Here is a 288,358-nt window from a genome sequence, read left to right as displayed (position 1 = left end):
GGACACTTAGGTAGCTTCCATTTCTTGGCTATTGTAACGAGTGCTGCAATAAACATATGGGTGCATATGTCTTTTTGAATCTGAGAAGCTGTTTCCTTTGAGTAAATTCCTAGAAGTGGAATTCCTGGGTCAAATGGTATTCCTATTCCTATTTTTAGTTTTTTGAGGAATTTCCATATTGCTTTCCACAGTGGTTGAACTAGTTTACATTCCCACCAGCAGTATGGAAGGGTTCCCCTTTCTCTACATCCTTGCCAACATTTGTTGTTCCTAGTCTTTTCTATGATGGCTATTCTAACTGGTGTGAGGTGATATCTCATTGTGGTTTTAATTTGCATTTCCCTGATAATTAGTAATGTGGAGCATCTTTTCATGTGCCTGTTGGCCATCTGAATTTCTTCTTTGGATAATTGTTCATATCCTCCACCTATTTTTCTAATCAGGTTATTTCTTTTTTGGGTGTTGAGCTGTAATATATTTTGGATGTTAAACCCTTATCAGATATGTCATTTACAAATATATTCTTCCATACTGTAGGATGCCTTTTTATTCTACTGATGGTATGCTTTGCTGTACAGAAGCTTTTTAGTTTGATGTAGTCCAATTTGTTCATTTTGCTTTTCCTTCCCTTGTCTGAGCAGATGTGTTCAGAAAAATGCTGCTCATGTTTATATATTCAAGAGATTTTTACCAATGTTTTCTTCTAAGAGTTTTATGGTTTCATGACTTACATTCAGGTATTTGATCCATTTCAAGTTTACTTTTGTGTAAACAGTTTCAGTCTCTTACAATAATCCAGTTTCATTCTCTTACATATAGCTGTCCAGTTGTGCCAAAATAGGCTGTTGAAGGGTCTATCATTTCCCCATTGTATATCCATGGCTCCTTTATTAATCCATATATTAATTGACCATATATGCTTGGGTTTATATCTTGGCTCTCTAGTCTGTTCCATTGGTCTATGGGTCTGTTCTTGTGCCAGTACCAAATTGTCTTGATTACTGTGGCTTTGTAGTAGAGCTTGAAGTCAGGGAGTGTAATTCCCCCTACTTTATTCTCCCTTCTCAGGATTGCTTTGGCTCTTTGGGATCTATTGTGGTTCCATATGAATTTTAGAGCTATTTGCTGTAGTTCATTGAAGAATGCTATTAGTATTTTGATAGAGATTGCATTGAATCTATATATTGCTTTAGGCAGGATGGCCATTTTGACAATATTAATTCTTCCTATCCATGAGCACGGGATGTATTGCCATTTATTGGTGTCTTTTTTGGTTTCTTTTGTGAGTGTCTTGTAGTTTTCAGGGTATAGATCATTCACTTCCTTGGTTATGTTTATTCCTAGGTATTTTATTCTTTTGATGCAAATGTGAATGGAATTGTTTTCCTGATTTCTCTTTTTGCTAGTTCATCATTAGTATATACAAACGGAACAGACTCCTGGGTATTAATTTTGTATCCCTCAACTTTGCTGAATACAGCGAATAGTTCTAGTAGTTTTGGGGTAGATTCTTAGGGTTTTTTTGGGGGGAGGGTAAAAGGGTTATACCCAACTTTATTTCCACAGTGGCAGGTCAAGCACTAAAATCCCATTCACTCAGAGTCTTTATGGTTTTTTATGTACAATATCATGTCATCTGTAAATAAAGACAGCTTAACTTCTTTGTTACCAATCTGGATGCCTTTTATTTCTTTGTGTTGTCTGATTGCCATGGCTAGGACCTCCAGAACTATGTTGAATAAAAGTGGGGAGAGTTGGAATCTTTGTCTTGCTCCCAATCTTAAAGGAAAAGCTTTCAGCTTCTTGCTGTTAAGAGTGATGTTTTCTGTGGGTTTGTCATATATGGCCTTTATTATGTTGAGGTACTTGCCCTCTATACCCATTTTGTTGAGAGTTTTTATCATGAATGGATGTTGAATTTTGTCCAGTGCTTTTTCAGTATCTGTGGAGATGATCATGTGGTTTTGTCCTTTTTGTTGATGTGGTGGGTGAGTTTGATGGATTTTTGAATTTTGTACCGTTCTTGCATCCCTGGAATAAATCCTACTTGATCATGATGGTTAATCTTTTTGACATGTTTTTTTGTTCAGTTTGCTAATATTTTGTTGAGTATTTTTGCATCTATGTTCGTCAGGGATATTGGTCTGTAATTTTCTTTCTTTGTGGTGCCTTTACCTGGCTTGGTATTAGAGTGATGCTGACCTCATAGAATGAGCTTGGAAGTATTCTCTCCTCTTCTACTTTTTGGAAAACCTTAAGGGGGATGGGTATTAGGTCTTCACTAAATATTTGGTAAAATTCAGTGGGGAAGCCATCTTGTCCAGGGATTTTGTTTGAGATAGTTTTTTGATTACTAGTTCAATTTCATTGCTGGTAATTGATCTGTTCAGATTTTCTGTTTCTTCCTGGGTTAGCCTTGGAAGATTGTATTTTTCTGGAAAGTTGTCCATTTCTTTTAGGTTATCTAGTTTGTTAGCATGTAATTTTTCATAGTATTCTCTAATAATTCTTAGTATTTCTGTGGTATCTGTAATAATTTTTCCTTTCTCATTCTGATTCTGTTTATGTGTGTAGACTCTTTTTTTTCTTGATAAGTCTGGCTAGGGGTTTATCTATTTTGTTTATTTTCTCAAAGAATCAGCTCTTGGTTACATTGATTCTTTCTATTGTTTCACTCTCGATTTTATTTATTTCTGCTCTAATCTTTATTATGTCACTCCTTCTACTGACTTTGGGCCTCAGTTTTTCTTCTTTTACTACTTTCATTAACTGTGAGTTTAGACTGTTCATATGGGATTGTTCTTCTTTTCTGAGGTAAACTTGTATTGCAGTGTACTTTCCTCTTAGGATAGCCTTTGCTGCATCCCACAGAGTTTTACTGTTGAGTTATTGCTGTCATTTGTCTCCATATATTGCTTGATCTCTGTTTTTATGTGGCCATTGATCCATTGGTTATTTAGGAGCATGTTGTTAAACCTCCATGTGTTTGTGGGCTTTTCTGTTTTCTTTGCATAATTTATTTCTAGTTTCATACCTTTGTGATCTAAGAAGCTGGTTGGATAAAAGAGCTCTTTTCTGTTTCCCAGCTTCAGGGCCTATATCCAATGCCAGGCCAGTTGGCCAAGCCTGATGGGAAAAACCTCTATGCTTTGCACTTACAGCTGCCATAGATGGGACTGCCCTCTGCCTCTCCTTGTGCAATGGAGGGGAAGCCAGTTTGCGAGCTGGTACCCGCTGGGAGGGAGTCACAGAAGATTGTGTTTTGCAGTGGGGGTCCTCGTAGCTGCTTTGCCATCCAGTGGGATGAAGTGCCTGAAGCTCCTGAAAGTTCCCAACCTGTTGGGCCGAGTGTTCCCAGACACTTTTGTCCACCTTTCCTTTCTCCTGAGCAGCAAGCCACTTTAGCAGCCCTCTCTCCATTAGGAAGTTTCTCAGATTGCCTGCTTTTCTTTCATCCCAGAGAAGCCATATGTGGATCCCTGTTTTCCATAAGTGGCTGGAATCTGTCTGTCTTAGCTTTCCAACTCCACTAATCTCCAGAGTACCATGATCCCAGAGCAGATCTCCAGTGCTGGGTATTCAGCAGTCCTGGCCTCCACCCCATCTCTGCTCCATTTCTCTTCCTCTTGCCTGTGAGCTGGGGTGGGGGAAGGGCTTGGGTCTCGCTGGATCACTGCTTTAGTATTTTACCCTTTTTCTTGTGGTCTGCTCTGTTCCCCAGGTGTAGGCAGTGTGCCGCCATCTTCTTCCCTTTTGTTCTTTCACAATTAGTTGTATTTGCTATATTTTCATATAATATGTGATTTTGTAAGGAGGTTTCTGTCTCACCTCTCTCACCGCCATCTTTAAGCCTCTCTCTTGCCAACTAAAGCCAGTATCACCTGATGAGTAGTGTCTGCCTGGATATGCATGGCATGGTAACTTAAATTTTTACTATCCCAGGGTTTGGGGGAGCTGCAGAGCACTGGATAAAGTTAGATTATGTTCTGAGAACTTCTCAAAGCAAAGTAGGATATTTTCAGGCAGGCTGTAAGGAGCATGATCGTATTGCTGCCTTTCTATCTGGGTCACCCAGGTGATAGGAAGTTGCAAGCCTAAATCAGACCTCTCAGCAGCCTCTCCTTACTAATCTAACATGGAATGGAGACAGAGTGAAGGCTTGTGCGTAAGCCTAGAGAATAGAATGAAATAGCAAAATAACAAGGATACTTACCACTGGAAGAGCATGGCAACAAAATACAGTAAGTTGAGTAGTAAGAGATTTATTTAAAGTAAAACGGTGCACACTCAAAGAAGGGGTAGTGTGGGAAACTTAAAAGAAGAGGTGCACCCAAAATCCTGAATTCCGTCTTATATGGCAATTCAAGAATAGGGTAAAGGTAAAGGGCTGGGAGAGCATAGACCTGTTAGGCAGTCTCACTATGTCTATCTCTGGCAAGAGACAATATGTCATTGCCTATAGCTAATCCTCTAGGTAATTCTGTGGGACAAACTTTTGGCTACTCTCAAGAACTGGGAATACATCAAGTAAGACTGCTTGCTTTGCCTAAAGGTTAGTCTGTGGCTGATTACTGAAGAATATTAGGAATTTAACTCTTCAACTCTCTGTTCTTAGCCTCAACAAAAGTTCCTCTCATTCTCACTATGCTATTTACATCTCAGCATTTTTAGGAAAATTAATTATTATGCTTCTTTCATGCCTTGCTCTATTTCACTTGTATTAACTAGGGCAAATCATAAGGTCAGCCCAGATTCAGAGTATGTGGGGTAAAGGGTATATGGTAAAGGGTGTTGACTCTGTGAGTTTTATCTGGGTATCTCTGAGTCCCTTTTGGTGGGCTTTACTGGCTTTATATTCTCTCTACCTGCTCATATCTGTTTTTCTGCCTAATATTAGCATATAGATAAAGGCATGTGACTTAGCTCAAGTAAGTAGGTATAAATGTAAAAAAGAAGAAGTCAAGAGTCAGAACCTTGATGAGTAGCAATGTTAAGTAATAAAGGAAAACTGTCAAAGGAGACTGAGGAGAAAGCATTAAAGGAAAGCAATTAAATGGTCTGATAGCCATGTGAAAATAATGATTGAAAGACAAATAGCAATCTACAATTATTTAAATGGAGTGCTAAATTTTATGCTTTTTCTAGAAGTGTTAGACTATAACTATCTTCTCAGGTAATTAAATATCTGTTGAGTCAAAGGCACTATAGAAGTTTTGGATAGTGGTAGAACACATAATTTGGGTCAACCTTCCACTAGAAAAAGTATATAATATATGTGCTTGAAGGCACCAGTAACCTAACCATATAGTGGAAAAAGTTCAGGCCAGATCTGGACAGGATGGAAGTCCAATGAAGTGAGACTAGCAATTAATGCCTTTACCGTATTTTCTAAATCAGTTTTTACTGGAGGAAAATGAGTAGCTAAGAAGCTGAGCTAAAGTTTTAACACAGTTGGGCTAAGGCAGCAGATATACATGTCAGGAGCAGAACAGTTTAACCTGGTGATCTTGTTGGCAGGCAGCTGTGTCTGGGAGGTCTCTCCTGCACAACAGGTGAAACCTCAACTTAGATGGGTGAGAGTTCTTGACTCTTAACAAGAAAGAATTCTCAAGCAGGTTGGATGAGTGTAGGTAAGGAAGGAATTCATTAAAGCAAGAGTAGCAGGGAATGGTAGCTTCCTTGAAGGCAGCAGAGAGCAAGGAAGCTGAAGTAGGACAGAGAGAGTGAAGACATGTGCTAAAGTCTAAAAAATAGAATGAAGTAATGAAGTTATGTTTACTATTGAAAGGGCACAGAGACAAAATGCAGTTAGTTGAGCAGTGAGAAAGCTTTATTTAAAGGTATGCACTTAATGAAAGGAGAGTGCCAGTGACCTCAAAGAGGAGGTTCACTAAAAGACTGGGGTTCTATCTTTTAAGGATTTTTCAGGAAGGTGACAAAGTGCCAGGGATTATAGACTTGTACAGTGGTCTCAAAATGCTTATCTTCGGTGAGAGACATTATGTCTCCTCTCCTCTATTATCAGTCCTCCAGGTAATTCTGCAAAATAACAACACAAGAAATTGGTGGGTTCCTCTCCAGTAGAGCAGCTTCCCTCTGGGAACATATCAATCAAGACTACCCACCCTGTCCCCAGAGTGGGTTGTTATTGTCTGTTAGCTAAAGAATATGTTAGGAATCTTACCTCCTAACTTCCTGGATTTTAAAATGGAATCTTAACCTCAAGATGGAATCCTTCATGTTCTTAACTATACTGTTTATATCTTGGCTTTTTGGAAAATTAATCATGATGCTTGTCCCAGGTCCCTGCCCTATCTCAATCTTACTTGCTCAAATAATCTCAATTCCTGAAATTCGATTAAGTCATTACAGACCTAATGTGCCACAATTACAGGGCAGAAGCTAAGGTAAATTCCTGAAAAATTAATATGATATTTACAATTAGTACACGTAATGTAGTGGGGGAGGGGGGTATGGGGAAGGCACACAAGTAGTGATTCTATAGCATCTTACTACACTGATGTACAGTGACTGTAATGGGGTATGTGGTGGGGACTTGATAATAGTAACGAAATGTGGCTCATGTGATTGTATATTAATGATACCCCCCAAAAATTAATATGATATATTGTACCTCTAATTATTTCTACAAATTTCTTGGGTATTTGGCATGTAATAAAAATTAATCATCCAGAAGAGGAGGAAGAACATGACCAAAAGCAAAGAAAATTACAGAAAATAAAAGATTCATAGAAACTCCAGATAATAGTCATCAGGCTCATATAAAATACCTATATTTAATACTTTAGAAATATAAAGAAATTAAACATATAGCAGAAAACTAGGAACTTCCACAGCTGAAATGTATAATAATCAGAATTAAAAACTCAGTGGATGGATTTAATATCCTATTACCCACAAGCAAAGAGATAATAATGAACTAGAAGAGAAAGAAAGAGAGGAAGACAGTACTCATGGGAGAAAGTCTGTGTCTAAAGAATAGAGAAGAAAGCAACTTCAACCCAAAGAAAATAGAAAGAATGAACTAAGAGAAGAAATAGAAATTAATGAGGACAAAAATACAATTACAAGAATAAAAATAAAATCCCAAAGATAATTTTTGGGAAGTTCAAATAAAACTGATACATCCCTGGCAAATTTCCTCAAGAAAATAAGAGAAAAACTAATATCAGAAAGAAAAAGGGAAATTATTAAATATCATAATAAAAGGATATTATAAAAAATTTATGGAACTGTAGATTAAATATATAAATTTCAAGAAATCACATTTTATGTAATATTAAAGATGAAGATTTTAAGAATCTGAATACTTGTATAAATAATAAAGAGGTTGACTATATAGTATATGTTTTAATCTCATTAAGATTTAGGCCCAGAACGATTCTCTCATGAATTCTACTAAGCATATAAGGAAAAATTAAGACCAATTTTACATAAACCTTCTCATAGCCTTCTTTAAAGGAGAACTCACCATGAAACCAGCCTAATTTTGGTAACAAAAGGACAAAAGTATTAAGAAAAAAAACTGCAGTATAATCATACTGATAAACATAGAATGAAAAATTCAAAACAAAATATTAAAACAAATTAAAAACTATTGCAAAGGATTACACATTGCAATCAAGGTTGATTGTGTTCTAGAAATGCAATAATAATTTCACTCTTGGATTAGTAGAATTAGAAAATCTATACAAATATCAGTATTATTAGGGCAGAAAAAGGGTAGTTAAAATACAGCCTCAATTCTTAAAATTTTTCAGCAATTTAAAATAGAAGAAATTTATATTAAGGTTAAAAGGAAAAGAAGGGGCACAAACTCAACAGTCCAAGTAGGTTTATTGCCACAACTGAGAGGGTCCCTTCTGTTCTGGCCAGCAGAACAAAGAAGGTGTCTCTTACAGGCTAAGAGGCTTCTTGTGGCCATGTTTTTTGGTGGGCTTTTTGAGGGGAGAGTTCAGGGCAAAAGTGGACTTGTGGCTTGCTAATGTGTCCTCTGGAAAATGCTTGTAGCCTCAGTAAGATAACACCTAGGTCTCTCTGAGATGGTGGTGGGTGGGCTTATTCAAAATGATGGTACTCTTGTCCAGATTCTATCATTCCAGCTCTAAAAGGATATAGGAAGATGGGTTGCCATTCTTTTCTTGGCTACTTCCTGCTGTGAGGAGGCGATGAAGGGGTTTTCTGATATTTTGGAGCAGGAAGACCGTTTGGAGATGTTCTTGAGTAATTGCCTGGGAGATGGCCACTGTTTGATCCTATAAAAGTCTTTGGAATGGGTTACTTAAGCAGGGAAGAAAAAGGAGGATGATGTTGATAAAGGCTAAAGGGGCCAGGAGGGGTAGGGGCCAATAAAGAGGAAGGGGAAGCGGGTTATTAGAAGAGCCTTCAAGAAGTTTGGAAGCTTTCTCATGAAGGAGTTTTGCCCCACTCCTGATAAGGCCAAATTTGCTCGTGTAGAAAGAGCATTGTTCTTGGAGTAGAGCACATATGCTGCCCTGTGAAGCTGTCAGGAGATCAAGGCCTCTGTGTTTTTGGAGGATGACTGAAGGCAGGGAGTCCACTTGATCTTGTAAGTGTCCCATTTGGTCAGAATCCTCTTTGAGTCCTTCAAGTGACTTCTTTGAATGGCCTGGTGAACTCTGAAAGAGAGACTCCTAGGGCCCCGATCCCTGTCCCTGTGCCTGTGATTATTCCCAAGGTGACCATTAAGGGGACTAACTGTGCCCTGACATGGGTTATGGTGGAAATAGGGTTGGATAGATCAGATGTTGCTAAGGAAAGGGTGTGAGTGAGGAGGCCCTGAGTACAGACTCTGGTCCAGTTGGTTGGCAAGCAAATGTATACCTTGTCTCCACATACCCAAAAGATGCCTGTTTCCAGGGAAAGGCATCCCATAAGATCAAACTGAGACAAGAGGAAGAGGTCTGGGGGTGGGTTGGGAGGTAAATGTTGGACCGCCTCGAATTTGTGCCATAGTCAGAGGGAGGAGCTAAAAGCTTCAACCTTCAAGAGGCAGATGGGTGAGGCTGGTTGCAGTACTGTAGAACTCTCTTGGCTAAGAGTGGTGAACTTTTGGTTTAGGAAGATTCAGCCATCAGGGCGTATTGAGATGTTTGCACTCTTGAGCTCCTCTTTGGGCTAGGGGAGTGTCTTTTATAAGGTGTTTTCCTCTGTCTTTACAATATCTAGATGAGGTGATATTTAGACTGCCTTGGAAGGAAGTGTACCCAGATACACATAAAAAAGTTCTCAGATGGTAAGTATTGTGGTGATTCGAGGGTAGAAGAAGCTGAATGTTGGATTTGCAGAGGAAGAGATCTAAGGAGCCGACTGGGATATAGTGATCTTGTTGGACTCGAGAGATGCACAAAGGAGCAGGATGGGCTAGATGGAGTCCACTTTGGGAGGGACTGGTTATGGCCCACTTGGGAAATGGGTAAGCTTTTAAGGCCTGTCTGATACCTTTTAGAGCCTCTGGAAGTCTGATGTCAGATCCTTCAGCTAGGGCTGTACCCCTGGCATTGGCAGTCTCAGTGGAATATAGCCCTGCAGAAGTGTTGACCCATATTCCAAGGGGAGCAGGGGTTGCTGAGTCCGCTGTCTGGGAAAGGTGGAGACAGGCCAGCAGGGTGGCTGGATGGTCCCATTAAAGGTTTGGATGATTTAAGCCATGTGGGAGAATGTCTTATTGAGGTATTTAGGAAAGGTCTGTGTTGTGGTGTTAGGAGTTAAGAAGATGAGTATTATTGAGAAAGAAATGATTGGAGGAGAACACTGGAGGTAGAGGTGGTGATTTGCCTCTGAGAAAAATCTGAGAAGGTTCCCTGTAGCCATAGGCCCTGGATTATTGTGTCTAAGGAGGTAGAGGGTGAATAATGGGAGAGTTCTTCCATTAGGATGGTCAAGAAACAGGCAAAGTTATGAAGAGAGAAACTCGTGGTATTGTTTAGCCATATCTTTGCTCTTTTCAGCCATGGAAAACAGCATGGTGATCTTCAGAGATGTTGGTGTGCACTGAAAAAAGAGAGCCTTTTTAGAGAAGGAAAGTGTTCCCAGGGGGAAGGACCTTTTAATTTGGCTGCTGTTGGAGTAGTGAGGATTACTTGGAAGGGCCCTGTCCATTTTGGGTTTAGCCCCTGGGAGGGGCTGAAGAACTTCATATATACCCAGTCTCCAGATTGTAGGGATGGAGGACTGAGGGTGCTTGTGGGTTGTCAAAGGGTTTTGGGAGGGTGGAGTCTGCATAGTTCCAGATGATCTGTCTAAATGTATTAAGTAAAGCATTTGAGAGAGGGAGGGGTAGTTTCGAGTTGGAGGTGGGAAGAGGGAAGGCAATAAGGGGCCTTCCATGTAGAAACTCAAAGGGGCTGAGCATAGAGGTTTGCAGGGGAGGGACCTGAGTTTAAAAAGGACTAAAGGTAGGAGCCTAGTCCAATCCAGAAGAACCTGGAGGGAAAACTTGGTTAGGGTCTGTTTGAGAGGGTGATTAGCCCTTTCTACATTACCTGAGGATTGGGGTCGATATGGAATATGGAACTTTAGGTTCTATTTAGAGAAGAGGCTACCTGTTGGGTGATTAGTGAGGTGAATTCAGGTCCATTATCAGTTTGGATAGAGGTTGGGAGTCCAAAGCGGGGGATAATTTCAGTGAGTAGGATATGTGCTACTATGGAGGATCTTTTGTTTGATGTAGGAAAGGCCTCTATCCATCCAGAGAAGGTGTCATCCAGGACAAGGAGGTATCTGTTTCTTTACTGGAGGCATATGGGTAAAGTCTATTTGCCAGTCAGTGCCAGGGAGGGATCCCGAAACTGATAGGTAGAGAAGGGGGGAGGTCTGAGGTGGCTTTAAGGGTTGGTGGTTTGGCATATGCAGCATTGGGTGATAATCTTTTGTAGGGAGGTCCTGAGACCAGGAGTAAGATGTATGTGGGTCTGTAGGAATTGGAGCAGAGGGAGTGATCTGCAATGGAACTGGTCATGGGAAGATGAAAGGAACTTATTTTGTAAGCCTTCAGGAATGACCAATTTTCCATAGAGGAACCACCATGCTCCTTCCTGTAGTGCCTGTTCTTTGAGTAGAGCTAATTCTTGGGGTGAGTAGGAAGGTATAAGAGGGAACAGGAAGAGGGGATTGGAGAGAGGGTTGGCAGCTGTTTGTTTGGCTACTCTGTCAGCCTCATTATTTCCATGAATAATGTGTCCAATATTTTTATCCTGTGAATTATGGTGTTGATGGCCCCTGCAATGAATGACAGCATCTCTTTGGGGTAGAAGTGCTGCCTCTAGGAGATCTTGAATTAGGGGTCCATTTTGTGTAGGTGTGTTTTTGCTGTTAGGAATCCTCTCTCATGTCAGATCTGGGCATTTGAATGCAGGATATTATATGAGTATTCAGAGTCTATATAGATGTTGATAGTTTTATCTTTTGCCAGAGTAGGAGCTTTGGCGAGTGTGGTAAGTTTTGCCTGCTGTGAAGTCATCCCTGCAGGGAGGGCTGCTGCCTTGATTACTTTTCAGAGAGGGTAGGAGGGTTGGCTACCATGATAGCCCTCAATGATGGCATACCCTGCCTGGGAAGAGATGGCCTTTGAAGCATTTCATCAATAAACCAGTCAGGAGACCCCGGAATATGTTCTGAGTTATGTGATGGAAGCAGGTGAGAGTGAAATCAAGGAGCTCAGTGCACTCATGTTGGGGTGTGGAATCTGGGCAGTTGGGTACTGGGAGGAGGGTGGCAGGGGTTAGGGCAGAAGACTGGCAGAAGGTAACTGAGTGTTCCAGAAGCTGAGAGTGTAAGACTTGGACTCGGGCTGGGGAGAGAAGGTTTAGAGTCAGTGGCTGAGAAGGTTGGAGAGGTTACGTGAGGTGTGTACTTGTAGGGGATGGTGGAGGGTGATTTTTTGGGCTTCAGGGATAAGGAATGCAGCTGACATTAGGACCTGTAAGCAGAGATGACAGCGTTTATCACAAGGTCGAATTGTTTGGACAAATAGGCAACAGACTGGAGGGAGTCCCTGGCTGATTGTGCAAGTAGCCCTAATGCTTGTCCCTTTTGCTAGTTAATAATAGAAAAAAAGGTTTGTTAGTGTTAGGTAGAGACAAAGGAGGTGCCTTGAGGAGTGCTCACTTAAGAACCGAGAAAGAAACAGTAATTAAGTCTGTCTCTAGTACCCTTTCTTGGGAATCCCCATGGGAAGCCTCCTTAAGGGGTTTTGCAATGAGTGAGAAATTTGGGATCCAGAGTCTAAAATAGCTAAGAAGCCCCAGGAAGGAAAGAAGATCTCACTTTGTGATGGGGAAAGGGAAATTATTAATAGCTTATTTTTGGAAGGTAGGTATGCAGCAAGTGGTAGGGATGAGGTCAAGACCAAGGTAAGTGACCTTTTGCTGTACCAATTGAGCTTTGTGTTCTGAGACACAGTATCCCTTTTTCCCCAGGAATCTAAGGAGGGTGATAGTGTGGGATATAGAATCATTTTTTGAGGGGCTGAAAAGCAAGAGGTCATCAATGTATTGGAGCAGGTGCCTAGGGGCAAGGTTGAGAGATTGGAGGTCCTTTTGTAATGCTTGGCCAAAGAAGTGGGAGCTGTCTCGAAATCCCTGGGGAAGAACTATCCATGTGAGTTGTTGGGTGAACAGAGAGAGATCTGTCCAGGTGAAGGCAAAAAGTTGTTGGGAATCAGGGCTGAGGGTTTTGTAAAGAAGGTGTCTGAGGTCTAGGACAGTGAAGTATTAAATACTGGGGGGGATATGGGAGAGGAGGGTGTAGGTGTTGGGTACTACTGGGTAGGTGGGAACAACAGCTTTGTTAATCTTTCAGAGATCTTGGACTAATCAGAAGGAGCCATCAGGTTTTTTACAGGAAGGATGGGAGTATTATGGGATGAGTGGGTAGGAATGTGGATTTGAGCTTTAAGAAAACAGTTGATGAGGGGCTGGAGGCTAAGATGGCTGTTGAGGCTCAGACGGTATTGGTTAACTGTGACAGTTTGAGTAGAGTCTTTCAGGGCTATTCTGAGGGGTTGGTGTGAGGCTAAAGGTTTTTGCATCCCAAATGATAGAGTCAACTTGTGATTTAATTAGCTGTACTGCCTCAGAGGGGAGGGCCTCTGTAGGGGGTATGACTGGGAGAATGAGCAAGTATTCTGAGGAAAGTGAGGGAATGTGTAAGGGTGCCTTCATGTGATGAAGAATATCTCTTCCCAGAAGGGGTGTGGGACGTGGGGTGGGGGGCAGTCCTCAGAAAGGAATGAATGAAAGTGATATGGCCCAAGGAACAATGTAAAAGCGTGTTGGGCCTGGGTTTCTATTAAGCCTTTCTTTCCAACAACCAAGATAGAGGAGGGGAGCAAAGGTCCAAGTACTAAGTAAGCACAGAGAGGCTGGCCCCCGTGTCAACTAGGAAGGACACCTGACTTCTGGCCATCACCATTGTTACCCATGGATCCACTGGTGTCATCGTGGGGGGGCCTTGGGATCTTGGCCATGTCAGTCACTGAAGACAAGGCCATGAGGGCTTCCAGGTCCTCTCTAAATGTGTCCTGTCACCTGGAGGGGCAATAACTCAAGGGAGGGGCTGACTTCCCTAGAGCTGAATCCATTTTCCAGTGACCCCATTGTCCGTAGTTCAGACATGGCTTTGTAGGAGACCTGGGATTAGGGCAAACTTTTGTCCAGTGGCCCTGACTGCTACAGCAGAAACAGTTGCTAGGTGGGTGTGAGTTGGAGCCTTTTGCAGTCTTGTCAGTGGAAGGTCGAATTAGGGAGGCCAGAATCTGATATTTGATTTTAGCCTGTTTTTCTTTCTGAGTTGTTTGTTCCTCATCCCAGTTGTTGAAAACTTTAAAGGCAAGTTCTACAGGTTCTTTTTGGGGGTGTTTGGGGTCCATTTTCTAATATTTGGAATAACTGGGGAAGACTGGGAAATCAAGTGGAAGTGTAGGAGAATAAGGCCCTCAGGGGAGTTAGGGCTGGTGTTTGTGTATTTGATCGTGGCTTCTGAAAGGCACTTCATAAAGAGGGCTGGGTTTTCATCTGCCCCCTGGATAATTTCCCTGAGGCACTCACAGTTGACCTGTTTATTTTTATTTTTTTCAATCCCTGCCTGGAGGCAAGTGATCATGTGATTACGATTTGCCCTACCAAGGTCTCTGAGTCGGTATGTCCACTCGGGGTTTTGGGGCTCAGCCCTGGGGATCACTTGAGCTGCTGGAGCATGATTAGCAGGGTGCTGGTGGTGCAACTCATCAGCATGATTTTCAGCTGCACGCTAAATGTATTCCCTCTTGTCATCCATGTGGGTGGATGAGTGGATGAGGTAAATGTCCCCCCAAGTGAGGTCGTACATTTGAGTAATGTGGAGGAACTCTTTCCTGAATTCATCAGGATTTTCTGAGAACGACTCTATACGCTCCAAGTCATTAATTGAAAAGGAGACGTGAACGCAAATGGGCCTTTCAATGCCTGCTACCTCAGGGAGGGGTGGGATAGAGTTTAAAGCAGTCTGGGAAGGTACTGGGAGGGAAGTGAGACTACGAGAGTGTGTCTGAGGCTGGGGCGGACGAAAGGGTGAGTTTGGAGAGGGGGTTGGGTTAAAAGAGGCAGACGTGCAGCAGGAAAGAGGAGAGGGTGGGATGCAATGGTGGGGAGGGATTTGGGCTTTGCAGGGGCTGTTGGGAGGAGGAGGACAATAAGATGGAGGCTTGTCAGCTGGGTCAAACTTGTCAACAGAGGAGGGAAGAGGGGGTACAGGCGCAATGTTGTCAGGGTAGGGGATTTTTGTTTGGTGAGGAGAACTTTAGAGGGTTTTTGTTCAGTGGGAGGAGATTTACAGGGTTTTTGTTCAGCTCTCACCTGAGCACTTAGAGTTAACAAAAGGCATAAATGGAGCGTTCTGGAGATCTGGGAGCCTCGTCTGGGGACAGTAGGAAGCAAAGGTCCCTGGGGAGACTGCCAGACTAATTAGGAAAGATCACTTCTGGTTGCCTAGGCTGAGGCAGGCAGCTGTGAGAAAAAAGCTGCTGTGCAGAGGAAGATATTTTGGCCCAGGCAATGTTCTCCTATGGGCTTCCTGCTAGGCCAGAGAGGTGGGTTCTCAGTGGGAGGTCAGAGTAAGTGGGAACTGCAGGTCCCATCAGAGTAAAAGTCTCTGTTTCCCTCTAAATGGAAAATAAGGCAAATAGAGAAGACACGAGGATAGAAAGAACTCAGTGCAAAAGGGACAATGTGTCATCGGCAAGAAGGGGGTGAAGAGAGGAGAGGGAGGAGCAAAGGGAGGTTGCTTGTGGAGGGTGAAGAAGGCTTGGACTTAGGGAACCTCTGACCATTTGCCAGTCCTCTGGAGGAAGTCATGAAGATCTCGGGGAATTTGCAAATTGAAAGTGCCCTCAGCTGGCCAGTGTGACCCATTATCAAGTTTGTGTTTAGGGCCACACAGAAGTGGAGTAAAAGATCAATTTTTTGTTGTTGTTGTTTTATGTCTCCTTTTAGTCCCATTTGGGAAATATTACATGGAGAGAGCTGAGGGGATGTCTCCTCATGCTTTTGAGGGAGAATTGCCCATTATGGGAGGTGAAAAAAGGTGGCCAAGGTTTGGGAAACAGGCTGCCGGGATGTCTCCCTACAATCGGCTTCCCAACTGGAGCCTGTAGACTCCCAGAGCTGGATGAGATTTTCCTGAACACTGAAAGGAAGTGTGCACCCCTAGTCAGAGTGCAGGGGGTGCCCTAATGGTGTTCTCAACTAGAGAACAGAGAGGAAGGGAAAAGATGAAAGGAAAAGGGAAAAGGGGACTGGATTAACTTTCTCTTACTACCAAGAGAAAGCCAAAATCTTACCCTCCTGGGAATGGCAATGGATTAATGGCTAATAGTGGATGTGTAGGCTGAGGTCTGGCAAGATGGTCCCTGGACTGGAGTTCATGAGGGGATGTTGGGTGAGGAAGGGAAGGGAAACAGGGCGAGACACAGGAGGCTCTCAGGATCTAGGTGTTAGCCCAGGATGAGCTGCCACTGCTCACTGCTTCCTAGGCTCCAAAAGAACCCCTGCTCTCAGCTCCCACTCCCAGGTTTCAGCCCCAGATAAAAGGAAAAGAAAGGATGCAAACTCAACAGTCCAAGCAGGTTTATTGCTAAACCTGAGAGAGACCCTTCTATTCTGGCCAGCAGAACAAAGAAGGTATCACGTCTCTTACAGGCTAAAAGGCTTTTTATGGCCAGGTTTTTTGGGAGGTTTTTTGAGAGGATGAGTTAGGGAACAGGTAGACTTGTGGCTTGCTGATGTGTCCTCTGGAGAATGCTTGTAGCCTCAGTGAGATGAAACCTAGGTCTCTCTGGGACGATGGGTGGGCTTATTCAAAAAGCTGTTACTCCTGTCCAGGTTCTGTCAAAGATGTTAAATGTTGTATAACAAAAACTACATTAAAAATCATACTAGATGGTGAAATGTTGAAAGTTTTCTCTTTGTGATCAAAAACAAGGCAGGAGGCTCAAAAATCACTTTTGTTATTTTACTGGAGGTACTGGCTAGCACAAGAAAAAAAATAATAGAAATACTAGAAAAGAAGCAAAATTTTTAGTACTGCTAGAATTCATGATTTTTATTTAGAACATCTAAATGAATATATGATTAAATAAAAATTTTATAAATTTGATAGATGTGAGGCCAAAATATGAGATAAACTGACCAGTAACAGTTAATGTATGAACAACTGTTATAATAGTCAAAATAACATTTTAGGGATAGATTTCATACAAATTATTAATAGCTCTGCAAAGAAAAATGTATTGTTAAGAGTATGCCCCCAAAATGGAGGAATATACATATTAAGGGATTTATTTAAAGGACTTACATGACTGAGAGCTGGAAAATCCAAAATCTGTAGGAAGATGGTGGGGTTGAAATTCATACAGTAGTGGCTCTTGCAGCCTTGATAGAATATCTTCTTGACTGAGAAAGCTATTTTTGCTTTTAAGGCTGTTCTACTTATTGGCTGAGCCTACCAACATCATTAAGGGTAGTCTCCTTTATGTAAAGTTAACTGATTGTAAAAGTTTTACAAAATATCTTCAAAGCAACAGCTATATTAATTAGTGTATGATTAAATTTCTGGGGCTATAGCCTAACTAAATTGACACTTAAAAGTAACCATCACAGGTGAGCAATTCATAAAGTAGGTGTTACTCCTGTTATATGTGAAACAGAATCTTTGATTTTATATAAGATCCCCAATTCTATTAAACTTATTTGTAGCTCAGCTCAAATTTTCATTCAGGTCTAAGAGGCTCTCAAATTTTAAGTTCTAACTAGTATATTATAAAAGCAAGAACACAAGAACACAAAATATTTTTAAGACTAAATTAGAAGCAAGTTAGTATTTCTTCTGGTTTATATTTGTCTTTTCCTTTTCACACATGTATTAGAGGTTGGCTAACAATGTAGCACAGTCAGAATTTCGTGGTGAAGAACTTATTCTTTTGGTCAGAAAGCAGGTAGAGAAAATGACTTGGATGAAAATGTAAAGGTTGTCTTTTCATTTTCCACTTCCAACAACACTGTATCTTTTGGTAATTGATATCACTGGTTTAGTGCTATTAACATTTTTTCCTTTAAAATTGCAAAATATAAATATTTGATCTAAATTTTCTTTGGTGAATGCTTAATATTTAGTGCTGATTGTATTTTAAGCTGCTAGATGTCGTTTAGAGACATAATGAGATGACAAAAAAGTAGTTTGCTTTATTGGTAAAAAGGGTTGAAGGGCAAATTTTCATATTCTTTTTCACAAAGTAAACAGGTCCTTCTGATTCATTTTAGCTTTTTCAAATAAAATATTACATTATCATATTGTAGATAGTAAGGCACATACTTCTGCAAAGTGTTTTATTCTTAGCATCAAAGGAGATACTACTAAAAAGTCCAGACTTGTCAACTTCACTGATATTCAAGTTATCTAAACTATAAACATTCTACCTTAAAAGCTTTCATATTCTCTGAACTGCTCAATTACATTATTTCTCTGTCAATCTGTCAAATTATGTTTCTTCAATCATGCATTTTCTTCCTCAATCCATCTTTAGGAATCCTTCTCAAACATTACTTAATTTTTTAAACCTATTTTAAATTATTTAAGTGGCAAGGTGTATTATTTAATATTATATTATTTAAAAGGGTGCTTGCATTTCATGACAGTATTATGAAACAGAGCTTAATTAAGCTGTGATCTGTGATATGGGTGAAATAAATTTTTAATGTTACAATAAAGCCAATATTTTCTTGAGAGTCCTTTTCTAAAAATATGTTATTAAAGAAATGCTGTATTTCTATATTATTTACCATAGGATAAATGTTAAATGGGTTAGTTGAGGTTTAGGGATCCAATGCAAAGGGAAAGAGTCAAATTTCATCCAGGAACATTCATTCCTCCTCATCTGCTTCAGTATTAGAAAAAAGAAATATTAAAAATAAAAGGACAGGTAAAATATTTAACCAAACTGTAAAAATAATAAATCCAATTTAGTAATACCGACATCGTTTGAGTAGAGTTTTGGCAAAAATTACTGCTGACATTTAAAAGGGACATTTCATGTAAATAAAATGTTAAATTAAAGTTCCATATATAATCAAACTAAATTTGTATGCATGAATAACCTGACTTAAAAATATATAAGACCCAACTGACAGAACTAAAAGGAAGTTCACAATCACATTTGGAGACTTTAACTTCTTTCAATAACTGATGGGCCATGTAGATAAGAAAACAAAAAGAAGATCGTCTGATTGAATAACATGAAAAACAAAGAAACAATAACATATATAAAGCACATCATCCAACATCTTCACAGTGAAAAGTATTTTCAGGTGCACCTGGTACACTTACCAAATGGACATGTACTGGACAAGGAAAGCAGGGATGAACAAGTTCCAAAGACAGATTAAAATCAGAAAAATGCATTTCTTAACAACAATGGGATTAAGTTAGAGTTAAATAATAGATAAATGGAAAATCCATTAAGCAAGGAAACAGTGTGCTTCTGAATAACCCATAGTTTAAAGGAAAAATAAAACTGGAAATATGAAGTGCTCCCAACTGGAAAATGGAATTATAACAAATAACAATTGTGAGGGAACTAAAGCCATCTCAGAGGGAAATTTGTAGCCTAAATTTATGTATTAGAAAAGAAAAAAATAAGAGAATAAAGCTTTCTTAATAATCTAAAAGGACTTAAGCACAAATGCAAGTAAAAGGAAGAAAATAACTGAAAAAAATCACAAACCAATACAATGAAAAAAAATGTACAAAGAGAAAATCAGCAAAACAAAACAAGTTCTTTGAAAATTAAATAAAATGGCTAGGCTTCTAGGAAGTCTTATTAAGAATAAAAGGAAGGAGTACACATTGTCAATACTAGGAGTGAAAAAGATTTATCACTATAGATTTGTAAAATATTAAAAATAGTAAAATATATTATGTACCACTCTAAGAAAATAAAATTTAAAATTTAGATGAATGGATATATGTCTTGAAAAATATAACTTGACAAATAAGAACATTTCATAAAAATGTTGTGTGGTCCTATGGTTACTAAAGAAATTTAAAATGTAGATAAAAACTTCCCTGCAAAGAAAACTATATTCAGTGATCAATATTTTGAAATATTTAAGTAATAAATGTCATCAATTTTAAATGAGATCTTCCAGAGAATCAAAACAAACTTATAAAGAAACTCTTCCGAACTCATTTTATGAAGCCAGCAAACCTTCCGAAAGCCAACAAGAAGACTATTAGATTTAAGAAAAAGCCAATTTGTTTAATAAACAAAACTTTCCATATCCCCAAGATAATATTAACAAATAAAATGCAAAAATAAGTTGAATGGATAATGCATAATAAATAAAGGGAATTTGCCTACCAGAGTGCAAGTTAGGTTTAATATTTGATAAATAATCAATGTAATGTGTATTAACAGAAAAATTAATCATCCATATAAAAGCAATAAAAGGAGGGGATTAAAGATGGCAGCATGAGAGGTGAGACAGAGGCTTCCTCCTAAAACTGCATCTAACACAAAAATATAATTAATATAACTAATCCTGAAAGAACAAGAGGAAAGAGGACTGCACTAGAGTGCATACACCTGGGGTAAAGAGCAGACCTCATGGAGCAGGGTAACGTACCAAAGCTGTGGCCTGGCAGGACCCAAGTCCTTCCCCAACCCCACCTCACCGGCAGGAGGAAGAGAAATGGAGCGGGGATGGAGTGGAGGCCTGGGACTACTGAATACCTAACTTGAGAGATCTGCTCTGGGAGCACAAACCTACATTTCATGGTGCTTTCATGATACTCTCATGATTAGGGGATTGGATAGCTAACACAGGCAGAATTCCTGGAGAGACTGAGATTCCAGCCACTTGTGGAAAGCAGAGATCCATATCTGGCTGCTCTGGGACAAAAGAAAGATGGGCAGTCTGAGAAACTTCCTAACAGGGAAGCCCTTAGCAAGAGGGCTGCTAAAGGGACAAGGATTGCACAAAGCTTACTGCTAAGGAGAAAAGACAAGTAGAAAAAATTGTCCAGGTGCACTTTGCCCAGCAGGATGGGAGCTTTCACAATTTCCAGGGGCTCAAGCTCTCTAGCTGGGTACACAACTACAAGGAACCCCTCCGTGATAGGCAGCCTACTGCACGTTTCTCCTGGCCAGCCCCACCTGGCTCACAAACCAGCAAACCCTATCCTGGCATTAGTTCAGTGAGAGGGAAGATCTATCTACAGCAACTACAAACGCAAAGCATAGAGGCTTATAACTGTGTGCTTGGCCCACTGGTTCAGGCAGTGGAGACAGGCATAGCAGCCGGGAAGCAGGAAACAGCTCTTTCCTCCTGCCAGGCACCGATACCACTCCCCTGTGACCCCTGACATTGCTTCAGGGGTGGAGCAGCTCCAGAGAGTAGAGCTTCTGGACATTAAGGGTGCATATACAAATATGAAATGCCAAAGGAACCTGGTTCAGAGTAAAATTGATATAACTCATGAGAAAGATGACATGGACCTCATGACTCTTCCTGAGAGGGAGTTCAAAATAAAAATCATTGACAAGCTCATGGAGGTACAGAAAGATATTCAAGAACTCAGAAATTAATTCCAGTCAGAGATCCAATCATTGAAGGGTACAATGGAGGGTATTAAAAGCAGACTGGAAATGGTGGAGGAGATAATAAATGAAATAGAAACTAGAGAAGAGGAATACAAAGAAGCTGAGACACAGAGAGAAAAAAGGATCTCTAAGAATGAAAGAATATTGAGAGAACTGTGTGACCAATCCAAATGGAACAATATTTGCATTATAGGGGTACCAGTAGAAGAAGAGAGAGAGAGAAAGGGATAGAAAGTTTCTTCGAGGAGGTAATTGATGAAAACTTCCCAAGCTGGGGAAGGTGGTAGTCTCTCAGAACATGGAGATCCACAAGGGACCCAAGGAAGATAACACCAAGACATATAGTAATTAAAATGGGAAAGATCAACGATAAGGACAGACTACTATTAAAAGAAGCCAGACAGAGAAATAAGATCACATACAAAGCAAAGGTATAGAAAGTGTCTTTGAGGAGGTAGTTGCTGAAAACTTCCCCAATCTGGGGAAGGAGATAGTCTCTCAGGCCATGGAGATCCACAGATCTCCCAACACAAGGGACCCAAGGAAGACAATGCCAAGACACATACTAATTGAAATGGGAAAGATCAAGAATAAGGACAGACTGTTAAAAGCAGCCAGAGACGAAATAAGATCACATAGGAAGGAAAGCCCATCAGGCTAACATCAGACTTTCAGCAGAAACCTTACAGGCCTAAGGGAGTGGCATGATGCATTTAAAGCAATGAAGCAGAAGGGGCTGGAACCAAGATTACTTTATCCAGCAAGATTATCATTTAAATTTGAAGGAGGGATTAAACAATTTCCAGATAAGCAAAAGCTGAGAGAATTTACCTCCCACAAACCATCTCTACAGTGTATTTCAGAGGTACTGGTATAGATGGAAGTATTCCTAAGGTTTTAATAGTGACACAAGAGGTAATAAAACCACAGTAAAGAAATTAGAACAGCTAATTACTAAGCAAATGTGAAATTAAATTAACTATCCCCAAAGTCAATCCAGGGATAGACAAAGAATACAGAATATGACACCTAATATTAAAGAATGGAGAAGGAAGAAAAAGGAGGAGAAAAAGAAAAGAACTTTAGATTGTATTTGTAATAGCATATTAATTGAGTTAATTTAGACTCTTACATAGTAAGAAAGTTAACCTTGAACCTTTGGTAACCACGAATCTAAAGCCTGCAATGGCAATAAGTACATACCTATTGATAATCACCCTAAATGTAAATGGCCTGAATGCACCAATCAAAAGACATAGAGTCACTGAATGGATAAAGAAAGAAGACCCATTTATGTGCTGCCTAAAAGAGACTCACTTTAAATGCAAAAGCATACACAGACTAAAAGTGAAGGTGTGGAAAAAGATATTTCATGCAACTAATAGAAAAAAGCAGGAGTTGGAGTACTTGTATCAGACCAAATGGACTTCAAAACAAAAAAGTTACAAGAGACAAAGAAGGACATTACATAATGATAAAGGGGTCAATCCAACAAGAAATGTAACCATTATAAATATCTATGCTTCCAACACAGGAGAACCTACATAAGTGAAACAAGTACTAACTGAATTAAAAGGGGAAATTGAGTGCAATGGATTCATTCTAGGAGACTTCAACACTCCACTCACTCTGAAGGACAGATCCACCAGACAGAAAATAAGTAAGGACATAGAGGCACTGAATAACACATTAGAACAGATGGACCTAACAGACATCTACAGAACTCTACATGCAAAAGCAGCAGAATACACATTCTTCTCAAGTGCACATGGAACATTTTCAAGAATAGATCATATACTAGGCCACAAAAAGAGCTTCAATAAATTCAAAAAGATTAAAATTGTTCCAGCCAGTTCCTCATACCACAAAGGTATGAAACTAGAAATAAATTATGCAAAGAAAATGAAAAATCCCCAAAACACATGGATGCTTCACAACATACTCCTAAATAACCAGTGGATCAATGACCAAATAAAATAAGAGATCAAGCAATATATGGAGACAAATGACAACAATAATTCAACACCACAAAATCTTTGGGACGCAGCCAAGGCTGTGCTAAGAGGAAAGTATATTGCAATACATGCCTACCTCAGGAAAGAAGAACAATCCCATATAAGCAGTCTAAACTCACAATTAGTGAAACTAGAAAAAGAAGAACAAATGAGGCCCAAAGTCAGTAGAAGGAGGGACATAATAAAGATTAGAGCAGAAATAAATAAAATCGAGAAGAATAAAGCAATAGAAAGAATCATTGAAAGGAAGAGCTGGTTCTTCAAGAAAATAAACAAAATAGGTAAACCTCTAGCCAGATGTACCAAGAAAAAATGAGAGTCTACACACATAAATAGAATCAGAAATGAGAAAGGAAAAATCTATATGGACACCACAGAAATACAAAGAATTATGAGAGAATACTATGAAAAATTATATGCTAACAAACTGGATAACCTAGAAGAAATGGACAACTCTCTAGAAAAATACAACCTTCCAAGACTGACCAAGGAAGAAACAGAAAACCTGAACAGACCAATTACCAGCAATGAAATTGAACTGGTAATCAAAAAACTAAGAACAAAATCACTGTACCAGATGGCTTCACCGCTGAATGTTATCAAACATTTAGTGAAGACCTAATACCCATTCTCCTTAAAGTTTTCCAATAAATAGAAGAGGAGGGAATACTTCCTAACTCATTCTATGAGGTCAGCTAATACTAAAACCAGGCAAAGACACCATAAAAACAAGAAAATTATAGACCAATATCCCTGATGAACATAGATGCAAAAATACTCAACAAAATATTAGCAAACTGATTTCAAAAATACATCAAAAAGATAATCCATCATGATCAAGTAAGATTTATTCCAGGGATGCAAGGATGGTACAACATTCAAAAATCCATCAACATCATCAACCACATCAACAAAAAGAAGGACAAAAACCACATATCATCTCCATAGATGCTGAAAAATCATTTGACAAAATCCAACATCCATTCATGATAAAAACTCTCAATGAAATGGGTATAGAGGGCAAATGCCTCAACATAATAATGGCCATATATGACAAACCCACAGCCAACATTATATTTAGCAGCGAGAAGTTGAAAGCTTTTCCTTTAAGATTGGGAACAAGACAAGGATGCCCACTTTCCCCACTAATATTCAACATAGTACTGGAGGTCCTAGCCATGGCAATCAGACAACACAAAGATATAGAAAGCATCCATATTGGCAAGGAAGAAGTTAACCTGTCCCTGTTTACAGATGGCATGATATTGTACATAAAAAATCTGAAAGAATTCACTCTAAAACTATTAGCTCTAATATCTGAATTCAGCAAATTTGCAGATAAAAAATTAATACACAGAAATCTGTGGCATTCCTATACCCTAACAATGAACTAGCAGAAAGAGAAATTGGGAAAACAATTCCATTCACAATTGCATCAAAAAGAATAAAATACTCAAGTATTAACCTAATCAAGAAGTGAAAGACCTATACTCTGAAAACTACAAGACAGTCATGAGAGAAATTAAAGAAGATACCAATAAATGGAATCACATCCTGTGCTTATGGATAGGAAGAATTATTATTGTCAAAATGGCCATCCTGCCTAAAGCAATCTACAGATTCAGTGCAATTCCTATCAAAATACCAACAGCATTCTTCAATTATCTAGAGAAAATCATCCTAAAATTCATATGGAACCACAAAATAACTTGAATAGCCAAAGCAATCCTGAGAAGGAAGAATAAAGCAGGGAGAATTATGCTCCCCAACTGCAAGCTCTACTACAAAGCCACAGTAATCAAGACAATTTGATACTGGCACAAGAACAGACTCATAGACCAATGGAACAGACTAGAGAGCCCTGATATAAACCCAACTGTTTTGGTCAATTAATATATGATAAAGGAGCCATGGACATACAATGGGGAAGTGACAGCCCCTTCAACAGCTGGTGTTGGCAAAACTGGACAGCTACATGCAAGAGAATGAAACTGGATTATTGTTTAACCCCATACACAAAAGTAAACTCGAAATGGATTAAAGACTTGAATGTAAGTCATGAAACCATAAGACTGTTAGCACACAACATAGGCAAACATCTCCTGAATATAAGCATGAGCAACTTCTTCCTAAACACATCTCCTTGAGAAAGGGAAACAATAGCAAAAATGAACTCATGGTACTACATCAAACTAAAAAGTTTCTGTATGGCAAAGGACACCATCAACAGAACAAAAAGGCATCCTACAGTATGGGAGAATATATTTGTAAATATCATATCCGAGAAGGGGTTAACATCCAAAGTATATAAAGAACTTACATGCCTCAACACCCAAAAAGCATATAACCCATTTAACAAATGGGCAGAGGATATGAAGAGATAGTTTTCCTAAGAAGAAATTCAGATGGCCAACAGACACATGAAAAGATGCTCCACATCACTAGTCATCAGGGAAATGCAAATTAAAACCACAATGAGGTATCACCTCACCCCAGTTAGGATGGCCATCTTAGAAAAGACCAGGAACAACAAATGCTAGCAAGGATGCAGGGATAGGGGAACCCTCCTACACTGCTTGTGGGGATGTAAACTAGTTCAACCACTGTGGAAAGCAATATGGAAGTTCCTCGAAAAACTAAAAATAGAAATAGGAATGCCATTTGACCCAGGAATTCCACTCCTAGGAATTTACTCAAAGGAAACAACTTCTAATATTCAAAAAGACATATGCACTCATATGTTTATTGCAACACTCTTTACAATAGCCAAGAAATGGAAGCAACCTAAGTGTCCATCAGTAGATGAATGGATAAAGAAAAGGTGGTACATATACACAATGGAATACTATTCAGCCATAAGAAAGAAACAAATCCTACCATTTGTAACAGCATGGATGGAACTGGAGGACATTATGCTCAGTGAAATAAGCCAGGCAGAGAAAGACAAATGCCAAATAATTTCCCTCATTTGTGGAGTATAACAATGAAGCAAAACTGAAGGAACAAAATGGCAGCAGATTCAGAGACTCAAAGAATGAACTAGTGTTTACCAAAGGGGAGGGGTCTGGGAGGGTGAGTGGGGATGGGGAGAGAAGGGGGTTGAGGGGTATTATGCTTAGTACACATGGTGTGGGGGATCACCGGGAGAACAGTGTAGCACGGAGAAGGCACATAGTGAATCTGTACCATCTTGCTGCACTGATGGACAGTGACTGCAATGGGGTATGGGTGCGGACTTGATAATACGGGTAAATGTAGTAACCACATTGTTTTTTCATGTGAAACCTTTATAAGAGTGTATATCAATCATACCTTAATAAAAAATTGAAAAAAAAATAAGCAGTAAACTCTTAAAAATAAATAAATAAAAAGCATTTAATAAAATTTGACAAATACATGATAAAGAACTTTCAATTATCTAGAAATAGAAAATAATTCTTAGTCATATATTGTTTATATAGCATACATAATGCTTTCTGGGGAAGTTATGCATCAAATTCTATATAATCTAGATTGTTTTTTAATCAAAAGCAATACCAAACCATAAACATACTGCTAAGAGTAGTGTAATATAGGGAATGTCCTAGCAAATGTCATTAGTCGATTTATCAGTAGGCAAGTTACCAGCATATTTATAAAGAAACTGGACCACACCATCTGCTTTCTTTCCTGGGAAGAACATTCAGTGCTTTGAGAGAAACAGGTCAGTGACCAAATAAATTTACTCTTTTTCTTCCCACAGGAAAACACAGACACTAAATTTCCTCATGGTAAGTGAATTTGGTTTTTATTTTGGTTCTAAGGAAATTAACTTATACTTCCCATATTATGGATACAGAAAGATTTTTTTTAAAAAGATTTTCATTTAGATAATATGACTATTACATAGGCTTGCAGCACTTTCTTTGCTCACTTAGGTCTAAAACAATATTACTTCATAATGCTCTATCTTTTGCTTACTTCCATTGTCATAATTGTAGAAACCACTAATCCCAGACATCATTACCTATTTAAAGACCAGACTTCACTGGTGACAAAAATTCTTTGATCAAACTTTACTCAGACTCCTACTAAACCTTCTCCTAGGTCATCAGTGGTCTTTCTTGTAAGTCACGTTTTAGCTAGATTCTTGCCAAGTCAGTCAGTTCAGCAAGAACTTTCCACCCTTAATGTCTATCACCCTTGGTATCTAATCAATTTCCTCATCCTCCATAATCTCGCAGGTCCTGTTTGATGACTGTGGCATCTCTTGAACAAGATTTCTGTCAGTTTAGCCATAATCTCCCCTTACTCCTGATATCACCTCTTAGTAATTTCTCATTCACTGACTCCTACCCTGTTCCTTGGCCATAAATTCCCACTTGTCCATACTGTATTTGGAGTTGAGTCAAGTGTCTCACCCACTAATATATGCCATTGCAGGTGTCCTATGTATATCACATTGGTCTTATATAAAGTCTGCCTTTCCATCTTCAAGAAATGCCATGAATATATATATATATATTGTTAACACCAGTCCTATTTGTCAGTGATTAGTGGAGACTGGGCAACACCTTGCTAGATTAGCAAATGTGTGAGGAGTAGCAACCGTTTTGAATAACGAGTCTCAGTTCACCAAGACATTTTTTTTTAACTAATATTTTTTCCCAGTTAAGTGAGAAAAGAAAATCAAGAAGAAGAAAAAAGAATTAAGTGTTCTGTGATAGTTTCAGAATGACAGCTAAATTGCGGATTTCCTGCAAGCATAAGACTGATCCTTCCTTTTCCGCTTTCACACTAGAGTTTAGAGTTCTAGAAGTCAGGTTCAAGTATAAGATACCTCCATAGCAGTAATAGAAAAATAATTGCTTTAGTTGGCCAAAACAATCAAATGGCCAACTGTGGATGAATTCCAACCAGAAACATAGCTGAAAAAGAACACCTCTGGTGTACTATTATTATTATTGTTATTTTTCTCCTGCTTGTTAATTTTTTAAATTCATTTTATTATCATTAATCTACAATTACATGAAGAACATTATGGTTACTAGACTCCTCCCTTCACCAAGTCCCCCCCACAAACCCCATTACAGTCACTGTCCATCAGTGTAGTAAGATGCTGTAGACTCACTACTTGTCTTCTCTGGGTTGCACATTCCTCCCTATGTACCACCCCCACATTATACATGCTAATCGTAAGGTACACTTTTTCCCTGCCCTTATCCCTCCCTTCCCACCCCTCCTGCCCAGTCCCTTTCCCTTTGGTAACCGTTAGTCCATTCTTGGGTTCTGTGATTCTGCTGCTGTTTTGTTCCTTCAGTTTTTCTTTGTTCTTACACTCCACATATGAGTGAAATCATTTGGTACTTGTCTTTCTCCACCTGGCTTATTTCACTGAGCATAATACCCTCCAGCTCCATCCATGTTGTTGCAAATGGTAGGATTTGTTTTCTTCTTATGGCTGAATAATATTCCATTGTGTATATGTACCACATCTTCTTTATCCTTTCATCTACTGATGGACACTCAGGTTGCTTCCATTTCTTGGCTATTGTAAATAGTGCTGTGATAAACATAGGGGTGCATCTGTCTTTTTCAAACTGGGCTGCTGCATTCTTAGGGTAAATTCCTAGAAGTGGAATTCCTGGGTCAAATGGTATTTCTATTTTGAGCTTTTTGAGGAACCTCCATACTGCTTTCCACAATGGTTGAACTAATTTGCATTCACACTAGCAGTGTAGGAGGGTTCCCCTTTCTCTGCAGTCTTGCCAACATTTGTTGTTTGTCTTTTGGATGGTGGCAGTCCTTACTGGTGTGAGGTGATATCCCATTGTGGTTTTAATTTGCATTTCTCTGATGACAAGCGATGTGGAGCATCTTTTCATGTGTCTGTTGGCCATCTGAATTTCTTCTTTGGAGAAGTGTCTGTTCAACTCCTCTGCCCATTTTTTAATTGGATTATTTGCTTTTTGTTTGTTGAGGTGTGTTAGCTCTTTATATATTTTGGATGTCAACCCTTTATTAGATCTCTCATTTATGAATATATTCTCCCATACTGTAGGGTACCTTTTTGTTCTATTGATGGTGTCCTTTGCTGTACAGAAGCTTTTCAGCTTGATATAGTCCCACTTGTTCATTTTTGCTTTTGTTTCCCTTGCCTGTGGAGATATGTTCATGAAGAAGTTGCTCATGTTTATGTCCAAGAGATTTTTGCCTATGCTTTTTTCTAAGAGTTTTGTGGTTTCATGACTTACATTCAGGTCTTTGATCCATTTTGAATTTACTTTTGTGTATGGGGTTAAACAGTGATCCAGTTTCATTCTCTTACATGTAGCTTTCCAGTTTTGCCAACACCATCTATTGAAGAGACTGTCATTTCCCTATGTATGTCCATGGCTCCTTTATCATATATTAATTGATCATATATGTTTGGGTTAATATCTGGGGTCTCTATTCTGTTCCACTTGTCTGTTACTCTGTTCTTGTGCCAGTACCACACTGTCCTGATTACTGTGGCTTTGTAGTAGAGCTTGCAGTTTGGGAGTGAGATCAACCCCACTTTATTCTTCCTTCTCAGAATTGCTTTGACTATTCGGGGTCTTTGGTGGTTCCATATGAATTTTTTAACTATTTGTTCTAGTTTGTTGAAGAATGTTGTTGGTAATTTGATAGAGATTGCATCAAATCTGTATATTGCTTTGGGCAGGATTGCCATTTTGACGATATTAATTCTTCCTATCCAAAAGCATTGGATTAGTTTCCATTTGTTAGTGTCCTCTTTAATTTCTCTTAAGAGTGTCTTGTAGTTTTCAGGGTATAGGTCTTTCATTTCCTTGGTAAGGTTTATTCCTAAGTATTTTATTCTTTTTGATGCAATTGTGAATGGAATTGTTTTCCTGATTCCTCTTTCTGCTAGTTCATTGTTAGTGTATAGGAAAGCCACAGATTTCTGTGTGTTAATTTTGTATCCTGCAACTTTGCTGTATTCTGATAACAGTTCTAGTAGTTTTGGAGTGGAGTCTTTAGGGCTTTGAATGTACAATATCATGTCATCTCCAAATAGTGACAGTTTAACTTCTTCTTTACCAATTTGGATTCCTTGTGTTTCTTTGTGTTGTCTTATTACTGTGGCTAGGACCTCCAGTACTATGTTGAATAACAGTGGGGAGAGTGGACATCCCTGTCTTATTCCCGATATCTGAGAAAAAGCTATCAGCTTTTCACTCTTCATTATGATGTTGTCCGTGGGTTTATCATATATGGCCTTTATTACGTTGAGGTACCTGCCCTCTATACCCATTTTGTTGAGAGTTTTTATCATGAATGGATGTTGAAATTGTTGAATTCTTTTTCTGCATCTATGGAGATGATCATGTAGTTTTTGTCCTTCATTTTGTTTATGTGGTGGGTGATGTTGATGGAATTTTGGATGTTGGACCATCCTTGCATCCCTGTGATGAATCCCATTTGATCATAGTGTATGATTCTTTTGATGTATTTTTGATTTCAGTTTGCTAATATTTTGTTGAGTATTTTTGCATATGTGTTCATCAGGGATATTGGGCTGTAATTTTCTTTTTTGGTGTTGTCTTTGCCTGGTTTTGGTATTAGGGTGATATTGGGCTCATAGAATGAATTTGGGAGTATACCCTCCTCTTCTATTTTTTGGAAAACTTTAAGGAGAATGGGTACTATATCTTCTCTCTATGTCTGATAAAATTCTGAGGTAGATCCATCTGGCCCGGTGTTTTTTTTCTTGGGTAGTTTTTTGATTACCACTTTAATTTCTTTGCTGGTATTTAGTTTGTTTAGATTTTGTGTTTCTTCCTTGGTCAGTCTTGGAAGGTTGTATTTTTCTAGGAAGTTGTCCATTTCTTCTAGGTTTTCCTCCTTGTTAGGTTATAGGTTTTCATAGTATTCTCTAATAATTCTTTATATTTCTGTTGGGTCCATCGTGATTTTTCCTTTCTCGTTTCTGATTCTGTTGATGTGTGTTGATTCTCTTTTTCTCTTAGTCTTGCTAGAGGCTTATCTATTTTGTTTATTTTCTCAGAGAACCAACTCTTGGTTTCATTGATTTTTTCTATTGTTTTATTCTTCTCAATTTTGTTTATTTCTTCTCTGATCTTTATTATGTTCCTCCTTCTGCTGACTTTAGGCCTCATTTGTTCTTCTTTTTCCAGTTTCGATAATTGTGATGTTTGACTATTCATTTGGGTTTGTTCTTCCTTCTTTAAATATATCTGGATTGCTATATACTTTTCTCTTAAGACTGCTTTCGCTGCATCTCACAGAAGTTGGGACTTTGTGTTGTTGTCATTTGTTTCCATTTATTGCTGGATCTCCATTTTAATTTGGTCGTTGATCCATTGACTATATTGGAGCATGTTGTTAAGCCTCCAGGTTTTTCTGAGCCTTTTTGCTTTCTTTGTACAATTTATTGCTAGTTTTATACCTTTGTGGTCTGAAAAGTTGGTTGGTAGAATTTCAATCTTTTTGAATTTACTGAGGCTCTTTTTGTGGCCTTGTATGTGGTCTTTTCTGGAGAATGTTTCATGTGCACTTGAGAAGAATGTGTATCCTGTTGCTTTTGGATGTAGAGTTCTATAGATGTCTATTAGGTCCATCTGTTCTAGTGTGTTGTTCAGTGCCTCTGTGTCCTTACTTATTTTCTGTCTGGTGGATCTGTCTTTTGGAGTGAATGGTGTGTTAAAGTCTCCCAAAATGAATGCATTGCATTCTATTTCCTCCTTTAGTTCTGTTAGTATTTGTTTCACATATGCTGGTGCTCCTGTGTTGGGTGGTGCATGTATATTTATAATGGTTGTATCCTCTTGTTGAACTGAGCCCTTTTTCATTATGTGATGTCCTTCTTTATCTTTGTTACTTTTTTTGTTTTGAAATTTATTTTCTCTGATACTAGTACTGCAACACCTGCTTTTTTCTCCCCTATTGTTTGCAAGAAATATCTTTTTCCATCCCTTGACTTTTAGTATGTGCATGTCTTTGGGTTTGAGGTGAGTCTCTTGTAAGCAGCATATAGATGGGTCTTGTTTTTTTATCCATTCAGTGACTCTATGTCTTTTGATTGGTGCATTCAGGCCATTTACGTTTAGGGTGATTATCGATAGGTATGTACTTATTGCCATTTCAGGCTTTAGATTCGTGGTTACCAAAGTTTTCTGGTTACTTTCCTTACTATCTAAGAGTCTAACTTAACTCACTTAGTATGCTTTTACAAACATAATCTAAAGGTTCTTTTCTATTTCTCCTCCTTTTTCTTCCTCCCTCATTCTTTATATATTAGGTATCAAAATCTGTACTTTTTGTCTGTCCCTTGATTGACTTTGAGGATAGTTAATTTAATTTCGCATTTACTTCGCAATTAGCTGTTCTACTTTCTTTACTGTGGTTTTATTACCTCTGGTGACACCTATTCAACCTTAGGAACACTTCCATCTGTAGCAGTCCCTTCAAAGTAGACTGTAGAGATGGTTTTTGGGAGGTAAATTCTCTAAGCTTTTGCTTATCTGGAAATTGTTTAATCCCTCCTTCAAATTTAAATGACAGTCTTGCTGGGTAAAGTAATCTTGGTTCCAGCCCCTTCTGCTTCATTGCTTTAAATACATCATGCCACTCCCTTAGGCCTGTAAGGTTTCTGCTGAGAAGTCTGATGTTAGCCTGATGGGCTTTCCTTCCTATGTGATCTTATTTCTGTCTCCGGCTGCTTTTAACAGTCTGTCCTTATCCTTGATCTTTCCCATTTCAATTAGTATGTTTCTTGGCATTGTCTTCCTTGGGTCCCTTGTGTTGGGAGATCTGTGGATCTCCATGGCCTGAGAGACTATCTCCTTCCCCAGATTGGGGAAGTTTTCAGCAACTACCTCCTCAAAGACACTTTCTATCCCTTTCTCCCTTCTTTTTCTTCTGGTATCCCTATAATGCGAATATTGTTCCGCTTGGATTGGTCACACAGTTCTCTCAATATTCTTTCATTCTTAGAGATCCTTTTTTCTCTCTGTGCCTCAGCTTCTTTGTATTCCTCTTCTCTAGTTTCCATTTCATTTATTGTCTCCTCCATTGTATCCAAACTGCTTTAATACCCTCAATCATGCTCTTCAATGATTGGATCTCCGACCTGAATTCATTCTTGAGTTCTTGGATGTCTTTCTCTACCTCCATTAGAATGTTGATGATTTTTATTTTGAACTCCCTTTCAGGAAGAGTCACGAGGTCCATATCATTTAAATCTTTCTTGGGAGTTGTGTTAATAATTTTACTCTGGACAAGGTTCCTTTGACATTTAATGTTTGTATATGGTGCCCTCTTGTGTCCAGAATCTCTATTCTGGTGCTGCTCATCCCCTGAAGCAATGTCAGGGGTTGCAGAGGAGTGGTACTCATGCCTGGGGGAATTCCCCACCTCCCAGCTGCTGTGCCTGTCTGTACTGCCTGAGCCAGTCCGTGGGGCACACAGGTATAAGTTTTTGTCCCAGAGCAGCCGGATATAGATCCCTGCTTTCCACAAGTGGCTGGAATCCCAGTCTCCCCAGGAACCCTGCCTGTATTAACTTTCCAACCCGATAGTCATCTGAGTCTCATGAAAGCACCTTGTAATGTAGGTTTGTGCTCACAGAGCAGATCTGGAGAGCCAGGTATTCAGCAGTCCCAAGCCTTCCACTCCCTCCCTGCTCCGTTTCTCTTCCTCCTGCCAGTGAGCTGGGGTGGGGAAAGGGCTCGGGTCCTGCTGAGCCATAGGTCTGGTATGTTACCCCATTCGGTGAGGTCTGCTCTTTCCTCCAGGTGTGTGCAGTCTGACGCCGTCCTCTTTCCTGTTTCTCAGGATTAGTTGCACCAACTATATTTTCTAATTGTATCCAGTTTTAGGAGGAAGCCTCTGTCTCTTCTCTCACGCCACCATCTTTAATCTCCTTCCTATGCTTGTTACTATTATTTTTTATTGTTGTTAAATCTTAAAAAAAAAATCACTCATTTAGAGGCATGGAGGTTAGTGGCTTTGCTTATGTTTGCAGTAACCAATAGGTAGAAATTCAGTTCATCTATTTTATATAGGTGCAAAGAGAGCCTGGGATACCTGGGGAAATGGTTCAAATCATGATGTTCAAGAGAGCCTGTTAATTCTGCTTGGATTTTAAAAAACAGTGCTTTTCAAGCTCTGGTAGCATATCATGAGACACCAGAATATAGAGATTAAGGGAAGATACTTTATAAAAAATCTTGATTTGAATTCTTACTTCAATTGTGACACTGGTTTATCACAAAACCTCTCTGTACCATGTATTGCGCATGTATATAGAAGGATGATAATTAAAATGCCATGTGGTAGTGGTTCCAAGATAGTGGCCTAGAAAGAGCCTGGTCCTACATCCTCCCACATACACACCAAATCTACATCTACACATAGCAATTAATCAAATGGACTTAATAAATATATACAGAACATTATATCCCAAAACAGCATTCTTTTAAAATGCACATGGAACATTCTCCAGGATAGATCACATATTAGGCCACAAAACAAGTCTTAATAAATATAAGAAGATTGAAATCACACCAAGCATCTTTTCCAACCTCAGGAAACTGGATTTCTATGAAACTGGAAATCAACTACAAGACAAAAACTGGAAAAAACACAAGCATATGGAAGCTAAACAGCATATGCTACTAAACAACAATGGTTCAAAGAAGAAAACAAAGAGAAAATTCAAAAAATCTTGAGAAAAATTAAAACAAATACAACAGTGCAAAATCCTTGGAATGCAGTAAAAACTGTTCTAAAAATGAAAGTTTGTAGTGTTAAAGGCCTACCTCAAGAAACAAAATTCTCAAATAATCTAACTATACCTAAGGGAACTAGAAAAAAAAGAACAAACAAAGCACCAAGTTAATAGGAGGAAGAAAACAATAAAGATCAGAATAGAAATAAATGAAATAGAGGTTAAAAAAATAATAAAAGACCAGTGAAACCAAGACTTGGTTCTTTGAAAAGATAAAATTCATTAACCATAAACTAGACTCATCAAGAAAAAGAGGACTCAAGTAAATAAAATCTGAAATGAAAGAGAAGTTGCAACCGACACCACAGAAATAGTTATAAGAGACTATGAAAAGTCATCTGTCAAGAATTGGACAACCTAGAAAAACCTATAAACTAGAAATGTGATATTCCAAGATCAAACCAGGAAGAAATAGAAAATTTGAACACACTAATATATTTGCAGTGTATCAAAGTACAGATATTTTGTGTGGCTGTGTATACTCCATGATATAAACCAACAACACTCAAAGTAATTAACATTTTTCATTAAAGGGAAAACTGTGTGCATTGTGAGAGTATATATTTTCCCATGCAAATTAGACATGGTCAACCTGAAAATTGTTTATAAATCAACTTTGATTAATAATGTATGATAAATATTTTCCTATTAATAATATAGTAATAGTAAAATATGCTGTTTTGCAGATGTTATTTTTATGAAATTTGCATTTCTATTAAAACTTTTTTCCTTATGTTGTTACCATATATTTTTTTTTTCTGTTTCAGAAAGTCCTTTGTTTTATTGTTCTATATTTTTTATTCCTAAATTGGCTGCAGGGAACCAGACATATTTAAAGTCTATTCTTTTACTTATCAAGGTAAAGTGTTCTAAGTTTGGACTTTTCTATTTCATTTTGATGGCATTGGTAGCTAAGGGCTTTTTATCATATATAGTGTGATCTAAAAGAGGTCTATAAAAAAGAAACGTTTTCAAAGCTGTGTTGGTGCATTGGAGTCATAAACTTTGCTGACAGTATCAGGAGGTGAACTGATGCACAACATTCAATAATTTTTAGCTAAAATGCACAACATACTCCATTTGCCAGTGATTTTTCACATACACACACACACAAACTGCACAAATATTATGTACTAAATCACACAAATTACAAACCTTGGCTTTTTCTTTCTAAGAGAAAACTAAGAAAACTAGAATAAGCTGAGGAGGCAAAATGACTGTACTACTACAGAGTGAATTATTTGTGTCTCCACAGAATTCGTATGTTGAAATCCTAACCATCAAGGTGATAGTATTAGAAGATGGGACCTGTAGTAGGTGATTAGGTCATGATGGTGGAGTCTTTATGAATGGGATTAGTGCTCAGTTAAAAGAAGCCCCAGAAAGATCCCTTGCCCCTTTCTCCAGGTGAGGACATAGCGTAAAAGATGATCTCTGAATCACAAAGTAGGCTTTCATCAGACACTGAATCTGTAGGTACCTTGGTCCTGGACTTCCCAGCCTCTGGAACTATGAGAAATAAGTGTTTGCTGCTTATAAGCTATCAAGTTTATGGCATTTGTTATGCCATCCTGAACAGACTAAGATGTACAAATAATTTAAGCCTCTTCCAAATGCTTTAAAAACAATCTAAGAAATCCAATCTGTAATTTCTTTAAAGGTAACTCTGTTCGTTGGTCAAAAAATTATAAGGCATAAGATTCTACTGTGAGTTATTGTTTACTTGATTAGATATAAACATGATTTTTAAGGAGAAAATGCTTATGTGTATAAATATACACTGTGGCCTAGTAGTTATTAACTGCATTTACCATACATTCCATTAAGAAAAAAAAATGTAATCCACATAATGGATTCCATTTGGCAGAGTCTTGGAAGTGCTGATTATAACAACATTTCAAAGATGAGTGATTAATCTTTCAGATTTGGAGTAATTAACAAAAGATTTTTGCTGTCTCAAGTTTCAAAAACATATTTCTCTGCCAAGTACATTCTAGAAATGAGGAGATAATCTTTATCAGTCAAGTGTATTAATACATTTGGTTATATTAAAAATAAGCTTACAGATAAATTCAGAAAGTTTGGTGTAATGTTTGGGGAGAAAATACAAAACTAAGGAACCAAAACCTCTACAACAGAATCGTAGTTTTCGATTTTGTCCTTGTGATTTCTTTATAACAATGTAATAAGTATCTCCATTTTCTAAAGAGAAATACTAGACACATGCATGAAAGATTTACCATAAAAAAAAGGGTCCTGATAATAACTTTCTGGTTACCCACTTCCAGCCAATATATAAGAGAAGAAAACAGAAAAAGACACATCTAGAATCTGTGATTCACTAGCCTAGAAGGTTATGACTATATATCCCTTCTCTTTTCTCCAGAGATGCTTCTGTCCCACTTCAAGAAGAGCTGGTTGAGGAGACAAAAGTTATCTTCACAAAGAGAAAACCAGTGTCTTACTTGCTGGCTAGATACTTGCTGAGTAAGCAAAACTACATTAACATGTCAGTGTATGAGAGAGAGTTAGTGAGAGTGATTTGGAGAAGTTACCATCTGATATCAGAAATTGGATGCCATGTATTTAAAAAAAAATCGTGGGGAATTGTGAGGATAGTGGGCTGATGGAACTTCCTGTGATAGTTGGAATGAAGAAAGAGAAACATTAGAGAAGTCTATACCACTTAAAATTACATCAAGAAAGTATGAGTCTCTGGTGGGCAGTGTATACATCCAGAAAGGAAGGTGCGTGATGGCCATCTTGGTGGGTATCCAACCATGGTTATCTGTTGGAACTGAATGAATAACTTTAGCAGTAAGAAGTTTCAGAGTGGGCAGGCAAGAGCTGAGGAAGTTCAAATAGGTTAGCTAGGATGTACATCACAGACTCTGAGAGCTGTACTGTTGAGAGGGTTCCTGCAGGACCAATGAATGACTCACATCAGCACCCCACAGATGACCTAGAGGAGGGCCTCCGAGGCAAGGCAGCATATGGCAGTGGAAAAATGCAGAGCCACTTTGTAAAAAGGTTATTGTCTCAGTGCATTGTTTCCTATATGTACCCTCACTGAATTTGGCCCACTCAAAAAGGTTACACTAGACATTGATCTGAACTAGAGAAATTTTCAGGTGAAAATAAACATACCTGCAGTGATACTTTTATAAAATGCATCAGCGGTTTCTCCACAAACCTCCACTGACTTGGGACAAATTTCATTGTTTGGAAAATAATCTGGGGATGGTTATACTTAACTGATTCATACTAGGAAAATTCTGAATTTAAATTATCTTTCCAGTTACGTCTGACATTTTTTGGCCTCTATACATTAATGTAATAGAAATATAGAGATATGAAAGTATAATAAAAGTATAAAAGGATTAAATTACTTTGGCTGTTATAACATGTTGTAATTCTTCATTTCTTGTAAAATTGACTTCATTATTTTAATAACCATGAAAAAGGCTATCATTCAAATTCATAATATTTAGGAACTTTCATATAGAGGCAAAATGAATGGACTCAAAACATTTACAAAGTGGGAGAATTTTACTAAGTGTGTCCTAGTGCATAATATTAAAAGCAGATTATTTTGGGGAAATATGCAAACACTTTTGCACAAATTAAAATAATGTATATGTATAAATATTTAATGATCTGTATTAAATCTATTGGCAACTACTAGTCAAAACTGCCCACCGAATAATCATCCCCTGCTGTATGTATGGTACATGTGTATGTGTATATATATATTTCTTCTTTCATTATTTACAAATGTTGTGAGATACACAAGAAGAAGGTAAAATACTCCAGCAAGCTATTAGTTGGCTGGCTATGAAACTCATTTTACTTAAATCATATTATTATAATCATTGATATGTAAGATCTCTGTTCCCATAAAGCAAAGTGGGGAAAGAAATTGAATTTCTTATCATGCTGGATCTTGTCATTTTAGAGGTGTGATTTCTTACTAGGCACACAGCATCCATCATTCTTTCCTCCTTTAGATTGGATGAGTGCACTACAGTGACATTCTACTTAAAGCCAGACTCATGATACGGTAAATGTGGCTGAAATGCCCATTTAATCCAATATATTTTAATGCAGTAAATAAATTGATGTAGGAATGAATAAGCTGTTGTAGTGTGAGATCACTTGGCACAGTGGTTTATATTAAAGGAAACATCACTTTAACTTGTCACCATCTGTTGTGTAGTCTAATTTAAAAAGACCATAATTTACAATTGCAAAAGTAGGTAAGAGACAAATGATTGAAATGCATATTTATGTGCTATGCTCAGCTGAACATGCATCTGTTCTGCTTATCTCTGGAATATTAGATGCTAATTGGGAAACAATCTCCTCTATATATGTGGATAGATTTGGGGTGGGATAAAAGGAATTATTTTTAAGGGGATTCCCTTTTACAAAACTGTGACACTAATATATTTGGGGGCCAGTTAATAATAAGTTGAATAATTATTATTTGCAGTAACTATTATTTTATTTTATCTAAAATACTGGATCATGAAGAGGTTGCCAAAATTGCTTTTCAAGAAAGACCATTATTTTAATTACATTATATTTAGGTATCCCAGTGAAATTTCTGATACTGACATAAAAGGAAATTTTTTATGGTTCAGTCTAATAAAAACAGGGATATTGAGGCAGTCTTAAATTTAGTAAATAACCAAATTTAGTAAATTTAGTAAATTAGCTTTTGCACTGAACAGTGAAACAAATGGGATAATTTATTTATGATAGTTTAATATTCATTTAGATTTTTAGATATTGAATCACTCCTGGAAAACTTCATTCTGTACAGATATGTAGAGTTCCACTCTTTGTTTATATATAATCTATAATCATCTGTTTATCATCCTACTGTCTCTCTCTTATGTGAACAGAGGTTCATGGGAATTATTTTACATTCTCAAATTTTATTGCTTGTCAGTTATCATGCTCTCCCTTTCCCTCTCCTCCCTCTCACTGTCTCATACACACCCCTTCTTTACCCCTCTCTCTCTGTCTCTCTCTCACATATGACTGCAATAGCAAAGAGAGATCCGAAGTCAGTCTGACCTTGATTCAGCTGAAACCAAAGATGGGAAGGTTTGTAAGCAATGGAGTGAGATGTAGAACACAGGCCATTTGTGTTTGCTGATTGGCTTTGCCCAAAGGGAAAGTCAGATTCTCTTCCTGGCGAGGGGTTGTTTTAAAACTTGGAGCAAGGCAATATTGAAGTAAGGCTCCTAGCCTCCCAAAGAGATTGCCAGTTGGGGTGCTATCTCCCTGGAAGATTGCATTCCAAAGGGACTTACAGAAGAAAGATGTTCCTGGGTTGTAAAGCTGGCAAGAGATTTTTAAAAAGATTTACATATATAAAGGACAAGGCAGAACTTACAGTGATCTGCTTTCTAAAGTAAATGTTCTAAGAAAAGGGAGGTCAGAGGCCTAGAGTCAGGAGGAGGAAGCCTATCAAAAGGTTAGTCCAGCTGAAGGGAATATTAAGGCCATAGTCACTAGTTTTTTTTAAAACGATGCCAATAGTATACTAGACCTATATTCTAAGCATGAATTTTGCAGACAATATTGATGTGCCTATGCCCTCACCACATGCTCTTCTGAGCAGAGAGAAAGTGAGGGAAAAAATTGTTATTAAAACTACATTTAAAAGATTTCTGATTTTCACTACAACAGTAAGTAACTTGTAAGTCATTACTTCACAACAGGAAAAAAGACTGAAAAAAATTAAAATCAACATGTCTTAGATCTCTCAGAGAATTGAGGTCACAGAATGAGCCCACCATCTTGAACACTGCAGAGACAGGTGACTTCAGAGAATATAGATCAGTTTACCTGAAGCAGAAGTAAAGGAGCCAGTAAAGGACTCTTACAGAGGAGCTTCAGTAAACTGCAAAGCTTTTATTGAAGTATGGGTCAACTTGAGGGTTAAAAACTCCTGGGCAACCAGTCTAAAGGTTTCCTCCCACCAGAGTTTTATGAGTTTTCACCTCTAGGAGCCCTACCAGGTCCTCCTGGTGAAGACCAAAGAAAAATCCCCTTGGGCATAGCCAAGGGGGGAAGGGAAAGTAACCATTTTGACATACACTTAGAGGAATGCATTTTGAAAAAAGCTTCCAGTGACCTCCACAATAAATGCTTCCCAAATAAAAGAAACAATTTCCCTAAAATGTTATATGACTTGGAGGAGTAGAAATTGCCCAACTCCAGCCCCTTCTATACTTCCTGCCTCAACTAAGGGAGGAAGAATTCTGGGAAGCAATTGTGAAGTCATAACCTGGGGTCACAGGTCCAGTAGGAAACTGAGACTTAAACATAGGCTTATAGAATGCATCCCCTACCACACACTCACCACACTTTACCACCACATTAATAAGTTTCCTAAGGTATTTACTCAATTGAGATGAAAACTTAAATCCATACAATAATCTGTATACAAATGTTCATCACAGCTTTTTCATTATTACTCAAAACTTGAATCAGCCAAGATGTCTAACACTAGGAGGCAAATAAGTTCCCAGCCTGGGGCAAATTACCTTTGAAGCTGAAATCAGTCAAAAGGAGAAATAAAGTGGGAGAATCCCATTTATTGCTTACAAGGAATCTTCCACTTCTGCTTGCCTGTGTCTCTCACGACCTGGCTGTAAAAAGGGACCCCACCCAGCCTCTTCAGTCCAGATATGCCCTCATTGCCCCCACCCTTGTAATCATCCATTGATGTGGAGATGGACTACTACTCTCCACCCCTTGGAAACACCTCATGATATGGAGATACATTAAGGCCAGGAGAGAGATTCTAGAAATATTGCAATTTTACCCATAGTGTCTTTCAGTGGGTAAAAGGATAAACTATGATATAACCATAATGGAATATCATTTAGCAATAAAAAGGAACAAGCTATCAAGCCCTGAAAAGATATGGAGGAACATTAAATGAATATTGCTAGGTGAAAGAAGTCAGTTTGATAAGGCTATGCAATATATGAGTCCAACTATATAACATTATGAAAAATGCAAAATACAGAGATAGTAAAAAGATGAGTGGTTGCCCAATGTTCTCCAGAAGGAAGGGGAGTATAGAGGAGGAAAAATAATTTTCCTTCTCCTCTTCTAGGTTCTTGCCTGAGACCCCCTGCCTTCCATTAATTAACAAAACAGATTAACAGAAAAAAGCAAATTTAATAAGAAGTTTAATAACCTCCTGCATACAAGAGTTACACCCAGGAAAACTTAATGAACTCCCTAAATGGCCCAAGGCACCACTTTAAATATCGTGGTCAACTAAAGACAAAGGATGTTGAGGGTGGGGTAAACCAGTTATGGGAAGTTATCAGGAAAAGCATAGTAAACAAAGGTATAGTTGTTACGCAGATTTATGTTTCTGCTTTATCTATTGTTAAAAGAGTTTCCAAGATTAAGTTATCCTCTTTTTGATACAGAGAGGGAGATACCCTTACAAATGGAAATATCCTTGATAAATGTAAATGTCTCTTACAGAAAGATAACTTCTACTTAGTTTTCAGAGCTTCTTCTGTTTGCTGCTTAAAAATAACCAGTTCAAAATAATCAATATGTGAAAGAAGCATATTGCAGGGTGGTATGTTTCACTCCCCTTCAGGCTTCAGAAGGGATGAATAGGTAAAGCACAGAGAATTTTTAAGGTGGTGAAACCATTCTGTATGAAATTGTTATATATGGCAATATGCATTTGTCAAAGCACATAGCATTATACACTACAGAGTAAGCCATAATGTGCACTATGGATTATATTTAATAATAATGTATCAATATTTATTCTTTACTTATAACAAGTATACCACACTAATGCAAGATGTTGGTAATAAGGAAAGCCACATGGTGTTGCGAGGTGGGCATGCGGAATTCTACATACTCTCTGGTGTCTAAAAATATACTACAATATAAGGTTTTATAAAATATATAAGTACAAGAAGATTTGCTATATAGTTTATTTGAACTTAACCACTTCTGTCTTAGGAGAGTGATGTAATTTGAGAATGCATGGCATTTGATTTTGAAACTACCTTGATAGTCATTTTTGAATATAAAATCTAAGACTTATAGGGCATGGATCCCAAGGTAGCAGTGAAACAAAGAAATGCTAAAATGTTCTGTATAAGAAAACAACAGAATTTGGAATATTACAGAAAAAGGGCATGGGTGAATATATTGCCTGAGGGTTTCAGCCCTGGGCAAGTTCATTATGGATTCGGTAAAATGGAAAATGGAACTTTGGGAGTAAAAAGGGGCTCATACCAAGCTTTATTCTCATGGTGGCAGGTCAAGCACTAGAATCACATATGCCTCTGCCTGCAGCAAACCCATCTCAGTCTCTGCCTCAGCTCCAGCCTCTGCTCTCTTTCTCCCCAGTCTCTGCTCCCTTCCTTAAGCTCTGGTTTTAGCACCAGGGGAGCTCTTTTTATAGCAATACCTGGCAGTAATGGCGAATTGCTAAGAGGTATACAACCTTGTGCCTGCACAGTAGGCTAAGTATTACATCATCACATGTACACAATGGGCAAAATTAGGATTAGGTGAGGATCCTAGCCATGGAACTTCCATTTTCCTTACAGTAAATTTGAGGGCTAAAGATAAAAACATGGGTGAATCTATAAAATGGAAGTTGGGGATGAAGATGGCCTACAGAGAAGATACCAGTAGATAAAAGAATCATAAAAGCAGTGACGGTTAAATTATTTCTCCATGGCACTGTAAAGAACCACCTTCCTTTCCCTCAAATTTTCAGCCAAATTTAAACAGAAAAATACAGCCAATATCTCAGCCATGCTTGGGAGTTATCTATCTATATTAGGCTATAGTTTATTTTATTCTGTTGTAACAAATCAATTCCAATCCATTTAGTGTACCAATACTAAAGAAAACTCATTTTACTCTGTAATAGCATTTTGGATATTCAAATAATCTGATATGACAAAGTTTCCAGTATTATAACTATAGCATTTTGTAAATAATAGCTTTTTTACATAGGATGGCTTGCTTTTGTAAACACTGCACAAAACTAACTTTTGGTATAATGTGCATGTTATTCTTGTCCAACTTAACAATATTTCTGTGTTTTATTATGGAGGAGAATCTAAATCTACTTTCATTAAATGACAAGCACAAAACTCTTTGTAAATTTAATGAAATATTTTTAAGTTATTCCAGAGATAACAAATTTAGAAATAAACAATTTTGGTGATTTATTTTCCATTCAAGTAAACTGGAACCTTTTGTTTCACTTTCTAGCTTCAAGTGTTACTACATGGGTAAGTGAAACTAGAGAGTGGCATGGGGGAATGTAACTTTAAGAATACTATTTATTCACTCAAATCTTGAGGGTCATTTTTTTTATCTACAGAAAAGAATTAAAATATTTTTCTATTTTCATCTGTCACTTACACTATATTTTCTTCTTAATTTAGATCCTATTGTATATGAAACGAAATAAGAAGGGAAGCTGCAGGCTTTGGGATTTAAAAAATAATAAAAATTTAATTTCTTATGTGGTCTTTTCAATTCAGAGTAAAACCTCCTAAAATATTTTCAAATTTTGTAATTAGGTGACAGCTGGCTTGTGAAGCATCCAGTGCCAATTAGTGGATAAAACTTCCATACAATTGTAATACGTCCTGTTTCCAAGAGGAAAAATAAAGTATATTTACTGTACTTACCTTCAAAAAAAGTGAAAAACACCTTTTTATTCAATTGAACTACAAGTTGATATTTTTAGGATACAAGGAAGCTTCTTTCTCTGACTAAGCATGAATTTTTAAAAATATCCCTCACACTTACATTGTATGTGTATATTTACATATGTATATATTTGTATGTGTCTGTTTATTAAAAGTTTCAAGATTAATCATGGACAAAAGCTTTGTTCTATCCTATATATGTGTTGTGTGTATGTGTTTTGTAACTCTCTTTTAATTTAGAAATATATAATGTATGGCTAATGGTTTCCTTACTCTGTAACATCTGTCTTGTGGATGTATAAAATATAAATAATTTGCTCACTCTTTTCTTAAGATAATTACAGTTTCACTTGTGAGAATACCTAAGTGACTCTGGGAAAGAGAAGTGAAGGTCAGTGTGACTGTATCATAGAAATAGGGAGAACAGTGGTACAAAATGTGAATGGAAAGACTGGCAGAGCTTCTGGGTCATGCTAAGGGTTGGAGATTTTTGTTTTCTATATATAACTTTAAAACCTACTAAAGAATTTAAAAAATCTCAATACTTAGACTTCTATGGATTTGTAAATTTTCCAGTTAATGATATTTTCTAGGAAGTTGGATATGAGGACACAGTGCTCAGAAGGATACCTCAGCTGCAGATAATATATGGGGTACTGGGAGTAATTAATGATGCCTAAGGGGTATTTTGAGAATTAACAATACTGCTCAAATGAATTAGGCACAGGTTTTTATTTTTAATTCACCAGTGGAGTTGCTATAGATATATATGTATCAATCTTTTCAATTTTTAAATAATTGCTGTATGTCTTGGAGTTCTAATTGCCACAAAGCAATCGGCACTATCTGTCCTATGTCTATGTGTACTTTTCCTCAGTTTTTATTCCCCAAAATAATTACAATTAACACTAAGGGACTTTATACTTAAAATATGATGTAGAAACAGAGCATGTAAAACAAAAGGAATGCCTACTCAGATGTCATAGTTCTTGTAAAAATGGGTCCATACTGAGTGCTTCAACTTCTATTCAAAAGTTAGATAAATTGATTTGAGGGAAACAAATAAGCAAGTACAGGCTGTTTGACAGGTATTAGCCTCTAAATACTATCCTCCATGCAAAGCTTATAGATCAGGAATGTTCAAAGTATATGCAGCTCATATTATTCCTATAAATCTTAAGGTCAAGAGAGTATATTTTCTTTTAAGTTCTAAAAATTAGGTTTGCTCTTTTAAAAACCAGTGAGTTTAAAAACAGTGGGTCAGAGACTAGGAAAGGATCTGGTTATGATATCACAGGCAGGCTTTGAAATGGCTCTAGTGATTTCCATTTGCAGGTTTACTCCTTTGTGTAATCTCTCCTTGAGTGTGGACTAGACCTACTGATTGGTATCTAATAAAGATATTTCAGCAAATTAGTCACTTCTGGGATTACAAAGTCTGTGACTTTTGTCTTACCCTTTCTCCCTGTCTTTTTTGCTTGCTCTGAAGGGAAAGCAGCTGCCTTCTTGTCAGCAAGCCTACAGAGAGGCCCATCAGGCAAGGAACAGATGACTCTTGCCTGTGATCAGTAATGACCCGAGGCTGGCGAACAACCATATGGATTACTTTAGTAGTGGATGTTCCCCAAGTCAAAACTTGAGACGACCACAGCCCTTGATTTCAGCCCGGAGACAGAGAACCCAGTGAAGCCATTCTTGAGTTCCTAGACCACAGACTCTGTCAGGTAATATGTTTTTGCTGTATTAAGCTGCTGAATTTTGGAAGTTTGTTATACAGGAATATATAACTGATACAATAGGAAAATCCCAGTTGATTTCAAAATATATTTTGAATGGTAATCCAAAATTAAAGGTAATTAAAGAATGATTTCATGTGCTATAATTTAAAAAGAAGTGTAGCTGTATCTAGATTAATATATTTGGTTACTTCCTTGGCTCCCTTCTGTATCATTGAGAATAGGCTATGTATAGAGGTAGAGGTAGAGATAGAGACAGACCTACAGAAATATAGAGATACAGATAGATAGATAGATAGATAGGTTTTTTTTCCCCCTCTGTCATGTTACTTGCACTGAAAATTAGTACAGATTGGGGGTTAGATGTCTATTCATCATAGTCAGTGAGAAACTAAGGTTATTAATGAAGCATCTATCAGTCTGTTGCTGGTTAGCAATGCCAAAGAATACAGCTCTGGAGGGCCTTATGCTGGAAATTAAATTCGGCCCAGAAAAGGCACATACCTGATAACAACACCAATCCAAAGTAACAGTAATAATTGTGCTCAACACAATTGACTGTAATATTTAAAACAGATAATGATGGTAGCTTAAACACATGGGTGGATGCAATAGAAGCAGTATGATGTTACAGACCTATTTCAAAAACAAATTTATTTTGAAGGATCTATTGTAGAGTGTGAGAGATATGAAGAATCAAGAGAGACTTCAGCATTTGCTTACCCCACTGCAGTGAATTACAATTGACAGAAAAAGGGAGAAACTGAAAGAGTAGGTGTGGATACAAAGTGTGAGAGCTTGGATTTTGGTATGTTACGTTTAGGAGGCCACTTAGACATACAAGTGGGTATATTGACTGCTTTGGATAAATGCGACTAAAGTATGGGGGGAGAGGTATAGCTGGAGACCTACATTTGGGAGTCATCTGTATATAAATGATTTTTAAAGCCATAGGCTAGATATCATTACCAAAGACCGAACTGAGTGAAGTCAGAGAAGAGGATAGTTTTGAAACTTAAGCCCCAGGAAATTCCAAAATTTAAAGATCAAGGAGATAAGAAGGAACTAGAAAAAGGCACTGAGGGAAATGAAGTAGGAATAAAATCAGAGTGGACTGTCCCTTAGCCAAGTGAATAAAACAGCAACTGTGTTTTATTGTGTTAACTGCTGCTGACCAAGTAAGGTGAAGACTGAGAATAGACAATTAGATTTCACAATGTTGAGATCTTTGTAACTTTGACAGGAATGATTTCAGTGAAGTTGTGGGTTGAGTATGATTCAGATAATTGATGCAAGAGTGGGAAGAGAGAAATTGGAAGGAAAGCAGAAAAAGCGGTGTCGTAGGTGGATGAGTATTGGGTTCAGAGAAAAGGATTAAGATAAGAAAATATACATACATAGACTGGCTGGAGAGATTCCTCAGTAAGTGGAAAAGGAAGGTGCTTACTGTAAAAATAAACTTACTTTGTGGAGCAGTAACAGGAGAGCAGGAGGAAACACTGGCATAGATGTAGTAGGAGAGCAGAAGAGTTATTGTGAGAGTGGAGTTGCAAGGTTAACAGCTGAAAGTGAGATTTTTGAAGTTTGAATGGATGAAAAGGTTTAAAACATTCATGTGAATTAGTGGACTGGGAAAATACATGATGGTTACTTGACAGCACTTGAAAACAACTTGAAGTGTTTGTAAATTTAGAGCAAGGGTTGTTGGCATGTTTGTGAGTATGTTTTGTTTAGGTTTGAGTTTTGGTTTTGTTACCTCAATTCAGACACATTGTCCAATGCATTACATGTGGAGGTGCAGAGTAGGAAGAAGGTAAGAATTAAGTTGTTTTGAGGCTTTGCCAGGTAGGTGTGAGGAAAGTAGACAGTGGCAAAGTTGTTGAGGATACAGTGAAGGGAGTAATTTAACCATAGATGAGATTTCAATTTTGAAGGAAGGGAGGTGGTCATATGAGTCAGTTAAGCAGTAGTGAAACGTTGGTATAATAAACGTATTTTTAGTCTCAGAAGGTCCAATAATTTTTGGAAACAGGATACTCATAGGAATGAGCTATAAAGTTTAGAAGTGTTGCTAGAGAGTGGGATATTGCAATGAAGATGTGGAGTTACGGGTAAAAACTAGTGTGTGCATCTAGTAAACAGTTGAAGCAGAGGATAAGATCCATCGAAGAGGAGGAGAGGTCAGGGTACTGAGATGACATTTCCAAATGTGACATCCAAAATGAGATAACCTTGATGTACAATTTCTGCCCTTAATTGTAAGGTTTTGTATAAAGGTACCATAATGGCATAATGACCATTTGGTCAGGCTTTAAAGTCAATGGCATGGGTCTGAGAAACATGGATCAGCTGCTCACTTTTCCCATTTCTGAAACTGGGTTAAAAATAACACTTAAGTCAGAGAGCAAAGGTGAAAAAGCTAATGTCATTGCCCAGCACATATGAAGATCTTAGTAAATATCAATTATTTTTAGCACTGTTATGATTTTGCTAAATGAGTTCAGTTCACACAGCAGACATTTTGAAAGGAAAAGATTTACCTATAATGAGGAAAAGCCTATGGTGCTGTTTTCAGTACTCAAATTCAAGACCTTTGTAATGATTGTCAATAAAAACAATTAGAGATATAATAACTTTAGAAGATTTCATTTTTACTTTCATTGACAAATGTTGAACAAATTAATACTCTAGACTTATTAATTTCTCCTATATGCCATAGGCAACTCTGGAACAAAGCTTAATAGCTAAAATGAAAAAGCTGGGTTTAGGAATAAAGAATTTCAGGTATAAAACAAGAAAAAAGTTTGCATTGGGGATTGGAGTAGAAGACAAACTTAGTATCCAATTAATAAGGGTTTCTTCAGTGTTTCACTATATAATAATATAGTATATTCTCTATATATATTCTACATACTACTATATGTATTTTCTAGTATATGTAATAATATACTAATATAATAATATTACAGTATCATAAATATATAATATACTATATGCTAATAATACACTGTATAAAAATATATAAAAAATAATTCTATGGTTAGTAAATTTATCATGCATTCCCAAGCATGAACTTATATTTCTACAATGTTCTGTTGCCTTCATAAAGACCAGAATCTCTTCAGTTGCATTAAAGTATTAGCATTAGATTTAAAATGTTTCATTATCCTAAATTGCTTATTATTAATGAGGACTTCCATTTCAAAAACCATTGAAGCAGTCTAATTTGAATAAATAAGAATTTACATTTTCATGTAGTAAATTTAATACATGTTACATTGATAGATAAATTATCAGTATGTAAGAAATTTCTTTCTATAATATTTGCCTTGGGATCCTAGAACTTAATTTAAGCCCAGGATTGACATCAGAACCATATAAGGTTTTCTATTAATTGCAAAGGTTGAGTTGTTCCTAAAAATATATTTCATCTTCACAAAGGGGAAAAAATTGTAATAATGGAAGTTTCCCTTATAGAGAATCCCAAGCCTCCAGCACATTTTATATTAAATCTCAAGACGATGAAAAGGAAGGATCTGATTAACTTTAGTTATTGTGAACAGCAAAAGGTATTGATGATTCCGAAGGCCAGCAGTGTTCTAATCAAGCCAGAAAGCATTCAACACAGTTTGAGGAGTACCAAGGTAACTTGACAGTACCTCCAGGTATGATCTAGTAAAGACTACAAGTAAATCAAGTTCTAAAACTTTTTGAGTGGAAAAACACATCTGCGTTAAGATGGCAAAAGTAAATATTAAAAGGTTTTGATGTCTTTAAGCACTAAAAGAAATGAAAGGCATGAAAATCTCAAAAGGCATTGTATCTATTACGACCCAAGGTCATTGATGTTATAAATCAATATATGTATTGGTTATTTGAAAACTTCTTTCATTCCTGTTAAACCTTCTAACAGATAGATGAGCTGACACTATTGTTCTTATTCCTGGGAGACTAAAACTTACCTCTTTATCTGTGTAGTATTTTTGCTTAGTAAGAATAAACCCAAAGTTTAACCCAACACAACTTTGGCTAGAATGAATGTTTGAAAATCATTTTCATAATAATAATGTTTTTATTCATTTTATCATCATCATCATTGAATTAGTAATAAGAGAATCACCTAGTCTTCTCCCCTATTATAATAATCACTATGTCTTGTGAGTAGTTTACTATTCTGTAGTTCTAAATTACCTATTTTTATTTTATTTGTGTTCTATTTTTTGTTTTAATAAAAATATATATACATATATAAAAGTTAAATGGTGTTAAAAGGCATGTAATAAAAAGAATGATTTCATGTATTTCCCAACTCCACAGATGATCCTATTCTATAAAGCAGAAAATAATTTCTTTAGTATTTACTCTAGTATTCATCATGTAGTTCTAACAAAATATGCTTATACACCTAATATATCACTGGCATTTTGGGACATTTACTGTATTCCTATTACATCAGATCATGAATTAGCCCAACCATACTATGACTACCTATTACTCATCCTCCCTCAGCCACTAGTAGATTTATATTATAATAGTTGGATAAATCAATGTACTTACATTTATAATTACAAAAAGATTTATCATTGCTGATCCCACTGGTGTACTATGAGTTAATAAATCCTTGTTTTCTGTGTACTTAAAATTTTTATTTTATTTCCTTACACTCAAGTACAACAATTATTTTTTATCCCCAAAATATTTGCCTTCTAATCTCTTAAATTTTATATTCCAAACTGAATTAATTAATCAAAGCCTGTGGTATAGCTGTTGTCCAAGGACTTTTCTGAGTTGGATTCACTTTTTCCAAAAATCATTAGCCTAAACCTCATTTCGCTACAGCTTAATGCTCAATTGTTTCCAAGAAATAATTTATAATGTAGATATATTTTGAGGGTTTTTTATGTCTGTAGATAAATTTATTGGATTTTCATAATTAGGGCTGGATATTGTTTACTCAGTTTTCTAGCATGTAATAGTGATGCAGAGAAATCAGATACCAAGCTGAACTACATACTTTGGAAGTTTATTCTTTCATGGTGGTGTACCCCAGTATGCAAGAACATTTTTAGAATTTAAGTAATTTATGTTCTCATTTTTACAAAGTGTTCACTAAATGTTGGACCTTCTGGATTGATGTATTATATTAAGCAGTTTTATCTTCTTTTTTTTTTGGTAAATCAGTAATTTGATTTGTTTTCTAACAGCAAAACTGCTAGATATCCATGAGAAAAAAGGTGACAAAAGTAGGAAATGAAACTCAGAAACAAGGCATCTGATAGACTTGAGAACACGAGAACACTAAATTCTCCAATCAGCGTTCAGTGGAAAGTACAATGGGCAAGTTGAAAACAGTAGTGGAAAGTGGGAGATGATTTTGCAAATTACACTGCATACATGAATATAAACAGTTTGAAGTAGAGACTCCAGTAATTGAATAAAATCCAGCCCCATGGACACTGAAAAAAACAAGTCGAAGTATTTTTCTAGTATATGCATACAAATCCGCACTGAGCAGGACAGAGACAATAGGAGCAAAGCAAAACAAAGATCTAGAGAAAAGCTGGGTAACAGCGATAGAAAATGACATCTCAGAAAGTACAAGTGTATATTATTTTTATCGCTTTATCAAGACATTAAAAAAAAGAGCATTACAGTCAAGAAGCTAGAAAAGCAATTCTGATCTACCCTTGCCACTAAAGGTTCAGAAATATGAAGTTCACAGAAAAATATATTAAAGAAAGAACCATGGTTGATTCACATAAAATGGAGTGGTATAACGTCCTACCAAAAGAGTATGTACCCGGTTAAAAATACACACCGAACAGATAAAAGCTGTAAACTATTATTTTAAGCCAGCCAAAATAAGTAAGTTATAAAATGAAAGATCAACCTAAATCAAGGCTAAAAATGTTCAGAAATGAGATGATATTGTTAAGGAAAAATTGAAAAAGAAATTTTCTTGTTAAGACTAAAACACAAGGAATGCAATAAAGAATATATGTATAGAAGTTAATTCCTTAGAATAAGTAGAATGTGAAAATGAATAATTTTAAAAAGGGGAAAAAAATGATAAAAATAATTTCTGGTTAAATGACAAGATAGGCAAAGAGCATCAAACATGTATTTAACAGTACATGTAAAGAAACAGAAACAACAGTGCAGAAAATATACTACAAATTGTAATTCAAGAAAAATATTTGTATAAATATATATGTGTGCCTGTGTGTGTGTGTGTTTGTATTTCACATGAAATGGACTTGAATATCAGAGAATAATGAACTAGGCTGACCAAAAATAGAGAAAATGAGTAAAATTACTAGGAAAAAAAAAGCCTTTGAATATGTTGACAAAAAAACCCAAATCACTAATAACAGAAAGGAAGTAAGATTGAAATCAGAATTGTAGACAGAAATTCTTATGTGTGTTAAAAACAAAATTCAACCGAGTAAATTTGAAGATCTAATTGGCTTTACTAGGTGATTCATGAATGGGGTAGCATCCCATCCAGTAAGTAGAGAGATGACCCAAGGAATTGCACAAAATGGGAGGTTTTTACAGGATGGAGGGTGGTGAGAAATCTCAGCAAAGGAAAAGGACTGTTTCAGGCAAGGTCACCTCCCTTATAGGGAAGGGCAGGGGGCTCTCATCATGCAGATTGTTTTATCTTCTTTTATGGGAGAAGCGGGCTATGTGACAGATTACCTCTTAGATGCGGACCAGGAGACTCCTGACTGATTGCTAGGAATTGTTTCTGGGGGAGGTTGAACCTGCAATTAGGTTACTGGGCATTAAAACCTGGGTTTGGTGTCCTCGCCCAGCACAAGTGGCTCACTGGTGGGCCTGTGTGGCTTTCTTCAACATGTTAAAAGATAATATACAAGCATACTTAAGATACACATGTGTAAAAACTTGTAAGTCTAAAAATGTAATGAATTGCTAAAGGCTGAATGCTGGTTAGAATGGCATTACAGAAACCCTGGGCCTCCCAGACACAGGGGCACTGCTCTTATGCTCACCCCTGAACCCCTGAGTCCCACTCTAAGCATAAGGCAACAGCAATCCACCACTAGAGGAATTTAGGATGTTAGGGTGCAGCTTGAGCTGTTAGAAACTATGTTAGTGTTTTGTTTAAGTCTTTTTAAGCCAAAGTTGAGGCCTGGTCAAAGTTGAGGCTCAGAGGAACCTGGCTGGAGTTTGGTCAAAGTTTTGTCAGTATATGTAGAAAATGAGTGTATGGAAAAGAACGCTTATAATGCAACAATGAGGAAAGAATGGATAATGCTACAAGAGATGTTAGGAAAAGTGTTTATGTTTAAAAATAATAAAATAAGGCTAACATCCTAATCTCTAATGGGGAAAATTATACATATTCTAGTCTAAATGAATATATGTTAAAGGCAGGGCAAAGTATAGCAAATTAATTATTTGATTCAAGAATGTGGAAGGATTTTCTTAGAATAATTCAAGGGAAGAAAAACTATGATAAAACCATACATGAAGAATGATACTCAAGTATTTAATTTTTTATGCAAAAGGAAAAATGAATCATAAATTATGAAAATAAAAAAGAGGGCTAATAGATTTCTTACTATATAAATACCAACTCTGAAAATTTTCAAACCAGATTGGGGTAACATTAACTTTCCACATTCCATTTCTCAAAATCTAGTTTAAGGGAATAATCATAGATGAGTTTTTCCAAGGATTATCATTATAGCATTCTTTTTTCTAATGGGAAAATAGGAGCACTTTAAATATTTATATTTTGATGTAACAAAAATGTCAAATAATTTATTATATAACCATTTAATGATGAGATTTTCTGTCATTGAAGAGCACTTGTTAACATTCTCTTCATGCTTTTCCTTTGATAGCTGCACATCCAACTTTTTCACCTTCTTGTCTCCATTAAACATCACATTAATAGAAAGACCTTTCTTGAACACTCTGTGTGTGAAAAGCATAACCCTTTTCACAGTCATTAGGCATCCCCCAGTGTGTGTGTGTGTGTGTGTGTGTGTGTGTGTGTGTGTGTATTATCCCTCTCTATTTTCTCTATAAAGATAATCAAGCTTAACATTAACATGGCAAGTTTTTTTTGTATACTTACTCGTTTACGTCTGTCTTCTCCAGTATAGTGTGAACTACTTGAAAGTAGAGACTTCGTTTCATTCAAATTGTAATCCCATGCCAGTAATTATGTCCAATACCTGCTGTTGTTCAATAAATATTTATTGTGTGTAAATAAATGAGTTGTGTGTGTGAAGATGTAGTAGAATTTTTTTTATAATGGACATTCTTTAGCTTACTTTGTGCTTATAAAACCTAATTAACACTAAATATATTTCAAATATTATGAGAAAATGTGCAAGTTGGAATGGTAATTTTAAGTGGCGAGCAATCTGGAGAAATGACACAATTACATTTCATTCTTAACACCATTTCTGTATTCATTTCTGAAGAAGCAAAAGGAAAAATTCTAATTTATAATTTAGTATTTATTTATCTAGTTGTTTATATATAATTTATTTAGATATTAATCTCTAAATTTACATAAAAAATTTTAAGTATTTTTTTATCAACTAAAATTTAAGAAAATATGCTCAGTGGTCTTTATTACAGTCTAGAATGTGAACATGCTATCATATACTATGCCTAAAGAATACTGAAAGACAAAATATGCCATTACTACCTAAACCCCTAAGAGAGGTATGAATGATCAGTTTTGGTAGTTCTATTTCTCATTTAAGTTCAGAAAGTTGATATTCTGGATTTAGGTAAGTTTACTAGTGTGAGTGATTCTGAATCCAGGCATTTCCAAGTATATTGAGAGAACCTTACCTTTCTTCACATAGGGTACAGCTGAGGAGGGATCAAGGAAGAATAACTTCAATTAAATAAATTCATATTCACATGCATGAAAGGATAGGAATTACAAAAGATCCTCTGCTATACATACTATTAATAACATACAGCAATATATTTCAAATAGTGTGAAACTCAATTATTTATGTAAGAAGCACATTTTAAATTAAGAATTTGTATTTTTTAAGCATTGCTTGCTTCAATGTATACTGTATTAAACTTGAGAAGGAAGTATAATCACTATACATACTGTTTTTTTTTGTGTGTGTGTGTTTTACACACACAGTGTATGTTTCTTATTTAAATATATCTACCTAATATATACAGATATATTAGAAAAAACATAGTGGATGATTTTTTCCCCCCTGAATTACAGGTATTCCTGCTATTAGCCCAGGAAATAGATGGACTTAAATTCCCTTGAATAGTAAATAATTATGTCCCCTGAATAGGGTACTTAAAATCAATGTATACAGTTGATAATGAATTGACTCAGGTCATGGGATATTGTTCCTCTTTCTTAACTCCTTCAAGGTCAGCAAACATCACACTCACTGTTCTGCAAAATTTCATTTCTCAGAACAATCCTGCAAGTGATATGTGGTTGACTTAACATTGGATATTATAATTGATTAGCTTGTAAATTTTCCTATTGTATCCTGGGTCAGTTTTGATTACTCCATATCAAATGTGTGAGCTGTACAATCCTTGCTTCTTATCAATATGGCAAAATTATTGTATTATGCAGTTTATAGTGATAGTGAAAAAATTCTGGTCTTCATAACAATTTGTAAATATTTTGACAGAAGTCATTCTCTTTTATTCTTCAAATCAATGAGATCCATATTTATGTCTAAAAAAGGCCCGTATAACAAAATGCCTTTTAAAAGACAGAAAACTAAATTATCATTGATTACCTTACCAGCTTAACGAAGACAGGCAGAATCAGGTTGGTACTTCCATCAGTCTAAAAATTCCACGATCAAGCCTAGAGTAAATTGTACAATGAGCAGTCAGAGGATATCAGATACATGGATCATATATTGGTCTTCCTACAATTTGTTATTTCTATGAATAGTTACAAACCCCTATATATTTAACACTAAGATAAACTTTAATTGGAAAATAACATGTGTTTCAGGTAGTACAACTACATGTTTGTGGAGTCTTTATGAGTCTGGATTCCCTGGGCGCTTATGTAGAATGGAGTCCTTGCTCTGGAGATGTACCTTGACAGAATCTGTTTGTTATGTAAGCCATTGAGATGAGAGTGTAAGTTTGCTACTGAAGCATAACCTAGCCTCTTCTGAAAAATGTGAACATTTCAAGAACAAATTGTCTGTCATCTACTCTTAAGTGGATATGAAAACAGAGATTACTAGTGTAAGCAGTCCTCCTCATAAGGTAATCAAAATTTTATACCTAAAGAGTTTCTGCAGTGTGTTCCTGTTTGTAGTGTGTGAAAAAGTTTATCTAGCCTCCTTTTGTGAAGGACTTTCTATTTTCACTTCTGTGTCTAAAATACATCCTCATCTTTGGAAATCTACTTATTATTAAAACTGTTGTAATAATACCACCTGTCTTCCTTTTCTCTTGAAATATTAAATCTATATTCAATTACACATATTTTTCATTGTTTAATTGTGTCATTACCTATTTTCTATTACTTATCCACTTGAAATGAATATAGATCTTCCTAAGTCTGTAGTGATCTCATCATGCTCAAATGAATTTCAGAAAGCTGGTGGTTATCCTTTTCCCTTTATTGATAAACTGATACTTTTAAAAATCACATCTTATTAAAGAATGTAATTCATTTTAACTTCTCATTACTCAGAATTTTCATCCTCTCTTTTATCATCTACTCTTATAACCTTTTTATGTCCTGTAGCTATTTCTAAAGTTTAGAATTGAAGACTTCTCTCTTTATACTATTTCTGTGGCATAAATTTATCATTATACTGCGGGAATCAAGATCTTACATGTACTAGAGTTATGTTATACAAATAATAAAGCCATTTTTATGGAGGTAGATATACTAAATACATAATTATATGATTTATTCATTACTTTCCATATACACATATATTTATTATGAAAATTACATATATGTGTGTATATAGAGAGATATACAGATATATATTAAATATATCTCTCTTTTTATTTTTGCCATCTGCCCCAATACTGGAGATAGTATTGAATTCAGCATTGAATTATTTATTAGAGTTGGTACATTAGGTTTTTATTTTTTAAATATACTAGAAAGGTTTATTAACTTACAGCAGACCTGCTGTCTCTACTGTATATTTCAACATTCTGCTGAAGTGAGATTTTGCTGTCTCCTTTGCCACCTGGCATAATGGAATATTTATTTAAGGTGACATGTAAAGTATTTCAGAATTTCTTTATCAGCCTTCTTGAATCTTTCTCATCTCCTAACTGGCTTATTTCTTCATTATTTACATCTCTGCTCATATAGAAAACATACATAATATTTATCTCAGAGAGAGGTCTTCTTTACCACTTAGTCTGTTTACTCTGCTATAACAGAATTAATATTAATTTAATATGTAATTAAATTAATATTAAGACTGCATGTCTTAAACAACATAAATTAATTTTCTTATAGTTCTGGAGGCTGGGAAGTCTAAGTTCGGGTTGCTGGCAAATTCAGCTTCTGGTTATGAATATTTTCATGGCTGCACACGACTACCTTATTACTATGCCCTCACATGGTCTCTCCTCTGTGCCCTGGCACAGAGAGAAAGGTAGAGAGCGAATTCTTTGGTGTCTCTTCTTATTAGAACACTAATCTTACTGGATCAGGCCCCACCTTTATGACTTCCTTTCATCTTAACAGCAGTTGACTCTTGAACAGCATGAATTTGAATAGCACTGGGTCCACTTATATGTAGATATTTTTCAATACATACATTGGAAAAATTTTTTGAGATTTGTAACAATCTGAAAGAGCATTTTATTTTCTCCAGCTTACTTTATTGTAAGAATAAAGTATATGATACATATAAATATATATGATACATTAAATACAGTGTATAATATATATACAAAATATGTGTTAATTGAGTGTTATCAGTAAGGCTTCTTCTGGTCAACACTAAGCTATTAGTAGTTAAGTTTTTGGAGAGTCAAAACTTATGCTATGATTTCTAGTGCATGTCAGTGCCCCTAACCCCCATGCTGTGCTTTTCTGTAGGCCCTATCTCCAAATACAGCCACGCTAGAGGTTAGGACTTCAACAAATGGATTTGGGGACACATATAATCAGTCTATAGCAACACTAAAATGGTAAACTCCATCATCTGTAGCTCTGTACTGCTTATCTGCTGTGATCTTCCTACTGAATTAAAACTATTGAAAATAGTACTCATTTGTTTTCTTGTATATGAAATCTCAGTGAAGTCAGGCATTTTGTCATATTCTTAAAATTAAGTTTCCTGGGATTTAGAACTTGACAAATGTTTATTATTTTAGAATAACTAAATGTTCCCAGGACAAATAAATCCATGATGGAAAAATGATGGAGAGTCAATAAAATTTATGAAACAGAGTTAGACCACAGAATATGTTGGTCTTTTTAAGGTCACTTCTTAAGCCTGTGACTTTTCTCTTAGTTAAAATTTGTGTTAATAATATCTAATTCTCTGTTGGATTTCCCAAATGGAATGGAGGATTGGGGATGTAATTATATAATTAATATTTACAAAACCTTTTTGTTTTGAAATAGTTGACATTTAAAACATCATGGAGATTTTACTTTCTTTACTTACACGTGATATCTTATGAGGATAAATGAGTCATGGAAACACTCCTCACTCCTATTACAGGTAGTTCATGTTGCTCAAATTTCTATTAAGAAACTTTTCTATAAAGAAAGAGCTTTAAGCTATGTTTCTACATAACTTTATTTATGAGAGCCAACTATATATCCCCCTTGATGATGATAGGATGCAAACACATTCTTATATAATTATAGAGAGCACTTAAAATGCAAATACCCTTTGGAGAGAGGTAACAGAGTGAAATTACTTGAGAGAAACAGTTTGTAATGCAACTTTTTTAGAGTTTCACAGATGAGAGTATTTGTATTTTCAAATAATGGATTTTTATTTAGACATTTTTGATTGTTTTGTGTTACCACTGGTGTTGCATTTTTTTCTTATTGCTGTATATTGCCTCTATGTCCAAAGAATAATGATGTCTTCTTTTCACTTTTCCCCTTAGTATAAACCAAATTAGCCAATGCAAAATATACATATATGGACCTATTTTTGCTTCCATGACCCTAAAATGCCCTCACTAGAGGGCAAAGTTGGCTGGGAAAAGTCATTAGGATAGAAAATAATTACTTCCGATATGATTTTGGATCACTTAAATCTTGTGACAGTTTCATCACTTAGTCCATTGATTTCAGGGAACAGCTTCTAGTACTTAACAAAAGCTACATTTTCAATGGATACATTTTCCTCTAAGCATGGCATCTAACCTTCAATACCTCCTTATTGACCAGATGTTGGCTCATTCATTCAAATTACTTAATTGAACAATTCAAGTTCAGGCATAAAGTAGATAAATTAATTTAGTGATTGTCGATAAGCTGACATTCCCTGTGAAACTTTAGAAACTTCTGTACATTTTGCAATAGCATTCAGTTGACCCATTTAAAAAATTCATTTCTTGAGTAAACATTACCTTACTTTGTTTTAAATTCTGCTTTCAAGCAGTTTGTATTTTATGTTAATCTAAATTGTGTTTTCCTTATTGACGAAGAGTTTTACTCTTGTGTTTCATATCTTGAATCAATTCACCTTAATGAATTTATTTTGGCTTTATTTTGATTAGTAGTGTGAATTCAGCTTCACTTTATAAACCAGCATTTTTACAAAAGTGTTCAACTTAACCTTGATTTAAAATTTCAGAAGATGAGTGGGACATTAAAAAGTATTTTAAAATATTCTCCAACTAAGAAATTTTGGAAAAAGGAATAAAATTCTTTGTTGCACATCTTATTGAAAAGTAAGTAAAGTGCTTTCCAATTCTCCAATTACAAAAATGTATATAATTAAATGGTGGATTTGTGACCTGAATCCATACTGAAAATAGACTATAGGGCCTTACATCCCCAGTGCTGCTATCATCACCATTTCCAAATTTCTTTCAGTATTTCTTCATAAATTATTGGATTTATTCATGAAGAATTAAGAGCCTAAAAATTTTTCTTTATTGAGAAGAAATCAATCCTTTAAAAAGGTGCTTAAAAGAAAATAATCCATCACAGTTTTCTTATATTTGTTTTGTCATTTAACTCTCAAAATCCTAATATGACCATTATGCCTATAAATTTAAGTTTATGCTGCAGCTTATTGTATATAAATTATATCTCAGTGAAGCTGGAAAATTATATATATAGAAAAATTGGCAGAACTAAAAGGAGAAAAAAACATTTATAATTGGATTAGGAGGCTTTATAGTTAAAAAAACAAGCAGATGATACATTAGTCAAGGTATAAAAGATGTGAAAAACCCATTTAACCACAGTGACCCAATGGAAAGACAAAGAACATTGCAATTTAGAAAAAAAAAAATGACAGAATACATTATCAACTGCATATGTAAGATATATCAAAAATAACCATACATACTGGCCTAGGTGGTGTCAGTGGTGGATTTTAAGTATTTAAGACATTTTTAATTAATTTTGCATAAATCATTCCAGGGAATAGAAAGGAGATGTTTCCAATTAGTTATATGAAGAAACTATAACTTTAACTCAAAATCTGGTAGTAACTTTACCAAAAAGAGCTATTAAGAATCCATTTTTTACATGAACATAATATTGCAAAAGTCATAATCAAAACATTATCGAAACAATTAAAGGTATAAAACAATAGGGCTTTGACCAGGGTTTAATTGTAAGTGAATAGCATTCAAAAATCATGTTTAGTGTATTCACCACATTAACATAGAAAAAAAGGTGAAAATAAATGTCAGCCTTCTTAATAGATGTAGAAAAATCTTTTAGCAAATTCTAATACCCATTTGAAGTTAAAGAAAAGTTGAAAAAATAACAACAGAAGACAATTTTCTTAATGTTTTAAAATTACAGTAAAAACCTAGAGCATATATATATATACATGTATGTATATATAAATATGATTTCTTAATAATTTTCCTCCTGAAATGAGAAATAAAAATATACCTGTATCAATAATTTTATACCATAATGTACTAGAAATCCCAGGTAGGTATGGGAGATAAAAATAAGTAAAATAAAATAAAATACAGTAAACAAAATTTAAAATGTCATATTTAATAGATTATTGTGTATGTAAAGAATGAAATTTCAGAGAAATATCAAATAAATACCCCTAGAAAACAAACACCTTAAGAATAGATTTTAGAAAATATATTCTGAATCTTTTCATTTCAAAGTACAAAATATTGTTGAGAAAAATGTTGGAGTATAATTATATAATGTGATATATAATATATTTAATGATACTTATTTTCTTGAATTAGAAAACTGATTGATTTAAAGATGGCATCCAACTTACTAGTAGTCATGGAATTCTTTACTGTCAGGCCCACACAGAAAGAAAACAACAAAAAAATAGTTGCCAGTTTCACAAAAGAATGCTCTTAGTGAGTGATGGAATGGTAAAAAAACAGAAAATACCTAGGATTCATGAAGTAAATAATGGTTGGTTCCAAGTAAAACACTTGTGTGCTTGAGTTTTGAGATGGACTGGTTGCTTTGTTCATGTAAAACTAAATGTTCATATTACCCACAGTGATCTACAGATTCAATGCAATCCATATCAAATCTCTATGGCATTTTTTAACAGAAATGGAAATAAAATCCTAAAATCTATATGGAACCACAAAAGACCCCTAATTTAGTCAAAGCAGTTTTGAGTCGGAACAAAGCTAGAGGCAGTACATTTCCTGATTTCAGAATATATTATAAAGCTACAGTAATCAAAATACAATGGTATTGGAGTAAAAATAGACATAGACCCATGGAACAGGACAGAGAGCCCAGAAATGAGCCCAAGCATATACAACCAACAGATCTTCAACAAAGATTTTTCAGATTTGACACAAGAATACATATTGGGGAAGGGATAATCTCTTCAATGAGTGGTATGGGAATACTGGATATTCATATGCAAAAGAATGAAATCAGACCCTTGTCTTACACAGTAACAAAAATGAACTCAAAATGGATTAAAGCCTTAAACATAACACCTGAAACCTTAAAACTTCTAGAAGAAAACGGGAAAATTATCTTGACTTTGGTTTTGTAATGATATGAAACCAAAAGCATAGGCATCAAAAGCAAAAAATAGTCAAGTGGGACTACATCAAATTAAAAAGTTCTGCATAGCAGAACAGACAATCAACAAAATGAAAGGGAACCTATGGAATGGTAGAAAATATTTGCAAACCATTTATCTAGTAAAGGGTTAATATCCAAAAACATATAGGGAACTGATTCAACTCAATAACAAAGAAGCAAATAACCTGTTGTAAAAATGAGCAAGGACCTGGAAAAACATTTGTACAAAGAAGACATCCAAATGGCCAGCAGGTATACAAAAAGATGCTTGATATCATCAATTATGAGGAAATGCAAATTAAAACAACAATGAAATTTCACCTCACACCTGTTAGGATATCTGTTTATCAAAAGATAAGAGAAAAAATGCTGGCAAGCATGTGGAGAAAGGGGAGCTCTTTTGCACTGTTGGTAGGAATGTAATTTGGTGCCATTCTTGAAACAGTATGGCAGATTCTCAAAATATTCAAAAAACTACCTTATGATCTAGTTATCTCACTTCTGGGAAGATGAATTGAAATCAGGATCTCAAAAAGATATCTGCATTCTCAGATGCGCTGCAGTATTCACAACAGTCAAGACATGGAAGAAACCTAAATGTCCATTGGTGAATATCAAATGAAATGTACATATATGTGCATATATATATATATATATATGTATGTACATATATATAATGGAATATTATTCAGCTTTAATAAAGAATGAAATCTTACCATTTGCAACAGCATGGATGAAGCATGGGAACCTTAAGTGAAATTAACCAGAATAGAATGACCAATACTACTTACACACTTACAAGATACCACTTATTTGAGGAATCTCTAAAGCTCAAACTCATAAAATCAGAGAGTAGTATGGTGGGGCTGAGGGGGCAGGGTCAGGTTACAGAACTGTGTGACCATAATCCTTTGTTTTAAGCCATCAAATGTGTGGTAATTTGTTACGGTAGCTCTGGGAAACTAATATAGGGCCAAATCCAACCCACCACCTGTTGTTGTAAACAACGTTTTATTGCAATGCAGCTAATTTATTCATTTATGTACTGTCTCTAGCTGTCTTCATGCTACAATGGCAGAATTGAACAGTTGCCACAGAAACCAAATGGCCTGCAAAGCTTAAAATATAATGTGGCCTTTTAGAGAAAAACTTCACTGACATCTGATTTAAAATACATAGAAGAATTGCTCTATATGGTTAAAATTAGGCAAGCTTATCAGTGAGTGCTATGTATATATATGTGTGTGTATATATAAATATGTGTACATATATGTGTGTGTATATGCATATATATATGCATGTATAGATATATAGGTATACATTTTTACATACCTAGATATGTAACATTTCAAATTCTATGGAGCTATCTGAGAAAAAAACAAAATATGTTCACAGTGTAGTATTACAAATACTACAATAATAATGCTCTACTGTAATGGAAATAATTACCAGTAGAATAAGTTATCTAGCTGTTAAAGTATTTGCTTAATTCCTATAGATATTCTTCAGTGAATAAGTAGGATTTCTTAATATAACTTAATATTACTTTGTCCTGAAAATATATTAAAATCATAATCTTTTTAATGAAAATAGTTTGAAATATATTGTTTTGGTTACTGTTATTTTTATGGTACCTCTTTATACATAATCAAAAAAGAACTGAAATCCTAAAGTTATTATTTGGAGTCAGTAAAATTTGAGTTAAGTTTCTGAAATTGTGAATTTCAGCTAGTTCTGATTTAGTAGCTCTAGATAGTTGAGGAAACTATTTTAGCATAAAATCTGAAGCTCCTGCCAGAATTTCCTGAATGTAGACTGTATTAAAGTAAAGGAAACATGTTGTATAATCCTAAAGTTAATCCTCATAATATTATAATGGCCTTCACACTAATGAAACACATGGAAACCCCAATTTAAAAAAATCTATTTTATATCTTATGGAAGTCCATATCAACATGCATAAGTTTTATATTTACTGCATTTATATTCTCTTTGTAAATCCCCAATTTAAAAGTGTTTCTGTGAAATAATGCCTCCTTCCTAATATAATTGCTACTAAAATACGTCTCTGGAGGAATTAGCCTTTACAGAAACAGTTCTTTGACAATATACTTTATTTTGTTTCCTTTGTCCTATTTTTTTAATCAAAAAATAGAAAACAGCATTGTTTACTGTGTTTGGAATAGTTCAAATTATTCTGTTTGTGTAAGAAGAAATATAGTGGCTAGAATGAAAGAGAAAGAAAATTCTCTAAGAGAAAATTTGGCTATTATCTTTTAAAATGGTTATATTTTCCAAAATGGTAGAATATTTATGGTACCATAGTAATTATTGCTCATAGTTGTCTATGAGCAATATTTAAAATAAGTACTAGCGAAATTATTTGCAGAATATTTTATCAAAGAGTTTATCATTTCTCTATGAAGCAGGAGTAAGATACTGAATGGAACTTTCAGTGTTTCCTGCATTGGTAACTGGAAGTCAAGTTAAAGGTTAAGAGGAATCAAGAAAGCTTCATTATAAAGGATTCTTGAGAAAAGGGAGCCTATTAATAGGTGATGAGATGGCTCTGTCATCTCTAATTATCACCCTATCCCTCTTTCCTCTTTTGTACTACCATAAATGTAGGTGGAGGAGGGAAGAGATTTCTTTGAATTATGAAGGAAGATACACCGTAGTTTTGTGTCTTCCCTTTTCCCCACCAGGAGGGAATTATGGTTGTGCAGTTCTTTCAGTGAGGGTGATGATGTTCAAGAGATTAACTTCTAGAGATTGTTTGTGTCAAAAAAAAAAAGGGAGATTACCTTTCTTTGAAATGCAACATGCTCTATGTAAAGTGTCTGTGAGTACAACCCATAAACAATCTCAGTCTAAGTAACATAATGATAAAAATAACCAAATTATCTCCAGTTGATCAACCAACATATAAATATATAATTGAGAGAATGTTTTATATTATAGAGATCATAATTTTTAAATGCAAGTTCGAATTTAAAAAATTAGAGTCAACAAACCTATAATATTTCTGTTTTGCTAGGCAGGGGGCTATTCTTCAACCAGTTGCTTCAGTCCTACCAATAGTGTTAGGATTTTTCCTTTCAGGAAGAACAGATCACTAGAAATCATGGTGACCTTCAAATGTTTGAATGTTCAGAACAATTTAATTTCAAATGTTCACAGCTGCACTGTCCCAGACGACCGTTTCCATACTCCATGGTTTGGGATTCACATGCCTTCGTCTCAACTTAATTTCAGTTATAACCCTCTCTGCTATTTTTGCTCTTCTATTTACGTTTGTGGAGTTTTTTCCCTGTTGTTTCCAAAATCACATGTGGATTCTAAACAAATAAATGTATTTTGGATAAAAAAGGTGAATGCTTTCACGAAACATGAGTAAATTTTAGTGTTCTTTGGAAGCAACAAGAAGACAGTTGAACTCATTTTTAATATTTAGTTTTAGCTTGAATTCTCAGTTCCTTAAAACACCTTGAAAATACTTTGACAAGTAAAAGTAATGCACTTATAACTAGGTTCTCTTTATTACTTAATATTAAAAATAAGTCTTTTAAAATTCCTTCAGAAGAACAATACCCTCTCAAAGACTGCTGTACACTTCCTGGAGCTAGTGTTTTCATGGCCACTACTGTCATGGTGCTTCTGCTTTGCCAAATTTATATTAAATTTAGGAATCATATTGTATTTCACTTGTGTTTTCTTTATACCTTAGTAAAATGCAGTTCTTTAATTTCTTCCCCAACATATTACTCACATAGTATTAGTTTGCATTAAGGATTTTAGAAAAAAAAATTGGAAATTAAATATTCTAACTTCAGTCTATCCTTCATCCTTTTTTGAGCTGTGAAACTTGAGTTGGAATCCATCATGTTCCACACTTCCCCATCATTTTAGTAGCCATTTGAGGTGCTTGTATAGCTTTCTTCTACTTGGTAGAAATTTTTTTCTATATTTTCATATTTAGTGTTACTCATATTTTCTCTAAATTGTTCAGCATTACTTAATTTTAGATAGCTGTAGAGAACTAATGGGCCCAATAATAATTTCTCTCCATGACCTAAAGAAACACCATAATAGGTAGAGATCTTTTTTCTCTTTCATAAAACAAAAATCACTTAACTTTCTCAAAAGGGATAGAATATAAAAGAACTCCATCCAGGTTTTTAGTGTTGCTTTGAGTATATGCAGTTCAAATGTCTTCTTTGCTATTCTAGTTATTTTCTTATGCACAGCAATGGGAAAATTAATCTTAACATGCAGTCCAGGTTTTTCTCTAAAGAAAAGAGAGTCTATTAGAATACAATGGTTTAAGAAGCTGTAGGAAAATGATAGAAAGATGCCAAGGGATTAAGGAGACTCAAGAGATGAACTTTGGGAGGAAATCAGTATTACCATTGTATGAATATAAAATACATAAAGCTAAATTTATTTCCAGGCTGAATTGCATCACCTACCATTTACTACAATCATTATGACTGGATAATTTAGGCAAATCTCTAGATGAATCCAGTATTCCCAGTACTTTGTTCATCTTCATGTATACTCACCTTAATTACCTGAAATTTTCAAAACATTATAGATATATGGAATGTTCACCCTATCAGGAAACTAAGAGGTCATATATATATATTCCAATCATTTTATTATAAAAATTAATATATTAAACACAAATGGTGGAACATCTTCATCAAAACTAGTCAGAGAAACGGCAAAGTTAGGAATAGAATCCTGATGTCCTACCACTGACCCCTGAGCTTATCTCAATACTTAATTTTTTGGCTGAGGTTTAAAATATACTCTTCACTTAATCGTACCAGAAAATGTATGCTTTTTTATTCATATTTATCTTAAGCACAAGTTATTAAATGTGTGTTTTCAGAAAGTTGTATGTGTTAGTTGTGCCTGCTGTAATAGAAAAACACCATAGACTGGGTGTTTAAATGGCAACTATTTCTCACAGTTCTGGAGGCTGGGAAGTCAAAGATCAAAATGCTGGCAGATTCTGTGTCTGGTGAGACCTTTTTTCCTCGCTGCATCCTTAAATGGCAGAAGGGGCAAGGACCTCTCTGGCACTCTTTTTATAAGGATACTAATCCCCTTCATTAGGCCACCCTCATGACCTAATTAGCTCCTGAAGACAAAGATTCCACCTCCAAATAAATCACATTGAGGATTGAGTTTCAACTTAACAAGTTTTCCTTCTATAGCAAGTATTCAGTCTATAGCATTGTACATGAAAGAAATACAAATATTTTAAATGAAATTTGAAGAAGCATCTGAATGAATTCTGTGTAAAACAAAGTATCTTTGGGAAAAGGGAGAAATTGCTCTTATCTGTCTGTTTAGTTATTAATGACATTTATATCTCCTATCCATATCTACATCTATAGGTATATTTTAGGATGCTCAAATAATTCCCCTAAATTAACTTTGTCTTCATTTTGTAGGAATAAATTTGAGGTGTTCTCTAAAGAAAACATAAAATTAACTTTGAAATCTGTTTTTGTGAACTCTATCTCTCTATGGCAGATATTTACCAAGAAATTATGGGAAATGAGTGTGTTTCCAAAGCCAAACAAATGTATAAAAATAAATATGTTAGGGTGTTCTTTAAAACTGAATTTTTATCTTGTGGAGGTTTGCTTCCTACCAAATTCAGATAGAAGTCTTTTTGAAATGTGCATCTAACATTTATACTTACATAAATTTCTAGTACACAAAATTGAAAATAGTTGTATTACTTATATTTGAATAATTTTATTGCAAAAGTTTGATATGCTGTCTTACTACATAAGTAATGTTAGCTCAATGTATTTAGAATGTACACAAATAATACTTGAAAAGACAAAAAATAAACTTAATGTGAACAGTCAAATGGTATTTCATCACTATTCATCATATTAATAGAATGTGAACATGAAAAAAAACAGTTTCACATCTTTTGTTCAGATCTCTCATAAAATTAGAATTTGAGAAGTTGGCTCAAGCATGTATGTATTGAATTGGCTTAGTGTAAAAGATTAGTGTTTTTGTTTTCAATTTAGACTTGTACAGTGACTGACTCAGATATCAGTCTCAAAAGAATGCCTTTTCTCATAAAAATCCATAAGAAATTTAATAAGGTAAAATATTGGATGTCATGCATGTGTGTAAAACCAATTAGAGCATTAAGCACTCAATATTATTATTTTAAAATCAATTACCTTAATCATCTTACAATTGAATTGTATTAATTAATTGATTTAATTGACTGTGGATGTGATGACCTGCATTTTGTAGACTTCTTTTTTTCCTGCTTTGTTATAGTTTTAATGAACACGTGAAGAAAACTAAAAATTTCTTGGGTGGATGTTTATACTTTATTTTCATGGGAAAACTATTTCAAACATTCCATTTCCTAGTTAAAATTGGTCTTCCTGTCAAAGACAATACCATATCATAGAAAATATAGAATATCATTTTAAAAGGAGCAAAAAGATTTAATGTTAGAGTGAATGAAAACCATGGTTGCTGAGGAAGTAAAAAATCAGTTTACTGTTTTAAGTAAGATGATATATGGATCCAGATGTAACTAAACACTAAGATTCCAAAGCAGATAAGCTTAAACATACAGTAAGTTTTTAGAAATAAGTAGAACATGGAAGTAGTGTCAAGATTTCAACAATAATTGTAGGTTTTTGTAAAAAAGAGGAAAATAAAGCTTTACTGGTTAACATATTCATAGGCATGACTATGATGTTTTGAAATTTACACAATATTTTCATATTTCCTTTTCATTAGATCTTTTCCACCAGCCCCATATAGGATGTAAAGAATACTTATCACATGCTAGATTCGGTGACAGTATTTACCTCTGCTCCCATGCTGAAACTTTGGTAATGTGATAGCAACAGAAAGAAAATGTATAAACCTACAATACAGATATTAATGGGGAAAAAAAACGTGACAACAGTGAATTAGTATTATCAGTAGGTAGTGGAAATAAATAAAAGGATTTAGCAGAGCTGAAAAAGCTAAACACCAAGGTCCAGCACAGAGGGAAACTTAATACCAAGAAAGATAATTTAAGCCACATATTCTCAGAAAACCCCAGGGACTGAATCCAGCAGGCGCAATGATGAAGTCAAGGTAAGTCAATTGTCTAAAAACAGGGGATATAAATAAGGGTATGCATGAGAAGTAATGAGATCCTCAGGTTCTTTCCCTTGTTCACACACCTCTCCTCTCACAAAGATTATTATGTTTTCTATGCATAAATTGAAATAAAGAAACTAAAGTCCTAGGAAATTAGGACAGAGTGGAAAGCTGGTGAAAGGCTGCACAAAAACCAGAGGAGTAAGTCAAAGTCTTCATTCCTGCAACTCTCTCGCATTGTTTGGCTTCAGTAATAATGAAATCCAGCTAAGTCTGTAAGGAGATTTAAGTATCCAATAGAGAAACTGAGTAGCCTCAGAGGAAAAATGGAAAATCAAAAATTATAGATTCTAATATTTGAGATTCTCTAACAATATGATTGATTCCTTAGATGGTCACCATACAGAGCACAAGAAGGGCCTGGCTTTCCCCATGTACACTGCTTTCAAACATTATGTGACAGGTCAATAAAGCTTGCCAGAAATCTGTGGAAGTGCCCAATAAAAAGATCATAGAAACCAAAACCAAAAAAAAGGAAAATAGGTTATTTACCAAAGATCAAGAATTCAAATTGGAAAAGATCTCTCATCAACAACATTGCATACTAGAAGAGAATGTAAAACTCTTTAAAATTCTGAGCAAAAAAATGTATACCCAGCCCTTGCCCTCCCCCCCTCCTAATAAATTTTGAGTATAAAAGAGGTCATTTATAAACACCAATTTCTTAAAACATATAATTCCTCTTCTTAGGAAACTTTGGATAATTTGATGCATTAAATTATAGAGTCAGCCAGAAAAGAAATTCACAAGGAATATGGGAAACAGAGTTTACCACAGAACTGAGGCAAAGAAGATAACTGTCTATCAAACTTATATGGTAAACAGTACAGATTGGAAAAGGATGATAGAAAGTTTCATGAGGGCTTCATGATGATAGAGCTGAAAGGAAGGAATGGTTGGGTACTTGATGTGTAATATAATATGGAAATTATTATTTAAAGAGGTTTATAATTTAATTGGAAATAATTAGCGATAGACACCTAGAAAATAACAGATGTACAAATCAATTTATAAACTCCAGGAACTTGAGGAAGTAAAAAAAATTATTAAATATAGGAAAAGTGGTCATGGTGAATTACTTGAATCAGGAGTAACCAGCACATAAATGGTTAGAGTCAATATTAGAAGTTGAGTTAATTAAAATATATATATATATATATATATATATATATATATATATATACACACACATAATTTTGAGAAAAGTAGAGAATAGAGAAGGTGAGTTTAAATATGTGTTAAGTCTACATCTTTAATGAAAGAAATAAAAATAATATGAAAATATATTATTTTAAGATATAAGGTGAATTTCTATGAGGAAAAAACAGGAGATTATGAGGGGATTTAGATCAAGGAAATTCTCATTTCTTTTTTTTCAGTTTTTAATTGTGATAAATACACAACATAGAATTTACCATTTTGATTATTTTTACATTCCTAGTTCACTTATGTTAAATACATTCAAATTTTATAACCAGTCTCCAGAATTCTTTCATCTTACAACTCTATATCCATTAAATAATATGTATTTCCACCCATAACTGCCCCCAGTCACTGGCAACCATGCCTCTATTCTACTTTCTGTCTCTGTAAATTTGACTTCTCTAGATATTTTATATAAGCTAAATCATACAATATTTGTCTTTTTGTGACTGGATTATTTCATTTAGCATGAAGTACCCAAAGTCTGTCCATGTTGTGGCATGTTTCAGAATTCCATTCCTTTTTAAGGCTGAATAATATTCCATTGACTGTGCATACCACCTTTTGCTTATTCATTCATTTGCCAATAGACACTTGGGTTGTTTTTATTCTTGCCTCTCATGAAAACTGTTGCTATGAACACAGCTGTACAAATATTTCTTCTAGATCTTGCTTTCAATTCTTTGGTACACATACCCCAAAGTGGAATTGCTGAATCATATAGCAATTCTTTTTAAAAATTTTTAAGGAACATCCACATTGTTTTCCATTTTATATTAGTATTAACATTTACATTTACATGACATAGCATCATTTTACGCTATCACTAACAGTGTTCAAGCATTCCAGCTTCTCAACATCCTCACCAATACTTGTTATCTGTTTTTTGGTTTATTGATAGTAGATATCCTGATGTGTATAAATACCTACTTAAGTCTTTTAAAACTTTAATTTTTATGTTTTCACTATTGTTTGATTAAATATTTTCAAATAATTTTTGTAAGTCAGTTTCTTATGACACTATTATAAAATCTAATAGTTATGGATTTGACTTGCACATATTTATAAAATGTTTAGTAATTGTACATAGGATATGTGGAATAATAAATTCCCATCAATATAAAAAATGTCTGTACAAGCATGCCATAGATCTCTGTTAATATTCATGTATGGTTTAATATTAACATTAGTTACTTGGATTAAGGCACTGATGGCATATTACTGTTTAGTCTGGATTGTGCTCAACTGCAATAACTGAACCCATTTCAGCACAGCTTAAACAAATAGTTCATTTTTCTTGTATAGCAAGGCATTTGGAGTTAGGCATTTGGTAGAGTTTTTTTTTCTTTTTTTTCTTTTTTATTCAAAGTGTTCATTTTTATTCCCATACTATGCAAATAAAATCCAATAATTAACCCATAGAGGTAAAAGAACACAAAATCAGAGATTTAGAGAAAATTATTTAGCAACTGTACATTGTATCAGACATAGTTTGCCATATTTATTCCCATCCTAAAATTAAAGAGTAATTTTTCCATGTGCACACACACATCATCAGGTCTGTACCCTGTCCATTTCTCTATGTATACTAGAAACCATGTTGCAATATATAATGAAAAAACTGACAGTTCTGGCTGTTTTTGCCTCAGATCAGTACATATTTTGATAAACCTGGTCCTTTTTGGCACTAATTCCTCACAAAATCTAGAAGGACCTTGGAATGTTACTCATTAAAATGATAATACTAACTGCCATTAAACTAATAATGATATTATTTCTTCCAGCTTTATTGAGGTATAATTGGCAAAATTATTTTTAAAGTATACAAGATGATTTTATATATATACATTTCAAAATGATTCCTCCCATGTAGTAATTATCATGTCCATCATCTCCACATATTTACCTTGAGTTTTACTTTCTTAGCAAATTTCAGTTATGTAGTAGAGTTATTTAACTACAGTCACCATGTTATACATCAGATACTCAGACCTTATTCATCTTATAATTGGAAGTTTGTACCCATTTACCAACCTCTCCTGACTTCCTCTACCCCCAACAAACACTTTTCTACTCTCTATTTCTATGAGTTCCACTTTAAATAATAAAATTACATGTAAAGTACCATGCAGTACTTGTCTTTCTCTGGCCTGTTTTATTTAACATAATGCCCTCTAGGTTCATTCATGTTTATTCATTTCCTTCTTTTTTAAGTCTGAATAATATCCCATTATATATTTATATATATATATATATATATATAATTGAATGGATAAAGAAAATATGTTTGTGTATATATATATAGAGAGATCTATAAATATACAAATATATACATATATTTATATAATACATTACACATATGTAAAAGAAATGCACAAATATTTTTATAAACATTTATAAACTTGTAAATTTAGAAATGTAAATTTATAAATACATGTGATTATATATAAATATCACATTTATTTATCTTTTCATCCACTAATGAACACTTAAGTTGTTTGCATCTCTTGGCTATCATGAATAATGCTGATATGAACATTGGAGTACAGATACCTCTTAATGATTTCATTTCCTTTGGGCATATACCTAGAAGTGGGATGTTGGATTATTTAGTAGTTCTATTTTTAATTCCTTGAGGAATTTCCATTCTGTGTTCTGTAGTGGCTGTACCAGTTTGTATTCCTACCAAAAGTGAAAAGGGTTCCCTTTTCTCCACATCCTTGCCAGCATTTGCTCTCTCTTTTATTTTTGATAAATAGACATCCTAACGTGAGGTGATATCCCAGTGTGGTTTTGGTTTGCATTTTCGTGATGATTAATGATGTTGAGCACCTTTTATATCTTTGATATACCTGTTGGCCATTTGTATGTCTCTGGAAAATTGTCCTTTTAGGTCTTTTGCCCAGTTTTTAATTGGGGTATTTGTTTTTTGCTATTGAATTGTATGAGTTCTTTGTATTTTGAAAATTAATCCTGTATTAGATGTATGGTTAGCAAATATTTTCTTCCATTCTATAGGTTGTCTTTTCATTTTGTTAATAGTTTCCTTTGTTGAACAGAAGCTTATCAGTTTTTGTAGTCTCACTTATTCATTTTTTGCTTTTGTTGTCTTTGATTTTGGTATAAAATCCAAAAAAATAATTCCTAAGACCAATGTCCAGGAGCTTTCATCTAGAAATTTTATGGTTTTAGATGTTACATATATGTCTTTAACACATTTTGATTTTGTTTTGTGTATGATATAAAATGGGATCTAGTTTCATTCTTTTGCATGTGGCTAGCCAACTTTCCCAAAACCATTTATTGAAGAAATTACCCTTTCCTCATTACATTTTCTTGGCTCCTTTGTTGAAAATTAATTGACCTTATATGCATGGATTTATCTCCAGACTCCTTATTCTGTTCCATTGAGCATGTGTCTGTTTTTATGCCAATATCATAACTGTTTGATTAGTATAGTTGTGTAATACAGTTTGAAGTCAGGACGCACAGTGCCTCCAGCTTTGTTCCTCTTTCTCAGGACTGCTTTCGTTATTTGGGGTCTTCTGTGGTATCATACAAATTTTAGGATTTTTTTTCTATTTCTATGAAAAACGCACTAGAATTTTAGTTGTTCATCTATGTTACCGAGAATCCACTCTCTACCTATCTTCCTATTCCATGTCCTGAAAATGTTTTGTCATCTACACCATAGTTAAAAGGTGGTGGCTGCAGCTTCAGATACTAAATCTGTGCCAGTACAGGAAGTAGAAGTGAAGAGGGAGCCAACAAGGAAGAATACCTATATCACCTTCCTTAATCAGGAAAGCAAAAAGCTTCATTGAAATTCATATTACTATTTCACTAATAGGCTGCCTAGTGTCATATGGCCATTCGTTGCTGTAAGGGAGACTGTGAATGTGAGTATTAACATGGGGCTGCCCGGAAATGATTTTAGTATTCTAGCTTCAAGGAAAACCTGGGAATATGAATAATGAAGAAACCAAACAGTGGTCATCTGCACTATTACATTTATATATTTCAGAGACTGATAACTCAAATAGAATAAACGTTTTTACATACCTTACAAGTAAGAATAATGGATCCAATTTAACATGGCATATAGAGTGGCAAGGACAAAGCAAAATGATATTTGTTCCATACATATTTGCCCAAGACAATTTACATACATTTTATCCTTTAAGTAACTAACTGGGATTCAAACCCAGGTTTGTTGAGTTCTAATTCTCATGTGCTATCCACTACATACCATGTATGAATTTTTATTTGTTCATCTTAATGGGGGAAAATCTAAGCTCATGCAATTATGTTCTTAAAATATACAGGTATGTATAGATGTTCATGTAAAAAATCGTTTGAAGAATGTTTAGGGGGCTGAGTTTACTTAAACTCACTATAAACCAAGGATGGTAAGATGACCAGAAATTCCATAAACACTTTGAGGCTACCTTGGTAGAATAACTGCTAATTCAAAAGGGATTCATTATATGGTAACTAGCGAAGTCACATGCAAGGCTCTGTGGTTATGATTTTCATAGGATACACATTCTGATGTGCAAATACCAGAACTGTCTGTTTTGATTTATGCTCAACTTTATGTTTATCTCACATTTCTATTTCAACCTGCTGCCAAAAAATTTAGTCATTTCCAGGAAAACTAATTGAATTCAAGAATGCTTTTCAATTTTAGGTTTAAAACTTCACAACCCACCTTTCTTCTCCCTGGGGTTATTTCTGAGTCCCTGACATCACAGGAAGTTTTATGAAATAAACTTAGATCAGCACTATTCTGTTCTCTGAGACATAAACTATTTGTGTGATTTTCAGAATTGCCTCCCCCTCGTGTCTACTGACAGAACAAATATCCAGCTGTCTTCTGATCTCAAAATCTAATAAATTGTGTGCAGTTCTGTCCCTAATCATTTTTGTGGGCAAACTCTATCACCTTCAGACCATGGCATCTTTCTTTTAAATGTTTTTAACTAATACCTGTGTCCTGTTTAGATGAATAGGGAAAGTTACACCCAGTGTATCTTTAACTCTCTAGAGAAATTCAGACTCATGCAGAAATTCTTTGCGCCTGGCCATTTATCCTCCTCTGTGAGGCTGACGATTACAGAGCATCAGATGGTGAAGAACACATCACCACTTCTACTCTATTTATGCGGAATTGTTGCTAAAAGGATGGACTTGTCTCTGAAACATATGAAAGCTTTCTATCTTGCTGTGTTCTCCAAACTGTCAACAATCCAAAAAAAAAAAAAAAAACCTTTGTCAGCAATGAGAATGGAGATATTTACCTTAGGGGACAGGGGATGTATTCACAGTCTTATTAAGGGTGAATCTTTAATGTTAATTAGTATATCAACTTTTTTGGCATGTGAAAGCTAGCCAAAAGTAGCCTTCAGGGTTTTGTGTAAGGAAAAAAAAAAAAAAAGCATTTGGAAAAAAATGGATCAGGGGTAACAAGGGTAGTAATAAAGCTACTGAGGACCTAAAATATGGTTTTAGTGGATAACATAATGAATCAAAAACAAGCTTTCTCTCCTTTTTGGTCCTTGAAACAAATTAACAAATAGTTCTACTCTTTAAATATTCTTATTTTCAATAAAAAATAGTAGATAATAAATTAAAGTTTTTGTACTTCTTTTTAACACTCTTTTGTGTAGTGCTAAAGCTGAATTGCCTGTATCAAATGAATCCACTACCCATGTTTCTAAAAAAGTACCGTTAAAATCTGTACCATGTTTGTCTAAGGAGATGAAATTAGAAAATATCTGTTCCCATAAAAAAAAAAACTGTCTCTTTTGTGGGATATAATTACAGTCGTGTCACTCACTCTCAAGAATATTCTATATATTGCCTTTCATTAACATTATACTAGGGCTGGAAAGTTCTATTTATCCCAAGAAATCTCTTTAAGCTTTTTCTGTAATGGTGCATTGTACTATGCAAGAAGTAGACCGCCAAGGAAAAGATAAAATTTCTCTATATGGGTTTCTAACAAAGAGCAGGAACATGCATTCTTTGCAAAGAAAAGTAATCATGAGATAGATCAGCTACAGCTGTAATGAACACCTGAGACCTGTAACTTCTAAGTCATGAAAGTTATTGATCTCTTCTTATAAGAATGTGAACAATATCACTTTCTGTGGATAAACCATCTTGTACCTATTTGATAAGTTCTAGGACATGTTAACCCACCAGAAGATAGTGTACATTCTCTATTTTGTTTTGAATAAATGGGTCACCATTTAGAATAATTTTCTCACAATCCATAGATGATTATTAAAATTTCACTTTAATTCTGTTATGCTAATGCTCACCTCGCCCCATCCATCCATTAAAAAACTACACTAAATTTAGGCAATATAGTAGATTCAAGTATAAATGATCATTATCATAAATTGAAATATATACTTTTCTATATGTACAGTAGAATATTCCTATTTTGCAAGAGATAGTGTTAATTTTTAAAATTCAGTCATTTTATTCTCTTGATTTTTATTTTCTTGCAATTTAGGATTTTTAAATACATATTAAAAGAGAACTTTAGATTTAGATCGATTCTTGACATACCATTTTTATGCATGCATAGAAAGGAAAACAGAGAAATCATTTTGGGTAAGGTACATCTGAGGCAAAAATAACTACATCACAGCTGCTACCTGGCTAGCTATGATTGTACTGCCATCCTGACTTTAGATATTTAAACCTGCCATCCTGACTTTAGATATTTAAACGTGTGAAAAACAATACAATAATAAACACCATCATAACTACATCTTTGATTAAGAAATAGAATAATTCTCAACAATGTCAATGTCCCTATTGCATATCCCTGATCACATCATCCTACCATCTACCCTAGAATAAATCACTATTCTGAATTTTGCGTTTCTCATTCCTTTGTTTTTCTCTTCAACTTACCAAATATTAATCATAAACAACTTACTGTTTGGTTTTGCTTTAACTGGTTAACAAAAGAACTATATTAAGCATATTATTCCATAACTTTATTAAAACTTAGTATTCATCCACACTAACGTATTTATCTTTAATTTGAGTATAAAGATTTCTAATTTAAGACAAAAGATAAAATAATTTAAGATAAATTCTTTTTTTGTTAGCTCCACACTATTCATTTTCAATGTTGTATAGTATCCCACTGTATGCATGTAACTCAATTTATGAATTCTCCTTTTGATGGACATTTGGGCCCCTATATTGTTTCTCTATTACAAATGTATCTGCTATATAAACATTCTTATATTTATTTCCTTAAACACATGTATGAGGGCTTCTCCAGTGTAGATGCCTACAAATGAAATTGCTACATCTAGATTGATGCTGTCTTATAGAACTTTCTGCAATGATATAAATATTTTGTACATCTGAGCTGTCTAATAGGTAACCACTAGTTGCATATATTATTGAATACTCAAAATATACCAAATCCAGAGGACCCAGATTTTTGATTCTATATAATTTTAGTTACTGGAAATTGAAATAGCCACATGTGGTTTGTGGTTATGAGTTACACAAGTCTAGATGAAAGATTTCCTATTTTATTGGCCCCAAATACTGATCTACTCTTTGTCCTCCCTGCTGAACATCCTCTGAAGGGTCAGGTGTTCTGTCCTTGCTTCCCAACCCAAGTCTTGGGGACCTAGAGCCATAAAGGGGTTGGGACAAAAAGAGATGCACAAGTGGCTTTGTGAGAACAAGTATGAGATGGTGTTCCACATGTTTGGACACTCAAATTTCAAGCTGTAGCTTACTTGACATCAGAGAATCTACTGTGCGGTCACAACAAGGCTATGGAACACGAGAATTACAGAAGATCGCATTCTGAGAATATATAGTTTTCTTTTGTATTACTTGGTTAAATTGCAGTAAAGAAAGTTGAAATTGGCTATATAAGGATCCTTTCCTGGTCTCTGCTTTTCAATGGAGCTTTCTGCTCTGGCTTCTATTTAATAGACTTCTGAAGTTACTGTCTCTTTCATCTAAGGTATTGCAATACTAGTGATCTTCAGTTCTCCACTTCGTGCTTCCTCATGATGCCCCTCCAGACTGTTATATCTGCATGGTCTTAGACACAATGTCTCTCTCTTTCATGTGGTGGGACCACTGTTTTATTAATGGGACAGGTTTTGAAGTTCTTTAAGCAAAAGCCGTATTTGCCAAATCTCTTAACTTGGCAGAGCTTGAACTAGTTATAGATATTTCTACTCAATTTTAAGATGCCCTAGAGCTCTCTACCGGGGAATTTGGCTGGTATATTTTTAAATGGAGGGCCTATGGCTCCTTTCACTTCAGCTGCCTGGCTTTTAGTTCTTTTTTTTGTCAGCTCTGTTAGCCCCATGTTTGGTTAAGGACTGTTGAAAGGATAATTCAAGTTTGTTATTGTGTCAGTTACTGTTCTAGTCTCTGCATCTGCACCTTTGGCAGGCTCTGGGGTCTTCATGACTGTAAGCACACAACAGCCTATGTTTGGGGTTAATACCCTGGGAATTCCATGAACAGAGTGCATGTTGGATTCCGTTGCCTCTTCGCTAAGCATAAACCAGAAGAGGTAGACTAAGGTAGTTCAGAAACCATATGGAGGCTTTGATGCTAACCTGATCTCCTTTTTCACGAAGCTCCATGTCCCCTGAGTTCTTCTTGTTCTCCACCACTAACAAAGGATTCTCATTGTGTCCCCATATGTTGCTCTTAAGAAATAAATAAGTTTTTCCCATTTGGTAAAGCCATCTTCAGGCATGCTTCTATTTCTCAAGAACGTTGGATGGAGATATTTATAAACTTCAAGGGAAGTATCCTGGTTAGCTGTAAGGTATTTGTAGGCTTATGCAGCCTCTTTCTTTGATGGTCTGACCGCATCAAACAAGGAATCAGAAGGTAAGAGTTAAGTAAACTGCCCAAGTGGCAGCTCCTAAGTGGCAAATCTGAGATACACAGGCCACGTGGTTCTGGAATTTGTGCTCTAGGAAGTTCACTGTACTTCATACTGATGCTCGCTCATGTCATTTGTCACTGTTGCAAGGCAACTAGCCTCGCTCATGGTAAGCACTCAAGAAAAGATTCATTGAATAAGTAAATGAACCTCTAGACTGGTAAATGGAGTAAGGGTGCAGGTGAATATAGTGGCAGGTGGTAATTGAGGTAGGCAGGCATGGACATATCATTGTAATGGGTTATCAAAGATAGAAGCTATATAAAGATCCCAGTACATAGGCGGTAAGCCAGTGTTAAGTTATAGTGGGAAAAATATGATCCCATTTCAGCCAAGGATTTGGAGTCTAAGGTAGAATTACATTTTCCAGGAGGTAAGTAGGGCTGAATGAAAGTTACATCTAAAGTAGCTGAAGTATATGAAGACAAATGCTTAGACTTAGTAAAAACTATCAAGGGTTTAATTGTGAAATGAGTTCATTAAACCAGAACCAGATAAACAAGAATTTTTACTTATTTCTGAGTTCTAGTATTCTTTGTATTCTCCTAATAAGGAAATGTTTGTTCTGAAAGTATAAGGAGCCAGGGAATTGGAGCTAGACATCAATAATTTCTTAGTGAATCATTTTACCCTTGCATTACTCATGAATACTTAATCAAATTCAGTTCTCATGGAATGGAGCGTTCTTGTGATTTGAGTTCCTATTAAATTGCAGAAATGCTCCTCAAACATTGCTGAACAACTTCCTAGATGATATCACATAACATTCAATACTAATGTCTCATGTCTAAATAGATGAGTACAATGCAATTTAATTTAATATTTTAAAAACACAGTTTATGAGAAATGACTGACTAGGCTGAATCCTCATTCATCAAATTATTTAATATCCAATTTATTAATCATTCAATAAGCAGTCATTTTGTTAACTTTTTGGAATAAGATAATGAAAAATATAGGTTCTATCATCATCCTCACAATGTGTGTGACCTAATGAGAGAGGTAGGATAAAGTGTTATAGTAAAGTGTGGAAATCCCTGAAACGAGAACATATAGGCTGATGTAAGAACATGTAACAAGAGCACATGACTCAGTCAGAAGTGGTTATAAAAGATTCTGGAAGATGTTAACATTTAATGTACAATATGAAAGGTGAGTAGGAATTTGCTAAACAAAAATAGAATGTACATGATTGAGAGGACAATACCAGGCCAAAACACCAAAGTGCAGAAATGATAACAATCATGAGGAATTTGGGATTCTAGTGGAAGTTCACTATAAATAAATTATGGGTTATAAGGAAGAAGGCAAGGCAGGGAAAATGGTGGGAGATGAGGCTATATAGATACAAAAGAGATCAAATTACTAATTACATCCCAATTATACTGAAGATTATCCAAATGTCAAAGGATGATAATGGGGTGAAAACAAGTGAATAATACCATTACACTTACATTTTATAAAATTAATCACACTTCTGTGCTGGCAGTTAATTAAAGGGATACACACATTGTACATACAATGGATATTCAACCTTTAAAGGAAGGAAATCCTGTCACATGTTACATCACCTATGAACTTTGAGGACATTATGCTAAATGAAATAAGATAATTGCAAAAAGACAAATACTGTATGACTCCACTTATGGGAAGTATCTAAAACAGTCAAATTCATAGAAACAGAAAGTAAAACAGTCATTACTAGGGCCTGGGTAAGGGAGAAATGGAGAATTGTCTAATGGGTAAATAGTAGTTTCAGTTCTACAAGATAAAGTTCCGGAGATCTGTGGCACAGCACTGTAACTATACTTAATGAAACGTAAAAATATTAAAGTTTATATTATGTGGTTTAAGACTTTATTTTTTTAGAGCAGTTTTAGTTTCACAGTAAAACTGATAGAGGTAGAGAGATTGTCCATATTCTTCCTGCCTGACACATGCATAGCTTCCCCCATTATCAACATCTCTCACCAGAGACGAACAATTGTTGATGAACAAGTGTCCACAATTGAAGAACCTACAATGACACATCAAAGCTACCCTAAGTCGGCCCTCTCTCTCTGTCTCTGTCTCTCTGTCCCCCTGCTCTCTCTTTCTTTCTCTCTCTCTCCCCCCACCCCTCCCTCTGGGGCAGCCACTCTGTCTTTCAGATAATAAAATCTCTTGCGTGGAAAAAAAAAACAAAACTACCCTAAGTCCATAGTTTGCACTATGGTTCACTCTTGTGTGTTGTATATTCTCACTTTGGACAAATGTACAAAGAAATGAAACTATCATTATAATACCATACAGAGTATTTACATTGCCCTAAAAATCCTCTGTACTCTGCCTATTCGTCCCTCCCTCCTGTAACCCCTCATAATTACTGATATATATATATATATATTGGCCTTTTCAAGAATTTCATAGTTGGAATATCATATAGGATGTAGCCTTTTCAGATTGACTTTTTCTCCTAGTAATGTGCATTTAAGGTTACTCTCTGTCTTGTCATGGCTTGATAGCTCATTTCTTCTAAGTGCTGAACAATATTCCATTGTCTGGATGTATGATAATTGTCCATTCACTAAAGGATATCTTGGTTGCTTTTAAGTTTTGGCAATTTTGAATAAAGCCGCTGTAAACATCTGTGTGCAGGCTTTTGTGTGGAATGTTATATCTTTTACAATTAAAATAATATAATGTTAATGGCTGACATACAATTATAGACTTAAAAAAATCCAAGTGAGAAACCTGGTGACCTGACCTTGAATAGCATTAGTGTCCTTGAAGAAAGGTAATTCAGGGTTATTTTTTCAGAGGTAGAATAAATTTGGCTTATGTCATTCATTGTCCTAGGGAAATGAGATGCAGAATTAATTTAGGTAAAAAGGAATAATTTCACTGATACATTGATTTTGAAGTGTACATCAAATGTCCATAGACCATTAGGAATATATGTTTGAACCTCAAAAAGGAAGTTTTAGGCATAACAATGCATTTAAGGGTCATCAGAATTTAACAGTTACCAATACTCTTTCTAAAACATCCCTTTCCTTGGCAATAACTCATAATAAGAACAACCTCCAATCAGAAGGCAAGAATCACCTATGGGGTGTTGGGCAGTGGGGAGGGCATGTAACTTGGAAATGCCTTTTGATGGATTCGATAGAAGCTTTCTCCTTCCGATTGGAAGTTGCATCTTTCTATCCCTTTTAAAATAGCTGATTGATAGTAATCAAAGTAATAGCAGTAGATGAAATAACTTAGAGAGAATTTGTTGGATGAGAAAAGAGCCGTGGAGAAAATCCGGAGGCATAGTATAATTTATGAAATGGATAGAGGAAAACAATGTACTTACTAGAAAGTAGAATTCCAATATCTTGAAGATCCCTTAACTTGCCTCTATTGCATTTTGTTTTAAAACTGAGTTTAGGTGAGGTAAAAATTGGGAGAAAAGAGAGAGAAAGTGGGAGAGGTACTCTGTAAACAATATTCTTACTTTTTTTGTTTTGTTTTTGTTTTACTGTTCTTTTTACCTCTTAAGTCCATGGCATTGAAGCAAGATTAGTTACAGTTTCCTCAAGGTGCTCTGTAGAACCCCCAGGAGACTTTATTTAATTTATTAAACCAAAAGGCAGGAGAGTGTTTAAGTGTTGAGTAACCTAGTGGAAAAGTACTGAAAAACATTAGCAGGAGGTTAGTCAGTGTGATTAACAGCAGACTCAGGGGTGCTGTCAAAGAAAAACTGCACTTAGGAAGAAACCTGTCAAAACTTTAGTTGAGAGAAATGTTACGGCAGTCTTGGTCATTGCTTCATGATATATTCTATATATAATTTGGGAATCTCTCGATTAGAGCAAATAATGAAAGGGTGCATAATCAGATGTTCTGTGTTTAACAGAAAGAAACTACTGTTATAATGACCAGGTATCTGGATAACTATTTTAAAAAGAGTTTAAAAAGTAATATATTTGTAGAACTAACTCTTAAGGCAGAGTTGTGCGAAAAGCTATTCTGTCTTAGTTTTTGTTGACTCAGTTTCTAATCGTTCGAATATAAGGTAGTGATATCAAGGGAGGATCCTGTTTCCTCACACATTCTGTGAGCTCACCCTATTCACTTTCTGTGCGTATGTCTTTTTCCCTTAACAGATTTTAAAGTTTAAGAATACAGATAATTTTACTGAGTGTCATTTCTGCCTTCACAGTATTCTAAGCTTCGTAACATTTTTAAGAAATGTTCTTTATGTCCAAATAATATTAAAGTTCATATACTAACTAATGTAAATAACTTCCTGGTTTATGTTTTTCAAGAGTAAGCTATAAAATATATTTCTACAGCACTCAAGGACTGGAGGTGGCATTATTACAAAGTATCTGTTTTATGCAGAGGACTCCAACAAGTAGAAATATTCTAGAGTTTCTCTTTAACAGAAGGGAATTGAAAAGGAGACCCAATATTCCAAGTTCAGAAAATTAAATGGAAAAAAAAGAATACAGTATGACATAATGCAAAATTCATGGAGGTGGGATCCAACAGGGATTTACCCAAGAACTCCAGAGGCAGTGAGAAAGCAGTGAGCTCAAAGGGCTCAGCAGGTCCCCACATCTGGTTGTCTGTTGCAGAACAACCAGTTGGTTATTGTAAAGTTATTTTCCTTTAGGTGAGGGCAGAGGTCTCTCAGGCAGATTATCTAACTTTTGTTGTTCAGGTGATTTCTGATTGACTGCTTTAAGATTCCACTTTCTGGGAGAACCAAAACTGTAATTAAGTGTCAGTTTGGTGACTTGGGGCTGGACTTGACATAAGCAACTCCATTTTGGGCCTGTTATCTTGTTTTTAACAATATGTTACAGTTAACACACACATGTATAACATTTTGGTTGGCAAAGAGCTTTAACCTATTTTCTATCACTTAATCATCATAATGATCTTATGAAGACTGTTATTGTCAATTTTATTGATTAGATTAATTGATTATTAATTTGTTGATTAATAATTTCCAGTTATTAATTTACTGTAAATTTTTAATGCTGTCATTAGTGCTTGATGATAATGAGTTAAGGTATGCAGTGCACTTAGTACTGAGCTTTCTGACTTAGAGAATACATGCAATAAGCTAGCTATTTTTGCCATTTTTTAAACCTTCACCATAAAAGAGACTAGAAAAATGATTCTCTGAGATATTAAGTTACTTGCCCAAGATTCATACAACTAGTAAGAGTGGGGTGGGGATAGAAATTTCATGTTAATTTTCTCTGGCACACACCCTCTATAACAGCTTAAACAGCATGGCCTTGACCAAGGTCACAGAGTACCTACTCTGCTACTGACTGGCTCTATAACCTTGGGCAAGGCTGTGCTATTTAAAACTTTTTGTCAAACTGTGTCACTGCCAATGAAATTACAGACCACACAATCAAGGGCCTGAGTTTAAGGCTTGGACTTGATAACAACTTTCCTAGTCCATGTAATTTTTCACTTCTTTTTTGGAACTAGAGAGAGGACACAGCTTCCCTTCCACAAATGGCAGTAAAGTGGTTCTATTTAGACTTAAAATTTATACACTTGAGCTATTTTACAGGCAGTATTTTTCTTCCATAATTAATTTGTTATAGAGTAGTTCCCAATATGAGATATGTTTAAAAATATTAACAAACTACTAGGATTTCCCCAAATGGCCTTACACATCTGTGATCTAATTCCCATTTGTACCCTCCAGTTCTCAACACAGCACTATGAGATGTCCCTGCATCTGTATTTTTATGTCAGCAAAAAAGTGTATTCAAGTGCTTCCACCTAAGCATATATTTGTATGAGAGCAGTTACCTTGCTAGACAGCAAGGTTGTCTGAAGATGTACTTGGGGTGCCTGAGCTAACAAGGATAGGAGCACCAGGATAATGTTTCACTTTCAATTTCCTCATTTGCAAGAGGAGGATTTCAGTAACAAAATGCAGGTGAAGTTGGTCTATTACTGAATCAGTATCCGGAGAAACAAGGTGGTAATGAGGTAGAAAGAAAAAAGGTGAGGAAAAGGATGGATGGTGGGAGATAGGCTCCCTATGAAAAAAGCACTCCTCCAGGAAATCCTGGGATGGGTCTTGTTGGTAGTTTTAATGAGATGCCTTTTAAGCATTTGTTTAATACCTATCAGTGCCTTTTTTTCTCAAGACATTAAACAGCTAGCCATCATCTTAAGTTGTCTTCGCTGCTAACCAATTTTGTGATAGAGATAATGTGAGCTTATTTGACTTTTAGTAAGCATAGATCGAATAAAAGTATTACATTTAAAGTTGATGACTCTAAAGACATACCTGTTTTAATTAAACCAAAGATTATCCTAAATCATGTGAACTTGAAAAATATTTGGGTAGTTTCTATATTTCTGAGAGTATATTTGATTTATATAAATGCTTGTTTGTCTTTAAGCAAATGAAATTGTGTGCTTTACAATTAATTTTAGCAATACCTTCTGAAAAATCACACATTTATAATATGTATATAGACATACCTAAACATAAAGACAGATGCAAACATAGATCTTATAGCTTTTGTTTAAAAAATTTAGCCGTGAGGCTGTATGATAATACATATCACTAGTTTATAAAGAACAGTTTTGTCCAAAGTGTGTTTCTGTATGATAGGATAAGTCAAGGTTACCTGCTCAGATGGCTAATGCTATTTACTAACATTTATGGGAGAGACTTTTAGGATTTTTCATAGGCCTAGTTTTCAAAACAGCTTGACCTTTTTTTTTTTTCCTTCTGATAAGATATTTCTTGGTTTCTGGAGAAGACCAGGCAGAATCTTTAATCGTGGAAAACACAGAGAAAGAATGCAAATTCCACCAAGAAGGGCTTTGTGCCCCAGAGTCCAGATCTTTTATAATACTTGGAAGCCTTTTGATATGAATAAGGGAAGTTTTAGGATTGATGAGAAGGATAGGCTTTGAATTGTTTCTAGAGCCACATTTCTGTTCTTATAAAGACTATATTTGTAAGACAGGTACAGTTGTTTCTAATTCCTCAAAAACTGAGTGGTAACCTGAGTGATATCAAGAGGGTGACACACCTATCCAGCTACTGCTTCTCTATATCAGAGAAAAGATCTCTAATTAAGATAGAAATCAAAAGAGTCCTATAATCTAGATTTAAAGCTGTGTGTCTTTAGAATGTTCTAATAAATCCTTCCACAAAAAGCATTTCTTTCCCCCTGGGTATATTTAGCTTAGGGGAAAAGATCTTTAAAAAAGTTCATATCAGGCTCTGAATATCAGCTTTCATTTTGGCCAACTTCTGACCATAGAGCTACTAAAAAAAAATGCTTTTAAATATCTTGACATATATTTCTGTTAGTACAAATAGTTAATATTCCTGGTGTTATTGAATGACCTCATAGGTAGAAGAGGGGTCCTCAAAGATGATGTAAAAGATGTTACCCTTTCAAGATCCAGAGCCACTCCCACAAATAACCCAAAGAAAGGCAAACAATTCTCTTGAAAGCTGGCAAAAGTCAGCTCAAATGGAGCTGTTCAGCCATATCTAGCTGCAAATGGGGTACAACCCACATTTCTCTCTGGCCATATTTTTGGGTCTCTTAACCTCATGGTTGCCAACCCAGTTCTCAGGCCACATAATGAAACAAGCAAGAAGGCAGTATCTGTCCCTGGGAGAAAAAGGATCAACAACCAGTATTTCAAAGCAAATTTATGAGACACCTGTCTTACAAATATAGTCTTTATAAGAACAGAAATGTGGCTCTAGAAACAATCCAAAGCCCAACTATCATTTTCATCAATCCTAAAACTTCCCCTATTCATACCTAAAGGCTTACAAGTATAATAAAAGATCTGGACTCCAGGCACAAAGCCCTTCTTGGTGGAACTTGCATTCTTTATTTACTCAAAGATCTAATTCTTACAAATACTTTTTGCCTGCTAGTCTGAATTTGAAGTAGAAGGGACAATGTGAAATTTTACCTTCCTTTCTCAACTAGGCATGGCAGAATGAGATCGAGGAGAGCTGACTTTGGTAAGAATTCTCACCCTTTGCCAAATGTTGGTCAGTTTTCCCAAGATCCAATCTGCAGGCTCTGGAGTGAGTGGGATATCCCAGTAGTCTCATTCTGCTCACAGAAACTGTAGAGGAGGAAAATAGTTTTCCTTCTACCCTTTGTTGTGAGTACTTGCCTCCCTATAGACCCTTTTTTCTCTAGGACACCTCATAAATAGGTAAGCTTATTTATATTTAGTTTAAAAGTTTCCTACTATGGCCACCGTAATTCAAGACTACCTTTGGTAAATTTAATCTGCTTGTTCAGCCTTAAACCAAAATCTCATTCACCTGAGGCCTTGCACTGGAGCCAGTCCAGCTTACATCAGACCCATGCTAACCCCAGACCTGGTCTGTTTTGTTTTGGCTATTTTTTTTGTATGCAATAGACCCACAATTTTATTTTACTTTATTTAGAGTTTTTCAATTGAAATATAGTTGATATACAAACATGTCACCTTTAATGTCAGGCTTTAATGTGCAGCTTGGCTTCTTTCATTATTATTCAGTTTTAGGAATATTTCCTAATTAAGTATCATTGATATACAATCTTATGAAGATTTCACATGAGCAATATTGTGGTTACTACATTCACCCATATTATCAAGTCTCCCCACCCACTGCCATTGCAGTCACTGTCCCTCAGTGTAGTAAGATGCTATAAGGTCACTGCTTATCTTCTCTGTGCTATACTGTCTTTCCTGTGCCCCCCCCCACCTTATGTGTACTAATCATAATGTCCATTAATCCCCTTCTCCCTCCTTCCCCACTCACTCTCCCCAACCCTTTCCCTTTGGTAACCAGTAGTCTGTTATTGGAGTCTGTGAATTTGCTGCTGTTTTGTTCCTTCAGTTTTTGTTCATTGTTATACCTCACAAATGAGTGAAATCATTTGGTACTTGTCTTTCTCCGCCTGGCTTATTTCACTGAGCATGATACCCTCTAGCTCCATCCATGTTGTTGCGAATGGTAGGATTTGTTTTCTTTTTATGACTGAATGATATTCCATTGTGTATATGTACCACCTCTTCTTTATCCATTCATCTACTGATGGACATTTAGGTTGCTCGCATAGCTTGCCTAATGTAAATAGTGCTATGATAAACATAGGGGTGCATATGTCTTTTTGAATCTGGAATTTTGTTTTCTTTGGGTAAATTCCTAGGAGTGGAATTCCTGGGTCAAATGGTATTCCTATTTTTGTTTTTTGAGGAACCTTCATATTGCTTTCCATATGGTTGAACTAATTTACATTCCCTCCACAGTGCAGGAGGGTTCACCTTTCTCCGCATCCTCACCAGCATTTGTTGTTTCTTGTCTTTTGGATATTGGCCATCCTAACTGGTGTGAGGTGATCTCATTGTGACTTTAATTTGCATTTCCCTGATAATTAGCAATGGGGAGCATTTTTTCATATGCCTGTTGGCCATTCAAATTCCATCTTTGGAGAAATATCTGTTCAGGTCTTCTGCCCATTTTTTAATCAAATTATTTGTTTATTGGGTGTCGAGTGTGCTCTTCATATATTTTGGATGTTAACCCCCTATTGGATAGGTCATTTATGAATATATTCTCCATATTGTAGGATGCCTTTTTATTCTGCAGGTGGTGTCCTTTGCTGTACAGATTTTTAGTCTGATGTAGTCCCATTTGTTCATTTTTTATTTTGTTTCCCTTGCACAAGGAGATGTGTTCATGAAAAAGTTGCTCATATTTATAGTCAAGAGATTTTTGCCTATATTTTCTTCTATGAGTTTTATGGTTTCATGACTTGCATTCAGGTCTTTGATCCATTTCAAGTTTACTTTTGTGTTTGGAGTTAGATAATAATCCAGTTCAATTCTCTTACACATGGCTGTCCAGTTTTCCAACACCATTTGTTGAAGAGGCTGAGTTTTCCCCATTGTATATCCATAGCTCCTTTATCATATATTAATTGGCCATATATGTATGAGTTTAATATTTTTGAATTTACTGAGGCTCCTTTTGTGGCCTAGTATATGACCTATTCTGGAAAATGTTCTATTTGTACTTGAGTAGAATGTTTATTCTGTTGATTTGAATGGAGTGTTCTGTCAACATCTTTTAGGTCTACCTGTTCTAATGCACTTTTCAGTGCCTCTGTCTCCTTATTTTCTGACTGGTTTACCTGTCTTTTAGTGTGAGTGTTATGTTGAAGTCTCCTAAGATGAGTACATTGCATTGTATTCCCCCTTTAATTCTGATAGTATTTGTTTCACATATTTATGTGCTCCTATATTAGGTGCATAGATATTTATAATGGTTATATCCTCTTGTTGGATTGACCCATTTATCATTATGTAATGTCTTTCTTTGTTTCTTGTTACTTTCTTTGTTTTGAAATCTATTTTGTTTGAAATAAGTACTGATCCTCCTGTTTTTTTCCTACCTATTATATGCATGAAGTATCTTTTTCCATCCCTTCACTTTTAGTCTGTGTATGTCTTTGGGTTTGAAGTGAGTCTCTTGTATGCAGCATAAATGGGTCTTGCTTATTAATCTATTCTGTAACTCTGTGTCTTTCAGTTGGTGTAGTCAATCCATTTACATTTAGGATAACTTTTGATAGATATGTACTTATTGCCATTGTAGACTTTGCATTTATGGTTACCAAAAGTTCAAGGATAGCTTCCTTACTGTCTAACAGTCTATCTCAAATCACTTATTACTCCATTTTAACAATCTAAAGGTTCTTTTTTTTTCCTCCCCTTGTTTTCCTTCCTCCTACACTCTTTATATAGTAGGTGTCACATTCTATACTCTTTTGTATCCCTAGACTAACTTTGTGAGTAGTTGATTTAATTTTGTATTTGTTTAGTAATTAATTAGTCTACTTCCTTTGCTACTGTGGTTTTATTTTCTCTGGTGACAGCTATTTAGCCTTAGGAGTACTTCCATCTAAAACAGTCTCTTAAGATACAGTGTAGGGATGGATTGTGTCTGGTGAATTCCCTCAACTTTTGTTTATGTGAAAATTGTTTAATCCCTATTTCAAATTTAAATGATAATCTTGTTAGGTAGAGTATTCTTGGTTGGAAGCCCTTATTTTTCATTGCATTAAATACATCATGCCACTCCCTTCTGGCTTGTAAGGTTTCTGCTGTGAAGTCTGCTGATAGCCTCTTAGGGTTTCCTTTATAAGTGATCTTTTATCTCTCTCTGACTGCTTTCTGTACTCTCTGCTTGTCCTTGATCTTTGCCATTTTAATTATTATATGTCTTGGTGTTGTCTTTCTAGGGTTCCTTGTGTGGGAGATCTCTGTGCTTTCATGACATAACTATTTCCTTCCCTAGGCTGGGGAAGTTTTCAGCAATTACTTCCTCAAGGAGACTTTGTATACCACCTCTCTCTTCTTTTGGTACCCCTATAATGTGAATGTTGTTTTGTTTGGATTGGTCATACAGCTTGCTTATTATTCTTTCATTCCTAGAGATCGTTTATTTTGTCTCTGTGCCTCAGCTTCTTTGCATTCCTGTTCTCTAATTTCTATTTCATTTACCATCTTCTCTACTTCATCTAATCTACTTTTAAATCCCTCCATTGTGTGTTTCATTTCAGAGACTGTATTTTTCAAAGTTTCTATTTCTTTGTTGAAGTCCTCTTTGAGATCTTGAATATTTTTCCATAACTCCACGAACATGTTTATGATTTTTATTTTGAAATCTTTATCAAGAAGATTGGTGATTTCAGTTTCACTAAGCCCTGTTTCTGGCATTTTTTATTGAATTTTTGTTTGAAACAAAATCCTCTGTTTCTTCTTTTTTTAAGTGTTTCTTATGAGGTAATTGGTTTGTGTAGGGGGCACCCTGTAGTGTTGAGTAGCTCTACTCTCTGGAGCTGCCCTGTACCAGCAGGAATGGCAGGGGTTACAGGCAAGCAGAACCAGCACATGCTGGGAGGACAGAGGTTGGCTGGGAGGGTTTCTTGCCTTCCAGGGTGTAATGCTTGCCTCTACTGCCAGGTCCAGTAGGCTGAGCATATGGGGAGTAGCCTCTGTGCTATACCCTTGTAGCTGCCATAGGCAGGGCCACCCTCTGACTGGCCTGTAGCAATGGTGGAGACAGCCAGAGCCTGCCAGGAGGAAGGAACAGTAGGCTGAGAACTACAGTGGGAGGACCTCGTGGCTGTGTTGTTAACCAGGGAGATGGAGCATCTGAAGGTCCTGAGAGTTTCCAATTTGCTGGTCTGTGCATGCCAAGATGATCTTGTCCATGTGCCCTTTGACCTGAACAGTGAACTCTGTATAATCTTTGCCCCTTTAGCACCCCTCTTGCTGCTGGGAAGTCTTTCAAACTCCCTGACTTTTGTCCCAGTGGGTCCAGTCATGCGTCTTTGTTCTCCACAAGTGGCTGGAATTTCAGTCTCTTTAAGTGTTCTGCTCATCTTTGCTTCCCAACCCCACTAATCTTCAGAGCACCATGTAATGTGCATTTGTATTCTGGAGCAGATCTCCAGGGCTGCAGTTCTGGCTTCTACTCCCTTGGTCTGTTTTTTTTTTTGAGTCAGACCCAGTCTAACCCTGGACCCAGCCCTACTCTGGTTTATTTCTGACTCTAGTCTGAAAAAAGATATACTCAAAGTCTGAAAGCCCATAATGCAAAATCCTTGAAGCTAGCATCCTGTAGGGACAAATTCACAGATGGGTGATTGTGCTAAATATATAGAATGGAAAAAGCTATTGAAAAAGTGCGTTAAGAATGTTGACAAGAGATTGAGCAAGCTGTTGAGATATGTAATTTGATCGGTAAATAGAAGAAAGTGAAGGATCTTTTAGGTAGGAAGAAAGTAGAAGAATACTGGAATAATGCAGTATACAATTATAGAGTTGGATGACTCAAAGGATAGGAATCTGAAGTTATTAATTTCAATTATTATTTCACATTCCAGGATGAGAAGGAAGGGATATTTCTGGCCAAAATGATATGAGTGGAAGATAATTTGGAGATGACTGGAAAAGGAATTGTTAACTCAGGGTGGCAATTTAGGTGGTGTGGAAAGAAAATCCATAAAGTTTATTTCTAAGGTGTTTATTGTGTTAGAAATGACAAAAAGTTCAGGACAAAATTGGGAGAGAATTGTCAAGTGGCCTAAGTCTCAAAGAAGCTGCATTTAATCACTGCCCACTCATGAACAAGTAAGTGAAAACAAACAAAATGCCTCCAAGTAGAGGACCACTAGACCATAATTTTAGTGTTCCTTGAATGTGGGACTAGAAAAGACTTCATGAAAGTCATTTCCTCATCAACAAGCCATTTTTCAACTAGAAAGAAGAATGAAGATACTGAACATTTAGGGAAATCATTATCTGTAGATTGGAGTTTACAGAGAGGATGAATTATAGGACAGGGAGAGAAAAAGAATGAGATTAGAGGAGAGGAGCAAGGGAGTGCATGATGATGACCTAAAGGCTGTCATGTTGGAGAATGCTCAAAGAGTACAAGGATGTGAGATAATTTGGATTTAACTAGCTATAAATTTAACAAGAAAATTAATTTCAGCATCCCACAAACCCACTGGTGTCTGAGGTAGGCTATGTTACAGCCTATGTAGGCCATGAATCTCCTTCTGAATTTTGCCACTCTCAGGATTCAGCCACAACCCTAGGTGGGTACTCTTCTAAAGAAGTTCAACTTGATAATGAATGCAAAAGCCCTATTTCAGGATTTAAATGAAGATACATATAATGTTTGACGGTTCAAGCCACTAACAGTTCTGCAGCAATGGTCCATCCTCTAATGTGTCATGATACTCTTTGAAATGGATGTGAAGCTTAGTAGAACAACATACTCTACACAATGCATTGGACAGGAGGTAGGCTCTGATAGAACAGTACCAAGAAATGGTAATTCAGTTATGAAAGCTGAAAGATTTATTGATTCTACCATATGCAAGTTTGAAACAGTTGCAGCCATTTTATAAAGTTACTGGTTTCCACTGGGCATAATTTCTTATAATCTGCTACATTATTAAACCTTTTGACTCTTGTGGTGGTAATGTAGAAAAGAGAAGAAATTGACTACTTATGTCTGTTTTTAAAGGATAATTCAGTATTCTCTGTTATAATGCCCATTGTATAGAAAGGCATTCATTTTTTGCTGTTTGTAAACTGAATTTCTGAGAGCAGAAAATATATTTAATTCCCATCTGTATTTTCAGTGCCTAATACAGCACCAACTCCAAAGTAGGTGCAGAAGGGATATTATTTTTATTTATAATTTAAGAAACAATAAATTTAACTGAACCTAACCCAAAGTTTACATAATAGTTACTTTAAAAGCTAGAGAGGAAGAAAGAAAAAGCTGTTTATGCTGTAGACTTTTGCTGACTCGGTATTTTATCCACTGTATTTATATTTTTCTATGTATGTGTTTTCCTGTCAATTTAGCTTCATTGTGCTTTGAAGATTAGATTCTACCAAAGGCAATTGAGAACTGTTCCCACTTAATTAGGAAAGAGCTTTTTGAATCCTGATCCCCACCTTGAAAATTGTCTCCTAATTTCTTTTAAAGATAGCTATAAGACACATCTGAAGATCTTGTTACTATAATTTTGCTATTATCAGTAATTACTTACATTAGTGAAATAACTGAGTTCAGGTAAACTTGTATGCAAAGGTTGGCAATTTTCTGGGCTTATCACTCTTCTATTGATTTTCTTCATTTCTTGAATATTTCTAGTGTTGAAAACATAATATAAATTAAATGAAAATAGGTTGCTGATTGTTTGGGCACTTGTATTTTTCAATTCTTTATAGTCAGAAAAACACACACACTTACGAATTTCTCTTAACAGGCTTTTCTCACTGCGTCAGTATTCTACCCTTCCTTCCTACCACCCCCAATCTCCAGATTGGAATTTCAATAGGAAAATAAAACCTACAAATGAAAACGAAAATCAATCTTCTTTTATTTAGGAACAAATTAAATTCCCCTTCTAAAGTAATGATTTTTACCTTAAAGCAGTGATAACTATCTTGTTGCTCTGTCAAGGTTTCTCACCTCCTTATCTTACAACAGTTAACCTTAATAATCCCCTCACTTTCAAGCTCTTCTGACTTATGCCTCTTTAAGCACTTCTGTTAAGCTTGATCGTTTACTTACATTTGGCCTCTAATGGAGTCAGTGTCACTTTGAGGATTATAAATGGATTCTGCTAAAAATCAAGTTCTTCAGACACCATAGAACTAATTTTAGTTTTTTTTCTTCTGGTAATTGATATCTGTGTTAAATGAATTTTCACCATGTTTTTGTTAACTTCTGGTAAGCAAAATGAAAGGATACCAAATTCTGATTTTCTTTTGTTTTTTGTGTTCCAATATTTGATAGTACCTAGTGAATGTAATATATACATAAATAACAGGTTATGGTCCCATAATGCCACACTTAAAAATGTGTATTTCAGTATGGAAATTACACTTTCAGATTCTCAAGGTAGGTTCTTAGTCATATCATCTATGTGGATAGGTCAACTATTGTCCTAATCTTCTGTCATACTTCCAACCATTAAAGAATTGTAATACTACTTATGTGAATGACATTTATTTTAGAATATACAATTTTTACAAATAGTAAGCTTCACATTGTCATATTTGAAAATAAATTTTCAAGATTAACTTTACACTAGATAATTGTCATTGGTTTATATATCCACATATATAAATGTTTATTTATATTTATAAATGACTGTACATATTTATACATCACTCCCTTAGCTGTCTTATTTTGAAAAGGAAATGTTTTCCTCATTTTATCTGAGCAGGACCTTAGCTAGCCAAATCATAAGTATGGTTATAACAAACTAAGAGTTGCTTTGTTTTTCTTATGTTTTAAAAATTTTTGCCCAAGATTGGACTAGATATTGATTAAAGTCGTTTGAGATCTTAGAATAGTAAAAACAAAAACAGTAGCTCCTCCTATTATTTATAATGAGTACAATGTGTAAATACTCTACTAAATATTTAAATATTCTAATTGTTTTATTTCACAACAATTCTGTGAGGTAGATAGTATAAACCTTAGTAAGAAATAAATTCTTAGAAAAGTTAACTCATGTTCTCAGTATTATCAAAACTAATAAATGATAGAGCAAGAATTCTGACTCACATGCACTTACCGTGTAACTACTATACAAATAGGGGAAGGTGATAATGAGGAAAAACAAAAATACTACATACAGAGAGAATTTCACAAGTAGGCAATGACTTCTTTCCATTTAGCTCAAGGAGATTGTTACCTTGCTTTTAAATAATCAGTGCAAGAATGAAAACACAGTTTTTCTTAAACATGGATTATTTACTTTGTAATGCATTTAGCATTCTTTTATGGTGAAAATATGTTTCATCACTGCATATATGACTTTAACTTTCAGTATATTACATATTGAAAAAAAACACTGATTACTACTACAGATGTATAAAAGACCTAGCAAAAGGACTTATAACTGTTGTGTGGGAACATGAAGATTGCTAGATGGAAAAGAGGACTGCTATGGAAAATGTTATATATAATCACTTGTATGTGTACTCATACAAATACTGAAAAGGCACCTAACTAACCCTACCTGATTTCGTAAATGATTTAAATAGATCTTCATATATGACATCCATTTTGTTTGGTACTAACTAATTTATAAAGCTATAAAATGGATTCTAAATCAAGGCTGAGAAAATGAGAGTCAATGAAATATATTTAGAATTTGTTTCCTATGGAGGGCAAAGAACAAAGGCATAAAACTAAAGAATGAAAGTTTATTAAACACTCTCCTACCCTTTTGTTTTCTATATTCTCACACACAATCTGGATTATTGAACTATACCATACTTTACAACAGAAACTAATATAAGAAAATAGGTTATTTTTGCAATGAATATAAAAAGACTGAGTAGTACCTTGCTTCATATATTGCAGTGTTATCTAGTCTAGAGAATAACTTTCTTTGAAGTAAGGCTCATAAGCCTCTTTCCAAGACCTCATTCTATCACAGTTCTCATTTCTGCTTTATAATGATAGAACAAATAGACCAACTGATAACAGCCTTTCAACTATGAATGAAAGTAACATTGACTTGTGTCTCATTCATCTTTTTGCAAGAACACAAAAAAGGCGCTACACGAAAACTCAGCAGTGGCCTTTCCCTTGGTTAATAGTGGAAAGATTTCCCCCAAATTTTGAATTATATTTAGTACTCTATGCATGGACTAAACTTGCTGTTTTCTGAGTTTTCTCCAAAAGTGAAGTAGCATATAAACTGTAATATATGATGGCTATGATTGTAACTTTATCTTTTTTCAACAACTATATTCATCCTAAGTTTTAGAATTTCTATGAAACTTTATGTGATTCCTAAGTGTACATATTAGTATTTTCATAGTTAATTGTTATTTATACCTAAGATGCTTCCTCCACTGGTCAGTGAAATCAAATTATATTTTCTGAACAATTTCATGGTAAGCATAAGTTAAAGAGGACAAATGCTGCAGTCAGAGTGCCTGAATTTGAATCTCAGTGCCATAATTTATTTCCTGAGAGACCTTGGTCAATTTATTTAATCTCCATATTGTTATGTTTCCTCAATTTCCCTTCAAGTATGATGAGTACCTGCTTCATAAAGTTTTTACTAGAAATACATTTCTGAACATATATAAAGCACTTAAAATAAGGCTAGCTTAAACACTCTAGAAGGTTTCTAATAATAATTCATATTCATATACATTTTACTCTATGCTATATACATTACTATGCATTTAACTCTATAATATAAACATTTGTATACATTCATTTATATATTATAGACATTTCTGTATATCCAGCTATATAACTACCAATAGTCTACACTTTTACATATTTAGCTGTCTGATATGAGAGAGATCAAGTGTAGTATTTATAAATCTGTCTCTACTAGTGGAAAGGAGAATAGAATTAGAAGCACACTTAACATCTTTAGGTTACAATAGACATACACTGAAAGGATAATTCTGTTATTAAATTATTAAATTCAGTTATTTAAACACAAAAGATAACCAAAATTAATTAAAAATTTTAGCAACTATATGCCTTTTGCAATTGTTAATCACAACTGGGTATTTTCCCCCCCAAATACTAGGGAAACACAGCCTTTATGAAGTAGGTGAAAAAAAAGTGAAATAAATGGAAGAGTTGAGATACTATATGAGATATCTATTTCCAAATGAGTCCACATCTTAAAAAGGTTAATGTAAGCTGGAGCTTTAAGGAAGAATTGGAGGGTAAAGTAAAGGATATAAAATAAATGAACTGTGGAGAATAAAATATGGACAGGATAGTTCAGAGATAAAAGGAAAACAGAGGATTAAATAAAAAATCTGAATTGTTAAAACATTAATAATTTGAAACATTAAAAAAAAGATTCCACATTTAAATTACCAGGAAATAATTTAACTGAAGAGTGACAAAAAGTAATCTCTCCAGCCCAAGTAAAGTTTATGGATTTAAATATCTACACTTAGCCATTCACCTATTTAAATAGCTAAATTGAGAAATCAGGAATCTCACTTAACAAATGTAAAATTCATATGTATGTATTTATTCACATAAATAAGGTTGACTTGGAAAATGAAACTGACAGTTATTTTACCAGCCAAATGGGCTTATTCAGGAATAGTTGAGGAATTGCAGTTTGGGACAAGCAAGCATAGCAAAAGCCATAGGCAATTCTGAAGGAAAATATTGAGGAATGCTCTTTTGTAGAGGAAAGGTAGGAGTTGGGAAAGGGCTGTGGTTTTGAGTTGGCTGAGTTGTGACAGTCCCTCATTGGCTAGGCTGCTGCTCACCAAGGAGAAATTCTTCCTCCCTTTACTAGGGTAGTTAATTGAGCTTCTTCCTGTTGGGAACACAAGGTAGTCTCTTCCTGTTGGGTCTGCAAAGACTGCAATGAAGCGTATGGCACGAGAGGTTCCCCTTAAAGTCTCCGAACTCCGAATTTAAATAAGGTTTCCTTTATTTGGTTTCCTGTGTTACTTATTTATGCATTAATCTATTATTATATTATCATATTGTTATATAAATATATCATTGTTTGATATGCAAAATCACTTTTTATATTAAGAATATAGCATAATCTTTTAAGATCTTACCTTTGAAAGCATTGAGTTCCAAATTGTTGGAGTAGGGCAAAAGTTTCAATAAAGAGGATTAGTAAGATTAAAATGGGTGATATAATCCACAGTGTGAAAAGATTATTAAAATTGGAGAGTTGGAAGTATCCTGATATAGTTATAGCCTTACAAAGGTATTCAGAATTGGTCATGTAGCATCTTTCAAGTATGAAATAGAATTGCAAATTTAAAAAAAATTCTTTAGCACTAAGGAATATTTGATTTTTTCCCTCAATATTCAATTTACAACCTGGGAATGAGTGTAATGACTTTAAAATGTTGGTGGTTGTGGTGTGTGTATTTGTATGTATATAATTCAGTTTCAGTAGAACATCAACCAAAAATGGAGTATTTGTTTAGATTATTTGTATTTTTCTAAATATTTTTTGAACCTGGTATTTACTTAAAGTCTCAGAAACACTTGCAAAACATTTTTAAAAGTCAAGAGTTTGTATTTCATTACTTGTCTTTCCATACTTGGTAATGTGTATTATTAACCTTTAAAATATTTTTTATATTAAACTTGTACATATATAAGTATATAATACAATTTTTGTTTTTTTCTTTAAAGTTGAAAGCCTTTTTTTTTTTGGTAATGGAGTAATCTATACTTGTTGCTGGGCAGCCTGTGCTAGGGAGGTCTCACCTGTGCACCAGGGCTAGACTTCCACCTTAAGGCAGCCACAATTGAGTTCTTGTCTCCAATCAAGAAAATTCAGGAGAAGGGCAAGCAGGTGAAAGCAGATGGTAGTTATTAAAGCAAAAGAACATACTCAAGGAGGGAGGGCATGCTCGAGAGGTGAGCAGCACAGTGAGGTTTGGGTTGGGTTATTTTATAGCTAGAGATTAAGCAAGGGGGTAGAATATTCATTGGGATAGGTGGGGTTTTCTTAGAATAGGGAGGGGTAAGGGCTATGTGCTCTTTTTTCCTGATATGGTCATCCTCATAATGTCATGGTGGCAAAGGGTGGGATTTTTAATATGTTAATGAGCATATACTGAACTTTGGGGTAACTATGGGTTACGTTTGTCCCCCATTGCTTGTATTTAACCTGTTTCGCTGTCAGTTAAGTTCTGTAGAATCTAGCTGGTGTGTTTTCACTTAACCTGGTTTTACTAGCTGGCCACATGAAATGGCCTCAAGCTACTAATATCTGGTGTCTTGACTTGCTCAGGGCCTGTCTCTTCTTGAACTACACTGCCTATGTCATACTACCTTCACTGCCTTACTTTTAACCTACAACAAATAGGCTGTTGCTTCTGCATTCTTAATTTAAAAAAATATTGAGGTACTGCCTATCCAGAATAATACTAGGTATTGAGGAATAGTAGTAACATAGACAAGATACATTCTCACAGAATTTTTTATTTGAAAAGACTAAAATAGATAGATAAATAAGTAAAGAAAATGCCTATAACTGACAAAATATGTGGAGTAATTGTTAATTTTGTTGAGTATTTTGAGCATGTCTTTCTGAAGTTGTGACATGCTAATTTTTTCCATAGAAGCTAAAAAACTGCATTATTACATGAAATACCCTGCTTTTTAAGTGTTGGACACTAATTAGAAAGTTCAGAAACACTATTCCAACCAGTATTTTATAGGCCAAATGGAATATGTGTGTGGACATTAACATGTGGGTCACTCTCTGATTTGCACCAACTGCTCCAAAACCTCTTTTGGAATGATATGCTCATTTATGTATATTATCTATAACTCTTTCCCCTACCTCTCTTAACCTGTGAGTATGATTGTCAAATGATTCATATAAATATGACTTAGCATGATATTCATAATAAGAAATAACATTTTTTGGTCTTCACCCTTTTTCCTGGTGCACAAATCCTAAAATCTGTTATAATATTTGGTCTTTTCTCTTCAGGTCCTAAAATATCTTTAAAGTCATCAAGTTGAGGTGAGTGTCTTTTGTTATTCAAAACAAACCCTTGTTGACCACACTGGAGTTTATGTTAATGAGATGATTTTTGAAAAACCTCTACACTACTATAGGATGTTGGCTAGTTGCTAGGGGAACCAACTGCATGTTTTGAGGTTTGGAGCTTTTAGTACTATCATGACTTCTGGGGAGGGGTCTCACACACACACATACACACACACACACACACACACACACACACACACACACACACAGGGGGTTGATTTAATCACTGATGATCAATCAATTAATAATAATTTAATCAATCATGCTTAACTAATGAATCTTTCACAAAAATGCCTAAAATATGAGCTTCTGGGTTAGTGAATATGTGGAGGGTCTGGGAGGGTGATGAGACTGGAAAGGAAATGGAAACTCTTCTTGCACTCTACCCATAACCTGGCCCTGTGGATCTCTATTATCTGTCTGTTAATAAACCAAAGATCTAGTAAGTAAACTGTTTTTCTTAATTCTGAGAGCTATTCTACCAAATTATAGAGCCTGAGGAGGAAACCTCTGATTTGCACTTGATTAGCCAAAAGCATAGATGACAATCTGGACTTGTGACTGGCATCTGAGATGGAGAGAGAAGTCTTATGGGAATGAACCCTTCACCTAGGAGATCTGACGCTAACTCCAGGTAGATAGTATCACAACTGAGTGAAGTTAGGACAACCAGTTGGTGTCTGCAGAGAACTGCAAATTGCACGGTGTGGAAAAAACACCCACACACACATCTGTTGTTAGAAGTATTCTGAGTAGTGAATAAAGGAAAGAAGTGTTTTCCTTTCATTTGGTGACCAAAAGTGAAGTATTTAGAGTGGAATGGTCAGCAGAGAAAAGAGAGAGAAAAATAGAGGTTTTTTCCTTTGTGGGTAAAATTGCAATATTTCCAGAATATCTCACCTGGCCTTAGTGCATCTCCAAATCAATAGGTGTTTCCAAGGGATGGAGAGAAGTAGTACATCTCCATATCAATAGGTGATTACAAGGGGGAATGAGGGCATATCTGGACCAGAGAGGCTGGATGGGGTCCCTTTTTGCAGCTGTGTTGTGAGAGACACAGGCAAGCAGAAGTGTATGACTGCTTGTAAGCAATGAATGGGTTTCTCCCACTTTATTTCTCCCTTTGACTGATTTTGAATTCAGGGATAATTTGCTCTGGGCTGGGAACTTATTTTCCACCTGGAATTACATCCTTTCATTTAGGTAACTTGTAGAGTAGATATCTCTATTCAGTATGCCACATATCTAGTTCACTCCTTTTAGTTTTTTACAATACAGTGACTACAGATCCTAGAATCAGATTCCTTGAGTTTGAATAGGGATTCTACCAGTTACTAGCTGTGTGACCTTAGGCAAGTTAATTGACAACCCTGTTTCTCAATGTTCTCATATGTAAAATAAGTGTCTCAGCCAGAGTGCAGTCAGGAGACAGAAACCACATGGTAATTGAAAAAAGAACCTTTAATATAAAGAATTATGAACCATAATGGGGATTACCTATAAAGGGTAAAGAGAGCTCTAAAAAATACTGTAGGACTGAGGAAAGTGCCTATGGAATGAATAAACTTGGAAGGGGGTCTCCCTTCTTGAAGGCTTTTATTCAGGTCTCATTAGGGAAGTTGTGGTTATAGCCAAATGGATTGTGGAGAAGTTCTCTTGGTAGTCCTAGGCCAGAATTGATCCACCTTATCTGGGCAGAAGCTAGTGGGTGGAAAACTGCAACATGATCCAGAAGCAGAAAATAATTTTTTAGTGTTCTAGTTGCTGCAGACTGGGAAATCTGTACTTGGAGATAGCGTGTAGTCTCACTGGGACTACTTCCATGGAGGTATAGCTGAAATTCAGTGTGCGAGAGACTCACTAAGTGTTCACACCAACCACTGTTAAGGCACATAATAAAAGCAAGAGGAATAAAACAAAACAAAATTAAGAGGAACACACCAGAACCAGGAAGAGCAGCCCCTTCTTCCTGTAGTGTCTCTCCAATGCCATCTACTGTCAAAGCTCACTATGGTGCCAACTGCAAGGGAGAAATATTTAAAGGGTCTATCTCAGTTTTTATAGAGCAGACAAGGAAGGTTGGATTTGGAGGAAAGGACCAATAAATTGATATGCAGTGCATTAGTTTCCAAAGGATTTCATAACAAATTTACCACAAACTGTGTGGCTTGAAACAACATTGTTCTTTCATAGCTCTGGGGCCCAAAGTCTGAAATCAAGGTGTTGGCAGGCTGTTCCCCTCTGGAGACTTTAGGGGAGAATCCTTCCTCCCCCTTGAGCTTGTTGTGGCTGTCAGTGTCCCTGGGACTGCATCGCTCCAGTCTGTGCCTCTGTCTTCCCATGGCCTTCTCTTTGCTCTCTCTCATAAGGACACATTTAAGGACAACCTGTGCAATCCAGGATGATCTTATCTCACAATATTTAACTTATCTACAACTGAAAGTATTCCTTTACAAATAAAATCATGCTTATAGGTTCCTGGGTTTAGGACATTGACATATCTGTCTGGGGCCCCCATTCAGCCCTGTATATTGAGGAGGATAATAACAGTGTTTAGCATACAGACATCTTAGTGGTAATTAATTAATACATGTACAATATATAGAATAATGTTTTCTTCATAAAAAAACTCAAAATATATTTGTTCTCATCATCACCAGCAGCAGCAGCTGCAGCATGGCTGTTGTTCCATCCAGCTGTCTCTGTGATTCCCTCCCACACTACTTTTCTCTGCCACCTATAGATAGGGTAATTAAAATTATACACTGACTCTATGTTTGCTAGATAAATGACCTGAAACTTGATTCCCAATTTCTGAAATGGAGATACTTTATTTTATTTGAGTTCAGTGCCAGGTAGTCTTATCTTGATTGAAGACAAATTAAACTTCATAGAAGTTACATAAATTTTTCATTTCACTTACTAAATGGTGGTGACACCACTTAGTTTAGTCTTCATAAAATAGTAACTATTTACTATTACCAATACTAGTACTACTACTATTTCTATTATTATTATCCTCATTAATGATACCACTGTGTAGCTTTAAACAATACACATTAGAGATTTCTCTGTCTCCCTCATTTCCCTTATTCTTTTTAAGTAATTAACAATTCTTGGAAGTCTGTCAATTAGAAACACAATTTCCTGAATGGCTTTCTCTCCTAATTACCTCTGCAATTATCATTTCCTATAATGTTGTAACCTTCTAAAACAATTCCTTAGTCTCCCTAAATTTTATGTTTCTCTTGCCCAATCTTTCTTCCACATAGCAAAAAATATGTTTGTAAAACATAGATACATTGTCACTTTACTGCTTTAAGCTTCTTAAATGATTTTTATGGGTCTTCAGTATCTGGAGCCAAAATATTTTTTACCCTTATCTCCTGACTACACAAACTATGCAGCTCCTACATAGCGCTGCTAATGATTTCTCCCAAAATATCTAAATACTGTATATTTGTTCACAGAAGTTTCCCTTTCATGTTATTGGAATTTAAATCCAACTTTTCTGTGAAATCTTACTACAAATCTCAAAGATTAAAAAAAACTTATTTGCTCAGATTGAGTGATCTTTGATTTCACTGCTGGGAACACCTGATTAATTGGATCATACAACCAGAAACCTAGTCTAGGCTTCCTCCCCTGAAGAGGTTTTGAGTGGTTCCCTCACTCTCTATAAGATAGGAAGATAAACAACATTGTATGTTGTCTGATGGCCATCAGGATGCAGACCAAACAGAAGTTTTTGGTTTTGTTTTAAGGGTCCACATTTTATAAATATTTATATGATTTGTTACATAAAAATAAAAGCACACAAAGAAAAAGCAGCTAATGTCACTAAAATTTTACTATTGATATCCAGATATTATACCCTAAATTATAGGATCTAAGACATATTAAATAATAAACAAATCAGTTAAATGGTTATCAAAATAACACAAAATGACAAGCATTACATAAAATAATGCCCAGATGTATTCATCACTTTGAAATCCCTGTAGGAACCATACTGTAGGGAAAAAAAACACTGGAAATGGAATTAGAATATGAATACGTAGACTCTGAGGCCCTATGCCATTGGTTACAAAGACACATGTGTCTCTGAGGTTTTCCTGTTTCACCCCAAGGGGTGCTAGACTAATGGAAGTAAATGGAGACGTAGGACTAATTTGGAGATTTGCCAGAGAGGAGTAAGTGGAAAGGGAAGAGGAACTGTATCACCTAACCTCTGAGAATAGACACTTCTCAAAACTGTGGGAAACAAAAAGCCAGTGGGAGATTGGCAGAACGTGGCAGGGAGGATTGCCCAGCAGCAAGAAAGACATAGCTGTGTTTGAAGTTAGCTTCACTGAAGTAAACTCCAACTAAAATGTATCGAGCACCTATCAGGTACAGTCCCTGAGATAATCCTGAGTGATGAGATGAGCAACTGCATATACACGTGAGAAGATGTTGATACGAGGCTTTTGGAAACATTCTTTATGTTTAAGTTCCATTGACATATGCAAGCTGTGTTACCCTGACATGGAGAAGGTTTTAGATACTTTTGTTGATGGTACTATACACTTGCATAGAATAAGAAATATTATAAGAAAGTAAATAATAGACAACTTGCTAATAACAAAGACACCTAGATAAAATATCATCTTTATTACTTAGCGTTACAGAATGTCTTATCCAAAGGAAAACAGAACAATTGAAACAATAAATTTCTTCCTTCTCTGAATGTGCTATATGAGGAAATAAAGTAATTAGGTATAATAAAACATCATCCCTAATTCATTTCTCCTCTTCCTGGTATCATAGGCTTGGGGAATGTTTTTTTTTTTTTCTTTAGCTGTCATGGTCAGAAAGTATTGTGAGAAAAACTATAAAATAACAATATTACATTGCTTGAAGACTGTTTTCTTTTAAAATGATATCCTGAATTCCAAGGATTCTTCTGACTTATCCAGGACAAAGTTAAGTTTTAGTCTAAATGAAGAAAGGGCATTGCATCTGCAAAGCTCCTCATGGATTCAGAGGGAGGAAATGCTGATACTATAAAATTATGTTCCTAGAGAAAATATAAAGAAGGGTAGTTACATGTATTATTTCTTATCCTTGAAATGTGGAACTCTTTCACCCTTCTAAGTGTTTTGGTGTTGTGTTCTTATTTCAGTTTATACATATAGTTAGATTTGTAGTGTAAAATGTAGTTAAATAGATTAAAAATAGATTACTTTTATTTCTCTGGCAGGAATACAGAGCATATTTTGTCAAAACAACAGCTCTGTTGCCAGCTTGGTTTTCTGGGACACAGGCTGCACCAGCTTCCCTCACCTCATGCTATCCATGGAGGATAACACGAGTGGGAAAGCTTCACCCCAGGTTCAGGGACAGCTGTTAACGGTGCGACAAAGCCTGGAGTCTCTGTGTCCACGGGGCGGTAGGCAAACGTGAGTCTCCTCAGTGATGTGCAAACTAGGTATCTGACAAACAGAAAGAGGGTAGTTCTAGGTGGTGTCAACTTTCCTTCTCTTTGAGCCAGAGAAACAAAACAGAAGAATTGTGATTTAAACAAACAAGCTCCTGAGGGCAGAACCACTGTGATATTAATGTCATCTCAAAGCTGGTGTGGCCTAGAGAAATAAATGTGCTGATGCGTTCCTGTGTTGTGCATCTTGATCTTTAGAGCCTTTGTCTCCTTTCCTCTGTCTCCGACCAGGGATTATTTTACAGCTCAAACCAAGAACCAATGTAACAAGCAAAGCAAAGTTTTATTAAGATGTTAGATATTTGTTTTTATTTGCTTTGTGTTTTATTTTTTCCCACTATTTCCTTCTTCATGTTCATTTTTTAAATCATTTTTGAATTAAAATATAGATGAACTTAGTGAGTCATCAATTATATACATTATTAAATGCTCATCATGACAAGTGTAGTTACCATTTGTCACCATACAAAGATTTTACAATATTATGAACTATATTCCCTATGTTATACTTCCATTCCTGTGATTAAATTATTTTATAATTTGAAATTTGTACCTTATTTTTTTATCTTATTATCTTACCAGACGTTTATCTTATTATGTCTTATTATCTTTATCCTCTTTACCTATTTCACCTGCCGCCCCACCCTCACGTGATAACCATCCATCCATTCTCTGTGTTTTTGAGTCTATTTCTGTTTTGTCTGTTTATAAAGAAAGCCAGAAATCCAGGTTTGAGGTTATAAAAACAGAAAAAAAAAAGTCCCTGTAAATTAGACTGGGTTTTTCCTCTAGTTCAGTAGTTCCATTTCCGACTCTCCACATTATCAAGTTTTTATTTTATATTGTGGTGACATCTGCAGACTCCAGAGAGTGTTTTTTGAGCTTCCCATTTCTTGTGTCATTGGACCTGAAATATCTTGGAAGCTACTTCTGATTGTGAGAACCTAGGACGCTCTACCGAGAAGAGCTACTTAATTGCAAGAGGGGACTGGGAAATGAGAAGCTGACATTTACAGCTTTTGTAGTGGCAGTGGGCTGTGTTTCACACCAGGGATTCATGATTTGGGGAAGATCTTCTTGCTCCCGTATAATAAGAAAGAAAAAGAAGGTTTAGATTTTGGGTGGCCAAGAATATGTGTAAAAAAGGTAAGGTACCAGAATGATACCTAATCTGGGTCTCTAAATCAGATTATTGTGGAAGAAATGAAACCTAAATTGAGGTAACAAGGATGAATAAACGACAAAGATGAAAATTTGGTGGTTGAGAGGTATGGGAGGGGATCAAGCATTAGAATTGGAGATAATATTAAAAGGTACATGCAAGGAAAAATTTACTTTGCTTGTGTGTTTAGATAATTGATTACCAGAGTTCCAGGGGAGTGAGTTAAATCTTGGCAAAAAATAAAACTTCATAGCATTAAGGGCCTTTTGAACACAACAAAGAGAGATCAGACATTTTTATGGAAACAATGTGAAGTCAATGAAATATTTTAAGCTGAAAGGGGGAGATAAGATTGCTTTAAATTTTATTTTAAATTAATTATGGATTCCCCAGAAGTTGTAACAACAAAGCATGCAAAGGAATCCCAGGTACTTTTGTACCTGCCTCCAATGGGAACATCCTGCATAAATATAACACAGTACCCAATCCAGAAAACTGGCACTGCATAATTCACAGAGCTTTTTCAGATTTTACCATTTTAATGTGTGTGTGTGTGTGTGTGTGTGTGTGTGTGTGCATGCATGTGGTTCTATGGCGTTTATTACACATATAGGTTTGTGTGATCACCACCACCACTATCAATATACAAAACTGTTCCACCACCATAAGTCCTGTAGTGCTATGTCCTTGCAGCTGCATCTACTCCTCTCTCTTCCAAACATCCCTAAAACTTGGCAACTACTAATATTGGCAAAAACTAATATTACATAAATGGAATCACACAGTATGTAATTTTTAAGATTAATTTTTTTCATTTCCCCATGCTTCCCTTTAACTCCACATGAATTGCTGCCTACATCAAGTGTTCATTCCTGGTGAGTTTTCCATGGTATGGATATACCAAAGTTTGTTGAATCATTTACCCATTGAGAGGCATTTGGGCTATTTCCAGTTTTTTGCTATTACGAATAAAGCAGTTATAAACATCTGTGTACAGGTTTTTGCTTGAATATGACTTACTTTTCATTTCCTTGGGATAAATTCTGGGTCATATTATAGTTGCATTTTTAATTTTTTATTAAGGTATGATTGATACACACTCTTATGAAGGTTTCACATGAAAAAACAATGTGCATGTTTAGTTTTAAAAGAAACTGTTAACTATTTTGCAAAATGTCTGTACCATTTTGCATTCCCACTATCAGTGTAAGAGTGATTCAGTGTCTCCACATCCTTGCTAGCATTTGGTGTTGTCATTATTTTTTATTTTAGTCATTTTGATAGATGAGTACTGACTGATATGGCATGTGATTTTAATTAGCATTCCTTAATGGTTAATATTGAATATCTTTAAATATGCTTATTGTCTATTTGTGTATCCTTTTAGTGAAATATCTGTTCATGTATTTTGCCCATTTTTAAGTGAAATGTTAAACTTTTACTGTTGAGCTTTGAGTGTTTATATATTTTAGATACTAGCCTTCTGTGAGATATGTGGTTTGCAAATATCTTTCTCAAGTTTGGAGATGTCCTCATCCTTTTTATATAAAGCTTTGACAGAAAAATGACATTTAATTCTCAGTGAGATTCAATTTATCAATTTTTTCCCCTTTTTGGACAATGTTTCAAAAGTCATATCTAAGGGCTCTTCTCTTGACTCTAGGTCCCAAAAGTTAGCTTCTAATTTTATTTTTACAGTCTTGAACTTTTAAAAAAATTTCAATCTAAAAAATTAAACCCCTTCACATATTTCATCCATTCCCCTAGTCCATCCCCTTTGGTAGAAACCAGTTTTGTTCTCTGTATTTATGAGTCTGATTCTGTTTTATTTGTTTCGTTTGTTTTGTTGTTTTTAGATTCCACAGACAAGTGAAATTATACAGCTTTTGTCTTTCTCTGTCTGACTTATTTCAGTTCTTATAATACCTTCCAGATCCATCCATATTGTTGCAAATGGCAAGATTTCATTTTTTATAGCTGAGTAATATTACATTTTATATGTATATTGTAGCTTCTTTTTCCACTCACTTATCAGTGGACACTTTGGTTGGTTTTGTACTTTGACTATTGTAAATAATGCTGCAGTGAACATGGGGGTGCATATACCTTTTCAGATTACTGTTTTTTTTTTCTTCAGATAGCTACCTGGAAGTGGAATAGTTGGATCATCTGGTTTTTCTCTTTTAGTTGCTTAAGGACCTCCATATTGCTTTCCATAATGGCTTTACCAATTTATATTCCCACCAATAGTGCATGAAGGTTGCCTCTTTTCTACATCCTCACCAACACTTGTTATTTCTTGTCTTCTGGATAGTGGCCATTCTGACAGGTGTGAGGTAATATCTCACTATGGTTTTAATTTGCATTTCCCTGATGATGAATGATGTTGAGCATCTTTTCATGATTCTGATGGCCATCTGTATGTCCTCTTTGGAAAAATGTCTATTCCAGCCCTCTGCCTGTTTTAAAATTAGATTGTTTGTTCTTTTGATGTTTTGTATGAGTTCTTTATATATTATGCATATTAACCCCTTATCAGATGTATCTTTTGCAAATATTTTCTCCCATTTAGTAGGTATTTAAGCTCTTGTAGTTTTATGTTCTACATTTAGGTCTATGGTACATATTGAATTAGTTATTATATAAGATGTGAGATTTAGCCTGAGATTCTGTTTTTTTTAACCTGTGGATGTCCAATTGTTTCAGCATCATTTCCTAAAAAGATATCCTTCACTGAATTGCTTTTGCATCTCTGTCAAAAAAATAAGTTGGATGTATTTTTATAGGTCTATTTTTTCCATGATGTATGTGTCTATCAATCTGCCGAGACCATACTATCTTGGTTAACTATGTAGTAAGCCCTAACATGAATAGGAATGATTCCTCCCACTTATTCTTCTTTTTCAGAATTGTATTAGCTATTCTAGGTACTTTGCTTTTACATATAAATTTTGGAATAAACTTTTCTATCTCTACAAAAATCCTCGCTGAGGAGTTTTATGGGAGTTGGATTAAACAGTTGGAAAATAAATCAACTTAGGGAGAATTGATAACTTTAGTTATATTCAATTTTCCAATACCTATATTGGATATTTCCCTCTATGGAATCTTCTTTGATTTCTTTCATAGTATTTTATAGTTTCTAGCATACAGATCTTATACATGTTTTGGTAGATTTATGTCAAATATTTAATTTGTCTTGAAGTTACTGTAAATGATGTCAAAGGAATATTTTTATCTTTACATTTTAGATAGTTTCTATAGTATACAATGTAAAGAAGACATAAGGAAAAAAGGTAAAGAGTGGGAAAATCTGGAGTTGGGGGGATCAGTTTTGAGTTTTCTGCATTATCCTAGGCGAGAGAGTATTGTGGTTGCCTGGCTTACATTAGTAGTAGTTGAAGTAAAGAAAATGATTTCAGTGTTAGAATGTTGAAATACATGTGAAATATCTAGATAATTAATATTATGGTTTAGAATTAGGAGGGACGACAAAAGTGAAGCAAAAGCTTTGGATATCATTAGCATTTATAGAGTAGTTGAAACACTTGCTTTTGCCTGTGTAGAATATATAGAGTAGGGAGAGACAAGAGCCAAGAAATGTATCATGGGAATATTTATATTAAAAAACAGGCTGTGAAAGAGAAGCCAGCCAAGGAAATGAAGCAAGAGTGGTGGAGAAAGGAACCAGAGGAGAATGGTGTCACAAAAGCCAAGAATAGGAACTTTTAAGCTGAAAAGTAGTGAACAAAGTCAACTTCAGTAAAGACTCTCATGTGACATTCCACAGGATTTAAAGTTTTCATGATGTTAGCCTTGAAGTTTTTAGTGTTCAGAAGTTAAAACTGCAGGTGTGTCTCTGTCACTTACCAGCTGTATGACCTTGGGCAAATTATTTTTTCTCTATCTCACCTTCCCCATTTATAAAAGAGAATAGTAGCTATATTTGTCTTATAGGGTTTTTTGAGGATCAGAATTAGTAACATAGATAAAGTGCTCAGAATAATGCTAGGCATATAGTAAACAGTTGAAAAAATGCATTAGTTATTATTAAGAAACTGTCACGTAATAGCCAGAGAACATCGCTCAGAACAAGATACGGACAAGGTCACTTTGTGACCCTCATAGAAACAAGTCAGGGACCCTTCATATCTGTAAAAATACCAAGGCCTTCTTTTGATCAAAATGGGTGATTACTGCTGCTTTACTAATGATAACTCTGGTCCCTTTTTAGTTCTCCAACCTCCTTGACAATAATTATTGAGATACCAAATATCCAAGTTGACCCCACTTCTTAAATGATCTAATACAGGCTTCCAATACCTTTTCTCTTTACAAATTTCCAAGAAAATCTCAAACCCTGTAAAAAGTTGTTCCCAATAGCCTCTTCCTGACACATTTCCTTAGATTAAGTTCTTTCTTATAATAGCAATTCAGTTAAATAAAACCAAATTTGTTTGACTACAAGTGTATTTCTAAAGATTTTGGCTAGTGAACATCAATATTATCATAATTACTATCATTATCATCATCATTATTCAACAATGTATATCATTTACCTCACATAATACCTTGCATTAAAAAGTGCTCAGAAATATTTGATGAGTACTTGAAACAAGGAAGCACTTGGCTTCAAGTAGGACAGTTTCAGTAATGGAAAGGCACATCAGACTTAAGTGGGCTGAAATGTGACCAAAAAGAGGAAAATATATTGAGGCATGCCAGTGCCCAACCATCCATCTGCTGACCACGCACACTCCTCTACTACACTAACCTATCGCAAAAACTTGGTTGTGCAAGACAGGAGTAAATACAGAGATAGTTTATTGAGGTATTCTCTATTGAGATATGTTAGATAATTAACTTTCAAAAAAAGGACCTCAAAATGCCATCTGAGATTATTCACCCCCTTTTTTCAAATGTTACTTATTTTCTATGGATATAAGGCCATCTTGTAACACTTACGACTTTTGAGCACCCAAATGTTTTGAGTCTTCCACCCTTTCCTAATATGTGGCTTCAAGCTGATCTCATGGAAATCATAAAATCAAGTTTGTCAACATGCCTATAAACTGAGTGTATGGTGAAGGTACCTTTCTTTGAGGAAAAAACATGATTATTAGTGGATGATTTTATATTTTTTGATCCAAGCTCATTTTTAAACTTCTTGGATCTTGACAGAGTTTCAAGTAAATTTTTTTTCTACATATTTAACAGTTAAATAATTTGAAAAGAATAGATAGAGCAAACTTCAGGGGCCCATCAAAACTTAGAATAACTAATTAATTAAATTAATTAAATCCAAATTAATTCTAATAGTTTTCTTACATTCAGAAATTCTCTTCCCCTCTGTTTCTCAGTTTCATCTGTAAAATACATACATATATAACAATTTCATAGTCTTATAGTGAGAATGAAAAGCAATAGTGTCCATTAAATATATCTGGTAATGTTCCTGCCAATTAGTAGGCTCCCAGTATATGTTAGCAGTCGTCCATTTCCTGCCTAAAAGTGACCAAAATATGGTTATAGGGTCAAGATTCAGCTCATTAAGCCATGTTAACCTCATACCTTAAATATTTAAGCTGGTAACTTATTTTTTTTTATTTTTTTATTTTGGTATTATTAATGTACAATTACATGAGCAACATTATGGTTACTAGACCCCCCCTATTATCAAGTCCCCACCACATACCCCATTACAGTCCCTGTCCATTAGCGTAGCAAGATGCTATAGAATCACTACTTGTTTTCTCTGTGTTATACTGCCTTCCCTGTATCTCCCCCCACCACATTAGGTATGCTAATTGAAAACCCTTTTTTCCCCCTTATACCTCCCTTCCCACCCATTTCCCACAGTCCCTTCCTTTGGTAACTGTTAGTCCATTTTTGGGTTCTGTGAGTCTGCTGCTGTTTTGTTCCTTCAGTTTTTACTTTCTTCTTATACTCTACAGATGAGTGAAATCATTTGATACTTGTCTTTCTCTGCCTGGCTTATTTCACTGTGCATAATACCCTCTAGCTCCATCCATGTTGTTGTAAATGGTAGGATTTGTTTTCTTCTTATGGCTGAATAATATTCCATTGTGTATATGTACCACCTCCGCTTTATCCATTCATCTACTGATGAACACTTAGGTTGCTTCCGTTTCTTGGCTATTGTAATTAGTGTTGCAATAAACATACGGGTGCATCTGTCTTTTTCAAACTGGGCTGCTGCATTCTTAGGGTAAATTCCTAGAAGTGGAATTCCCAGGTCAAATGGTATTTGTATTTTGAGTTTTTTGAAGAACCTCCATACTGCTTTTCACAATGGTTGAACTAATTCAGTCCCACCGGTAGTGTAGGAGGGTTCCCCTTTCTCCACATCCTCACCAACATTTGTTATTGTAGTAACTTCTTTTAATGCCGCAGAATCTAGAGGATTACTACAAGCATTTAAATTGTGTTATTTAAAAGTCAGTTCTGTCTTCAAATACCAATTCATTATATTTTTTAAAAATTTACTATGAGTTTTCTTGAGCTCCAGGAAGTAGATATTAATTGATGACACATATGTGAATAAATTGGAAAATACACCTTTTGTTATAGAGTGTAGTGAAAAAGTTTGTTATATGTCTGTAATGTAAGTAAATTTTTTAAAACATTGGTCAACAAAGTCTAATTTATATTTATTGTAAAAAGTGGTTTGCATATTTTTTACTGTTTTTCTATGACTCATATAGTATTTTCAAGATGATTCAGGTATATATTTCACATTTTTTCAATTAAAAGCACCATTCTTATAGGTCCTATTTTTTTTTTCTGTTAGCAAAGGCAACATAATAAACTATTTTTATTCTTTAGCTTGAAGGCAGGCTATTCTGTTTGCTTAAATTGTTCAATCACTCTTTAGCACCATCCAGTATTCTGCCTGCTTCTTCTGCCTAAAACAAGCAGTCAATTTTAATTAACTTGGTGCACAGAAGTATTTGGCATTTGTAGAAACTGGGCACACAGCCAATCCTCAAAACACTGCTGATCAATTTGCCTAGAAAGAAATAAAGAAATGGAAGATACTGGCTTTGAAGAGCTTTTGAATGTTATCCTAAAACTGAAGAGCTAGGAATCCAAAATTTAAATCTAAAAACCATTTTAACTTAGATGAAATGTAATAACATGTTCAAAAATTGTAGATTTAGAAATTTTTGGATGTGGATAAATGAGTGGCTAATGGCCTAATTTTATTATTTATTTTTAGTATTTACATAAACTGTATCCGCTTGATTTTAATGCAGTAGTTTTGGGCAAATGTTGATGAGATTTTGGTAGTCTTCTTGTACTGACTCTGTGTGAAATTGTTAAGGTGATAAAGTTGTATATTGTGTTTCAAAAAATAGCAACATTTGCAATGATACTGTATGTGAAATAAAAACCTCCTGATATTTAAAATATTCAGCTTCTGTTATACAGCAGGATGTATACAACTAATAAGCCCAATGTGCATGAATAAGTATAAATTGTTGTACTATTGTCTCCAAAATAAAATTTTCAATAGTCTTTTAAATATTTTTAAAGAGAACATGTTGGAAAGATGTATTTTCTCTATCTTCCCAATATACATTCTTTTAGTCAACAAGAATTTTTTCTTTCATTTTAAAGGAGAAAGTGTATTCTATCACATAAAGAAATCTTGTGTGATTCTCAAACAGGTTGACATACTGCATACCACCTAAGAACAGAAAAGTCAAATTTCAACCCAAACAATGTTTTACAAAATGAAAGTAACTTTCCATAAACACTTTCTTTCCCACTGCTCATATTCTTTCATAATTTACTTTCTGTTTCAATTTTTAAAATACATTTCATTTATCATTATTCACTAACTCATTTATTAATTCATTAAACATTTGTTTAGCAGCTGCCATGTGACAATCACTGAAATAAGGTCTGTGAAAATAGAGATGAATAAGACATCGACCATATCCTTAAAAGCTCATAATCGATTGAAGAAGACAGGAAAAATCAGAGATGTAACTCATTTGCCCAGCCTCCAGAATTGAGTACTAAAAATATGATCATGATAACAGTAGCAAGGCTTTATCCTATTTTTTCCTCTGTCTAACAATTATAGAAAAGCTAGTCCCTCATGGAAATATTTTAGGGAATCCCTAGAGAGTGGCTTATGTGTGCTCATGAGCTCTATTCTTTAAGCTACAACATGGAAGTAGTCATTTTACTCCTTGTTACATGTTTTTTTGTAGAGGAACCAAGTATCCACATGCAAGACATTGCATATATGGAATTGAATCTACTTACGAGTCTGTGATACAGCTTCTCTGCTACTGCAGTTCTGCCTTGAGTCTGGCATAAAAGCTTCTGAATCAGCCAGTGCTGCCCTCTGCTCATACTCATACTCTTTTTATGGGAAGGAGAGTTCAGTACTGGCAAAAAGCAGGAGAATCAAAGTACAACTGAACTGAGGACCCATCTTGCCTCCCATTGTTGCCAGGCAGCTGCATCTGGGGAGGTCTTTCCCTGCGCACTAGGTGAGGCACTAGGAGAAACCTCAGCCTGAATGAGGGGGAGGGTTCTTGACTCTGGACAATCCTCCAACAGGTAAGGAAGGAATTCATTAAAGCGAGAGTAGTAGGGAATGGTAGCTGCCCTCTAGGAGGAGGCTGAAAACAGGGAGAGATCCTAGACGAGCCCCGAAAGGTGATACTGGGGTTCTTGTTTACAGAGGTAGGCAAGCAAACAAGAAGCTTTTTATTGATAGAGAGATGTAAAGATACAGAGCTCCCAGGCATGTACTGGGAGGGGCATGGCTGCCATTTATGGGCTCAGGTCTAGAGGTTTTATGCCGGCTGCATGGAGGAGGGAGGGAAGCTGTTTGTTTTCTATAGGTTCCTGTCAGAATGCCAGCTATATTTTAGCCAGTCATACTAAAGGTCATTTCTATTTTTAACTAGTATGCCTAGACTAAGCTACCTGAGCTATGGTGACTTATAGTCAGTAAAATGGTTATGACTGGAGGTCAGGTGGGAACCATCTTACACATTGTTGCAGTGTTTCAGCTGCAAGTCTCCCTGTTTTTCATATTCCTAAGGTCCTTAGTAAGCATCTCCTTTGTCCTTCCTGGGGTCCTTACCTTGCTTTAACTGGACAGGGGTTGCCTCCTCTCTCACCATCCAGCAAACAAATAAAGCCTTAAATATGTTTCCTTAATCTTTTTGAGTCTCAACTTGATCGTCTATAAAATAGGAATGTCTACTTTGCAGTATTAGTATGTGGACTCAATGTATTTGTATGACTGCAAGTATTTAATTGTAAACTTTTATGTAAATTACATTATAACATAAAATCTAAATTTAAATTCCAGGATTACAAGGATCTAATTTTATCTTTGTCAGATGCATATGTTATATAGTATCTCAGTGAATAAGCCTGGTAAATCTACATGACTATTACTACCTCACTACCTGCTTTTCATTTTTTATTTGACCTTAAAGTGGGGACAGCAGGATTCTCCTCCATAATATTTTTCTTATTTATGATCACTTTTTCTAATTCTAAAAAGTTAAAGGACTAAATAACAATGGCCAGAATGTCAGCAATTTTTCATTGAATCTCTAAATTCTAATTGTCACAGCATAACATAGAAAGGACAATATGATGCCTGCATACTGCAGTGTGTTACATTATAGGAGAGGAACACTAAGTTTAAGGAACCCAAATATTTTATAATGGGTAGTAAGCCATCTTGTTACAATGTTCAATAAGTAGCCCATCCTTGACTCTCCAAGAATACATTCTATCTCCAAATGCTGTTTGCTGTATAAATATTCTTAAAAAGATGATAAAAGACAAAATTTGCTCAAAAGACATGCAGAAACACAGGAGATCCATGAATACTGACACAGTCCTTGATCCCTGAACCTTGTCTAGCCCTTTTACTTTCAATAATTATAACAATTATAATAATACATATATATGTGTGTGTGTGTGTGTGTGTGTGTGTGTGTGTGTGTGTGTGTGTGTGTGTAAAATGCAAAGCAATCCATCAAACAATTTTTTCTGGGGTTGGTGAGAAACCGTAATTTTAAAATGTTCTTCTATTTAAGTCAAAGCAACTCCTATGCACTTTGTTAATAGTTTGTTTTATATCCTTTCTCCCCCACATCCCCCTCCTTCTGGAATATAAAATAATGGAATTTCATCCCTTCTCTGAAAAAGTATACAGTTTATTTGTTTTATTTTCATTTTATCATGATCCAACACAAACTATCCTATATTATGAGGTAATATTTCCCATGTCTCAAGTAATCTTTTGGTAGTTGATTCACATTTGTTTATACACTTCTAGTATCTTTTGCTAGATGCTCTTATATAATAGCATATTGATCTTATTTCTAATCCATGATACAACTGCAAACAAGCACCCACAATTAAATATCTGTTCATTTTCTAGTTTTAACCAAGCAGTATTTTCAAGAGATTGCATCATAAAAGATAACTGGAGTGAATAGGACAACCAGTTGCTGGAGGAAATGGACATAGCATTCCTGTCAGGAAACAGAATACCCATGATTATAACTAGAACAGATTACTTACAGTGACACAATCTTCCCAATAGCTCATTGGCAATGGTGGGTAGGGGGGTGTGAGGGAGGCAAAGGTATTGTCCAAGGTTAGTGTATTTTTCTTGCATGAGTGGTGCTCCTAATAAATGAGAACAGCTGTAAAATAACTCCTTACCCTTGCTTATTATAAACATTCACACTTTGGCATTAGAGTAACGAATAGACTCTCAGGAAAGAATGGATTCCAGTTCAACAATACAAAGAGACCATTGGCCGATGAATCAAAAATTATGTATAAAGCTGTTACTTCCAGCTTTGGACTGCCCCACAAATTGGAAGTGAATTTTTTATTTTTCAGGCATACCAGAAGAAAGATCAAAAAGATCAAAATTAATTCTCTAGAATTATCCAAAAAATAGACCTCTTTTCTCCAATACACAGGAGGAGTGAATATATCTGTTTTCCTAATCAGATCCATGAATGTTTAGATTTAAATTAATCCAGTGACAATCATTTAGCATTATGCTTAATATTAAGTGTAAGAGTATAGGGCAATGAGCATAATTTTATTTAAAAGGATAATATTTGAGAAATTATTTGAAAATAAAATTGATTTCAAGCCCAACCTAAACTTTTATGTAGTATATATGTGTGGTTTGTATGTGTATGTATGTGTACATTAGAGGTAAGGCAGCTGAACTTACTTGAAATTCTTGTATAATAGACATGTTTTCTATTCTCAAATTTATGTGAATTAAAACCTTCATCTTAAAACTATATGTAGCAGGATATCAGCGTACGAATTTAAAGTCATTGTTGGACAATCTAGAAAGCCCAGAGGATCTGTTTACGTGACAGAGCAAAATCATCTTTGGGAAGTGTTTTTGTTTATAATACGCTCTAGTTCTAATGCTGTTCTCATTTAGAGGTTGTGGCAGATTCCAACAAACAGAAGAGGCCATAAAAAATAGTTAAGAAGAAAATTCCACTAAAATCTCTCAAACCTCAGAAGCACACAGAAATATTTTTTGATTTATGCATGATGTGAAGCTTTCTGACTGCAGCCGGGAAGTCAGTAGCTTGATCAATTGGCTCTCTCTATCACTATGGCAGTATCAGCAAACATTGTATGAAGGATTCTCTCTGTTTGCTTCTACAAACTGACTGCCCACCCCTCTCTGTCTGACTTTATCCTGGCAGGCTGACCTCTTGACTGAATCACACAGACTCCCTACATTCATATACACAAACTCCAAATTTATCTTTTTGATTTATTTTGGATAACATTTTGATTTCAATAGATTACAATTTGAGCTAATTGAGGGCCCATATTATGAGAATCTGGATAAAAATAAAGAAAATTTTATGTATGCTTGTGAAAGAATTCACTACGTTTTAAGTTTAGGAGTAAAACAGTAGAACATTTAAATTTGTTCCTACCTACCTATAAGAGAATTTCTGCTGCTTTCTTTGGACATGACTTAAGTGTGAAAAAACTATAGAAGTAGAGAGCAATTCTGATTTTTTTCCTGCCTCAAGAAAATAGCTTAACTATTATGTCTATTTTAAATAACAGCAAAAATGTAAATTACAAATACATACATAGTTTTTCTTGTATCCAAAGTTCCATTTCAGAATTGAATTGCAAAAATAATACTACCCCACTGTGTAACAGAAATGAGAAATGCAGAGGCCATTAAGGAGGATTGTGAATTTATACAGTGCATTCGCACCAAAGGATATAGTGGGTATGTTTTTTTAAATTCGGTGTTTAATGACACTTGGATTTGCATTGCTATCTCTTGGAGGTGTTAAATCCATGGTGAGTTCATAATATACTGTATCATGTGAAAGAATTTTGAGATTTTTTTTCCACATCAGATTCTCACTTTATGTACTTTATTTAACAATGAAGAAATAGTTCATATTAAACACTCTGAACACAGAAAGCAGAAGAGCACATAAGTCCTTGTTTGACTAAACAGTAGCAAAAATAGATCAAAACCATCTATTTTGTTTGAGGGTGCTAGTTCCAGATGTTTTTGTTCCACATCTATTATTGCTGAGGATTAAATGAAGACAGAATTCTGTATCTCCCTTTTTTACCCCAGCCCATCTCTGTATCACCTAGCGATGTACCTACTCCCCAAACAAAAAACAGTAAATAGGTGTGTTAATGAAATTGTTTGTTTTATACATATATGTGTGTATACATTGTATTATTATATATTATTTATTATTTTTATTATATTTTAATTTATATATTATGTATATATGTTATATATATGCATACATACACTCTCTATATATATTCAAATGTGAGCTTTAGGTCTTTCCAGGCTTTATTATAAAAACAATGTTTTTCTTTGTGTGTCTTCATGTGTGATGCTTATAGTATCCAGCTATTAGGATTTCAAAAATTAGTAAACGATGTTTTTTAATAGATTTTGAAAATAAATAATACCCAGTTTACTAAGGACAGCTCCAAAATCAAATAAAGAATAATTGTCAGATCTAATTCGTTATTTTTTTCTTAAGATGATGATGTAATTCCCATTTTCTGCTCTATGTCAGGTGCCTGAGGCTTAGAGTTTTTTCACTTTTACTTACCCTTTTTTCTTTTTTAATTAAACATTTGATATTTATATCAAGTATAAAGGGGAAAATTATACATTTCTGAGGGTTATCACAGATATGCTGGTTTCAAGCTGGTACTCTATGTATGCATTTTTGTCCCTCATCTAATTAGCAGTTATTTCACTAGGTTTCATGGTGAAAGCCAATAAAACCCCCCTTGTAGCTTTAGCAAGAGAAGAGAGAAAGTAGATATTATGAAATATACCCAGAGTATCCTCCATAAGAAAATGCTGCCCTCCAGGGGAGACTTTACCTGAGTTTTATCCTATCTGGGGAAGATATTCCTCCTACCGTATCTCAATTACTGACCTCTCCTAAGGAAAAGAAGAAAAGAAAGCTAACATTTGCAAAGGACATAGACCATATATGAAGACCCACTGAACAACTGACATTTAATCAAAAGTTTATAGAATATTTCTGCTCCACACCACACACCAACAGAATTCCAATGTGAATGGTGTATTGCAGGTAAAGGGATCAAGACTGTATCTGTGGAGGAGTTCTTAAGAAATCCCAAGGTCAAAAAGGAAGACAAAAACAGACATTAGAGGACTGTCTCAAGCAGCTACAGAAACCATAAGTATTAAATCCTGGCCTGATTAACATTAAACTTTACTGTCTTTTTTTTTTAACCTCATTTTCTATGACCTGACATGTCCAGGTTTCAACAAAAACTTACAAACATGCTAAAAAGACAAAAACAAACAAACAATAACAAAAACAGCCTAAAGAGCCAAACAAGGATAAGAACCAGAGTCAGATATGAGAGATGTTGGAATTACTGGATAGAGGAATTAGAATATCAGTGACAATATATTAAGGGCTCTAATTGAATAGCAGACACATGCAAAAATAAAAGGTAATACAAGCAAGGAGATGGACACTCTGAGAATAATCAAAAGGAAATACTAGAAATAGAAAAACACTGTAACAGGGAAGAATGAATTTGGTAAGATCATCAGTAAATCACATACACCCAAGGAAATAATTGATTAGCCTGAACACATGTCGGTAAAAACTTACCAAACTAAAATACAAAGAGAAAAAAAAAACTGCATAAGTTTGGGGCAGTTTCAAAAGGTGTACTATAGACATAATTGGAATATCAGCAGGGGAAGAAAGAGAGAATAGACCAAAAGACATATTTGAAGCAATAATGGCCAAGCCATTTCCAAAACTAATGACAGACCTAGGCCCTACATCTGGAAAACTGAAAGAATGTAAAGCAAAATATATATCTGAATCTATTGTCTATATCTATAGAGATAGAGATAGAGGAGATATAGCAGCTAGGCATATCATTTTCAAACAGCAGAAGATCATGACAAAGGAATCATAGAAGACTTTGCAACAGAAGCCATATAAGCAAAAAGAGAATAGGGTTTAACACTTAAAGTATTGAAAGAAATAAATCTATCAACCTGGAATTAGATGTCCAGAGAAATTACCCTTTAAAATCAAAGGGGAAATAAAGATTTTTCCAGACACACAAACACTGACGGAATTAATTGCCAGCAGTTCTGTCATGCAGGAAATATTAAAAGAAATTCTTCAAAAAAAAAGAAAACTGAATAGGCAAAAACCACAGATCTCCATAAAGAAAGGAAAAGTATAAAAGAAGGAATAAATGAAATAAAATAAAAATATTTTATGTTTATTACTTTTAACAGATCTAAAAGATAACAGTGTGTTTAAAGCAATAATAATAACAATATATTGGTGACTATTACCATGGATAATTGAAATGAATGATAGCAATATTACAGAGAATGTTGGGGAAGAATTGAAATACTGCTATAAGGTAACTGCCCTGCCCATGAGGCAGTTAGTGTTACTTAAAAGTGGACTTAGATTAGCTAAAATGTATATTGCAAAACCTAGGCCAACCAGAAAAAATAAAAACAGAATTCAAAGAATTATATTTCTTATCCTAAAGGGAGAGATAAAATGAACTTTTATAAAATGCTCCACTAAAACCAGAATAGAAGAGGAAATAAGACATGAAGAAGAAATACAATGAATATGAAATTTTTAGTTTGTAGATCATTCAAGTATATCAGTAATCACATTAAATGTGAACAGTTTAATACAGCAACTAAAAGACAAAGATTGTCAGAATACGTAAAAAACAACACCCAACTTTGTGTATTGTCTAAAGGAAACTGACCTTAAATATAAGCACTCAGGTTAAATGCAAATGGCTGGATCAATATATACTATATTACAGTAAGTCAGACAGTTAGAGTAGCTATATTAATTTCAGATGAAGTTGACTTCAGAACAAAGACGATTGTAAGGAATAATTAACATATTCATGGTAGTAAAGAAGTGAATTCTACAAGAAAACATAACAGTCCCAAATATACATAATGTCTTATGTATTAAATAATTTTTATATATCTTTTGTAATAATTAAATCACTTATTATAAATAATACCCTATTAGACCACTTAACACAATCAAGGAACTTGAGATTAAATAAGTAACTAAAAACTCCCTGAAAGAGAAGACTCTCAGGGTTTTTCTGGTGAATTCTAACAGCATTTAAAGAAGATTTAATACAAATTTTTCTTAAAATTTTCCAAAAAATAGAAGAGTAGGGACCAGATCCTCACTCATTATATGAAGCCAGCATTATCCTGATACCAAAGTGAGACATAGACATCAGAAGAAGAAAACTACAAACTAACAATCCTTATGAATCTAGATGCAAAAATCCTCAACAAAACACTAAAATAAATAAATGAATAATTCCAGAAACATGAAAATAAGATAACCCACCATGGGCAAGTGGGCTTTATTGCAGGAATTAAGAGTCTTTCTACATATGAAAAATCAATTAGGCAGAGGCGGAGCCAACATGGTGGCATGAGTAGGACAGTGGGAATCTCCTCCCAAAAACATATGTATTTTTGAAAATACAACAAATACAACTAATCCTAAAAGAGAGACCAGAAGACACAGGACAACAGCCTGACTACATCGACATGTGCGAGAGCCCAGCGCCTGGTGAAAGGGGTAAGATACAAGCCCCGGCTTGCGGAACCCCAGCACACCTCCCTCCAGCTCCTGGAGGGAGGGAGAGGGAGCCAAGGACTGCTATACACCCAGCCCCAGCCACCCGCACCAGAGCGCAGACACAGTGCATACGTGGAGGGCTGGAAACTAGGGAAATAGGGCAGCAAGACCTCTGAGCGGGTGCTGAAGCTGATGCCCCTGTAACAAAGAAAAGCCAGTGCTCTTTGAAAGTCTTAAAGGGACAAGGATTTAACAGCCAGACGGAAACAACAAGGTCACAGCCCAGTGGCTGGAAATTACAGGGAAAACTGTGCACACTAACCCCCTGGGCAACAGCTCTGAGACCCGTCACAGAGGTAAACAGCCAAACAGCCCCTCCCCAGTCCATTACCCCTCCCAGTGCTGCGAAAGCAGAGAAACAGCCTAAGGCAAAACACGCCCACAGAAAGGCAGAAAGGAAAATTCCTACCCTTTGGCCAGGCAAGACACAAAGACCCAGCCTACACGCAATTACCCAACACAAGCCACTAGGGGTCGAAGTTGTCCCAGTAAAGAAAGGCCAGTAGCAAGTGAAAAGTTTGGCCCTCCCAGCTGACAGTCAATAGCACCTGTCAACATGAAAAGGCAAAAAATATGATCCAGACAAGACTAACCCAGACAGCTTCGGCATCTGCTACATCTTCCCCTGAGGAGGAACCTGGGGAGATAGATTTAGCAAGCCTTCCTGAAAAAGAATTCAAAACAAAATTCATAACCATGCTGATGGACTTGCAGAGAAATATGCAAGAACTAAGGAAGGAGAATACAGAAAGAAAACAAGCTCTGGAAGGACTTCAAAACAGAATGGACGAAATGCAAGAGACCATTAATGGTCTAGAAAACAGAGAACAGGAATGCAGAGAAGCTGATGCAGAGAGAGATAAAAGGATCTCCAGGAATGAAAGAATTCTAAGAGAGCTGAGTGACCAATCAAAAAGGAACAATATACGCATTATAGGAATACCAGAAGAGAGAGAAAAAGGGATAGAAAGTGTCTTTGAAGAAATAATTGCCAAAAACATCCCCAAACTAGGGGAATAAATGGCCTCTCAGACCACAGAGGTACACAGAACTCCCATGACAAGGGATCAAGGAGGGCAACACCAAGACACATAATAATTAAAATGGCAAAGATCAAAGACAAGGACAAAGTATTAAAGGAAGGCAGAGAGAAAAAAAAGGTTACCTACAAAGGAAAACCCATCAGGGTATCATCAGACTTCTCAACAGAAACCCTACAGGCCAGAAGAGAATGGCATGATATACTTAATGCAATGAAACAGAAGGGCCTCGAACCAAGACTACTGTATCCAGCACAAATATCATTTAAATATGAAGGAGGGATTAAACAATTCCCAGACAAGCAAAAGTTGAGGGAATTTGCCTCCCACAAACCACCTCTTCAAGGCATCTTACAGGGACTGCTCTAGATGGGAGCACTCCTAAAAAGAGCACAGAACAAAACATCCAACATATGAAGAAGGGAGGAGGAGGAATAAGAAGGGAGAGAAATAAAGAATCATCAGACTGCATGTATAATAGCTCAACAAGCAAGTTAAGTTATAGAGTAAGATACTAAAGAAGCTAACCCTAAACCTTTGGTAACCACAAACTTAAAGCCTGCAATGGCAATAAGTTCATACCTTTCAATAATCACCCTAAATGTAAATGGACTGAATGCACCAATCAAAAGACACAGAGTAATAGAATGGATAAAAAAGCAAGATCCATCCATATGCTGCTTACAAGAGACTCACCTCAAACCCAAAGACATGTACACACTTAAAGTCAAGGGATGGAAAAAGATATTTCAGGCAAACAACAAAGAGAAGAAAGCAGGTGTTGTAATTCTGGTATCAGACAAAACAGACTTCAAAATAAAGAAAGTAACAAAAGACAAAGAAGGACATTACATAATGATAAAGGGCTCAGTCCAACAAGAGGATATAACCATTATAAATATATATGTACCTAATACAGGAGCACCAACATACCTGAAACAAATATTAACAGAACTAAAGGAGGAAATAGAATGCAATGCATTCATTCTAGGAGACTTCAACACACCACTCACTCCAAAGGACAGATCCACCAGACAGAAAATAAGTAAGGACACAGAGGCACTGAACAACACACTAGAACAGATGGACCTAATAGACATCTACAGGACTCTACATCCAAAAGCAATAGGATACACATTCTTCTCAAGTGCACATGGAACATTCTCCAGAATAGACCACATACTAGGCCACAAAGAGAGCCTCAGTAAATTCCAAAAGATTGAAATCCTACCAACCAACTTTTGAGACCACAAAGACATAAAACTAGAAATAAACTGTACAAAGAAAGCAAAAAAGCTCACAAACACATGAGGCTTAACAACACGCTCTTAAATAATCAGTGGATCAATGACCAAATCAAAATGGAGATCCAGCAATATATGGAAACAAATGGCAACAACAACAATAAGCCCCAACTTCAGTGGGACACAGCAAAAGCAATCTTAAGAGGTAAGTATATAGCAATCCAAGCATATTTAAAAAAGGAAGAACAATCCCAAATGAAAGGTCTAATTTCACAATTATCGTAATTGGAAAAAGAAGAACAAATGAGGCCTAAGGTCAGCAGAAGGAGGGACATAATAAAGATCAGAGAAGAAATAAATAAAATTGAGAAGAATAAAACAATAGCAAAAATCAATGAAACCAAGAGCTGGTTCTTTGAGAAAATAAACAAAATAGACAAGCCTCTAGCCAGACTTATTAAGAGGAAAAGAAAGTCAACACAAATCAACAGTATCAGAAACGAGAAAGGAAAAATCACGACGGATCCCACAGAAATGCAAAGAATTATTAGAGAATACTATGAAAACCTATATGCTAACAAGCTGGGAAACCTAGGAGAAATGGACAACTTCCTAGAAAAATACAACCTTCCAAGACTGACCCAGAAAGAAACAGAAAATCTAAACAGACGAATTACCAGCAACAAAATTGAAGCAGTAATCAAAAAACTACCAAAGAACAAAACCCCCGGGCCAGATGGATTCACCTCGGAATTTTATCAAACATACAGGGAAGACATAATACCAATTCTCCTGAAAGTTTTCCAAAAAATAGAAGAGGAGGTGATACTCCCAAACTCATTCTATGAAGCTAACATCACCCTAATACCAAAACGAGGCAAAGACCCCACCAAAAAAGAAAATTACAGACCAATATCCCTAATGAACGTAGATGCAAAAATACTCAACAAAATATTAGTAAACTGAATTAAAAAATACATCAAAAGGATCGTACACCATGACCAAGTGGGATTCATCCCAGGGATGCAAAGATGGCACAACATTCGAAAGTCCATCAACATCATCCACCACATCAACAAAAAGAAAGACAAAAACCACATGATCATCTCCATAGATGCTGAAAAAGCATTTGACAAAGTTCAACATCCATTCATGATAAAAACTCTCAGCAAAATGGGAATAGAGAGCAAGTACCTCAACATAATAAAGGCCATCTATGAAAAACCCACAGCCAACATTATATTGAACAGCGAGAAGCTGAAAGCTTTTCCTCTGAGATCAGGAACTAGACAGGGATGCCCACTCTCCCCACTGTTCCTCACCGTGGTACTGGAGGTCCTAGCCATGGCAATCAGACAAAACAAAAAAATACAAGGAATCCAGATTGGTAAAGAAGAAGTTAAACTGTCACTATTTGCAGATGACATGATACTGTACATAAAAAACCCTAAAGACTCCACCCCAAAACTACTAGAACTGATATCGAAATACAGCAAAGTTGCAGGATACAAAATCAACACACAGAAATCTGTAGCTTTCCTATACACTAACAATGAACCAACAGAGAGAAATCAGGAAAACAACTCCATTCACAATTGCATCAAAAAAAATAAAATACCAAGGAATAAACCTAACCAAAGGAGTGAAAGACTTATACTCTGAAAACTACAAGTCACTCTTAAGAGAAATTAAAGGGGACACTAACAGATGGTAACGCATCCCATGCTCATGGCTAGGAAGAATTAATATCGTCAAAATGGCCATCCTGCCCAAAGTAATATACAGATTTGATGCAATGCCTATGAAACTACCAGCAACATTCTTCAATGAACTGGAACAAATAATTCAAAAATTTGTGTGGAACCACCAAAGACCCCGCATAGCCAAAGCAATCCTGAGAAAGAAGAATAAAGTAGGGGGGATCTCACTCCCCAACTTCAAGCTCTATTATAAAGCCATAGTAATCAAGACAATTTGGTACTGGCACAAGAACAGAGCCACAGACCAATGGAACAGACTAGAGATTCCAGACATTAACCCAGACATATATAGACAATTAATATTTGATAAAGGAGCCATGGACATACAATGGTGAAATGACAGTCTCTTCAACAGATGGTGCTGGCAAAACTGGACAGCTACATGTAGGAGAATGAAACTGGACCATTGTCTAACCCCATATACAAAAGTAAACTCAAAATGGATCAAAGACCTGAATGTAAGTCATGAAATCATTAAACTCTTGGAAAAAAACATAGACAAAAACCTCTTAGACATAAACATGAGTGACCTCTTCTTGAACATATCTCCCCGGGCAAGAAAAACAACAGCAAAAATGAGCAAGTGGGACTACATTAAGCTGAAAAGCTTCTGTACAGCAAAAGACACCATCAATAGAACATAAAGGAGCCCTACAGTATGGGAGAATATATTTGAAAATGACAGATCTGATAAAGACTTGACGTCCAGAATATATAAAGAGCTCACATGCCTCAACAAACAAAAAACAAATAACCCAATTAAAAAATGGGCAGAGGAACTGAACAGACTGTTCTCCAAAACAGAAATACAGATGGCCAACAGACACATGAAAAGATGCTCCTCATTGCTAATTATCAGAGAAATGCAGATTAAAACTACAATGAGGTATCACCTCACACCGGTAAGGATGGCTGCCATCCAAAAGACAAACAACAACAAATGTTGGCGAGGCTGTGGAGAAAGGGGAACCCTCCTACACTGCTGGTGGGAATGTAAATTAGTTCAACCATTGTGGAAAGCAGTATGGAGGTACATCAAAATGCTCAAAATAGACTTACCATTTGACCCAGGAATTGCACTCCTAGGAATTTACCCTAAGAATGCAGCAATCAAGTATGAGAAAGACCAATGCACCCCTATGTTTATCACAGCACTATTTACAATAGCCAAGAATTGGAAGCAACCTAAATGTCCATCAATAGATGAATGGATAAAGAAGACATGGTACATATACACAATGGAATACTACTCAGCCATAAGAAAAGGGCAAATCCTACCATTTGCAGCAACATGGATGGAGCTGGAGGGTATTATGCTCAGTGAAACAAGCCAAGCAGAGAAAGAGAAATACCAAATGATTTTACTCATCTGTGGAGTATAAGAACAAAGGAAAAACTGAAGGAACAAAATAGCAGCAGAATCACAGAACTCAAGAAGGGACTAACAGGTACCAAAGGGAAAGGGACTTGGGAGGATGGGTGGGTAGGGAGGGATAAGGGAGGGGGAGAAAAAGGGGGGTATTAAGATTAGCATGCATGGGGGGGTGGGAGAAAGGGGAGGGCTGTACAACACAGAGAAGACAAGTAGTGATTGCACAACATTTTGCTATGCTGATGGACAGTGACTGTAAAGGGGTATATAGGGGGGACCTGGTATAGGGGAGAACCTAGTAAACAAAATATTTGTCATATAAGTGTAGATTAATGATAAAAAAAAGCAGTTCCTGTGTGGTGTCCTCCAATGAGTTCTACGCAATGATATAAAGGGCATATAAAAGTCTAGGCAAAGGGTCTGTTTGTGTTTATACAGAGGACCAAAGCCTAATTTGGCTACCCCGAAAATGAGCTAAGATACGATATGAAAAAGAACTTCCAACATCAGCACTCTCGGGAAGACTCATGCCAGAAGATGACCATCAAAAAACCCCAACAAAGATCCATGCACTGCTACAGGTGTAGATGCACTCATTCCACCAGTTCCTGGACTTGCCATGGGAATGAACAAGGAGATATCTAAGCTGGCCTGTGCATACAGCAAAACAACAAATTTGACTGGATCTAAACTGTTGGAACTCAACCAAGCATTAGGAGAAGTGCAAATTGTAGTGCTCCAAAATCTTACAACTACAGACTATTTACTGTTAAAAGAACATATGGGATGTGAGCAGTCCCCAGGAATGGGTTGTTTTAATTTGTCTGATTTCTCTCAGACTGTTCAAGTTCAGTTGGACAATATTCACCACATTATAGATAAGTTTTCACAAATGCCTAAGGTGCCTAACTGGTTTTCTTTGTTTCACTGGAGATGGCTGGTAATTACAGGTATGCTTTGGTTATGTAACTGTACTCCTATTATGTTAATGTGTGTGTGCAATTTAATTAGTAGTTTAAAACCTATACATGCTGAACTTACTCTACGAGAAGGTATGTCAAAGAAATAATCAATCTTCCCAGGTTTTCTTCCACCTGCTACTTCTATAGCTTTTATTCTTCCTTCCTAATTATAACCCTTAAGTAGAATTCGTACCTAATATCGAATTTACCGAGTATCATAATTCTTCCAAGTGGTAAAGACACCTCAAGACAAATGCTGGGCATAGAAGCCACAGGGCATAAAATATGCAAAGAAGTAAAAAGCTAACCTTTTCAAACAATAAGGCTTCTCTCTCATTTACCAACTTAACATTTCCCTGTATGGCCCCGGAAGATGACTTGTTAGCCAGAGATGGGTAAGATTCCTCAAGGGAGGAACAACCTAAGACAGGCACAGTCGCAGGGGGGCCATCAGGTGAGAAAATGGGGATCAACAGAGGTGAGGCTTAGAACCTCCCCCGCCCCCTGTTCTGAGAGAAATCTTCTGCATCCGTGGATGTTTTATTGCCCTTGTCTAGCTTGGATTAACACATAGTCTACAGGCACACACCTGATCATCTACATTTGCTCTCTTACAACACTAAACTATGTTTTCTACCTTTATCTTGTATCTACCTACCACTTCAGCATTTTATTAAAAATAATAATAATAAAGAGAGAAATGTGGTATCCACATATAAATCAAGTATAAAAATCAAATGAATATTCATATTTGAACTGTTTATAGTTCATAATGCATGATCAAAACCAAAAGCCTCTGTGATGACTGCCCTTGTAATGTTCACCATGTAACTTATTCACTATGTAAGAATTTGTTCTCCATGTAAGAACTTGTTCGTTATGCTTCAGAAGGTTGGAGACAGACAAAAATTAGGCTTGGGGTGGATTAATGATTGTGCATTGAGCATTGACCCCCCTATACAGAATTTTATTGTGTTTAACAACCATTTGATCAATAAATATGAGACATGCCCTCACAAAAAAAAAAAAAAAGTCAACACTTCCAATTGTAAAATAAATAAGTAACCGGGATGTAATGTATAGCATAAGGAATATAGTCAAAATATTCTAACAACTTTGTATGGTGATAGCTGGTAGGTAGAATTATCATGTATTTAAATGTTGAATCACTGTGTTGTGCACCTGAAACTAATGTAATACTGTGTGTCAACTACCCTTCAATAAAAAATTCTTATCTAAAAGAAAAAAAAAAGATAAAAAAAAGAAAATCAATTAATGTAATACACTACAGAATGAAGGGGAGAAGAAAACCCACATTATCATCTCAGTTGATACAAAGCCTTTGAAAAAGTCAACACCCTTTTATGACAAAAAAGGATTCATCAAACTAATAATAGAAATGAACTTTCTCAACATTGTAAAAGGCATTCATGAAAAACTCACATCTAAATTACACACAATGGTGAAAGACTGAAAGTGTCCTCCCTAAGATCATAAAAAGGATAAGGATGCCCATTTAAGGTACTTCTTGTCCTCTAAGTCCTAGCCAGAGCAAAATTAATTAGACAAGGAAAATAAATAACAGGCACCCAAGTTAGAAAAGAAAAAAGAAGTAAAATGTCTCTTCACAGATGACATGATTATATAATGGAAATCCTAAACGATCAATGAAAGTATTACAGGCAATTAATGAATTCAGCAATGTTGTGGTATGCAAGATCAACAAAATTCAGTTGTATTCCTATACCAAGGAAATAAATAAACTGAAAGGAAATGAAGAAAATAATTCATTTATAAAAGCATCAAAGAGACTAAAGAAAATACTTAGGAATAATTTAATCATAGGTTTGTAACCTCAAAACTATAAAACATTCCTGAAATTAGAGTATCTATGTAAGTGATAATATATATCCCAAGCACATAAATTGAAAAAGTTAATATTGTAAAGATGGCTGTGCTCCCCAAAGGTAGGTACAGATTCCATCTAATTCCTGTCAAAATCCCTATGGTCTTTTTGCACAAATGGAAAAGCAAATCCTAATATTCATATGAAATTGTAGGAAACCTGAAGAGCCAAAATAATCTTGACAAAGCAGAACATTCTTGTAGGACCTAAATATTTCAAAACTTATTACTAAGTTACAGTAATCCAAGTAGTGTGTGTTTTTTTAGAAAAGGAAATTTTTTTTAAGAAATTTTTTAAGAAAAAAATTTCTAAATTTTTTAGAAAAGGAAAATATCAAGTGTTGCTGAGGACGTGGAGAAATTGGAACACTTACATATTTTTGGTGGGAATGTAAAATATAGGGTACCCACTTTAGAAAACACCTTGGTGGTTCCAGTTTAAGTTAAACAGACTTTTCACACGACCCATCAATTCTACTCCTAGGTATATACATGAAATACATAAAAAGCAGGTGTTTGACAAAAATGTGTACAGAAATGTTCAAAGCAGCATTGTTTACAATAGCAGATAGATGGCATCAACCTAAATGTCTTCTAACTGATGAATGGAAGCACAATATATGCCATGTCCATGTAACAATATTATTCGGCCATAAAAATAAATGAAGTACTGACACGCATGACAACATGGATGAATTTTGAGAACTTCATAACAAGTAAAAGAAGGCAGACACAAAAGGTCACATACTTTAAATTTTTGCTTATTTGAAATATCTAGAATAGGCAGATTGCTAAGAGAGGAAACAAATTTGTGGTTGCCAGGTGCTGGGAAGCAGGGAATGGGGAGTGACTGCTTAATAGGCATAAGCTTCTTTTTGGAGTGAAGAAAAATGTCTTAATGAGATAACAGTGAGCATTATACAACATAGTGAATATAGAAAATGCCACTGAATTTTACTCTTTAAAATGATGAATTTTACATTATGTGATTTGAGAATAATACAGTTCAGAATGAAATATTTTATAAGTGTTCTTCCTACATATGATTCCACATTATGCTTTCTAGCCCTATTAGGATTCAACATGAACTAGCAATTGATCAATGTAGACAAATTCACCTACATTATTATATTTTCTTCTTCCCATATTGCTATATGTGAACATACACTGCTCATGTACACTGTTTCTTTTACAATAAAATTAGCTAAGCTCTACTACACCCTATGTCAGCTTGTGAACATTTTTGTTCATCTTGAAGAAAATGTTTAAAATGAACATGTTCAGTAATTATTTTCAGTTTCCTACAATGAGATATTATTTGTGTTACATATGAAAGCAGCCTAAACCCACTCATAAGTCTCTCTTCCTTAATATTTGGAAGTATAATATATGCTTATAAAGATAGTCAAACCCAGTTATATATTCTATTTTATTTGTAGATATATACATTTGTCTACATAGTTAGGAATTCATTAAACAAAAATGTTTACCCAGGCAAGTAAAAAACCTTTCTCCTACTATCTTAAATAATGAACACAATTTTTTTTAGTATAGTGTTTTGAAAGAATTATCAGTTGGCTGATTGTGTGATTATCAGGATCAAAAATGTAACTTACCCTTTGAATGTAGCCTTCCACATGATCTCAGTCCAAGGCCAATCACTACTATCAGGTACCCTCTTAAAATAGGAAGAAGGAAATAAATGAATAGCCTATCATGGAAATGAAAAGCTGTATTCATCCTGAGTCCAAAGAAAGTTTAGTTTAATTATACTCAACCCACTCTGTAATTACTCAGTATCTGTAATACTAGTCCCAACCCATCTGCTGCTAGATTTGACCAGGACTTGTGAACAGACTTCCTAGCTTTGACTCCTAGCTTTGTTACCTAGGTTGTATGATGTGACATGCTGTATGTTTTCTCTCAGAGTCCTGATTTATAAAATGGGCCAATATTAGTAAATACCTCATAGCATAACATTATAGTGAGTGTTCAATGAATCAGCAGTTATAGAAACTATTTAGAACAGCATTTAATGTGGAGTAAGGATGATAAATATACCTTATTCTTATCATCTCCCAGAATTTTCTGACATGTTTTGTCTTCCTTCATTCACACTCTTCATGATTTTAGAATTGTCATCTGTCCATGCCCAGGGCATTCCTTCTTAGCTACATATGACTCATGAACAATGAAGAAAAATACTTTATTATATCTTGACTTCTGGAGCCTATCAAGCACATTTTCATGATACATGATAGTGAATTGAGAAGATATTTGGCATAGTTAAAAGAGACTGGATGTGAAAAGTTTACATCAGATGTTAGCCAACTTTTTCTGTAAAAGGACAGCTTGTAAATATTTTAGGCTTTGCAAGTACTGTCTCTGTTGCAGCTACTAAATCCTGCTTTTGAAGTGCAAAAGCAGCCATAGACCATATATGAATGAATGTGTATGGCAGTGTTCCAATAAAAGTTTTTAGATAGTGAAGTTTGAATTTCACATAATTTTTATGTGTCAGAAAAATTATTTAACTGTGTTTTTTAGCCATCTCAAAACAAAACAAAGACAGAAGCATTCTCTGTGTGTGAGCTCAACAAAAGGAGGTATTAAGCTAGACCTGCCTTGTGGCCATAGTTTTTTGATCCCTGATTTAGCCACAGAAGCTCATTACAGAGATTTTTATGTGCAGTTCTACTCCCATAGATTGTTGCTAGTTGCTATCAAACATTCTTCTAATTTTCTTTTTAAATCACTAATAATTAAACTCTTTTCTCTTTGTATTTAGCTGAGGGTGTTTTCCATTGAGAGAAGGATAGCTAAGGTCTGTTTTTGATATATTTGTGGAACGAAGGAGAGAACTAAGATAGCATAAATAACAGGAACGGCAGACACAACACACTCATACTAAAACTACTAAACATATTCATACCACATGTGAAGGACTCTGATAAGTGCTAACTGAGTTGGAAGGAATGATTTTTGAGTGAACTGAACAGAATGGGCATGTAGACTGCTTCCTTTATTTCTTCAAGCTGATTTGGTCATTCACCACTGTGGATGAATGTGAAGTATCAGTATTTATTTGAAACTTAAAATTCTTGAGAGCTACCTTTAGTTACTCCCAGCACAAATTGCTCCCTTTGGAAAATCAAGCATTTGAGAGGTCAAGAAAGAAAGGGCCCTTCTGACATAATGTTTCTTTTGGAGATGTCCTGACAAAGGGAAGAACAAATGTAGAAAGTAAATATCTGACAAAAGCAGAAAAATCAGACAGATTCAGTTTTTCATTTCACTCCCTCCCCTGCAGTTCAGTTCCTTGGAAATCAATGAGAATCTTTAATGCAGACGAGACCTGCACAAGACCAAGAGAAATGCAAGTCTGATCCACGAAGACCAGTATTCAATAAAAGATTAAATAAAATAATGCTGTTTTTTCCCCCTTTTTCTTTTTCTTCCTGATTATTAAAATGTTTTGGGGAGATAGATAGTCATTTAATAATGTAGTAGTCTGATTAATTGTTACATGTACTACTTTATCAAGGGTTTAATTCAGTTTTGCTATGGTTTGAAATATCCCAGAGATTGCAACAAGAATAAAAAAATTTGTAATTGTAAATGTTAAGCATGATACAATTAACAAGGAGAAGTTTCATGACTGAACCAGTAAGGCAGATTGAAGTATGTGACATGTTTTGGTTTGTTTGTTTGTTTGCTTGCTTTTTGTAGTTACGTAGAAGAGTTTACCAGCCATAACAAAATGTTCTTTCAAAAAGCAGTACTTAAGTCTTTGCACGTCCTAATTTGCCCACCTTGCTTTCTAACTGCTCCATTTCAACTCACTGGCTCATAATTTAAGGTCAGGGAAGACTCCATCTTCTTGGAAAGCCTGATGGGATTTAAAACTCACAAAAGAAAAGAAAGTCAAATCATAGATTCTTTAGAGATTATTACAGTTTAACAGGTGTTAGTCCTTATGATTACATATAAAAACATTTAAGTGAAGTGAAACTATGGAAAGAGTAATGATGTTTTAATATAATCAATCACAAAACCTTGAATCTATTAATTCTAAGGCAAGTCTATACAAATTAGGAAATCTTTCTCCTCAGACTTTCTTGTCTAACACATCTCTTTAGCCTTTTCTCTATTGTAGAAGAGGAAACACATAGTTATAAACTTAGAGGTATACATACAAAATGTATTTTTGTGCATCACATCTGCCCCATGTGACTAGGTTTTATTATGAAGTAAGCTGACTCTTTAGCAAAATGTCGTATCTCATTTATATTATTGTGAACAGTGGCTAGATTTTTTTAAAAAGAGCAAGACACCATGATTGTCATCTACCCTTCTGAAAGCTTTGCATGATGACAGTGCATGGGAAAGTACAGAAGGAAATTGGTTCTTGACAACCATGGATTTGCTGTGATTCAGATATTACACAGGAGGAATCATATGTACTCTCTTCCTACTGGGGCAAGAGAAGAGCCTACTTTTATTCTCCACAAAGGCTGGTAGATTTCTTATTCTTCATTTTATAAATTTTATTTGGTCAATTATCTCTTTATATGGACTTTGCTAGGATTAGGACAAGGTCTTCAGATAATGACTTCAAGGAACTTACAGTCCAGTTGAGGATATATAATTTCTTTCATGTATGTCTTTTATGCAGAATAATACAATGAAGTGTTAGATACACATCTCCCACTCCTTAAAGTATGGGAACATAATTCCCCTTCCCCTAACTGTAGGCCACTTGTAGTGATTTGCTTTCAAAGAGTAACATAGTGAAGTAGGTAAAAAGTAGCTTTACAGTGGAGAAATCTGACAAAATTTACAGTGGAAAAAGCTGGTGTACATTTAACATGTGATAAAGGTAAACATTATCAGTGATACATTATGTTGATAGTGTATATTCTTGAAATATGTTGAGAATATTGCTTCACCTCTGTTGTTTTCTGTCCAAATACATATAACCCCATTCTAATCATGGGAAAACATCAGATGAGTCACAATCTGCTGACAGTTTACAAAATGTTTGATCGGTACTTCTCAAAACTTTCAAGGTCAAGAAAGAAAAGCAAGGAAATTCTGAGAAACTGTTCCTGCCAAGAAAACATAAGGAGATATGACAAGTAAATGTACTGTGGTATCCTGGATGGACCAGAGAAAAGGTATCAGGCAAAAACTAATGAAATCTGAAGAAACTATGGACTTTACTTAATGATAATATATTACTATTGGTTCATTAATTGCAACTAATGTACCATACTAATATTAGGGAAACCTGAGTGTAGTATATATAGGAACTCTCTGTAATATCTTCACAATTTTTTAAAGACTAAGACTATTCTAAAATAAAAAAGTTAATTGAAATTTTTTTTAATTATAATTTTTAAGAATAAAATCAGTAGGGAAATAAAAGAGATCACATAATTAGTAAATATTTGAGGAAAAAACTATGGGAACTTAAGAAACCCAGAATTAGTGGATGTATATTTTGATGTATATATTGAGAGAACTTCTTTGAAAATATGTGGAGCTATATAATCTGTCAAAAAAGTAATATAGAGAGAAAAACCAAACTTGTGCAGAGGTATCATACAACAAATAAATTTATTTACATAACTAATATTTAGCACAATTAAAGAGAATATAAGAGCATAAGTGTTCTTATTAGTATCATGACATCTTTGTTTTAGGTCCCTTCTCAAGAGATATACGGAGGAAAAATTCTCTTCTAAAACATCTGGTTCTACCATTGTATGCCTTAGTTCACTTAGGTAATGATTCACATTGGATGAACACTTATAAACACAAATATAATTTTATTGCTTGCACTTACCACAATAAATCTGAGGGCTTCAAGTGGGCCTGCAGGAGTTGCAATATAAATGATTAAAAATATTTTTGTAGAGACAGTAATATATGCATCTGTGTGATAATTTAAGCTACACTTTAGGAACAGTGAGTTGTGCTGGTCAAGAAATTCTGACTCCAAAGGTTGTCAATCAACATTTCATAAGAAAACCATTTACCAAAGGTATAGATGCTATCAGTAGTTACTACCTGTCCTTTAGCCATACTTACCTGATTCAACACCTGTGTTTTTAGTAATAAGCAAAACAAATGATAAAAGTGAGATTTCATTGGTGAAGTGAATAGCTTATTAATTAGCACTTTGAAAGTGTGATATAGGCTATCACTGGTAATAGGGTTTGTTTTCAAAATATGCAGATGGACCAAAATGTTTCAGAAATGTCCTCATCCTTTCATGGACCAGACAAAATAATCTAAAGATGTGCTGTTCATTGACGAAAACCACAGGCATATTTAACAATTTTGTAGTCTCAGTAATAAAAAGTTTAAAATACAGGTGAAATTAATTTTAATAATATATTTTATTTAAACCAATATACCCAAAATATGGGCATTTCAAATTGTAGTCAGTATAAAAAATTAATGAACTTTTTATAGTCCTTTTTGTACTTCAAAATTCTCTGTGATTTGAAAATTATAATATATCCTAATTCAGAAACTACACTTATATTAGAAAAATGGACGTATATTTACATTTCATCTAATTTATAGTTGACACAGTAGAGTCACATACCCAAATACATACAAATATACCTAAAAGTTGGCCAAAATTTGAATTGAGTATAAAAATCATTTTTCTTTAAAATTTGTTTTTATAAAAACTAAACTGGTTAATTTTTTTAAATTTCTTATTAAGGTCTGATTGATATAAACTCTTAAGAAGGTTTCACATGAAAAAACAATGTGGTTACTACATTTACCCATATTATCATGTCTCCACCCATACCCCAATGCAGTCACTGTCCATCAGTGTAGTAAGATTCCACAGTCCACTATGTGCCTTCTCTGTGCTACATTTTTCTCTCCGTCTCCCCCACACCATGTGTACTAAACATAATACCCCTTAGTCTCCTTCTCCCTCCCTCTCACACCCACCCTCCCACAACCCTCCCCTTTGGTAACCACTAGTTCATTCTTGGAGTCGCTGAGTCTGCTGCCATTTTGTTCCTTCAGTTTTCCTTCCTGTTATACTCCACAAATGAGGGAAATCATATGGCATTTGTCTTTCTCTGCCTGGCTTATTTCACTGAGCATAATGTCCTCCAGCTCCATCCATGTTGTTGCAAATGGTAGGATTTGTTTCTTTCTTATGGCTGAATACTATTCCATTGTATATATGTACCACATCTTCTTTATCCATTCATCCACAGATGGACACTTAGGTTGCTTCCATATCTTGGCTATTGTAAAAAGTGCTGCAATGAATGTAGGGGTGCATATGTCTTTTTGAATCTGCAAAGTTGTATTCTTTGGGTATATTCCAAGAAGTAGGATTCCGGGGTCAAATGGTATTCCTATTTTTAGTTTTTTGAGGAGCCTCTATATTGCTTTCCATAATGGTTGAACTAGCTTACATTCCCACCAGCAGTGTAGGAGGGTTCCCCTTTCTCCACATCCTCACCAACATTCACTGTTCTTAGTCTTTTTGATGCTGGACATCCTTACTGGTGTGAGGTGATATCTCATTGTGGTTTTAATTTGCATTTCCCTGATGATTAGTGATGTGGAGCATCTTTTCATGTGTCTGTTGGCCATCTGAATTTCTTCTTTGGAGAACCATCTCTTCATATCCTCTGCCCTTTGTTAATTGGGTTATTTGCTTTTTGGGTGTTGAGGCATGTAAGTTCTTTATATATTTTGGATGTTAACCCCTTGTTGGATATGTCATTTACAAATGTATTCTTCCATACTGCAGGATGCCTTTTTGTTTTGCTGATGATGTCCTTTGCTGTACAAAAACTTTTTAGTTTGATGTAGTCCCATGAGTTCATTTTTGCTTTTGTTTCCCTTTCTCAAGGAGATGAGTTCAGGAAGAAGTTGTTCATGCTTATATTCAGGAGATGTTTGCCTATGTTGTCTTCTAAGAGTTTTATGGTTTCATGACTTACATTCAAGTCTTAAATATCCATTTCGAGTTAACTTTTGTGTATGGAGTTAAACAATAATCCAGTTTCATTCTCTTGCATGTAGCTGTCCAGTTTTGCCAACACCAGCTGTTGAAGAGGCTGTCATTTCCCCATTGTATGTATGTCCATGGCTTCTTTATCATATATTAATTGACCATTTATGGTTGGGTTTATATCAGGGATCTCTAGTCTGTTCCATTGGTCTATGGGTCTGTTCTTGTGCCAGTGCTAAATTGTCTTGATTACTGTGGTTTTGTAGTAGAGCTTGCAGTTGGGGAGTGTAATTCTCCCTGCTTTATTCTTCATCCTCAGGATTGCTTTGGCTATTTGAGTTCTTTTGTGGTTCCATATGAATTTTAGGACAATTTTCTCTAGTTCATTGAAGAATGAAGCTGGTATTTTGATAGCAATTGCATTAAATCTATAGATTGCTTTAGGCAGGATGGCCATTTTGACTATATTAATTCTTCCTATCCTTGAGCATGGGATGTGTTTCCATTTATTGGTATCTTCTTTAATTTCTCTCATGAGTGTCTTGTAGTTTTCAGAGTATAGGTCTTTCACTTCCTTGGTTAGGTTTATTCCTAGGTATTTTATTATTTTTGATGCAATTGTGAATGGAATCATTTTCCTGATTTCTCTCTCTGCTAGTTCATTGTTAATGTATAGGAATGCCACAGATTTCTGTGTATTAATTTTGTATCCTGCAACTTTGCTGAATTCAGATATTAGATCTAGTAGTTTTGGAGTGGAGTCTTTAGGGTTTTTTTATGTACAATATCATGTCATCTGCAAACAGGGACAGTTTAACTTCTTTCTTGCCAATCTGGATTGTGTTGTCTTTTTATTTCTTTGTGTTGTCTGATTGCCATGGCTAGAACATCCAGTACTATGTTGAATAGAAGTGGAGAGAGTGGACATCCTTGTCTTGCTCCCAATCTTAAAGGAAAAGCTTTCAGCTTCTGCTGTTAAGTATAATGTTGTCTGTGGGTTTGTCATATATGGCCTCTATTATGTTGAGGTACTTGCCCTCTATACCCATTTTGTTAAGAGCTTTTATCATGAATGGATCTTGAATTTTGTCAAATGCTTTTTCAGCATCTATTGAGATGATGTTGTGGTTTTTGTTCTTCTTTTTGTTGATGTGGTGGATGATGATGGATTTTCAAATATTGTACCATCCTTGCATCCCTGGGAAGAATCCCAATTGATCATAATGGATGATCTTTTTGATGTATTTTTAAATTCAGTTTGCTAATATTTTGTTGAGTATTTTTGCATCTGTGTTCATCAGGGATATTGGTCTGTAGTTTTCTTTTTTTGTGGTGTCTTTGCCTCGTTTTGGTATTATAGTGATGCTGCCTCATAGAATGAGTTTAGGAGTATTCCCTCCTCTTCTATTTTTTGGAAAACTTTAAGGAGAATGGGTATTAGGTCTTCACTAAGTGTTTGATAAAATTCAGCGGTGAAGCCATCTGTTCCAGGAGTTTTGTTCTTAGGTAGATTTTTGATTACCAGTTCAATTTTGTTGCTGGTAATTGGTCTGTTCAGATTTTCTGTCTCTTCCTTGGTCAGCCTTGGAAGGTTGTATTTTTCTAGAAAGTTGTCCATTTTTTCTAGGTTATCCAATTTGTTAGCATATAATTTTTCATAGTATTCTCTCATAATTCTTTGTATTTCTGTGGTGTCTATGGTGATTTTTCCTTTCTCATTTCTGATTCTGTTTATGTGTGTAGACTCTCATTTTTTCTTGGTAAGTCTGGCTAGAGGTTTATCTATTTTGTTTATTTTCTCAAAGAACCAGGTCTTGCTTTCATTGATTGTTTCTATTGCTTTATTCTTCTCAATTTTATTTATTTCTGCTCTAATCTTTATTATGTCCCTCCTCTACTGACTTTAGGCCTCATTTGTTGTTCTTTTCCTAGTTTCATTAATTCTGAGTTTAGACTGCTTATATGGGATTGTTCTTCTTTCTTGAGGCAGACCTGTATTGCAATATACTTTCCTCTTAGCACAGCCTTGGCTGTGTCCCACAGATTTTGTGGTGTTGAATTATTGTTGTCATTTGTCTCCATATATTGCTTGATCTCTTATTTTATTTGGTCATTGATCCACTGGTTATTTAGGAGCATGTTGTGAAGCATCCATGTGTTTGTGGGATTTTTCATTTCCTTTGCGTAATTTATTTCTAGTTTCATAGCTTTGTGATCTGAGAAAATGGTTGGTACAATTTCGATATTTTTGAATTTACTGAAGCTCTTTTTGTGGACTAGTATATGATCTATTCTTGAAAATGTTCCGTGTGCTCTTGAGAAGAATGTGTATTCTGTTGCTTTTGGGTGTAGAGTTCTGTAGATGTCTGTTAGGTCCATCTGTTCTATTGTGTTGTTCACTGCCTCTGTCTCCTTACTTATCTTCTGTCTGGTTGATCTGTCCTTCAGAGTGAGTGGAGTGTTGAAGTCTCCAAGAATGAATGCATTGCATTCTATTTCCCATTTTAATTCTGTTAGTATTTGTTTCATCTGTTAGTATATGTGGGTGCTCCTGTGGGAGCATAGATATTTTTAATGGTTTTATCTTCTTGTTGGATTGACCCCTTTATCATTATGTAATGTCCTTCTTTGTCTCTTGTTACTTTCAGTGTTTTGAAGTCTATTTTTTCTGATGCAAGTATTGCAACTCTAGCTTTTTTCTCTCTGTTAGTTGCATGAAATATCTTTTCCATCCTTTCACTTTTAGTCTGTGTATATCTTTGGGTTTAAAGTGAGTCTCTTGTAGGCAGCATATAGATGGGTCATGTTTTCAGTGACTCTATGTCTTTTGATTGGTGCATTCAGTCCATTTACATTTATGCTGATTATCAATAGGTATGTACTTATTGCCATTGCAGGCTTTACATTCATGGTTACCAAAGGTTCAAGGTTAATTTCCTTACTATGTAAGAGTCTAACTTAACTCACTTAATATGCTGTTACAAACACAATCTAAAGGTTCTTTTCTTTTTCTCCTCCTTTTTCTTCCTCCTTCATTCTTTTTATATTAGGTATCATATTCTGTTTTCTTTGTGTATCCCTTGATTGACTTTGGGGATAATTAACGTAATTTTCCATTTGGTTAGTAATTAGCTCTTCTACTTTCTTTACGGTGATTTTATTTCCTCTGATGACAGCTATTAAACCTTAGGAACACTTCCATCTATAGCAATCCCTCCAAAATAGACTGTAGAGATGGTTTGTGGGAGGTAAATTCTCTCAGCTTTGGCTTATCTGAAAATTGTTTAATCCCTCCTTCAAATTTAAATGATAATCTTGCCAGATAAAGTAATCTTGGTTCCTTCTGCTTCATTGCATTAAATACATCATGCCACTCCCTTCTGGCCTGTAAGGTTTCTGCTGATAAGTCTCATGTTAGTCTGATGGGCTTTCTTTTGTATGTGATCTTATTTCTTTCTCTGGATGCTTTTAATAGTCTGTCCTTATCCTTGATCTTTGCCAATTTTATTATGTTATGTCTTGGTGTTGTCTTCTTTGGGTCCCTTGTGTTGGGAGATCTGTGGATCTCAATGGCCTGAGACTATCTCCTTTGCCAGACTGGGGAAGTTTTCAGGAACTACCTCCTGAAAGACACTTTCTATCTCTTTTTCTTTCTCTTCTTATTCTGGTATCCCTATAATGCAAAGGTTGTTCCATTTGGATTGGTCACACAGTTCCCTCAATATTCTTTCATTCTTAGAGATCCTTTATTCTCTCTGTGCCTCACCTTCTTTGTATTCCTCTTCTCTAATTTCTATTTCATTTATCATCTCCTCCACCGTATCCAACCTGCTTTTAATATCCTCCAACATGCTCTTCAGTGACTGGATCTCCGACCTGAATTCATTCCCGAGTTCTTGGATATCTTTCTGTACCTCTATTAGCATGTTGATGATTTTTATTTTGAACTCCCTTTCAGGAAGAGTTGTAATGTCCATGTCATTTAAATCTTTCTCCAGAGTTATATTAATTTTACTCTGGACCAGGTTCCTCTCAGATTTTGTATTTGTATATGGTGCCCTCTGGTGTCTAGAAGCTATACTCTGGAGCTGCTCAGCCCCTGAAGCTATGTTGGGGGTCATAGGCGAGTGGTATTGGTGCCTGGTTGGAGGAAAGAGCTGTTCCCCACTTTCCAGCTGCTCTACCTGTCTCCACTGCCTGAACCAGTAGGCCGAGCACACAGATATAAGTTTTTGTCCCAGAGCAGCCGGATATGGATCCCTGCTTTCCACAAGCAGCTGGAATCTCAGTCTCTCCAGGAATTCTGCCTGTATGAACTTTCCAACCTGGTAGTCATTCGAGTATCATGAAATCACCATGAAATGTAGGTTTGTGCTCCCAGAACAGATCTCTGGAGCTAGGTTATTCAGCAATCCCAGGCCTTCCACTCCCTCCCTCCTCCATTTCTCTTCCTCCCACTAGTGAGCTTGGGTGGGGGAGTGGCTCGGGTCCCGCGGAGCCACAGCTCTGGTACATTACCCTGTTCGTTGAGGTCTGCTCTTTTCTCCGGGTGTGTGCAGTCTGACGCCGTCCTCTTTCCTGTTGCTCTCTCAGGATTAGTTGCACCAACTATATTTTCTAATTGTATCCAGTTTTAGGAGGAAGCCTCTGTCTCTCCTCTCACACCACCATCTTTAATCCATAAACTGGTTAATTTTTTTTAGAAAAATTGATATGACTTTGAAGCAGAACTATAGCAGTTTCAAAACCATGTCCATGTTAGTTAAAATAATTAACTCTTGTGTCAACTCACTATTACAAATTTGAACTCTAATGGGTACTACATAAATTTGAAAGATCAACAATGTGTTCTTCAAAAAGTTATAGTTTTTGCAACTCACAATTATAAAATGCTATTCAATTATAATTACCTTCTATATATTGAATCATGTTAAAGAAATGTGAAATTATGAAATTTATATTGTGAAAAGTTTAAATTTTAATATAAGCTTTTGCTCTGTTTACATAGCAAACCTATTCTTCCTTGTATCTTCAAATTCAACTTTTTCATGTGTGGTGGAATACTGGAGATAAACAGTAAATAACAAGACACTGTTTCTCTTTGGTTATTGAATATTTAGCAAGCATTCCTTTTAATAAAATCTTGAATTAGAACTGACAGTGAGTAGGAGTGATATCACTAATATACCAGAGTAGGAGACCCTACTTTCTTTCCCCACAAAAAGATAGACAGCAACCTGTGAACAAAAACCGCTCTGGAAGAGGTCTGGAGTCCACTGAAGAAACTTCAACAACACAGTGGAACACAAACTTGAGCCCCAAACCAGCATTGCTCAGAATTAAGAGCAACTCCCACTAAAAAGATTTCTCTTTACCAGGAAAGGAGATCAGGATGAATTATTGGCTTTCCGAGCCTTTTTCCCAGGGGCACTGCAGGGAGAACCACTTTGGTTTCCGCTCACACAGAGACCAACAAAGCTGAGACACACAGAAATGGCTAGGAGCAAGGAGGAACGGAAGGGGTTATCAGTGTCAGCTGCACAGCAGGAGTGACAGTGGTTGCTGATGACTTGCTCTGCAGATGACCCTAGCAGCTTTTGCTGCTGAAGAAATCCAAGGACCAGCACAGCTGCTGGAATCCCTGCAGACTTCAGCAGTTTTTGCCCCACAGGTATTTGCATTAGGAGAGACCAGCTGACTGAGACCCTATCCATTGATTCTTCCCAGAACCCCTACCCCCGAGGGCCCTGTTGAGCCCATTACCCCCACTGGCAGCCAGCCTGGGCCTTTATGGCTGTGCAAATACAGTCTCTTGTCTAGATCTCCACAGCTGACCTCCACCACCATATGTGCTCTGGGGGCTATCCCCCCACCCCCCAGCTGCCAAAACTGCATGTTCCATGTCCAGTGGCTAATTACCAGACCCCACAGCCATGCACATGTCTGGGGGAGACTGTGTAGCAGCCACAGGAATACATACCGAACAACAGGCACCCAAATCTGCTCTTAGGCCCAGAGCTGGCCCTTCCTGTTGACAATGGCCTGTGTTACCGGGCTCACCTACAGCCACCTTTCCAGTTGTGCACCTGCATACCCCAGGCCTGATTTCCCCAAGAGTAGCCTTTATTGCTATATGCCCACAGCCACAACCCTAGATTAACTCTGGGAGGAATACCAAGAGAATTTATGATCTTTTCCTGTTGAATTAACCTTTTTATTATTATGGAGTATTCCTCTTTATCTGTATTAAAGATCCCTTACTTAAATTGACACTGTATGATATGCCATTTTCTTAGTTGCATGCATGTTACTTTAAATCATTACATAAAGAGTATCTTTATAAGCTACAGGAAATTGGAATAACTTTATATTGATTTACAATCTTAAACTTTTACTCAGTACATTTTTATTTTTGACTTAGTGTAATTAATGATATGTTTTTGTTTATATCTACCGTCTTATTAATCATTTTCTATGTGTCTCACTTTTTTAGGTTGTATTATGTTTTTTCCTGTCTTGATGACTTTTAGATCATACAAATATTACCATTTTCTTTTATTCCACCTCTAACTTGTTACATATTTTAAACTATATTTTAGTGATTATACTAGATTACAATATGCATCCTTGTCATCAGTGTTAAAAAATAATCTAATAACCAGTTAATGATATGAACCTTTTTAAGAAGTCATAGTTTAAACCATTAATTAATTTACTATTTTTACGAACACTTCTGTGAGGAAAAAAATAACAATTGAAAATTATCAACTTGAAAACATGTAAGTAATTAGTAAAATTTTGCCTTTTCAAATCTACAGTTAGAGAAAAGTTATTCAAAATAGCAAAGCCCGTTTTGCAGTTACTAGTAATGGAGAAAGGACACTAACATTAAGTAGCTGACATAGTTTTCTTGGTTACTGACTTGAACATTTCAGAAATATAGGTTATAATTTATCTGATACCTCCTGCTATTACATTGAAAAGTGCTAGGCTTTTGTGAGTGTTTCAACTTGCCAATTAGTCCAACAGCTCTGTTGAGGGAACAAAGATATTAAACAAAGGTTGCTCTTTAATCTAAGAGATTCCCCACAGTGATTTCATGTACTGCCAAATTTCACAGATTGACATCTTATTGTAATCCTACATAGCAAAGCAGGAGTATTCACAAGTGGTAGATATTTTGACCTGGAAAAGAAATGAGAGCCTAAGTACAATCTCTTCACTGTAGGGAATACTGGTATTTTTTTGACCTGTAGTAAAAATAAAAGACATGGTAGCTAAGCAATTCCACCTGCAGCTTTATGCCAAAATTAGTACAAGAAAAAAACAAAACAAAAATCCTCTCACAATTTTGAAAGAATAAATTGAAATTAATGTAAATCACATAATCTCTTCTTTGTTTCTTGGTTTTCAATATACAATGCTGATTTATGGGCAATTAATTGGTATATAATGTGTAGAACTGGGATGTTATTAGACATAATCAAACCATTCATTTTACAAATGAGGAAATTGAGGCTGGGGATCAATATTTGTGGGAGATCTATCTATGTTGGATTTAAACCCACTATCTTAAATACATCTACAACATAATATCATATTCTAATGCAAGTGCATGTTTTCTTTTTTGAATGTCATTTTATAATCTGTGTCATTTAAGAATAGATATAATGATTGGCTATTTTTTTGAATTCTTAATACCTTATGTCATGTTTGGTATATTCTAAGTGTTAAATATTACTGAATAAAAGACAGAATATCATGACAAAAATCCCATAGTACTTTAACCACTTAAGGAGGAACATATTGTTTTTTAAAAAATAGATATTTAAATGTCATTCACTTATTTTCCACATTTTCATGAAATAAATTTGTAAATAGTAAGATCAATATAAATTCCAATGCCACCATCCACAGCCAATAACTAAATATTTATACATATATACCACTCAGTATTTGCCTGATGATTTACATGGTTTAGATTATGGACGCTTTAGGGTTAAATCTTCCAGCGAGGGTAAGTACTGTTGTCATCTTTATTTTACAGATAAGGAAACTTAGATTCAGAGGAGTTGGAATTTGAATTTAGGGTTCTTAGGAACCACATCACAATTCCTTATGTGTTTTAAGTGCCTTAATTATATCTGTGTAGAGATATACTATGGGTCATTGGAAACACAGAATTGGAGTTCAGGGGAGAGGTAAAATATGGAGATGTAAGTTTAGAGCTCATCTGATTTCAAGGGAATGGATGAAAGGTCCAAAAAAAAGTATTAATTAGGGTTAGAGGACATGCATCACTGCAGCTCAAATTAGATAACGTAGAGGGTAAGTGGAAGAGCCATCAAGACCACACCAAGTCTCCTGCAAGACAGACCTCTACTTTAATAGCTGTTGTAAAAATCAATAAATTGTCATATATTTTTAGTTTTAATTTCATTCTTAAATAAAATTTTCTAGGTTAAATAAACTCAGAATAAGAAATGACCCTTATGCATTACTATTGCATTATAAATACATAATAGAATTGTCAAAATTAAGGAAGCTTGCTCACTATATATGTTTTAAATCTAAACCTATTTTAAAACCAGTAAACCTTCTAGAATAAAGTTGTTTCACTTCATTTTTATAGTGATAGGAACCCAGGAATCATTGCAATTAAATTAACTTATTCATTCATACATTCAACAAATATTAAGAACTTACTATGTGTTGGATATTGTTTTAAGTGCTGGGGATTTATTATCACATAAAATAGATTTTCTTTATGTGTCTTATGTTCTGATGGGTAAAGATATTGATGCAAATGTAAATAAAAAAATAAGAATTTCAGATATTAGAAGTTCTCTAAAACAATAAAATTAAATAGAGAAATCCAATAGAGAGTTGTGGTAAGTAGGTGATGGAAACGAATTTATCTAGCACAGTCGGAAAAGGCTTTTTTGAACGGCCTACATTTGGGATGGAATGTGGATGGTGAGAATGGCAAGCCATGGAAATATATGAAATGCCATGGGCAATATGAAATGTAAATGCAAAGACCAAAGTTGACTTACTGAAAAGTCAGTAAAGGAGACAGAATATCCAGTAACTTCATGTGGGCTAAAATGTAGTGGTTGAATTTAGACACATAGGCAAGATAAATAACCACTATATTATCAAACTGAGTCTACAAGGTATACATTATAATGTTTTGCAGGTCTCAGTAAGGGATTTATGTTATATTCCATATAGTATGGAAAATCATGGAAAGGTTTTAAGCAGGAGAATGGTGATCTGATACATACTTTAGAAAAAGAAATGTGTCTCTTATGTTGAAGATAAACTATTGTGAGAAAAAAGTAAAATAAAAAAGCTAGAGAGAAAACTATCAAAGTAGATCAGGTGAGAAATAAAGGAAATGGTGAAAAGTGACTAGATTACAAATTTATTTTGGAGGTGAAACCATTGGGAGTGCTATTGGATTGAATATTGAACTGGAGAGACACAAACCAATCAAAAATGGCACCTAGAGTTTTGTTTCGAGCAATGGGGTAGATGATGTGGTCATATAATGAGATAGGGGAAAAACTAGGGAAAGAGCTTGTGAAGGGAGGAAAATGGGAGGAGTGATATCAATACTTTCAAACTCCTTTCTGTTTTTCATCACTCAGTTGAGCTTGAATGAATCCATTGGAAGCCTGAAGGATCCATTTTACTTTGTGTAGGAAGGATTGAGTAGTAGAGAGGGGAATGGGGATAAAGGAGGGCTTTTAAGGACAGGGGAAGACTTGATCATGTTCAAAGACCAAAGGGAAGGAGCTGGAAGTGATAGCAAGAATGATAGAGAGGAAGTGACTGATGAGCTCCAGGAAAGGCAAGAAGGTAGGATATTGTATGCATATATTTATGAACTGGTTACCTATAAGAGATTCCATGTTATATACTTGAAGAGGAGCGATAACGATTGGTTTGGATGACAATAACGGGAATTCTGGAGGAGGTAAAGGCTCCCCTGCGTAAAGGTGATCTACTGAAAGAAAATAAGAAAAGATTCTGGAGGAGATTTGAAGAGCATGAGTCTAAAATCAGTGTTAAACTTTCAAGGAAAATGTGGAGAGAACTGATGACCAAACTAAAATAGAAGGTCCAAAGTTTAAAATGATGACATTTTCATGAAAAATATGTATCTGTAGAAGCTTTAGCCACCCAGATATGTGATTGTAAATGTTTAGTATAGCTTGGAACCATTGTTCAAATTCAACTGAACTTAACTGCAGAGGCGCAAGGGACAAGCCTGTGTTGTAGTGACAAAGCTTGGATTTAGGAATCAAATCTGAGGCTGAATGGCATTGACACTTGAAAGACTTGCAAACCCAGAAATGTTATTTAAACTCTAAGCATCAGATTTCTGATCTATAAGATGGAATAGAAATAGCCACTTCATAAGATTACTTTCTTTGTTCCTGATATTAGAGGAAAAGCACCTGCCCTTTCACCACCATCTACAATGTTGGCCTAGATTTTCCATTGATGTCCATAACCAAGTTGGAGAAATTTCTTTCTATTCTTAGTATGTTGACAGTTTTTATTAAAAATAGGTATTGGATTTTGTAAAATGAGGGTTGTCCTTTTTGCATCTGTTGAAATGTTCCTGTGGTTTATATCCTTTATTTTATTTATATAATGTATTGTATTAATTGTTTTCTGGATGTCAAGCCAGCCTTGGATTAGACACCACTTCATGATGATGTATAATTCTTTTTTTCTATGACTGGATGTAGTTAGCTAATACTGTGTTAAAGATTGTTGGGTTTATGTTCATAAGTGATACTGATCTATAGTTTTCTTTTTTGTGATGTCTTTATCTTGCTTTGGTATCAGGGTAATATGGTCTCATAAAATAAGGTCCCTCTACTCTGCTTTCTTCATGTTGTCCTACTAGTTTTTGATGTTCTGTTATTTTTCTTCCCTCCTTTTTCTCTATAATTTTAAGATTATACAATTTCTATTAATCTGTCTTCAAGTACACTGGTTCTTCTTTTTGCCCAAATCTGATATTAAGTCCATCTAGAGAGTTTTCCATTTTAGTTTTTTATCTTTTCAATTCAAATTTTTTGTTTCTTTTTTATAGTTTCTGTCTCTATTGAGTCCCCTTTTTGTGTCATTGTAATGTTATTTTTCTTCAGTTATTTAAATATGGTTTCCTTTAATTCCTTGAACATATTTATAATAGCTGCTTTGAAGTCTTTGCATGGTAAATTTAACATCTGGGCCACTTATGATTGTTTCTATTGACTAATATATTTTTTTAACTGAATATAGGTTGTACTTACTTTTTGCCTTATAAGTATTTGTTGAAATCTGGACATTTACAATAATATGTTGCAGCAATTTTGTGTTCTATTTTTCTCATGAAAAAAATTTTTTTTAACTTGCCTGTACTTAATCTAATTTACAGAGCCCTTAAATGGTTGCTTGAACCACACTCTCCTCAGCATTATTCTTATTTCTTGGAGAGAGGATAAGCTGATCTCTTTGCTTTATGATAACTAGGACTCCTTTCTAGCTGTGTAATGTTTTAAAAAGATATATTTTGTCTGTTTTTCAGCTTCCTTGCAATAAAAGGGAGATAATGCGAGTACCTCTATTCGAGAATTATGCTATGAAGATTAAATAAGATGATATAAAACAATTTAAAAAGTGTCCCAGTAGTCATGGAGATAAAAACCAGCCTGAAAGCCATAAATGTCCCACTAAAGACTGGTACAAATGCTGTAAAACTGAAAATTATTTGAGGAAACACTTTCAAAAAATTTGCATGCTACAATGAAATAAAATTGTACCCTAAAAATTTTGCTTTTATACATATTATTATAAATGTCCAGATTTCAACAAATATTTATAAGGCAAAAAGTAAGTACAACCTATATTCAGTTAAAAAATATATTAGTCAATAGAAACAATCATAAGTGGCCCAGATGTTAAATTTACCATACAAAGACTTCAAAGCAGCTATTATAAATATGTTCAAGGAATTAAAGGAAACCATATTTAAATAACTGGAGAAAAATAACATTACAATGACCTAAAAAAAGAAACAAAAGAAAATTTGAATTGAAAAGATAAAAAACTAAAATGGAAAATTTATACGATTAAATAAACAGAATTAGGAAAATGCTTTCTGTATTATATGATTATTTAAATTCATTATAAAGTTCAATTTTTGTTAAAAGTAAGTATGGAAAAACAAAGTTTTTGTTTATTTATTTAAATATATTTAAAATAAGCCTGATACATCTGGTAATATACTGCAGCCAACTAATTGTTCAGGTTTGTGATTTTCTGAAAGGAGAATTAGGCAGCAGCCATTGGCAAAGGACAGTTTGGGGGAAATATGTGTCCTGCTTGCTCCCCAAGAACTTCCTCTATTAGACTAGGATATTATTAAAAACTTCAGTCTCAATTATCTGGCACTTCCTATAGTTGAAGGCAACACAATCTAATTCAAGCCTGATCAATAACTATTTATTCAAGAACTATAATATGCAAAGTATTCTGCTAGAGTTTGGGGAGACAAGCATACACACACAGTGATGGATAGATAGAAAGAAAGCTTGATAGGTAGATGTAGTATTTAAGAATTATTCTCTCCAGAAAGTAAAAGATAAAGTGCATTTTTGCAATTGTTACGCTATCTCAGGGTTTGCATGATAGAAGGACAAGATGGGTGAGTAAAAATGTGGAATAGCATGGAGGTAAAAATAAAGCACATGATTCTGGTCTGAGTGAGATAACCAGAGGGAATTGCCTGGATTATTTTAGGTGAACACTAGAAACAGCAATTAATGGTGAAAAGAACACGAAGTTTCATTGTCTACATTAGAAACTATCCTGCCACATGCTGATGGCTTGACTATGAAAAAAGTCCACCAAACCCTTTGAACCTGCTATTTGATTTATAAGATAAAAGTTATATGATCTTTTTCACAATGGTGTGAAAATAAAATAAGAATAATACATATACAAGGAATAAGTACATTATTTAGTGAATAGAAGTCACTAAAAATAGTTGAATATGGTTTCAATCTGTCTTTTGACCAATTTTATGTCATTGTCACCATCACCACCTCCATTACCATCATTGCTGTCATCATCAAATAAGTCTTGTCATATGAGATCACACTTTCTATAAATCATATAACGTGTAGTTGTGCATCAAGCATAATGATGAAAATACCACCATGATTTATTTCTTACAAACTTTTAAGCTATTGTTTCATCTTACAACAATCCCATGAAGTAGAGACTCATTTGGTATACTTGTTTTTCATGTACAAAATAGTTTGCACAACTTGAATAATTTGCACAAGATCAAAAAGCTGATGAATGAATAATTTTGATTAGCCTTGCTCCAGAATCCAGAATCCATGCTTTGTTCTACCCCCTAGTGGTTCTCAAATTGATGTAGGTTTAACAGTATAAGAAGTGATTGTTAAAAAAATCACATATCATTTCTTTTTCCCCGCCCTTGTCCCTCCCTTCCCACCCATCCTCCCCAGTTCCTTTCCCTTTGGTAACTATTAGTCCATTCTTGGGTTCTGTGATTCTGCTACTGTTTTGTTCCTTCAGTTTTCCTTTGTTCTTATACTCCACATATGAGTGAAATCATTTGGTACTTGTCTTTCTCCACCTGGCTTATTTCACTGAGCTTAATACCCTCTAGCTCCATCCATGTAGCAAATGGTAGGATCTGTTTTTTTCTTATGGCTGAGTAATATTCCATTGTGTATATGTACCACATCTTCTTTATCCATTCATCTACTGATGGACATTTAGGTTGCTTCCATACTATGCTGATGGACAGTGACTGTGAAGGGGTATGTGGGGGGGACTTGATGAAGGGGGAGCCTAGTAAACATAATACTCTTCATGTAATTGTAGATTAATGATACCAAAATTTAATAAATAAATAAATAAATGAATAAATAAATGAATGAATAAATAAATAAATAAATAAATAGAAAAAAGGAAAAAAGATCACATGTCAGAAATCCTATCTCTCTAAATCTGAGTGGTATCACAGCAGTCTTAAGTAGTTCAGGTACTGACAGATAGTCTTGGTCACATTTTAAGAAGTACTTGCATAGACATTTTCTTAAACCATTGTAATTACACTCAAATGGAAGACTATGGAAACCATTACAATCCCTCTTGAAAGGCATACCATGAATACATGATTTTAGAGCATTGCCTGAATGACTTTGTCTAGTTCCCTTGTTATCATGTAGATACAGTTTTGTGTGTTGTTCCTTCTTCTGACATTAAAGGAGAAAACTGGACATAGATCAAGATAGCACACATATTTCTTTCATGAAAAATCTGTAATGGAGATGCACCATCACTTCCTATCTGTGCTGTAGATTCACATTTTATATAAATCACATTAGCTTGGATATTTAGTATATCTAAATGTGAACCATAAACTTTCCCCAAAAGCAGTTTCCTTTATGTTTCTATTTCATTTAACAGCTTCTTCACCTATTGAATCAAAGACATTTTACAATCCTTATTTTTGCTTATCATCCATTTCTGAAAAGTTTCCATGATCAATTAATTCAACCTGTGTCTACTGTCACATATCTTTTTTTCCTATCACACTATTGCCACCTTAATTCAGGCTTTCCTTACATTTTACTTCATTTTGATCATGTTTTCATGTATTTTCTTCCTGTTTCCAATTTCTGTTCTTTCTTACATATCCAACATAGCTTCTGAATATTTTTCAACAGCACATATCTTAGATAGTTCCTTCTCTCTAAATCATCAATGTCTCATAAAGTCATCATAAAGTGAAAATTCCTTAACTTGTTCAGTATTCTCTATTATCTGACTCTAATTTATTTTTCTAACTTGTGTGACTTACAGCTTTCCAAATAAAATCTATCATCACTTTTATCACAGTGTAACCTTCTACTTTGTAATTAAGCTACTATATTCTAAGCTCCTTGAGGGCAAAGACACTTTATTTTCCATTTTAAAACATTTTTATAACATACTGAACACTTCTTTTTTTTATAGGTAAGAGTCAATAAATACTACTTGATTGAATGGTATTGTAATTCATTCATTTCAAACAATTTTTAAGTTAAAGGAGAATTTGTTTTAAATTTAGGTTTTGTTGAAGTGTTTAAGAAAAATATAATATGGTTGCTCTTCATCTGAAGAATGTTGGCAAAATACCTCCCTCCAGACATATATTCTCTATCGGTGCTGAGTCAGTGCTTATATTTTTTGCACATAATGAATGATTTAAAGTCTTGTTTTCATTTTTTCTGGATTATTTTATATTTGAATATCCTTTGAAATAGAATGCCTTAAAATGAATTTATTTTATGCAGGTATGGCCTCCTTAGTATTGTATAAAAGAAATACATTTTAAGTTACTTCAGAACAAGGAGCTATTAGAACCTTTTGTTTTTATACTGGTCAACCCTGTGTGAAACATTGACATATTTAAGAAAGAAAATCATGGATTTAAAAAAAAATGTTTGAACTTCAAATTGTATACTAAAAGGACTAAACTGGTAGTTCAATTTCTATGAGTTAAGACCTTTTAATATTCAATTTCATCTTAAATTTCCTGGCTTAGGCAAAGAGAATTTAAAAAGGTACTACCTTCAAAATTTTTATTATAAAGTTCCAAAAGGATTTAAATACTTACTCTTTTTTAAAAAATCAAAATATTGTTAATATGCAATCTTATGTTGGTTTCATATGAACATCACAGTGGTTCAACAAACCCTGTGATCAATTTATATTGTGCTGACGGATTATTGTGCCCTTTTATCCTCCTTTCCCTCCTGCACCTGCTCCAGCCCCTCCCCCTTCATAGTAATTAGACACTTTTCAGTGTCTATGAGTCTAATGTTGTTTTGTTCTTTTGTTTTGTTTTTATACTCCACAAATAAGTGAAATCATATGGTATTTGTTTTTCTCTGCCTGACTAATTTCACTGAGCATAATACCCTCTAGATAGATCTTTATTGTTGCAAAGGGCAGGATTTCTTTTCTTTTTATGGTTGAATAATATTCCATTGTTTATATGTATCACTTCTTCCTTATTCATTCATCATTGATGGACACTTAGGTAGCATCTGTATCTTGGCTATTGTAAATAGTATGACAGTAAACATAGGAGTGCATATGTCTTTTCAAATCAGGAATTATGTTTTCTTGGGGTAAATTTCTAGGAGTGGAATTAAAGGGTCAAATGTTATTTTTATTATTTCTATTTTTAATTTTTTGAGGAACATCCATATTGGTTTCCACAGCGGTTGCACCAATTTGCATCTCCTTCAACAGTATAGGAGAGTTCTTATTTCCCCACATCCTTGCCAGCATTTGTTGTTTCTTGTCTTTTGGCTAGTGGCCACCCTAACTGGTGTGAAGTGATAACTCATTGTGGTTTTAATTTCCATTTTCCTGATGATTAGTCATATGGAGCATCTTATCATGTGCCTGTTGGCCATTTATGTATTTTGGAAAAGTGTCCTTTCAGGTCCTTCACCCATTTTTTAATCGGTTCTTTGCTTTTTGGGTTTTGAGGCATTTGAGGTTTTATATATTTTTTGTTAATCCCTTATCAGATGAGTCATTTACAAATATATTGTCCCTTACTGTATGGTGCCTTTTCGTTCTGCTGATGGTGTCCTTTGCTGTACAGAAGCTTTTCAGTTTGATGTAGTACCACTTATTCATTTTTTTTTTGTTTTCCTTCCCCAAGGAGATGTAACCAGGAAAAAAATTGCTCATGCTTATATTCAACAGATTTGTGCCTGTGTTTTCTTCTATGAGTTTTATGGTTTCATGGCTTACATTCAGGTCTTTGATCCAGTTCAAGTTTACTTTTGTGTATGGAGTTAGACAATAATCCAGTTTCATTCTCTTATATGTAGCTGTCCTGTTTTGCCAACACCAATGGTTGAAGATGCTGTTATTTTCCCATTGTATATCCATGGCTCCTTTATCATATATTAGTTGACCATAGATGTGTGGATTTAGGTGAATAATTTTTATGAAAATAGAATCTGTTTACTGATTCTGGCCATTGATATTGATGAAAGGACTGTCATTCTTCATTTTTATGAAGAGGCTTTGCCTGATCTTTCAGGAAACAGCTACATGTTAAAAAGGTATGCTGTTTAAAAATAGAAGAAAGAAAGAGAAAGGTTGGGGGATAGTTGTTTGAAAGCATAATTAGGAGCAAATAAGAGGTAGAGTAGGGGGACCCTGGTATACCTTTGTAGATCACAGATTTAGTATAGTAGACTATATCAAATTCATCTAAGTTAATGTTCTCGGTTTCCAAACATGAATAATGGTTCTGGCTTCAGGATTAGAAAATATGGTGATATTCATACATGCACATAAATGAATTTCACCATCAGCTTTCAAACTATATTTTTGTTTGTATGGGTTTAGGTAAGTAGATCAATACTTTGTTAAATATACTGTCAGTTATTTATTCTTTATAAAACACTATTTCACCTGAAACAGTTCAGAATTTGCTTATTTTGCACATCAGTTGGGCAGAGGGTGATTGCTGAATTAACTGGGACTTTTTTCAGGATATATGCAAGTCTTCAAATTTGCAACAAGCAACAATATATCATATTTTTGGGATACCTTTACTTAAGGTGAGTCATATTTAGGTCAGAGGTTTCAGAATAAGGCAATCATCAAAAAATACACTTGACTGAAACAATAATTATTATGTGAGCACAATTACAGAGTATAGGGTGTTTTCTAGGTAGTTAGGTGTATTTTAGTCACAATTTCCCATGTTTGATCTACAGAAGGACAAATCTTATTTCAGCTATTTAATGACATATGCACCTAAATTATCTATCTATGATTTATTAAAGAAGTCAGTACTATGGCTGACATATTTCACTTAGATATCTGAGATTAACATGTGCCTGAGAAAAAGAGATTATCCAAAATGCTGAAATACGTGTTAAAGGAAACCATTAGCCCTGTATCAGTTCATCATCTGTCTCACCACCTTTCCTAAACTGCTTTAATTCTGGTACTTTTACTTCACAGAGAGTTTGACAATACATTAACTTTGTGGGAGCATGCAGCCATACCCAGAAATAATACCTGCTGGCATTAAAAGCAGTCAATGATTTATATTTTTAAAAAGCTGTCCATAAAGGTATAGCTATTTGGGGAAAGGTGTCAAGTATCTGAATAAGAAAACTATGTTAAACAATTAATGAGTTAAAAATAAACAGTGCACATAATGATAAACAAAAAAAAGAACTACATCATTTTATCCATAATATCACTTCCATGAGAATTTGAGGATAACTGTATTTCTCATGCAATGTTGATACAGTCTTGGATGTTTGAAGTAGCTCTGAGTACGGTAAGAGATAATTTGCTTTCATACTGTGGTCATTAGTTTCCTATTGTCTACATATGACCATCTAAATATCTATAGACACTTTCCCTTCCAGAGTAATATAGTTATACCACTGCTTTCTGGGTAAAGTGCTTGTGCTGGAAGCTTCACTTTTTACACAGGTAGAGAGGATAGATGAATAATAGAGACAATAGTTAAGTAGAGGCTTCTGCAATATTTCATGATACGAATAGTGTTTGAGGAGAAAAGAAAAAAATTCTTTCACCAAATAGTCTTTAAACCTTTAACTCTTTGGTGGTAATATTTTAGTACTCCTATCAGAAGCACACTGGAGACAGTCTTGTCTCCCATAGGTTAGTCTGTGAAAATCTGTAAGTACAGAACAGCTGAAAACCTTCTTATTCATTAAGAAATTATCTAGTAAAACAGCGGAATGGAAATAAAGACAGGAATGAGCGAACATATTACTGACTGAAGGCAGCTACCCACAGCTTCACCCTTTCAGTAGTGCCCATGCCTCAGCTTCTGGAGACCCTACTACAGATGTTTTTTGAGGGACTGGCCTTGGCATTCCTTATTGTTCATCTTTTAAAAATATTTAAATAAAATAAGATCAGAGGTGAAACCTAAAAATTTACAATCTTTGTTGACATTGCCTTTTGTATTGGTTATTTATATCTTATCAGTGATGTGGAAACACAGTAGGAAAAAGTTACTACGTCAAAGCCTTTCTGAACAAAGGCAGCCCTCAAGAGCAACTCGTCAGGGAGTTACTTTACTGACAAAGATGATCACCTTTGTCATAAGGAAAATTTAAGAAGGTTGAATACTGTTGCCATATTCATTCTAGGTTTTAACTAATTCAAAGGAATGATAGCTTTACACAATAAAACATTTCCTTGAAAAAGTGAGTGGAAATCAGTTTATGATAACTGAATTATATGTTAAAATTCATATGTTTATTCTTATTTAGTTGCCAATGTAAGTCATATGTTTTCCTAGGAGTGGATTAATTGAATGAGAACAGCTGTATCTTACTGCAATTACACAAAAATGAAACACACAAAATATTGCATTAAATTTTGTTTTCTCAAGTAAATTATAAACATTTTAATTAAAATGAGATGTTATAAATGAACACTTAAGAAGCTCTTGATAGGTACTTAATATTTAGTCAATACATAGTAAATGCTTTATTCAAGATACATATCCACTTTAAAAGTAAATCCAGCAACTAATAAGATGTATTTCCATCAGCATTTTTAAAAGGCAATCAGTTATCTTACCTGACACTACTCATTTGTTCCAATTAAAATGAAATATAAATCCACAAAAGCAATTTCAGAAATTTCATGTGGAAAATAAGTTCAGACAAAACAAAAGGATCACCAATATTTGTCTTAAATATTGTTAGTATGCAAACCTTTTTGCTATAGAAAAACATAAAAATATATATAACATTCACAGAAGAGAAAGCTAAAATTAACTCGACAGCATTGTTTTATAAAAAATGAAACAGAATTCCACTAAACTTTTCTTTATAGCCGTGACCTTAACTTGAAAACTGACATTAAAAGCAGGGAAGTAAGGAAAAAGGCACTTGTAATGAATCACATTAAAAGAAATGGAATATTATTTTCTGTTCTTAAATTTGTTCATAAATTTTTCTGTTAATTAGTTCATGTGTCCAGAAATTTTTTTATAAGGTTCTTACTCTGTAACTCCCAAATTTACTTGGAAATGAGAAATAAGTCATTTTCACAGTTTGTCTTTCAACAAAGTAAAATGAAAAAAATATTTTTTAATGTATATGTGTGTATGCTTATTATTAATTATGTTATATTAATACTGGAATACCAGAGATGAGATTTTGTATATTTTATAGTTTTGGATATTGACAATCAAATCTCTAATCACCCATCTATACACTTAGTTTTTACCACATATTGGCTTTAGATATACATTAACTATTTTAAAATTTTACTAATTTATGTACTGGCCATAACAATTTTCAAAAAAGAATTAAAAAGGGGAGAGACATAGAAGAAAGAGGATGAAAAAATGTGAGGAGCCATGATTTGTTGAACCCATATTACCTGTGTAGCTTAACACATGCTAATTTAATAAATATATGAAATAATTAATGGACAAATTATATTTCTATAGAAGATTTCATACAGTTAATTGCTGCATGCAGTAAATAATAAGCAATCCCTAGAATGTCTCAGATATGCACTAAAACTTAAATTGTCCTACTGCTGATTTTATTGTTTTGACAAACCATTTGATCTGAGTTTTACCCTTATCAGATATACAGTAAGATAAACAATATTTGCTTTAAAAATTTATGTTAAAGATTAAATACAGTTTATGTATAGGATACAGTGTTACCACACAGTAAATATTCAAAGCATGTATTCACCTCCCTTTCCAATGCAACAGAGCTAATGTATGGAACACAAAATAGATTTGAATTCAGAAATTTCCTACTTCACTACTTATGTTTAAGTTATCTATGGGCATAGAATATGGAAGTAAACAATTACTGAATTACTGTGTGAATATATTTCAGGGGGAAACTACAAGTCTTAGTAAAGAACACTCATAATTGCATTAGGTATCTGAATTAAAACTATGCTAACTTTAGGAAGAAAAAATAAGAGTGAATATAAACATATAGATACTGATGAAGCATAATGAGGACAGGTTTATAATCAGTACTCTGTGAAGTAAAAATCAGTAAATTTTAAAGATAAAATGACTAACTACTATTCATCTAGGAATTTAATGTGCATTTGAATATAAAAATTTTAAAGTGGTAGAAATAGCACCTCCCTAAATCTTATGATCAAAGCAACTCTCATCTAATCAGCTTTACATATCGGTAAATGTCCCCATTGAATTCATTTTGGACAAAGAATTCCACGGGTAGAATGTTTTTAATCATTTTAGGTAAAATATAACCTAATGAAGTAGACAGATCCTCTAACCATTGTGTCATCCCTAAGTTCTCTTCTAGACACTACTTTCTGGAAGTTTTTCACAGACAAAAGAGGACTCATGCTTTTATAAAAACTCTACCTGGCCAAGAAGTGAAATCCTAGCTCATTAGAACATTTCCAATAAAATACATGACTAAAACTTCCAGGAATTCCTCATATTATTTACCAAGCACAACCTTCTACACAACATAAACAGAGGACATTTTGAATTTGCACAGTGTTGAAGATACAGTATAATGGTTATATAGAGAAGAAGATTAGACGTGGTATGCAAAAGTGATTATGATTGTTCATATCCAGATGATCTCACAGCATCTGCAGTCAAAAGACTTGGGGTCAGGTAATGTATGAGCCAAATAAAACTGAGAGATATTGATCAATCCCTAATATCCTGATACCCCATTTACTCTTTCAGAAATTCAGATTTCTAAAATGATTTTTTCCAGGTTTACAAGATTTAAATATAATAGTGACTGTAAAGGAAATTCTGAGCTATAAAATATACCTTAACAAATTTAAAATAAAAGAAATTATACAATATCTAGTCTCAGACCACAAGAGAGTAGAAATAAGGAGTAGAAAGCTAGATAACCCAAATACATGGGGGTTAGACAATACACTTCTAAATAACATAAAGATAAATGAAGAAATCTCAAGAAAAATTTTTAATATTTTGAAACAAATGAAAATACAACTCAAAATTTGTGAAACACAATCGAAGCAGTGCTTAGAGGAAAATATATAGCAATTAATGCATATATTAGAAAATAAGAAACATCAAAAATGAATAATTTAAGTTTCTACCTAAGGAAACTATAAAAAAGTGCAAATTAAATCCAAAGTAAGAGGAAGAAAATAAATAATTAGAACAAAGATCAATGAACGTAAAAATAGAAAACCAATGAAACCAAAGCTTGTTCTTTGAAAAGACCAATGTAATCAATAAGCCTTTAGTCAGGGTAAGAAAACAAATGGTAGACAAGTTGCTAATGACAGAAATGAAAGAAGGGACATCACTACAAATCCCATGGACATTAAAGGGAAAATAAAAGAATACTGTGAATAAATCTATACCACAAATCTGATAACCTAGATGGAATATACTAATTCCTTGAAAAATACCATCTGCTAAAATACATACACAAAGATATATAAGCCATCTGAATAGTCCTATATAAATATTAAAGAATTTTAATCAGTAATTAATAACCTGCCAAAGCAGCACCAGGCCTGCATGAGTTCAATGGTGAATTCTACCAAATATTTAAGGAGGAAATTATACCAATTCTGTTTCAGAGGGCAGAAGCAGAGGGAATACTTCTTAATGAATTCTGTGAGGCCAGTACTACCCTAATACCAAAATACATCAAAGACATAACAAGAAAAGAAAACTACAGAACAAAATCTCTCTGAACATAGATGCAAAAATACTTCACAAAAAATTGAAAATCGAATAAAAAATGCATTAAAAAACTCTGCACCAGGCACAAGTGTTTTTATTTCAGCTATGGAAGGCTGGTTCAACATTCAAATATTGATGAATGTAACCACAAACAGATAAAGGAAAAGCATTTGGAAAAATCCAGTAAATATTCATGATAAAAACTCTCAGTAACAGAACCAAGATGGTGGCGTAAGTAGAGCAGCAGAAATCTTCTCCCAAAACCATATATATTTTTGAAAATACAACAAATACAACTAATCCTAAAAGAGAGACCAGAAGATACAGCACAACAGCCAGACTATATCCACACCTGCGAGAACCTAGCGCCTTGCAAAGGGGATAAGATACAAGCCACAGCCCGGTGGGACCCAAGTGCCCTTCACCTCAGCTCCCAGTGGGAGGAGAGGAGTTGGAGCGGGGAGGGAGAGGGAGCCCAGGACTGCTAAACACCCAGCCCTAGCCATCTGCACCAGAGCACAGACACAGTGCATGCATGGGGTGCTGGACACTAGAGAAACAGGACAGTGAGACCTGTGAGCAGGTCCCCACAGCTGGCGCACCCAGGACAAAGAAAAGGGAGTGCTTTTTGAAAGTCTTAAAGGGACAGGGACCCCACAGCTGGATGGAAGTGCCCCGGGACACTTAGCCCAGCAGCTGTGAATCCCGGGGAACTCTGGGCACCTGAACTCCTGCAGGGCAGCTTGGAGGCCCCTCACTGCGATAAACAGCCTCCTGCCTGTTCCCCCTCCAATGTGGCTCCGCCATATTGGAGAAGCAGCTTGAGGCAGGCCACACTCACAGCAACTGCAGAGCTAAATAAACTCCATAGTGGCCAGGCAAGATTAGAAGCCCCATCTGCACACAGCTTCCCAGCACAAGCCACTAGAGGCCGCTGTTCTCCCAGGAGAAGAAGGCCACAAACTGGCAAGAAGGGACTTTGTCTTACACAACAGATGTGCCAGCTCCCCACAAATATATCTATCACCATGAAAAGGCAGAAGAAATTGATACAGACCAAGATCACAGAGGCAAACCCTGAGAAGGAGATAGACCTAACCAGTCTTCCTGAAAAAGAATTAAAAATAAAGCTCATAACCATGCTGATGGAGCTGCAGAGAAATACGCAAAAGTAAGGGATGATGTCTGGAAGAAGATTACAGAAATGAAACAATCTCTGGAAGGATTTATAAACAGAATGGATAAGATGCAAGAGGCCATTGATGGAATAGAAACCAGAGAAAAAAGAACTGTGTAACCAATCCAAAAGGAACAATATCCGCATTATAGGGGTACCAGAAGAAGAAGAAGAGAGAGAAAGGGATAGAAAGTATATTTGAAGAAATAATAGCTGAAAACTTCCCCAAACTGGGGGAGGAAATAATCGATCAGACCATGGAAGTGTACAGAACTCCCAACAGAAAGGATCCAAGGGGGACAACACCAAGACACATAATAATTAAAATTTCAAAGATCAAGGACAAGGACAGAGTTTTAAAGGCAGATAGAGAGATGAAAAAGGTCACCTACAAAGGTAAACCCATCAGGCTATCATCAGACTTATCAACAGAAACCTTACAGGCCAGAAGAGAATGGCATGATATATTTAATGCAATGAAAGAGAAGGGCCTTGAACCAAGAATACTGTATCCAGCATGACTATCATTTAAATCTGAAGGAGGGATTAAACAATTCCCAGACAAGCAAAAGTTGAGGGAATTTGCCTCCTACAAACTACCTCTACAGGGTATTTTAGAGGGACTGCTCTAGATGGGAGCACTCCTAAGACTAAATAGATGTCACCAGAGAAAATAAAATCACAGTAAAGAAAGCAGACCAACCAAATACTAACTAAAGGCAAAAAATAAAATCAACTACCCATAAAAGCAGTTAAAGGAAGCACAAAAGGGCACATAATAAAACAACCAACATATAAAGAATGGAGGAGGAGGAATAAGAAGGGAGAAAAATAAAGAATGACCAGACAGTGTTTAAAATAGCTCAGTAAGGGAGTTAAGTTAGACAGTAAGATACTAAAGAAGCTAACCTTGAACCCTTGGCAACCACGAATCTAAAGCCTGCAATGGCAATAAGTACATATCTTTCAATAATCACCCTAAATGTAAATGGACTGAATTCACCAATCAAAAGACACAGAATACTAGAATGGATAAAAAAGCAAGACCCATCTCTATGCTGCTTACAAGAGATTCACCTCAAACCCAGAGACTATAGGAACAAAGACTGAAGGAACAAAACAGCAGCAGAATCATAGAACCTAAGAATGGACTAACAGTTACCAAAGGGAAAGGGACTGGGGAGAAAGGGAGGGAAAGGAGGGATAAGGGTGGGGGAAAAAAGGGGGCATTACTATTAGCATGTATAATGTCGGGGGGTCATGAGGGGACTGTGCAACACAGAGAAGACAAGTAATGATTCTACAGCATCTTACTACGCTGATGGACAGTACTGTAATGGGGTTTGTGGGGGGGATTTGGTGAAGGGGGGACCCTAGTAAACATAATATTCTTCATGTAATTGTAAATTAATGACAACAAAATAAATTAATTAATTACTTTTAAAAAAAGTAGAGAAAAAAAGGCACATCTCCAAAGGAATAAAGATGAGAATGCAGCAGATATCTCCTGGAAATAAGGCAAGAAAGCAGTGGAACGAGGTCTTTAAAGTACTGAAAAAGACATCAATCTAGAATTCTATACCCAGCACAAATATCTTTCATGACTGAAGATGACTAAAGATGTTTTCAGAAAACTAAAACTGAAAGAATTCATTACCAGCAGAGCTGTCCTACAAGAGATGTTAAAGGAAGTGTGTAATGTATATAAATGTTGAATTGCTGTTGTACACCTGAAACTAATATAATATTATATGTCAAGTATACTTCTATACTTCAAAAGAAAAACATCATCAATATGCATGGAGATCATTCCACCATTTAAGGGGGAAAAAGTGAATCTACACAAGCAATGAAAAACACTGGAAATAGTAACTACATGAAGAAATATGTGATATTTTTCTCTTTATCTAAATCTATTTAAATGATAATTAACTATTTGAGCAAAAATAATCACCATATATTGTAGCATTTATACTACATGTATAAGCAAACCCTATGACAGCAATAGCATAAGTGCCATGAGAGGAGGTATGGAAGTAATTGTACAGCAGCAGCTGTACGCTTCCTACACTGATAAACTGTCCAAGAAATTCTATCAGTGCCAGTGCTCTTGTTGTGATATTGCATTTCAGTTCTGCAAGATGTCACCATCAAGGGAAATGGGTAAGGGGCAGGCTGTATTATTTCCTATGACTGCATGTGAATCTACCATTATCTCTAAATTAAAAGTTAAATTAAAAATTTTTAATTAAAAAATCAATAAAAATAAGTGGAGAAAACCAAGATGAACAAAATATCTAGGTTTTAAGTAAAGATAGGATCTGGAGGGAAAAGCTTTCTGAGAGAGTGCAAACCCAGGCCCTTCCTTCTTCCCAGCCACATCCTTATAATGTAAGTTCTGAGAACAAGGGCCACCTTTCTGATGTTCAGTTTCTACTTCTGTAAAACGAACATAAAGATACTTTCTTCAAAGATGGTTGATGTCTGTACACTGGGATATTACTCAGCCATACAAAGGGATGAGGTGCTGACACCTGCTACTATACAATGAGCCTCGAGGACGTGTTGCTCAGGGAGAGAAGCCAGGCATGGATGGCTGTATGCTGTCTGATTCCACTTACACGAAATATCCAAAGGAGGCACACATGCAGGCAGAATGCAGCTCAGGGGCTGCTAGGGGCTAGATGAGGGGTGGGAGGTGGCAGGGTCTCCTCTGGGGGCAACAAAAGGTTTGGGTAATACATATGGGTGGTGGCTGCACATTGTAAATGCAAATTAAATGCCACCAAATGGTTCGGTTGAAAATGGTTAGTGGTTCATTTTATGTTATATGTATTTTACCTTCACTTAAAAATAGTTCAGGAGAATTCAACCAAATGTGGCGACATGTGTGAAGACCACAGCAGGCTGGGAGGAAGCCAAAAAAAAAAAAAAAACTCTCAGTAAACTGTGAATAAAAGGGAATGTTCTCAACTTCAATAACATTATCTATCATCTATCTATCTATCTATCTATCTATCTATCTATCTGTCTATCTATCTATCTATCTATATCTATCTATCTATCTATCTAATCTATCTATCTAATCTATCTGTCTGTCTGTCTATCTATCTATCTATCTATCTATCTATCTATCTATCTATCTATCTATCTATCTATCTAAAACACAGCTAACATCATGCTTAATGATGAGAAACTCAAGGCTTTCCCAATAGATCAGCTACAAGGCAAGGATATGCACTCTTCTCCTTTTCAACATTGTACTGTAAGTCCTTACTAATGCAATAAGGCAAGAAAAGGAAATAAAATGTTGATAGATTGGAAAGGAAGACATAAAACTGTCTTTGTTTGCAGATGACATGATTATCTTTGTAAAGATTTCAAAAGAACAGACAAAAAATTCCCAGAGCTAGTAGGCAATTATAGCAAGGTTACAGGATACAGGTAGATATATAAAAGTCAATTGCGTTCCTATATACCAACAATAAATCAAGTGGAATTGGAAATTACAAACTCAATACCATTTACATTAGCACCAAAATTGAAGTATTTAGGTAAAATTCTAACCAAATATGTACAAGATCTATATGATAGTAACTAAAAAACTTTAAATTTTCAAAGAAATCAAAGAACTAAGTAAAAAGATATTCCATGTTCATGGATAGGAAGACTCAATATTGTCAAGATGTCAGTTCTTCCCAACTTGATCTTCCCAACTTGATTCCTTATAGTTTCAATCAAAATCCTAGCAAGTTATTTTATATATAGCTGATTCTAAGTTTGTAAATAAAGACAAAAGACTCTGAATAACCAATACAATACTGAAAGAGGATAAACTTACAGGACTGACACTATCCTACTTATTGTAAAGGTACTGTAATGAAGACAGTGTGGTATTGACTGATCAATGAAACAGAATAGAGAGCACAGAAATAGACCCCCACAAATGCAGGCAACTGATCTTTGACAAAGGCAATACAAAGGAGCAAAGGTAGTCTCTTCAAAAATGGTGCTCAAGCAACTGGATATTCTCATGCAAGAAAATGAACCTGGACAAAGACCTTGCAACCTTCACAAAAAGTAACTCAAAATTGATTGCAGACCTAGATGTAAACATAAAACTTACAAACTCCTAGAAGATAACATAGGAGAAAACCTACATGACCTTAGTTAGGTATGGTGATGTTTTTTCAGTATAAACACACAATTCATAAAAAAAATATCTAACAGACTGGATGTCATTAAGATTAAAAAAATCTCCGCTTTACAAAAAATAATGTCAAGACTTTTAGCAAACAAGAAACAGAGTGGGAGAAAATATTCACAAAATGCATATCTCATAAAAGACTATTATCCAAAATATACAAAAATTTCTTAAAAGTCAACAATTAGGGAAAAAACAGGTTCAAAAGAATCAAAGGGCAAAGATCTTAACAAACATCTCACCAGAGAAGGCATATAGATGGCAAATAAGGATCTGAAAGAATGCTCTGCATCATATGTCATCAGGGAAATGCAAATTAAAACAGCAATGAGATATCACTACATACCTATTAGATTAGTCAAAATCCAGAATACTGACAAAACTGGATTTTGATAAGAATGTGGAGCAACAGGAACTTTCATTCATTGCTTATGGCAAGGCAATATGGTACAGCCACTTTGGAAGACAATTTGTCAATTCTTACAGAACTAAACATACTATTAGCATATGATCCAGCAATCACACTCTTTGGTATTTACTCAAAGGAGTTAAACACATATCAATACAAAAACCTGCACATGGATATTTATAGCAGTCTTATTAATAACTGCAAAATTGGACTCAATCAGGAAATTGTTTAGTAGGTGAATGGATAAAAAACTGTGATACATCTAGCCAATGTAACATTATTCAGTACTGAAAAAAAAATGAACTATCAATCCAGGAAAAGACATGGAGGAACCTCAGATGCATATTATTAAATGAAAAAAAAAAGTCAGAAAATGTTATACATATTATGATTCCAACTATATGTATAACATTCCAGAAAAGACAAAACTATGGGTACAATAAAGATGAATAGGCAAAGCACAGATAATTTTTAGGGTGAGGAAAATATTCTTTATGATGTAATAATGGATATATGTAACTATACATTGGTCCAAACATGAGGAAGAACCTAAAGTAAACTGTGGACTTGGGGTGATCTTGATGTCAGTGTAGTTTCATCCTTGATAAAAAATATACCATTCTGGTTGGTGATGTTGATAAAAGGGGAGCGTATGTATGTGTGAGGAAAGGGAGTGTATGGGAAGACTCTGATCCTTTCTCTCAATTTTGTTGGAAACTTAAAACTGCACAAAAAAGAAATTGGTTAAAGAAAAAATGAAATACACTAACTAATGCAGGCAAAGAGTCTGATACTTCAGAAGTAATTAATATTAAATAATCAATTGTATACTGTGAGTGTTCAGGTAACCCTTTCCTACTTATTCATTCTCTGTAATGTACCTCAGTAAGTTAAAGACTTTTTTACACATCATTTAAAAAATATGTAGTTATCAAATAGTGACTCTTTAGCATCTCACTATACTAATGGACAGTGACTATAATAGAGTATGTAGTGGGGACTTGATAATGGAGGGAATCTAGTAACCGCAATGTTGCTCATGTAATTGTATATTAATGGTACCCAAATAAATATATATAGTTAGTTATATTCCTGAAGACAGTGATCCCTTATTATTCATTTTTGCATAGTTCCTTCTAGCTCATAGAGTACTTTACATTGTAAGTGTACAATAAACATAGAAAGGATGAATTAATATACTCTATTTGCCTCACTGCCCAAAAATAACATTAGAATATGTCTTAATGTTCTTTATATGTTTAACTTTTAGATGGATTTGGCTTTTGTAAAATTATTTTTTATATCAGAGATCTAAAACTGAATTCTTTAATTAACTCATAACTACTCATCTCAAATCTAAAGAAATGGGATTAGCAAAAAGATACATTTTAATGGTGGGTGGGCACATGGGAAAGGAAGTAAAATAATTCACCATTTTAAGTAATGATTTGAATCTCTTAAATATAAAATGAAAAGCATTATTGTATACTTTAGCCACTGATAAAATTTTTAAATGGTATTCTCAGTTTATGTCCAGCAGTTTTAAAGTGAGCATAGCTATTACTGTATCCTGTATTCTAATCCATTAGAATACCAACCAGGATATGATCTAAATCATCCTTTTAGTTCTTCATTACAAATGCTCTGGAAATTGCATTTGAAATCCTATATAGAAACAAAGATCCTCTGATAACAATGACAAAGTAATCTCAGAAAAGCAGATATCAGTATCTTGTAATATTTTTACTTGTCTAAATAGAAAATGAGAATGTGTTAAAAATAATTTCTACACCAAGAAAGGAAGCAGAGAGTTTTACTGTTATTTATTTAATTCAGGTTTTCTTAATAAATAATTTAAATTGTCTAATAAGGCAAAACAAATCCCAATACAGTTTGGCAATAATATAATAGAGCTAAACAATAGCCATAGACTTGCAGGTACAAATGAACTTTATGATAATAGGAATGTAGGGTGATTACTTGTCTGCTTCAAAATGCAGGTTGTTAAGGATTCTGCAACACTGAGTTGGGCAAGAAATATATTCTAATTGTAGTTACAAAATCAGTGTACAATGCTGGCAAAATGATGAAAAGGAAAGTAACAATGGGCTCTAACAAGGAACCTTGTTTTTTAGGAATAGCTGTATTGTAAACCATGGTGGGCACAGCACATCCATCCTCTGAATCTGTTTCTTTTTTTCTTTCTTTATAAATTGATATATGTTTAACATATATTATATTGGTTGCAGATGTATAACATAATAATTCTACAATTATATACATTACTAAATGCTCACCACAATAAGTGTCCTTACCATCTGTCAACATACAAATGTATTACAATATTATTGACTATATTGTCTTTGCTGTACTTTCACCTCCATGATTAATTTATTTTATAATTGAAATTTTGTACCTCTTTATGCCCTTCATGAATGTCACTCATCCTCCCCTATGACAACCACTATGAGTCTGTTTGGTTTGTTTGTTTATTGTTCATTTGTTTTTTAGATTCCACATAGAAGTGAAATAATATTTTATCTTTCCCTGTCTGGATTTTTTTCACTTAGCATAATGTCCTCTTGGTCCAACCATATTGTCACAAATGGCAATAATTCATTCTTTTCATGTTTGAGTAAGTATTCCATTATATGCATATATACCACATGTAACTCCAGGGGTAAAATCCCAGGGCAAAATACCTTTGAAACCAAAATCAGTCAGGGGGAGAAATTAAGTGAGATAAACCAGTTTATTTCTTACAAGCAGTCCATTTCTGCTCTCCTGAGTCTCTTGTGACCTGGCTGCAAGAAGAAGAGGCCCCACCCAACCTCTCCAATACAGATAAGCCCTCTCTAGCCCTTGAAATTACCTACTGATATGGAGATGGACTACTTCTCTCCACCCCTTGGAAACACCTATTCTGTGGAGATGCATTAAACCAGGCAAGAGATTCTGGAAATATTACAATTTTACCCACACTAGATTTTCTTTATCCATTCATCTGTCAATGGACCCTTTGGTTGCTTCCATAGCTTGGTTACTTGAATAACGCTGCAGTAAACATTGGGAGGGCATATATCTTTTGGAATTAGTATTCTTATTTTCTCTGAGTAAATCCCAAGACATGAAATTACTGAATCGTATTGTATTTCTATTTTTAATTTTTTGATGACCCTTATGCTGTTTTCCACTGTAGCTATACCAATTTACATTCCCACCAACAGTGTACAAGGGTTTTCTTTTCTCCACAGCCTCACTGACACTTGCTATTTCTTGCCTTGTTGATGTTAGCTATTCTGACAGGTGTAAGGTAATATCTCATTATGATTTTTATTTGCTTTTCCTGATGCTGAGTGATATGGAATATCTTTTCATGTGTCTGTTGGCCATCTGTATGTCTTCTTTGGAAAAAAGTCTGCTCATGTCCTCTGCCTATTCTTTAATCAGATTATTTTTGTGTGTGTTGAATTGTATGAGTTTTTAAATATACTTTGGATATTAGCCCATTATTGAACATATCATCTGAAAATATCTTCTCTCATTCAGGTTGCCTTTTTGTTTTGTGGATGCTTTCCTTTGCTGTACAGAAGCTTTTTAGTTTGATGTAGTTTGACTTATTTTTGGTTTTGTTTCTCTTGCCTGGGGAAACATATCCAGAAAAAAGTTACTAATGCTGATAATTCAAGAGTGTACTGTCTATATTTTCTTCTAGAAGTTTTATGGTTTCATGTCTTACCTTATGTCTTTAATCCATTTGGAGTTACTTTTTTGTATGGTGTTAGACAGTGATCTTGTCTAACAAGAGAATGCATGGGTTTCATTCTCTTGCATGAGCTATCTTGTTTTCCCAACACCATTTATTGAAGAGATTATCTTTTCCCTATTGTATATTCTTGCCTCCTTTGTCATATATTAATTGACCATATAAGTATGGGTTTATTTCTATGTTCTGTACTCTGTTCCATTGGTCTATGGGTCTGTTCTTTTGCCAGTACCATACTGTTTTGATTATTGTGGCTTATGGTAGAGGTTTAAATCAGAGAGCATGATACCTCTAGCTTTTATTTTCCCTCTCAAGTTTGCTTTGGCTATTCAGAATATTTTGTGGTTCCATACAAATTTAGGATTATTTTGAGCCTGAGTTTCCAAAATAGTAAATTAAGAGGTTGGAATAGATTACTTTTAGGTAATGTTTCATTAGTTACCAGTATAAAAATAAAATGCAAAGAAGTAAAATTATCTCTGTTAATTTGTATTAGAATTTTGACCTCAGGCCCCTTAGGGAAGAAGATGGTTTGTTATAAATAAATTATCCTGGAACTGGTGTCTTTCTATTACATTTTCAGAAATAATTTTTCTCTTTTGATATTTTAAAAATTCCATTAAAATGTGACAAATACAAGAATGCATTTCAGAATTATTATCTTATTGAGACAAAATATGGCATGGTTTATGATCAATGAGCTGAATATTTTCTAATTGAAAATTTTCTATCAGTATTGCAAACCTATGGATGACTTAGAGTCTCCTCTGTCAGTTTTCATTACATTTGTGTGCCTTTGCCTGGAAGTCATCATTAATATTTTGCTAATTGTTGTCAAAGTTTATATCAAGTGATTCTTGACTTTAAAAATATGTGGAGAGGTGTTTTATTAACAGTCAAATTTCAATACCTTAAGTTAGCTCCTACACTACTATTTAGTGTCCCAATTTAAAATAAAGTTAAGGACTTGAAAAATTAATATAAATTCTTTTATATTAAGGAAATAAATCATAACATTAGGACTGAAGCAACTAATATGATTTGATTTGTGCCCTTTTAAGTCTTTTGACTACTATATCTATTATAATTATTTGATTTCCTTAAAATGCAGGCATTTCCTTTACTGTACAAATTATCAACAAATTGGAATGCTCTTTCATTTTTTTATGATATATATAGATGAGGAAGAAAAAGATGGCTGGATGAGAGGAGAGACAGAGGCTTCCTCCTAAAACTGGGTACAATTAGAAAATTTAATTGGCACAACTAATTCGGAGAAAGCAACAGGAAACAGGATGGCGTCAGACTGCACACACCTGGAGAAAAGAGCAGACCTCACAGAATGGGGTAACATACCAGAGCTGTGGCTCCACGGGACCCAAGCCCTTCCCCCACCCCAGCTCACCAGAGGGACGAAGAGAAACAGAGCAAGGAGGGAGTAGAAGGCTTGGGACTGCTGAATACCTGGCTCCGGAGATCTGCTCTGAGAGCACAAACCTACATTTCATTGTGCTTTCATGAGACTCACATGACTACCAGCCTGGAAGGTTAATATGGGCAGAGTTCTGGGGAGACGGGGATTCTGGCTGCCTGTGGAAAGCAGGGATCCATATCTGGCTGCTCTTGGACAAAAACTTATACCCACTGGCTAGGCAGTGGAGACAGGCACAGCAGCCAGGAGGTGGGGAACAGCTTGTTCCTCCCCGCAGGCACCAGTATCCATCCCCTGTGACCACTGACATTGCTTCAGGGGCTGTGCAGCTCCAGAATAGAGCCTCTGGACACTAGAGGGCACCATGTACAAACTTGAAATGCCAAAAGAACCTTCTCCAGAGTAAAATTGTTAATACAACTCCCGAGAAAGATTTAAATGATATGGACCTCGTGACTCTTCCTGAGAGGGAGTTCAAAATAGAAATCATCAACATCCTAAAGGAGGTACAGAAAGACATCCAAGAACTCAGGAATGAATTCAGGTCAGAGATCCAATCATTGAAGAGCACGATGGAGGGTATAAAAAGCAGGTTGGCTACCGCGGAGGAGACAATAAATGAAATAGAAGCTCGAGAAGAGGAATACAAAGAAGCTGAGGCAAAGAGAAAAAAGGATCTCTAAGAATGAAAGAATATTGAGAAAACTGTGCGACCAATCCAAGCAGAACAATATTCGCATTATAGGGATACCAGAAGAAGAAGAGAGAGAGAAAGGGATAGAAAGTGTCTTTGAGGAGGTCGTTGCTGAAAACTTCCCCAATCTGGTGAAAGAGATTGTCTCTCAGGCCATGGAGATGCACAGATCCCCCAACACAAGGGACCCAAGGAAGACAACACCAAGACACATAGTAATTAAAATGGGAAAGGTCAAGGATAAGGACAGACTGTTAAAAGCAGCCAGAGACAGAAATAAGATCACATACAAAGGAAAGCCCTTCAGGCTAACATCAGACTTCTCAGCAGAAACCTTACAGGCCAGAAGGGAGTGGCATGATGTATTTAATGCCATGAAGCAGAAGGACCTGGAACCAAGATTACTTTATCCGGCAAGATTATCATTTAAATTTGAAGGAGGGATTAAACAATTTCCAGATAAGCAAAAGCTGTGAGAGTTTACCTCCCACAAACCATCTCTGCAGTCTGTTTTGGAGGGAATGCTATAGATGGAAGTGTTCCTAGGGGTGGATAGCTTTCACCAGAGGTAGGAAAATTATAGTAGGGAGGGTGGAGCAGCTGATTGTGAGGCAAAAGCAAAATTAAATTGACTATCCCCAAAGCCAATCAAGGGATAGACAAAAAGTATAGAATGGTACCTAATATATAAAGAATGAAGGAGGAAGAAAAAGGAGGAGAAATAGAAAAGAACCTTTAGATTGTGTTTGTAACAGCATACTAAGTGAGTTAAGTTAGACTCTTAGATAGTAAGGAAAGTAATCTGGAACCTTTGGTAACCACGAATGTAAAGCCTGAAATGGCAATAAGTACATACCTATCGATAATCACCCCAAATGTAAATGGACTGAATGCACCAATCAAAAGACATAGAGTCACTGAATGGATAAAAAAAACAAGAACCATCTATATGCTGCTTACAAGAGACTCACCTCAAACCCAAAGACATGCACAGACTAAAAGTCAAGGGATGGAAAAACATATTTCAAGCAAACAAAAGTGAAAAGAAAGCAGGTGTTGCAGTACTAATATCAGACAAAATAGACTTCAAAGCAAAGAAATTAACAAGAGATAAAGAAGGACACTACATAATGATAAAGGGCTCAGTCCAACAAGAGGATATAACCATTCTAAATATATATTCAGCCAACACAGGAGCACCAGCATTTGTGAAACAAATACTAACAGAACTAAAGAGGGAAATAGACTGCAATGCATTCATTTTAGGAGACTTCAACACACCACTCATCCCAAAGGATAGATCCACCGTGCAGAAAATAAGTAAGGACACAGAGGCACTGAACAACACACTAGATAAACCTAATAGACATCTATAGAACTCTACATCCAAAAGCAACAGGATACACATTCTTCTCAAGTGCACATGGAACATTCTCCAGAATAGACCACATACTAGGCCACAAAAAGAGCCTCAGTAAATTCCAAAAGATTGAAAATCTATGACGAGATATAATACTAAAAAGAAAACGTGAAAAAATCCTTATGTCTAATTGTCACAAGCTGATTCAGTGATTCCTCTAAACTCCCTATTTTAACAGCTTATCTATGCACTTTTAACTACTAAGATAAATATTTTCAAAATATAAGCTATGACTTAAGATTTATATATTTTTCTTGTCCAAGGTTGGGCATTACTGCATAAAAAATTATAGCTGAAAATTCACATTATGATTAGCTTAAAAATAGAGAACACAAAACTCCAAGTTCTGTGGCTATTTAAGACACACAGAATAAGGAACAGTTGTAGAAAATATACTAACAGCTGTAATAGATCTACCTCCAAGTCAATCATGACATTTTTCTATGTGAAACTCAAAGATCAACTCATTTCATCTTCTTTTTGATGGCTTTCTTTCCTTTAATTGAATTACCATATAATTTGTAATTAGAAAGAAAGGAACTTGACTTCTGGAATGGCAGTATGACAAGCTCCACAGATCGCTCCCCAGCCAAACAACAAAAAATGATGAATATTGTATTTTTAAAAAATTCCATTTAAACTCTAGATATCATCCTAATATTATAGGGTAAATGTAGACTTACATATTTAAGAAAATCTACAAAATCTTAGTAAGAAAACTAAAGAAATAAAAGGAAAACCTGCAGAAGAAAATATTTATAAATCATTTATTTGATAAAGATGTAGTATGCCTAAAATATAAAAAATAATTATAAATCAACAGCACAAACATCCCCATTTAAAAAAATAAGCAAAGGACTTGAATAGACATTTCTTCAAAGAAGATATATAAACCGTCATTAAGCACATGAAAAGATGTTCAAAATGAGTATTCATACGGCAGTGAAAATCAAAACTCCAGTGAATTAACACTTCATATCCACTAGGATGGCTATATAGTAATAATAACAACAACAATAACAATAACAAAAGAGAAAAGATAAGTGTTAGCCGGGGGTGAAGAATTTGTTAGACTCCTAATTTCCTGTTGTGAATGTAGAATATTTTAGCCCCATAGGAAAAAATATGATGGTTCCTCAAAAGTGAAATATAGAATTAAACATATAATCCAGAATTTCCACTTCAGTGTGTATACCCAAAATAATTGAAAGTAGGTACTCAAACAAATATATGTACATGCTTGTCATAAAAGCACTATTCACCATTGCCAAAAAGTGGAAATAACCCAAATGTCTTTTAGTAATGAGTGGATAAAACAAATGTGGTATAGGCACACAATGGACTATGCAATGGTTAAAAGAAAGAAGTACTTACACATATTATAGCATGAATGTACCTGAAAACCTAAGCTAAGTGAAAAGAGCTACATACAACAGTTGATATGTTATGCAATTCTATTTATGTGAAATATCCAGAAGATGTGAATGCATAGAGACAGAAAGCAGATTGGTGGGTGACAGGGCCAGGAAAGAGTAGAAAAGGTGGAGTAAGTGCTTATCTATGGGATCTCCTTTTGGGTTGAAGAAAATGTTTTAGAACTACATAAAGATGGTGATTGTGCAACATTTTGATTGTACTGAGTGCCACTGAGTTTTTCAGTTACAAATGGTTAATTTTCTATAACATGAATTTCAACTCGATTTTTAAAAGGGGAGAAATCGCAGGAAAAAATAAATGGTGAGAAGTTTTACTGTGGTAAAAGTGCTAATAGTTGGAAAAGGCTAGATTAGCCAAATAAAAAATATATATATACCTTTAAGTGCAAGAGTACAGCTGTCACAAACCACCATCCATGAGGTATTGAATGGTGTCCTCCTAGAATGATGCAAACAGCCAAACTTGTGTTACTTAACTGATTACAAGTAAAGAGAAGAGGCCCTGCCTTGTAGCTGAAATAGTCACTACAAACATGTTATGATTGAATTGTGAGCCCCCAAAATTCTCATGTTGATATTCTGACCTCTAGTACTTCAGCATGTGACTTTTTGGAGATAGGGTCTTTAAAGATGTAACAGGTTAAATGAGGTCATACAGGTGGGCCCTAATCCAATAAAACTACTATCCTTACAGTAAGAGAAAAGAAAAGTACAGAAGAAGGGTAGGTAAGGACTCAGTGAGGAGATGGTGATCAGGAAGCCAGAGAGAAACTGCAGAAGAAACCAAACTTGCTGACACTTTGATCCTGCACTTTCGGGCACCAGAACTGTGAGAAAATAAATTTCAGCTGTTTAGCCTTCCAGTCTAGTACTTTGTTATGGCAGCCCTAGCAAACTAATATAAAACATGTTAGTCTATTTTTAAATCCCACATATATATATATGTATGTGTATATATATTATTTATATATGTATATATTGGATTATTTTGAAATATCTCACACACATAGAATCTAAAAGTTCCACAGAAGATGTTTTGTAAACTATAAAGTTTCAAAATATAAAGCATTGTCATAAATATTTAGTATGTTTTATGAGTGCATTGTTTGCAATGAATTATTTGAATATTCTTGATAAGAATATTCTGGAAACACAAGCAAATATAATCTTTCTCATTATGTCTATGTCATAAGCAAATGTAACTTATCACATGTGGTTTAATGAATCCTATAAAATTAGTCTAATATACAGCATTGGCAGGACTTCATGAGCACATAATTACACATGAGAATATGATGATTTCTGTACATATACCCACCTTCTTCAGATAACCCAGGTAAGAAATAAAGGGAACCTAATTTGTCTTGTTCTCATTCAAAAGAATAGTGCCCAATATTTCTGAGTCTAGAGGTAAAAAACTCTCAGCAAAGGGATTATTTTACTTCAGGGGAAAAAAATACTAGACGAAACTTACATATAGAAATTGAGGTTATTTGTGATTATCAAAAGGTTGTTTTTAAAACTTTGCCATTTTATTTATTGTGTGATGTACTTTTTCTCTTTATAATGGCTACTATACCAGTAATTGTGTTTGAAAGATACCATAAAACAGTGAAAAAAGAAAGTATTCACACTTTAATTTCAGTAGAAAGTAACTTAAATTAGCTTAAAGAAATAATGTTTCCTTATCATTAAGTTTCACTAAAGGAGAAAAGTATCAAATTCAGGAAGGTAACTGAAATTTGAAAGAAGAAAGATTATATTATGGCCAAAGTCATTTTCAGTTATCTCTGTGAAGAATGAGAGTGATTAAACTCTATAATATCCAGTGATTTCTAAATCTCATAGAAACAAGGAGAAAATGTTTTCTACTTTGTTTTTCAGAATTTCTCAGATGTGCTATTCACTATAATAGTTACTCATTCTTTTAATATGGAAGGCAGACACAGTGCTCTAATCCAGTACTTCTCCATGGTATGTGTGGTATTCCTTGCTTAGAGCTTAACCCTTATTAAAACAATTGAAATTCTTTGGAAATTGTTATCCATATATACTCTAAGTGTAATTTTTTCCAAAGACTTGATAAAATTCCTCCCAATTAACAAAACCTGATAAGATATTATTGTTGGAGAAAAATTTTAAGCAAGGCAAAACCACAAAGAAAGTTATGTTAATCTTTATAATAGCATTTTTTAGTCTCAATACAACTAAATATGTAGGTGTTCTAGATATAAATAAAATGTTAGAACTCTTGACAAACTATCTGAATGTTCATTTATCAAATGTGAGGTAATTAGTTATATATAAATACACCTACAATATTGATCTCAAGAAGGGAAAAGAAAATGGCTTTTATTTAATGTGCAGAGTTTTTCAGTGATTAACAATAGAAAAAATATGGTCAAATGTAAAATTTTGTAAAGTTCAAAGTCAGAAAGCCTTCACTTGATAGTAACAAAATTGAATATATTTGACAACCTACCCAAATGCTGATTGAATTGCCAACAATAGAGTGTTTAAACAACAAAACAACAAAAGTAACAATAAACAAAAATACTGACCTGGCATAGGTATAATTTAAAGGAAATAAAATGAAATTCTAATGCATTATTCTGTAAACCACTGTACAACTTAATAATTTTCAGTATCAAGAAATGGTATTAAAGTCTCATTTAATGCACCTTTATAATAGACAGCATGTATCTATTTTATCATCTCAAGTTTTTTCAGAGTATTTATTACCTTTAATCTCATTTTTATGCATGAGTTTATATGACTGCACAAAGCTTTTATCTTCTCAATGAAGTTGTTAGCCTTACTAGGAAAGTAAAGACCAATACAAAGTAAAGATGAGTGAAAATAGTGGTTTTCTTGTGTTTATCAATACAATGAAAGTTAAGTATTACATGAAATTCAATTAAATACCTTTTGAATAAAAAGAGCCCTTACAGATCATCTAAAAATTCAACTTCCCTAATAAAATTGAGAAGAATAAAACAATAGAAAGAATCAATGAAAGCAGGAGCTGGTTCTACAAGAAAATAAACAAAATAGATAAGTCCTTAGCCAGACTTATAAAAAAAAAAAGAGTCTATACACATAAACAGAATCAGAAATAAGAAAGGGAAAATCACTATGGGCATCACAGAAATATAAATAATTAGTAGACAATACTATGAAAAATTACATGCTAACAAATTGAATAATCTAGAAGAAATGGAGGACTTTCTAGAAAAATACAACCTTCCAAGGCTGACCCAGGAAGAAACAGAAAATCTGAACAGACCAAGTACCAGCAATGAAATTGCATTGGTAATCAAAAAACTACCTAAGAACAAAACTCCTGGACTAGATGGTTTCACTGCTGAATTTTGTCAAATATTTAGTGAAGACCTAATACCCATTCTCTTTAAACTTTTCCAAAAAGTAGAAAAGGAGGGAATACTTCCAAACTCATTCTATGAGGCCAGCATCACTCTAATACCAAAAATAGACAAAGACACACACAGAAAAGAAAATTACAGACAAATATCTCTAATGAACATAGATGCAAAGTACTCAACAAAATATTAGCAATTCAAATTCAAAAAATACATCAAAAAGTTCATCCATCATGCGTAAGTAGGATTTATTCCAGGGATGCAAGGATGGTACAATATTAAAAAATCTATCAACATCATCCACCACATCAACAAAAAGGACAAAAACCACATGATCATCTACATAGGTACTGAAAAGGCATTTGACAAAATTCAACATCCATTCATGATAAAATCCCTAAACAAAATGGATATAGAAGGCAGTACCTTAACGTAATAAAGGCCATACAACATCATACTTAACAGTGAGAAGCTGAAAGCTTTTCCTTTATGATTGGGAACAAGAAAAGGGTGCCCCCTCTCTCCACTTTTATTCAACATAGTTCTGGATGTCCTAGCCATGGCAATCAGACAACACAAAGAATTAAAAGGCATCCAGATTGGTCAGTAAGAAGTTAAACTGTCCCTGTTTGCAGATGACATGATATTGTACATAGAAAATCCTAAAGAATCCACCCAAAACTACTAGAACTAATAACTGAATTCAGCAAAGTTGCAGGATACAAAATTAATACAGAGATATCTGTTGCATTCCTATATACTAATGATGAACTAGCAGAAAGATAAATCAAGAAAACAATTCCATTCACAATTGCATCAAAAAGAATGAAATACCTAGGAATTAACCTAATGAAGGAAGTGAATGACCTATACCCTGAAAACTATAAGACACTCATGAGAGAAATTAAAGAAGATACCAATAAATGGAAATACATCCTGTACTCATGGATAGGAAGAATTGAGATTATCAAAATGGTCATCCTGCCTAAAGCAATCTACAGATTCAATGCAATCCCTATCAAAATACTGACAGCATCCTTCAAGGAACTAGAACAAATAGTTCTAAAATTCGTATGGAACCACAAAAGACCCCTAACAGCCAAAGCAATCCTGAGAAGGAAGAATAAAGCTGGGGATATTACGCTCCCTGACTTTAAGCTCTACTACAAAGCCACAGTAATCAAGACAATTTGGTACTGGCATAAGAACATACCCATAGATCAATGAAACAGAATAGAGAGCCCAGATATAAACCCAAGCATCTATGGTCAATTAATATACAATAAAGGAGGCATGGACATACAGTGGGGAAATGACAGCCTCTTCAACAACAGGTGGACAACAACAAAACTGGACAGCTACATGTAAGAGAATGAAACTGGATTATGGTCTAACTCCATACACAAAAGTAAATGCGAAATGGATCAAAGACTTGAATGTAAGTCATGAAGCCATAAAACTCTTAGAAGAAAACATAGGCAAACATCTCTTCATTATAAATATGAGCAACTTTTCCTGAATGCATCTCCTCAGATAGGGAAACAAAAGCAAAAATGAACAAGTGGTGCTACATAAGCTAAACACCTTCTGTACAGCAAAGGACACCATCAGCAGAAACAAAAGGCATCCTACAGTATGGGAGAATATATTTGTAAATGACATATCCATCAAGGGATTAACATCAAAAATATATATAGAACTCACATGCCTCAACACCCAACAAGCAAATAAGCTGATTAAAAAATGAGCAGAGGATATGAACAGATAATTCTCCAAAAAAGAAATTAGGATGGCCAAGAGGCACATGAAAAGATGCTCCACATCACTAATCATCAGGGAAATGCAAATTAAAATCACAATGATATACCACCTCACACCAGTTAGGATGGCCAACATCAAAAAGACTAGGAACAACAAATGCTGGCGAGGACGCAGAGAAAGGGGAACCCTCCTACACTGCTGGTGGGAATGTAAATTACTTCAACCATTTTGGAAACCAATATGGAGGTTCCTCAAAAAACTGAGAATAAAAATACCCAGGAATTCCATTTCTAGAAATTTATCCAAAGAAAACGAATTCTCAGATTCAAAAAGACATATGCACCCCTATGTTTATTGCAGCACTATTTACAATAGCCAAAATATGGAAGCAACCTAAGTGTCCATCAGTAGATGAATGGATAAAGAAGAGGTGGTACATATACACAATGGAATACTATTCAGACATAAGAAGAAAACAAATCCTACTTTATGCAACAACATGGATGGAGCTAGAGGGTATTATGCTCAGTGAAATAAGCCAGGTGGAGAAAGGTAAGTATGAAATAATTTCCCTCATTTGTGAAGTGTAACAACAAAGCAAAACTGAAGGAACAAAACTCATAGACTCCAGGAAGGGACTAACAGTTACCAAAGGGGAGGGGTGGGGGAGGGTGGGTGGGGTGGGAGGGAGAAGGGGAATGTGGGGGTATTATGATTAGTATACATAGTTTGGGGTGAGTCACAGTGAAGACAGTGTAGTACAGATAAGAGAAGTAGTAACTCTCGCTTCTTACTACACTGATGGACAGTGATTTTAATGGGGTATGTGGGAACTGGATAATAAATATGGGTGAATGTAGTGACCACAATGTTTTTCATCTGAAACCTTAATAAGAGTGTATATCAATGATACCTTAATTAAAAAAAATTCAAACTCCCGGTTTTACAGATGAGGAAATTCAGAATAAGATCAGTCATAGAATGTAATTGGTGAAATTATTTATTCTGCCTGTATACCTTTTTCCATTGCTTTTAAAATCTAGATCAAATTCTACTTTTCACATTTAGGCTCCTCTTACCACAGTACATTTCACCTTTTGGCATACCCTTGCTTTATGTATTAAAATTTATGCTCCTTCATTTGCCAAATCTGAATGGAGATAATATTCTAAACCAAACTATAATATATACATATATATGTATATGTATGTGTGTGTGTGTGTGTGTGTGTGTGTGTGTGTATAGGATTAGGATAAAAATAGAATTTACTTCTACACAGAATTACATGACTGGCTTTAATCATCCTTTCTAATAACCTCACTAACTAACTTCTGGAGTAACCATGATATATTTATCATGTCAGCGAATATCTGGTGTTCTGGCTCTTATGATGAAAGTGTTAGGCAGCATATGTTATTTTCCTGTATATTCATTTTATTGCTTTTGAAGGGAATAATTTTTATTTTGGAAGTAAAGGTTTATCTTTTATATTCTTTCTTGTCCTCAGATTCACTCAAGCCTGTTTACTGCTTTCCTGAATTTAACTTAAGGTTGTGAGAAATTATTTCTTCATCTTTAAAGTATACTTAAGTTGCTATGATATCAGATAAGATAGTAAGTATGAACATATCTTCATAAATGATAAAGCATTGTGTTATGTAGTTTTCATGTCTTAAGCAGTAATTAATATATCTGAAAATATAATATGTGCCACTATGTATTACAGAAAACGATAGGGAGGGAATTTTAGCAGATCATAAGCTTTCATGGAAAGTGAACATTAACTTTTTCTTGTCAAAAAGGTGTGCTGTGGAAGGGGAAGACAAGACAATTGGAAGAGATGGGAGTATGGTGATACAGAAATTAAAGTAATAATGCACAATTAATATTGAGGAAATGGCATAAAAACACTAATTTTATTATAAAATTCTTTTTCTTACCCTTAGCTGGGTAGGAACTGAAAGGAGAAAAACAAGAAATAACACCTAACCCCATCTCAAGAAACAGTAGGCAGAGTGTGGGTCTCTTTCCACACTACTCCTGGGCAAATGTTGCCAAATTCAGAGTAGAAATGGAGTTACTGCTGCTTTCCTAAAAGTCCCAGTCAGCCACATGAATTAATATCATTTCTAGTAATATTTTCCATGTTTAAAAAATGAGCTACAGAATGGAACTAAAGATGGCAGCATGAGAGGAGAGACAGAGGCTTCTTCCTAAAACTGGATACAATTAGAAAAATTTAATTGGCACAACTAATCCTGAAAGAGCAACAGGAAAGAGGATGATGTCAGAGTGCACACACCTGGAGAAAAGAGCAGACCTTACCGAATAGGGTAACATACCCTGAGCCCTTCCCCCACCCCAGCTCACCGGCAGGAGGAAGATAAACAGAGCAGGGAGGGAGTGGAAGGCTTGGAACTGCTGAATATCTAGCTCTGGAGACCTGCTCTGGGAGCACAAGCCTACATTTCATGGTGCTTTCATGAGATTCACATGACTACCAGGTTGGAAAGTTAATACAGGCAGAGTTCGTGGGGAGACTGGGATTCCGGCTGCTTGTGGAAAGCAGGGATCCATATCCAGCTGCTCTGGGAAAGAAAACATATCTGTGTGACCAGCCCACTGGTTCAGGTAGAGGAGACAGGCACAGGAGCCAGGAGGTGGGTAACAGCTCTTTCTTCCCCCCAGGTACCAGTACCGCTCCCCTGTGACCCTGGACATTGCTTCAGGGTCTGAGAAGCTCCAGAATAGAGCTTCTGGACACTAGAGGGCAACATATACAAACATGAAATGACAAAGGAATATTGTTCAGAGTAGAATTATTAATACAATTCCTGAGAAAGATTTAAATCATATGGACCTCGTGACTCTTCCTGAAAGAGAATTCAAAATAAAAATCATCAACATTCTAATGGAGGTACGGAAAAACATCCAAGAACTCAGGAATGAATTCAGGTCGGAGATCCAATCATTGAAGAGCATGATGGAGGGTATTAAAAGCAGGTTGGCTACCGCAGAGGAGACAATAAATGAAATAGTAAATAGAGCAGAGGAATACAAAGAAGCTGAGGCAAAGAGAGAAAAAAGGATCTCTAAGAATGAAAGAATATTGAGAGAAATGTGTGACCAACCCAAGAAGAACAATGTTCGCATTATAGGGATACCAGAAGAAGAGAGAGAGAAAGGAATAGAAAGTGTCTTTGAGGAGGTCGTTGCTGAAAACTTCCCCAATCTGGTGAAGGAGATAGTCTCTCAGACCATGGAGACGCACAGATCCCCCAACACAAGGGACCCAAGGAAGACAACACCAAGACACATAGTAATTAAAATGGGAAAGGTCAAGGATAAGGACAGACTGTTAAAAGCAGCCAGAGACAGAAATAAGATCACATACAAAGGAAAGCCCTTCAGGCTAACATCAGACTTCTCAGCAGAAACCTTACAGGCCAGAAGGGAGTGGCATGATGTATTTAATGCCATGAAGCAGAAGGACCTGGAACCAAGATTACTTTATCCGGCAAGATTATCATTTAAATTTGAAGGAGGGATTAAACAATTTCCAGATAAGCAAAAGCTGTGAGAGTTTACCTCCCACAAACCATCTCTGCAGTCTGTTTTGGAGGGAATGCTATAGATGGAAGTGTTCCTAGGGGTGGATAGCTTTCACCAGAGGTAGGAAAATTATAGTAGGGAGGGTGGAGCAGCTGATTGTGAGGCAAAAGCAAAATTAAATTGACTATCCCCAAAGCCAATCAAGGGATAGACAAAAAGTATAGAATGATACCTAATATATAAAGAATGAAGGAGGAAGAAAAAGGAGGAGAAATAGAAAAGAACCTTTAGATTGTGTTTGTAACAGCATACTAAGTGAGTTAAGTTAGACTCTTAGATAGTAAGGAAAGTAATCTGGAACCTTTGGTAACCACGAATGTAAAGCCTGAAATGGCAATAAGTACATACCTATCGATAATCACCCCAAATGTAAATGGACTGAATGCACCAATCAAAAGACATAGAGTCACTGAATGGATAAAAAAAACAAGAACCATCTATATGCTGCTTACAAGAGACTCACCTCAAACCCAAAGACATGCACAGACTAAAAGTCAAGGGATGGAAAAACATATTTCAAGCAAACAAAAGTGAAAAGAAAGCAGGTGTTGCAGTACTAATATCAGACAAAATAGACTTCAAAGCAAAGAAATTAACAAGAGATAAAGAAGGACACTACATAATGATAAAGGGCTCAGTCCAACAAGAGGATATAACCATTCTAAATATATATTCAGCCAACACAGGAGCACCAGCATTTGTGAAACAAATACTAACAGAACTAAAGAGGGAAATAGACTGCAATGCATTCATTTTAGGAGACTTCAACACACCACTCACCCCAAAGGATAGATCCACCGGGCAGAAAATAAGTAAGGACACAGAGGCACTGAACAACACACTAGATAAACCTAATAGACATCTATAGAACTCTACATCCAAAAGCAACAGGATACACATTCTTCTCAAGTGCACATGGAACATTCTCCTGAATAGACCACATACTAGGCCACAAAAAGAGCTTCAGTAAATTCAAAAAGATTGGAATTCTACCAACCAACTTTTCAGACCACAAAGGCATAAAACTAGAAATAAATTGTACAAAGAAAGCAAAAATGCTCACAAACACATGGAGGCTTAACCACATGCTTCTAAATCGTCAGTGGATCAACGAACAAATTAAAATGGAGAACCAGCAATATATGGAAATAAATGACAACAACACAAAGCCCGAACTTCTGTGGGACACAGTGAAAGCAGTCTTAATAGGAAAGTATATAGCAACCCAGGCATATTTAAAGAAGGAAGAAAAAACCCAAATGAATAGTCTAACGTCACAATTATCAAAATTGGAAAAAGAAGAACAAAGGAGGCCTAAAATCAGCAGAAGGAGGGACATAATAAACATCAGAGAAGAAATAAACAAAACTGAGAAGAATAAAACAGTAGAAAAAATCAATAACACCAAGAGCTGGTTCTTTGAGAAAATAAACAAAATAGATAAGCCTCTAGCCAAACTTATTAAGAGAAAAAGGGAATCAACACACATCAACAGAATCAGAAACAAGAAAGGAAACATCATGATGGACCCCACAGAAATACAAATTATTACAGAATACTATGAAAACCTATGTGCTAACAAGCTGGAAAACCTACAAGAAATGGACAATTTCCTAGAAAAATACAATCTCCCAAGACTGATGAAGGAAGAAACAGAAAATCTGAGCAGACCAATTCCTAGCAATGAAATTGAAAAGGTAATCAAAAAACTACATAAAAGCAAAACTCCTGGGCCAGATGGATTTACTGTGGAGATTTATCAGACATACAGAGAAGACGTAATACCCATCCTCCTGAAAGTTTTCCAAATAATAGAAGAGGGAATACTTCCAGACTCATTCTATGAAGCCAGCATCACCCTAATACCAAAACCAGGCAAAGACCCCACCAAAAAAGAAAATTACAGACCAATATCCCTGGTGAATATAGATGCCAAAATTCTCAACAAAATATTAGCAAACCGAATTCAAAAGTACATCAAAAGAATCATACACCATGATCAAATGGGATTCATCACAGGGATGCAAAGATGGTACAACATTCGAAAATCCATCAACATCATCCACCACATAAACAAAAAGAAGGACAAAAACCACATGATCATCTCCATAGATGCTGAAAAAGCAATCGACAAAATTCAACATTCATACATGATGAAAACTCTCAACAAAATGGGTATAGAGGGCAAGTACCTCAACATAATAAAGGCAATATATGATAAGCCCACAGCTAACATCATACTGAACAGCAAGAAGCTGAAAACTTTTCCTCTGAGATCGGGAACAAAACAGTGATGCCCACTCTCCCTACTGTTATTTAACATAGTACTGGAGGTCCCAGCCATGGTAATTAGACAAAACAAAGAAATACAAGGAATCCAGATTGGTAAAGAAGAAGTCAAACTGTCACTATTTGCAGATGACATGATATTGTACAAAAAAAACCCTAAAGACTCCACTCCAAAACTTCTAGAACTGATATCAGAATGTAAATTAGTTCAACCATTGTGGAAAGCAGTATGGAGTTTCCTCAAAATGCTCAAAATAGACTTACCATTTAACCCAGGAATTTACCCTACGAATGCAGCACTCCAGTTTGAAAAAGACAGATTCACCCCTATGTTTATCGCAGCACTATTTACAATAGCCAAGAAATGGAAGCAACCTAAGTGTCCATCAGTAGATGAATGGATAAAGAAGATGTGGTACATATATACAATGGAATATTATTCAACCATAAGAAGAAAACAAATCCTACAATTTGCAACAACATGGATGGAGCTAGATGGTATTATGCTCAGTGAAATAAGCCAAGTGGAGAAAGACGAGTACCAAATGATTTCACTCATCTGTGAAGTATAAGAACAAAGGAAAAATGGAAGAATCAAAACAGCAGCAGAATCACAGAACCCAAGAAGGTACTAACAGTTACCAAAGGGAAAGAGACTGGGGGGAATGGGAGGGTAGGGAGGGATAAGGGCGGGGAAGAAGAAAGGGGGTATTATAATTAGTATGTGTTATGTGGGAGATGGGGGAAAGGGGAGGGCTGTGCAACACAGAGAAGACAAGTAGTGATTCTACAGCATCTTACTACACTGATGGACAGTGACTGTAATGGGGTTTGTGGGGAGGACTTGGAGTAGGGGAGGGCCTAGTAAACATAATGTTCTTCATGTAATTGTAGATTAATGATAAAATTTAAAAAGTGAGCTATAATTACAAGTAATGGAATGCACAGTTCTTGAAAATATAGGTCAGAATGCTTGGGAAATGCATTTATCAGTGTAACCCATATACCCATCAAGAAATATTTCTTTTAACAAAGAAAGGTCCTTGGTGACACCAACCAGAAAGCCTTTCCCCTATTACTCAAAGGAAACCAACTTTCTCATTACTCTTAAAGTAGATTTCTCTTTCTCTCTATTTCTCTCTGTGTGTGGTGTGTGGTTTCTTTATGCCTAATGTCTTTGTGATTCTTTCATGATGTCTTACATATCTATAGTTCATTCCTTTTTATTGCCAAATAATATTTTATTTGTTTAAAAAATCTGCAACTTGTTTATCTCTGCTCTTTAATGGATAATTGTGTTGTTGTCAGATTGTGGCTATTATGAATAGAGATAGTATTATTTAATTTTTGTACATCTTGGGAAAATATATTTTAATGTTTCTAGGGTAAATACCTAAGAGTGAATGGGTATGTTAGAGAGTATGTGTACTTTTGACTTACAAAAATCTGGCATTTCTTTTACTAAGTGGGAGAATGTGCAAACTTTTTATATCCCCATCAGCAGAGTTCTAGATGCACCACATTCTCACTAACATTTAGTGCTGTGTGTTTTTAAAATAATTTGAGACATTCTACAGGTAATATAAGTTCTTTTCATTGCATTTTTAATTTCTACTTTCCTGATGATGTACAATATTGATCACTGTTTTATATGCATATTTGCTATTTATACATTTGCCTTTGGGAAGTATCTATTCACATCCTTTGCTATTATAGGCTGATAGAGTTACAGTGAATATTTTTCCCAGGGCATGGCTTTTTTAGTGGTGTCTTTTAATGAAAAGAAGCTTTAACATTTATATATTCTGATTTGAAGTTTTTTGTTGTTTTGTGTTATGGTTAGTGCTTTTTGTGCTCTCTCAACTGACCATATAAATGCTGATCTATCTCTGGATTGTCTATTCAGTTCCACTAGTTTCATTAATGTATTTTTTATTCTTACATCAATACCACATTATCTGATTACTCTAGCATTACAGTAATTCTGGAAATAAGGCTGTGTAAAAACCTCAGATATGATGTTAGGTCTTTGTGTTTCCATATAAAGTTGAAAAGCACCTTGGTAATATCTATTTTAAAGCCCTGCTAAGGTTTTGATGGGGACTTGTTGAATCTACAGATTTTCATAGAGATTTGATATATCTTAATGTATTGAGGCTTTCAATCGGAGATTATGATATAGCTCTCCATTTACTTGGGTCTTTGTCAATATCCATCAGCAGTATCATGTCATTTTAGTGTATAGGTGATAAATGTATTTCATTAAATCTATCCCTGATTATTTCAAGTTGTGTGATAGTATTTTTAGTAATAATGTTACTTTAACTTCATTACCCAGCTGTTTATTTTTATATAGAAATAAAATTGATTCCTGCATACTGACCTTTTCTAAATTCACTTACTACCTCCTACCATGTCTGGTAGTTGGTGGGGGAGTTCCTGAGGAATGTCTATGAACACAATCGAGTCACATGAAAATAATGGCAATTTTTCCTCTTCTTTTCCAAACATTCCCCATTTTACTTCTTTCCCTTGTCTTTAGACACTAGTAAAAAATATTGAATAAAAGCTGTAAATCCTTGATTCTTTTCAGAACATAGGCCAAGTCATGAAGTAGTTTACTTTGTGGATTATGAATGTAGTTGTTTTCTAATACTGCCATAACAAATTATCAAAAACTTTAGTTGCCTACAACTAAGCAAATTTATTACCTTACAGTTTTATGTAGGTTAGAAGCCCAACATAGGTCTCACTGGGTTAAAATCAAAGTGTCAACAGGCTGTATTGCTTTCTTGAGGCTGTAAGGGAGAATCTGTGTCCTTGCTTTTTGCAGTTTCTAGAGGCAACTCACATTCCCTGACTGTTGGCTCCTTTTCTTCATCGTTAAAGTCTACAATGGAAAGTCAGGTTGTTTACATGCTACCATCTCTCCGGTTCTCATTCCGAACAGTTAGGAAAGTACTCTCCACTTCTAAGGACTCATGTTCTGAGATTGGTCCCACCCAGTTTATCAAGGATAATTTTGTAATTTCAAGGTTTTAGTTAAGCTTAATTCCAGTTGCAAGGTCCCTTTTACCATATAAGGAAATATTCAGTGTCCAAAAACATGGGCTGTAATTAAAAAGTATATGACTGTTATAAAAAATCAAAGATAACAAGCATTGGTAAGGATGCAGAAAAATTGGAACCCTTGTACGCTATCGGTAGGAATGTAAAATGGCTCAGCTACTATGGAAAACAGGATGGTCAAAAATTAAAAGCAGAATTACAATATGATCCAGCAGTCTCACTTCTGGGTATATTACCAAAGAAACTGAAATCAAGATCTCAGCAATGTGTTTGCGCTCCCATATTCATTTCAGCATTATTCACAATCGCCAGGATTTGGAAACAACCTAAATATCTATCAGCAGGTAAAATGATAAAGAAAATGTGGTGTATATGTATATATATATAAAACACACACACACACACACACACACACACACACACACACACACACTGAATGTGATATAATTTAGCCTTAAAAAATAAGGGAATCCTGTCATATGCAATGGCATAAACCTTGAGGACATGATGCTAAGTGAAATAAGCCAGTCACAGAAGGACAAAAACTGCATGATTCACATACACAACGTGTTTAAAATAAACTCATAGAGACAGAGTAGAATGATGGTTGTCACAGGCTGGAGGGAGGAGTAAATGAGGAATTACTATTCAATGCATACAAAGTCCATTATACAAAACTAATAGGCTCTAGAGATCTGCTGTACATCAATACCTACAGTTATACTGTATTATACACTCAAAAATCTCTTAGGAAGGTGTTTCTTCACAATAAAGAAAAAAGTGTGTCTTTTTAAGATGTGGTGGCAGCTGCTTTTCTATGCAGTTTGCTAATTCATGACTTTTAATTTAAATGCGTAGTCAATTTACATCTACTATATTTGTTAATATGTTTAGGGTTCAGTCTGCCATCTTAGTATTTGCTCAATATTCATTTCTTCTGTGTTCCTGAATTTCTACCTTATTGTTAATTATTTTTAGTATTTCCTTTATTTTTTGATATTTTAGCTATAGATCGTGTGTGTGTGTGTGTGTGTGTGTGTGTGTGTGTGTGTGTGTGTGTGTTCTCTGGGGTTTCGATATACATTTTGATCTTATCTTAGACAAATAATCAAATTATATTTTATCGTTTTACCAGCAACATTAGAGCCATAAAACAGTATGTTTGCACATAACTTTTTATAATCTTTTATACTTTTGAAGTTATACATTATAATTTCAGGTCATTTTTTCCTTCAGTGATCTTTCTGCATTAATCTCTTTCATTTATGTGCGGGACTCAAATTACAAGATATTAGACATCTTGATATAATCCTGGAGGTCACTGGGGTTCTGTTCTTTTTCTTTATTCTTGTTTTTTTAAGTTCTTTGAATCATTGTGCTTCAGTCTGAATACCATGTACTAAACAGTTTTCAAATTTACTGTTCATTTATCCTTCAGTTTCTAATATTTTGTTAAGCTTACCCATCTATCTAGTGTTATTTTTATTTCAGTTATTTTATTTTTTTATCTGGAATTTCCATTTGGTACCCTTTAATAGTTTCCATTTCTATGGTAATATTGCCCCTGTCTTTACTTATAATATCCATCTCTCCTTTAAATCATTAAACCTATTTGTAATGCTAATTTTTAATTATGTATCTCCTAATTCTAACATCTGTGTTGTTCTTCATTTTATTTGTATGACTGTATTCTTTTCCTGGCTATAGGCCACATCTTCTTGCTTTTTTGTGTATAATATAAACCTTGATTTTATGCTTGATACTGTAGATGCTGTATTACTGAATGTCTGGATTGTGTTATTTTCCTTTAACAAGTGTTGAAATTTCTTACTGCTGACACAGAGCTAGGCACTTTCGCCCCTTAGTTCAGGTGGTTTGCATGTCCAGCGGCCAGTCTCTGTTTCTTCCCGTTATGTGGACTGCTGCACTCTGGATTCTACTTCCCCATGCTGCTCTGTGGAAAGGCTTCTGCGGCAGAAAGGTCATGTTTATGTTGTGCTTATGTGATCCATTATACCCTAGGGAAACAGCTCTGTGCCCTGTTATCCAATGCCTTAGAGCACTTGCTCTGTGTATGTCTGTGTACAACATGGTAGCTTGAATGTGAAAGAATGAGGCCAAGTGACTACTAATCTGTCTTTTGAAACCAGAGAGGCAGGAAATAAATTGCCAGGATCATGTGTTACAGATATAATGTGACCAAAATTAAGATTCCCTTGTCGTTATGAGTGAGATGAAATTTATTTAAATATTAAAAAATTGAGTGGCTTGGAATGGTGGTTTGTCATTTTCAATACCAGTTAAAGAGACTAAATCATGTGTGTATGTATGCAATTTTGAATAGCAGCCTTAAATTTACAAATATTTGGAGTAGAATAGATTATTAAAAGTATTATTTGTGATGCCAAATCTCCCTCAAAGAAATTATATCTTTGTTCACTAAATTTGAAATTCCTCCACTCTATCACAATATGTTCAGTCCATAGTTTCCACACATACGTTCCAACATTAAGTCAGATTTTCTTGAAAATGTAAAGTAGTAGTACTCATCCCCTTTAGAATAGAAAACTAGGGAAATAATATTTTATATATGTTGGGGAAAATAATTTTATTTTTATATAAACATTTTAATCAGGAAACAGTATTACTTCAATAGTTAACATTATAATATTACTAGTCTTCATTCCTAACATTTCGGTTTTTTATTAGAATGATAGAAACTACATAATTATGGCATCATTAATATTATGATCAACTTTTTATCATAATATTAGAATAAAAATAGTGGAATAGCCAATTTTTAAGCTAGTGTAATATTAGATTCTTGTTTGATTTTTTGAGCCACTTAATAAGAAAATGTACATTATTTTATCACAGTATTTTTTAATATTGAATTTTTAAATGGTTTTTTGCAGTGCAGATGATATCAATAGCATGAACTTTACACAATAAATTTCTCTTTTCATCTGAACTCAACCTTTTAAAAAATCTCCTTGGAATTCCTATCATAGAAGTTACTAAATATGTGACCTCAATTATCTAATACCAACCATCTTCCAATTGCCAAGGAAATAAAATGAAATCTTCTCCTAAATTTTTCCTGGGTGAAACTCCACTGGTTGGTCTGTTTCTTCTTACCTTTAATTAGTTTTGGTGGTGAGTTTGAATTTTTAATTTTATTATTTGTCAACATAGATCACACCTTTGAGGACTTTAAAATTTTAATAGGAAGACATTATCAATGCAGTGAATAATTAGAACAAAACTAGGTGTTTAAAAGTATGGATTACAAAACTGCCTTAGAACCTGAACATGGGTAGTGAAAGCCTCATAGTGGAGCCTGAATTTAAGTTAATATTTATTAATAAAAACTGATGTTTAATGAGTATTAACTGAGGGTCAGGTGCTTGGGTAATGTTTTTGCATGGCTTTTTAAATTTAATTTTTATTAGTACCATATAAGTAACTACTATAATAATTTTTACTTCAATTTTCAAAGGTGAATCAAATTTTTAAAAAAGTAACTGGACGAGGTCACATAGTAACACATTTCATAGTCAGAATTTATCAGTTAATGTGACTTAAGAGCTTGCTGTATTAATCCCAGTGCTTTGAAGAAGAGGTAAAACTTGACTCTGTGGAGTAAAAGAATCAATACTAATAATATAGTATAACTGAGGTTGGCAAACTTTACCGTAAAGAGCCAGAAAAATTTTATTTGCTAGAAATAGTAAATTTTTTTGGCTTTTCAAGCCATACATTTTCTGTGATTAACTCTGTGGTGTGTCACAAATACAGACAATACACAAACAAATGGGCATGGCATGGCTTTGTTCTTATAAACCTTTAATTATAAAGCAGGCCCAAATTTAGCATATGGTGGTCCATAGATTGCCAGCCCCTAATATTTGTTCCCAGCTGGTTATTATTTTATTCTGCCAAATAAACAAACAAAAATGTTCTAGCTTTTAAAATACAATTGAGTTGTGTATACTCTACATCACAGAAGTTAAGTTTCATAATACAACTAAGGTTACATATATTAAATGCATAGACACATCTAAAGATATATAATGTGTGACATACATGAAATGCTCAATAAATAATTTTAATAATAACATTGAGGATCCTATCTTAGTTTATTTCTTGCCTCTTGATGCTGTTCTTTTAACAAATATTTTTAGCATCAAAAACCTGTCTGTTTCATACAGATGGTCATAGACAGATGTCATAATTAGCTACCAGTAATTGAGTTGTTTTGGAAGCCTCTTTTTAAATTTTCAACTCAGCCTGCTGGCGTGATGGGTATTGTTGATTTAGCTCAACTGAGAAAGGGTGGAAGCCCGGAATACATTCTAAGGTGAGTGAAGAGTTAGTACTATATCCAAGGTGGTCAAGTTAAATTAGGCACTGCAAACAGACAGCCATGTAATTTCTTTATTCCATTTTCAAAGCTTTATTTATTTTCACAATATGATTTTTGTTAATAACTGAGCCTACTGAAGAAATGATTTCCCCTTTGCAATGAGATAAGAATTGTCTCAAACTTCTGTTTGCTATTCTCCTTAGATTGTTTAATTCCACTGGGAATGCCATTTCCTTGGAGATTTATTATGACAATTGCATATCTTATTTTTTAAGCAGCCCCATCATATAGACTTTACAATGTGATAGTAGGGTTAAGGATACATTATAGTTTAGAGGTAACATTATAGTTTAGAGTTAACATTGATGCTGAAGTTATTTAATATACTAGAACTATTGATGACTCTCCTTTAGAACAAACTTTCTACTAACATTATCTCCTAATCTATTCCATGTCCTGCTTAGCCTTGGTTCAGGAACAAAGCAAGGCTGAAAAATCTGTGTTGGTTTGCTAGGCCTGACTGTAACAAACTGCCACAAATTGAATGGTTCAAGAGACAGACATATATTGTCTCAGAGTTGTCTCAAATAGTGTTGACAGGGTGGTTGCCTTCTGAGGGCTGTGAGAGAGAACCTCTCCCATGCTTCTCATCTAGCTTTGGGTGATTTGCTGGCAATCTTTTGCATTCCTTGACTTGTAGAAGTATCATCTTGATCTCTGCTTTCATCTTAACAGGGTGTTCTCCCTGTATGCATGTCTGTGTCCAAACTTCCCCTTTTTATAAGGACAACAGTCATTGGATGAGGGGGCCCCCCTGCTCCAGTGTGACCTCATTTTAACTAATTACATCTGCAATTACCCTGTTTCCAAATGAGGTCACATTCTGAGGTACTGTGGAGTAGTATTTCAACATTTGTAATTTGGGGAGACACAATTCAGCCCATGGCAATATCCATGAAGGGGTTGCAAGTCAATAATCCTGACTCAGTTCTATGAGTCAGAAGGGTAAGAATGATTCAGTTCTACAAGACAGACTGATCTGTCTTTGCCACCAAGTAGATATTGGGTATGTAGTTGTCCTCCAATTTCTACTTACTTTAATATCATGTATAATATTGTAGGAATATTTTAAGATTACATTTAATAGAAACTATTAGAAAATTACTTAAATAAGTCAATTCCATATATCTAAAAATATTCCAAAAATCAGTATTCCATCCTTCATATATAAATTAATACCACAGAGAGAAAAAATGTCAAAGGTCCCTGACTTAATAAAACAGGTCATGATTAATAAAAACAAATCATTTGATCAGCAGAGCCAGGATGGCGGCATGAGTAGAGCAGCAGAAATCTCCTCCCAAAACCAAATATATCCATGAAAATATAACAAAGACAACTCTTCCTAAAACAGAGACCAGAGGACACAGGACAACATCCAGACCACATCCACACCTGCGAGAACCCAGCGCCTCGCGAAGGGGGTAAGATACAAGCCCTGGCCCGGCGGGACCCGAGCACCCCTTCCCCCGGCTCCGGGTGGCAGGACCAGTGAGCGGGTGCCTGAGGCCGACGCCGGAGAACAAAGAAATGTGAGCGGTTTTTTTCTTTCTTTATCTTTTTTTGGCGAGTGCTTTTTGGAAGCCTTAAAGGGACAGGGACCTGAATACTAGGGAAACAGGGCAGCAAGACCAGTGAGCGGGTGCCTGAGACTGGCGCCTGAGGACAAAGAAAATCGCGGGGATTTTTCTTTTTCTTTGGCGAGTGCTATTTGGAAGCCTTAAAGGGACAGGAACCCCAATACTAGGGAAACAGGGCAGCAAGACCGGTGAGCAGGTGCCTGAGACGGGTGCCTGAGGACAAAGAAAATTGCACGTTTTTCCCTTTTTTTTTAAATTATTTAATTTCTTTTTTCTTTTTTTTCTCTTTCATTGTTGCTGTTGTTGTTTTGGTTTGGAGAGTGCTTTTTGGAAGTCTTAAAGGGGCAGTACAGGACACTTAGCCCAGAGGCAGGGAATCTGGGGATCTCTGGGCACTCTAACCCCCTGGGGCAACAGGGAGCACAGAGGCCCCTTACGGAGATAAATAGCCTCCTGGCAGCTCCCCCTCCAACGGGGCTCCACCATTCTGGAGGAGAAGTGCCAGCCAGGCCACGCCCACAGCCACAGCGGAGATAAACTCCATAGCAAACGGGCAGGTAGCAGAAGCCCTGTCTGCGCACAGCTGCCAGGCATAAGCCACTAGAGGTCGCTATTCTCCCAGGAGAGGAAGGCCACAAACCAACAAGAAGGAAACCTCTTCCAGCTGTCACTCGTACAGCTCTGCAAACTATCTCTATCACTATGAAAAGGCAAAACTACAGGCAGACAAAGATCACAGAGACAACACCTGAGGAGACAGACCTAAACAGTCTTCCTGAAAAAGATTTCAAAATAAATATCATGAACATGCTGACAGAGATGCAGAGAAAAATGCAAGAGCAATGGGATGAGATGCAGAGAAAAATGCAAGAACAATGGGATGAAGTCTGGAGGGAGATCACAGATGTCAGGAAGGAGATCACAGAAGTGAAACAAACCCTGGAAGGATTTATAATCAGAATGGATAAGATGCAAGAGGCCATTAAAGGAATAGAAACCAGAGAACAAGAACGTATAGAAGCAGATATAGAGAGATAAAAGGATCTCCAAGAACGAAACAACACTAAGAGAACTATGTGACCAATCCAAAAGGAATAATATTCCTATTATAGGGGTACCAGAAGAAGAAGAAAGAGGAAAAGGGATAGAAAGTGTCTTTGAAGAAATAATTGCTGAAAACTTCCCCAAAATGGGGGAGGAAATAATCGAACAGACCACGGAAATATACAGAACCCCCAACAGAAAGGATACAAGGAGGACAACACCAAGACACATAATAATTAAAGTGGCAAGGATCAAGGACAAGGAAAGAGTTTTAAAGGCAGCTAGAGAGAAAAAGGTCACCTATAAAGGAAAACCCATCAGGCTAACATCAGACTTCACAACAGAAACCCTACAGGCCAGAAGAGAATGGCATGATATATTTAATGCAATGAAACAGAAAGACCTTGAAACAAGGATACTGTATCCAGCATGACTATCATTTAAATATGATGGTGGGATTTAACAATTCCCAGACAAGGAAAAGCTGAGGGAATTTGCTTCCCACAAACCACCTCTACAGGGCATCTTACAGGGACTGCTCTAGATGGGAGCATTCCTAAAAAGAGCACAGAACAAAACACACAACATATGAAGAATGGAGGAGGAGGAATAAGAAGGGAGAGAAGAAAAGAATCTCCAGACAGTGTATATAACAGCTCAATAAGCGAGTTAAGTTAGGCAGTAAGATACTAAAGAAGCTAACCTTGAACCTTTGGTAATCACGAATCTAGAGCTTACAATGGAAATAAGTACATATCTCTCAATAGTCACCCTAAATGTAGATGCACTTAATGCACCACTCAAAGACACAGAGTAATAGAATGGATAAAAAAGCAAGACCCATCTATATGCTGCTTACAAGAAACTCACCTCAAACCCAAAGACATGCACACACTAAAAGTCAAGGGATGGAAAAACATATTTCAAGCAAACAAGAGTGTGAAGAAAGCAGGGGTTGCAGTACTAATATCAGATAAAATAGACTTCAAAACAAAGAAAGTAACAAGAGATAAAGAAGGATACTACATAATGACAAAGGGCTCAGTCCAACAAGAGGATATAACCATTCTAAATATATATATGCATCCAACACAGGAGCACCAGCATTTGTGAAACAAATACTAACAGAACTAAAGAGGGAAATAGACTGCAATGCATTCATTTTAGGAGACTTCAACACACCACTCACCCCAAAGGATAGATCCACTGGGCAGAAAATAAGTAAGGACACACAGGCACTGAACAACACACTAGAACAAATGGACCTAATAGACATCTATAGAACTCTACATCCAAAAGCAACAGGATATACATTCTTCTCAAGTGCACATGGAACATTCTCCAGAATAGACCACATACTAGCTCACAAAAAGAGCCTCAGTAAATTTCAAAATATTGAAATTCTACCAACCAATTTTTCAGTCCACAAAGGTATTAAACTAGAAATAAATTCTACAAAGAAAACAAAAAGGCTCACGAACACATGGAGGCTTAACAACATACTTCTAAATAACCAATGGATCAATGAACAAATCAAAATAGAGATCAAGGAATATATAGAAACAAATGACAACAACCAAAGCCCCAACTTCTGTGGGATGCAGTGAAAGCAGTCTTAAGAGGAAAGTATACAGCGATCCAGGCACACTTGAAGAAGGAAGAACAATCCCAAATGAATAGTCTAACATCACAATTATTGAAACTGGGAAAGAAGAACAAATGAGGCCTAAAGTCAGCAGGAGGAGGGACATAATAAAGATCAGAGAAGAAATAAACAAAATTGAGAAGAATAAAACAATAGCAAAAATCAACGAAACCAAGAGCTGGTTCTTTGAGAAAATAAACAAAATAGATAAGCCTCTAGCCCAACTTATTAAGAGAAAAAGAGAGTCAACACAAATCAACATAATCAGAAATGAGAATGGAAAAATCACGACAGACTCCACAGAAATACAAAGAATTATTAATGACTACTATGAAAACCTATATGCCAACAAGCTGGAAAACCTAGAAGAAATGGACAACTTCCTAGAAAAATACAACCTCCCAAGACTGACCAAGGAAGAAACACAAAAGTTAAACAAACCAATTACAAGCAAAGAAATTGAAATGGTAATCAAAAAACTACCCAAGAACAAAACCCCGGGGCCAGACAAATTTATCTCGGAATTTTATCAGACACACAGAGAAGACATAATACCCATTCTCCTTAAAGTATTCCAAAAAATGGAAGAGGGGGGAATACTCCAAAACTCATTCTATGAAGCCAACATCACCCTAATACCAAAACCAGGCAAAGACCCCACCAAAAAAGAAAATTACAGACCAATATCCCTGATGAATGTAGATGCAAAAATACTCAATAAAATATTAGCAAACAGAATTCAACAGTATATCAAAAGGATCATACACCATGACCAAGTGGGATTCATCCCAGGGATGCAAGGATGGTACAACATTCGAAAATCCATCAACATCATCCACCACATCAACAAAAAGAAAGACAAAAACCACATGATCATCTCCATAGATGCTGAAAAAGCATTTGACAAAATTCAACATCCATTCATGATAAAAACTCTCATCAAAATGGGAATAGAGGGCAAGTACCTCAACATAATAAAGGCCATATATGATAAACCCACAGTCAACATTATACTGAACAGCGAGAAGCTGAAAGCATTTCCTCTGAGATCGGGAACCAGACAGGGATGCCCACTCTTCCCACTGTTATTTAACATAGTACTGGAGGTCCTAGCCATGGCACTCAGACAAAACAAAGAAATACAAGGAATCCAGATTGGTAAAGAAGAAGTTAAACTGTCACTATTTGCAGATGACATGATACTGTACATAAAAAACCCTAAAGACTCCACTCCAAAACTACTAGAACTGATATCGGAATACAGCAAAGTTGCAGGATACAAAATTAACACACAGAAATCTGTAGCTTTCCTATACACTAACAATGAACCAATAGAAAGAGAAATCAGGAAAACAATTCCATTCACCATTGCATCAAAAAGAATAAAATACCTAGGAATAAACCTAACCAAAGAAGTGAAAGACCTATACCCTGAAAACTACAAATCACTCTTAAGAGAAATTAAAGGGGACACTAACAAATGGAAACTCATCCCATGCTCATGGCTAGGAAGAACTAATATCGTCAAAATGGCCATCCTGCCCAAAGCAATATACAGATTTGATGCAATCCCTATCAAATTACCAGCAACATTCTTCAGTGAACTGGAACAAATAATTCAAAAATTCATATGGAAGCACCAAAGATCCCGAATAGCCAAAGCAATCCTGAAAAAGAAGAATAAAGTAGGGGGGATCTCACTCCCCAACTTCAAGCTCTACTACAAAGCCATAGTAATCAAGACAATTTGGTACTGGCACAAGAACAGAGCCACAGACCAGTGGAACAGATTAGAGACTCCAGAAATTAACCCAAACATATATGGTGAATTAATATTTGATAAAGGAGCCATGGACATACAATGGCAAAATGACAGTCTCTTCAACAGATGGTGCTGGCAGAACTGGACAGCTACATGTAGGAGAATGAACCTGGACCATTGTCTGACCCCATATACAAAGGTAAACTCAAAATGGATCAAACACCTGAATGTAAGTCATGAAACCATTAAACTATTGGAAAAAAACATAGGCAAAAACCTCTTAGACATAAACATGAGTGACCTCTTCTTGAACATATCTCCCCGGGGAAGGAAAACAGCAAAAATGAGCAAGTGGGACTACATTAAGCTGAAAAGCTTCTGTACAGTGAAAGACACTATCAATAGAACAAAAAGGAACCCTACAGTATGGGGAATATATTTGAAAATTACAGATCCGATAAAGGCCTGACGTCCAGAATACATAAAGAGCTCACACACCTCAACAAACAAAAAACAAATAACCCAATTAAAAAATGGGCAGAGGAACTGAACAAACAGTTCTCCAAAAAAGAAATACAGATGGCCAACAGACACATGAAAAGATGCTCCACATCACTAATTATCAGAGAAATGCAAATTAAAGCTACAATGAGGTATCAACTCACACCAGTAAGGATGGCTGCCATCCAAAAGACAAACAACAACAAATGTTGGCGAGGCTGTGGAGAAAGGGGAACCCTCCTATACTGCTGGTGAGAATGTAAATTAGTTCAACCATTGTGGAAAGCAGTATGGAGGTTCATCAAAATGCTCAAAACAGACCTACCATTTGACCCAGGAATTCCACTCCTAGGTATTTACTCTAAGAACGCAGCAATCAAGTTTGAGAAAGACAGATGCACCCCTATGTTTATCGCAGCACTATTTACAATAGCCAAGAATTGGAAGCAACCTAAATATCCATCGGTAGATGAATGGATAAAGAAGATGTGGTACATATACACAATGGAATACTACTCAACCATAAGAAGAGGGAAAATCCTACCATTTGCAGCAACATGGATGGAGCTGGAGAGTATTATGCTCAGTGAAATAAGCCAAGCAGAGAAAGAGAAATACCAAATGATTTCACTCATCTGAGGAGTATAATAACAAAGGAAAAACTGAAGGAACAAAACAGCAGTCGAATTACAGAACCCAAAAATGGACTAGCAGGTACCAAAGGGAAAGGAAGTGGGGAGGATGGGTGGGCAGGGAGGGACAGGGGGGGGAGAAGAAAGGGGGTATTAAGGTTAGCATGCATGGGGGGAGAGAGAAAGGGGAGGGAGGGCTGTACAACACAGAGAGGACAAGTAGTGATTCTATAACATTTTGCTATGCTGATGGACAGTGACTGTAATGTCGTTTTTAGGGGGGACGTGGTATAGGGGAGTGCATGGTAAACATAGTATTCTTCATGTAAGTGTAGATTAAAGATTAAAAAAAAAAGAGGAAAGAAAGAAAAGGGGGATTACTCCTTGATAGGATAAAACTATTGGTTAATCAAAGATTAATGCGTGCTTTAAATATCCTTAATTTTGATCACTTAAAGTGTGTCAGATGATCGGCTATGGATGTACTCTTTTCTGATAATATTCCTTTCTCTAAATAAAAATTAAAATTAAAATAAAAAAAAAAGCAGTTCCTGTGTGCTGACCTCCAAGAGTTCTACACAGTGGTATAGAGGGCATGTCAAAGTGTGGGCAAAGGGTCTGTTTGTTTTTATGCAGAAGATCAAAGCCTAGCTTGGCTGCCCAGAAAATGAACTAAGATACGATATGAGGAGGAGCTTCCGGCATCAGCACTCTCTGGAGGACTTGTGCCAGGGGGATGATCATCAAAAAGCCTCCACAGGGATCCGGGCGATGCTGCGGCTGTGGCTGCGTCCATTCTACTGTTACCTGGACTTGCCATTGGAATGAGGAGGGAGATGTCTAGGCTGGCATGTGCATACAGTGAGACAACGAATTTGACTGGATCTGTACTGTTAGAACTCAACCAGGAGTTGGGAGGGGTGCAAGTTGTAGCGCTCCAAAATCTTACGACTATAGACTATCTACGGTTAAAAGAACATATGGGATGTGAACAGATCCCGGAAATGGGTTGCTTTAATTTGTCTGATTTCTCTCAGACTGTTCAAGTACAGTTGGACAATATTCATCATATCATAGACAAATTTTCACAAATGCCTAGGGTGCCTAACTGGTTTTCTTGGCTTCACTGCAGATGGCTGGTAATTATAGATCTGCTTTGGTTATGTAACTGTATTCCTATTATGTTAATATGTGTGCGCAAGTTAGTTAGTAGTTTAAAACCTATACATGCTTAAGGTACTCTACAAGAATATATGTCAAGGAAATAATTAATCCTCCCATGTTTTCTTCCATATGCTACCTCTATAGCTTTTCTTCTTCCTTCCTAATTACAACCCTTAAATAGAATTCGTGCCTCATATCGAATTTACTGAGTATCCTAATTCCTCCAGGTGGTAAAGATACCTCGAGACAAGTGCTTGGCATAGAAGCCACAGAGCATAAATCTGCAATGAAGTAAAAAGCTAACCTTTGCAAACAATATGGCTTCTCTCTCACTTACCAACTTTACTGTTCCCTGTATGGCCCCGGAAGTTGACTGGTTAGCGAGAGACTGGTAAGATTCCTCAAGGGAGAAACAACCTAAGACAGGCACAGTCTCAGGTGAGAAATCGGGGAACAACAGTGGTGAGGCTTAGAACCTCACACCCCCCTCTGTTGTGAGAGAAAGCTTCTGCATCCGTGGATGTTTTATTGCCCTTGTCTAGCTCGGATTAGCACATAGTCTACAGGCACACACATGATCATATACAATTGCTCTCTTAGAACACTAAACTATGTTTTCTACCTTTATCTTCCATCTACCTACCACTTCAGCATTTTATTAAAAATAATAATAATAATAATAAAGGGAGAAATGTGGGATCCACATATAAATCAAGTATAAAAATCAAACGAATATTCATATTTGACCTGATTGTTTATAGTTCATAATGCGTGATCAAAACTGAAAGTTTCTGTGATGAATGCCCTTGTACTGTTCACCATATAAGAACTTATTCACTATGTAAGAATTCGTTCACCATGTACGAACTTGTTCGTTATGCTTTAGAAGATTGGAGACTGACGAGAATTAGGCTTGAGATGGATTAATGACTGTGCATTGAGCATTGACCCCCCCCCATACAGAATTTTATTGTTAACAACCATTTGATCAATAAATATGAGAGATGCTGTCTCAAAAAAATCATTTATTTAATTGCTGGAGAAAATTAGGCTATATACATAATTTATACATTTTTTTGCCAGTGAAAATTTAATAGAAGTCATTCTCCCACTATTATTTATATACTGTCATGTTTTGAAATATCATTACATATCTAAACTTTAAACTATATTTCTAGTCCCTTAAAAGCCCTTTCACAGAGAGCATTTAAAATTTTTTCATTGTTTCAATACTAATAATTGTGCCTCATTTTCAAAATATTTGGTAAAGTTTTAAAAATGGGCAAAGATCCTAAATAAACACTTCTCCAAAGAAGATGTATAGAGGATAAACAAGCACATGAAAATATGCTCCACACTGCTAATCATTAGGGAAATGTAAATCAAAACCACAATAATATATCACCTCATACCAGTCAGAATGGCTACTACCCAAAAGATAAGAAATAACAAGGACTGGCAAGGATATGGAGAAAAGGGACCCTTTCTACACTGTTGGTGTTTTCCATAGTTTCTACTATGGAAAGCAGTATGGAGTTTCTTTAAAAAATTAAAAATAGAAATACCATATGATCCAGTAACTGTACTTGTAGAAATTTATCCAAAGGAAACCAAATCTCTGATTTGAAAAGATATGTGCACCCCTGTGTTTTTTTGCTGCATTATTTACAATAGCCAGGATGTGGAAGCAACCAAAATGTCCATTAATAGACAAATGGATAAAGAAGGCATGGTACAGTGTACACTATGAAATATTATTCAGCCATTAAAAAGAAATAAATCTTGCCATTTGTGACAAGATGGGTAGACTGAGAGGTGTTAAGTGAAATAAGTCAGGCAAAGAAAGCAAATATCATATAATTGCACTCATAAGTGAAATCTCAAAACAGAACAGAACAGCAGTAGACTCATAGACACTGAGAAGTGACTGTTGGTTACCATAGTGGATGGGGTAGGTTACTATGAGGTGAGGGAGGAGGATAAAGGGGCACAAAAATCTCAATCATAATTTAAATTAGTCACAGGGATGAAAGTACAGCATAGAGAGTATAATCAATATTCAGTAACATCTTTCTACATTGATAGATAGTAATTATTTCGGTTAGGGTGAGCATCTATTAATGTAGATAACTGTACAAAAATTTATAAATTACAGACTAGGTAATTTAGTTGTAAGATTATATTTTGAGTACAATATTATTCAAAATGCTTATCTCAGATTGTAATTATTATACTCTCCATGTGTCATATTTTAATCTGTTTAACATTTAGCTGTGAAAATAAGACAACAAATGTTTTGTGTCAATGATCTAATCTTACTTTTACTTTTTCTCAATGTTTAGCAAGGTGATGATCGCATGAATATAAATGAATTGACCTTGTCAAATCTATTACACCAAATAGTCTGATAACACTGAAGAAACATGTATTTTTTTTAAATGACTGCAATATTGGATTTTCTCCTATACTAAATTAAAATTATCTGGATGCTTGCCATTACTGTGGCAATAGGTAGTATGTTGTTGTGATGAGACTGTACTTGTGATTGCCTGGGACAAGTATTTATTGCTTTGGTTTTGTTATTTTGGTAATATTCTTTCTCTTTACACATGCACTACATTATAGACACTTGAAACCACCTTTTCTTTTTCTTTTAAATTTTTTCTTGAAATAATTTTAGATTTGTAGTAGAGTTGCAAAGATAGTCAGAAGTTTCCTATACACATTTTATACAATATCCCCCAATATCAATATCTTATAAAACAATAGTATTCTCAAAATTAAGATATTAATATTAATATAATACTATTTATTCAATATAGACTTTATTTAGATCTCATAGTTTTCCACTGATATTTGGCTGTTCCAGGAGGATTTTTCCTCATTATGTTTTCTTTATTTGTTACATATTCTCCAACTTGTGACCAATTAGTTTTTCTTTGTATTTCACAGCACTTTCAAAGAATAGTGCTAAGAAATTTTGTTGAATATCCCTCAGTTTGAGTTTGCCTAGTATTTTCACATGATTGGATAAATGTTCTATATTTTGGGGAAAATATCACAGATGAAAAGTTCCCTTTTAATAAAATCACACCAGAGAGTCCATGATACTAGCATGAGTTACTACTCACGATATTGAAATTGACCATTTGGTTAAAGTGGCATCTTTCAGGTTTCTCAAATGAAAAGTTACAGTTTTCCTTTCCCATTCTCTATTCTTTTAAAGTGAGTTACTAAGTCCAGATGACATATAAAGAAAAGGAAGTTAAGTCCCACCACGTAGAGGAAAGCATATTGCAGATTTTTTGGGCATATATTAAAGCAAGCACAGTAAGTATGCTAACTCGTTTCTAAACAAATACCCATATATATTTCTGTGTTTATAGCTAAATATGAAATCTCCATCTTCAACCCAACAGTACAGGGTGCATTATAACATTCCTCCTTATTTATTTGTAACCTCTTTCTCTGACATGGAGAATATTGACTCTCATTATCTACAATCCATTTACTGATTTGTTCAACTTTCATATAAACATAAGATACTTTCAGAATTGCTAAATTATAGCCCTGTGAGAAAAAAAATTACCAACTAGAGTATACTCTTTGTCTTTAAACTTACATTATCTAGACAAAATAGTTTTCCAAAATGATTTTAGTTAATAACTTTCTTCTTCATCTCCTTCAGAGACATTATGTCATATGTTTGTGACACAGTTAATCCACTTTGCATCACCACTTGACTCCCCCAGAAACCCTGAATTGTTTTTTTGAGGTATAATTGATACAATATCATATTACTTTCATATGTACAACATAATGATGATTATGTTAAATATGTTAAGCATATCTTATATTAATCCTTCTCCGTACATGGTAACAGAAATGTTTTCTTTATGACAGCTTTTGAGATCTACTCTTAGAAACTGTCTTAGAAATATGCAATACAGTATTATCAACTATAGTTGCCATGATGTACATTACATCCCCAAGACTTACTTATAACTGGAAAATTTCCCCTTTTGACTCCATTCACCTATTTGGCTCAATACCCTTAGCCCTAAACCCCTTAACCCCTACCTCTGGCAATCACAAACTTTTCTTTGTATTTATGAGCTTGATTTTGTTTTTAAATTCTACATATTAAGTAGTAAGGGCAATTGCCTTTCAATGTCTTTTTTCACTTAGTGTAATGTCCTCAGTGTCTATCTATATTATCACAAATGGCAAAATATCAAACTTTTTGTGACTGAATAACTTTCCATTTTGTGTGTGTGTGTGTGTGTGTGTATGTGTATAAATATGTATGTATATATACACATACACATTTAGGTTGTTTCCATGTCTTGGTTGTTGTAAATAATGCTGCAGTAAACATGGAGAACATATACCTTTCCCAGTTAGTGTTTTTATGTTCTTTGGATAAATACCCAGAGTGGAGTTCCTCTATTATATTTTTTATTTTGAGAACCTCCGTATTGTTTGTCATAGTGGCTGCACCAATTTATATTCTCACCAATGATGCACAAGGGTTCCCTTTTCTCCACATCCTCAACATTTATTTATTGTTTTTTTGATAATAGACATTTCTAACAAGTATGAGGTGATGTCTCATTGTGGTTGGATTTGTATTTCTCTGATAATTAATGCTTCTGAGCATCTTTTCATGTACTTGTCTTTGGAAAAATGTTTATCTAGACCCCACTCTGTCCATTTCTTAATTGGATTTTTTATCTGCTTTATATATTTTTATATTAACACCTAATCAGAAAAATCATTTGTAAAACTCTTCTCCCATTCAGTAGGTTGCCTTTTTGTTTTGTTGATGGTTAATTTCACTGTCCAGTAGCTTTAGTTTGATTTAATCCTACTTGTTTATTTTTACTTTTGTTGCCTCAGGTTTTGGTGTCAAATCCAAAAATCATTGCCAACATTAGTGCCAAGGAACTTACTGTATGTGCTTCTAGGAGTTTGATTTCAGGTTACATTCAAGTCTTTAATGCATTTTGAGTTGATATTTTAACACAGTGAAAGATAATGGTACAGTTTCATTCTTTTCCATGTGGCTGTCCAGTTTCTCAACACCATTTGTTGAAGAGGCTGTCTTTTCCCTATTATAAGTTCTTGGCTCCTTTGTCATAAATTTGGCCATACATGCTTGGGTTTATTCCTAGACTCTCTAGTCTGTTCCATAGATCTATACAACTGTTTTTATGCCAATGCATTACTGTTTTGATTAATATAGCTTTGTAGTATTCAGTTTCAAATCAGGGGACATGATAACTCTAGCAATCTTTCTCAAGATTGCTATGACATTTTGGGGAGTCATATGTGATTCTGTACAATTTTAGAATTTTTGTTTTGTTTCTGTGAAGAAGGCCATTGGAATTTTGACAGGAATTGCATTGAATCTGCAGATTGCTTTGTGTAGTAGGGATATTTTAACAATATTAATTTTTCAGTCCATGAACAGAGATGATCTTTCTATTTATTTCTGTCATCTTCAATTTTTTTACCTATGTCTTACAGTTTTCTGGGTACAGGTCTATCACCTCCTTGGTTAAATTTATTGCTAGGTATTTTATGCAATTGTAAATGGGATTGTTTTCTTAATTTCTCTTTGTGATAGTTTGTCATTAGTGTATTGAAATGCAACAGATTTCTGTGTATTGATTTTTATATCATATAACTTTACTGAATTATTTAGTTCTAAAGTTTTTTGGTGGAGTCCTTAGGTCTTTCTATATATAATATGTCATCTGCAAATAGTGACAGTTTTTGTTAATCCTTTCCAATTTGGATGCCTTCTATTTCTTTTCTTGCCTAATTGCTCTGGTTAGGACTTCTAATACTAGGTTGAATAAAAGTTGTGAGAGTGGACATCCTTGTCTAGATCCTCATCTTAGAGGAAAAACTTTTGTCTTTTCACTATTGAATTTGGTGTTAGCTCTGGGCTTGTCATAAGTGGCCTTTATTATGTGAGGCACATTCCCTCTATGCTTATTTTGTTGAGAGTTTTCATCATAAATGTGTCTTGAATATTATCAAATGCTTTCTCTGCATGTATTGAGATGATGACCATATGGTTTTTATCCTTCATTTTGTTGATGTGTTGCATCACATTGATTGATTTGCAGATGTTGAACCATTCTTGCATCCCTGGAATGAATCCCATGTGATTATAGTGTGTTATCTATTGTATTATTGAATTTGATTTGCTAATAATTTTTGGAGGATTTTTTCATCTAAGTTTATCAGGGAAAATAACCTGTAACTTTCTTTTCTTATGGTGTTCTTGTCTGGTTTTGGTAATAATAATTCTAACCTTGTAAAACAAGTTTGGAAGTGATCCCTCCTTTACTATTTTTTTTTGAAGAATTTGAGAATGCTTGGTATTAATTCTTTGAGTACTTGGTAGAATTCACTAGTGAAGCCCTCTGGTCCTGGCCTTCTCTTTGTTGAGAGGTTTTTGATTACTGATTTAATCTCAATACTAATCCATCTGTTTTAATTTCCTATTTCCTCTTGACTCAATCTTGGAAGGCTATTATATTTTTAGGAATTTATCCATGTCTTCTAGGTTGTGCAATTTGTTGACCTATAACTGTTCATCGTAGTCTCTTATGATCTTTAGTATGTATGATCTTTAGTGTTTTTGTGGCATCAGTTGTAATGGCTCTGCTTTCATTTCTAATTTCATTTATTTGAGTCCTTCCTGTCTTCATGAGCTTCACTAATGGACTGCCAATTTTGCTCATCTTTTCAAAGAACCAGCTCTTAGCTGATTTTTTTCTATTGTCTTTTTAGTCTCTATTAGTCTTTATTTCTACTCTGATCTTTGTTATTTCCTGCATTCTGTCAATTTGGGGCTTCCTTTTTTCTTCTTTTTATAGTTCCTTGAATTTGTTCAGTTGTTTATTTGATATTTTTTTTGTGTCTTGAGGTGAGAATTTATTGTTATTATCTTCTTTTTCAGATCTGCTTTAGTTGCATACCATAAGTTTTTATATGTCTTATTTCCATTTTCTTCTGTCTCAAGGTATCTTTTCATTTCTTCATTGACCCATTGGTGTTCAGGACCATGGTGATTTTTAGTCTCCTTTAATTGGTTTTCGTTATTTTTTTTTTATTTTAAAAGTAAGTTCTGTATTATTCTACATAATTTCATTAATTTTTTTCTTTGAACTTACTGGTTCTCTTTCCCTAGTGTCTTAAGGTATACACAATCTAATGTGTTTTTTTTCCACAAAATAAGCATTTAATGCTATAAATTTGCCTCTAAGTATTCCAGCTGCCTCCATCAATTTTGAAATGCTTTATTTTCACTTTTCTAGTTAAAAATATTTAAACATTTTATTTCAGTCTCCATCTTATCCAAGTGTTATTTAAAAGAATTTCTGTATTTATAAATATTTTTGCTGATTGTCCAGCCATTTCTGTGTAACTGTTTCCTAGTTTAATTCTGTTACAATCTCAAAACATAGTTGGCATAATCTTTTTCCTTTTAAGTTTGTTAAGATTTGTTTTTTGCCCCATTTTGGTGACTGTTAATATGCCCTGTCAGACAATGTTTTCTGATGTTCTTGGGTTGAATTTTCTATGACTGTCAATTAGGTGAAGTCCATGAATAGTAGTGTTCAGGTCAACCTAGATCCTTACTGATTTTCTTTCTACTGGTTCTATTAGTTATTGAGAATGTTGAATCCTACACTGTAATTATGAATTTGTTTATTTTTTTTCTTTCAGAGCTATCTGTTTTGCCTCATTTATGTTGTGGCTCTATTGATAGGTACATACATATTTATGGTTACCATATCTGCTTAGAGAATTTATTCACTTATTATATCTAATGCCCATCTTTAACTCTGATTATATTACTTTTTCTGAAATACCCATCTTAATTTTTGTTTCGTTTTGCTTGTGTTTATCATGTGTCTTTCTCATTCTTTATTTTTAGTTTGAATATGTCTTTATATTGAAAATAGGTTTCTTGGAAACAGCAAATCCCTTATTTCCAGTGAACTCGTGCTGGAACTCCTGATCCTTCCAGGTACCTACTATCACTCCCCAGATCCAGGTTAGCTCTTTGACTTGTGTTTTAGTTTTTCATGACTGCTGTAACAAATTACCACAACACAGTGGCTTAGACAACATAATCTATTATTTTTACAGTTCTCTAGGTTAAAAGTCTGCCATAGATCTTGCTGAGCTAAAATCAAGGTGTTGCCAAGGCTGTCTCTTCTTGGTGGGCTCTGGGTAGGATTTATTTCATCTTTGCCAGCTTCTAGAGGATGCACCCAGTTCTTCTATCTGCAAAGTTAGCAAAGGTGAACTGAGTTCTCATACTGCCTCCTATTCAAATAATTCTGGATAATAGCCCTATCTTAAGTTCAGCAAAATAATAACTATCTTTTTCATATAATATGATATATTCACTGGTTTTGGGATTAGGACACAGACATCTTTGGAAAGACCATTATTATGATTACCACAGTCTATTCTCTGACTCCCAAATATTAACATCTGTCCCAAATGCTAAATATAAATTAATCAATTTACATTTTCAGCTGTTTTTTTATCTATGTAAGAACCCATTTATTGGAAAAAATAGATGTAAAATAGGGTATGAAGTAGTGAAAATGAATTCATATCTGAACAAGAAATAGACTTAAAATACTGGTAAATATTGGCAAATAATTTACTAACTATATTCAACTGTTATATTTTTATGTTATAACATTGAACATACTTTTTTTTAGGGAGACTTTTTAAAAAAATTTTGGAATCATTAATGTACAATTACATAAGCAACATTATGGTTACTAGACTACCCCTATTATCAAGTCCCCACCACATACCCCATTACAGTCACTGTCAATCAGCATAGTAGGATGCTATAAAATCACTACTTGTCTTCTCTGTGTTATACTACCTTCCCCGTATCCCCCCTGCACTACATTACGTGTGCTAATTGTAATGCCCATTTTCCCCCTTATCCCTCCCTTCCTACCCATCCTCCCCAGTCCCTTTCCCTTTGGTAACTGTTAGTCCATTCTTGGGTTCAGTGAGTCTGCTGCTGTTTTGTTCCTTCAGTTTTTCCTTTGTTCTTATACTCTACAGGTGAGTCAAATCATTTGGTACTTGTCTTTGTCTGCCTGGCTTATTTTACTGAGCATAATACCTTCTAGCTTGATCCATGTTGTTGCAAATGGTAGGATTTGTTTTCTTCTAAGGGCTGAATAATATTCCATTGTGTATATGTACCATATCTTCTTTATCCATTCATCTACTGATGAACACTTAGGTTGCTTCCATTTCTTGGCTATTGTAAATAGTGCTGCGATAAACATAGGGATGCATATGTCTTTTTCAAACTGGGCTGCTGCATTCTTAGGGTAAATTCCTAGAAGTGGAATTCCTGGGTTAAATGGTATTTCTATTTTGAGTTTTTTGAGGAACCTCCATACTGCTTTCCACAGTGGTTGAACTAATTTACATTCCCACCAGCAGTGTAGGAGGTTCCCCTTTCTCCACATCCTTGCCAACATTTGTTGTTTGTCTTTTGGATGTTGGCCATCCTAACTGGTGTGAGGTGATATCTCATTGTGGTTTTAATTTGAATTTCTTTGATGATTAGCGATGTGGAGCATCTTTTCATGTGCCTGTTGGCCATCTGAATTTCTTCTTTGGAGAACTGTCTGTTCAGCTCCTCTGCCCATTTTTTAATTGGGTTATTTGCTGTTTGTTTGTTGAGGTGTGTGAGCTCTTTATATATTTTGGATGTCAACCCCTTATTGGATATTTCATTTATGAATATATTCTCCCACACTATAGAATGTCTTTTTATTCTACTGATGGTACCCTTTTTTTTAAAATTTTATTTTGGTATCATTAATCTACAGTTACATGAAGGACATTATGTTTTCTAGGCTCCCCCCTTCACCAAGTCCCCCCAACATCCCTGTTCACAGTCACTGTCCATCAACATAGTAAGATGCTGTAAAATCACTACTTGTCTTCTCTGTGTTGCACAGCCCTCCCCATGCCTCCCCCACACTATACATGCTAATCATAATGCCCCCTTTCTTTTTTTCCCACCCTTATCCCTCCCTTCCCACCCATCCTCCACAGTCCCTTTCCCTTTGGTAACTGTTAGTTCATTCTTGGGTCCTGTGCTTCTGCTGCTGTTTTGTTCCTTCAGTTTTCTTTTGTTCTTATGCTCCACATATGAGTGAAATCATTTGGTACTTGTCTTTCTCCACCTGGCTTATTTCACTGAGCATAATACCCTCTAGCTCCATCCATGTTGTTGCGAATGGTAGGGTTTGTTTTTTTCTTATGGCTGCGTAATATTCCATTGTGTATATGTACCACATCTTCTTTATCCATTCATACTGATGCTGCCCTTTGCTGTACAGAAGTTTTTTTAGTTTGATATAGTCTCACTTGTTCATTTTTGCTTTTGTTTCCCTTCCCCAGGGAGATATGTGCATGAAGAAGTTGCTCATGTTTATGTCCAAGAGATTTTTGCCTATGTTTTTTTCTAAGCGTTTTATGGTTTTATGGCTTACATTCAGGTCTTTGATCCATTTCGAATTTACTTTTGTGTATGGGGTTAGACAATAATCTAGTTTCCTTCTCTTACTTGTAGCTGTCCAGTTTTGCCAACACCAGCTGTTGAAGAGGCTGTCATTTCCCCATTGTATATCCATGGCTCCTTTATCATATATTAATTGACCATATATGCTTGGGTAACATTGAACATATTTTTATATGAAATACATCTGCTTCTGACATATCTAGTGAGCTTAACTGTACTGTACAATCCCCATCTTTTTGTCAGTCTCAACTGATATAGAAACAGGATATTGAAAGCCATATTAGATATCAAACAGCTAGACATTTCAAGAATACACTTTCTACCTGTATGAAGCTCTGTGTTTCTATTTATAAAATGTTTGTGCTTTATTAGATAATTGGAGTTAATCTCATGTTATCAGGTAGCATATTCCATGCAGCATTTACATAACTTTTTAGATGATACCAGGTTGCACAACTGTTCACCTTTTGATTTTTCAGTCAGTACACAAGGTATACACAGAACATCACCAAGCACTTCAAAGAACACATCAGAGAAAGATACATTGCCTCCCTTCCACCGCCAAGGAATTTAACATATTAAGAAAGACAGGAAAGACTATCATACATGAAAATAATTAAGTATCATAATCATAATTCATGTGAAATGAGTAAAAATAGGTTAGTTCTTGGAGAGTGGGCAAAAGGGAAAGTTATCAAGAGAAATTTTTAGAGAAAATGGCGTTTATATATATTAGAAATACATGTATATATATGTGTATGTATGTATACAAGAGGTTTTATGGCTCTCAGCTCATATTTATATACTTATCTTATAGCTGGAGCTGATAAATCCTAAAGAATTGATCCACAAACTGCTAGCCAGGAACATAAATTTATTCATATATTTCTAAGAAGCAAAGTATTTCATAGTCATCTATCAGTGTAGAAGTGATATATAAAAAATCCAGGAAGAGTATAGTCAGGCTGTATCTCAGTCTGTGCTCCTGGGATGTGCTAAAATGCAACCAGTCTCTCTCCTTTTGCTCTACACCCCCAAACTGTAAGTCTGTCAGGCCCAAATTTCACTTGGATAGAAAAAAGCAGTACCATGTGGGGGAAGTTTTCATATTGAACTACTTTCCTTCTAATTTGTATGTAGCTACATGATGTTGCATCATCATATTTTTGTATTTGGCATCCCAATCAAACATTGTGCTCAAAGAAGAATAGTGTCTTGCTCAAAGTAGTCAGCATCATAATTTCATAATCTATAAACTCCCTTGCACATATTTTGTCTAACTCATGTGATCTACTACTCCTTTCCCAGTAGTTTTGTACTAATTTATTACTTAAAAGCTCTTCTGTACAGGACAGATCTTTAGCAGGGTAAATTTAATGAAGATAAGAATCACTGGGGCCTAGATTAAATTATATGCAATATCGGTTTAGGTTATGTCTTGACTTACTCCACTGTATTTTGGTATGTGCTCCATCCATTGATGTTTCTTGCTTTCAAAGTACAATGTCTCACATAGTAATTTATGACAAATAGTGTAACTCTAAAATAGTGACTGATCATCCACCTGTTGTTTGTCAACTGACAATATTAGTACAGTGTTAACATTTTGGAAGTTTTCCAGTTCTAGTCAACAACTAAAGAGCATAGAAAGTGAAAAACATACTGCTTGAACCATAGATCCTTTATATACATTGTAAGTACTTAGAGTATAACACCATTCAACAATGTAGAAATGTGGGGAACATTGATGAAGTTCCATAGGCAAGGAATGTTTATACCTAAGCAAAGATTTGTCAGTTCCTTTCAAGTTTTGGAGTTCTTGGCTCACTTCAAAATATTATTAAATTTTGAATCTCACTGGAAATAATTTACACATTGAAATATTATTTATTAAACTTTTTAAATTGCTACATAGTTACTTTTGAAACTTTTTCTCTTTTCCTGAGTCAGATTCTTCTTTCCTGCAATACTCTCTGAATACTAAGTTTTTGAGCCACAATGAAGCTTATTTGAGCATGACAACCTTTCAGTTACTGTGTTTTAAAATAACTATCTCATCTTAACACTTAGCCTCCCTAGAAACATTTCATTATATGCTTGTTAGGTGAATTCTAACATGTGCCCTTTCGTATCATGCTCTAGACTATTTTTTCAAAGTCCCTCAGAAGTTGTTACCAATATCAAGCACCATACTGCAGATGTAGTTCTGACTATTCAAGGGTACCCTACAAAGAACAAGAGACAGCTGCATACAAAGAGGCAATCACAGATCAGAGAGAGAAATTAAGAAAGAACACCAGATAGATAGAAACTGATTTATTCCAGTATATAACAGTTACTAAAGCATGGTCAATACATGGTAAATAACTACATATTAATGAACAGATGGGTTATGGACTATCTTGGGAATTGCATCCCAAGGCAATTAAAAAATAGTTCTACAAACATTCAGCTATAAAAATTCAGGCATGTTTTAAAATGAGCAGAAAAATTCAGGCTTAAGGAACTTCTTCATTGTTTTATCATAGACAAATCATTTAATCAGAGTTTGTTGGTTACAAAATAAGAGTTATAGTAAATAGATGCTAACCAACTTGATGGTGTACAATGAAAATATTATTTCAATTTATCCCAGATAGTAATGACACAGACATTCTCCCTACCTAAACTTTTGGCTGAGATTACAATAAAACACTTTGGAAATGCTAAAAGCCTAGAAGTGACATCTTTAGTAATATATCCTTTTAAAAATGTTCTAATCTACAGTCATGGAAAGATCTTAATCTTTGACTTATTGAAATTGCAGTTAATTTATAGACAACAAAATAAAAAGTGTATGAACATTTAAGAATATTGTGAGCTTTATAGTATGAAAGAACCAAGTGTATGGTGATTTGAGTAGCTTTAGGAATTTAAATTATTAAGGACTTAACTAATTCATCATCTATCTCCTAAATAGAGTAACTTGGCAATAGTAAAGGGCTATAGTAACCTTCATGCAGTATTTCTGTATTAAAATAGAAAACCAATTTCTTTGGGATATACCAAAGGTCTTAACTGATTCAGTAATTCCTTAGAGCAATAGATGGCTGATTTTTATCTGCTCACTGGCTTGTGATGTGTTGATGTGCGAGACAGAGGTAAGTTAGTTTAATAAGCTGACCTGCTTACATAGAATCTGTAAATATTGCATGAGTTGAAGCATTAATTGGGTCTTTTAATTGCACAGACTGAAATGAAGGGCTTCTCAGAGGAGTTTTGTACCTTTTATAGCATTTGTCAGTTTAAGCCTACTCAATGAAAGGTCACCTGCTTAAAATACCTTCTGAGCTTATTTTGAGTTTACTTCTGAGGCATCATTCTAGGCTACTGTGCATAATGTAGGAAATTTGCTAACCAGTTATGAAACTGTTGCCTACATTAGTCACTGAGGTCTTGGGTTCTTCAGTTCTGATGAAATGAAAGAAAGCAGTTTCAAGAAGTTTCTGTGGAAAATATTTCTCTTTAAGTAATTAGGAATATAGATAGCAAAGGAAATGATTTACCCAGATTTCTGTCGTATGAAAAATAAATTAGAATGTTCACCTCATATATAACCTGATTTTGTGCAATGAATAGCAGAGAATAATTCAGGTTTATAAATCACCTTACAGAAAGGATGTAATAAAGGTTATCACTGAATTTTGCATAAAACTCGTATTTTAAACTTCAAACTGGTGATGCAAAATAAATGCTAACTAAATTTACTGTTAGTTTCCTGCCTCTCAGTGAAATAGATTTCAAAATTAGTGGTAGATAATTTTGCATTTCAATTATGTATTTCTCTACCTAAAGAATAATGTCTTTCAAAAATACTAGCTTTTATTAATTACATTTATAATAGCAAATATTAATAATAGTTTTCTTGAAGTTTCTTAGCAAGATCATAACCCTACACTTAGATAAATTTGTTTCTTAACAACCCAGAAAGATGTATTTTCAATGTGCAAATAAGGCACAGAGTACCTTTTTTGTTCCCATTTTCAAAATGGACCTTGAAACTGCTTCTGAGACAACTCAGATGTCTAAATGGTCTCAGGAAAACATTAAAATGCCATCTGAGTCCTTGTTTAGACATTATTGATTTTTATATTACAAGTAGATGAAAGGCCCGCTTGGGGAATACTGCTGTATAATTGCTGCAATGACCTAGCTATCTAATACTATCCAGAACAAAAACCATTTGATTGAAATCAATGTAAACTATACATTTATTCTCGTGAGATTTTTAGGGTGTAGAGGAGAAGAGGGGGAAGACAACAAATATAAGAGCTATATTTAATAATATGACATCCAAAGTACAAGCAATTACATCTTTACTAACTCTAAAATACAAATGACTCTACATGGCTCTGAATTCTGGAGTTATATGGCTTATCAACAGTAGAATAGACAAATCAAAAACTTCTACAAAAACTCAGCGTTTTGAAGGAAAGAATCTTGTATTTGTGCCAGGAATGTAGCTTTACAAAACTGTCCAGGTGTCATGCACATTGTTTTTAAAGCACATGGTTGGATAAAAATGTATTCAGGAAAAGGCTTATATTTTCACTTTTCCTTTCATCTTCCTTAATTCTTTTTTAGTTGGAGGTCCCATATAGCCAACACTTCATATCTACATGAAAATTCTTCTCAACCTTAGGAATATTGGTACAATTTATTAGAATTCAAGTTCTGCTTTATCTAGTCCAGCTTCTCATTGGGGATTCCAGGAACAGGAGGGGGTGGTTGGACACAGTTGATGGACATTCTTTACTGAGAGAGATGGATTTACTATGAGCAATTGAAGCTTAAATTTCAGGCCCTCATGGGCAGGACCCTTTGTGCAGTCCTGGAAAAGACTTTACCAATGTGTACATATACTTGCATTTGTTTGTAAAACTTATGTTTATAAGAAGGTAAGATACTTTGAATTTTCTGTGATTGCTTTCCTAACCCAAACTGTCAAACTATTGTATTCATGATATTGCTTTAGTTTTTTTAAAAAAGGAATCCAAAACTGTTTTGGCCTTAGGCACCACAAATCCAGGATCTGTTCCTTATATGGGTAAGACCCATGAAGTTAACCAAATTTAAGGTGTGAATAGGCTAGTACTTGATATGTAACTGTAATGCCAACAGTGTGTCCTTGATTTAGAGAATATTATTCAAGGTGTTCCTGCACTCTGTCACCCCCGATTGACCAAGTGCCAACTGAAAAGTATCAATCATATATGAAAACAATATTCCAGTGTTGTGTGTTCTAGCAAGAACATGACTTATATTTTTAACATGCCCCAGTAGAATTTTATTTTAATAACTTGCTATTCCCTTGCAAATTGGATGCCATCATTTCTTGAAACCACAGCTTCCATCTGCACTAATTCTTACACCCACCCATGAATATAGTGATATCAAAACTTTCCCAGTTGGTCATTATTTGTAAGAGTTAGATTTAGGGCAGAATAACCTAGTGCATGTTCTAGCATCCCAAGAATATATGCAAGGTAAGAACTGGTCTGCAGAATATCAAGCAATTCAAAGGATTAAAAATTTATAATCTGAATTGGAAGCAGAAAAACACCTTTTTAAGACTCTTTGAGGCATCAAATCTGCTCATTTTCAGCTATACTACTCTGCTTTCTAGCTGTGCATGCTACTTTTTTTTTCTATCTGAAGCATGTATCTATAGCCTATATACGCATCAGCATATCTTACACTTGGAGAATGAGAACCTTAGGATTCATTCATTGCTTAATTCATGCATTTGAGAGATATTTACTGAGTACATTCTGAGCCAGTCATGCTTCTAGAAATGGAACCAGGAGAAATGCAGGTGCTACTTAAAAAAAAACTTAAAATCTGGCAGAATTTTGGCATCCTTGTAGTTACAATGGTCAACTAAGAAGACTGGTCTTGAAGAAACAAGAGTGGTAAATCCTCTACCTTGTAAATGTTCCAGGACTTTCTACCTGGCACACTAAGAGAAACTCAAGACACATCATCTAAGAAAAGGCATCTGGGGATAGAGGATAATGAGGTATATTCTATGTCTTCTTCTATTTTATCTTCTATTATACTTCTTCTATGCATATTACTACTAGAATGGTTCATGTCATATAGCGCACACATAGTAGTGTGATCTCCTTGCCTGATGACATACTAAGTAATCACAACAAATTCCACCCTGTTATATATCCCACATACATCCTTTTATAGCATACTGAATCTTCAATGTTTATTAGAATGATAGGGAAATAGATAAAGGTGAATAAATAAGTGTGTGGATATGCATATGTCTGTATGTGTGTATGTGTATGTGTTTCTTCTTTTGTGTCTATCTGCTGGTGGTAGGGCATTTCCCAGCATGGAGTTAGTTTTAGGAAGAATCCTGGACTTAAATTCAGGCTATACTGAAGTTAAAACCAAGGTCTGGCACTTATTAACTTTGTGATCTTAAGCATATTGCATGAGCTTTATAAATCTCAAGTTTTCATTTCTAACATAGAATTAATAATACCTGTTTGACTGAAATTAGATGTTTTTTCTTTTATAATTTATGCCTTAAATATGCTCCATATGATACCACCTGGCCTCATTTCAATATGAAAATTCATGGATATCAGGGATTATGCTTATTAAATCATCATTTTTCTAAATATCCAGAAGGATAACACTTGTTTGCTGTTTACTCTGTTGTAGACAGTCTATAACCACTTTATGTACTTTACTTATTTAATTCCTACAGTATCCTTAGCAAGTTAGGACTTCAAGTTCTGCAGCAATTACTTGACTTTTTATAATTTAGTTCCTCCACTTATAAGAGGTAATACTGGAAAAACCTCTTAGCCTCTCTGAATCTCAGTTTCTCAAATCTAATCATGGATAGTTTTGAGACTTAGAGGAATTAATAAAAGTAAAGTATATGAATGTCTCCTGAAGCATAGTAACTTATTAAACATAAGCAGTGTTTTCAAATATACCATTTTACCATTATCGCTTTTAACTTGAGTTATTATGATAGATTCATATTGTCATTTTTGCTGTCTTTTGAAGTTTGGATTACTGTTCAGTAAATATTCACAAGGAACAAACCTTAGCCTCACCTAGATAAGCCCAGCATATGGGTTCTCTCTTTTTCTATTCCTTCTGTAGGAAAAGAGTACGTTGTCCCCACATCACTGAAATTAGGCGTGATGTGCTTTGGCTAGTGCAATACAGGATGAAATGACCTGGTGTCAGTCGCAAGCCTAGGCCTGAAGTCAGATGGTTTGTTTCTGTTTACCTCTCTGGGGGCTTCTGGTCTCCACTATGGGAATTACATCCCCAGTGTACCTGATGTCCCCACACACAGGCCCCAAGAATGTGAGATATGGAGATTTGAACTCAATAGGCAAGAAGAAACAGAGCCACTCCAGCTGCGCAGCTGACATATAGATCAATTAGTGAGTAATAAATGCTTCCTGTTTGCCACTGAGTTTGTGTGTGTTTGTGCCTTATCATGTGGTAAAGGCTGGCCAATGAATCCCTTTTCCCCATGGAGCTCTTCCATTTATTACTCAAAGTATTTTTCAAAAGACATAAATCCCATATTCTTCCCCCTGCTTAGTACTGATGGCAGTCATCACATTTAGATTGAAATCAAATTTCTTTTCATAGTTTTTGAGGATTTTAACTACCTCTCAGATATCATTTTTTATGTGTAGGCCATCAGGCCTTTCTTATTTTCCTGGAACATCCCAAGCTCCCTTCCTTCTTAGGGCTTTCTCAAATATTTGTCTTCCTGAGGAAATATTCCTTATTTTTCTTTCCATGCCCCTTACCCTTTAGGTCTTGACTTAGAAGGCAAGAAACACCTTAGAAACACCTTCCCTGATACCTTAGCTAAGTAGGATCCCTCTGTCAGTCTCTGTTTTGACTTTTACTGCAATTTTAATTATATATTTATTCATTTACTTATTTATTGTTTTTCTCTCCTACTACAATTGAAGTCCTATGAGGTCAACACAGGAGTTTGATGTATTTACTGTTGATTATCCAGAACTTAGTACAATAGCAAAACCTCACACATACTCACAAATCCTGTTGGTAAATCGATTTTGTTAAGGAAATTGAAGTAGACAATAAATAAATTTTCAAGATTATACAACTAACCAAGTATAGGATGAGGACTCATACTCAAATGTGTCTACTTTTTGTCAAGATCCATATATTAGGGGGAAATCCATGAAAATACCTGATTTATCTGTAATACATCTAGCCTTGACCTACTCAGTTTGCTAATTCAGACTGACTGTTGATGAACCAATCACTGAATTATCCCACAGTGAAAATGTAGGCCATGTTGGTGCATCAGTGGCACTTTGCCACCCCATTTCCTGGCATGATCACTATGTAACTGTTAGGCTTATTTTACCTTAACTCTCTGAGATGAACAGTTTGATCTTCCCTTCTCAGAATGCCCATCACCATTCTTTCTAAGATGATTCTGAAATCACAACTGACCAGGTGCAATTTAGAATAAGGCTTGATAACCTTAAGGTAAAGTATTTGCTACAGGATTTCTGAGGTGATATAGTGTCTGTAAAAATATGTAAGAATTTCCTTAATAAAAACATTTGCACACATAAATATGGAATAAATTTGGAAATTTTGCTATAACTACCCCAAACCCAAAAATTATTTTGAAATGTCTTAAATACAGCTGGAAATCATTAAAACCCCAAATTCTGTGATCGTTGCTTGGATCCACTGTGCAAGGGAAAATGATAATTTCTAAGAAACTACCTTTCCCAGAAGTTAAATTAACAATCTTAAGACTTTGTAAATATAAGAGACAGACTCATAATACAATAAAAGTTAATGCTAAATTGTTGTACTTGCTCATCTTTTCTCTGCATGAAGATAAGTTTCAATAAAAAATCACTTTAGTCCAGTAGATTTTTTAAAAATGGGAGAAAAACTAATAACTTATGAGTTTCTTACTATATACAGGAATCTGTGCTATTATATGTACATTTTCTTTAATCCTTAATCTAATCTTTGAATGTAGGTATTTTAATTATCATTGTATTCAGGAAATTGAGGCCTGAAAAGGTTGAATGAGTGTCATAGTGGCCATCATGGATTAAAAATTCATAGAACTTTGCTTTCAGAGACTTACAATTTCCATTTGTATCATGCAACTTTACTTTCCTGTTTGCACTATCAAAGATTATGTCAATATATATTTGAAACATGAAAATGGGATGGTACTTATATCTACATTCTTGAATTGTCCATACTGAGTCCAGAATAGCTTTCTTTCCATCAATCCATTACTCTAATCCAAATAAATTTGCATGCACTTATGCAAATAATTTGATAAATCTTTTCATATTTGGTAGAATTGGAAACAATATCCAGAGCACACATTGTTTATAATGGATCCTGGAAATTAATAACATTAAATAATAATTCCTAAATTTATGTGAGTTTAAGTCTTTTGGGACACACCAAGGATGGCTTTTATGTGTAGATTGAGTATAAAAATCTAAAGTGCACAAAAAACTAATATTATCCAATCATGAAGAGCAACTTTCTGGCATCAGACAGATCTAGTTGTGTATCCCTGTTCTGCTATCTATCAACTGTGTGAACCTGCAAGTTATTTAACTATTTGAAGTTTATTTCCTTATCTGAAAAATGAGGAATAGAAACACTTCCTTCAAATGCTTATTTTGCTTTTAATGTGCTTATAAATAGTGTTTATAATGTTCATTATTCCAACAAATAAGAAAAAATAATTTATATTTTGATCTTAGGTAATGACTATACATAAATATCCACCATTAGGATCTGAATGTGTTCCCCCAAAATTCATCTTGAAAATCTAATGCCCAATGTGATGGTATTAGAAGGCAGAACCTTTGGGAGGTGATTAGGTCATGAAGGCAACCCCTCATGAATGGGACTAGTGCCCTATAAAAGACTTTCCAGAAAACAGCCAGAAGTATGCCAACCAGAAGAGAGCACTCATCAGGCCATATCGGTACTCTGATCTGAACTTCCAACATCAAGAACTGTGAGAAATAAATTCCTGTTGTTTATAAGCCACTCAGTGGCTTTTTTGTTATAGCAAAAACATTTTGGTATTTTGTTAAAGCAACCTGAGCAGACTAAAGCATCCACCATGCCCAAATCTGAGTCTTTGGAATCAGTGAATAAAATAATAATAGTATGTTCAGTGCTAGAAACTTAGTTTTAATGAAAAGGAAAAATGACTTGTTAGCACTATTATTTTATACTGATTGTTACATGACCAGTTGGATATTAGAAACCACTTGGGAAGAAGGGTGATATAATTGCTACTTCTTTCAAGAGCCAGAGGGTGATTGAGGTTAGTGTTGCATGTGCATTTCCCAAAATAACATATTATTAAAAATCAAGTATAATGACAATATTGCAGGTAACATTGCTGGTTAGACTTAGTATAAATTTCAAGATTCATAAATAATGATGTAGATGAGGGGATCAATTCTTTCACCCACAACAGTGACATTAACATGACTTGAAATTTTCTTTCAAAAACAATAGTAAATTCAGGACCTTTCCCTATGTTTCCAAAGTTTTAGAGGTTTCCAAGATTATCAAGACATGATGGATATAGAGAATCCTGAAGCTAAGTTGTTAGTCTAGGAAAAATTATAGATGTTAGGACTGAATGGCATAAGAGAACAGTCCCTGGCAAGATTCTAAGTCATATCAAGGACCAGCCAGTTTACCTGTTCTTGGTCCTGACCAGCCAGTCTATCTTGAGTCATACATCAAAGGAATTCACATATCCTTGCCTGAAAATGTTACTTACCTTCCTGGAAACTATGGAAAGATAACCATAGCACAATGTCTGGGCACATCAGCCAAATTACTTATTCAGTAGAATAACAGATACAGTGACTAGATTGCTATTACATCCAGATCACACACTTCTTTATTCTATATGATACAGCTCCTTGATCTCCCAGCTGTCAGCCTCTTAGGTGGCTTATCATGTTAGGAATTTCAGCAAAATTAGACCTAGACTATTCCTGTCAGTAATGTGATGTTCATGTGGAAACATGTGACCCAGAGCCCCATGTGAGAGAACAGTCAATGCTGTATCTGGGTGCTGAATACTAACCTTCTTAGATCTGTCTAGGATGAGGATAGTTGAAAAGAGATGATAGTGTTAATGGCTCCTGATTCAGCTCGGTGGAAGTTCCACAAGTCTTCTGTGTGGGGAGAACTGAAAAAGCTGTATTTGGCATCAGAACATCTTCTAAGTAAAATGTAGTGAGACAACCACTTAAACCCAATTTGTGGTGCCTAATCCTCATGTAATTCCTTTTTCAAATGTCTTACCCTCTGTTCATCAGAAGTAAGGCTATCTCTTACTTTTTTCCTTTTCTAATGTTCTTCCATCAGAAATGAGGTACTTTTCATTATTCACTTACTATCAAGAGTTAAGTGGATTAAAGGGGTCATTGGCTCAAATGAGATTTATCTTACTTAGGAAGTCAGATTTATTGGTACTAGGACGTTTAAGTGTAAAAAATAATTATGTACATATATTTACACACATATCAATGATGTGTATGTGTGTGTGGGTCTAGGTCTACATTAAAGATTAATGTATTTAACCAAATCAAGCATTCCGTACAATAATATTGTTAATATGATTCTCATTTCATTTTCCAATAGAATATAATTCCAATATTTTTTGTGGAAAAGTTGCTAATTTAGATATACAAACCACAGAAGAAACTACAGTAGTTTCTTACTCTCTTACCAGTTCCATTCAATTGAACTCTTTGATAAGCTGTCAACCACTGGATCAAAATTCCATTTATTTAAATGGTCTAGGCATTGAAATACTATTAAATAAATGTTTCATCAGATTCCATGAACAGTGTGTGCTAGATTATAGCACTGTAAAAATATTTAATGCTCCTATATAGATCCTCCCTATGGGAGAATTACATTTGTTCTCTCATAGATAGCAATCTTAGACACACTACTAGCTTTGAGCATGAGTGTGTGATCAAGTGTTATGTGGAAATTCCAAGTGGAAGACTTACAAGTCATTACATAGTATCACCATGTCTCTGTGCCCTCAGTTATGAGGCTGGCAATATTCCAGATACAGGCTGCTCTACCAGCCTTGTTCTGGAGTGAAGTAGATATTGAACAGATTTGACAGAAATTAATATCGATTATTGTGTAAGCCATCAAGATTTGGGATTCAATGTTTTTTCCACCATAACATAACTTAGCCTAAGATTTATAGAGAAATGTTTCCCAAAAACAGTAATAGAAAGATATAATTCAGTTGTTTCTGTTACACAAGCACAGGCATTAGGGATACAGCAAATACAATGATCTTGTGTTAATTCTAGTATCATGTAGTATAGTGGTAGAAATTACTGTGAGACATAAAATTAAGACTGGTATTTAGAGTTCTGGACTTTCATACAACACGATGGGAATGTAAATTGGGACCTTTCCAAAGGATAATTTTCAATACATGCTAAAAGCACTAAAAAACAATCTTTGATATATCAATTCCACTTTAAAGAAAAAAATGAAATACACAAAATATATGAAAAGGAATAGTCATTTTTTTGTAAAAGTAAAATATATTGAAACAATCTAATGTCCAAAAGTATAAGTTTGGTAATACCATCACCTGTAAAGTGAAATTGGCAGCCATTAAAATAATATTGTGGAGGAAGAGTTAATAGTATAAAATGTTTTTGAGTAAGAGCAAAAGCAAGATAGAATTGTAAATAATGCATCTATTAAGTCATAATCAACATGTACACAGAGACTGGAAAGCAAGTAATCATAGTTATTAGTGGTTAAGTAATGGTTAAAAGTGGTTTTTAGTATGTAGTATAACTTTTAAAATTAACATGTATTATTCCTAGACCTGGAAAACTGGCATAAAATTCATTAAAAATAAAATGTGATAATAAGCAGGAATAAGGCAAGACTCTCTCTTTTCCATATACATAAAAATTCCAAAATGTGCTGTGAGTGGGGAAAACTCCTGTCCTTGGCTGTCCCTGCCCAATTTGTCTATTTGTACATGAAATGTGAAATTCTGTTACATCATCCTCATCTTCACATGCTATTTTAATTCCATTTTTCCTTGTTTTGAAGTTGTGCTAGTTGTGGTGTTAAATCAATGAATCCCAAATATTTAAAGTTAGATTCAATGTGCAAGTCTCTTAACTATATTATTTCTCTCTTTTTCTGGCTATTGTAAAGATAGAGAATCATGGTAATTAAATATTATTTAGTCATTAATTCCAGCTGGAACCACTGATAATTATGTCCCAATATGATGTCCTCTAAGATATCTCACAGGCCATTGATAAATAGCTGAAAAGAAAAAAATCGGGATTAACAGTAATTATTGCAAAGTGGTTTGCTATTAAATTAATTGAATAAAAAGTAATTGGATTATGTATGATCTTCAACAGCTATTAGAGTTTAAATTTAATTAAATTGTCATAGTTCTCATTTAAAAATGAATGTCTGAGTATAAACTGTTTTTAAACAACAAGAATTGCAGAATACTAATCAGAGCAGCCCACACCACCAACCGTAGGTTGAAAGCTCTATCAGACTGATTACCAACCAATTTCCACACACTGAAATTATCAGAAAAAAGTGTTAAGCTATAGTAATCATTTCTAGGCTTTTCAAAGAGTATTTCTTGATAGGAAGTCAATTAGCATCGACTAAGAAAACTCATTTTTAAACAATTAGCTGAATTGAGTGCATCAAAGAAAACCTAGGCATTTAATTTTGCTGGAACTTTTTAAAGTCAGAATTCCCCAGCTGAGTTCGAACCTGTTTCTATATCTACCATAAATGACATTTTAGACATATGATGTGATTTTTCATGCCTAATACACTTTATTAGTGTTCAAAAGTAAAAATAATAGAGGAAATGTTGCATATGAAATATGTATATATATGTATATATAGACATATATTCATGCATATGTATGTACATCCATACAAATAGACACACACACATGCATATCATCTGGGACACTGTTAAGGCAGCTACTTGAAGGCTATAGGGTAAATTGCAAAAGCTTTCTGTGAGGGAAAACAAGCAGTTACTTTTTGACTTCTAGTTCTATCCTAGAGAAAAATGGTAAAAGTAGGAAATTGCCTCATCCAAACACACAGTTTCATGAAAAACTGAAGTTGGGAATTTGAGGTTTCTGACTTAAATTTTTAAATAAGTATCTGACCTATCCTTAGAGAAATTTCTTCTTTAAATCTTTTTGAGGAACACTTGATGAAATAATTCCAAGATGTATCACTTCAGATTTTTTTATAAAGTTATTTTGATTTACTCTTAATTTAACCCAAAGACATTCTGTAGCTCTCTATGGTAGTTTTTGGATTGTTTGTCTTTTATAACATTGTTAAGACTTTTACAGTTTTAATCTTTGTTTTCTTTTTTTTATTGATACAGTTTTAATCTTTTACAGTAATTTATCTGTTATAGGCACATTTAGCTTTTATTTTAAAATGAAGTCAAACAAAATTAAGAAACTACATTTCTATTTTTTGAGTAACATTTTATTCTATGTATGTTATATGCACTATTTCATTCATCTCCTCTAAAAATACTATGAGAAAGTTACTTCCTTTTAAGAAGTGGGTAACTACTGTTCAGAAGGGCTTCTACTTTAAAGTCACAGTCGGTAGATGCTACAACAGGATGTATGTCTCAAAGCCCTGTTCATCAAACTATCCATAAAAGAAATGAGGATGCCCCAAGCCTATCACAGAATGAGATGGGGGATGGGAGAAAGGGGTTGGAAATCCTATTTTAAGTTCCTTACAGGCAGATGCTCTACCTCGAAGCAAATCCACTGGATTCACCATTACCACACTCCTTGGTCCTAAACTTAATCTAGAAAGATTGATAGCTCTTTATTTAAAATTAACTTATCACATAATTTAGGATACCTGACAGCAAAGTTAAAGTCAATAGTTAAATAAAATTAACCCTAAAGGCAAATTCTGTGCATATTTAAAGCTGTCAAAGAAAAAAATTTGAACACAACAATAAAAAAATGTCAAATAGTGTGTAATCATTCTGTGTAGCCTGAGAGCAAATGAAGTTTTTACTGGTAATTACTAATGTATTACTGAATATTCAGGAAATAAGATATTGCTCAACTATTACATAATATCAAGTTACTATCAGGTAACTATAAATACTGCTCATTAGCAGTTTTATTCATTCATTAAGTAAATTTTTATTAACCAGTTGCTCTGTGTCACATGATGAGCAAAGGACTAGAAATATAAAGTTGCTTATGACCTTGAGGAACTCCTAATATAGATGGGAAAAAAAAGCATGTCGTTAAATCCTCAGTAGTGCTAGACAAATGCTCAATAGTGCTAGAATCAGAGTCTTTGGATATATGAGAAATGAAATAGCCTAAGTGAACTTGAATAGATATTTTTCCAAATATAAAAATGGTCAAAACATATATGAAAGATGCTTAACCTCACCCTTAATCAGGAAAATGCAAATCAAAGCTGCAATAACGTATTTCTTCACACCTGTTAGGATGGCTATTTTAAAGAAAGATAAGTGTTTGTAAGTATATAGAGAAACTGGAACACTTGTGCACTGTTAGTGGGAATATGAAATGGTATAACCACTATGGAAATCAGTATGGACGTTTCTCAAAAACTGAAAAAAAGAATTACCATATGATCCAACACATATATTCAGAAGTTGAATATAACACTTCTGGGTATATCCAAAATAGTTGGGACCTTGAGGAAATAACTATATTCCAGTGTTCATTGCAGTATTATTCACAGTAGCCAAGATATGGAAATAATTTAAATGTCTCTTGACAGATGAATGAATGAAGTGAATGTGGTGTGTGTGTGTGTGTATATACACATACACACACATACAATGGAATATTATTCAGCTTTAAAAAAGAAGGAAATCCTGTCATTTGCAACAGCATGGATGACCTGAAGGACATTATGCAAAGTAGAATAAGCCAGTTACAGAAGGTCGAATACTGCGTAATTCCACTTACCTGAAGTATTTAAAATAGTCAAACTCACAGAAGCAGAGAATAGAATAGTGGTTGTCAGGGGATGGGAGAAGAGGAAATGAGAAGTTGCTGTTCAATGTCTTGTAGTTTTCCTTGTGATTTCTTTGCTCTGATTTGATGAGGTGCCTTGATCTGTAGGTTTGTAGTTTTCATCATTTCTGGAAAAGAAATGGTCATTATTTCTTTAATGTTTTTTTCACTATCTCCACTTCCTGGGTACTCCAATTCATTTATGTCTGGCCACTTACTATTATCCCACACATCACAGATTTTCTTTTTTTCTAAAATGTTCTCTTTCTCTACATATCATTTGGAGTAGTGTTTATTGCTATGTTTTAATATAACTACTAATCTTTTATTCTGCAATGTCTAACCTCTCAATCTTATCCAATATATTTTTCATATCACAAATTATAGTTTTAACTTATAGAAATTAGATTTGGAATATTTTTCTATCTTCCATGTCTTTCATGTTTAAAGTACCAGTCACAACCAAAATACCTTGAAAAATTTCAAGCCCAATTTTTAAAAAGTTGGACTTGAAAATGTGAAATAAAGTTATCAAACTACTTTATATCCTCTGTCCACAAATTCTATCATCTGTTTCATTTTTTGGTCAGTTTCAATCGATTGTTGTTTCTCCTCATTATGAAATTACCAAGTTTTCCAGTCTGGCTTATGGAAACTGGTAACATTCCCATCACCCTGTGAGCTCCAGACAGTGTTCCCTCCAGTTTTTTTCATGGGATTATTTCTCTGCCCTCTGACTTTCTTCACATCCATGCACTGAATGGTACCCAACTGAACACTCCAGGTTCTTCTCTCTGTAGTTCTCTCTTCTCTGGTACTCTGTCCTGCAACCAAATCTTCCCTCTTTTCTATAGGGATATCATTTCCATCTTCTAAAGTTGTTAGCTTTGCAAACATATTTGGAAAGAAAATCTAGAATGAAAGTCAATAAATACAAGATATACAGAATAAGAGAGATGATAGAGAAATGTATCCCAACAAATCTGTCCACTTCTTTAACATCTGACCACCATTCTTGGCCAGACCACCATTGTTTCTCACTTGGGCTGTCCTAACAGCCTTATAAATTATCTTGACATCTATCTTTCCCATTCAGTCTTTTTTGTATATGGAAGCTTGCATAAACTTCTTAAAATAAGACTTCGCATTTTTTATAAACTCTTAATGTACTCTAGCTACATATAAAATAAAACCAATCACCTTAACAACATCATATGAGGTCCCTGTATGGGCCTAACTTGTATAGTTTCCAAATCCACTCTCTTTTGCTTCTTACTTTCCAGTTGCAATGTCAGTATAAAGAGTTCTATTTCTTTCAAGTTTTTCCCACATTAGGGCCTTCATATATACTATTTTATCTGTGTATAATGCTCTTACCCTGGAGCTTTCATATCATTTTGATCTATAGTTATTAATATTCTCCTTTTAAAAAAGAGTCAACTCCAATAAGTACTGCTGTAGTCAACATCACCACTTCATTCAACCATCTGTTCCCTTGACTGTGTATATTTATTTAGACTTTTGCATATCTCCACTTGTAATTTATAAACATGTGAAGACTAATGCCTCTATTGTTCAGAGCTTAATACAAGGTCCCACATAATGATGCTTAATATTTCTTAAATACGTTGATAATCATTTCAGAGTCCTGCTTAAATTGTAGTTATTTGTGTATGGGATTTTCCCCCTAGTTCCCAATAGTGCACTATAGAATTGTATGAGTAATACTTTATCCATCTTCATAATCTTTGCTGATCTGCCTGACTTCAAGTGTGCTCAGCAGTGACTTTAAATGTGATATAATAGACATAGTCATTTATTCTGTTCTAGAGATAGAATACTAGACAAAACAGAATATATTACTTCTTTGAGTTTACTACTTAGTAGAAGGAAACAAATTCTAAACTAACAAATATTTGCTATTTAGGTTAATGGAAAATACAATTTTTAAAAAGTTGCATTTGGTAAGGAGACAGTAAATCATGATAGGGGTGACTGTGGCTAATATTTGATTTAGAATGGTCAGGAAAATCTTCATGTATAAAATCACATAAAGTTAAGTTATGAATGATAAAAAAAAAAAAAAGCAGTTCCTGTGTGGTGACCTCCATTGAGTTCTACACAATGGTATAAAGGGCATATAAAAGTGTATACAAAAGGTCTGTTCGTGTTTATACAGAGGATCAAAGCCTAATTTGGCTACCCTGAAAATGAACTAAGAGACGATATGAAAAAGAACTTCCAACATCAGCACTCTCTGGAAGACTCATACCAGAAGATGATCATCAAAAAACCCCAAGAAAGATCCATGCGCTGCTACAGCTGTAGATGCACTCATCCCACTGGTTCCTGGACTTGCCATGGGAATGAAGAAGGAGATATCTAAGCTGGCCTGTGCATACAGTAAAACAACAAATTTGACTGGATCTATACTGTTGGAACTCAACCAAGAATTAGGAGAAGTGCAAATTGTAGCACTCCAAAATCTTACAACTACAGACTATCTACTGTTAAAAGAACATATGGGATGTGAACAGTCCCCAGGAATGGGTTGTTTTAATTTGTCTGATTTCTCTCAGACTGTTCAAGTTCAGTTGGACAATATCCACCATATCATAGATAAGTTTTCACAAATGTCTAAGGTGCCTAACTGGTTTTCTTGGTTTCACTGGAGATGGCTGGTAATTATAGGTCTGCTTTGGTTATGTAACTGTACTCCTATTATGTTAATGTGTGTGCAATTTAATTAGTAGTTTAAAACCTATACATGCTGAAGTTACTCTACAAGAAGATATGTCAAAGAAATAATCAATCTTCCCATGTTTTCTTCCACCTGCTACTTCTATAGCTTTTCTTCCTCCTTCCTAATTACAACCCTTAAATAGAATTCGTGCCTCATATCAAATTTACCGAGTATCATAATTCTTCCAAGTGGTAAAGATACCTCAAGACAAATGCTGGGCATAGAAGCCACAGGGCATAAATATGCAAAGAAGTAAAAAGCTAACCTTTTCAAACAATAAGGCTTCTCTCTCACTTACCAACTTTACATTTCCCTGTATGGCCCCAGAAGATGACTGGTTAGCCAGAGACGGGTAAGATTCCTCAAGGGAGGAACAACCTAAGACAGGCACAGTCGCAGGGGGGCCATCAGGTGAGAAAATGGGGATCAACAGAGGTGAGGCTTAGAACCTCCCCCCCCCCCACCATTCTGAGAGAAATCTTCTGCATACATGGATGTTGTATTGCCCTTGTCTAGCTTGGATTAACACATAGTCTACAGGCACACACCTGATCATCTACATTTTCTCTCTTACAACACTAAACTATGTTTTCTACCTTTATCTTGTATCTACCTACCACTTCAGCATTTTATTAAAAATAATAATAATAAAGAGAGAAATGTATCCACATATAAATCAAGTATAAAAATCAAACGAAAATTCATATTTGAACTGATTGTTTATAGTTCATAATGCATGAGCAAACCTGAAAGTTTCTGTGATGACTGCCCTTGTACTGTTCACCATGTAACTTATTCACTATGTAAGAATTTGTTCATGTAAGAACTTGTTCGTTATGCTTTAGAAAATTGGAGACTGATGAAAATTAGGCTTGGGGTGGATTAATGATTATACATTGAGCATTGAGTCCCCTATACAGAATTTTATTGTTGTTAACAACCATTTGTTCAAAAAAAATAGGAGAGATGCCCTCACAAAAATCAATCAATCAATCAATCAATCAAGTGAATATTCATATTTGAACTGATTGTTTATAGTTCATAATGCATGAGCAAAACTGAAAGTTTCTGTGATGACTGCCCTTGTCCTGTTCACCATGTAACTTATTCACTATGTAAGAATTTGTTCTCCATGTAAGAACTTGTTCTCCATGTAAGAACTTGTTCGTTATGCTTCAGAAGATTGGAGACTGATAAAAATTAGGCTTGGGGTGGATTAATGATGGTGCATTGAGCATTGACTCCCCTATACAGAATTTTATTGTTGTTAACAACCATTTGATCAATAAATATGAGAGATGCCCTCTCAAAAAAAAAAAAAAGTACACACTTCCAATTGTAAAATAAATAAGTAACCAGGATGTAATGTATAGCATAAGGAATATAGTCAAAATATTGTAACAAGTTTGTATGGTGATAGCTGGTAGCTAGAATTATCATGTACATAAATGTTGTACACCTGAAATTAATGTAATACTGTGTGTCAACTACCCTTCAATAAAAAATAATTATCTACAAAAAAAAATAAGTTAAGTTATGAAAGAGAATGTGTGTGCATGTGTGTATGTGTATATGCTTGTGGGGTTATAAGGTAGTGACTGTTATGAACCATGTCTTTATGCCAGAATTCAGTACATTTTTTCACTAATAAACCAAATAGTAAATATGTTAGGTTTAGTGGCTCTCACCTACTCAATTCTGCCATTATAGTTCAAAATCAACTATAATACATAAAGAAATGAGTGTAGTTGTGTTCCAACAAGACTTTACAAAATAAGGCAGTAGGCTGTATTTGGCCTCGGGTCTATCATTTGCTGTCCCCTGATTTATTGAAGTAGTGTTCCAGAAAAAGGGAACAGCAAATGCAAGGACCCTGAAAAGGTAGCATTCTTGACCTATATGGAAAACTGCAAGGAATCCAGTGAGACTGGAATGGAATGAGAACTGAAGGGCAAGTTCAGAAATACAGTGGAGCACCAAACTGTACAATTTCATAAGAGGTGGGAATTATTGGAGGACTTTGAGCAGAGAAGTGATATAATTCAATTTATGTTTTTGAAAGTCACCATGGCTGCTGGCTTCAAAATAGGTAGGTGGGGATTTGAAGTGCACATGTAAAAGCAGATTATTATAATACTTCATGTGAAATTAAGGTTATTTGTACTAGAGTAGCCATGTTGGAAATGGTTGTGAATTGTCACACATTGTGCTGCACTTACAGAGCATTAAGAGGTAATGATTAATGTGAAAAAAAATTTTAAACAATGGGGAAAAGGACTTTGAAGGGGGAAACATTGGATTGATATCTAAGAGTCATAAATGCCAATTAGAGAAGAGGAGAGGTAAAGTTCCCATTTGAGGGAAACATTAGCTCTAATGTAGAGACTTGAAATTGTGGAAAATATTTGAGGAGTCATTTTTATTTCTTTTAAAGTACAGGTAGATAAAGGTGATTAATTATTTCTATTTTAATTTTACATCTAGAAATGAAAGGTAGCAAAAGCTTGCAATTGTGTCAGTAAAGTGGACAGTTGATTACCCGATATAACCAGGCTGGAAGAGTGAGAATGGAAGTAGGAGATACTTAAATAAGTCATGAGAAAGAGTTGTTCTCTTTGATGCATCCTTGCATAGAAGTTCACCAGAGTAAGTTAAGTAAGTCATACAAAAACATTATTTCTATTTTCTCCCCAAGATATTTGGATACATGGCGAGAAATATGCTTCATTTCTCAAGGAGTAACCAGATAGAAATGTGTCTTGGATATAAAGTTGATGATCATTGGAACAAAAACTCCACCCCATTTATTTACACTTTGTTGTGTCAGATAATCTTGATCAGACTCAACTCTATAGATGGCTACATTGCTTACTTGATTGCCAAAGCCCTTTTGGAGCATCTGTTTTAAAGGTGTTCAAGTCTTGAATATCTCTTATTAGTTGAATAATTTTTTTCTGAAGTCTTTTACTGCATGTTGCTTATCAAAAATTAAGGAGACTGGTATGAAAATTGTGATCAGTGATATAACCAGATCTATACATAGGCTTAAGAAAGGAAAATAATGCTGTTTTGTTTGCCTTTTCTAATGATATATATGATGTATGCATCTCTCTATCTGTATTTTCCATCTCCCAGCCCTAAACTCAAATTTAGTATAAATAATAAAATATGTAACATAATAAACATATAACATGTAACAGGTAAACATGATGCAATTGCACTTTGAAAACAATGTGGCACTATATAAATTTAAGGATAGAATAACCATAAGTAGTTATAAAAGTGAGGAAGATGGTAATGCTAATGATGGTAATATGATCATGATGATTCACTCCTTAAGGAAGGGTGATGGTGTTTTTCACAGGGCAAATCATTTCAACCCAAAATATGTCAAGCAGAAGCTTTTGGATTCCAGATTTTTCACTGTAAAGGGTATTTTCAATAATGTTATGAAATAACATAATTTTGTAGTCATTAAGGTTTTTCAATTACTTGTATAAATAATTTCCATTTTTAACTGGATATATTTTATCTTCTTATATCAGGGTAGTATAGCCATTATAGTCTTTGTCCTTTAAAGATTAATATTTCAATGCTGTTATATTAAATATCGTGTGATTTCTAACCCTTCCTTTTGGCCATTAGTAGTAATTATAGTACTCCTGTGTTTTGGTTGCTTTCTTTCTTCCCTTTTTCCTTCTGTTGAGAAAATTCTAAATTCTAGTGATACCAGAATATAACTAATCATAATTGGAATGGAAAGTAGAACTGGAGAGCATAAGCAGGATAAACCAGACATTTTCTGTAAAATGTCTCCAGAGCCAGACACAAATTCTAGAAAATTAATGTAATTGGCAGGAAGTAGCTATGTAGAGCTTCTAGTGAAATTTTATCATCAGTAAAATTACCTAACTGTAACCTATTTTTTAAGAGCTTTAAACTATATCCATCTTTTTGCTTTAGAGTGCTTCCAACGTTCACTTAATGTATTTATAATTATCTACAATGTATCTGTGTCATGCAAAATTATATAATTTCAAAGAGAACATTTTCTTCCTTTATTAGGCAGCCCGGGATATAATAAGATACATACAAACTCATAAATAGAACACAAAGGCAGACCACCTAGCCCCAGGAAAACAATATTTTTGCATCAATTGCTGCTCTAAATAGGGGGGGAAACATTATTGGTATTATAGTCTTACAAAGGTTTTTTGATTTCTCATGAGAATTTCATCTCTGTATATTCTTTTAAAATGCACTTGTGTGTATGTACTCTATCAGTACAGAATGCAATTTCTCAGGTTTTTATACACTACCCTGTATGTATGTAACAATGTAAGATGGAACAATTCTGAACTATCAGATTATTAGATGAATAATATTGAATATAATCAGGCTATTATAATGAATGTCAGGTTATCAACTTTTTAATGTGAATTTCTCAAAAGCATAGAAAATAAGCATTTCCAAGGGTTTTAGGAAAAGAGCATTGGTTAACTACATTCTATATTACATGATTTAATGCAGCTATGAAGGGATTTATATGTAAATCAAAGGCATTTTTAGTGGCCATTTTTCTTCCACTACAGGCAAAATAAAATCAGAGGTAAGATATGGTATACGATTTGTTTCAGGCTTAAAACTTTGAATGGCAAGTTAAAGGTCTTAATTTTTACAGAATTTGAAAATGGGGATGAAAATGAAAGTGCTGATGCAATTTTTACTCCTAAACGAAAATGCTGAGGGAACTTCTACTTTAACTTTTTACCAAAAGTGCTTCCCTAATAAAATTTACAAGGTTCAGTTATATGTCTATGATGTCTTAGTTCATGTCAATCTTCTCATATAACTCTTGGGAGTTAAGTGTATCAAGAAACTGAAAAAAGTGACAACTTTGGAAATCTCTAGAAAAACTTATGGGAAATTTGTGGTCCATATGTTTTCAAATTTTATGTATTGTAGTTAAGAACACTTACCATTAGATCTACCCTCTTAAAATTTTAAGTGTACAATACAGTATTGTTAATTGTGGACACTGTGTTGTACAGCAAATCTCTAGAACTTACTCATCTTGTGTAACTGGAACTGTATACCTATTTGTCAACAACTCTCCATTTCCCACCTCCTCTCCAGCCCTTAGCAACCACCATTCTACTCCCTGCTTCTATGAGTTTAATTCTTTTTGATATATCAGATAAGTGGACTCATGTAATATTTATCTTTCTGTGACTGGCTTATTTCACTTGGCATAATGTATGCCAGTTCATCCATGTTGTTGCAAACGACAGGACTTCCATCTTTTTTAGAACTGGAAAGTATTCCATTCCAATGTACAAACTGCATTCTCTTTTCTATTCATCTGTCAATGGACATTTAGGTTGCTTCCTGGTCTTCAATTATGAATAATTCTGCAGTGAACATGGGAGTGCAGATATCTCTTCAAGATCCTGACTTCAGTTCTTTTAGATCTACCCAGAAGTGTGATCGCTGAGTCATATGGTAGTTCTATTTTTAATTTGTTGATGTATTTCCACACTGTTTTCTATAGTGGCTGCACCATTTTACATTCCAACTAACTGTGTGCAAAATGTTTCAATTTCACTACACTCTTTCCCCAAACTCTCTCTTTCTTTGTAATAGCCATCCTAACAGTGGGTGTGAGGTGGTTTTAGCTTCATCGTGGTTTTCATTTACAAACCTCAAAATAAATTTGGAAACTAAACTCAAAATAAATTGATTAAAAATATTAATCTAAAGTTGGGATTTCAAGAATAAAAGTTCTATCCCTTTAATATCTTTAAAAATAATTCAATTTTACAGAAGTGTTTAGAATCTGAACTGCATTGCAATATTTCCTTGTAAGTTATAATTGTTTGCTTTCACATGAAGCAAACCCCCTTACTGCCTTCCATAACTTTACTTATTATTTAAAGCCTACTATTTATGTATCAGATTTTCACCTTACAAGTCTTTTTTGAAGCTTTGTATGGTATGATGATACTTACTTTAAAAACTAATAGACAGTTGCTTTAGATGTTCTTTCCTAGTGAGAAATTTGGTCATTTTCTGAGATAAAACTAGTTCTGAAATGGTCTTGTATTTTTCCAAGATATTTTACTTCAGAAAGAATACCTATGCAGGGACTTTATCCAACCTATAAATATTCTTGCTATTTCCCAACTTTTGGTAATCATATTTTGCATCAAATATCACACCATTGTACACTGTCCCCTGGGTCTCTGCAATCAGAAACTTCAGCAAGATTCCTCAGGCAATACAAATAATTCTACATAGAAAAGTTCAGTATTCCTCTGCTTTCTCCTAATTACTTACTGGGATATCATATTTGTTTATACTACTTTTGCTATACACATATCAATGACCAAGACAAAGGCTATGCCAGTTATCTAAATGACCTGTGCCCCATTTAAAATGATTCTTGCCTACTACATACAAATATTTTTAAAAATATTTTTGAAAAATGCTTCTAAAATGAATTATTTTGAAATCAAATTTTTGTGAAATTATTAAGAAGGATATAACTATTGAATGGAAATAATTGCTTCAAATTTATAGCTTATGATAAGACTGTGATCATAAAAAACTGATTTAGGTAGTTAAGAAAATAATATACAACATAAGAGTTAAGCACATCACTGATAACCCTTGACAGATGGAGTTCATCTAGGTTAGTTAGGAGGGGTGTCAAACAGTGGTTCTGGGAACAGCATTTCAATTTACACTGACACATTTATGTTTAATATTAAAATAAATCCATTATTCATGATTTATGTCACCAAGAGCATTTAATAAGTTACAGTTCCTATAATAGGAAAACTCTAGAATGAGAATAAGGCTTATGTAGCAAGCTTTTTGAATGAGAATTTACACTTGAAATAATTTCTTTTAAGAAAATGTTTGACTGTAAAGTCATGATTTTTGATTACTAGGACCATTCAACCAATGCTGAGTTATAGATAGCAACAGGGTCTAAGATAAAATTAGTTTATACTTACAACATGTTAATTAGTCATGTGATGAGAAGTAGGCCAGTGAGGTGAGAGAACAGAGCAAGAGTGTATTATATATATATCACAAAGAAATGAATGTGAAAACTCAGTACATAATTTCAATTCCATATTAAATATCCATGTCTTGGATTCATTATTATGTTTTCGGTGTGCTAGTAAATATTTTTGATGAAATTGAATCAATGACTTGTATTATGTTGTAGCAGCTTCCCTTTGTTTTGTTTTGTTTTTAGAAACATATTGAACTATCCCCCAAAAATAGAAATTTGTTCGACAGGCTTGCCAGCTGTTTTATGGGAAATGTGAGCAATTTTCTAACATTCTACACGTGGAAAAAAATTCTGCTATATTAAATTTCCTTCAAATTGCATCATGTTTTAAAAAACAGCTCCAGATCATCAGATTGAATATGAGCTTGTGTTGTACACAGCTTGGATTGGAATATTTAAAATTTTAGTTAAAAATGTAAATAGCAACATGTTTATCAGCCAGTAATTACTGTTTTCTTTAGAAAAAAAATTTTTATGGGTGCAAATGACAATCTGAGGGGCATATTTACTCTGCATTAATTGTGTATGTAAAGTTTATGACTATTTAAATGCAAGGAATTGCATTTTATGCAGTGTGAATAACCATGTGTATTCAATAAAAACAAATTGAATATATATCCTTATAACCATTAAGGATTATATACACTAAACACTGACATTTTATCCCATATTATATACATTAATCTAGAATTATTCCATCTCACATTCATAAAAGACTATTTTATAAGCTAATCACACAATCTTATTTTTTTTTAAGTATAGAAACAGAATATACTGAATTAAGTTTACTTGTAACTATGGGGGAAGATTTTCAAATAGTAATTAAATCTTGTTCTGACTCTAGCATTTTTGTTACTAGAAATAATAGGAATAGATATATTCAGTATATATTCAATGAGGAATGTAATTTGTGGCTCCTATATTATGAATTAAGAAAGAAAAAGAATCAACTAAAGAAACAGGGCATTCTATAAACACTGCTTCTCAAATGTGGGAACTTAATAAAATCACCTGCTCCAGTACTATACAGTAGTCAAGTATGATTTTCAATTCATCAGAATATTGTGATTTCAGAGACATCAAGCCTTCTTCTTTAACTGTGTCTCTCCACCAATTATTAGGTTGCCTGATACTCTTTTTAAACCCTCTTTTAGGATATTAAAGCATTTTAGTTTTGAAGAGATCCTTTTGGGGAAGCATACAGGATGACATCCTGATATATGGTGACCAAGAGGAATCATGCTGAAAGTCCCAGAGAAGAGGTAAGCAACCCATTTAAGTATTTTGCATACAACTGATTTTTCAAAATCCTATGTACTTCAAATAGTATTTCATGATGTACTAAAAATTTTAGTGTACAAGTTATACTATAGCATGGGCCTCAAGAGTTGACCCTCATTATTTTCAGATTCTGTATTTGTTAATTTTCCTACTAGTTAAAATTTATCCATAACCCCAAAGTCAGTACTCCCAGCTCTTTCAGTGTCATTTGCAGATATGTGTACAGCAGCACAAAACTTGAGCCTCTTGACATGAACATTCCCAGCTTAGGTCGAACATGGCAATGCTCTGGCTTCTTGTTTCAGCACTCATATTGTAAACAGTATGTTTTTCATGCTATTGAATACCACATTTTTCACATTTTTTTGCTTTTTGTTGATTTGCAGTTAAAAATAGCCCCACCTCATTGGTTAAGTTTGTTTCTAAGTATTTTATTCTGTTTGATGATATTGTATATGGGATCACAAGATTGTTGTTTGAATTTCCTTTTGGTATAGTTTGTTTTTAGTACAGGAAAACACTATTTTTGTTTGTAGAAAGCACTATTTTTGTTTGTAGTTACATATTTTGTAACTTTAGTGAATTTATTCTAAAATATGTGTGCATGTGTGTGTATGTTCTTTAGTGTTCTCTAAACCTAAAATCACATCTGCAAACATATAATTTTACTTCTTCCTTTCTGATTTGTACTCCTTTTGTTTCTTCTTCTTATCTTATTGCTCTGGATAGGACTTCAAATATGTTGAAAAGAAGTGGTAAGTGTAGCCATTCTTGATTTTCCCAGTCTTAGAGGAAAAGCTTTTAGCTCTTCACTATGGAGTATAATCTTAGCTCTGAGTTTATTAAATATGGCTTTTATTATGTTGAGGTACTTTCTTTCTATACAAAATGGGGAAAGGATAGTCTTTTCAACAAAAGGTGTTGGGATAACTGGATATCGACATGCAAAAAAATGAAATTGGACTTGTACTTTCTACCATATAGAAAAAGAAATTAAAAATAGATTAAAGACTTAAACATCAGACATGAAACTATAAAACTTCTAGAAGAAAATATATGGGAAAAGCTTTTAATATTGGCCTTGGCAATGATTTCTTGAATATAACACCAAAAGCACAGATACCAAAAGCATTTGCACAACAAAGGAAACAATCAACAGAAAGAAGAGGCCTGCAGAATGGCACCCTGACCTTGGACTGCCAGGTACCAGAACTGTGAGAAATAAATTTTTGTTATTTATAGCTACCCAGTCTGTCATATTTTTATAGCAGTCCAAATGTACTAAGACATATGGCATTATAATATCTATTATGATAGAGGAATATATAGGGTGCAATGAGAAAAGAATACATTAATTTCAAATTGGATAACCTAGAAGGATAGTTTTCCAGAAAAATACAACCTTCCAAGACTGACCCAGGAAGAAAGAGAAAATCTAAACAGACCAATTACCCACAATGAAATTGAATTGGTAATCAAAAAACTCCGCCAAAAGAAACCCAGGTTCAGACAATTTCATGGCCAAATTCTACCAAACATTTAAAAAGAGCTAGTACTATCCTTGTTAAAGCATTCCAAAAAATAGAAGAGAGGGAACACTTCCAAACTTATTCTATGAGGCCAGCATCACTCTGATACCAAAACCAGACAGACACCACAAAAAAATAAAATTACAGACCAATATCCCTGATGAACATAGATGCAAAAATCCTCAACAAAGTATTAGCAAACTGAATTAAAAAATACATCAGAAAGGTCATCCATCATGATCGACTGGATTTATTCTAGAGATGCAAGAAAGACACAATATTTGAAAATCCATCATCATACACCACATCAACAAAAAGGACAAAAATCACATGATCATCTCAATAGACACTGAAAAAGCATTTAACAAAATTCAACATCTGTTCATGATAAAATCCCTCAACAAAAGGGGTAAGAGGGCAAGTACCTCAACATAATAAAGGCCATGTATGACAAACCCACAGCCAACATCATACTTAACAGTGAAAAGCTGAAAGTTTTCCTCTAAGATCAGGAAAAAACAGGATGCCTACTCCTCCCACTTTTATTCAACATAGTGCTGGAGGTCCTAGCCATGGCAATCAGACAACACAAAGAAATAAAAGACATCCAAATTGGTAAGGAAGAAGTGAAACTGTCACTCTTTGCAGATGACATGATATTGTACGTAAAAACTCCTAAAGAATCCACCCAAAATTACTATAACTAATAACTGAATTCAGTGAAGTTGCAGGATACAAAATTAGTACACAGAAATCTGTTGCATTCCTAGGTACTAATGATGAACTAGCAGAAAGAGTAATCAGGAAAACAACTCCATTTATAATTGCTTCAAAAGAATAAAATATCTAACCTAACCAAGGAGGGGAAAGACCTATACCCTGAAACCTACAAGACACTCATGAAAGAAATTAAAGAAGACAACAATAAATGGAAATACATCCCTTGCTCATGGATAAGAATAGTCAAAATGGCCATCCTACCTAAAGAAATCTACAGATTCAATGCAATCCCTAACAAAATACCAATAGCATTTGTCAATGGACCAAAACAAATAGTTCTAAAATTCATATGGAACCACAAAATACCCTGAATAGCCAAAGCAATCTTAAGAAGGAAAAATAAAGCTGGCAGGATTACTCTCCCCAACATCAAGCTCTACTACAAAGCCATAGTTATCAGAACAATTTAGTACTGTCTCAAGAACATACCCATAGATCAATGGAACAGAATAGAGAGCCCAGATATAAAACCACACATATATGGCCAATTAATATATGATAAAAGAGCCATGGATATACAATGGGGAAATGACATTCTCTTCAACAACTGGTGTTGGCAAAACTGGACAGCTACATATAATAAAATGAAACTGGATTACTGTCTAACTCCATACACAAAAGTAAACCTGAAATGGATCAAAGACCTGAATGTAAGTCATGAAATCATAAAACTCATAGAAGAAAACATAGGCAAAAATACCTTGAAAATAAACATGAGCTACTTTTTCCTGAACACATCTTATGGGGCAAGGGAAACAAACCCAAAAATGAACAAATGGGACTGCATCAAACTAAAAACTTCTGTATAGCAAAGGACACCATTAGCAGAACAAAAAGGCATCCTACAGTATAGTAGAATATATTCGTAAATGGCATATCAGATAAGGTGTTAAAATCCAAAATATATAAAGAGCTCACACACCTCAACACCCAAAAAGTAAATAACCCAATTAAAAAATGGGCAAAGGATCTGAACAGACACTTCTCCAAAGAAGAAATTCAGATGGCCAACAGGCATATGAATAGATGCTCCACTTCTCTAATCATCAGGAAAATGTAAATTAAAGCCACAATGAGATATTACCTCACACCAGTTAGAATGGCCAACATCCAAAATACAAGAAACAACAAATGCTGATGAGGATGTGGAGAAAGAGGAGCCCTCCTACACTGTCAGTCTGAATGTAACTTAGTTTAACCATTGTGGAAAGCAATATGGAAGTTCCTCAAAAAAATCTAAAAATAGAAACACCATTTGACCCAGTAATTTCACTCCTAGGAATTTACCCCTAAGAATGCAGCAGCCCAGTTTGAAAAAGACATATGCACCCCTATGTTTATCGCAGCACTATTTACAATAGCCAAGAAATGGAGGCAACCTAAGTGTCCATCAGTAGATGAATGGATGAAGAGGTGATACATATACACAATGGAATATTATTCATCCATAGAATAAAATAAATATTCTACCATTTGCAACAACATCGATGGAGCCAATGTTTATTATGCTCAGTGAAATAAGCCAGTTGCAGAAAGAGAAGTACCAAATGATTTCACTCATCTGTGGAGTATAACAACAAAGCAAAACTGAAGGAACAAAACAGCAACAGACCCACAGACTTCAAGAAGGGAGTAGCAGTTACCAAAGGGAATGGGTTTGGAAAGGTGGGTTGGGAGGAGGGTAGAAGGGGATTAAGGGACATTATGATTAGCACACATAATGTAGGGGGGTTATGGGGAAGGCAGTATAGCACAAGGAAGCCAAGTAATGACTCTATAGCATCTTACTATGCTGATGGACAGTGACTGCAATGGGGTGTGTGTGGGGACTTTATAATATGGGTGAATGTTGAAAGCACAATGTTGTTTAAGTGAAACCTTCATTAAGATTGCATATAAATTATACCTTAATAAAAAAAACTTTTTGTTTCAAAATGTTCTCCATTTTTTTTGTATTTCGTATTTCAGTTGGGTTTGGTAAGGCTATATGTGATTTACCCATCTTTTGAAATCTCATTAAGATCTAACTAAACAAGAAAACAAATATCATAATAGACCAGTCTTAAATTATTCAAATAGGAGTATAAGGTAATCTGTGATAAAGCAGCACATGTTCATAAAAATAATTGTATTCATTGATTGTCTTTTGCTTATGGGAGGTTTTTGCTTGTCAGTTCTTATAATTAGTACTTAAGTCATTGGGCCACCTAGAATGAGTGAGCAACAATTAATGAAAAGCAGGAATAAACTCAAAATTTTGCACTGTGGAATTGCCAGGCCAAATGGATGTAAGAAATTGGATGTAAGTTGAGTATAGGTTGAAACAGACATTTAAGTATTACACCTAGATTGGTAGTTGGTCAATGCTAGGGTTCAAATTGAGTTAAGTAGTCTAGCCTGGTGTCTTCTACTCAATGACATAAAGGAAAGATCATAGAAAAAAATTGAAAGGTGAGGGGAATCAGTAACTGAGTCCCTTTTGCAACTCTTATACCAATTCTTATGTATTCTTAATATTTCTTTTGAATTGTTGTTTTTACTTCTTTTCTAGAAACAAATAAGGATTTGATTTTCTTACACACTAAGTCACATAAAATTTAGGCAAGCTGTAATTCTCAGTTACCATTTTCATAGTGATTGTGATTTCTATGTCAAATCCGTTTTTATTGTAAAATTTGGGAAAACTCTTGTGTATCTCTGATCTTCTGTGAGACCATAGCTAAAGAATGAATTAGAAATTGTTATGCTATACTAAAAGTACACATTATAAAATGGTAGCATGAGGTCAGCGTATTTGGGAGACCTAGGTTTCATTCTTTACTCAGCAGCAGAAAACCTTTGCACAAATCGTTTCAAGTCTTTTTAAGTAGCCAGCATAATGTAGTGCTTAAGTTCATGGATTTTGGAACCTGATTGCTGGGGTTTATATCCTACCTAGCTATGTACCCTTCAGCAAGGTACTCTACTCACACAAAAGAGTGAAAAATGTGCCCCTCCCTACTGCAGGTACCAGCCTACAGATGGCTAGAGCTGGAGGAGGGAAGAAATTCTTGAATTTACTTTGTAGGTTTGATTGCTAGTACTGATCTAGACTTAATAAATACTGAATATAGATTGTATATGGGGACTTAAAGCAAATAGGTTTGGTTTTGTTTGCTTATTTGATTTTTAAAATAAAATAGACTAGAAAATTCTTGAGGACTGCTCTTATTATCATTGGAGGCAGAGATAAAATGAGACAAATGAGTGGCTTCAGGGAACAGTGGAAGCAAAAACAAAATTGTTTTATGATTACTGCCCAGAGTCCTGGTTGTTTACAAAAACTTTTATATACAGATTTTGCAAGGATATAGCCACTATATTGGGAACTCCCCCAGCCCACTGTAAACACCAAACTTTACTGAATGCAACTTAATGAATACATATAAAGGGACCCTGTTCCCTTCCTAGAAGAAGAATTCATGACATATTCCCATTTTATTTACTTCTGCCTATCCCTATCATATTATGGTTCTTTTAAAATAATCTTGTATATTTAGTGTGTATTATGTTCCTACACTAAAAACAGCAACAGTAACATTAAATATAATAAATAGGGTTAAAATACCTCAGGGATCTGTGTGGAGCATTTTCAGTCTAGTTGAAACAATTCTCTGTGGCTTGGCAATTATAGTTTGTCCAGTGCAATTTACCACAGGAAGTTACATTTCGGTATTAGTTCCTGTGGTCCCCTGCTTATTCCCTGTGTAGGAAAAGGGCATATGGACAAAAAGAAACGGCAGTATACTGTTCACTTCAGTGAGTCTTAAATACTTCCCATATTGAGTACATTTGAGAGATATAATAAATAATCAAAAGCAACCTTCTTAGTTGATACCATCATTTACTGAATATTCTGTAACTAAATGAACACAAGGGGTTCATTTCTCAGTGAGTGTCAGTTCTCAAATCTGGGGTTTGCCTATTGTGAATATCAGCTCTCTTGTAAATGTTAGCAGCTCATAAGACTCAACCCAGTGTGATTGTAAGAAAGGAAAGTTTATCACTTGCAGCCAGAAAGGAGAACACAGAATAACTCCCAAAGCAGCATCTCCCTCCACTAAGCACAGGACAGCTCTTTTACAGGTACCAAGAAGTCAGTACAATTACGACTGATGCATAAATATGCAAATGAAGTGAAAACTCAGTATGATTCTGATTGGTGCTCAGAAGAGGGGTAGCAATTGGCCAAAATTCTTAAACCTTGGCAACAGGGAGGGGCCTCCAGGTAGCAGACAGGGGAGTTCCTGCAGTAGCAAACAGCAACTGTTAATGCTCTTCTGAGGGTCTGCTCCTCCCAGAACATATTTTTCTGCAAAACAACTCAGCAATGAATGTTAACTTTTGCTTTAAGTTCTCCATTAACCCTTTTTCTGCCTAGCTGTCTAGGCAAGGGGTTCATTTCTCCTAGGAATTTACCCCTAAGAATTTAGCTGTCTAGTTCCATCACAGGCAACTAAATTATATCCATGTTGCTTTTCTTTAGGAAACATAACAAGAGGTTGTTTATCATTTCAAATTGGGTGTAAATACTGGGGACATTTTAAGTAACCCATCTATATATTGAGGCACATAACTTCACAGATTGTGCTATATAATAGTTCTCTCTTCATTGAGATTCTTACTTGCATTTCTATGGAAGACACTGCTCTTCGAAAGTTACACCATCTTCTAGTGTATATCACCCGCGTGAAGTGTACCATGTCACCAGTATTTGAGATATATTATCTAAACTATCAAGGTCATAGAGGTGAATATCATACCTAGAATGAATTCCCTCCATACAGATAATTCCCATGGACTCTTGCCTTTTTAGGGTCTTTGGTACAATTTCTGATTTAACTTAATTACCCACAGATATCTCTAACAGCAAAGAATGGGATAATTCATATAGCTATAATTTTCAAGACCCTCTGAGAATGTGATGCTAAAATATATTCCTCTGATTTTCCAGAAATGGAGGACAACTGCCTAAATATTAAATATCTCTTTCAAGTTTTTCTATGCTTTCTATAAGCCAAGAAAGTAGGAAATTGAAATGTCTGAAAATAATCCTATCTGTACAGATTCACTCTATATGATTTATTTATCATAAAATAATGAATTTTCATATTCCAACAATGTGTTTTTCTCACATTTGCTTATTATTAGTTGTTCTTTTATTCCTGTGATGGCTTCTATATGGCATATATAATTGTGAAAGTAACTCAAATATCATGTTAAACCAAAAAATATGTGACCATTTTAGAAGTGAACTTTCCTACTGAAGGTGTGGTTCTCAGATCAACAGTATCAGTATCTCCCAGGGAGCTCAAGAGAAATGCAGTATCTCACACTCACCTCGAATTTAGTGTATTAGAATATGCATTTGAAACAACATGGAAGGAGCTGGAGGGCATTATGCTCTGTGAAATAAGCCAGGCAGAGAAAGACAAGTGCCAAATGATTTACCTCATTTGTGGAGTATATCAACGAAGCAAAAACTGAAGGAACAAAATAGCAGCAGACTCAGAGACTCCAAGAAGGGACTAGTGGTTACCAAAGGGGAGGGGTATGGGAGGGTGGGTGGGGAGGGAGGGAGAAGGGGATTGAGGGGTATTATATAGTACACATGGTGTGGGGTATCACAGGGAGAACAGTGTAGCATAGAGAAGGCAAATAGTGAATCTGTGGCATCTTACTATACTGATGGACAGTGACTGCATTTGGGGTATGGGTGGGGACTTGATAATATGGGTAAAGGTAGTAACCACATTGTTTTTTCATGTGAAACCTTCATAAGAGAGTATATCAATAATACCTTAATAAAAAATTAAAATGAAAGAGAAAAAAAAGAATATTCATTTGAACAAGATACCCATTATAAATACACTGGTGTATTTATATCCTATGAAATCCTATGAAAATCCAGGTATTGACTGGAGTCATGAAAATTAGTAAGGAGAAACCTCCCTGACATGGAAGCAGGAGGCCTAAGCTGTCATACCCACCACTCCTTGCAGATCCCACAGGAAGAGATGGACATATTTTGGCTTCCTCACTATCCAGTACGTGGAGGGAAGAGTTTCTGCCACCACTAGCTACAGACTAGCCAATGAGAAACTATCACAACTCAGCCAATGAGAAGCCACGTCATGTGGGACTCCCCGTTTCTTCCAATGGACTTTTTGCTTAGAATCCTCCTCTCAATCCCCCACCCACCACCATCACCCCACTCAGTTTCTTCTACAAGAAGTCTCCTCTCCTTTATTCTCCAGCCTGCAGCTTTGCCATAGCTTGCTTGTCCAGAATTGCAATGCTCTGCTGTTGCTGACTAAACCCATATTTGCTGAGAAAAATGACTGGTGTATTTTCTGACTAGCACAGTGAATCAACACACTTTTCTTATTACATTCATAAATGTAAATTTCTCTTTGAAATTAAGTCTCAAATTACAGTAGTTGCCACCAAACAAACTCGCATTTACAATAATGCCCACAGTAATATATTGAGTATCTCTATTTAGTTATCCAAAAAATCAGTTGAAAATGAAACAAAAAATAAATTGATGTTAGAATTCTTATAACAATAAAGTGGTTTGAGCAAGACTACCCATTCCTTGGATAACAATTTTAAAGTCTTGACACGTTTTCCGTATGAAAACATAAACATATATTGTGTACACTTAAAGGTACTAAAAAGTGAATAAAATCAGGCGGACCCTGTAGGGGATTTAACCCTTGAGGAAAGGAAAATACATTTGTTGAGATAAACATTCATGTCTTTTTCCCTGAGGGCACTCTCCTTATTTTATAACATAGGACAACTAGAACTCAAATAGGAAGTCACAGACTTAATTGGTTTAAATATAATATAATGGATTTTGGAGATGTGTAAGTCTGGGGAGAGGTAATCCCGGAGCAAAATACCTCTAAAAACCAATCAGTCAAAAGGAGAAATAAAGTTTAACCCCCATTTATTGCCCACAAACTGCAGTAGGGGTAGTCTTTCTCTGCTCTGGAAGAGGCAAAAACTGGCCCTCCCCTTACCTCTCAGGTACAGATAAACCCTCTGTTGGCCAGGTAATTACACACTGATATGGAGATGAGCTTCCCTCCACCCCTGAGGAATGATGGAAATTCACTAAAACCATACTTCTCTCCACCCTTGAGATGCAGATGTACGAAAGCCAGGTGAGATATTCTGGAAATGTTACAATTTTACCCACAGGCCACCCCTCCAGAAATCTTGCCTTGCAATATACTCGTTCCCCCTCTTCAAACCAATCTAATAACATACAATAGCAACAGCAATAAAGTCTTGATAATCCTCAAACCAGAGGATTCAGCCTATGCAGATTAAGTAAATGTACTTTACAACATGATCTCTCACTAAGCACAAAATGTTTCTTCACTTGTTTACTCATTCCCAACAACCATACTAGATTGCTCACAAAAATTTACCAAACATTAGAGAAGTCAAGCCTCTCTAAAGCATTTATTTCTTGACACAGTGACACAATCATGATAATTCTCATGCCCAAGGAATCAGCTAGGTTCAAAGTCCCATGCAGATTAAGTCCAAAGCTTGTCCATCCCAGCCATCATGCGGCAGCTGCAGCCAGGGGACACATCCAGGACACAAGGACTGTAGAAGCAAACAACCATGATTTGGAGAGGCCTCTTTGCTGTTATTCCAGGAATACACAGGAGGCCAGCTTCCAGGCTTTTTCCCCAAGGTGACAGAAGAGCCAGCCATCATCAGTCCATGTGTTGAAATGTCCAGAGTCATGTCCATTTTATTCCTAATTGCTGCACCCATCCTTGCAATGCATGTCCAATAAAGTGGCTTCCTTAATCACTTTCAATCACCAGCGACCTGCCATACTCTGCAAAGAGATGCTCCAGGCCCCTCTTGGTGGTTTGCTGATCTGCACAGTGTGCAAGAAAATCAACCAATAGTCTAGTAGCCATGTCCACACATGTCATGGCATACCGATATCCTTCTGATATGGGAAGAGGCCCAATATAGTCTATTTGCTGCCTGACAAGGGGTATTGGACCCCTTACTATTGTCCCATGTTGCTGTGGGACTTGGTGTAAGTCCCTCTTAGAGCACACAAGGCACTCCTTCTGGGCTCTGCTGACTTCTTCAAAGGTCAATGGCAAGCCCCACCTACAGGCTACAGCCAACATTGTCTTTTGCCCCACGTGCAACAAATACTGGTGTAGCCATTGGGCCACACCAGATGCAGGCTTTCCTTCTAGCCAGTGCACCTGGGCCAATGTGTCTGCTTCATCATTCCCTGGGGATGCCAAAGGCAATGGCCAGTCACATGATATACAGTGGGTGTCTGTGTATGAGGAAGGCTTCGTGGCCTTTGGGTCCAGTCTCTCACACACCCTGTGATAGGATAGGTGGTTATTACCTTGGTTGGAGCTCTTCCGACAATGGGTTCCATAGCCAGCAAGGCGTGGTACTCAGCAGCCAGTTGCTTCTCTGTTAAGATGGACCATATCTCTGCTCCTTTTCATAGTTGTGACCAGGCTCCAGCCGGCAGCAGAAGCAGCAGCAGTGGCAGAAGCAATAGTTTTAGGCTTGGCCCACTGGCCAGAATTGGCACGGCCAGCAGTGGTGGCAGTGCCTCCACAACCACATGAATGTAGACACATGTCCCTTGGTGCGAGCACCACTTCTCCCCATCATTTCTTGGGGCAGCCCTCCCAAAGGTCACACCCATTATAACAGATTTTGGGTTCAGAGGAATCCTGCCAACAATGCCAGATGTATGTCTGGGAAGAAGAAATCCCGGAGCAAAATACCTCTAAAAACTGAAATCAGTCAAAGGGAGAAATAAAGTTTAAAAGCCGTTTATTGCTCACAAAGTGCAGTCCCGGGCTGTGTTTCTGCTCTGCTCTGGAAGAAGCAAACACCGGCCCTCCCTTTATCTCTCAGGTACAGATAAGCCCTCTGTTGCCCAGGTAATCACCCACTGATGTGGAGATGAACTTCTCCACCCCTGAGGAAAGATGCAAATGCACTAAAGCCTACTAGTTTACACCTCTGAACCCTGTTGATATGCAGATGCACCAAAGCCGGGCAAGAAATTCTGGAAATGTTTCCATTTTACCCACAATGTCTCAGAAAGACTTAGTTTAAAACCAAGCCTCCAAAAATTCAATGTGAATTTAACTGCATACTAGTGAAAGGGTATCTTGCCACGACCCTCCTTACCCAGAATGACTCAGGAGACACAGGCCCACGCAAGAGATTTTATTATCTAAAAGAGAGAGTGGCTGCCCCAGACGGGGGTGAGGAGAGAGAGAGAGAGAGAGGGAGCAGCAGAGAGAGCAGAGAGAGAGAGAGAGAGAGAGTGGGGAGAGCAGGGGGACGGAGATAGAGACAAAGAGAGAGAGGGCAGCAGAGAGACAGAGAGAGAGAGAGAGAGAGAGGGCAGCTGCGTGGTGCCTTTTATTGTGGCGGTTCCTCTGGGCCTGTTGCCTTGGGGGAGGCTCGGGATGTTTAGAAATAAGGCGGGGTAAACCCAGGCAAGCCCCAGGCAAGCCAGACATAATTCTCACCACTTTATGTGCTTGGGACCATGGGGCAAATGAAGGATAAATTACTATTTTCTTACATTTCTCCCTTTTCTGTTTTATAAGTAGTAGAGGATTTGGGAAGGGGTGAAGGTCAGTCTTCAGTAACTGCTTCCTGCTGATTAGGGGCGATGAAGTTCATTTTTGTATTGATGGGGGGGCGGTCCTCAGATGAGCCCTTGGTCTGCAGTGGCGATGGCGTGTTCAGGTTCAATAAGGATCATCATATGGAACTATTTTTTCCCTGAGTTTTATTGATATATATTGCATACACTTAAGCTGTTCAACAAAATTATTTGACTATGCATATATTATAAAATAAGTATCACAGTAAGATTAGTTAATATCATTCTATGTCTTCACATGTTTACAAATATTTTTTCCTTATGAGAACTTGTAAGGTTTACTCTTTTAGCCACTTTCAAATAATCAATACAGTATTGCTAACTATAATCATCACAAGGTATGTTGCATCACCAGAACTTACTTATCTTATAACTGGAAGTTTATATCTTTTGACCACTGTCACTGTATCCCTCACTTCCAACATCTACAAATTTAATCTCTGTTTCTGTGTGAAGGGTCCCCACCAGTAAGATGGCGAACTTCTGGCTTCTTTTCGGGGTCCTCGGTTCCCGCCGGCGCCACCTGAAGCCCAAACACCTCTCGCCCCCCTCCCAATCCCAGCACCTAGCCAACAGCCACCAGCCCCGTAGAAGTAACACCACAATCACCCTATGCCCCATCCTATATATCCCAGCACCTTTCCCTAATAAAGCGGAACTCTCTGGTAAATTGCTGTTGTGTGTCGCTCCTTTCCTTTCATTGGTGCCGAAACCCGGGAGACGGGACACCCCAACTGGGCCCCGTCTTCCCCCCGACACCAGCAGCAGCTTGCCCTCGTCCTCTTTTTCCGGCGCTGGCTCATCACACTCACCACTCCTCTCTGGCCTTTAGGTAAGTCCCCCCCCCCCCGGGGTGGGCCACTCTTCCCTGAGCTATCGCAGTGCCATTGACCGTGATCGTCCGGCAAGGCCCTGACGCTCGGGGACGAGGAGGGAACGCTCCCCGCCTCAGGCCTTCACGGCTGCGGCGGACCCTCAGGCCCCTCCTCCAAAAGCCATAAACCCCCACCTCAGCTGAGACTTTTTAAGCAAAACTTCCCCGGGGTGGGCCACTCTTCCCTGAGCTATCGCAGTGCCATTGACCGTGATCGTCCGGCAAGGCCCTGACGGTCGGGGACGAGGAGGGAACGCTCCCCGCCTCAGGCCTTCACGGCTGCGGCGGACCCTCAGGCCCCTCCCCCGACAGCCATAAATCCCTGCCTCAGGCCCTCACGGCTGCAGCGGACCCTCAGGCCCCTCCTCCAAAAGCCATAAACCCCCACCTCAGGCCTTCACAGCTGCAGCAGACTCTCAGCCCCCCTCCCAACAGCCATAAATGAGGTGACTCCTTTGCGGATGAGAACGCTCCTTTTCCCGCTCCCTCCTCCTTCTGTTCCGTCCGCCGAAACCTGTTCGGCCTGCCGAAAACGCCTAGCGCTAGGTACCTCGTGACTCCGGCACTCTGCCTTCTTAGGGAAGTTTGGGTGACGACCCACACTTCCCAAGAAATTCCGACTCGTATACGAGTTTCCGCAGACCACCAAGGATCATCGGGGACGCCCTTTGTCTCCTTGTGGTCTGCCTCCAGTCCGAGGATCCCCATTCGTCTTCCCCTGTTTGTTTCCTTCTCTGTCCTTTAGCCATTTTGTCTCCTTGTGGTCTGCCTCCAGTCTGAGGATCTCCATTCGTCTTCCCCTGTTTGTCTCCTTCTCTGTCCTTTAGCCATGGGAGCCTCCTCATCCCTCCCTGAAAGTTCACCTCTTGAATGCCTGCTTAAGCATCTGGCTACCCTCTCCCTGACGCCTGATATAAAACCAAAACTTCTCCGTAAATATTGCTCCCAAGATTGGCCGACATACCCCCTAGACAATAACAACCAATGGCCCACAGGGGGAACTCTTGATCCTAACATCACTCGCAATCTCTTTAACTACTGCCAGCGCCTGAAAAAATGGAAGGAGATTCCCTGTATCGAAGCTTTTCGCCTCCTAGCTCAAAATCCCAGCCTCTGCACCACCTGCTCCCCGCCCCAAGTTCTCCTAGCCTGCAAGCCGTCTCCCTCCCCTCCACACACTCCCAGTCCCTCTTCAATTACCTTTGACCCGGCCGACGAGCCTCCGCCATACAGACTTCCCCCTTCAGCCCCTCCCCCTCCTACAACCCCTCCACCCTCCGCCGCCACTGCCACCTCTTTCCCCATGGCAGAAGCCTCCCGTCCTCTCCCTTCCCCTTCTTCTCCTACAACAGCCCCCCCCTTCCTCTACCGCCGCCACCGCTGCCGCTTCCCCCGCGGCAGAAGCTTCCCATCCTCTCCCTTCCCCTTCTCCTTCTACAACAGCCCCTCCCCCTTCCTCTACCGCCACCACCGCTGCCGCTTTCCCCGCGGTAGAAGCTTCCCATCCTCTCCCTTCCCCTTCTTCTCCTACACCAGCCCCTCCCCCTTCCTCTATCGCCACCGCCGCCTCCACCCCCGCAGAAGCCTCCCATCCTCTCCCTTCCCCCTCCTCCACCATCTCCTCCTGCACCTCACCACCTCCTCCTCTGTCCCCCTCACCTTCCCCCCTCCCGCAAATCAAGCCTGAGCCTTTCAGCCCCCCTCTAAGTTCCAAGAGCCTCGTCCATCTTTGCCCCCTCAGATTCGGTCCCGAGAGCCTCCCAAAATTATCGCGGCTTTGCCCCCATTACCTGTTTCCCCTGCACAGACTGAGCCAGAACCCTTCAGTCCCCCTCAGACTCGGTCCCGAGGGCCACCCAAAATTATCGCCCCGCTCCGGGAAGTAGCAGGATCCGAAGGCATCTTGCGTGTTCACGTCCCTTTCTCCTTAGGAGATTTAGCCCAACTAGAGAAACGCCTAGGTTCCTTTTCCACTGATCCCACGACCTACATCAGGGAGTTTCAATGGACCCTCCAGTCTTACAGCCTCACGCATCATGACATCTTCATGCTCCTGGCCAATACTCTCCTCCCTGAGGAGCGTAGACGAGCTTGGGACTTCGCCCAAATGCATGCTACCGAAACCCACAGGACTGACCCCACCTGTCCCCCTGGTCCCACTGCTGTCCCCAAACAAGACCCACACTGGGATTATAACACCACTGTGGGTCTCCACTCTCGAGATATTTTTGCCTCCTGCTTAATAGCAGGTCTAAAAAAGGCAGCTCGTAAAGTAGTCAATTTTCAAAAGCTCCAAGACATAATTCAAAAGAGAGATGAAACCCCCTCCGAGTTCTTAGATAGACTCACTCAAGCCCTATTACAGTATACCAGCCTGGACCCAGAAACACCTGAAGGAAGACAGGTCCTTATGACATACTTCCTAGCTCAAAGCTACCCCGACATTAAAGCTAAACTCAAAAAGTTAGAACAGGGCCCCGCTACCCCACAGACTGAGATCCTAACAGTGGCCTTTAAAGTCTTCCATAACCGGGAGGAGGAGAAAGAACGCCGTAAACAAAAAGCTGATCAGGCCAATTTCCAGATGTTGGCCCAGCTGATAAAACCACAACCTGGGCGCCCCTCTACAGACAAGCCCCCCCAAGGAGCTTGTTTCAAGTGCGGAAAAGAGGGACATTGGTCAAGGGCGTGCCCCTCCCCCAGATCTCCTACCACCCCATGCCCCAGATGCCACAAAAAGGGCCACTGGGGGTCTGATTGCCCAACCACCCGAAGGGGAGGCTGGACGAACAACCCCCATCCTAAGCCCACCGTAGTGGGGCTGGCAGAAGAAGATTGACGGGGCCCGGGGGCTTCTCGCCCGACCATTTCCATCACCAAACAGGAGCCCAGGGTTACTTTAACAGTAGACGGTCGCCCCATCTCCTTCCTCCTAGATACAGGAGCCACCTTCTCAGTCTTGCGAGAATACCAGGGCCCTACCACGCCAGCCATTACTCCTATAGTCGGGGTAGGAGGTAAACAGATTTTCCCATTAAACCCCCCCCCCTTTTATGCACAATCCTAGACAGTCCCATACCTTTCTCCCACTCCTTCCTAGTTATGCCCCAGTGTCCCATCCCCTTACTAGGACGGGACATCCTTTCCCTCCTCCACGTTTCCATAACTATATCCAATCCCACAGCCCCCAGTACTCCCTTTCTGATGGCCCTCATAGCCGACAACCCCCCTCTACCCAATGAAAGCTCCAGTTCTGCCCTTATACACCCTGTAAATCCCAAAGTTTGGGACATTACAAGCCCCTCCATGGTCCTATGTCCCCCTGCCTCTATCAAATTACGTGACCCCTCTCAGTATATCTGTCAGGCCCAATACCCCCTAACCACTTCAGCCCTCATAGGCCTCCAACCCATCATTCAAGATCTCTTAAACAAAAACTACCTCAGACCCACTCACTCCCCATTTAATACCCCCATATTAGCTGTTAAAAAAAACAACGGATCTTTCCGCCTTGTCCAAGACCTCCGCCTCATCAACATAGCCGTTGTCCCTATCCATCCCTTAGTTCCAAATCCATACACCCTTTTATCGCAGATCCCTGCTTCTCCATCCCACTTCTCAGTCCTAGATCTCAAGGACGCATTTTTTTCTATTCCCCTAGACCCCTCCTCCCAAGATTTTTTTGCCTTCACCTGGACGGACCCATACACCAGACATTCTGTTCAGCTTACTTGGACAGTTTTACCACAAGGCTTCCGAGATAGTCCCCATATTTTTGGACAAGTCCTAGCTCAAGACCTCAAACAGTTTCACCATGATCACCCCGAGTCCACTTTATTACAATATGTAGATGATCTTCTGCTCTGCAGTCCCTCGTGGGAACAGTCTCAACTTGACACTGCGTCTCTACTTAACCTTCTAGCTTCCAGAGGTTACCGAGTATCCCCTGCCAAAGCTCAAATCTCTTCCCCTTCTGTCACTTACCTTGGATTCTTTCTGTCTCAGCAAAGAAAGTCCATTACCTTAGACAGAAAACGACTCCTCTCTGACCTGCCCGTTCCCAAAACCAAGACAGAAATCCTTTCCTTTCTAGGCTTGGCTGGGTATTTTAGAGCGTGGATCCCTAACTTCTCCCTGTTGGCAAGACCCCTATACGACCTCAGCAAGGGCCCACCTGAAGAACCATTATCATCCTCACCCCGACACTCCTTCATTAAGCTCCGTCAAGCCCTTGTAAAAGCTCCAGCTCTCCATCTCCCTGATTTGTCAAAACCCTTCTCATTATACATTCATGAGAGGTCCAGTCAAGCTCTAGGAGTCCAAGGCCAATATTATGGCCCATCCTTTGCCCCAGTAGCTTATCTCTCCAAGCAATTAGACCCCACAGTTCGGGGATGGGCCCCCTGCCTACGGGCATTAGCCGCTGGACAGCTTTTGCAGAAAGAAGCTCATAAACTAACATTCGGAGCGCCACTTACCATTCTGTCCCCACATCACCTAAAAGATCTCTTAACCTACAAAAGTTTACAGACTCTCCCCCCCTCCAGACTCCTCACCTTACTGTCCTCTTTCCTCCAAAATCCAAACATTTCTTTCCTCCCCTGCCCGCCCCTAAATCCGGCCACTCTTCTTCCTCTGCCCTACTCTCCTCATACTCCCTCGCATGATTGCCTACAAGCCCTTCACAACTTCCTTCCATGCCACTCCACGATCTCCGAAGGAGCCCTCTCACACTCCAACCTCATCTGGTTTACTGATGGGTCCTCCTTTAAACATGAGGGCACCCACTACTCAGGATATGCAGTAGTCTCCCTCGAAGATGTCATTGAAGCACGAGCCCTACCCCCTGGTACAACCAATCAGCAGGCTGAACTCATTGCAGCCACCAGAGCTTGCACTCTGGCCCGGGACACGTCTCTCACATTGTACACTGACTCCAAGTACGTATTCCACATTCTCTTGTCCCACGCGGCAGTATGGAAAGAACGAGGCCTCCTCACCACAAAAGGGAATTCCATAACTAATTCAGCCTTAATTACTAAACTTTTAGAGGCTTCACAACTCCCACACCGACTAGGCATAGTCCACTGCAAATCACATCAAAAAGATGACTCCCCCATTGCAAGAGGTAACAACAAGGCCGACAGAGTAGCCCGGTCAGTTGCCCTATCAGAAAACGCACCAGGCAACAATCCGTCTGCCCTTGCAGTTTTAGCCTTATCACAAGATGCCCTCTGCTCTCAGGACAAAGAGTCTCTCTTCCGCCTCTTACATGACCTGTTCCACCCCAGCCCCCAATCCTTAATCCATTTTTTACAATCTTTTTTTCCTCTCTCTCCTGAAGACAAAACCCTACTTAACCAAATCACCTGCAAGTGCACCATCTGCCAACGCACTAACCCTAATACCCCCCTCAAAGCCCGACCCTTCCCGGCTCATCAAGCAAGGGGTAATGTCCCCGCTGCAGATTGGCAAATAGACTTCACTAACATGCCCCCTGTACGACGTACCAGATACCTACTCGTGCTAGTAGATACATTTTCAGGATGGGTTGAAGCTTTCCCCACCACTAACAAACGAGCATCCGTAGTTGCCTCTATCCTCCTCACCCAGATCTTTCCTAGGTTCGGGATGCCCACTTCCCTCCAATCAGATAACGGCCCTGAGTTCACTGCCCAAATTATCCAGAACCTCTCCAAGTCGCTCTCGCTCCCCTGGCATTTACATTGTCCTTATCGACCACAAGCTTCAGGAAAAGTAGAAAGAGCCAATAGGACTCTAAAAGACATCCTGACCAAACTATCTCTAGAACTACACCTTGACTGGGTTCGCTTACTTCCCTTAGCTCTACTCCGCATTCGAGCCCTCCCAAAGAAACCTTCCTTCTTGTCACCCTTTGAGATCATGTACGGCCGCCCGATTCTACCCCCGGGGCTCCCTTCCCACAAAGGACCAATTCCTCCCAATATAGCCCTTCCACTACTCTCTCTCCTCCGCACTGAATTGTGGAAATATCAAGAATGGCTCCTTCCTGATCCATCCGCCTCCCAAAATCCTCCTGTCTTACAGCCCGGCCAACTAGTGTTTTATAAGCCACCAGAGGATCAGCCCTCTCTCACCCCGAAATGGGAAGGTCCACACCCAGTTATTCTCTGCACCCCCTCGGCTGCCAAGCTCTCACTGCCTGATAACTCTGTCACCCCTTGGATTCATATCTCCAGGTTGAAACCAAATACCCAAGACTCACCTTCTCTGGACACCCAAGACCCATCAGTCACAATCCAGAGTCCTTCGGACACAGCCCAAGACGCTGTCTACTCTACCACGCCTCATCCCTCTGATCCCTTGAAGCTCCGCATCTCCCGTGCACCCTCTTTGCCATCCATACCTGAATCATGACTTTTTCCTCCTTTACTGCTCTCTCGCTTTTTTCCCTCATTCCTATTGTCTTCCCTGCCGCCCCATCCTCCTTTGTATGGCGATTCAAAGTCAAGCAGACTTACACACAGCATCAAACAAAAGTTACTGCCCTCATTGCCACATCAGACTGCCCTCTGAAAGGCTGCTCTGAGCCTTTGTACCTCCACTTTCCTCCCTCCACTGAAGTATTCATTTACAGCTACCTTTATTCTCCCTACCTCTGCTTCCTCTATGACCAAAGACAAGCCTTTTGCAGGCGATGGCCAGACACCTACGGGGGATGCCCCTACTGGTCTTGCACCATTCACTACATGGGTGACTTCCAGTACCCACAGTATTACTCCTCCAACCGTTTCATGAAATATCCCAACGGCTCATTCTCCTTATCAATCCCAGATCCCTGGGACTCTCGATGGGCTGCTGGAGTAACAGCCTCAGTTTACTACAAGGGGTCCTCGACCCCCCACGGTACCCTTCATATCTCTCGAGAGTATGTTCCCTCTCGCTCCCAGATCTCTCAAGTTGCATCAGATATCAGACATTCCGAAAAAGTCATTATCCAAACTCTTGACGGCGCCTCTTCATCTTATTCCTCCTACTCTTGGTTACAGCTCATTCAAGACACCACCATCTTTCTCAACCACACCCTCAACACCGCCAATTGTTTCTTGTGCGCATCACTACAGCGCCCACTGCTGGCCGCCGTGCCCCTTAATATTTCCAACTACTCCTTCCATGCAGAAGGACAACCCCTCCGTCCCCTGGCAGACATACCCCTATGGGAGCCAGAATACCCAGATAATCTCACCATCCACCACTGTGTAGGCCCAACTCCACCCCCCTCCAGTGCACTTCACTGCCTCTCTATCTACACCCCTACCTCCGGCTCTAAGACTTTTACACAACCGGGACACGTCTTTTGGTGTAATGGCAGCCTTTTCAACTCACTGCCTCTCAACTCCGATACACCCTGCATTCTCGTCACCCTAATCCCACAGCTTACACTTTACAGCATGGCAGAATTCCTTGAGCTCCAACCTCCCTTGCACTCGCGCACAAAAAGGGCTGCTTTCCTTCCCATCATGGTCGGTATCTCTTTAATCACCTCAGCCATTGGGGTGGGGTTTTCAGGAGGAGCCTTGGGTCACTCTCTATGGGCAGTTAGAGATCTCGACGCCAAACTTGAGGGAGCCCTGGCATCCACTGCCGATTCCCTAGCCTCTCTCCAAAGACAAGTCACTTCGCTAGCTAAAGTCACCCTTCAAAACCGGCGGGCCCTAGATCTGCTTACAGCCGAGAAGGGTGGCACCTGCGTCTTCCTCCAGGAAGAGTGCTGCTATTACATCAACGAATCCGGCATTGTAGAAACTGACATCACCAAACTCACTGACCTTGCCTCCAGCCTCCACTCTGCTTCCAATTCCAACCCATTCTCGTCAATACTAACAAACCCCCTCCTCACCTGGCTCTGGCCCATTGCAGGCCCCATAATAGTCATTCTTCTTGTCTGTCTCTTCTTACCCTGTATAATAAAGTTCATCAAATCCCAAGTCGGGAAAATCTCTAATCAAGCTTTCAACCAGCTTTTACTCAGGAACTACCAGCTTCTGGCCACGGAAAACCCCTCACCCTCACGTGACCTCCTCACCACATGCTGAGATGGACCCCTCTCTCCGCTGGAAACTGTTCCTGGAAACAATAGCCGCAGACGCCTGGCTCCTGACACCCATATCCTCTTGGCACCATTAGAATCAACAGGTCCTCAACCTATGGTTACAGGGAACCTTCATTGATTTCCAACCTGAAGAAGTCCACATCTACTCATCCTTACTGTGGGGAGTCCTATCAACCCTTTCCTCCCAATCCTCAAACCCTCAGTCCCTTCTCTGCCCCTGTTCAGCAGGAAGCAGTCAGAGAGAAAGCAACGTCCACAAACCCATAGAGGAGAAAGGGGGGAATGAAGGGTCCCCACCAGTAAGATGGCGAACTTCCGGCTTCTTTTCGGGGTCCTCGGTTCCCGCCGGCGCCACCTGAAGCCCAATCACCTCTCGCCCCCCTCCCAATCCCAGCACCTAGCCAACAGCCACCAGCCCCGTAGAAGTAACACCACAATCACCCTATGCCCCATCCTATATATCCCAGCACCTTTCCCTAATAAAGCGGAACTCTCCGGTAAATTGCTGTTGTGTGTCGCTCCTTTCCTTTCACTGTGAGTTTGGTTTTTTTATAACATGTGAAATCATACAGTATTTATCTTCCTTTGTCTAACTAATTTATCTTAGCATAATGCCTTCAAGGTGCATCTGTGTTGTTGCAAATGACAAGATTTCTTTCTTTTTTATGGTGGAATAGTATTCCATTGTGTGTGTGTGTGTGTGTGCGCGCGTGTGCATGCACGCGTGCATGTGTGCATGTGTGTGCATCACATTTTCTTTATCTATTCATCTGTAGATAAGCACTTAGGTTGCTTCCATGTCTTAGCTATTGTCAATAAGTGCAATGATCATGAAGATGCAGATATTTCTTTAAAATGAAATGAAATGGTGATTTCATCTCCTTAAGATACCAACCCAGAAGTGAAAGTGCTGGGTTATATTGTAGTTCTGTTTTTAATTTTTGAGGAACCTCCATTCTGTTTCACATGGTTCCTACCCCAATTTATATTCCTACCAACAGGGCACAAGGGTTCCTTTCTCCATATCCAGCATTTGTTATCTCATGTCGTTATGGTGATAACTATTCTAACAGGTATAAGGTGATATCTCACTGTGGTTCTGATTTGCATTTCCCTAGTAATGATAGGCTTTTCATGTGCCAGTTTGCAATTTGTATATCTTCTTTGAAAAAATGTCTATTCAGGTTCTTTTCCCATTTTTTAATTGGACTATTTGTTTTTTATTGTTAGTCAGTTGTATGAGTTCCTTATATATTGTGGACATTAACTCCTTATTAGATGTAGTTTGTTAATACTTTCTCCCATTCTGCAAGTTGTGTTTTAACACACTTTACTGTGTTAACATCTGTGTTCTTTTACTGTGTTAAGATGTCCTGTGTTTTATTCTGTGGAGTGATTTGAATGGCCTTGCAAGATGTTACTTAAGATGTAACATCTTGCAAGTTGTTAAGATGTTACTGTGTTAACATCTTAACACAGTAAAAGATCATTTCTTTTACTGTGCAGAAGTATTTTAGTTTGATGTACTGTATGGAATGTTGCCTTTAAAGTGATGGAAGAATAAATGATGTAAGCACTGTGCATACATTTGAAAACTTGACTTAAGGCCCTTCTTTAAAAATATTTTAGGTGTTTAGAATTTTGTATTCTTTCTTGCATAAAACACTCACATAGGATATAGTTATTATTTCTCTTTTCAGTTTTGTTTAATGGGATGAAAATTTAGATTCATTGTGAGCTTTATATTTTTATGAACTTTTTTCTATGATTCTTAAATTTGTTTTGGTGACACACAGATTGTTTTTGGTAGTATGGCCTTAATAAATCTTTACAAATATTTAATTCAGTATTGCCACAAAGAACTGTTCTTATTAAATGCATGCTTCTTAATAACTTTTATTTAATGAAATTTCATAAATAAGTACTAGTTCTATAAAATGGTTTGAGTATAGAAAAAAACTGACTCTTTGTAAGCATACTCCTCAATTTGTAGGTATGGAAGAAATAGCCTACAAGTTATAAAGGTTAAATTTATGCCTTATTGTAGATAGGGTAGGAACTTGTGGATTTTCTGGGTTGGCTAAGTGGGGGTTGGATAATAGCTTCTAATTTATTCTACGTTTGTTATTTTGGCTTGTTCCTTTGACTTCTTGCATCTTAGTTTATTTCTACAGATGGATTTGTTGTAAAATAAAATTCACTAAAATCAGTAAATAACTCTGCTGTAATTCAAGTTAGTGATTCCATTCTTGCAAGGCCATTCAAATCACTCCACAGAATAAAACACAGGACTTCACATCTTCTGTTTTTACACTTACTTTACATATGCCTTCCCATTTTTCCACCGACACCATCGACAGTTGGCTTAATGTGCTTCATATATCTCATTGATCATAGCATGAGCTGTACTCCATATAAACACAACTACAGCAGCATTATGAAATATGTCTCTTACCACCACCTGAAACTAAAAATAATTAAATGCCTTCAATTTCTTGTGTCCAGTTGTACCTTCTTTTGTTTGTGACTAGCCTGCATGCCATTCTTAAAAGGGGGGCTGTAATACATCATATATGGAAAGGTTTAGGAAAAGAGAAAAAGCTTATTGTCATCTTTCAGTTTTAACCAAATCTGAAAATGAAAATTCTCTGTGTGTAGTACATTACTAAATAAGGCTATAACTGAAGCTGTAAGGGTAGTAGAAGTCTGATAAGCTCAATCTAGCTATTTTAAAGCCAACATTTACTTGGTCAAAAATGAAAAACCCAGAACAATGTAACCCACACAGTTAAACTAAGAGATGCATTTATATTAATTATAGAAGCCTGAGATTGCATTATAGTTAGGTATAAGAAAGTCTGTCTTTACTTGAATAAATTTCTTGAAGGCTGGTCAGGGATTCAGCTTGTTTGTATTTGTACTATACCAGGTGGTCTTGACTGCTGTTAGGAATAATGAAGAGGTAAAATATTGTTTGAAAGAAAAAAATATAATTTAAGAATGAATTAATATATTTATCACCAAAACCTGCTGTACCTCAGGCATATGTTTGTGAGATGGTTGCTCAGAAGGGCTGTCAATAGAAATATAACAGAACAATCCCACTATATACATAGTGAGTAAAAGCCAAGTCCTTGACTTTATTAGCACAATGGTCTAAAGAAATAGAGAAATTACCCTGTGGTAATTACTGTGGACTGTAATGAATTTAGATTCTTTCTATTTACAAAAGAAGTTAGATAGTTGAATGAGTAAAAAAAAATCCTAGTTTAAAGAATGATTGTGTCCTCAAACTCTTCAAGTTGTATACATTAAATATGAACAGCTTTTTACAAGTTGATCATACCTGATAAAGTGGTTAAAAAAACATTCTGAATTATTGTGAAGTAGTTCAAGTATTTGCACATTATGAATCCTTTGCTTATCACATGAACCACACATTTCATATCATTATTACAAAGGACAATGTTGGAATAAACTCCCTGACTGTGTACTGGTGCTATATCTGCAGAAAGCAGCAGCTATACAAACATCTAACGTTCAGAAAGTTTCTGAAATAACTTTGGAGAAATGTTTATACAAATTTGAATTATATTACTATTGCCTCTGTGACATTCTAACAGTCACAGACCTTTACTAAGGCTACTGAAGATGGATAATAGGTGATAGATGAATAGACAGATAGTTGTAGAAAAGTTCGTTGTTAATGAATACCTAGTATTTTATGCTCCATGGCCACTCTACAATATATGATCAGGCATTCATGACTTCAAATATCTATGTAAAACAAAACATATTGTATCATAACATTCTTAGAAACATGTAAAACAAAAGGTGAGTTGATGCTATGTTGTCATTAATAAACCAAGTAGAGAAAATATGCATTTTAGAAAATAATTGTTGTTGATATGATTAAAGATATGGAATCTAGAAGGAAAGATATACTTTCAAAAGTATTCACCTTTACATTTACTTCTTAGTCCATCCAAAGATGTTTTGGATTTTAATATAATAAGTAAAGTGATGAAGAACTTAACAAACACAGTGTCTTTGAGCAGATATTACAAAATTCTCTAACGCTGCACAAAATTTAGATGTTTACAAAGAAAAATTAAAAAGTAGCATTAATACCAACTTCAACAAGAAACTACTAGAAAAAAAAAGACAGGGACTTATTTGTGAATTTCATAATTGGTCTATCTCATAATTACTCTTACAATTATGTATAAATTAATCCACTTCTCCCATATTGGAAACATCATGTTAACCCAAAATAAAAAAAAACAGAAAACACGATTTACTAAAGAGTATAATAGTCTTTCCAGTATAATAAATACATAGTCTGCACCATCTTTAGAATTATGATGGGTAATTGAAATTTACTAAATATAATCAAATATGTTATAATGTTTAAGATAATAAAATCTTATGTAGTTGATCCGATTAATATATTGCAGTATATTTTTAGTACTAATTTTCCAAGCATATATGTGATTATGTGTCTTTTGTCAATATAGATTAAAATTATTTTGTAATAGTACATTGTAGAATGAAGTTTCCAAAATTAAGTTTCTTAAATGACTTTGAGGTCTGCAGTGTTAACAGAATATATTTTCTAATCATAATAAAATTAAATTAGAAAGCTACTAACAGAAATCTATCTTAAAAATCCTATTAGTCTAGAAATAAAACAGTGACTTAAAGAGGAATTTATAAGAGAAATAAGCAACAATTAAGTCAATGCATGTTAAAATTTGTGGGGCACAGCTAACAGAATTTAGGGGGAAGTTTACAGCTTTAAGTTTTATTTGAATACAAGTTGTAAATTTGTTTGAAAACAAACGAACTAGTCTTCAGTAGAATGATAGAGTCAGTAACAAAATATGAAGAATCATATGATCAGAAGTCAATAATAAAAACAATGGAGGTGACCGGGACTTTAAAAAGATTAAAAAGTTACACAATACCTATATGAGAGTGATGAATAAAATGTAAGAAAAAAAGACAAAAGTGAACAAAATAAAGAATGAAAAAAGGTACATTCACAAGACAAAATATTGCATACAATAAATTCGAAATATTTATGAAACATACATCCTGGAAAAATGTAAAATTATGAGAAAATGAAAATTGTTTACATAAGAGCAATAATTTTGGAAACGATATTTTATTTATTAGCTCAAAAAGTCTCAGATCTAGATGAATTTCAAGTAATTTTTACCAAATTAACTAACTTTATGTACTTTTCTATATAAAAAATGAGAAATAGAAGAATTATTCCCAACTAATTTAGAAGGTGTAACATAATTTTGATTCCAAAACCTAATAAGGATTATACAGTAAAGAAAGTTAAATGTTGTCTTTTCATGATAAACACCTCAAATTAATTAGAATTCATGAGGAATTTCCTAAGGCAATATAGACTGTTTCTCTATAATAATAACAATCTATATGATCAAAATCATACTTAACTGAGATATACTTTTTTTTTAAATTGAAAATAAAACAAGTTGTGCCACTATTATAGAGACAATTTGAGATTCTATACAAATAATATTTAGGAAAATAAGTTCAAATATTGCAAGAGGAAGGGATAAATTGTCAATATTTACTATGACTAGAATATCAAATACTGAACATACCAGAGTCAGTTCACAAACTTCTTGACTTGTCAAGAAATATCAGTTTGTTTGCTAGAAACAAAATCAGAGTAATGGACAACTTAAAAATGAGATAGTACACCTAATACCATGTACTGGTGAAGATACAGGGAAATTAAACCTTATGAAATATTGATGAAGGTTTCAACTATTGGAATCTTCAGGAGAATAATCTAGTTGTTCTTAGTACTGTTCAACATGTTTATGCAGCAGTCCAGTCCTCAGTATGTAATAAGACTAATTCTTATATAAAGGGATCTGTAAGAGTGGTAAAGCATATATGAAGTTACAGTGGTAGGAAACTGAAAATCACCTGTCTTTCATGAAAAAGGGTAGGTAGAATGTGGAAGGCATGTGTAGCATTTAGAAGCAAATGATTAAGTGTGCACAAAAAAACATGGAGTAATCTTAAAGCCAGTGTTAAGTGAATCACATTTAGAAACTAAAGGCACTTTGTAGCCTTATACGAGTTAAATGGAAAACAGACAAGTAGCATACATATTTTACAAATATGTTTACTTTTTCAGGGGCATATAGCAAATGTATTATAGTAAGTCCCTATGTAAAGGAGCATTGAAAGAAGAAAAAATAAAAATAAAACAAGCATAAACTAAGAAAGAAGAATAAACACAAGAATTATAATGTTCTGTGCCCTGAGAAGTAGCAGTTGCTCAAAGCTCAGAATCTGAGACTATAATTTAAAATACTTAAAATCAAATAAAAATATTGTTTCACTATGTGCAAACCCCATGTTTGTCAACTAATTTTTACAACACACTCTAAAGTAATTATTATACCAGACTCCCCAGGGGATTTGTACACATCTATGATTGCAAAGCAAATGTAACCAAGATTTAACATGTGTAGAACTGGTGTTTTGCCTCAAAAATGTAAATAATGTAATACAAATGTGTGTACACCTTGTAAGTTTCCTAATTTGCTTGACATAGCTCTATTTTTTGTATGTAACTATGATATGTTGTTGAGTATGTTTGGGTAATTTCACTTTTAAACCAGCTTGCTCTGCCTAGTTTTGTTTCTACAACATTTGATAAATAAAACATTGTAGAAGAAAAGGAAATATTTCTTCTTTGTTGGTAAACATATTCTAAATAATGTTATTTTGGAAGTAGGTTAACATGAATGAGATATAGGTACTTTGAGGCTGCAGGCTAGGAAAAACTAATGACTCACATGATTGGTGACATTAATAACTTGTACTGTTTTCTTATTCAGACCATCACTACATTACTTTGTACTGCATGCTTTGTTTTTCTTCCAGTGCCTGAAGTGGAAGATGTCAGTTGAGTTCAAAAGAGCCCATTATTAATCAGAACGGTTTCCCTATAGCATTTGTTGTCAGGAGATTCAATACTATCTTTTCAAATAGGGTTTCAAGTCTCATCTGAAAAAGTACAATTCTCTCTACTCCAGTGTTAAGCTCTTAGTCACTACACGTACTTCTGTGCCAAATCACATTAGAATCATTTGCTTTGTCTAAGTAGTGGAGAAACAGTCTGATGTCATAGTAGTCTCCAGTCATCCATCTCTAAAGTTAGAAGACACTGGATGTGTTAATTAATAGCTTTTTCCCTAGCAGGTGGGCCCTATTTTCATGGAAGCCCATCATTTTAGCTCTTCATAGATTATTTCTAACCCACCCTACATAACAATTCATATATTTGTCAAATATCATGAAGGTTTAAGTAAAGTGCCTTTTTATCCAGTTCTTTTTCTAAATGTGTTTATTTGTTTAAAATATATTGAATGGACAATGTTGGTAGAACAACCTACAGAATCAAGTTAATGGCCTTTCCATCCACTTTTTAAGAAAACAGAAAATTCATTGAACATAATTTGAGCAGAAACACATCTCCTTTTCTAAGCCATGTTACAAAAAAGGTATTAATAAAACTCTCCAGCAAAACCTGATTTCATTTATCTTAGAGCTTTTAATAAAGGTTGTAGATTTCATATCATTCCAGGAATAGATTACACATTTCATTTATTTTGTTATTGCCAAAAAAAATGAAGAGGAAAATGCAAAGAAACACCAGTGCTGTAACAGTATCATCATAAAGAATCAACATCAAAACCAAACAAAGAAGCAGGGCAATTTGGGAAGGAATTTAAATGTAGTCTGTGGTATGTAAGTCTGATGGCAAGGAGAATACTTTTACTATGCCCTAGTGTGAGTATTATGAAATGGCTTATTACAGGTATGATCGAAATAACTTCCCTTGAGTTACCTAGAGATAGGCTGGAAATATTTTTATCAACTGAAAAGAATTACTTTAAGAATGAAAAGTGCACTATTAAGAATTACACTGGGACAAAGGCCTAGAGTGAGGTCAGCCCTGGGTTAACCTGGACCTCTGATAGTCTTCCTGAGGAAGAAAGATACCTGTATGTCTGGAGTAGTTGGAGGTCTGTATCTGGATTCTCTTCTGTGTTTTATGAGTCTGTGGAAAACACCACCAGGGAACTTTATATTTCTATAAATTATTTACATCATAATTCATACATGTAAAGGTAAGTCCTTTAAGGATTACCAACATAATTCCAAAATTAGACCTCAGGCTCCTCGTTTTAAACTACAGAGAGAACTATTCCATGCTCCATACAGCATCACATATGTTACTACACGAGCAGAGGAGGACCAATTTACCACTTTGTTATATTTGTTTGTTGTTGGGATAATTAAGAGGAAGCTTACATGAATTTGCACTGAATTGTCACCTATATAATATGCACTTGAAAGATTATTTATACCAGTAAAAAAATTCAACTCAGTAGTTTCAAGTCTCTGTAATTTGTTAGCAAGGGGCCTAGAATTTCAGAGTTAAATGGTGTCTTAAAGCCAGGACAACACTCTTAATTTATAATTAAGCAAAGTAAAGTCTGAATCCATTAAGTGATTCACCAAAATGAAACAAAAATTGGTACAGAAGCACTTACTAATCTTGACATTGCACAGTCCCGCCACAGGGGACCCCCAGTGAATTGTAGCTACTACAGTGTCTTACTTTGCTTTTGTCTTACTTCATCATTAGGAAGTAGTAAATATCCAAAGATCTGAAGGAAGTTCCACACCCTATTTATTTTACCAGTCCCTCCCTGTAAATAAGGGGGCACGTGTTCACTACAATCTGAAATAGAATTTCCTTCCCGTTTTAAGGTCCTTGTAAATAGAAAGTGTTCACTTTTAGAATTCTATAAGGATCTGAACAATATTGGTCTACTTCCAGAATGAATAATTCCACAAAACACAATGATAAAACACAGAGTACAACAGAGTGAACTTAAAGGCTAAAGTTCAAATGTTGTGATTTCAAACTATTGATCAGTGGTAATTTGTGGTACCTCTGGGTTAGTTCACTGGCATATGGCAAACAAACAAGTTAGATTAAGTATGAATGATTAATATCAAAGTAACTTCATTTCTTTAATTTTCATAGATTTACTAAACCAGTGTTTTCTCTTTCTCCCCCCATGGTTGGTATATACTTCTAATCTACCCATTCATTTGTTTTTTTGGAAAACAATATTGCCTCTAGGAACAAGAAGCAGCAGCAGCTTTATCTAAGACAGAGCTAGAAAAAGAGCAATCTTTCAATGAACCATTTGCTAAATGGGTTAGATCAAAGTCCATTTTGTAAAGGTATGAGTAACTTTAAATATTATAATCAAATAATACTATCTCATATTAATAAAATAATATAGTAAAAACACTATCATTTTTAAGTTCTCAAAAACAGATATGCTTCAAAGAATGCTACTTTGGAATATTATAAGCTAAAATTATCAATGAATTAAAATATGTAAATATTATCCAATTCAAGTGTCTTTAGTCTTTTGCATGAAGAGAGCCATATTCATACTATATATATTCATATGTATATGTAGTTGAATACAAATTAAAATGATTAATACTTGAAAAGCAATTTGAAGTATTTTAAAGATAATTTCCTTACATCTATAAAAACACAGGTAATTGTTTTTGGATATATTTTCTATGGCAGTTCAGCAGTGTTAGATATTGCATATTTTATTTCTAACTGTAGTGAAATTAAGAAGTCAGTGTTCAAATCCACAGAGAACTTAGGCAATACAAATGTGTGTTAACAAGTGAATGTGTTTATTTTGAAGTTGAAAATGAAAGGAGAAAGCCTTTTTACTTTACCTAACCTGGTGGAATGCCCTGTTTATTAAATGTAGTGTAACTTAGATTTATGAGAGCGTCACCAAGATGCTGTTTTTATTTCACATGCACAAATGAGGCTTCAGTGAAGTTTTAATTGATCTGATGCTTCCTTCCTTTGGTCTCCTTTCTTGTGTTTTTTTTTTTTTTTTTTTTTGTGGAGACATCCCTGCAGGTGAGTTATGGCAGGAGTAGGGAAACAGACATGTGCCTCCCAAATGGACCCCACATGACGCAGCCTATGACCTTCCAATACGTTTTATGATTACAAATCTATACCTCCAGGTAAATCTTGTTTTACATTTGGAAGATTTCTGAATTATTTTAAACAAAGCACTTATAACAGCTAATCAGACTTCACTAGGATTCTTCAGATAATGAATCCTCTGAATGTGTAACCCCTTCATAAAGATGTTGACATTTTAAACAAAAGACAATAATCAGATTGATTCTCCTACTGTTAGGAAGGAAGGAACTTGGCTCCGTGTCACAGGGAAGTCAGATATAGTGAGACGAGAGACCAAAGTCAAGAAAGCAAAGTAAGTTTTAACACACTCTGCATAGAGTAGCAGAGCGGGCCTGCCTAACATAAGACAGGTCCTGGTGCTCACTCTGAGGCGTCTTTTATGTGGTTTTGGCAGGGCAGAGAGGTCCTTGATTGACAGCTGTTGGCTCTCTAGGCTGGTTCTGATTGGTAAAATGAGGACAGGGGCTGTGCTGTGACTGTGCTCTGATGTTTCTTATCTGGGGGGACCCTGGACATTTCCTGAGTCACTCTTGGACCCTGTGGCTTCATCTGATTAACTCTCTGAGTCATTTCTGGCTCTCTGGCCCTATCTGATCAACTCCCTGAGTCAGTTTTGGGGGCCCCTCTCTCCTTTTCATCCCACTAATTTCTGTCTTTCTGCCTAACACTACTGAGACATGATACATTCTCCCTACATCTCTACACGCCACACAAACTTCGAGTGGATATCCTTGAGTCTCTATTTGGGCATCTATATTCATAAGGGCAATGTCTAGTCATTTTAATTCTATTCTGAACAAGGCAGATCCTATACTTTGATTTTGTTGCTTCCATCTAAATTGTATTGAGTTTTGTTCTGGCAAACAGAACAGGCAGATCAGCTTAATCCTGTCAAACCTTACTTTCAGGCATTGTTAGATAGGATCAAGTCTGTTCCTTAAAGGGCTAGAGATGCCCTACTTCTAAAACATCTTTCTTGGGTTATAGTAGAATGCCTAGATGTTCAATGAGCTATTTCCACTTTGGGTAGTCTCCTCTCCAAATTCTCCCAACAATGTAATAACTCTGGAAAATGCATTCATCTCACTGTCCTCAGTTAGCTGTTCTCTGTCTGGCCTCACAGAGCCCGTCCCGGTGCACAAACTGGTTAGGATCCAGGTAGAGCCAGCCTCACAGAGGACTCTTCTGCAGTACTCTGTATCTGCTTGTCTGTGCAACTCCTTCATAACTGGTTTCATGTCCTGAAAATTCCAGCTAATTCAACCCCAGTCCCCAAATTTTCTTTTAGCTGGGACTTTTTGCTGTTTGGGCTTCAGTTCCCTTTGTCAAAGTTTGGGTAGTGACCTCCAATCATCAAGGGTGGATGTGGAGGTCACCCCTTATGTTCCCGTCTCAAGCATTACAGCCCTGTGCTGTCCAATGCCTGATTAACAGATGCTTCATATGCACTGTCTGTCTTTGCTTCTTAGTTATTTAAGGCAGGATAGTACATCTAATGCCTGTCGCGTCTGTCAAGGCTCCATATGAGGTCTCTGTCTACTTGGAATGCCCATGTTTTATTTGATCTTCCTCAAATTTGCCTGATTAGCAATAAGTAGAAAGTTATGTATGCTTTCTTATTTTTTATTAAACTCTTAAATTTTTTTCACCATGATTTTCCCCAACTACTTAAAAAAAACACATTACTCTTGATTAATCCATTTCAGATAAAATATTTACTATGATTTTACTTATTTTTCTCTTTATACCAATTTTCTCTTAGAAACAAAAGTTAAAGTTTTATATTAATGGAAGTACTTTCAAGGATTACTTTCAGCATTTGTATCATCTCAAATTTTTAATGAGATTTGGGTATTATTTTCTTAGTTTCCTCTGCATAATCAATATTGTTCCTTTATACCATCTTTTCCCATTGCTGAATTCCCTATCAAATGAGATAAGTTTGAGAAAGCCTGGCCCAACTCAGGCATCTCATTTCATGAATAATCGCTGCTGTTGCTGTTATCACTGTTGTCATTATCATTAAATGGTACCACAATCACCAGCAACATCAAAAGTTTTCAAGCTGCAAATTGCTTTTGAATTCATTTACCAATTATAAAGATGACAGATTTAACTCCTTTGGAAGAAACTGAGTTTTCTCTCTCCTTCCGTTTCCCTCTCATGAAAAACATTTTGTCAATTAGTTGGCTATACAAAAAAAAAAAAAAAAATAGAGGAATAAATAAGATCTATATTATATTTTTTATTAGTATTGTGATTCTAAGTACAAAAATATTTGTGAGATTATCTGATTTATGGCCTACTTTGGAAATATAGGAAGCATCAAGATCACTATAAAGTCACTTTCTAATTCAGTTGCAGAGATAATCTACAGCATCTATAAATCACTGTGACTCATTAAAAAAAAACAAACAGGTTTCTATTCAAATAGAAATACTGCCTCCAATAGCAGGTAACATATATACCTAGAGTGACTTTGACCATCATGCTAAGGACTTTGAACCTAACTTACTGATAATTTTTCGTGACCCAGTTCTTTCAAAAAAGGTTGTAGTTATAAGTGTGGATGTGATTTACAACTAGATTCCAATCTGCTTTTATGTCAAACACCTACCTTAATCAGTGGGAATAATGAATGATGAGGTTCAGGAATCCTAGGACAGGAATGCCGTGCTCTAGCTTTCTCAAGTCCTCATTCCATGTATAAGCTGGAAGAAAGCGTAAGTGATGTGTTTGGGATTTGTTATCGGTGACGTGAAGAAGACTAAGACAAAAACAAATGAATGTTGATACCCATCTGTCTTTTCACTGTTTTTCTATAAAGATTTTATTATCTGTCAGAGATGATTTACTAAGCCTTGCGGCCATATTTGTAAGTTTCCTGAGGAGGCACTTGTGTCTCTAACAACAAAACTGAACCCCTTATATAAAATAAGTAAGAACATTCCATAAAAAAAGGTTTGGAAGAAAATTGAAACTGTTTAGAAGTCCACGTCAGTGGTAAAATATATGTGCAGACAAAGTTGTGAATGCATTTGCATTTTTAAGGGAGCTTAAATCAATTCCCTTTATGCATGCCTGTCACAATTTAGGTTTAAGGTTTCTAAAATATGGTGTGAGAAGTGCAGGCCACGTAGCCCTTGTAATACAGGTTGTTGTTCCCATCTTAGTGATGATATAATGAATTATGTTCAGAATAAATCATGAGAATAGTTTCCTCTGGTGGAATTCAGGTTCATTCTTTCATTTAGCATTTAATTCTATCATCAGGCTATATATTCATGGGCTGAGAAGCCACTTATGTGGCTAGGGTTGTAGTTCTCCATTTAATTTCATGATAGAACATTAAACAAATATGGACACTAATGAAAAGTAAGTTTTTGAATGTGAGAACTTACTCCCAAAATCTTTCTCCAAATTGGAAAACTAAAGTTTCTATATACAAGTTTTGTACCTCTGCATCCTCATATGTAAAATTTAAGGGCTGATTTTGATTATTTTTAAATTTGCTTCCAGCTCATTCTATGATTTTATTAAAAGTTTAATTATAAAAATACTGAAATATTTCTTACTGAGATTTAAAGCTTTTTTTAATAAGACTTTTATTCCCTAGAATACATTACTCACAGAGATTTGGTATCTCTCTTCTAAAGCATCTTAAAAACCATAACAAATACTTGTCATTCTGGAATTTTTCAAATGCAACTGCTGTTTTATATGTAAAAATTCCACCTAATATATCTGAGATAAAATCCTTTACCTATAAAAGAGACACATAATTTCTCTGCCCATGAAGAGATTTTCTTCATGTTGGGTATTAGTTTTATATTACTGCCTTAACAAATTACCACAAATTCAGAACTTGAAACGATGCAAATTTATCATTTTGTAATTCTGCAGGTTAGAAGTACATGGGTTAGAAGCAAGTGTATGGATGGCTGCCTTCCTTCCTGGAACTGTTTCCTTGTCCATTAAGACTACTGGCAGAATTCAGTTCTGCTGTTGTAGAACTGAGGTACCTCCTTCCTGACGGGCTGTCAGTTGAGGACCCTTCTCTGTTGTCCACCAGATTCCTTAGCTCTTGGTCCCCTTTACCATCTTCAAAGCTAGCACAGGCTAGCCAGATCCCTCTCGGGCTTTGAATCTCTCCTCCTTGTTCTGTCACATCTCTGTGAATCTGACTCTACATGCAAATGGTTCTCCCATTATAAGGACTCATGAAATTATAATGAGCCCACTTAAATAATCCAGGATATATCCCCATCTCAAGATCTAAATGCTTAATCTGCTTTATCTGTTATGGCAAATAATATAATATACGCACAGCTTCCGGGGATAAGGGTGTGGACATCTTTGGAGGATCATTATTCTGCCTACCACAGGTGGTCTTTCAAAGATGTTTCAATTCTAAAACCTGTCATTGTACAATATTGCTTCCTTAATAATCTAAAATTCCTGATATCACCCAATTCCATAAACCCCTTTTAACAATATTCAAAGAGAGTTTTTCTTCTTGTTCACAATTCCATTTGTATTAAACTTTTCTTTGCTTATTTGTCACCTATTGTATTAAACATATTTTTAAAATTTATATCTCCATATAAAAATACTAATACATGTTTTTTCACAGATCATACATAATGAATATTGTAGCTGTGTAGTAATTAAGTCTTTCAGCTGTGATATTTGTCTGTGTTTAAATATAATGACCATCACTTACTGAGTGTGGTAACTTGCTCAAGTGACTTAGCTTACCTTAACCTAGGTTTCTTAACCATCTATCAAATAAGGGCAATAATATTTTCTACTATAAAGGGTTATTTCTGATTAGTAATCAATAAAATTAAGTTACTAATAGACAATTAAGTTAACAAAGTATGTAAGAACTTGGGGGAAATCCTGAACAAAATGTTAATTTAGCACATGTTAGCAGTAAGCTAAAAAGTTATCTAAAATGTACAATTCCACTTGGTAAAATAAGTTTTTATAATTTGTGAAAGGTCAAGCTTTTTAATTATAAAATGTAAAAGGTAAATAAATAAATTCCAGTTCTCTTGACTTCTACAATGATAAAGCTTTCATGAATTCTCCTGGCTCTTCTATATAAATATAAGTTCCTGTAGTTTGTTAAAAGTTAATGCCTAAGATTATGAGAAATACAAATTTTCAGTAGGTTTGATTTAGTTTGGCTCCCAAATGAGGGCATGAATATTGCTCACACTGATTTTGTTTGTGTATTTTAATTCACATTGTTTCAGAAATAATTTAAATAGCTCATAAAAATACAAGCATTTCAGGATAAGAAACTCAACTGAAAATGGTGATAAATAATAAAAAGAAATAGAAATGCAAAACTTTTAGAACTAGGGAAAAGGTAAAATTATGTGTCATAATTTAAGTTTCTATAGTCAAAGTGAAATAATAAACCCATTACCTTATATGATTGTCCATGTACATGAAAAAATATAGCTTTTACTGGTTAAGCTAGAATTTAACTCCCCAAGGACAGGAATTGTTGTCCATTTTGCTCTTAGTTGAGTGCTCTGCACTTCAAATGGTTTCTGAAACATAATATATACTCAATATTTATTTGTTGAATAATTGTTCAGAAAGGAATTTCTTGTCTGAAAAATGCCTGCAAGGAAGAACAAATCTTGAATTGATATGATGGCTCAAGCCAACACACAGTGGACAGTTTTCTAACATCTGAAAAAGTATTAACCATCTTCTGCTGATAAATAACAACAATGAATGTTACTTATCTTAATTGAATTCCTGAGGAATATTGTGTTCTGATCAGCTTATTTTCATTTTCTTGGCCAGATACATATATGGCATTACTCTTTGCTGTCTCTCCCTCCCATCCTGGTTTTGTTGAATTTTATTCCCTGCTGTTCCTAGAGTACAGGAGTGGAAAAATGTGTTGCTGACTATTAAAAGTTGGATATCATCTGTTACATGTGATAATATTATTATTAACAGTCAAATTATATTCCTGTAGTATAATAATAAAATTAGTTGGCTCTTAACTTTGGAATTCAGTTTTTACGTAAAATTTTCAAAAAGTGCCTTAAAAGAGGACACACCCTTTCCAGGCATAAAATTTTAAGTTAGTTAGCAGTTACTATTTACTTATTTATTTATTTAAGAAATGGTCTTTTTCTTCAACCATAATGGCACAACTTATTTGTTCCTACAAGTCCTAAAAATCTATCCTTTAAAAACTTGGGGCATAAAAATAGATGTGGTGAGGAAGGAAAGAGCACCAAGCTGTAATGTGTCAATCATTCTTAGCAAAACTATTAATTTTCCTTTCTACTTTACTAGCCAAATTAAAAGAATAAATATGATAGTTTCTCATACCAGAACTCCTCGAGAAAACAGGGAGTGTCTTCTGTGTTGTAAGTGGAGGAAACCGTGTGGGCCCTCATGATTCTCGAGTAGCTAACCAGTTAAGTTGCTCTGTGTGAGTCCACCTACTGAGAAAAGAAAAAAATAATATAAAAACAAAAGCAAAAACAAGACCCCTCTGTCTTGCTTCTTTACTCTCCCAGTAGCAAACCACCAAATCTATTTATAAACGAATACCACACAGTAGATTCAACAGTGGACTAGATCACATTTTAAGTCTTACTGATTTGAATCCCACAATTTAATACTTTCTGAGAGAGAAGGACTTAAAATCGAGTAGAAGTCTGAAGCAAGCAATATTTGGAGTCTCCAGGTCGACAGTGGTTAAGAAACAAACTTTACTATCTCTGTTTTTCTTTTCTGAGAAGCAAGAAGCCCCCGAGGAGTACAATGGGAGTAATTCTGTCTGTGATAGTTTACAATCATCCAGAAGCCTAAGGTTTTACAATAAAAGATGACTCCCTCGCCTTCGTTGATGAATGGCTATAATTTTCTATTGGACATCCTGAATCAGCTACCCTGCCAGAACAGGGAAAAAAGCTCTCTAACTCTGAATTGAAGGTGTAATTCTAAAGTGTAAGACTTTACTGTGCAACAATAACGTATTTTCTAGGAACCCTTGACATACACGAGTTGTAGAGAAAAATAACAGAATACTTATTTACAGACATTTAGATAAATTCATAAATTTCATTATAAAGGACAAAATGATAATGAGATAAGGAAATAAGTATTTTGAAGTACAATCGTAAAAAAATTGAATAAAAAATGAACTTCAAACAAGGTCATCACGTTAGATACAACCAGTCAAAGCATCTTGAGTGCCTAGAATTTTCTCAACCTTCTAATAAAAAATATGGTGGCAGGAAGCATTCACCCAGATACTGCTATGCAGACAAACATCTCACAATCTATTTTGAGGAACATACAAGTAATAGCTAAACTACTTAATAAATGACTAATTATGGAAACACTAATTTTACTGTAAGAAATTATATCTCATATTTGGCACATATAAATTGTCTTTATGGTTATTTTGGTCCCTTCTCTATGTCATGATGGCCCTGAAAGTAGTAATTCCTCTGTATATTAAAATATCCCAAGTTGATTTATCTGTCGGAGTCCAGCTCCAACCGGGGTGGGAGTGAAGAAGGAAAGGACAGCGTTGGTGAATGAAGAGACTCAAGATCAGGTTGAGGCATCTCCTAGCATAAGCCAGCAGTGTCTTTATTTTTATAGTATTTTAATTCCAAATATTGCAAAATGTCTTTCTTTGATCAGTGATGATTCGATCCTGATCAGATATCATTCCTCTTGAACTTTCCTTCTAACATTTAATTTTTAACTTTCCCTCTGTCTGCTTTGATTAGTGATTCATGTGAGCTACGTGCTTGGTGCTAGACAAAATATGACATGTGGCAAAGTGTGGGTCATATTTTTGCTTTTAAGCATATGAGGTTATACAAAGTTTAAGACTTATGTCTAAGGTTATATAGAATTCAGGCTAAATAATTTGTATCTAAACTATTCTCTAATACCATCCTATACTCTGTGTCGGTTTTTTTAGGTTTACACCCAAAATAAATTGATGGAGAAAAATGGCTGTTACCTAGGTCTCCACAATCTTCATCCATCTTACAAATGCAATATGAACATCTTATTCTATCATAATATTCATTGCACATTTTTAATTCCTTGCATATCTCCTCCCGCGTCCATAGCAGTATGGTTTCCTAGCTCTCTTTATCCTTTCAAACAAGGACACAGAATCTGCTCTTACTACTTTTCCATGAATATAATATTTTATCATACTTTCATCATAAATTCCTGTATATGGGATACTGGTAAATGTGAATCTCCCTATCTTACTCCTAGAACTTTTTCCTCGAGGGGGATACCAAAGACGCCCTCCCATATTATAAGTGACATTAGGGGGGCCTTGGGCAGTGGGGACTACCAGTTTCTTTTTATTGCTTTGTTGCTTCATATAGATTTCTGGGGAAGCTGGGTTTTCCCATGAACCGGGTTCCCATAACTCTTTCTTAGTTAATTCTGTAAAAAATTCCTCACTCGTCATGTTTGTATTACTACAAAAAGGTGGAGTAGCTACATCTGGTTTTATGGGAAGCTGGGCTTGTTCTGCCTCATTTACTTGTGGCAGAACGCCTGGAACGGTAGGTCCCACAATATTACTTTTATTCTCAGAATCATTATTCCAGGTATAACCCTGGGCCAAATCGTCCTTTTTTATGGGGGTCAAATTCTTTTTCACATGATGTTTCCCATACATAAGTCCAATTATTAACAACATAGCAGCAAAAATCAAAGTAAGGAGTAGCAGGAGCCAGCTAGGAGGTTTCCTGACTTTCAGGAAACCTCTTTGCGCCTGGACCTTGTCAAACAGCATGAGTAGCGTGTCTCGCGCCATTTATCTATTGCCTTTTCTTCTGAGGGGTCAATAACTAAGCTATTTTTTGTAACTATTATAGTATGAACATTATAAATGCATTGCATTTTTTAAAAGCCTGTATTTTTTAAATTAAAAAGTTAGAAATTTGGTATAATTAGTCACCTTGTAATCTGGATATTACTACTGCACTCTAGTTCATCAGTATTGTTGACTACTGTACATTTATTGTAAAGTCAATTTGCACAATGAACAGGAACAAGCAATATGAACTCCATTTAAAAATAAATATTTCCAAGACAGTGCTAATACTGAATAAATGATAGTAAACTGAAATAAATAAGCAAGAAAAATGCCTGAGTCTCTGTAGATAAACTGGTTATTTACTAGGACTCTTGTATAGAAAGTGTCAAAGCTTCTGTGTTTCTGCACAGTAAACCCTTTCAACTTGGATTCCAGTAAAAAAGTAACTTTTTTTCCCCAACACAAAGTGAAAATTTTTCTATGACAGTGGATAAAATGTGGTTCCCTAAAAAAATAGACATTTAAGCCCTTATAGACCCTTATAGACACAGTTTATGTGGGTACATAATTACATCCAGCAGAGAAACAAGCCGGTCATTGATAACCAGGGATGTTTAATGGAGTCAGAGGTGTTTGCTCAGGTTTTGTGCTCACATGAAGTAGCTTTTGATACAGGGTAAATTATTCCCAAGATACACTTTAATGTTCACTTACAACATCAGCACACAAAGGAGGCAAACAATTCCTGAAGTAATTAAATAAATGAGGCAATCAAAATTTTAAGATTTTAGAGGAAGCAGCACTACTTAACAATGTAGTGTAGAGTGCACTGAATTCAGCTTTGAACAAATGTATTCAGAGAAGTTAAGACTGTGATCTCTGATCTGAAGGAGGCACAAAAATACAAAATCTTAGAACAGAGGAATCCCAATCAAACAGAAACAGAACACGTAGTAACCAATTTTAGTTCATATTTTCATTATTGTATTAAGAAACCATATTTTGGCCTCAGGGTCAGATGATTTTCTTCTCCAGCCATTAAGAGGAAATTATGACTTTACAACAAGAATTCCAATATTAGTATTAAAAACCTCTTGGACCTTTGTGCTTACAGTAAACTTAAGGTAGTTAAGTGCAGTTTCCATTCAGTAAAGTTAATTCATCATCAAAATTTTTACTTAAAAATATTTGACCTTTCAGGGAGCTAGAATGCCCTGACCCGAGTAAATCATCTGTTTTACCCTCATTCCTGTAACTGGATGCATCCCCATGGAATGCAAAACAGAAACATCAAATTGTTCAATAGCACAGCTTAATTAGAATCTGTTTTTTAAGCCCTGTTCGCAGCACAAATCTGTAACTGTGATGATATTTGATGTCAGTGCCTTGAGTTTTCTATTCCTTCTCTCGGAATGTTTTCCTTATTCTTGACTATATTTACAACTCTATTCATCCTCAGAAATTCTGTTAAAACTCCGATGCTTTTATTTTTTGCTCCTCTGTTCTCCTATAAAGAATTGGCCTGTACTTACCTTCTATATTTCTGTTCTTTAGAAGCCCTATGTATCATTTCAAATTTCAAACATCACTATATTTATATATAAAATATATAACTTATTCAATATATACTACTGTTATAATGTTTGTGTATTACATGTTATGTATTATATATAATGTACTCATATATAAAACATCATATATCATACATTACATGTATTTACATATGAATTTGTAACATATCAATGCAAGTGTAAACTAATCTCTCTCAGTTTTGAATGAGAGTTACTTTCCTAATAGCAAAGTTAACATCATTTTTTATTTTTATTTTCCAGAACCAAATAAGCACTTATTAAATCTATGTTGACTCAAATAGGATGCCACCCTAATATTTAGATACAAGTAAGCACCAGACAGAAAAACCAGAAACAGAATACTTCAAAGTGGAAAACAGTAAATTGAGTGAAATTTTTTCTTGTGCAGGTGAACAATTTGAGTCAAAGAACACTTCAGAGTAAAGTGTGCAGAAAAATATGAATCTGTCTGGTATCTTCTATATTAAAACTAACCTCTGATGCTGGTTAGATGTATTTGTTTTGGAACAAATTTAATATGAATAAGAACAAAAGCAAACAACACAGGGAGCTGCAAAAATTATAATAATTATTTACTTGCTATATATTGAAACCCATGAAAGCTTTGTGTTAAACTCAAACAGTAAAATTATTTCTGCTATCCAAAATGTACGTTCAAAGCAATAAGAAAGAAATTTTAAAGGAATGAAAAGTGAGGTCAATAGCTCTCTTTAAATGAAGGACAGTTTCTTCTCTAAATAACAGATATACCACATAGTAGGATTACCTGGAAGCTACTGAAAACCTCAGACTCAAATGCATGAAGCTCCAGCACTAAAGCACCTGAGACTGATAATCAAGCACAGCTAGCCATGTGCTTGGGGAGGACAGACAGTTGTCTTTCCTTGTTATAATAAAAATTACCCCAGGGAAGAACAGAGCATCTTGAGAAATAAAATGTGAGGTAAATAAAAATATATCCTTTACAATCAGATGAAGATATTATGTACCTAGAACCAGAGAATATTTTGAGACTGTACTTTTTTGTTTTCTTGGATTTAGACAGCCACTATTTGCAGTAAATTTTTACAAAATGAATAACTTTATTTTAATGGGAAAACTATATTACTTCCTAAAAGTATAATGCAATGCTTGGGGCTTAGTCTTTATAGCTACATAGAGTAAAAATAAATGTTTCTGCAAAATAAGTTCAGTTGTAAATCATTATGCAAATTTAGAGAATTCAAAGCTGTTGCATCCAAACTACACGTGAAGACTGGTGAGTGATGGGGGATTCTGGGAGGAATGCATAAACCTAAATTATCCCTCTTCCCTTATCCTGCTTGTGGCACAGAAACTATGGTAAGACACTGGTGGAAACTGGAAGAAACCCGTGAGAGTGTTGCAGTTTTGACTCTTGAGGTGATAAAGATTGATATGGGGACAATTGTGTATAGGAGCAGAAAGAGGGGAGAAAAAAATGATTCTTAATTTGGATAAAAATTTATAATGGTGGTAGGTGGGAAAAGCACTAATCCACCATTAGGAGTAGGGCTTGGGAGATTTGCTCAGATAATTTGGTTAATGTCCATAAATTAGGCTGGGCTGCCACTACTGAATTCTTCATGAAGTTCTCCACTGTTTCTACTAGTGCTGATGATACCGGAGGCGAGCATAGTTTGTGCTGCGAAGTCTTTCTCCCTTCTTATTTCTGATTATAGACATGTTGTCCCCTAATACCTCAAACCAGAGGTCAGAGCTTCCCAAGCTGAATTCTATAAAACTTAACAAAGAAAGTTTATCCTTTTATACTGCTTACCAATCCCCAACTACCTATGAAATCTCAACAGGCACACCCGAGGATTGAGTGATCCCACACTGGACTTAAATACGTAAGAACACAAGCCATTTATGAAGGCAGATCAAGAAAAACAAGTCAAATAGTGAGTAAGGCTAGGGGAAAAGGAACACAGACTCTGCAGCTAAATGAAGAAGTTTAACTTTGTGCTCCACCAAAACTTAGACACTTTGGAAAATAATATTTCAGTATCTCAATTTTTTCATCTATAAAATACGAATTGCTGTATGTAGCTGATAGAGTATTTTTAAAGTTAAATGGATTGATTTTTATATAAAGCTCCCATCATAATCTGTGCATACAAAATATTATATATATTATTGTGATATCCTCGCAGACTATTGAAGTAGAGAATTAAGAAAAATAAAAGCCAAAGCTTCTAGATAGACACAACAAAAAATATTCATGAAAGAGAATTAGAATATCATCATTTTTTTCCTCAATATTGAGTATGATAAAAATCAATGAACCCATATCAGACTATTGAAAAAAGTGGTTGGTAATTTAAGAATGAATTGCCTAGCTATGACATCATTCAAAAGAGGAAAAAATACATTTTTGGACATACAAGTATTCAGAAAACAAAGTATTCTTGTAGTATTTTTCAGTATAACCTCAATAAAGTATGCTTTAAAAAAATTAAGTTTGTAAAAGTGATATTGTGGAAATGGAGAAAATAAAGCAGATAAACATGAAAGAAATAATAATATATAGTGGAAAATATAGCATATTAAAATGATGATGAAACCTGAAGTCTAATGTACATTAAAGTATGGATTGTTAAAATATTTTTGAAGATTAATGGAAGGAAAAAGAACAGACAAGACACAACAATCACAAGAGCAGTAAAAACTAAAGAACCTTGATGAGGTTGAGGTTGGAAATTAAAATATATTGGGAAGAGATATTGTCATATTTAAAATTTTATCTGTCAGTAAAGAATTTATAGATTTTTATTGGCAGGCACACCACTGACAGTTTCAAGCTGCAGCTCCTTTTAATCCACCGTGGAATTCATGCCAGGGCCACTCTAACCTTGACCTAGTCCTAAGGGATTAGGGACTCCTTTATTAGGTAATGTGTGAAGAGCTCCCAGTGGCCTTCCTGAGACATTCTCAGAACTTTGAATAAATCAAGACTGGAGAAAGATAGCCCTCTGAACATTTTTGGATGTCAGCGCCCTATAATGGCACTCCTAACAGCCAGCCTTAGAGTGACCCAAATGTAGGGATCCCTAATTTCAAATTGTGAAAAGTAATCATCCAATTATTATGCTTGGGTCTGATCTGATACACACCCCTGGATCAGTCATCTCTGCCTGGGATGGAGCCCCTGGCAGAGGTATTGAGATTATGCTGCATTACCTGCTTTAGATACGATTGTCACACATCCATGCATAGCAGTTTCTAAAAAAAGAAAGAAACTCATTTCTTATTATTGCTGTTTACATTTTTTAGTGGGTATTAGGGAAAATAAGCTAACATAAAATAAGGACTTTCCTGACTTCATCTTAGAGAGATGAACTACTGAGGTTGTGTGCTCTTACGAATGGAAATTTTCAGGAGGAAAAGTAAAAGCAGAAGCGTAAGTGGGGGGAGCACTGATTGAGTTTATGGTTAACATCTTGCACATTTTCACCAGTGATAAGTTGAACTCTGTAAATTTCCTGAGAAATGCATGGCAAAAAGCAAGCTGGTTACAGTCTTAGTCAATAATGGTCTCTAATTCCATAGGGGATACTCATATATGTCCCCTATATCCTTCACACTAGAGAATGTCTAAGTCTACCTTCTAGACATAAGAGGAAACATGAGGGATCAACCAGTTCATGTTTACTTTCTTTCCTGCTTTGTCCAAGAGCCCAAAGAACATGACTCTTTCATTGTTGCTATTTTATTTTTTTCTAAACCAGTTTTTTAATGTTTCCATTCTAGTCAAGGGACATGAGTGCATTGAAAAGAATTAATATGGAGTAGATTTAAATTTTTGTACCTGGTTCAGATGTCAGGAGCAATGGTCAATAGCAAATAGTTTCTAGTAAAACTAAGCAATGGATAAAGTTTGATTTTATTACACTTTTTAAAAACCTTAATCCTCACTTCCTATCTCTTTCTCACCTTCAGGGAGCCCATCAACTCATTTTATCCACAGTGAAAATTTTCCCTGTACTCTTCTCAGAAGGGATTACCTCTAAATTTCACAACTGTCACATCAAATGATCCAATTCCCAGAGGTCCCAGAGGCCCCCTGCCCCAGGAAATAATCATATGACCCATGCTGAGACCATGGCTGATATCACTGAATGTTACATACTGTGAGTTTGTGATAGCTGACAATGAATGTGTGTAGAGTCAGCTTTCTAACAAGTAAATAGAGTGTGCTAATTATTACATAACAAAGCAACAACAAGAAAGGAAATGTGTGTAATATTTTATTTTGAAAAAGAGGAAAAAACCTCCAACTGCACTATTAACATTTTAGGCTC

The 288,358-nt window shown here is 35.6% G+C and overlaps 1 protein-coding gene across 1 annotated transcript; it reads left to right on the top strand.

The window, feature by feature from the left end:
* Positions 1 to 46,198: 46,198 nt before the first annotated feature.
* On the top strand, positions 46,199 to 270,459 carry LOC140843857 (endogenous retrovirus group FC1 Env polyprotein-like). Its single transcript, XM_073214279.1, has 4 exons — positions 46,199 to 46,427; positions 101,107 to 101,139; positions 261,618 to 263,118; positions 270,434 to 270,459. Exons 3-4 carry the CDS (start codon positions 261,792 to 261,794, stop codon positions 270,457 to 270,459), a joined length of 1,353 nt encoding a protein of 450 aa, XP_073070380.1. The 5' UTR covers positions 46,199 to 46,427; positions 101,107 to 101,139; positions 261,618 to 261,791.
* Positions 270,460 to 288,358: the final 17,899 nt, after the last annotated feature.

This window comes from Manis javanica, chromosome 10 (genome assembly GCF_040802235.1).
Source record: "Manis javanica isolate MJ-LG chromosome 10, MJ_LKY, whole genome shotgun sequence".
Lineage (NCBI taxonomy): Eukaryota > Metazoa > Chordata > Mammalia > Pholidota > Manidae > Manis > Manis javanica.
Note: the sequence above shows the minus strand (reverse complement) of the source record. Positions and strands in the feature narration are given on the sequence as shown.

What these genes read in the sequence shown, in the direction of transcription:
- LOC140843857 (XM_073214279.1), top strand. Translation starts at nt 261,792, where the DNA reads ATGACTTTTTCCTCCTTTACTGCTCTCTCGCTTTTTTCCCTCATTCCT. An exon ending in TCTGCTTACAGCCGAGAAGG is followed by an intron (nt 263,119 to 270,433) that starts GTGGCACCTGCG and finishes TTTTTCTTCCAG; the next exon opens with TGCCTGAAGTGGAAGATGTC.